This window comes from Mytilus trossulus, chromosome 7, assembly GCF_036588685.1.
Source record: "Mytilus trossulus isolate FHL-02 chromosome 7, PNRI_Mtr1.1.1.hap1, whole genome shotgun sequence".
In the NCBI taxonomy this organism is placed as follows: domain Eukaryota; kingdom Metazoa; phylum Mollusca; class Bivalvia; order Mytilida; family Mytilidae; genus Mytilus; species Mytilus trossulus.
The window spans coordinates 43067194-43310986 of NC_086379.1; the positions used below are offsets into that span (position 1 = coordinate 43067194).

Genomic DNA, 243793 nt, shown 5'->3' on the forward strand with positions numbered 1-243793 from the left:
CTAAAAAGTTCCTGCATGAAGCTAGCCTCATGATAATAAAGAAACAAGTCGGCAAGTAATGTAATAATAGCAGTAATGTGATTTAACTTTTCACCGACTTTAGAAAATAGACAAACATTGATATTTCATATTTTTTACCATAAATCAATGACATTGTCTGAAATATCTATATTTTTGTCTGTTTAATTCTTCATGGTTTGTCAGTGATGCCGATGGTATTTAATACTTAAGTTTCCGAAAAGTCACGTTTGATAGAGCGGATAAGATGTCATCGGGGAAAACAGATTTATGAATTGGTGTGCAAGTCGTCATAAGAATCGTGGAAATCATTTGAAAACAGCAAATGGAAAAACAAATCAGTTACAAATGTTAAAATAGTTTTAAAGAACATTTAATTAAACGACGAAATTGTCATTGGTATTGTTATTTTTTTTACGAATGAGTGTTAAATTTTTGGCTTTTGAAACTCTCGATGACAAATTGCCATCATCGATCTATTGTAAAAACTCATCAAAGATCCGATCGAATGATTTAGTAATCGAGACGCAAGTTCCGTCTCCATAAGACTCATTGTGTGCTCTTAATCAAAACAGCGAAAAGAAAGTAAAGAGTGTTGAAACTTTTCAACGGATATTATAAGGACATTTGTTAACCACTCTGACACAGTTGTTTTTACATTATTTATTTTGATGCAAGTATACTTGTGTATTTAATACTGCTTCGTGATATATCGTGTGTTCTAATGCAGTGAGCTTTAGATAGTGCATGTTTGTCGTAAAGTATCTTTCCTAACTGTCTTTAATGAAAAAACAAATTCTGAATTCAAATAATTCAAGAAAAAACAGTATGTTGATTTCTTTCACGCAGTGATTTTAGTATCATACATTCCGGGATTAAAATTTAATCGTTTGTACAAGTCTCATCAGTGAAACTTGATTCAAAATAAAATTTTAAAAAAAATAGTACGACACTTATATTAAGAGCATTGAGGACCAAATATTCCTAAAAGTTTCGCCAAATACAGCTACGGTCATCTATTCTTGAGGTAAAAAAGCTATAGTATTGTTTTTTTAAATCTAAGCCTGGAAATTGAAACCGCACTGTTGGGAAAGACATGAACAATAATTTTAAAAAGAGGAGTTAAATCTTAACCAGATGCTCTGCAGGGCGCAGCTTTATACGACCGCGGAGATTGAATCCTGAACAGTTGGGGCAAGTATGGACACTACATTCAAGCTGGATTGTGATTAAATAGTTGACACAGCATAGGTTTCTGACACAGAATGAATGTGGTCTAATGAACTTAAAAATTTTGAGCAATTCACTATGCATTTGAATATTAATCCTCTCAAAAAAATATTTGAAGAAATTTTCTATCTGTTTATTTATGAAATTTCAAATGAGAAAAATGTACCCCCCCTCAATTTCTTTTCACATCCACCTTTCCCTTTATTCCAAAACCGATCTCAATTCAAATTTCCAATTGAGTTTGCAACACTAATTACTCATTTAAATACATCATAAAATATTAAAAATGTAAGAAGTAAAAAAAGTGCTTGTTATCACTGAATGGTAAAGATTGTTTTAATTTATCAGTTGGCAGTAAAAGTGAATATACATTGTATATTGTATAAAACAATGATTTAAGTTGATTCAACTACTATTCTGGACAAAGAAAGATAACTTAAATTGATTTCTTGCTATTGCACAATATTGTGCAATTAGATATTTCTTGCTATTGCGCAATACTGTGCAATGGAAAATACTTGCTTTTGCACAATACTGTGCAATTAAAGATTTCTTGCTATTGCGCAATACTGTGCAATTGAAAATTTATTGCTATTGCACAATACTGTGCAATTGAAGATTTCTTGTTATTGCTGAGTACTGTGCAATTGAAAATTTCTTGCTATTGCACAATACTTAATAAAATAATTCTGGATCCTGATTTGGACCAACTTGAAAACTGGGCCCATAATCAAAAATCTAAGTGCATGTTTGGATTCCACATATGAAAGAACCCCAAGAATTCAATTTTTGTAAAATTAAACTAAGTTTAATTTTGGCCCCTTTGGACTTAAATGAAGACCAATTTGAAAACAGGACTAAAAATAAAGAATCTACATACACAGTTATATTTGGCATTTCAAAGAACCCTAAATTTTTGTTGAAATCAAACAAAGTTTAATTTTGGACCCCGATTTGGACCAACTTGAAAACTGGGCCAATAATAAAAAATCTAAGTACATTTTCAAATTCAACATATCAAAGAACCCCAAGGATTCAATTTTTGTCAAAATCAAACTAAGTTTAATTTTGGACCCTTTGGACCTTAATGTAGACCAATTTGAAAACGGGACCAAAAATTAAGAATCTACATAAACAGTTAGATTCGGCATATCGAAGAACCCAATTTTTCAATTTTTCGATGAAATCAAACACAGGTTTAATTTTGGACCCTTTGGGCCCCTTATTCCTAAATTGTTGGGACCAAAATTCTTAAAATAATTACAAACCTTCCTTTTATGGTCATAAACCTTATGTTTAAATTTCATTGATTTTTATTTACTTAAACTAAAGTTATTGTGCAAAAACCAAGCATAATGATTATTTGGGCCCTTTTTTTGGCTCCTTATTCCTAAACTGTTGGAACCAAAACTCCCAAAATCAATCCCAACCTTCCTTTTGCGGTCATAAACCTTGTGTCAAAATTTCATAGATTTCTATTCACTTAAACTAAAGTTATTGTGCGAAAACCAAAAAAATGCTTATTTGGGCCCTTTTTTGCCCTTAATTCCTAAAATGTTAGGATCAAAACTCCCAAAATCAATCCCAACCTTCCTTTAGTGGTCATAAACCTTGTGTTAAAAATTTCATAGATTTCTATTCACTTTTACTAAAGTTAGAGTGCAAAAACTAAAAGTATTCGGACGACGACGATAACGACGACGATGACGACGACGATGACGACGACGACGACGATGACGACGACGACGACGACGACGACGACGATGACGACGACGATGACGACGCAGACGACGACGCCAACGTAATAGCAATATACGACGAAAAAAATTTCAAATTTTGCGTTCGTATAAAAATACCAATGCGACATCTGTATTTGGATATAAATCTCATAAAAACACAATGAAACATCAATACAGTTTGAACGAATGTAAAAAAAACGATCCGGAGTGTAAATTGTTATTACTTTTCTGTCAATACATTTGATAGCTTGATATCGTGCACTTATTGTGCACTTTTTGTTCATTAATCGCATACTTTGATGCTTGTAGTAATGAATTCTAAATGACTGACTTACGGTTAGAACAATATAATGACGTCATAGATATACGTAAACTGCAAGTTGCATAACATGACATCGGAAGAGTGATCTTCTTTGCATTTCTATCTAGGAAATTGGAATTTTCATATTTTAGATTTTCAATTAAAGTGATCTTTAAATAGTGCATGCATGCTGTGACGTGTCTTCTTGTTTATAATAATAAGATATTTGTCATATTTGAAATCTTTACTGCAACAAAATGGACATTTCTCAATTTTATTATTTGTTCGACATAAATAGCTCAACTCCCGAAAATTCAAGAAACGCTCAAAACGGACCGTCGTAACGAACACCGCCGCCTGTGCAGAAATGATAACCAATCTAATCGGGGCAAGACAAAACTCAAAATATTCTTTAAATTGTTCTACAGTAATAGTAAATCAAAAAGAGCAGGAAAGCGAATGACTAATAGCACACAGGGCATACCAATTTTTTTTAACGAAAACATGGGAAAAGACTACAAAACGTAATGCAGATATCTTTATTTCAAATCATCATGTTATCGTCCTATAGAAAACGTTATCGATTATTTGTTTCAAAATATTCACTTTGATTTTTATACCTATTCAACAGTGTCCTGTTCTTATAGTACAAAAAATCTTTATTTCGACCATTAAAAGATAGCAGAATCAACACATACATTTGTATATGAGTTAATCAATTAGAATTAAGATTATTTATAAAGGATTGGGGTTTTTTTTGCATTTTAAAAGGAACGAAGTGTGCTTACAAATACCTATTTTTGTTAGGCCTTGTTTTTTACAGATTTAAATGATCTTGTTTCTCTTTACAAGCCAAAATATCAACACAAAATGGTAAGAATGACGCAAACACCATTTCAAAAGTAGTTTCTAGTTCTAACAAGAAATAGCTATCGTCCCTAAAACTGAAGACACAACTATCTGTAAGCACAATTTTGAGGGACAGGGAATCATTTCAATTCTATTCATCAAGTACTTTTCATGTACTAAATTAAGGACTAGTGTATTTCAATGGTTGGATAAAAAAACGTAGATAAAAAGTAATTACATTCCAATTTAGTTTTCTATCTATCTGTTTACTTACATTTGTAAAAGGATTTGTCAATCTTAGTGTCCAATGTTTCGTTGAAATCTCTCTAAAATACACATACAAATTGGAATCATATAAATTCCAAAATATAATTTAATCAGGAAATATTGGATTCTAATGTATCAGGATCTTTTCATACTGACTGGAATCTTTTATATAAAACGGAAAACAGTTTTTGCTTATATTTTTTGGATAATTTAGTTATCGCACATTGATTGATCCATTTTGATTTTTTTTTAATATCAAATAAACTCATCATAGATACCTGGACTGAAATTTGACGCGCATTTCGTCTACAAAAGATATATTGGTGTTAAAAAGCCAAATAAGTACGAAGTTAGAACTCACCTTAAAACACAAAGTCCTAATTCAGGTTCTGATCGGTTGTTCTTATTTACCCTTGTTTACCTTAAAAAATTATCATGATTTTGTTCCCCTAAGTATTGATTCCTGAAACTTTCGTAGTTATAAAAGGAATGTGTGAAAAGGTATATATTCAAAGAGACGAGTTAATAAATTCCAGTAAAATAAAGGGGAATAATCCAAACAAAAAGGTACATGTATATTCAATTTTACATATAAATCACATACAAGCTACTTACTATTCTATTTCGAATCGATGTCTGTTTTCAAAGTGGAAACCAATTAAACCTGTGAACTGATACTCTCTTCCAAATACATTTGTTTTAAAAATACAGTGATTTTTTAATCTTAATTTAAAACATCAATACGTTTGTGAATGTTTAAGAATAATAATAAGCAAGCGTAAGACACGCCATCGGTATGCTTAAAGTACAGGTTTTAAATTATCTTTTACAAAAATAATCAAATCAAATTTGTTAAACAATGAGTGGGAGTCGTCTATAAATTATTGAGTAGATTAATCCATCTAATATACTTTTCAACGGATAATATACGGACAATGTGACTTTAATATATAAGATGATCATAAGTATAGTATTTCATTTTCTCGAAATTTCTACGGTTTCGTAATGATAAGTATAAATAAATTATGAGTTAAATCAATTACGTCTGAAGACACACGTAGAAATAAAGCTATTTTAAGTGTTGGGTATATACATTGCAAAATATGACCATTTAACAAGGTGATAACTAACTTTATCACATATTTTGTACTGATATGTACGTTTTTGAATGGCCAATAATAGCCGGAAGTCAAGGTTGGTTATCAGCCCTCGGGGCCGATATCGATATCAGCCCTCGAAATCCATATCAAGCCCCCGAGTTTAACTTCCGGTAAACTGTCAATCAAAGACTGTTTGTAAAAAGTTGAACACAATGAACATGATGAAAAGAAATTTAGAAAGTTACGAATCTTCTGTAGAAGAAAAAAGTAGGAAAGTCGTTTAATATCTGCAATTCTTAGAATTAATATATTGATTGTTAATTATTTCTGAAACTTTTCACAAAACGTTGTTTACCTATTGTGATACGAAATTTTTTTTAACTCACAGTGATACATTTTTTATTTTACTTTCGTTAAATATCTTTTTGATTTTTGATGATAAATCAAACATAATTTGGTGTAAGCTATTTGTTTTCTCTTGCTTAAAAATATTTGATATAAGATTATTACATGTCATTTTTCATATGGTCCCTGGTATCATCCCACGACCCATATCAAGCCCTCGGGCTAAAGCCCTCTGGCTTGATATGGGAGTCTAGGGCTGATACCAGGGCCATATGAAAAATGCCATGTTATAATCTATAATTATGATATATATCGATGGTTAAAACATATAATTTTCGGTTGTGCAGTATCATATTTACGGCATGAGAATTTATGAGAGGTTCATACAAGATTTCGATCCGATAAAAGAGGGGCGTATAAAATGTTTCTAAATACTTAGATTTCTAAACAACGTCAATGAAATGAGTTTTTGACGACACAAACTACGTCTTATAGATGAACCACACGTTGATTAAATATAGTGTATAGTTCTGCATCTAATACGATACGATTAATACGAGTTTGGAAATGTCTAATTGCACGAGATTTGGTAGTAGAATCTGTTTATCTCATGAATTTTATACTTTATTTCTTTTTTTTCAAATGATCTTACAACAATATGCTTTCTTTTAATGTAACGTCTTTATGCAGGATTGCGTTTTTTTCGTGACCTCGCAATAAGAAATTTAGAGGGAAAAAAAGAAGTTAAAAACAAGTTTCTTAGAATTAGATTTTTTTAAATAGTTAGAGGATAAGGATAAATTCAATCCTGAATTATATATAATAAAATATGTTTGAATTTTATAAACCTTTGCACACTTTCAAAGGTAATACCTGCATCATATTAAATGATTAACATTACAACTAAAATAATTCTTACCTTAAAAGTCATTTATGTGAGAAACTGGTGGCATAATCTACCTGACTATTTTCTATCTCGTTGAGGTTTTTTCTCAAAGGGATAGAGAAAAATGTCCAGATTGATATAATTGCTACTTAAACAACAACGTAAAATAATTTAGATTTCGTAATGCTTTTGAAGATTATAAAAGGAAACATTTAAAATCAATATTACGAAAATATCATCACATATATAACAGATAATAGCAGGTCTACGTGGATATTCATATTTTAATAACTGCAGGAAATGTTATATTTGGAACTGATAATTAATACGGATTTTGTAGAAAGTACAAAGCAGATCTGTAATATGTACTTTTGGATCCTCAATGCTCTTCAACTTTGTACTTAATTGGCTTTATAAATATTTTGATATGAGCGTCACCGATGTCACTTATGTAGACGAATCGCGCGTGTCGCGCGTCTGGCGTACTAAATTATAATCTTGGTACCTTTGATAACTATTTAATAGGCACGCTTAAAAACCAGTGTTGTTATAAGATATATCCTTTAGAAATGTATTAAACCAAGAGTTTCAAATGGAGAAGTCAATTTTACGGACACCATCACGAGTTGGTTGACCCTCATGGATTAACCGTTTCACAGATAATATCGGATATGTTCCTTACGCCTTTACTACAATCCCCTTTCCTTTTTATGAATGTGACATACCGAATTAGACTATTTAACAGATTTTTTATAACATGAACAACACGAAGGATCCCACTTGTGGAGCAGGTTCTGTCTTCCCCTTTTGAGCACCTGAGATCACCCCAAGTTTTTGGTGGGGTTCGTGTTGCTTATTCTTTATTGTGTCAAGTGTACTATTGCTTAGATATAGGAAGATGTGGTGTGAGTGCCAAAGAGACAACTCTCCCCCTAAATAACAACTTAAAAAGTAAACCATTATAGGTTAAAGTACGGCCTTCAACATGGAGCCTTGGCTCACACCGAACAACAAGCTATAAAGGGCCCCAAAATTACTAGTGTAAAACCATTCAAACGGGAAAACCAACGGTCTAATTTATATAAACAAAACGAGAAACGAGAAACACGTATATCTATAATACTAAAATTACGAGGTCCAATTTGTCAGCCGTCTGACATCACGTAAAAACGAAGAATCAAAGAATTCAACTTTATACATAACTAATATAATACAAAGGTGTAGATTAAAATTTACACCACTCCTGGCCCTTTTGTTTTCCACGTAATTAATATTGCCAATAATTAGGAAGTTCCGGGTCGAGTCCGATACCGATACCAATAGTATATTCATCTGTTACCTATTACCTTATCTGTACGTTCCGCATTTGACAGGCGCACCACCAAACGGTGTTTTCAGGATATGCTATATACACGGGTCATAATCACAGGGTTGACACTACTAAACTGTCAAATTGTTACCTATTGTAGTATTTTAATCAGTAAGACTTTATAAGATAACAATACGAATACTAAAAATAAGGCGTATAGGTACAATTTTCAATTTTTTAGCGGGCATGACGTAAAACAGCGAATCAAACAATTCAACTTTATTTGTAACTAATAAAGGACAATGCTGTTGATTAAAATTATACTCCATCCCAGGACCTTCTGTTTTCCAAATAAATAATATTACCAATAATTGATAGTTCCAGTTAGACGGTTTCAAACAGAAAGATTTGAAAGCAGAGAAAACTGTGATAACTATCTTATAATCGGCATGACTTCATCAGATGACAATACTAATACAAAAATAAGTCTTGCGCATAGTTATATACTTTTATTCAGTCACGGACCCGCGATATCACGGGTGTGTTCTAGTATTACATAAACAAACGACAACTACTGTACATCGGATTCCTGACTTAGGACAGTTGCAAAAATTTGCAGCGGAATTAAACGTTTTAATGGATCCAAACCTTCTCCCTTTTTCTGAAACAATAGCATAACATCACAACATAGAAAAACACAAGATAAAATATTAATTGGCAGACTAAACTCAATCAAAAAACGTATGATTATACAATGAACGAATAAATTTTATCTGCGATATCTAAATACAAATGCACAGTTAATTAGATATTAGAGACAAACATTCATGACCAACAAGCTAACAAACAAATTCAAACAAAGCCATGGCAGGACATTACTGAGAAATATTTAACCAATCAATATTCACTTTAGAAAAAAAACGGTTTTAAAAAAATAATTATAATCTTGAAGTTTATACAAATGGAGTAAGAATAAGTGAAAAATTGAAGATATTACAAATGATCAAACCTGGTGTACAGACAAGATCCATATAAATAAAAAATAACAAAAAAGCATTATAAACAGTATCAACAGGTCGAATTAACAAGAAACTACGATTTGAGAGTACTCGCAGTTACTGACAGCTAGTTAAAAGCCAAAACCAATTAATAATAAAAAATCATGCATCAGAGACTAAAATCAACTAAAACACATCCCAGGGATTAAGTATTTTAACGTCATTAATAGTCAAAGAAGACATGACTTGTGCAAGGCCAAAAATAAATGTATCGACAGGTAGTAGGATAGTGAAGAGCGACTTCTATCGAAATAAAAATTGCTTGTCTGTTTGTCTTTATTATTTTTAGCCATGGCGTTGTCAGTTTATTTTTGATTTATGAGTTTGACTGTCCCTATGGTTATTTTCGCCCCTCTTTTATAACATTTTGTGGTGTTTTTAAGCTTTTGAGTTTGACAATTGATTGCTGACTTTACTGATTTTGTTAATTTTCTTTTTCGTTTGTATTTTTGAAAAATGAAATCAAGTCTACTTAGTCCGGCCGATCGGTGAAAAAATTGCTCAAATAATGAGGGAAACGCCAATTTTTGCATGAAGGTATATTTTTGTATACTGAGCAATATTAGCTATGGACCCACCCTCAAAATTCAATATGGCGGCTTATTTCAGGATGGCTGCCGTACTTTCTAAAATATTTTCCAGTATTGCACAAACCACAGTGGATTTGATGCTGGAAGCACAAAAATCAACAAATTTGAATGACCTGATGTACTTAACGAGAATTTGATTTGATTTATCTTTGAAATACAAAATGGCGGCTATTTTCAAAATGGCCGCCTTGAAACAGAAGCAAATATTCATTATAGAGAATTGAACTGAATACAAGCATTTAGTTGATGTATAGTGTCATTTAGTATCTGGCCCAATTCTGTCCTTTTTGATTTTGCTTTGCTTGTCATTTCATACACAAAGTAGTGGCTTTCATAACAAGTTGCAGTAGTAGCTGTCATTAAAAGCTGCACTATGTGTTGTCTTGGGTCACTCATTTAAGCTGTGATTTGGGATTTTTCTGCCTTAAGACATTATTCAGTGCCTATATTATTTCTTGGGTCGCAATATTTTGTAATTTGAGATATTAAACTGTGAATTGAAAATTATTTAAAGACATATCAGTGAAATGGCAGGAGTTGAGGACAACAAGGACACGAACATTGAAATGGCAGAAACTGAATCACTTGAGGATATGGAGAAACCCACAGCTTAAGACGCGTTAAAAGAAGACAGCCCAGAAATGACTATTAAACAATTGTACTGAGAATTTTTAGCAGATAGTAAATATAATGCTCAAAGAACAGCTGAGTTTACTGCAATATAAAACATGATTAAATATGTGTTGGTCTCATTACGTTTCAAGCTGAACAGAAAGAGGCAATGAATATTAATAACGAACACATGACAGTAATATAGCAGCAACTTTAGCAGTCCGAAGACAGGATATACCACAAGGCTAGTAATTATTACTTGGCGGAATTGATGGTCAGACCAATAAAATATTCAATGTTGTGGTGAAACGAATGGACAAGCTGACAACAACTGAGGAAGGAGACACGGTTTAATTAAAAGTGCATTTGAACAGCGGTGTACTTTCCAACAACTGAAATCTGTTGTGAATGAATTAGTGGACAATCGAAATAAAGAAGGTAAAATTCCTGCAATGGACGCATCGAAGCCAAAATTTGACCTTACCCAGTACAATGTTTAACAAGTCTACCAAAAGTACACAACAAAATCCATGCCTTGGGTCTTTCCTCTATTGTAGTTCGCATGAACCATCAACCGCGCAAGGTTGAAGGTGTCCTTGCCTTAAGTCAAAAGTCTTATGTCAGGGTCCTTGGTCCTGCATAAATCAGTTCAAATTATTCAACAACAATCTCCATTTAAGAACATACTATAAACCTCTAGGATACCAGAAACGGCTTATGTGTCTTCTTATAAAATTGAGAATGGAAATGGGGAATGCACACTTACCATCTACTATGAGTCAATAATATTTGGTTCAGAGCAGCAGACCGTTACTGAAAGAATTGGCTGTAAGTGGATTCTATCAGGTTTATATAATACTGAATGCAGTGATAACTTATGGTTTCATGCCCGTCGAGTCAATGGCAAATCCAAGATTTATCACATCCAATTATGACAACCTCGTCAGCTCCTGGAGCTCTAACAGGCCTCCCTAAACAGCAAGCTGACTCCACTGACCGATCTAGGAAAGGGCAGAGGAAACCAAAAGAGTGTGGCAACACCTCTTCTTTAGACTCCTCAATGGAAAGAGAATATACCCGATGGCAAGAAAATATTGGTGCAAGGGACCGGAGCCGAAGCCCACAGCTCCCAAAAATGCAAAAACTCAATTGAAGAGGATCCATGACTTGGGAGGCGTTCATTTACCAATTTGAACAAACTGCCGGTAGAGGACATTGGGAAAACAGAAAAAATATATATGTAGGGCGCAGATTGCAGGCCGATGTTGGGTTTCATTACACTTGCTTGCACAGATGCTGATTCCGAGGCCTTAAAAGAAGCATTCATTTGGAGCAGCGCTTCAGCAAGAAAGACGATCAAACCAGATTCGAACCGAAGCATTCCGTCGAGGATGTAGAGACAAAGATTCTTCAAGGCATGTAATAGAGAGGAACCAAGAGACATTCAACAAGGCGTTAAACAATTGAAAACTTCAATAGCAAACCATTCGGCGATATATGGATCAAAAGTGCCAATTATGACCATCGAGTGGTCTACTTTGCTGATGGCGCAGTATCACCGACCGATAAGGGAAATATTAGCGGCCCTTTGGATAATGTGGTGCATAACCTCACACAAATTGTCACAAAACTAGGTGATGTTATGCTTTCAACTAATCAGCATAACCGTGAATTGGCCGATCACTATAACCTCATTTCTTCTGATCAAATAATCATGGGAGATCACCAGTTCAATGGAATATCACCTGATCAATATACACGTGGAAGATCTCCTGAGTAATACAAACGCGGTAGATCGCCTGATAAAAATACACCCAAGCTTAATGCCTATTTTTCAGCAACACCCCCACTAAGCTAGAGATTATATAGTCCCTAAAGACAACGGTTATCATCTCCACGGTCAATTTCCAGAAATCCCGGTTATTTCAAACAACGGTCACCTTCACCAGGATAAGGATCAAATATAGTGCAACCCCAACAATGGAGTCTTTAAACAGCAAAGGTTCAGGCCAGAAGACCAACGCACGATTCCAAAGTCTATTGGCCATGAAACATAACCTCATCACAAAATCGAACAGATGCACACGGCCTCTTCCGATATTATCATCAGACAAAGCATTTGAAAGAGCTTTGTAGTACGAGGTACTATACATGACCAGAATGTGAGCATGATTGTGGACACTGCTGCAATGATAACATTAGTAAATGAGAAATTAAATTCGACAGAAAATGGAGATTTGAAGAACGTAACTTTACGTGGTTTGGGTTAACAGCTTGTTATTAGGAAGATTATAAAAAACGACTCTCGACATTAATAGAATCATACAATGGGATTATGCAAAGAGCAATTAAAAGACGATTTTATACTTAGGCTAGATATTTTGGACACACTGAGCGTAGTAATAAACCTAAGTACTCCCACAATTACCATCAACAATAAAATGTTAAATGTGGCATTTGCTAACAGTGGAAACGAGATTTCAACTCAGCATGTTTGCATAAAACGAACCATCACAGTTCCACCAAACTCAAAAATCACTGTTACCATTAAAACTAATAAAAGTGCTGACCATGAGTGCATTATAGGACCATGCTCGCTGAATAGTTGCGAATTGGTTGAGCACGTAGTTGGAAAAGGAAATAGTTGCCCCTCATCCATTTTAAATGATGGCAACAGTCTAATCCACCTGAAGAAAGATTCACCTATTCATTGCATAGAATAATTTGACGATGTAGTGAGTATGACAGATAAAAACGCAATAAGTGACGAAAGACATGGTGTAGATTATTGCGTTGCGTTGTGTATTTTATCGTAAGTTATCTAAGGCGTTAAAGATAGAACTACGTCTGCCATTATACGTTTCTATTCAATACAACATAAAGTATAACAATTACGCGACGTCACAAAGATAGCGGCCGTACCGCAAAAAGGTACGTTAATATTAGCGCAATTCTTAACACATGGCATTGAATAGACAAGAGACAAGGTGCCCTCGGCACTGCCTCAATGTTCAGATGAGTTACTTACTATTCCATCACATTTAATAGACCTATATTAACGTTCAATCGACTTGTTTCAACCTACTTCATTTCAACCATTAAAACTGAAAGCGTTTTAAAAACAATTACATTAACATGTAACATATTGATTAACATATTGAATTTTACAATTTGATTTTTTGTATATGCAGCCATATTTGCAAATGTATGTGTTATAGAAATTACCAAATAAGTTTTTTTTATATTTTTTAAATTAATTGATAACAAATTTAAGAACATGAAGTCTATTTCTAAAGATTCATTACTTTAATTTCCGTAATTATAAAGAATACCTTCAGGACAATCTTGATATTCATATCGTTTTTCCGCCATTTTGATAATGGCAGCCGTATTGGATTTTTTCAGAGTGGGTTCATAGCAAAATTCAAAGGGTATATAACCAAGAACTACTATGCAAAGTTTTCCTCATCAAGTGAGCAATTCTGTTCTTTATCTGCACCAATCGGCCGGACTTATTGTAACCCGATAAAATGTTGTTGATGTTGGGAATTTTTTTTTAAACTTTTATCATAATTTTAGAATTCTCTTATCAATCAATGTTTATAACAGTTATAACTAAAATCATAATGACAGATAAGAATTATTTTCTACCAAATGAACAGCTCCAGCCCTGATATGTTAAAACGAAAGGACCAAGTAATCAAAGTATCGATAAGTCGATGCAATGTAAGTGTATATGTTACAATGAATGTTTGTAATTCGGGATTGTGTATTATCCCTGAAATGTTCACGTATTATGTTTAATCACCTGTGTCTTAAATTGCTATTCATAATCACTATAATTCTCCGAAATTAAGCAAAATCAACAGACAAAATGCAGGAGTTGTACATAATAACTGGAATGAAGAACCCATGAATATTAGATAAATAATTCATACTAAAAAAAGTATTTAAAATATTTTGAAACATTAATACTAAAATGTTTAACACAATATAACATGTATAAATAAATATAAAAAAAAATATTTTGTGAAAACTATATTTGTACTTGTTTGGCTTTATAAATATTTTGATATGAGCGTCACTGATGAGTCTTATGTAAATGAAACGCGCGTCTGACGTGTTAAAATATTATCCTGGTACCTGGTGACATCTACGACTGCACATTTGCCTATCAACTATTTCCAAATGCTCGACTTTTCGGTTTTCAGTAACAATATCCTCTTTAGAAAGAAAGCGTGCCCTTTAAATATAGAATTTAATTTTACCACATTTTTTTAACTGGAAAATGATCATTAGAAACATCTGAAGGTGCCAAAATAGTGAATCAGTTACTTCAAATTGACTTTTTCTAAAGGGTCCAAGTTGTATGTTAAATATCGAATCCAGGCAATATCCAAGCTTTTTTTGTATCATTGACAGTTCATTAGTGAACCATAACCATTAAATTTTTGGATCATCCTTTCGTGGCAAATGTGTGGAATCGGTACCAAATATTACAGCTAATGTTTAACTCCTCCGAAATATGTCCACTTTGTCAAGCGTGAGTTCTGTCGAATTTTTTGTACGTTTAATCTCATTATTTTTCTTAGTTTGAGGAATACAGAAGACATTTGTTTAATCTGTTTTATTGCCAGTCGATTTACTTTAATTTTACACACGCATTTACATTCACAATATGAATCCCAAATTATGGCAATCTTACCTCTTATGTCTATTTGTTTTTGCTCATACATTCATCTGAATATAATGGAATTCTATGCGGCTGTCATACAAGTGAGAATTTTAGCTAACTATAAAAGTAGGTTTAATGAGGAAAATCCTACACCAAGTCAGGACTATCACAGGGTTTTTTTTCATTCGTTTGACGTGTTTGGGCTTTTGATTTTGCGATTTTATTGGCTTTTCATTTAAACTTTTCGTAGGATTGCGATATTTTTATTATTTTACTTTATTATTTGAATATTGGTTTGGGTAATCAATACTATTCAATACATACACGTGTTGTTTATGACTATAATACAAAAAAAAGTGACAGAATTTATTTATTTTACATACATCGATGCGTTTGACTTAATGTGGTTCAACACAGATAAATAGCATACCACAAGACAAATAGTCATTTGAAATTTGATAAAAGGACAAAGAGTGAAAACTACTTGCTCAAACATTGGGGTGAAAAATAGATGATTACATTGACTATATTTGATTGATCATTTCAAACAAATATTTTACATAATTGATTATCCATGAAATAATACATGTATAAGCTTAAGGAAATTAAAAAAATGAAATAAGTGTTTCAAGTATCATATATATAAAATAACCAGGGATTATAGTGGGTATGCAAAATCTGTAGAAAATCAAGAATTTTTCATTATCCTTGATTACAAAATTTCAATGTAATATATACATCCTACAGATTTAGATTTTAAATAATTCAATTGGTAGTGAGATATCACTTGCTGACTGTAACAAGAGTTATCGTTATTGTCATTTTTCAACATAGACGACACATGTTAATCATCTAAAAACAGAAGCTGGTACTCATGATTGATCCAACTATCACATGGTCAGTTGAAAAATGTTAATCTAGTACCCAAGTGACCCGATATGGTATAAAAAAATGTCGGTTATGTTTTTGATGTATTCGAGTTACGCTCTCAAAATTTTCTGATCGTTTATATGTTACATTAAATAGGTGAGATAAAGAATACACGTAATTACTAAACAATTCAGTAAATACCTGTAAATATATTAATCAATTTAAAAATAACATGTATTAAGTGATTGTTTCAGTCATTACAACTATTCACTGTTTTTTACAGCTATTTACTAACTTGATATTTTGTATTAAATTTTAAATAATTCAAGATACCAAATAAGAAAGTAACGAGGTAGGGATTATAGGTATCATTACTTACGGATTAGCAGTCTGAGCCAAAAACTAGTCCGGAAATTAAATATCATATCAAAACTTGTCTCTATATGAATATATAAAAGTTTGAAATTTTTAGTCCGAAACAATATTTACTTGCCTGGGGCATCGGACTAGTGGCTAACGATACACACTTGTTTAAGGAATCAAAGTTCCCTCAAAAGTCTGTATGTTTTTTAGTTGTAACATTTTAATGTTGTGTTTCCGTTGTGTCGTTTGTTTTCTCTTATTTATTAGTGTGAATTCATATTACTTAAAGACAGGACGTATCTATCCCAAATTCATGTATTTGGTTTTGATGTTATATTTGTTATTCTCATAGGATTTTGTCTAATGCTTAGTCCGTTTCTGTGTGTGTTACATTTTAATGTTGTGTCGTTGTTCTCCTCTTATATTTAATGAGTTTTCCTCAGTTTTAGTTTGTTAACCCGATTTTGTTTTTTGTCCATGGATTTATGAGTTTTGAACAACGGTATACTACTGTTGCTTTTATTTAATGGATAAAAACTAGAAAATGGTTGGGGGTTTATATTTCTAAACTCGCAAAAAATCGTTTGCAACATGAAAAATATGAGAAATACATTTTTTGAGTATTTTATTTATTATGTTGTTTTAATAGTTCACACATCATTGTCAACATTAAGAAATTCGATGAGACTGTCATCAAAGTGAAAGGGTGAGCGCTATAAAACCGGATTTAATTAAACATTTTCTACATTTGAAAATGCCTGTACCTAGTCAGGAATGTGACAGTTCTTGTCCATTCGTTTTTTATGTCTTTTGTTATTTGATTTTGCCATTTGATTATGAACTTTTCGATTAGATTTTCCTCCAAGTTCAGAATTTTTGTGATTTTACTTTTTTGTAAGAATTTTATACGCAACTTCGCCATTTCTTTTTTTTTTATTTACATTATGTCAAATTTGGTTATATGATCTTGATAATTCATTATAAAACTAGGATCTCCATTAGGCATATTTTGCATTCCAATGAGATCAATTTGACATATGAAATGATTAGATTCCTTTGACCAAATAGGTTTTATCTACGATTTCTTTTGTCAGACTTCTTCGATGAAGTTGACGATCTTCATAAATAAGAAAGTACAAATTGTTGGCGTAAAGAGTATTATTTTCCTAATTTTGTGTCTCTTTTTTATGACTTTCTCTAGACCCCCAAACTAACGATTGATATACCTGCAACAAAATTGTATTGTACAAGTCATACAGCAGTTATCCCATCTTTTGTGTAGCAAATATGAATATAGAATTAAAATACATGTATATGTTTTAGATGTTTACACTTAATTGCGGCGAAGCTTAGCGAAAGGTAGTGCGACGTAATCAGTCAAACAAACTTTATTAGATAACTCGTAAAAGAACGATCGTTTTCATTGGTCAATTCAAACCTTCAAAACTTCGACCTCACACCTGCGAACTAGAACACGCGTACTCTAAAGTAGAATGGACTGATCAGTATTTATAAAGACGGTCAATGCTGTTATAACCTGCCATCGTCGTAAGCATGTTCATGATTGTGCGCTTGGTTATCCCATAGCAATTCTTACTTTTATATATGTGCATGTAAATTCATTTTTTGTGTAATAGTAAAATTTTAAACTTTAAAATATGTACATTTTTTACGTCGAAATATTTAATTTTAACTGTCTCCTCTCAGTTGGTTCTGAATTAAACGATCTTCCATTCGGCTCCTACCATTTTATTTTGATGGGGGACTTGGATGAAACATTCTATATTTTTTAGTTGTAATCTCAGTCCAGTCTTTTTATTTTTCAGTCTGTTCGGTTCTGCCTTGTTTTCATAAGTGTGTCTTGATTTTTTTTTTACATAAATCATCATCCTGCCTTTTTTTTTTGCTAAGTTGCTCATCCTATCTTTTCTTATCTTTCGCAAGATTTGTGTATTTTACTAAAGATAGTGTGATTTTTTTCTTTCTAATTCAGTTAAATTGATTTTGAGAAGAAGAAAAAAAACCACGAAATTTTAAGTAAATTCAGAACATCTAACCAACCATGCTTTGTTTAGAGAGATGGCGAACAATTGCACAGTGGAAGAAAATGTACTTTATTAATTCCAGCGATATATTTCATGAATATTGAAAAACTAACGTAAATTATATATTGTAAATATTTAATAAATAGTTACATAGAAAACAATCAGTTTTTAAAAGGGTGTTTATTCATTACATCTTTTGATAAAAAGATGTGTTCATTGTGCAGGCATTCGGTCATCGTTAATTTCTAATTATTTCGTTTATCAGTTTATAACACATAGATATAGGAAGATGTGGTATGAGTGTCAATGAGACAACTCTCCATCTAAATTACAATTTATAAAAGTAAACCATTATAGGTCAATGTACGGGTTTCAACACGGGGCCTTGGCTCACACCGAAGAACAAGCTATAAAGGGCCCTAAAATTTCTAGTGTAAAACCATTCAAACGGGAAAAACTAACGGTCTAATGTATGATTTTGTATTTCATTTTGAATACGCATTTATACTACACGTCACTTTGGTGGATATTTCAACAATGTTATGCAAAACGGTATGAAATTAAAAGATAAGTTTTCATCCAATTAAATTCGAAAACAGTACATTTATATTGTTCCTTATAAACTACGATATTTCTAACCAGTATTAATTTATTGTTTTAGTTCCACACATACAAAAGAAAACATCTTCGCCGATGTAACATTTTAATCCTTTTTCCACCAACATGCCTTCACTGAATTCATTTTAATTTCGTGGTGACCTTGATCGTACGTTGCATACTATGTCTTCGTTCACGTGCACAAGTTATACGATTATTGTTGTTCAGTTTCTATATGTCGGTGACAATTTGCTCGTTTATAATACGTATTTTATGAATGACCAAACGCTCAAGCTACTGTGTAACGTTATGTACGTTCGTTTTGTGGCATGAAAACACCAGAAGATAAATGTGCAACCCATCATAAATTATTGCAAATATTGTAATGGATCAGTATTTTGAGATCCTGATCATAATTAACTACGATATTGAGAGAAATTAAAAGTGGTTAATCGTTCATCCGTATAACAGCGGCACATGTATTTTTTATTTTATCCTTATATTTTTCATAATGCGGTACAAGATGATGGTGTTACTGCAGTATAGTATATCGACACTATTTGAAATTAACATCACATCTATATAAATCTTTAGACTAACGATTTGTATACTAACAAATCCTGGTTTTTACGTTCGTATCAACATAGTACATGCCACTGTCAGTCACCTGTGTCAATTCACGTGCACACTACAACTGTTTTTTAATCTTTCGGCCAATGAAATGAGACGTTACAAGTTGTTTGTTTGTGATACGCCAGAATGTTATCAATGAACAATCAATAGCTAAACTTGACTGTATTTCAGTGTGGCCGAGAACACTTATCCGTACAATGCACCTGTTCTAGATTTGTAGACAAACAGAAACAGACGTATTTCATTTTTTCTAGGTAGGTTTGGTGCTTTTTGGTTGGATTTTTATCATGTGCTTACTGCTGTATTTATTTTCCATCACTAATCACAAATATTGATTCCGGGGATAGAGGTTTAATCGATGAGCTAGTTTACCCCCGCACATGATGCAGGTGCCTGTTCCAAATCCTTGGATGGGTCCAGGAAATGTATATGGTAGGAGCTTAGGTTTGGCAAATTAGTGGTCACATATATCCACTTAACTCTCTCCCCCCTTTTACTTATCCTTTTGAACATGACTGTTAAATAACGTGTATATGTTGAATTATAAAATGTCATGAAAACCATGGTTGATTACAGTGTTTAGTCTTTCTTTTGTCACATTTTTAATTGTACAATTTGAAAAACTCATCTGTAGATATACATTTTTTTCTTGTCGTGCATTTAAAAAACATGTCTAAGACAATTCAAAGGGGCTTTAGCTGTCAAATTAACGTACACCGATTTGACTCATTTTTTATTTATAATATACTCAAACTTATATCCAAATTACAAAGCGTCTAAAATAAATAATAAACATTGCATACACGCGATAATATGTATCAAAATTCATATACATTTTTGTCTTAACGTCATACAATTTATTATCAAGATGACCTCCAAAGACTGCGAAAGATCATATACTAGTACCTAGATATCAACAAACACATGAAACCTATGAATATAAACAGAAAGCACCCACTTGCTATATGATTGAGGTATGTTTTATTTCTAATTGTAGGCTATAAAATATTTTTATCTTCGTGTTTCCTGTACATGTATAAGAATTGTCTTTTTTGTATGTCAAACGAAGCAACAAAATGGTTTCCTTCTTTTGTTTTTACTTATAATGTTTACATTCTATTCTTTTTAATAGCTGAGTACATGCCTATCCCATCTCCAGCTAAACTGTTACATTGAATGTCACACGAATACGGATTCAATGAGGTGGAATTATTCAATGGGATAGAATTCTTCACTTGGCAGGGAATAACTCATCATCCATATTTCAAAGCTTTTTGTTTTTAATAACCAAATTGGCTGCATAAAGCGAATCAAAATTTCATTCAAAAAAATATCATATCTAATTTTTAGTATTGTATAGCTAATGCCCCTTTAAAAAAAAGGTATATTTTAGGATAATCCCTTTTTAATAATATTTACTGATCTTTTAATCAGTTTAACAATAATGTTTTAACAAACAGTAAATAGATGTAAATATTCATTTAAAAATTAGTAATTACAAGTTATTACTGTGCACTTTCAGAAATTACTTGTATTAACTAAGTACATCAGGAATTACGTCATTTCTAAGTTTGAGTAATTACATGTGATTTCTATGTTTGAGTAATAACATGTTATTTCTATGTTTTAGTAATAACATGTTATTTCTATGTTTTAGTAGGTACATGTAATTCCTAGTTGTACCTATTTACTTTGACATATATACCATATTTCCATAAAGCTCCAAATATTGAAAAAATACAACTTGATTTTTGCAAAAACATATTAGGTGTCAAACAATGTACAACAAATGTTATGGTTTATTTTGAATTGGGTAGATATCCTTTGATATATTTTAGAATGTTCAACATAGTGAAGTACTGGTTCAAATTATTATCCACAAGCAATTGTATTCTTAAAAACTGCTACAGGGAACAACTGTATAATTTCTGTAATATTAGAAGCAGTTGGATTTATCAACTACAACAATTATTATTTAACTTGGGTTTAAATGAGATCTGGTATAACCAAGACAATTTGATTATTGATACAAATTTATTATTATTTGTAAAAACAAGGATATATGATCAAGCAAAACAGACTTTGAATGATCAACTGAACGTTTCATCTAAGTGTTATTTATATAAATATATTGTCAATAATGTATGTTTACAGAATTATCTAACTAAACATATATGAATTTGAGAGTGTATTTAACTCGCCTTAGATTGTCATCTCATAATTTGTTTGTTGAAGTAGGCCGTTATCATGGAGTAAATAGGTTAGATAGAAAATGTACTCTTTGTAATTTGAATATCACTGAAGATGAATTCCATTTTGCTTTACAATGTGAAAGCTATAGAGACTTAAGGAGACAGTTTATTAAACCTTATTATTATAGACGTCCATCGTCGTTCAAATTAGTGCAACTTCTAAGCACTGAAAATGTAAAAGATTTGCGTAATTTGTGTAAATTCTTGTTTAATGCACATAATCAAAGGACCAAACTGTTATTGGTCAATACTTGATATTTATTTGCTTCTCTGATGTATTTTGTTATGTTGTGTTATAGAAATGTATTTGTATTTATTGCACTGATAAGCATAATGTGCTTAAAGTAATAAAGAATTGAATTGAATACCATATTAGGTCAACGACGACCAGTGTAAAACATAATAAACTGTTCCCACTTCCTATCATGATAATTTATAGTGTAAACTGCCAATTAAAAAACGCCATATACTTCATTATATGGTATGTTACTTCTTATTTACGATCGAATTTGTCATTGACCTTATTTTTTGTGTTGTACATTGATGATACTAGAAGAAAGAACAGGATACGTTCCTGATCTTCCGGTTCTACTATGTCATTAATTTTTAGTTTACGAATGTGTATAAAATATTCTACTGAAGAAAACAAAGATTACTAACGCGAAAGATAACGTTATTGTTGCTTAAAGTGGAATTATAAAAAAAAAAGAATTAGTCTTACCGTCTTTTAGAACTCAAAATAAGCAACCATTCCAAAGTCGAGTTCTTTCCTTTCTACATATCATTCCATAAAATCTAGCAACTACTGGGATTGATTTGAATGGTGTTGAAATTTGAATTTTTCATTTCTTCAAGTTGCATTGGTCAAGATAATGTTGTTGTAATGAGCCAGAGGCTTCTGACTGGGGACATCGAGAACACATGAGATATAAACCCTCACCTTATATTTCTAGCTAATAAAAATACACAGAGCAATAAGCATAGTAAACTCAGTTTGAAAGACGCCGATATCCGGAAAAGCCCCGAAGAAACTAAGCAAAGTGACAATGTTACATAAATTAAAAAATGACTACTAGCATTTACTGTCGTGCCAGCTCCATGCCTCAATTAAACTGATTGAAAGATTATGTCTTCATCATAAAAAAATCAAGCAATATACCTCCCGTTATGGGTTTAGTATCAAACTATCATAAAATATTTGAAAAGAACATAACCCGTATCATGGTAACAACTGGTTTTAGAATAAATGTGTTTTTTCCGATGCAAATAACCTATAGGTGAACCATTATCAAATCAAAATATGTCATCTTTAATGACTTGACCACATGTGTATCGTACATTTGTGCACGTGGGTACATGTTAATCTGATACTGTTCTTGTGACCTTGACTTAATGTTCAAGAGATTATCTTCTCAGTTTGAAAAAAAGACTTTTGGACCCATTATAGCTTACTGTTCGGTGTGAGCCAAAGCTCAGTGTTGAAGGCCCTACCTTGACCTATAATGGTTTACTTTTTTATATTGTGACTTGGATGGAGAGTTGTTTCTTTGGAACTCATACCACATCTACCTATATCTATATAGGCACAAGAAAATCTAAATGTCGAAGAAAAACTATAAAACTATTCCAAATAAATGAAAAACAGTTAGCAATACAATGAAAAGAAAAAAAGACTAATAAGGAATATTCTAAACATATGATTGTAAGACATTCATGTCCGTCTGCCTGAGATTATTGCTCTCACCTCGTTTATCATGATTAACAAGGATACTTGAGGTACATAGCCCTGGACATAGCCTTACTCATAAAATAAAACGTTGAGTTTATTTGAACAAAAGAATGATCAAAAGGCGTGCCTTCTAACGGGGTTCATGTGAACTTAATCTCATTTCCAAAGTTTTTTTAAATAGATTAATACGTGCATTCCGCAGATACAATAAGGTCATATGTAGTGTGTGTGTGTGTGTGTGTGTGTGTATAATTTATAGGTCTACATGTTCGTTTGGCATGGTTGACATGATTATGTGTGTATAATAATTTATTGGTCTACATGTTCGTTTGACATGGTTGATATAATTTTCCCTCATTTCATGGATCATTAGTACTGATAAGATTTTGTAATAGTACAAAATGATTGTAATGATTGTAAAATTATTTAACAAGTGTTTGTTTTATTATAATCTCTGATATAAAGATCATAAAATTTTAAGGCTGAAATTTATCATTTGCTGACAAAATCGATACGAAGACATGAAAAATTTAAAGGCTGAAATTCCATTCGCTGACAGAAAAAACGTGAAAAGAGATAAAACTGAATTTCATAAGATCTTGTAACGAGGCTTCTTTTATTCATTTTGAATATATGTATTTACAAAGGATTTGAATATTATAATTTACAATAAAATTGGTATTGAAATGGGGAATACGCCAAAGAGACAACAACCCGAACAAAGATAATATACTAGTCAACAAAAGAAACGATACACGACTGTTGAAATACAATTGATCAAAAGTATTAAATATAAAACAAAATGAGATACCCTTTTTTTTAAAGTTTTCATTTGCAATGTATGCACATGTGATAATGAAAATCAAAACTTGTCGGAAAGTATCTAAATTCCGTGTAAACGATCATAGGGTGCAAATTAGTTTTGCGGAAAGTTGAATAAAAAATCGACACATAATTTTCTAAGTACTAAATAAAATTTCGAATTTGTTAAAAAATATTCAATATGCTAATCAAGTTATGTTCATGTTGTAACTAATGGGTTGAAATATTGTTGTTTTCAAATTTTGGGGAAAAAAAGTGTTTTTTGAAATCTCAAAAAATGCAAAAAAAAATGTGTATATTCGTCTCAAATCAATGCTCCCTTTATAGCTTGTTGTTCGGTGTGAGCCAAGGCTCCGTGTTGAAGGCCGTACTTTAACCTATAATGGTTTACTTTTTAAATTGCTATTTGGATGGAGAGTTGTCTCATTGGCACTTACACCACATCTTCCTATATCTATTTAGATATGAAAACATCACACAGTAAATTTGGAATCGTCCGGAATAGTTTTAAGATTGTTACCGCTTTTTGAATTTCACTTTTCACATACTGTCTATGGTAAATCAGTTGATAATGTAACGATTTCTCGTGGTGCCGAACTTTCCTTAACAAATAAACAAAGAAACTATATGATTTTTTAAAACAAATTGATGGCAAACACTGTCTTTACTTTTAAATAAGAGGTTGGCATCATTAGTTGGAACTTCTGTTTTTAAAATTGTCGTTTTATGTAAATCGCGAAAAAACATCATGAAAGCCAAAAAAAAATAATTTTTAAACGGATTTATATTTCTATAATGATTAAGTTTTTTTACCTTCAATATTGGTCCAATGAATGGAAAACTTTATCTTTAATTTGAAAAAAAGTCTTGTATCGTTTCTTTTGTTGACTAGTATATGACAAACTCATTTATGTATTTGGTTTTGACGTTATATTTGTTATTCTTATCGAATTTTGTCTAATGCTTAGTCCGTTTCTGTGTGTGTTGCATTTATTTAATGCGTTTCCCTCAGTTTTGTTTTTTGTCCATAGATTTTTTTTAACAGCGGTATACTACTGTTGCATTTATTTATAGACTTACCGGTTTTGGTCACTATACAGTTTGGTTAGTTTCCATCACGACCATCTTTAATAAACAACCAATATTTACATAATGAAATGAAAGGATACAAATGCAGCCCCTTAGATAGCTCAAGTGGTATATTACCCACAAACCTGTTGGGTTCTACATCAAGTAAAATTGATTGGCTATGTTTCGTGCAGTTTGACAACAATAATTAAATTACAAAGAAACTGAACTCCGAGGAAAATTCAAAACGGATAGTCATTAATCAAGTGGGCAAATCAAAAGCTCCCACATTCAAAACGAACAAAGACAATTTTAAAAAAGTTGTAGTCAGTATTCCAAAGTATGTCAGTGAATTGGGCTCTCTGTCTTAGTGTGAAATAAAGATACATGGAGCTCGGTTCATTTTTATTCATTGAGATTGAAAGTCACAAATATGTACAGTAGATTTAACATTCTACAAAAAAAATAATGTTATACGGTAAATTAAGGCAAAATTAGAATACCACTGTTTAAAAGTCATCAATGGATTGAGAGAAAACAAAATCCAGGTAACAAACTAAAACCAAGAAAAAACACATCAACTATAAGAAGAAAACAACGAAACAACAGATACACTGAAGTGCAACAAAAAACAAACGACAATGCAACATACATAGAAACGACTATCAGATAACAACTGCCATTTGCCTGACTTTGAACAGAATATTTTAAGAAAAAATTGTTGGTTGACACTAGTTTTGTGGCTAGCAGAACCTCGCGGTTTTATTGCAACTTTAAATATATATGTAAAATATTCCAATTGACGCTTTATATTCCTATTTTTCTTAATGGTTATATTGAATAATATGACCGTCAGCAGTCTTTGGCGGTCAATTTGATGGTTAAATCGATGGCCTAAGTGCGCAAGAATTCGTTTTACATATGATTGAAATAGTTTATTTCAAACTTATTGTAATTTGGGTATACGTTTAAGTATGTAATAAATTATATATGAAAATTTGAGTCAAATCGGTAAACATGAATTTGACATCTTATGCCCGTATATTAGAAGAAAGATATAATTTTGTGATCAAAAGATAATGTTTATAACACTTCCTATCATATCAGGACATAGAACATATTTGAACAATCTCATAGATAATATCAGTATTAGTTTTATCGTATAGTTTGTTAGTCTATGGTGTCTTATTATAATTTTTAAATTGTTATTTGGATGGAGAGTTGTCTCATTGGCACTCACACCACATCTTCCTATATCTAACTTTATATTTTTCAGTAATGTTTATATATAAATTTGGTTTCACTAAAATTGCTACCCTTTTGGAAACGGAGGTTACACCAAAAACTTAACCCCCCCCCCCCCTTCTTGTTTCCATTCGTTTTCTACATATTTTGTACAATGAGTTTCCTGCAAACATATAAAATCAAAATTATTTTTCTGACATCATTGAAATAATGCATTTCGTTTTGTTTTATTTCCCATACCGTTTGTGTTTAATGAAACTAAACGAATAGACGTACTTTATGGGTAAAAATAAATATGTATATTATTGTCTTAAAAATTCTGAATATTTAGTTTGCTATACAGTTCAACAATTTCATTTATGTAATACAACATAATAAAAGTCCAACCTATATTCAATATATTTACAACCAATGAATTTGCATGTACATTTACAATGCATTTTTTTAGAGTTATCTCCCATATCATATATTTCATATATAATTATTATTTGCTTTCTTATTTAACCAACAAATACACATATTTGTATCACTAACATAATACAGTTCAATGATTTTTCGAAATATTTACAATAAATGCAAGATTTTGCACACACATTAATAGCATGGATTTTTTTTAAGTTTCCCATAATATGATAAAAAAAAAGATTTTAATATGTATATACATTTTTACACAAGATTCTTAATAAGCTCGTTTAAGAAATGTGCCGGAATAATCTATTTAGAAACAGTTTCTTTCAAAAAGAGTTTCGTCTTTTTGATTGCTGTTTCTCAGCTGATCCTGGCGTAAAAGCTGAACTTCGAGTTCTCTTTTTACCACTGTATGTTTCGTATTCGCCTAATCTGTCTATTCTCATAAAGTTCTTGACATGATAAACAAGTTGTTTTGCCCCTTCTGGGTTGACATGTACCCCGGATGGGTCATTTTTGTCAAACAATGTTTTAATGGGGTTGGCACCCATTCCTGGTCAACAAAATCCCAAAGATCAACGAAAGATAGTCTGTGATCTTTTGAACATACCTTTTCCATATACAAATTTCAAAAAATGAGATGTAAGATTACATTTTGTTAGAGTTTGACCATAGCCCTTTCTTGGCAGTATACCGAATATGCTTATATCCGCATTCGGAAACTCTGCTTTTACTTCATTTAAAGCATGTGTCGTGTTAACACAAATTATTTCTTTATCAGTATTGTTTTTTGTGACGTCATTTGTACCCAAATCAAGGATGACCTTCGACACATTATTTTAACAGCACTTTGTCCAGTGTGACTACACGTTTGTCAATGTCTTCTGCTGTACTACCAGAAACAAATGCATTAGGCATTCTGTTGTCAGATATCTTGAGACGGCAACAGGTTGATGCACCTAAAACTATTGTATTAGGGGGTAATGGCGAACAATTTTCTTCGTTTTCAGGAACAGATTCTATATTCAACAAAACATAAGCCGAGTGTTGAGTGGCATCGTTATCAACGGAGACATTCAATTCCTCGATCTTTCCGTAGTTTCTCGTCCCTCCCTAATTTCGTGAATATAGTCCCCGTATTTATTCTCTACAGTAATTATCTCATTTTGCTAGTCTTTTCTTACAGTTTTTCTATTTCGATTGCAGTTTCGTTTGATATGACCTTTTTGACCGCATTCAAAACATACATTATCTGTGTGCGGACAGTCTCGAATAATATGACCGTGGCTACTGCACCGCTGTCGTTGTTGTCTTTGTAGTTTCAATTCACAGCAGTATGAAGGGTGGTCCATTCGACTACAGTATCAACATTGGGTTCTATTGTTGTCAGTAAAAAGTCGAATTTCAAATCTTCCGATTTTTGTGATATTGGGGATGGTTGGATCGCAATTTATCAGCTGAATATACCGCGTACCGGTTTCAGTGTTAGTACCTCTTATAGTCCCCCTTTTAATTCAGTCTTGTCTCATAAATGTACAAATTGCAAGATCACCCCAACTCGACAGGTGCATCCTTAATCGTAACATGTGTCACCTCTTTTTCAACATCAACAAATTCGTAATGATAGTTTTTAAGTTCAATATTAGTTATTATATTCTGGATGCCTGATTATCAAAAGTTACAACACATTCTCTTTCAGTCAATTGTATAGCTTTAACCTTTTCTATGTTTATATATTTTTCCAGTTCGTTTAGAAAATCTGTATGTGTGATCTCCTTGATATATACTTTGAAATAAAGTGTACTGACTTGTATCATTGAATTTGTTGATTATTGTGGTGAAATGTGTCCAGTTCGCTCGCCATTTTGTAAACAAAACAAAATGTGTGCACATAGAAATCAGTTTTGACAGTTTGTTTACATCATTTTCACTTACTCTTGAACGGATAAGACCTCTTTAATTAATTCATGTTGTATATCCGTAATATATCCGACGAAAAGTACAACAAGCCATAGGTTTAAAGAGGTTTTTTTTCTTTTTTTTTACCAGAGCTTGGAAAAACACTACATGTCGCATCAAGGGCAGAAAACTCCTCCCTTTTCATTTATTTGTTTCTTTAGTTTTTTCTTCTTGTATATATCTTCTGAAAAGATGTCCAAAAAAAAGAAAACGATATATTTGTAAAAAAAATAAAAGCTTTAAAATTATTATCTAAATAAAAAAACAATAGAATCAATATTATTGAAATTTTCAACTCAGGTTACAAATTATATGACACATGAAAAGGACAAAGTTCTTTCCAAATGTACTTTAATCAGAATAAGTTTGAATATTTTGACATCTGATGACAATGATTTTTTTATTTATTATTATCAGATTATTACATGGCATTTCTCATATCTCATATATTTAACGCATCATGTAAATATAACGGAATTTGATGAGACTGTTATTAAAGTGAGAGGGTTAGCGCTATAGAACCAGGTTTAATCCACCATTTTCTACATTTGAAAATGCCTGTACCAAGTCAGGAATATGACAGTTCTTGTCCATTCGTTTTTGATGAGTTTTGTTATTTGATTTGGCCATGTGATAATGGACTTTCCGAATTGATTTTCCTCTTAGTTCAGTATTTTTGTGATTTTACTTTTTTCTTTTTATCATATGCTTCAATAACGGAGAGAGAAAAAAGTTTAATATATTGATCTTTTTTCGTGTTTCTCATGTAGAAGTTCAAAAAATGAAAAGTTTACGAAAGTCGGACGACAAATGTGGTACTTCCCATATGATTTTTTTCTAACGTATGCCTCAACAGAAGGGATAAAAACACCAGCATGGTATAGTCGATAAAAAAAATCAACAAAACATAACGAACATTGTTTGGGAAAATTTGTAAAGTAACTTTCTAATTATGCTGGAATTTTTTAAATGCTATTAATATTTGAACATATTTTTTTTTAATTATTTTAGATAATTTATCCTGTATCGCTATAATTTTATATTTGTACCCTTCTTTAATTGTGATGTTTTTCACTAAAAATGTGCCATTGATGTATTTTTCGGAATTTGTCGAGTACCGCCCAAATGCCATGTGGTAACGTTAAGGAAAGGCATGTGATAACAATTGCAGCATGTGATAACTTTTCTTATCAGCTCGCTAAACACCATTTCGGAAAAATATGGAATTCTCGTAAATTCATTGCTGTAATCATACTGTTAAATTATATGTTAATTGCTCTAAGTATATGATAAGTCTGAAGTAAAATATGTATCTGTGATAATACCGTATTGAAATTGACTATCTATCATATTCAAATCGTTTTACCTTAGAGAACAAACATAAAAGTTAGTGTTACCATACATCTGTATGTGACGAATTTGATTAAATTGATTTAATTGGAGCGTTAAATGTATAATTATACTTAAGTCTACATAGTATCATACATATGTATACTTTGTTCTACAAAAGATCATCAGATTAGTTATAATATATTTAATTCGACAGATGATAGAGGTTCGAAATTTAAAAGTCAGATTGTGTGCTTTGGTTTCATTTTATTTCTTGTATATACCTTTTGAAAAGATGTCAAAAAGAAATAGAAAGCTATATATTTGTAATAAATTCAAAGCTATAAAATAATAATCTAAATAAAATAAAACAACAGATTCATTATCATTGAAATATGTAACTCAGGTTATAAATTACAAAACACATCAAAAAGGACAAAGTTCTTTCCAAATGCACTTTGATCAGAATAATTCTAAAGAATTTGACATTTTGATGGCAATTAATATTTTATATATTCTGTTTAATGTAAAATATGTATCTATTATAATACTGTGACGACAAAGCCCAGGTCGAATCGTTTAAAGAATACAAAACACTAAACGAAATATGCCAACGAATAATCATGACACCATTTATTGAATTTATTGGGCAACTTCAATATCTTAATAACAGTTGTAAGAATACATAGAACGGTTAGCGGTTTGGCACGATTAGTGTCCATTAACTCAAAATCTGCTGTTTCTTGAAAATTGTTTTAGATTGTTTAACTTCGGTGTATATTCTTGTGATATAATCTGATGATAAAATTTGATATCTTTTTTTTCAGAAATAACATATAAGAAGAAGTAAAGCTGAACAATACCACACAACCTCACTTTTAAATTTCGAGCCTCTAGCATCTGTAGAATTAAATATAATTATAAATGATCATCTGTAGAACTAAGTGAAACTATGAGCGATAATCTGTTAAAATTAGATATAATTATAAATTTGACCATATTTGATCATATTGATGATATCAAAATTCCTTCACAAATAGATGTAAGGTAACACCATCTTTTAAGTTTGTACTCTAAGGTAAAACGATCTAAATATGATAGGTATGCCTTTTTCTAATTTTCAAAATTTATGGTCCGATTCTTTAATAAAATAACATACACTGGAAAATAAACAATTTAAGATAATTTTCAAGAAACAGCAGATTTTAAGTTAATGGGCAATAATCGTGGCCTACCTCTAACAGTTTATTTGTCTAATAATCACTGTCATTAAAAAATAAGAGTGCCCAATAATTTCAATAAATGATGTCATGATTATTAGCTGTCATATTTCGTTGAGTGTCTCGTGCTCTTTTCACTATTGGACCCGCGCTTATGCGTTCACCACGGTATTATAACAGATACATATTTTACCTCATACAGAATAAGTAAAACAAGCATTGTCATCAAAATGACATATTCTTTAACATAATTGTGATCAAAGTGCATTTGGAAAGAAATTTGTCCTTTTGATGTGTCATATAATTTATAACTGGAGTTTGTAATTTAAATAATAATCAATCGAAGGGGCTTTTTTATAAAGATGATAATTTCATAGCATTGAATTTATAACAAAAATATACCGTTTTCTTTTTCTTTTCGACAGCTTTTCAGATACATATAAGAAGAAGTAAAAACAAAATTTAAAAAAACACACAACCTGACATCTAAATATCGAACCTCTATCATCTGAAGAATTGAATATAAATTTAAATGATCTTCTATAGATTAAATATAATTATACATTTGACGCTCCGATCCTATTAATAATATCAAATTCCTTCAAATACAGATGTAAATCAACAGTATAGTTAATGTTTGTACTCTAAGGAAAAACGATCTAAATATGATAGGTATGCCTTTTTTTTAATTTTTATACCCCATTTATGTCCCATTTATGGGCATTATGTTTTCTGGTCTGTGAGTCCTTCTGTCCGTTCGTCCGTCGTACCGTCCGTTTCGTTCGTTCGTTTGTCCGTCCGTTCGTCCCACTTCAGGTTACAGTTTTTGGTCGAGGTAGTTTTTGATAAAGTTGAAGTCCAATCAATTTGAAACTTATTAAACATGTTCCCTATGATATGATCTTTCTAATTGTAATGCCAAATTAGAGATTTTATCCCATTTTCATGGTCCACTGAACATAGAAAATGATAGTGCAGATGGGGCATCCGTGTACTTGGGACACATTCTTGTTGAAAATCTATTGGCAGATTATATAATACAATAGCATATACCGAAGTGAGCAATTTAAAAATCATTTCCAAGTAAAATCAGGTTTAAGGTTAATCGTGTCCTACTTCTCGCGATCGCCGTTCATGATATTATTATAACAGTCATTAAGACGTAAAAGTTGCCCAATTAATTCAGTAAATGGTGTCATGATTATAAGATGGCATATTTCGTTTAGTGTCTCGTGTTCTTTTAACGATTCGATCCAGGGTTTGTCACCACGGTATTATAACAGATACTTACTACACATCATACAGAACATATCATTGTCATCAAAATGTCAAATTCTTTAAAACTATTCTGATCAAAGTACATTTGGAAAGAACTTTGTCCTTTTGATATGTCATGTAATTTATAACCTGAATTGGGATTTCAATGATATTGAATCTATTTTTATTTATTTTTTATTTAGAATATAATTTTATAGCTTTGAATTTATAACAAATATATCGTTTTCTTTTCTTTTTGAAATCTTTTCAGGAGATAATACAATTAAAAAAAAGAAACAAAAGCACAATCTGAATTTAAAACCTTTAACATCTGTAGAATTAAAAATCATTATAAATGATCTTCTGTTATATAAAGTAAAACCATGAGCGATAATCTGTAGAAATAAGTATAACTATACATTTGACGCTCCAATCATATGAATGATATCAAATTCCTTCACAAATATATGTAAGAAAACAATAAGTTATAATCCTGGTACTTTTGATAACTATTTCATGTTTGTAGTCTAAGGTAACACGATCTTATTACGATAGGCAAATAACATTGAATTATGTATTTTGCATGATGTAAGATATTGATCTGAAGACCTTTATGACAAAGCACAGGACAAATTGTTAAAAGAACACGAGGCGCTGAAATAAATACGCCAACCAATAATCAAATAAAAAAAAAGATGTAGTATGATTGCCATTATACACTCTTCACAAGTGACAAAATGACACTGAATTTAAAGCTACATAAAACCATACGGCTTTCAACAATGAGCATAGCCAATACCGCATCGTCAGCTATAAAAAGCCCCGACATTACAAATGTAAAACAACTTAAACGAGAAATCTAACGGCCAAATAATGAATAATAAAATTAACGACAAAATAGATATTCAACACTGCAAAAAACGACAACCACCTTGATTTTGAGACCGGAGCTCCTTGCAATGTTCGAGATATCATTCATCGATATTCAACACTGCAAAAAACGACAACCACTGAATTGCAGGTTTCTGACTTGGGACAGGAACATTCATACATAATGGGGCAGGGTTAAACATGTTAACGGGTTTTCAACCATTCCCTAACCTGGGACAGGGGTGTAACAGTAAGGTTTGTAGGAAAATATTTTAAACTTTTTTATTTTGGTGAATGTAACTTTATTATGGAATTTCCTGATTTTTAATCAAAGAAGTTTTTCCCCAACATAGGATAAGAAGTTGACAATTCAATGAACAAAATAGTTTTCAAGATTTGCAGAAGGCCGAGAAAATCGCCATACGCTTATGGTTACTATATGATACATAAACAAAAATACGTGCAATAAGATTACGAAACCATTTTTTACCTGCGCATTTCGACAATTAATGTATCGTCAGTGATTGTCGCGGTAAGAAACATTCATAAATCTAAATGTGCATTTTTATCAGTTTGTAACTTTGTATAACATAATCAAAACTCACCGAACAACGTCGCCTTAAAATGATTATCGTTTACAAAATTGCTATCATCCGGGTCCGTCTATATCTGCGTCCATTCGTTTTTCGTTTTGAAATATCAAAAACAAAAAACAAAAAACGAAAGTGTTTTCATTTTTCGTTTTTGATATCTTAAAAACCAAAATGAAAAACGAAAGTGTTTTCATTTTTTCGTTTTTGATTTCTTAAAAACCAAAACGAAAAACGAAAGTGTTTTCATTTTTCATTTTTGATTTCACAAAAACAAAAAACGAAAAACGAAAGTGTATTGAGGTGTTGGTTAGATAGAAAATCAAAGACAAAAAAAATAACACATGCGCTAGAATACAGCCTAGGTCGAGTCAAAGTGTCATGGTAGCCTTGGTTGTAGAGGTTGATTGGATCAATTCAAAGCCCAATCTCATATCCGTTCCGTACTTACTACGTATCACTACACTAAACAATCTCCGGCGCAGAGCTCATATCCGTTCCGTACTTACTACGTATCACTACACTAAACAATCTCCGGCGCAGAGCTCATATCCGTTCCGTACTTACTACGTATCACTACACTAAATATATTGTAGTGTACTGAGTATACGGAAAGGAAACGAGCGCTGTACGGAGATTGTTCAAAGCCATGTCGAAAGAATGGACAAATGATTTATGTTCATTCTCCTCTAAGCACACGTTATTTTAAAGTACGAAAGAAGTATTGTACGAAGAAAGTAAGCAAGTAAGTAACTTTATTAAAATAAAGTCCAGATATTGGACTATCATCAATTGAACATATACATACATGTATTTACACAATTGAACAAAATTATTATCAATATATTAAACAGAACAATTGACACTGATTCCACGGCTGATTATGTCCGGAGTCAGAATGTAATGTCAAAGACAAAGTACAATGACATTTCTTTTCTTTATTTTTATTCCTTAATTTTATAATCATAGATTATTGAAAACTATAAATTTCATACATTTAATTGTGAGAACAATAATACACTTATCATTTCAAAAACAACATGGATTTTAATATGAAAATTGCTGCGCTAAGCAAAGATTTCGAATCTCAGATAGGCAAACATTTCTCTTAATATTTTAATTTGAAAAAAAAATATCAAACAAGCTTTGGCGGTATGACGAATATCTGAATTACAAATATAAAACTTTAAATCAAAAAGCAAGGCTAGTTTTGTGCTATGAAGCAGATCACTAATCAAACGCAGCTAACATTCAACTTTCTAAATGTTCAATAAGAGAATATTCTTATTAACCATTGTAAATCTGTTTATGTTATTAAAGTCTCCTTGATTTTGTCCCAAAATACAACATTGCCTTGTTCGTCGTTAGGATATTCAATGTAAGATTGCTTCTGAACTAGTTCTAACATCACCAGAGGAAGTTCACTTGGACGAATCTGTTCAAGGAACACGAGAAATAGAATGTTTTGACCTCCTCTTGAGTAAATGCTCTCCATTCTAGCCATATTAAATTCAAACATACAATAATACGAATCCAGAAAGGATCGTGTTATTATGCAAACAGTTTTCTTACTTTCGTGTATTGCATTTGTAATATTTTGTGTAATGTCTTCTCCAGGAAGAAAATCTCGTTGATGAACACATAATTTAAGACTCTCCTTTTGTTCGAGATTTGGTATAACGTTTTTGAATAAGAAATCCTGTTCCTCGTCGGAATAAGAAATGAAGGCATCAAATGTATAGTGCCCATCGTCCAGAATCGGCCTATATCGCTTATATTTACTTCTGGTCATATGGTATACGTACCGCAGTCTCCATCGATATCGATATACCAATCCACCGACCAGAACAACGCAGGTCAACGCTATACTGGAAGTAATACATGCAATTAAAACTGTATATGAAGCACATTCCTTTTCAAGCTGCAAAACAATTGGTCTTAATGGAAATATTGTTATTACAGAATTATTTATCCAGTTACATCTGTATGTGTGAATGCCAAAAAAGATACGGTGCTGTTCATGCATCCACTGAATAAAAGGGAGCGTATCGCAACCACATTGTAAGTTATTTTTTGAAAGATCGATTTTGAGACTGGAGCTCCTTGCAATGTTCGAGATATCATTCATCGACTCTTCGGAGAACGCTTGTATTTTGTTGTGTGAAAGGTTTAACATTTCCAATGTCGGGAGTGTGGACATATCAAACGAGATGTCCGATAATATATTGTGACTAAGGATTATCGTTTTAAGCTTCGAATGATTATGAAATATTGAAAAACGTAAACTTTGAATTTGATTAAAAGATAAATCGACATATTCAAGCTGTTTGGCCGACTGTTTTGAATATATATTTGAAGCTAAAAATTTACCGAGACCATTATTTTGTAATTTCAGTTGCATTAAATTTGGCATTTCGAACTGAAATTTGTTCAAATCTCGAGTGTTGTTGGTAGAGGGTATCTCCCTATAACATGAACAAAACTGTTGCCTCCCATTTGTAGTTCTTTAATACCAGCATTTTTTAAACAATTAAAAAAATCATCCCATTCCAAACTAACTGCGTCTCTTAATGTATAAGTCATAACCAGTTTCTGAATCGGTGTAGATCGGAAATTTTCTACTATGTTAAATATATCATATCTATCGAAATTAATGTGTGAAATGTTAAGTACTTTTAACTGTTTTTGGTTCTCAAAACTGCCGTCATGTACCTCTGTTATGCTACACCTAGATATATCAATGAATTGCAAATATTTCATGTTCTCAAATGTGTATGAAGACAAATAAGTGAAATCACAGTAACCTGTTCTTAGTGATTTCAGATTAGTTAATTTTAAAAACCCATAATTTATATTTGTACAATCTGGTGATTCATCAATATCTAATTCAAGCTTTTCCAGTTTCTTAAGGTTTGTGATCACATTTTTACAAGCCAAAAATCCGTCCCTGTCGTTATATCTTGCAGTCAAATGCTTTAATGACTTCAAAGGTTCAAAGACTCCTGAAGGAAATGATTTCCATTTTAATGATAAATTGTTGTAATCTAGTTTCAGCTTCTGTAGATTTGAAAGTCCAGTAAATGACCCAAGTTCCAATCGCTTTAGTTTATTCCATGATAAATCCAAGTCTAGCAGGTGCTTAAGATTTTTAAAACTACCATTTGATAATAAAACTATCCGATTGTGCCTAAGGTTCAGGAAATTTATAGTGGATGGCAGGCTCGGTACTGATGTTAAATTAATATATGAACAATTAACGTATTGCAAATCTGCTTTGATATAATAAAGACATCGTTGATCAAAAATACAATGTGTTGATGTTGTTTTTTTAGAAAATAGAGTAGTTATAGATAGTAGTATGCAGAAAAATGCTATGTTTACCATTATTCATCGGGATAATTGTAACTCAACTAGAACAAAAAAAAGTGTTTAATTTTACAGAAATGTTGATCTTTCCAATGCCATACATCTTGACGCTAGAACCAAATTGTTCAAACTGCTCTGTAATAAAAATGGTCAGCCTCTCACTGCAACAATGTAGTTGTAAGTTGTAGTTGTGAGTTGTAGTATATCACAATGATAACAGGTCCCACTTACGTCATTTGCATTCAATGTATTAACCTGCATATAAAAAATACAATATTGGTTATATAATTGAAAATATGTGTATAAACGCCACGGTGACAAACATTATTATTCTTGCTGCCCTTCGGCATATCGAGACACATTATCGTGAAAATATAAGTTATCGTGGTTATGGTGTTCAAGTATCAAGGATTGTAGCGTGGTGAAGGACCTTATCGAAATGACATATGCAAAAGGCAGGTGGTTGTTCAATATTTCAAATGCATACAATATTTAAACAAAACAGATTGTTAATTTCATATATACTATGACTGGAATATTAAATTCGTTCTCTAAATTTATTTTTTTCTTAATCTCTCGAAAATTATTGTGCAGCTTCTTATTAGCAATGCTTGCAAAAAGCGAATTATTTATCTAAATTCGATATATCTGATGGTTCTTTCTTTACTGTAAACTCGTAATAGAAACCAGGCTTAGTATTTAGAACGCCAAACGGGCGTTTCGTCTACAAAAGAGTCATTTACCAGTGAAGCTTGTATCAAAAAAATTGTATTATAAAAGTACATGTTATCTTTAGAATACCCTTAAAACACCAAACTAAGTTAGCAAACTACGTCTGTAATTTGAACTAGACTACTAGTATATACTGGATGCTCTTCATTTTTTAATGTTCCGTTTCGGTAAGAAACAATATGGAATAATTAAAGTTATATGCAAAAGAAAAAAAACATATTCATATTTTCATAAATTCCCTGCAAGAAGAAACGACACTCTTCCAACAAACATTCTGCTAACAAAACAACCTGGGGGTATTCATGGTATTTGTACAAAGTTATCTACCATGAGATTTAATTATGCAAATGCAAGGCGAAGGATTTTGTATTTGGAACGCACGTTTCGTCTACAAAAGCCTCCACGGTCAATAGAATCAGTTAGAATGTCAATTGAAACACGACGCTGGAGAACAATCAAACCCGATTTTTTGTAAGAAAGTTCAGAGGTATGCCGCCATCTTGAATTGTACAATCACAGTAAATAATTGGTCTATTTTTTTGTCAAAATCTGCAAATTTGGCGACAGATTTGCATTTTATTGCTCGCACTATTTATTTATATAAAGTAAACTTAGTTAATCATTGCAATATCAAAATGTTTTAACACATACCAAATATTTCCGCTTTTAGAATTAATTTTTCCAGTAAGCCTTAGAGGGAGATAACTCTTTTCCTACAAAATTTATACTGGACATACAGGGATTTTTTTTGATTTTTTTACTGTAGAAAGAAAACAGTTCGGTGACACTTTTTTTTTTTTATTTTCTTAAAACATATTTTTAAACCTATCTTCTCAAATATTATTTCCAGATTCTGTCTCATAGATTTTTTTATGCTCAATAATGTGTTTTTATTAACAATCTAAGCAATCTTTTACCCTCCAGCTAGTCATATACGACGTGAAAACATGATTGAACGTTTTTCTTCGAAGGCATCTCAGATTCGATGATGTATGAAATCCTTACTCGTGTATACACATTTTTTAACTTTTACTTTATAACTTAAAAGAGGGACGAAAGATACCAGAGGGACAGTCAAACTCATAAATCGAAAATCAACTGACAACACCTGGCTAAAAATGAAAGAAGACAAACAGACATACAATAGAACAAATGACAAAACATAGAAAACTAAAGAATAAGCAACACGAACCCCACCAAAAACTAGGGGTAATCTCATGTGCTCCGGAAGGGTAAGCAGATCCTGCTCCACATGTGGCACCCGTCGTGTTGCTTATGTTATTACAAATCCGGTAAATAGTCAAATTCGGTAGGTCACAGTCATAAAAAGGAAGGGGATTGTAGTTATGAGGTAAGTAACATATCCGATATCATTTGTGAAACGGTTATTCTATAACTGTCAACCAACTCGTGATGGCGTCCGTAAAATTTACGAAGGGATGATTTCAACTTCACCATTTGGAACTATTGGTTTAATAGCTTCCTTGTGAGCAGCAACCCTCTATCAAGAAAATCATGATAGGAAATGCAAAGACGGAAATATCGTATCAATTGGGAGATATTTACCCCGTATGCAGGTGCTGCAGGACTGTTGCTACTTAGAAATGGAAAGTACAAAATTGGAAAGCTGAAATCGTCTCTTTTGTCGTAAAGTGTTTTCAATCGACCCTCATTATCAATTTCTAGATGTAAGTCAAGATATGAGAACTTTAAATGGCACTTACTACATTTTATTTTTGCCTGTTTTTCTCAAATGTAAAACTTGGTTAAACAATTGTACGTATCAAAGGACAACATATATATCATATATCACAGAAAAAAAAGCACATGAATTCATTGTTGTTGTGGTTGGGTTTTTTTTGTGGTTTTTTTTATCAATTGATTGTTCTATATAATTAATTAATATTGTATTTTGTTCATGTGAGATTATTCTAACTATAACAAGAATAAAAATAACTTACTAACAGGCTCTTGATGAGATCTAGAATGTATATAACTCTAATTATAAATGTTTGGCGAAACTTGCATTACTTCCTTTACCTTGTTTACAAAATAAAATGTATGTCTTAAAAAAAAAACGTAGGATTTTAAGTTTCCTTATTCAACAATACCTGTAGGAGAAGTGTTTTGTGTTTTTGTTTGCTTGCTTCTAAAGAAAAAAGTAAATAACTTAAAATGACAATAAACAAGGAAATATTTACTGACTGATTACTCTGAGTCTCATATGGTTTTTTTTTTCATAATAAGAAATCCTTAACTGTAATTGGTAACAATTACCTCCGAAAATGATTTTTTGCAAGTATTTCAGTGTTTATAAATCACAGTCACCGTGACCGGGCCGTTTGATTTTGACTTTTTGAATTTTTTTTTGTGTTTTTACGCCGCTTTTTAGCACCGCATATCCCCCCCCCCCCTTTTCCCGCGGGCCATTTGATTATTTATGTCGTGTAACATGTAAACATTATATTACAGTCGACGAATTTCTTTCTCAAAATCGTATGATATTGATTATCATATGTCTGTTTGATTTCATACTAAAGATTTAAATATGTTATTTACATTTTTATTGCTTGAGTTTACATCTTCAGTGCTTGACCTAAGATCTACAGCGCTGGACTTTATATCTTCTGTGCTTGACTGTTAAGATCTGCACAGCTTTAAGATTTTAATATGACCCCCTTCTGCACGCTTGTGAATTACGAAATTTTCAATTTGCAATATAAAAAAAACGGGCAAAAATAAATAGATAGGATGGGCCGTTTTGCACATATTTCAAAGGGAAAGTTCGTGCAAAAAAAGCGGCATTCTCATTTATTATGCAGAGGCGGATTTATGGGGGGGAGGGGCCCGTGCCCCCCTTATGAGAAAAAAATGGTTGATTATATAGGGAGTCACGGAAACGGGTCCCCACTTAGGCAGCTAGAGGGACCCCACTTATGAACATTTCTATATCCGCCACTGTTATGTCATTACATTTAACATAAAAAAGGGGGGTTGTGGCAAATAAAATAAAGATTTTTGTAGAAAACCCACAGACTTTAAAATAAGAGAGTGTTGTACGAAAATTTAAAACATAGATAGCTCACTTGTTTTTCTTTGACGTGCTAGCATTTATTGTTTACAAAAAGTTCTAAACAACGGCTTTATTTTTTTTTAAATATTCGTGCGCTAAGTCACTATTAGTCGAGCGAACCCGAGACGGTGTACTTGAATAATTTGTCCATATTTCTATTTGTAATATCTAAACTTATAAAAGTGGGACGAAAGACACCAAAGGGACAGTCAAACTCGTAAATCTAAAACAAACTGACAACGCCATGGCTAAAAATGAAAAAGACAAACAGAAAAACAATAGTACACATGACACAACATAGAAAACTAAAGAATAAACAATCGAACCCCACCAAAAACTAGGGGTGATCTCAGGTGCTCCGGAAGGGTAAGCAGATCCTGCTCCACATGCGGCACCCGTCGTGTTGCTTATGTGATTACAAATCCGGTAAATAGTCTAATTCGGTAGGTCAAATTCATGAAAGGGAAGGGGATTGTAGTTACGACGTAAGGAACATATCCGATATCATTTGTAGTGCAGTGCTAGCATTGATTCGGATTTTCTTAAGATAAGTTTATAAATTTAGTTAATTGGTTTAGTTCGAAAAACTGGCACAAATCATTGTCCTATTGTAGAATAACAGGCACTTGTCTCAGATTGAGAAAAAATCCTATATCCCTAGATCTACCTAGGTATAAATATAATAGGAAATTTTTCTGAAACAAGTGCCTGTGTGTAGGATGGTAGATTTATACCGATCGTATTTGTTAGGAATCTCAATATATCAAGTCGAACCTGAAATAGAAAGCCTACCATTGTCAAGTCAAATACAAGGGAGTATAAAATCAATCATTGTCAAAATATAAGTCTGAAAACTACAGTATTATTAAAGAGCTCTTAAGAGTTCATGTTCTTTGTTGTTATGTATATATATATGCAACCCGACATTGAATAAAAAATTACTTTACTTTACTGTTTAACGTTCAAATGTATTGTAAACGTATACAGAGTAACAAAAACATTTTATTACTGTTGGAAGTTACTTCCCCTTATCGACATCTTTTAACAATGGCGTCTGAAGAAAGTGAAATTTCAAAAACTGGTAAAATGATTTAAATCAGGTTCATCACTCGACCGCATGTCATGATAAATGATTTGAGATCATTGTTTTAATATTGCTATCTTTTTTCCAAAATTATTTTGCATAAAAATATTCATATAAATTAAAATTCGGCTATTTTTTTTATGTCTTGTCATTTCAGTTTTCCAGAATTTTTGCCGAAGTTTCACTTTTGGACTAAGGGTTGCTCACTTCAAACAAATAGTTACAAGCATTATATAATAATCATGTTGAAAATAGCAATTGCTCATATGGGGAAATGAAACAACAAATTCAATGTGATGAACAGAAAATTTTGTGTTGCTCTGTGAAAATTACATTTTAAATGAGCCACAGGGCGTATTAAAACCTGAACGCATTAGAAAGGGATATCCCACTTAAGTGTTGTCGGTAAAATAGGATACTAAATTTTACAAATCTTTATAAAATTAATATATATTGACGGTATATAAGTCAGATAATGCATATTTTAAGGTTTTTCTTGTCGTAGAACACACCTCAGGTTGTCAGGATTGTTCAAAGAAAGACCTCCCTCCGGTCGGTCTTTCATTTGATCAATCCTGACACCCCTCGGTGTGTTCTACGACAAGAAAAACCTTAAAATATGCATTATCTATAACTGATACAATATTCCCGTGCATGCATTTCCTATCATTATAGAGGGTTGCTGCTCACAAGGAAGCTATAAAACCAAGAGTTCCAAATGGTGAAGTTGAAATCATCCCTTCGTAAATTTTACGGACGCCATCACAAGTTGGTTAACCGTTACGGAAGAACCGTTTCACAAATGATATGGGATAAGTTCCTTACGTCGTACGTACGTAACTACAATCCCCTTCCCTTTCATGAATGTGACCTACCGAATTAGACTATTTACCGGATTTGTTATCACATTAGCAACCCGACGGGTGCCACATGTGGAGCAGGATCTGCTTACCCTTCCGGAGCACCTGAGATCACCCCCAGTTTTTGGTAGGGTTTGTGTTGCTAAATCTTTAGTTTTCTATGTTATGTCATGTGCACTATTGTTTGTCTGTTTGTCTTTTTCATTTTAAGCCATGGCGTTGTCAGTTTATTTTCGATTAATGAGTTTGACTGTCCCTCTGGTATCTTTCGTCCCTCTTTTAGATTACGTGACATATAGCTCCAATTGAGTGGATGTTTTTGTGATGATTTGATTTGAAACTAATTGTTTTGTTGGTCATTAATACATATGGCACTTGAATAAACATTATACTCGATCAAACAACAGCTACCATTTATAATTATTACGAAAACACATTAACAAAGAGTCTTGCCTTGATGCCCGTCTGAACATTGTTTGTCTTTCGATCAGTATTTTGCTTTTATTCATTGCAGATTGTTTTTTTAAATGAATTAAAGATTGAAATATAGACTATACATAAATAATACAAATGTAGTAGTAATCAGCAATTAGCAACAAGATTCGTATGGAATGTTGTAAATATTAAATTACTTACAGTTAGCCTCAATCCTGGTATCTATGGTGAGTTTATTTAGTCTCACCCGATTTTGATGTAAATCTCAATACATTAAATTTTCATTACTAACTTTGTTTTTTGGCTTATATGTTTTGTATAAGGCAAAAGTCCATGAGAAAATTTGTTTTATTTCCTGTTCTAGAATCAGGTACTTATGAAAAATATGTATTTATGAGGAAATACTATCTATATTTATTTCATATTGATCTAGTATAATTTATATAAAACAAAAGACTTTTTAGCAAATTTATAACGGGGAATAATAGATCAGTCATCAATACCAAACCATAGACATATCAAGGTTTTGGAGTTTTTACCAAATCGTTTCATAAAAAAAAATATGTTGGATAATATTGGTTATATTCAATTCGTTGTTAAGTATTGATGTACATTTCAAACAAAGCACAGTTGAATTCTAAAACTAAGGAAAAGTAGTAGATGTTTAGTACTATTCTCATCAGTAAATGAAAATTACTACAGTTACTCCACATTACAGAGAGCCTAAAAGCAAGGTATATCTTAGATAATGGGTTCTCTCAACTATGGTATGGTGTCAAAATTAATTATGAAACTGCTAGCATTATCTGCTGTACGTAAGTTTGCAGTAAAACGTTTTTGCCTCTTTTAATAAGAATTTTGTTTCAAGTAAATTGATAACTGACCTTAAGAAATAGAAATTTTAATAGAATTGATAACTGAAAGAAAATATTATATATACATGTGAAATTAGCCATAATACACTCACGTTATATGTTGTGAATGCTAAATTACTTACAATAACGTACCTCACATTTTGATCTTTTGAAAATCTTTTGAAAATGCCAGTAATCAACTTAAAATGGCTGTAATTGATCAACCCCTATTCCACAATAACGAACGACCTCTACCTGTATATTTAACCAACCTATAGGTTTTTGTAATTAGGGCTTTTCGTTAGGATTTAATTCGCACATAGTAAGCGAACGTGCAATGCCTGTGTACACATCAGGTATTTTGATCTTGTGAGTGTAATTTCTAGTGACAATAAAAGGGGAAATTGGGGCTTGGTAATATTTTGATTTACTAGTTTAACTCATGTTTGCAAAAGAATAAGCTATAGACTCTTATTTAAAAATGGGGATCCTTCAGTGAAAATGTGTCAGTTAACCATAATTCCGCAAAAACAGAGTAATATGGACATATGTATCTGCTTCATTGATGTTAAACTTGAAAATGGTCGAAAAAGGACAGGTTCCACATGGCTTATGTTAGATAACACCTGGAACATTTCTACTCAAAGCTAGATTTCCACAATGGTATTGGGTAGATATTGACATGTAGTTGTTGGTACTGTACGTCACTACATCTTAGAAAAATGTGCAATCATGCATGGTTATTACTAATCTTTCTGATGGGGTTCAAATGTTCACAATACTAGACCTGTAAAAATCCAACGATTCTCTGCACCATGCAAGGGTTCAGGAGGTGTGTTAATTGGGCAGCATGTAAATTGACACATGAATTCATTACATTCTCTAGAAAGCCCACTTTTGGGACTTACAAAAGTTATTTAAACCTGAGGGGGGGTTCACTTTAAAATGTAACTTCGTCTGTCAAGCAGCGCATCGTCTCGGTAAAATAACTTTTCTTTGGCACAAAAACGAATCTGGAAAAAATATAATACGGCGGTTTCCGCGCAACATAGAACTTACAAGATATTTGACCAGCACCACTTTAACAGCGAATTAATTTTTATTCCGTTATTCTATTCGGATTATTGAGACCAAAAAAATATTCTGTTCTCCATATCAGGTTAAGATAACAAAATAATTCAATGCAATGCTACTTTTCATTTTGATTTTGAATGATAAAAAAAAAACACAAGGAGGGGTTTGTTAGATAGAAAATCAAAGACTTATAGATTATCGTTGATTATCTCAACGAGATTGATTTTCTAGCTTGAGCTGGTACAGCGAAAGTGAGAAAAGCAATCGAGTTGAGATGACCAATGATAATCTGTTTATCGCTTTTTTACCTATGACGACGTTGTCAATTTCAATGTCAATTTCGTTAGCAACGCCACGTGGCTCCTTAGTTTCTAGCAATAATTTTTCCATATCAAGCGAGAAGTACGATATGAAAATTATCACAAAAAAAAGATCAAAGGAAAAATGCACAAAATAGCGATAAAAAAAAGAACACATATGCGCCTGAATACAGCCTTGGTCGAGTCGAATTGTCATGGTAGCCTTGTAGAGGTTGATTGGATTAATTCAAAGCCATGTCGAAAGACTGGACAAATGATTTATGTTCATTCTCCTCTAAGCACACGTTATTTTAAAGTACGAAAGAAGTATTGTACGAAGAAAGTAAGCAAGTAAGTAACTTTATTAAAATAAAGTCCAGATATTGGACTATCATCAAATGGACGTATACATACATGTGTTTAGACAATTGAACAATAAAATTGAGAATGGAAATGGGGAATGTGTCAAAGAGACAACAACCCGACCAAAATAAAAAAAAAAAAAAAAAAAACACAACAGCAGAAGGTCACCAACAGGTCTTCAATGTAGCGAGAAATTCCCGCACCCGGAGGCGTCCTTCAGCTGGCCCCTAAACAAATATATACTAGTTCAGTGATAATGAACGCCATACTAATTTCCAAATTGTACACAAGAAACTAAAATTTAAATAATACAAGACTAACAAAGGCCAGAGGCTCCTGACTTGGGACAGGCGCAAAAATGCGGCGGGGTTAAACATGTTTGTGAGATCTCAACCCTCCCCCTATACCTCTAACCAGTGTAGAAAAGTAAAAGCATAACAATACGCACATTAAAATTCAGTTCAAGAGAAGTCCGAGTCTGATGTCAGAAGATGTAACCAAAGAAAATACACAAAATGACAATAATACATAAATAACAACAGACTACTAGCAGTTAACTGACATGCCAGCTCCAGACTTCAATTAAACTGACTGAAAGATTATGATTTCATCATATGAACATCAGGCACAATCCTTCCCGTAAGGGGTTTAGTATCATACCATCATAACATATATGAGAAGAACATAACCCGTGTCATGCCAACAACTGTTTTTAGAATAAATGTGTTTAGTTCCGACGCAAAGACCTTATCAGTGACTCAATATTAACGCCAAAATATGCAATCTTTAATGACTTGACAACAGTATCGTAATTATATCCCTTCTTAATAAGTCTATTCAAAAAAACTATTATGAATATATGTAACAGAACAATTGACACTGATTCCACGGCTGATTATGTCCGGAGTCAGAATGTAATGTCAAAGTACAATGACATTTCTTTTCTTTATTTTTATTCCTTAATTTTATAATCATAGATTATTGAAAACTATAAATTTCATACATTTAATTGTGAGAACAATAATACACTTATCATTTCAAAAACAATATGGATTTTAATATGAAAATTGCTGCGCTAAGCAAGGATTTCGAATCTCAGATAGGCAAACATTTCTCTTAATATTTTAATTTTTAAAAAAATAAAAAATATCAAACAAGCTTTTTGGTATCACAAATATTTGAATTACAAATATAAAACTTTAAATCAAATAGCGAGGCTGGTTTTGTGCTATGAAGCGGACGACAAATCGAACGAAGCTAACATTCAACTTTTTAAATGTTCAATAGAAGAATATTCCTATTTATCATTTTAAACTGTTTATGTTATCAAAGTCTCCTTGATTTTGTCCCAAAATACAACATTGCCTTGTTCGTCGTTAGGATATTCAATGTAAGATTGCTTCTGAACTAGTTCTAACATCACCAGAGGAAGTTCACTTGGACGAATCTGTTCAAGGAACACGAGAAATAGGATGTTTTGACCTCCTCTTGAGTAAATGCTCTCCATTCTAGCCATATTAAATTCAAACATACAAAAATACGAATCAAGAAAAGATCGTGTTATTATGCAAACAGTTTTTCGACTTTCGTGTATTGCATTTGTAATATTTTGTGTAATGTTTTCTCCCGGAAGGAAATCTCTTTGATGAATGCATAATTTTAGATTCTCCTTTTGTTCCAGGTTTGGAATAATGTCTTTAAATAAGAAATCCTGTTCTTCGTCGGAATAAGAAATGAAAGCGCCAAATGTATAGTGATCATCGTCCAGAATCGGCCTGTATTGCTTATATTTACTTCTGGTCATATGGTATACGTACCGCAGTCTCCATCGATATCGATATACCAATCCACCGACCAGAACAACGCAGACCAAAGCTATACCAGAAGTAATACATGCAATTAAGACTGTATATGATGCACATTCTTTTTCAAGTTGCAAAACAATTGGTCTTAATGGAAATATTGTTATTACAGAATTATTTATCCAGTTACATCTGTATGTGTTAATACCAAAAAAGATACGGTGATATTCATGCATCCACTGAATAAAAGGGAGTGTATTGCAAAAACATTGTAAATTATTTTTTGAAAGATCGATTTTGAGACCGGATCTCCTTGCAATGTTCGAGATATCATTTAACGACTCTTCGGAGAACGCTTGTATGTTGTTGTGTGAGAGGTTTAACATTTCTAATGTCGGGAGTGTGGACATATCAAATGAGATGTCCGATAATATATTGTGACTAAGGATTATCGTTTTAAGCTTTGGATGCTTGTGAAATATTGAAAAATAAACTTGGTGTATTCCATTAAACGATAAATCTACATATTCAAGCCTTTTCGCTAATTGGTTTGAATATTTATTTGTAGCTAAAAATTTACCTAGACCATTATTTTGTAATTTCAGTTGAATTAAATTTGGCATTTCGAACTGAAATCTATTCAAATTGTTGTATGATAAATCTAAAATCTCGAGCGTTTGCGGTAATGAGTATTCCCCTATAACATTTACAAAACTGTTGAATCCCATTTGTAGTTCTATTATACCAGATTTGGTAAAATATTGAAAAAACTTCGGTGGCAAACTAACTGCCTCTCGCAATGTATGAGTCATAACCAATTTCTGAATCGGTGTAGATCGTTGGAAATTTTTTGCAATTGAAAATATTTCATTCTTAGTGAAATTAATGTGTGAAATATTTAGTACTTTTAACTGTTTCTGGCCTTGAAAACTGTCGTCTAGTACAACTGATATCGAGCACCTAGAAATATCAACGAATTGAAGACATTTCATGTTCTCAAATGTTATTGGACCGAAAAGAGTGAAATTACAATAGCCTGATACAAACGATTTAAGATTAGTTAATTTGGAAAATCCATAATCTATATCTGGGCAAGCTGGTGACTCATCAATATCTATTTCAATAATTTCTAATTGTGTAAGTTTTGTGACGACATTTTTGCAGGCCAAAAATCCGTCCCAGTCGTTATATTTAGCATTCAAATGCGTTAAGGATTTCAAAGGGGCAAAAATACCATGGGGAAATGATTTCCATTGAAGTGATAAGTTGTTGTGTTCTAATATCAATTTCTGTAGATTGATGAGTCCTGTAAATGATCCAAACTCCATTCGCTCCAGTTTATTCCACGATAAATCCAGCTCTAGCAGGTCATTAAGATTGTTAAAATTACTATTATATAATAGAATGATCCGGTTAGACTTGAGATTCAGGAAATTTATATTCGACGGCAGATTTGGGATTGTTTTTCTTTTGCTCATCTTTTATATCAAAACAGATACATCGTCTATCGAAATGACAACGCTGTGATGTATCATTTGCATATCCAGTATGTATCAGTAGACAGAAAAATATTAAGGATACCATGGTTCAAATAGTTGAATTATAATTCAATCCACACAATACAAAGAAGCGTATCAGTTTTTAGAATTGGCAAACTGACATTTAACAGAAATGTTCTGCATTATGTGTGATCAGCATCTGGCTGTATCCTTGTTAAAGTATATCACCAGGACACTGTCGGATGGCTTATGTTCAACTGTCAAAAAACTGTGTTGTACCTGTATAGATATATGTAAATGTATTGTTAATGTACGTGGTGAAGGTAATAACTTGCTACATAGGTCACTGGGAAGTCTGTTGTATTAAGACTGACACCTTTGATAATTATTTACACTACTGTGTGGATGCCACTTCTGTCGGACGTATCGTCCTCGATAGTATCATCAGCCCCGTAGTCAGCTCTTTGGTGTTGACATGAATAGCAATTGTATTGTCAAATTTATAAATTTCCTGATTACAATAGTATTATTTTTTTTTTTAAATAACTTTGGATTTTTATAATATTCAATGTATAGATTACCATAGCCGAATTTGGCACAACGTTTTGGAATTTTGGGTCCTCAATGCTCTTCAACTTTGTACTGGTTATCTTTATAATTATTTTGATCTGAACGTCACTGATGAGTCTTGTGTAGACGAAACGCGTGTCTGGTGTATTAAATTATTAGCCTGATACCTTTGATAACTTTTAAGTACAGACTTTTTGTTTTTTTTTCCTTTTCTTATTCATCGATCTATAATAACTATAGAGACGTTAACTTGGTCGAACATTATCAATCTAGTACGATTTGTCTTTATCAGCGATACTCGACATATCTATGGGAGTATATCTTCAAAAATGGAAATCACAATTACACACTTCATTTATTTTGAGGTGTAAATTCACATTGCGATAAGACGTGTCACGGTACTTGTCTATCCCAAATTCATGTATTAGGTTTTGATGTTATATTTTTTATTCTCGTGGGATTTTGTCTGATGCTCGGTCCGTTTCTGTGTGTGTTACATTTTAGTGTTATGTCGTTGTTCTCCTCTTATATTTAATGCGTTTCCCTTGGTTTTAGTTTGTATCCCCGATTTTGTTTTTTGTCCATGGATTTATGAGTTTTGAACAGCGGTATACTACTGTTGCTTTTATTCATGTTCTGTTATTCATTAGCTTATTGAAGTAGCTTAATCACTACATGTACTTGTGTGTGTGTATATGTCCAAAGTCAGGAGCCTCTGGTCTTTATATGTCTTATTTAATTTTAAATTCATTTATATGTGTTTGCGTTTAGTATGACGTCCATTTCGCTGAACTTGTACACATATTTATTTAGGGCCTAGCTGATGCCCGTCTCCGGGTGTGGGATTTTCTCGCTGTGTTAAAAACTCATCGGTGACCCTCTGCTGTTATCTGCTCTTTCGTCGGGTTGTCTCTTTGATATATTCCACATCTCCATTCTCAGTTTTATTAAGTACAGCTCTTTGTAAGAACCAGACAGGGTACCATATACATGCGATTTATGAGGGTTTTAGATTTTATCTATAAATGGCCTATAAGAAGCAGTAACTGAATACTGCTCCAAAAATAAATATGAGTGGGAAAATACGAGTGTTTGCCATGGTAACGGGCACTCTATTTTTTGGTTGTGAAGCATAGTAAAATCTTCCAAAAATCAGCTAAATCACTTCAATTCAAAGCCTGATTAAGAATAGAATCAATCATTTTTCATTAATTTTCCTATGTAACATTGATACAACTCGGTTTTAGCATCATTTTAGTTCAGATTGCATGTAAACCAAATTTGTAATTTTTTTGAAACATTTTGCCAAAAAATGCATATTTTTAACTTTTCTGAATTTGGGACCTTTGCGAAATTATCAAATTTTCTGTGGTATTTTTCAGAAAAGAGCAACTGTGTATAGCATAGTTAGCACTTTAGTTATGAAGTTTGGATACTACTTTACCAAATTAAATAGAAAAAAAATTGGGACTTTCTTTAGTTTAATCACCATAGCAACCAATTTTTTCCTTGGAAACGGAGTTATAATTTGCAGAATATTTAGAGCTTTAATGTACTGAATTGTTCCATAACTGATAATAAAAAAAGACTACATCTAAGCATAAGCTTACTTTAAATTACCATCGTTAATAGTTACGCGTCTGGCGTAAGAAATTATAATCCTGGTACTTTTGATAACTATTGACTTCAATAGTTACCAAGGAAATACATATTACCCATAGTAACATCTATTTTAAAATGTATCAATATAAATTTATGTAAAAAAATATATATATTATATATAGACGGTGTTTGTATTCAAATTGGAATTTGACTGCATGCTTTGCTTCACCCACAGTTTTGTCTGTATATAATATATTAAAATTGCTTAATTTCCTAAATTTATATTGCTATACTACTAAACAATGGTATATTGCTGGGTCTTCCGAGTGCTCTACGAAACCTCTTTCTAAATTATTAACATCTATTTCATCAGCAATATAAGACGGGCTTCAAAGTTATTGTGAAACTGCATATTCTAGAGGTGGCGTGAATCAGATGTGGATACTTAAAAAATCCAAAGATCTTTTAGAGTACATACAATCTAACTCTCTTTCATCTTGTAATAGTATTAACACATTTGACTTCTCTACTCGTTACACAAGTATTCCACATTCCAAACTAAAAGACAAATTGAAAGAGTTGGTGTTGCTTTGTTTCATAAAAAAGAATGACCAACGTAGATACAAGTATCTTGTCTTAGGGAGGGATAAATCCTACTTTGTAAAGGATCACTCTGATTCAAACAAAAATTATCTGAAACGGACATTATCAAGATGCTTGATTTCTTGATTGACAACATAATTGTTACATTCGGAGAACATGTTTTTCAACAGACTGTCGGCTTTCCAATGGGAACAAATTGTACCCCTCTTCTGGACGACTTGTTTTTTTTATGAGGTTGCCTTCATACAGGAACTTCTTAGGAAAAAAGATAAGAAGTAAGAAATATCCTTTAATGAAATTGAGAATGGAAATGGGGAATGTGTCAAAGAGACAACAGCCTAACCATAGACAAAAAATAGCAGAAGGTCACCAACAGGTCTTCAATGTAGCGAGAAATTCCCCAACCCGGAGGCGTCCTTCAGCTCGCCCCTAAACAAATATATACTAGTTCAGTGATAATGAACGCCATACTAAACTCCAAATTGTACACAAGAAACTTAAATCAAAATAATACAAGACTAACAAAGGCCAGAGGCTCCTGACTTGGGACAGGCGCAAAAATGCGTCGGGGTTAAACATTTTTAAGAGATTTCAACCCTCCCTCTATACATTTAGCCAATGTAGAAAAGTAAACGCATAACAATCCGCACATTAAATTTCAGTTCAAGAGAAGTCCGAGTCTGATTTTAGAAGATGTAACCAAAGAAAATAAACAAATGACAATAAAACATAAATAACAACAGACTACTAGCAGTTTTTAACTGACATGCCAGCTCCAGACTTCAATTAAACTGATTGAAAGATTATGATTTCATCATATGAATAGCAGGCACAATCCTTCCCGTTTGGGTTTTAGTAGCATACTATCATAACATATATATATATATATCCTTTAACTCTGCTTTCCGCTATACAGATGATGTTCTTTCAGTTAATAATTCAGAATTTGGTGACTATGTCTATCCTATCGAACTAGAGATAAAGGATACTACAGATACAGTTAAGTCGACCTCATATCTTAACTTACATCTAGAAATTGACAATGAGGCTCGGTTGAAAACAAAACTCGGTTGAAAACAAAACTTTACGACAAAAGAGATGATTTCAGCTTTCCAATTGTGAACTTTCCATTTCTAAAAAGCAATATTCCAGCAGCACCTGCATTCGGGGATAAATCTCCCAATTGATACAATATTCCCGTGCATGCATTTCCTATCATGATAGAGGGTTGCTGCTCACAAGGAAGCTATAAAACCAAGAGTTCCAAATGGTGAAGTTGAAATCATCCCTTCGTAAATTTTACGGACGCCATCACAAGTTGGTTAACCGTTATGGAAGAACCGTTTCACAAATGATATCGGATAAGTTCCTTACGTCGTAACTACAATCCCCTTCCCTTTCATGAATGTGACTCACCGAATTAGACTATTTACCGGATTTGTTATCACATTAGCAACCCGACGGGTGCCACATGTTGAGCAGGATCTGCTTACCCTTCCGGAGCACCTGAGATCACCCCCAGTTTTTGGTAGGGTTTGTGTTGCTAAATCTTTAGTTTTCTATGTTATGTCATGTGCACTATTGTTTGTCTGTTTGTCTTTTTCATTTTAAGCCATGGCGTTGTCAGTTTATTTTCGATTTATGAGTTTGACTGTCCCTCTGATATCTTTCGTCCCTCTTTTAGATTAAGTGACATATAGCTCCAATTGAGTGGATGTTTTTGTGATGATTTGATTTGAAACTAATTGGTTTTTTTTGGTCATTAATAAAATACATATGGCACTTAAATAAACATTATACTCGATCAAACAACAGTTACCATTTATAATTATTACGAAAACACATAAACAAAGAGTCTTGCCTTGATGCCCGTCTGAACATTGTTTGTCTTTCGATCAGTATTTTGCTTTTATTCATTGCAAATTATTTTTTTAAATGAATTAAAGATTGAAATATAGACTATACATAAATAATACAAATGTAGTAGTAATCAGCAATTAGCATCAAGATTCGTATGGAATGTTGTAAATATTAAATTACTTACAGTTAGCCTCAATCCTGGTATCTATGGTGAGTTTATTTAGTCTCACCCGATTTTGATGTAAATCTCAATACATTAAATTTTCATTACTAACTTTGTTTTTTGGCTTATAGGTTTTGTATAAGGCAAAAGTCCATGAGAAAATTTGTTTTATTTCCTGTTCTAGAATCAGGTACTTATGAAAAATGTGTATTTATGAGGAAATACTATCTATATTTATTTCATATTGATCTAGTATAAATTATATAAAACAAAAGACTTTTTAGCAAATTTATAACGGGGAATAATAGATCAGTCATCAAAACCAAACCATAGACATATCAAGTTTATGGAGTTTTTACCAAATCGTTTCATAAAAAAAAATATGTTGGATAATATTGGTTATATTCAATTCGTTGTTAAGTATTGATGTACATTTCAAACAAAGCACAGTTGAATTCTAAAACTAAGGAAAAGTAGTAGATGTTTAGTACTATTCTCATCAGTAAATGAAAATTACTACAGTTACTCCACATTACAGAGAGCCTAAAAGCAAGGTATATCTTAGATAATGGGTTCTCTCAACTATGGTATGGTGTCAAAATTAATTATGAAACTGCTAGCATTATCTGCTGTACGTAAGTTTGCAGTAAAACGTTTTTGCCTCTTTTAATAAGAATTTTGTTTCAAGTAAATTGGTAATTGACCTTAAGAAATAGAAATTTTAATCGAATTGATAACCGAAAGAAAATATTATATATACATGTGAAATTAGCCATAATACACTCACGTTATATGTTGTGAATGCTAAATTACTTACAATAACGTACCTCACATTTTGATCTTTTGAAAATGCCAGTAATCAACTTAAAATGGCTGTTATTGATCAACCCCTATTCCACAATAACGAACGACCTCTACCTGTATATTTAACCAACCTATAGTTTTTTGTAATTAGGGCTTTTCGTTAGGATTTAATTCGCACATAGTAAGCGAACGTGCAATGCCTGTGTACACATCAGGTATTTTGATCTTGTGAGTGTAATTTCTAGTGACAATAAAAGGGGAAATTGGGGCTTGGTAATATTTTGATTTACTAGTTTAACTAATGTTTGCAAAAGAATAAGCTATAGACTCTTATTTAAAAATGGGGATCCTTCAGTGAAAATGTGTCAGTTAACCATAATTCCGCAAAAACAGAGTAATATGGACATATGTATCTGCTTCATTGATGTTAAACTTGAAAATGGTCGAAAAAGGACAGGTTCCACATGGCTTATGTTAGATAACACCTGGAACATTTCTACTCAAAGCTAGATTTCCACAATGGTATTGGGCAGATATTGACATGGAGTTGTTGGTACTGTACGTCACTACATCTTAGAAAAATGTGCAATCATGCATGGTTAGTACTAATCTTTCTGATGGGGTTCAAATGTTCACAATACTAGACCTGTAAAAATCCAACGATTCTCTGCACCATGCAAGGGTTCAGGAGGTGTGTTAATTGGGCAGCATGTAAATTGACACATGAATTCATTACATTCTCTAGAAAGCCCACTTTTGGGACTTACAAAAGTTATTTAAATCGGGGAGGGGGGGTTCACTTTAAAATGTAACTTCGTCTGTCAAGCAGCGCATCGTCTCGGTAAAATAACTCTTCTTTGGCACAAAAACGAATCTGGAAAAAATATAATACGGCGGTTTCCGCGCAACATAGAACTTACAAGATATTTGACCAGCACCACTTTAACAGCGAATTAATTTTTATTCCGTTATTCTATTCGGATTATTGAGACCAAAAAAATATTCTGTTCTCCATATCAGGTTAAGATAACAAAATAATTCAATGCAATGCTACTTTTCATTTTGATTTTGAATGATAAAAAAAAAACACAAGGAGGGGTTTGTTAGATAGAAAATCAAAGACAAAAAAATAACACATATGCGCCTGAATACAGCCTTGGTCGAGTCGAATTTTCATGGTAGCCTTATAGAGGTTGATTGGATCAATTCAAAGCCATGTCGAAAGACTGGACAAACGATTTATGTTCATTCTCCTCTAAGCGCACGTCATTTAAAAGTAAGAAAGAAGTAGTGTACGAAGTAAGTAAGCAAGTAAGTAATTTTATTGAAATAAAGTCCAGATGTTGGACTATCATCAAATGAACATATACAAACATTTGTTTAGACAATTGAACAACACTATTATGAATATATGTAACAGAACAATTGACAATGATTCCACGGCTGATTAAGTCCGGTGCCAGAATGGAATGTCAAAGTACGATGACATTTCTTTTCTTTATTTGTATTCCTTAATTTTATAATCATAGATTATTGAAAAACTATAAATTTCATACATATTCACTTGTGAGATAGGCAAACATTTCTCTTAATATTTAAATTTTGAAAAAAAATAAAAAATATTAAACAAACTTTGTCGGTATCACAAATATTTGAATTACAAATATAAAACTTTAAATAAAAAAGCAAGGCTGGTTTCGTGCTTTGAAGCAGATCACTAATCAAACGCAGCTAACATTCAACTTTTTAAATGTTCAATAAGAGAATATTCCTATGTATAATCTAAATCTGTTTATGTTATTAAAGTCTCCTTGATTTTGTCCCAAAATACAACATTGCCTTGTTCGTCGTTAGGATATTCAATGTAAGATTGCTTCTGAACTAGTTCTAACATCACCAGAGGAAGCTCACTTGGACGAATCTGTTCAAGGAACACGAGAAATAGAATGTTTTGACCTCCTCTTGAGTAAATGCTTTCCATTCTAGCCATATTAAATTCAAACATGCAATAATACGAATCCAGAAAGGATCTTGTTATTATGCAAACAGTTTTCTTACTTTCGTGTATTGCATTTGTAATATTTTGTGTAATGTCTTCTCCCGGAAGGAAATCTCGTTGATGAACGCATATCTTAAGACTCTCCTTTTGTTCGAGATTTGGAATAACGTCTTTGAATAAGAAATCCTGTTCCTCGTCGGAATAAGAAATGAAAGCTTCAAATGTATAGTGACCATCGTCCAGAATCGGCCTATATCGCTTATATTTACTTCTGGTCATATGGTATACGTACCGCAGTCTCCAACGATATCGATATACCAATCCACCGACCAGAACAACGCAGGCCAACGCTATACCAGAAGTTATACATGCAATTAAAACTGTATATGATGCACATTCTTTTTCAAGCTGCAAAACAATTGGTCTTAATGGAAATATTGTTATTACAGAATTATTTATCCAATTACATCTGTATGTGTTAATGCCAAAAAAGATACGGTGATGTTCATGCATCCACTGAATAAAAGGGAGCGTATTGCAACCACATTGTAAGTTATTTTTTGAAAGATCTATTTTGAGACCGGAGCTCCTTGCAATGTTCGAGATATCATTCATCGACTCTTCGGAGAACGCTTGTATTTTGTTGTGTGAAAGGTTTAACATTTCCAATGTCGGGAGTGTGGACATATCAAACGAGATGTCCGATAATATATTGTGACTAAGGATTATCGTTTTAAGCTTCGAATGATTATGAAATATTGAAAAACTTAAACTTTGAATTTGATTAAACGATAAATCGACATATTCAAGCTGTTTGGCTGACTGTTTTGAATATCTATTTGAAGCTAAAAATTTACCGAGACCATTATTTTGTAATTTCAGTTGCATTAAATTTGGCATTTCGAACTGAAATTTGTTCAAATTGTTGTATGATAAGTCAAAAATCTCGAGTGTTGGTGGTAGAGGGTATTTCCCTAAAACATGAACAAAACTGTTGCCTCCCATTTGTAATTCTTTAATACCAGATTTTTTTAAACAATTAAAAAAATCATCCCATTCCAAACTAACTGCGTCTCTTAATGTATGAGTCATAACAAGTTTCTGAATCGGTGTAGATCGGAAATTTTCTACAATGTTAAATATATCATATATATCGAAATTAATTTGTGAAATGTTAAGTACTTTTAACTGTTTTTGGTTCTCAAAACTGCCGTCATGTACCTCTGATATGCTACACCTAGATATATCAATGAATTGCAAATATTTCATGTTCTCAAATGTGTATGAGGACAAAAAAGTCAAATCACAGTAACCTGTTCTTAATGATTTCAGATTAGTTAATTTTGAAAACCCATAATTTATATTTGTACAATCTGGTGATTCATCAATATCTAATTCAAGCATTTCCAGATGCTTAAGGTTTGTGATCACATTTTTACAAGCCAAAAATCCGTCCCTGTCGTTATATTTTGCATTCAAATGCTTCAATGACGTCAAGGGTGCAAAGACTCCTGAAGGAAATGATTTCCATTTTAATGATAAATTGTTGTGATCTAGTTTCAGCTTCTGTAGATTTGAAAGTCCAGTAAATGACCCAAGTTCCAATCGTTTTAGTTTATTCCATGATAAATCCAACTCTAGCAGGTGTTTAAGATTTTTAAAACTCCCATTTGATAATAAAACTATCCGATTGTGCCTAAGGTTCAGGAAATTCATAGTGGATGGCAGGCTCGGTACTGATGTTAAATCAATATATGAACAATTAACGTATTGCAAATCCGCTTTGATATAACAAAGACATCGTTGATCAAAAATACAGTGTGTTGATGTTGTATTTTTAGAAAATAGAGTAGTTATAGTTAGTAGTATGCAGAAAAATACTATGTTTACCATTATTCAACGGGGTAATTGTAACTCAACTAGAACCAAAAAAGTATTTAATTTTACATAAATATTGATATTTCCAATGTTTTATGCCACACAACTTGACGCTAGAACCAAATTGTTCAAAACTGCTCTGTAATAAAAATGGTCGGCCTCTAACTGCAACAATGTCAAGTTGTAGTTTCTCACAATGATAACAGGTCCCACTTACGTCATTTGCATTCAATGTATTAACCTGCATATAAAAAATACAATATTGGTTATATAATTGAAAATATGTGTATAAACGCCACGGTGACAAACATTATTATTCTTGCTGTCCTTCTTGCGGCATATCGAGACACATTATCGTGAAAATATAAGTTATCATGGTTATGGTGTTCAAGATTGTAGCGTGGTGAAGGGCCTTATCGAAATGACATATGCAAAAGGCAGGTGGTTGTTCAATATTTCAAATGCATACAATATTTAAATAAAACAGATTGTTAATTTCATACTATGACTGGAATATTAAATTCGTTCTCTTTTATTTATTTTTTTATTCTCTCGAAAATTATTGTGCAGCTACTTATAAGCAATGCTCGCCAAAAGCTAATTATTTATCTAAATTTGGTATCTCTGATAGTTCTGTATTTCTGTAAACTCGTAATAGAAACCAGGCTTAGTATTTAGAACGCCAGACGGGCGTTTCGTCTACAAAAGAGTCATTTGAATTTGATGAGACTGTTATTAAAGTGAGAGGGTTAGCGCTATAGAACCAGGTTTAATCCACCATTTTCTACATTTGAAAATGCCTGTACCAAGTCAGGAATATGACAGTTCTTGTCCATTCGTTTTTGATGCGTTTTGTTTTTGATTTTGCCATGTGATTATGGACTTTCCAAATTGGTTTTCCTCTGAGTTCAGTATTTTTGTGATTTTACTTTTTACCAGTGATGCTTGGATCAAAAAACGTGTAAAGGCAACATAAAGTACCTGTTATCTTACAGATACCCTTATAACACTAACTAAGTTAGCAAACTTAGTCTGTAATTTGAACTAGACTACTAGTATATACTGGATGTTCTTCATTTTTTAATGTTCCGTTTCGGTAAGAAACAATACGGAACAATTAAAGTTATATGCACAAGAAAAAAAATCATATTCATATTTTCATAAATTCCCTGCAAGGAGAAACGATACTCTTCCAACAAACATTCTGATTACAAAACAACCTGGAGGTATTCATGGTATTGGTATTTAAACGGAATTTCTAACAGATTGGACAAAGTTATCTACCATGTGATTTGATATATAAGAATATGCAAATGCAAGGCGAGGAATTTTCTATTTGGAACGCACGTTTCGTCTACAAAAGTCTCCACGATACAATAGAATCAGTTAGAGTGTCAATTGGAAAATGAAGCTGAAGAACATTCAAACCCGATTTTTTTTAATGTAGTATAGAGGTATGCCGCCATCTGGAATTGTACAATCACAGTAAATAATTGGTCCATTTTTTTGTCAAAAACTGCAAATTTGGAGACAGATTTGCATTTTATTGCTCACACTGACTATTTATTCATATAAAGTAAACTTAGTTATTCATTGCATTATCAAATTTTTTTAACACATACCAAATATTCCCGCTTTTAGAATTAGTTCTTCCAGTAAGCCATTTAAGGGAGATAACTCTTTTCGTACAAAATTTCATAATACTGGACATACAGGGAAATTTTTCATTTTTTACTTGTAGAGAGAAAACAGTTCGGTGACACTTTTTTTTATTTTTATTTTCTTAAAACATATTATTTAACCTATCTTCTCAAATGTTATTTCCAGATTCTGTCTCATAGATTTCTTTTATGCACAAAAATGGTCTTTTTATGAACAATCTAAGCAATCTTTCCCTCTCCAGCTAGTCATATACGACGTGAAAACATGATTGAACGTGTTTCTTCGAAGGCATCTCTAACACCTCAGATTCGATGATGTATGAAATCCTTACTCGTGTATACACAAGTTTTTTTTAACTTTTACTTTATAACTTAAAAGAGGGACGAAAGATACCAGAGGGACAGTCAAACTCATAAATAGAATATAGAATGCAAAGACGGAAATATCGTATCAATTGGGAGATATTTACCCCGTATGCAGGTGCTGCAGGACTGTTGCTACTTAGTCTACCTGTGTTTCATCCACACGATTCAACTTTCGGGACCACTTGTTTTCTTTAAGCAGTACGTTTTCTTTCACTCTACTCAAAATGTCCTTATTTTGTTTCAAGAAACTTAACTTTCTAGTTTTCATTTTCATCATTTCTTCGTTCGCAACGGATCCAAATGTATTCAGTATGTCTAATGAAATTTCATCATCTTCTTCTTGGATCTCATTCAAAGCTGGCTCTGGAAGAATTTCAAAGAAATGGAAAGTACACAATTGGAAAGATGAAATCGTCTATTTTGTCGTAAAGTGTTTTTAATCGACCCCCATTATCAATTTCTAGATGTAAGTCAAGATATGAGAACTTTAAATGGCACTTACTACATTTTTATTTTTGCTTGTTTTTCTCAAATGTAAAACTTGGTTAAACAATTGTACGTATCAAAGGACAACATATATATCATATATCACAGAAAAAATAGCACATGAATTCATTGTTGTTGTGGTTGGGTTTTTTTGTGGGTTTTTTTTTTTGATAGATTGTTCTATATAATGTATTAATACTGTATTTTGTTCATGTGAGATTATTCTAACTATAAGAATAAAAATAACTTACTAACAGGCTCTTGATGAGATCTAGAGTGTATATAACTCTAATTATAAATGTTTGGCGAAACTCACATTACTTCCTTTACCATGTTTACAAAATAAAATGTATGTCTTAAAAAAAAACGTCGGATTATAAGTTTCCTTATTCAACAATACCTGTAGGAGAAGTGTTTTGTGTTTTTGTTTGCTTGCTTCTAAAGAGAAAAAGTAAATAACTTAAAATGACAATAAACAAGGAAATATTTACTGACTGATTACTCTGAGTCTCATATGGGTTTTTTTTCATAATAAGAAATCCTTAACTGTAATTGGTAACAATTACCTCCGAAAATGATTTTTTGCAAGTATTTCAGTGTTTATAAATCACAGTCACCGTGACCGGGCCGTTTGATTTTGACTTTTTGAATTTTTTTGGTGTTTTAACGCCGCTTTTTAGCACCGCATATAGGCTATATCGTGGCGTTCAGTTTTTATTGGTGGAGGAAGCCGGAGTGCCAGTGGGAAACAACCGACCTTCGATAGTGCAAAGAACATAAGATAGGAGTCGATTGTACCCACACGAGCGGGGGTTCGAACTCACAATCTCAGTGTTGACTGGCTAGTTATTACAGTAGTAACTACTTAGACCACTCGGCCACCGAGCCCCCCCCCCCCCCCCTTTTCCTGCGGGCCGTTTGATTATTTATGTCGTGTAACATTTAAACATTATATTACAGTCGACGATTTTTTTTTCTCAAAATCGTATGATATTGATTATCATATGTCTGTTTGATTTCATACTAATGATTTAAATATGTTATTTACATTTTTATTGCTTGAGTTTACATCTTCAGTGCTTGACCTAAGATCTACAGCGCTGGACTTTATATCTTCTGTGCTTGACTTTTAAGATCTGCACAGCTTTAAGATTTTAATATGACCCCCTTCTGCACGCTTGTGAATTACGAAATTTTCAATTTGCAATAAAAAAAAAACCGGCAAAAATAAATAGATAGGATGGGCCGTTTTGCACATATTTCAAAGGGAAAGTTCGTGCAAAAAAAGCGGCATTATCATTAATTATGCAGAGGCGGATTTATGGGGGAGGGGCCCGGGCCCCCCTTTTGAGAAAAAAATGGTTGATTATATAGGGAGTCACGGAAACGGGTCCCCACTTAGGCAGCTAGAGGGACCCCACTTATGAACATTTCTATATCCGCCACTGTTATGTCATTACATTTAACATCAAAAAGGGGGGTTGTGGCAAATAAAATAAAGATTTTTGTAGAAAACCCACAGACTTTAAAATAAGAGAGTGTTGTACGAAAATTTAAAACATAAATAGCTCACTTGTTTTTCTTTGACGTGCTAGCATTTATTGTTTACAAAAAGTTCTAAACAACGGCTTTATTTTTTTTAAATATTCGTGCGCTGAGTCACTATTAGTCGAGCGAACCCGAGACGGTGTACTTGAATAATTTGTCCATATTTCTATTTGTAATATCTAAACTTATAAACTTGTGGTGCAGTGCTAGCATTGATTCGGATTTTCTTAAAATAAGTTTATAAATTTAGTTAATAGGGATCAGTTCGAAAAACTGGCACAAATCATTGTCCTATTGTAGAATAACAGGCACTTGTCTCAGATTGAGAGAAAAAATCCTATATCCCTAGATCTACCTAGGTATAAATATAATAGGAAATTTTTCTGAGACAAGTGCCTGTGTGTAGGATGGTAGATTTATACCGATCGTATTTGTTAGGAATCTCAATATATCAAGTTGAACCTGAAAAAGAAAGCCTACCATTGTCAAGTCAAATACAATTAAGGAAGTATAAAATCAATCATTGTCAAAATATAAGTCTGAAAACTACAGTATTATTAAAGAGCTCTTAAGAGTTCATGTTCTTTGTTGTTATGTATATATATATGCAACCCGACTTTAAATAAAAAAATACTTTACTTTAATGTTTAACGTTCAAATGTATTGTAAACGTATACAGAGTAACAAAAACATTTTATTTCTGTTGGAAGTTACTTCCCCTTATCGACATCTTTTAACAATGGCGTCTGAAGAAAGTGAAATTTCAAAAACTGGTAAAATGATTTAAATCAGGTTCATCACTCGACCGCATGTCATGATTAATGATTTGAGATCATTGTTTTAATATTGCTACCTTTTTTCCAAAATTATTTTGCATAAAAATATTCATATAAATTAAAATTCGGCTATTTTTTTTATGTCTTGTCATTTCAGTTTTCCCGAATTTTTGCCGAAGTTTCACTTTTGGACTAAGGGTTGCTCACTTCAAACAAATAGTTACAAGCATTATATAATAATCATGTTGAAAATAGCAATTGCTCATATGGGGAAATGAAACAACAAATTCAATGTGATGAACAGAAAATTATGTGTTGCTCTGTGAACTTGTATAACTTGTTCAATTAATGTTGATGTGACAATGGCTCCAAACCGTTGGTTCCATGTGGAGCTTTAGTAAAAAGGTTGCATACATCCAATATTATGAAAATGTACTGGATCAAAGACATTTTCATAATATTGGATGTATGCAACCTTTTTACTAAAGCTCCACATGGAACCAACGGTTTGGAGCCATTGTCACATCAACATTAATTGAACAAGTTATACAAGTTCTTCGATTCACTACAAAATTGCCGGATACCACGACTCGGCACGAGAAATACAAGAACAACGTAATATCCCCAAAACAAACTGATATATCCTTATATCAACTTTTTTTTATGGTGTTATACTGTGTTAAATAAGTGTAACAACATACAATTATAAAGTTAAAAGCGTACATTATTGATTAAAGTACACACAATCTTGGTCAATCTTCAGAAAATCCATTTGTATGTCTTGTATTGAAAACATATGGCAGATGTTACATTTAGTATACAAGACATGCAAATCGAAATCTTGAGGTGAAATTGCGCTTTTATTGAGTAAAAAACACGAATTATCTTTAATTAATATTGTTAAATGTAGCACAACACATAAAAAAATCTTGTTTATGAGATATATTACATGTAGTTTGATTTTAGGATACTATACAAAGGTTCTTGTATTTCTTGGGAAATCGGGGTACTGAAAATGACCAATTATATTAACAGATAACACTTAAATGCCACAAAATCACAAAATAAAATGTATCTGTAAATTGTCCCCATAGTGGCAGTACTAGTGCAGATATCATATTCTTGACAAACTGAGCTGGTACCTTAAGTTTCCTATGGAATTCAGTAGACAGAACTGAGTAGGGATATATAGGTGCTAAATTATGTTTGTTTATACATTGTAATACAGAATAAGCTCATGACATGATGCACAAATCTTGTCCAAAGTATTAAATCACTAAGACTGAAAACTGACTGCAGGATTTAGGCCGTACAAGTACCTGTTGTTAGTGTAGCCATAAGTTACTACAACAGGGGTCCAGTTTACCTTTTGACCTACAAGATATACTTCATTAAAACTATTGTCCTCATACAACAACCACTTTTCTTTAGTGATCATGTGATGTCCTACATTTCCCACTAGGACTTCAAAATTTTACTGGAACTTTGTGGAACAGGTGTTACAAATGAGGTCTCACTAATCATGCTTATTACAATGTACAAAATGTAGCAACTAGAAGTATATTTTAGTGAGAGAGAAAAAAGTAGCTTAAAAATCTATACATGTATCAATAAATTTTGAAACATACAATAAATTGTCCTTTTTAATATCAAAGAAACTAGAGAATTAACTTTGTATTTCCATTATCAAGGATATGTTTAAGATAATATATACCTTCAGAAAACCTGATGGGTCAAACTTCACCAACAGACCAGAAATTTGGTTAGTAAACAAATGTAATTGCACTTTCATGTGGGTACAGGAAATACACATATAATATACATGATGTACCAACGTACTTTTTAAAAACCTGAAAAAGGATCGATATTACTGGAAACTTTATTCTATATAGTTCACTACAGCTTTTACATGTATATATAATTGAAAAAAATAGTATGTTTGTCTCAAGCTGTTCTGGTCATGTTAATGATGTTAATCCAGCCACTATTAAACAAAAATCTTATTCCATACACAGTAAATGTTATTTTATATAGTGCAAGACATCGAAGTTGAAACTACAGATCTACAGAAAAAAGAATTAGAAAACAAAGAAAAATCAGAAGATACTGGAGGTACATCTAAAGATAACAATAACTGTTCTCAAAATACAGGTATGAATTGAGAATTGAGATTATTTATGATATCACATGAGTTCACATACATCTAAAGATGACAATAACTGTTCTCAAAATACAGGTATAAATTGAGAAATGAGATTAATTATAATATCACATAAATACACATACATCTAAAGATGACAATAACTGTTCTCGAAATACAGGTATGAATTGAAAAATGAGATTATTTATCATATCACATGAATACACATACATCTAAAGATGACAATAACTGTTCCAAAAATACAGGTATGAATTGAGAATTGAGATTAATTATTTTATCACATCAGTACACAATACTACACATACATCTAAAGATAACAATAACTGTTCCCAAAATACGGTTATGAATTGAGAAAGGAGATTTAATTAATAATCTCGCATGAATACACATGCATCTGAGGATAACAATAACTGTTCTCAAAATACAAGTATGAATTGAGAAATGAGATTAATTATCATATCACATAATTACACATACATGTACTTCTAAAGATAACAAGAACTGTTCTCAAAATACAGGTATGAATTGAGAAACGAGATTAATTACTAATCTTGCATGAATACACATACATCTGAAGGTAACAATAAATGTTCCCAAAATACAGATATGAATTGAGATTTGAGATTAATTATAACATATCACCTAAATACAAATACATCTGAAGATGACAATAAGTTTTCCCAAAATACAGGTATGAATTGAGAAATGAGATTAATTATAGAGTAACTCATCAAAGAATTTAAATAGAGAAAAAAATTCAACAAGTGACTTAAACAACAAAGTAATTCACACATAGCGCATGAGTTAGTTATCAGTGTTGTTCGGTCACGAGTTGAATATCAGCCTTCACTATTATCTTTTTTGAGTCCACAATATTTTAAAATTTTAGTTGGATTTTGTTGGCTTGTAGAGAAGAACTCTGAAAGCAATTTTACAAGCAAATGCCGTTTGACTTGTGGTTAATTATATATAAGTGTAAAGACTGGATAGATTTTGATATTTGAATTCTTTGATTAGTTATTCTTTTTATTACATTGGCAAATGACTTTTTTTATTATGGATAAAAGTAGAAAATTTCAGGAACTTAATCTTTTTCTATGCATTCACAATTTGTTTTGATCTGAAGTTATTGACATCTTGACCAGGCCTATTGTTGTATCACAAGTGAAATAATAATATTTATTTCACATGTGAAAATATTAGTTTTTGATTCACTGGGAAATTAATGAATTCATTTGCAACCAATGTAATAATTAAAAAGTTTGGCTGCATATCGTCTAAAAATCATGAGAGAAATAGATTCCACCACTAAGTCTTGGATAATATGATATGTATCCCTTCTCAACAGTTTAATTTTAAATATTGAACTGTCATAGTGGATAAGTTAACATATTGTATTACACTTAATACAGTGGTAGAATCGAATCCTGTCGAGGGAAGAACCAAAAATTTGCGAAAGCAAATTTACAGATCTAACATTGTTGGGTTGATGTTTAGACGAGTTGTTTATCAAATTTACAGATCTAACATTGTTGGGTTGATGTTTAGACGAGTTGTTTATCAAATTTACAGATCTAACATTGTTGGGTTGATGTTTAGACGAGTTGTTTATATATATATATATATACAACTCGTCTAAACATCAACCCAAACAATGTTAGATCTGTAAATTTGCTTTCTATATATATATATATATCAATTATATATTATGGGTGTTACCTATACTAAATAAAGAACATACATACATGTTCATATAATTTATAAGATAGAAACACAAAACACTAAACAGTGACACATCCCTCATTAGTAATGAATTAAATCTGAATTGATTGTTTTTGTTTTTGCAGATGTAACAACAAATGAATCTGACAGTTCTATCGACACAAGACAAAAAGTAGACTTTAAAGTGATATTTAACAAACAAAAATATGATGTAACATTTCCAATTGATGAAACTATTGCTAAATTAAAATCTCATATTGAAACACTAACAGGTGAGTTAGATAACATTTTCAAATCTGACAACAGGTAAAGGCTTAGTTGATTGTTAAACTCTTAACATGTAATGGTCAGGTGTGGATCTAACCAGTTCAAAAAAAGAGGTGGTTCACCCCCCCCTCCCCTAACCCCAATCCCCTGACACCATGAATCGTTCACACAATTAAATTGAAAAATTAAAAATTAAAAAAAATTGGTTTTAAACCCCTGACCACCAATTTCTTTTGCCAATGGTGGTAAACTGTAAAGCAGTATTGAGCTAAGTAATAATAAAGAGTATGCAAAAAGACATCTAATATTGCAAGCCATCCAATTGCAGTTTTACTTTTTATGTTGAATTAGTATCATTTTATATTTATGGTATAAGATTGACCAAAAATCTTGCTAGTAGTCCGATACATGTATTAAAATTCATGAAATTTGTTTTTATGCCCCATTTATGGCAATTATCACAATTTATGTTTTCTGGTCTGTGCGGACGTCTGTCCCGCTTCAGGTTACAGTTTTTGGTCAAGGTAGTTTTCGATGAAGTTGAAACTTAGTACACATGTTCCCTATGATATGATCTTTCTAATTTTAATGCCAAATTAGAGATTTTCCCCCATTTTCACAGTCCACTTAACATACATAATGATATTGCGGATGGGGCATCAGTGTACTAGGGACACAATCACATATTACAGTCAGTCTTCTTTTGTAAGAATAAAGCTGTATTGAAAAAGAAAATAATATGTAATGGTCTAAACCAAATTTCATGCAGAGTTTGCGAAAAATGTCAGTCCTCCGGATTTCACCACAAAATTTTTTCCTAGTACTGACACAATTTTAGTATTTTTCAATAGATTAATAGTTAAGGACCAGCAGATTTTCTTCAAGGACCACCAGGGGAAAAAAGATTTCGCAAACTCTGATTTCATGTAAACTGAAATAAATGTCAGATGATTAGAAATTTATGAATGTGTTTTCAAATTGAAGTTTCATTTATAAAACAAAATATTTATTTTCAGGTGTACCATCAGCAATGCAGAAAATTATGTTTAAAGGTAAAGTACTGCTTTCTTAACTTTTAAAATATGACTAACTTATTGCTTCAACAAAACAAATAAACAGTTTTGAACATCTGTTTCAGAATTTTTTAGATTAAACAAAATTAAAGATGAGTTTTATCTACTAAAACCACCAACCTTCAGAAAGAAAATTGATTTTGTGATTTATTTTGAAAAATCCTTTTTATTAAAATTTGAACACTTTATTAACTTACAAGTTCTGAGGATTCATTTTTTGAAGGGTATAAATTTTCATCAATGGATATTTGATTTTGTGGTTATTTTACCCTATAGAAAAGGTGTAACTTTTTTAACCTTTAAATTTATTATAATACTCTGAATTTCTGTATAAAAATTGTCCTGATGAAGCCTGCCTTGCAGGCGAAACATGTAGACCAAAGCAAATAAAATTGCAGACCATTTGAAGTGTTGTTGTCAATTCTGAGTATTATTTTAATGTTGCATTCATTTGCATAATTTGACAACCCTGCATACCAAGGTATCTACTTCAGGGTCTCTATCGAAATGATTCACACAGGCGTTGGTTCACATCATGGAGTTTAATTTAAATTTATTGTTCACCTGTACCAAGGAAATAGACTTATATATGTCAAATTTTCATATTTACTTTCAGGGTTAGCTAAAGACGAGTCAACATTAAATGATCTAAAAGTAACCAATGGGGCGAAAGTAATGGTAGTGGGATCAACGTTAAATGATGTATTATCAGTTAGTAAGCCGTCAGAAAAAGAAATAAAAGAAGCCGCAAAGTCAGAAACAAGTTCTAAAGAACCATTATCAAAGTTAAAAGTAAGACTGAACCATCAATTAAAAGAAATATATTATAAGCTTGATATTACGCACAATATAGAAAATGTGTGTAAATATTATTTAGTGAGAAAATATTTTGTTTGCTAATTGTAATATTGACAAGCCTCCACCAATGAAAACCGGCTTGCACATATGACCAATCGTGCTGATAGTGGTGTTTAACACCTATTATTTATCATAAAATTGAATGTAGCATGTTTTAAGGTTAAGACTTCTTCAAGCTATGTAAAAACAGATTGATTAACGCCAGCAGGCATTTTGACATCAACTTAGAAAAAATTGCTCTTAGCACAAAAGAAAATATGATCTTTGAGGGACTCAATGGTTAAAGAAATAAAGCAGACTTATTAGGTGAACAAATATACTGTTTACAAATATATAAAAGTCCCTGGGTTATATTTGATAGTAAAATATCTTTTTGCAGAGGCATGCTCTATTGGTTATGAAGGACTGACCAAACTTTTGCAATTCTCTGTCTTTGAATGAACTCCATGCATGATAATAGGAGAGGGAAAAGCATTTTATTCAGAAGCTGATATGCTCAATTTTGGTATACTTGACTTCAAGTTTTTTTATTTGCCAAAATGTACAGCTTGCAAAATTTGGGGCAATTGATTTTACAAAATATCAGAAAAGTAGAATGTGTCACTTTTCCACAATGTTATTACAAATAAACCAACATGGCAAAACTGCTCTCAACTGAGTAGCCAAACTCAAGAATTGTTAAGTTGTATAAATGGATTGAAAGACTATAAGCTTTGAAGGCAATGCATGACTACACGAAGACTTGCATCTATTAAAGTTAGGGGGAAAAGTATAAGAGTTGAAAAGGTATAGAAATATGACCTTGAAATATAGCATTTTTCTTAGCAATAGCAAGAACAAACACACTCAATATTGTCCACAACCTCTGAATCAATGTATATTCTAGGACTGACCTTTAATTTTTGTTTGCTATGGACCACAGTGTTCTACCCCAGATATTTCATATAACATCTTGGTATTAAAGGAGATTTGAAATGCACATTTACCATCATGTTTCCAAAAAAGTATAGCATCACATGATGATGGTCATCCATAACACAAAATATAAGAAAATCAAGTCAGATAGCATCATGTTAAGAAATATAGCACCACATTACCATGATGCTAAAAGGTCCAGGGGAAACACTGGACCATATTTTATTAGTAAAACAATATTCATTACAAGTGAATAATTTCAGGAACATAAGAAAGTATTAGACAAATATGGGAAGCCTGATGATGCATTGCCAGGAGTGAAAAATGTAAAAGAACCACTGCCACCAACCCCAGTAGCAGGAATGTGCAATAAATCTGGGGGAAAAGTTAGATTAACGTTTAAATTAGAATTAGACCAAGTATGGATAGGTACAAAAGGTAGGGATAGAAACACAAATAGACTTTTCTTTTGTTAGATAGATATAGGAAGATGTGGTATGAGTACCAATGAGACAACTATCCATCCAATCAAGTAACAATTTATAAAAGTAAACCATTATAGGTCAAGGTATGTCCTTCAACATGTAGCCTAACTAGCCTTGTCGCACACCGAAACAGCAAGCTATAAAGGGCCTCCAAAAATAGTGTAAAAACATTCAAACGGGAAAACCATCTAAAATTTAGAGTATACTAAAGATTCATTATTATTCTCTGACAACAGTTTTTTTGTGGATTTTGTGTGTGTAGGCAAACCACTATTTTCAATGTTCATTGTAGTTAACATTTTCTATAGAAATTTTGGCAGACTTTGGCAAGCCGCAAAATTATAACTTGTATATCCACCATCTTCGCTAGCCAAGGGTTACGATCCACTCCCGCTCTCTTCACCCTTGGCGGGTTGAGCCAACATTTGTGATAACAATGTTGTGCCATCTATCGGAAGATAAAAATCAAGCCAATTCCGAATACATTAGTCTTGACCAATGGTAGCACTTGAACTCTTCAATTTGGAGGTAAAAACATGGTAGCGTCTAGATTCTACACACTTGGTAAAGCCGAAATGAAAGCATAATTCAACATTCATGCATTTGTGCATGACACATACACAGGAACTTCTATTTGTTGATTAAAACATTCAAGTTTTCACTAAATATAGTCGTATGTTTAGGGATGTAAAAGCTTGTTGCACAAAAAACATGTGGCAATTGTTTACAAACACTTTCTACATTTACACGTGATCATGTTATAGGCCTATTTTGATTGGATGCAGCGAGTTTTGACTGCAACCAATTAAAATCCTTACCTTGTGTCTCCGAAATTTTATCTCAATCCGCCAAGGGTGAAGAGAGCAGGAGTGGATCATAACCCTTGGCTAGCAAAGAAGATATCCACAAAAAGACAATTCTTATTTTGGACAAGAAAGTCATGTTTTATAATTTTTAACCCAGTGAGGGATAGCCTTCTTTTTACTTAGGGATGTACAACAGTTGAGCTGATAGATTCGCAGTTGTGGACATCTTCAGCTGTTTCTTTGCTTTAAGCCATTCAATTGATATTTTTTTTTAATTCATAATCTTGCTGCTGGTCTCAATATGAAGGTCAAGTTCCATACTGATGATTTATGTTTGTCCTTCAGGTGTTGCACTTGATGCCTTTTGAGTGCACTTGAAAACTATTCAACATATACTTTTTGTCGAGCCTGCAACTTTTGTTGCAGAAAGCTCGACATAGGGATAGTGAACCGGCGGCGGCGGCGGTGTTAGCTCACTTCTTAAAAGGTTTATATTTTAGAAGGTGAAAGACCTGGATGCTTCATACTTTGTATATAGATGCCTCATGTTACGAAATTGTCCGTCAGTCACATGTCCAATGTCCTTGACCTCATTTTCATGGTTCAGTGACCACTTGAAAAAAAAGTTCAGAATTTTTGTAATTTTGAATTCTCTCTTATTATAAGTAATAGGATAACTATATTTGGTATGTGCGTACCTTGCAAGGTCCTCATGCCGGTCAGACAGTTTTCACTTGACCTCGACCTCATTTCATGGATCAGTGAACAAGGTTAAGTTTTGGTGGTCAAGTCCATATCTCAGATACTATAAGCGATAGGGCTAGGATATTTGGTGTATGGAAGGACTGTGAGGTGTACATGTCCAACTGGCAGGTGTCACCTGACCTTGACCTCATTTTCATGGTTGAGTGGTTATAGTTAAGTTTTTGTGTTTTGGTCTGTTTTTCTCATACTTTATGCAATAGGTCTACTATATTTGTTGTATGGAATGATTGTAAGGTGTACATGTCTAGCGGGTAGATTGACCTCATTTTCATGGTTCAGTGGTCAAAAGTTAATTTTAAGTTTTGGTCTTTTTATCTAATATTATATGCCAAAGGTCAACTACATTTTATGTACTGAAATATATTATGATCTTAATGTCAATCCCACAGGTTTTATTTGACCATGACCTCAATTTCACGGTTCATTGCACAGTGTTAAGTTTTGTGTTTTGGTCTAATTTTCTTAAACTTTAAGCAATAGGTCAACTATATTTGTTGTATGGAAGCATTGATAGCTGTACATGTCTGCCTGGCATGGTTCATCTGACCTTGACCTCATTTGCATGGTTCTTTGATCTTTGTTTAGCTATCTTGGTTAATGTTAAGTTTATGTGACAGTTGTAATAAAGCTTTATATTTAGGACTATCAACATAATATCAATGATTAGTAAAGAAGGCGAGACAATTCAGTGTGTGCACTCTTGTTTTAAACTGTTGTTACTAATGACAAAATAGAGGTTTGATATTGCTGAATTTTTATCTATTTTTTTGTCAGTTATCAACACTAAATATCAATTATTAAATTTTATGTGGTTTTTTTTTTAGAAAGAACAGAAAAACTTCCAATGAATTCCATAAAAGCTGTCCACAGTGAGGCCATTGTTGGTCATGAAGGATATCATATATTGGTAAGAGTAAGACTTATGTATTTAAGGGTTTTTTTTTTGTAAAAGATAATTAGAGTGACTGAAACAGTTTTAGCATAAAATAAAAAAATACTACTGTGACTTGAAAGAGAGGCAAAATATACTAAAGTGATATTAAAACTCAAAAGTGAAAAACTGTCAATGCCATGGCAAAAAAGAATGAAAAACCACAAAAAGACAAATAATAGTACACGAGACAAAACATATAAACTTTTAGACTGAGAAACACGAACCCAACTAAAAACTTAGGGTGATTTCAGGTGCTCTGTAAGAGTAAGCAGATCCTACTCCAATACACTCCACTAATTAAGTCTATAAATTTGGTAGGTCAAACTCTACGAAAGAGGACAGGATTGTAGTAACAACATTTCAATATCATTGAATCAATAATAAAAATCAATTACATATAATACAATTTGCTTGCTTGAAATTATGTATTTTTTTATATAGGGTATACAGTTGGGTCCGACAGAAGCCTCAAATTACTGGATTTACTGGGTACCTGCCCAGTATGTTGATGCTATAAAAGACACTATTCTCGGAAAATGGCAGTTATTCTGATGCAGGAATTGTGATAGGATTGGCATTACTTTCCATATACCATGGAGGGCAGTTAAACTGTTGTCCTGTGGTGTTCTCAGATTGTGATAAAAACAATGGCGTTCTTTGAATTTAATTCAAAATAAAACGTTTACCAAGCTATAGATATGCTTTTGATGTTATATCTGAAAAGGTTTCAGAAGTTATCTTGTCAATTTTGTGTCATCTGCAATAAATGTGAAAGATTTTATACATATCAATGCGATTCTGGTGTAGCAGAATAAAGTATTTACATTTTGCCTTAAAATACAGATACATGTACGAGGGCTGGACATTATTTTCTTGGTTCAATGACAGCATAAAAAATAAGTCTTTATGCCAAGGCTGCTGGGCAATTAGAGCATTGGGTTTTCATTTTTCTTTTTTTTCCCAAAATTTGTTCCGTTCTATAAATTTATTTTGACTCAACTTAATGCTATTAAAGTCATAAGAAACCTCAAATTAAAAAAAAAATATGCATATGTTTTTATAACTAAATGCAGGCCTGGGGTAATGGTAATTTGTAATTGTAATGCATTGTAATATTACTTTTTTTGGATGTAATGCAAAGTAATTTGTAATGCACATTTTCTGCATTACAATTACATGTAATGTAATGATTACTTTAGTTAAAAATTGATGTAATGCCTCCATTACAGTACATTACTTTTCATTACAAATTGGTAAAATATATAAAATTGATGAATATTGTATAATAAAAATAAAATATTAACAAAAACAAAAGAAAGTATGGAATAACATTTTTGTCACAGTTAATTACTGTATTAAATAAATTACATCAATCTTTAAAACACACATTAAGGTAAGAAATATAAAATGGTAAAAAATATCAAGTCTTTGATCTTGGTTTCTGATATTTGTTTAATATGATATGGGAATATTTTGGTGTTAGGTGGTCTTTGAAAAATCTTATAAAAAAAAATAATCAAACAAAACTATACAGATCAATGAAAAAAATATGAAGATGAAAATTTCATAATTCTATACACACCTTACATGTATTTCAATGAAATATTGAATATATCAAACAACATTTTTAAACCAAACTGTGGTTTGGGTCCTGTCTGTGTTGTTATTTCACCTAATTTATATCACAATGTTTTTATTGCAATCAAATCTTCTCAACATATGTTTGTCCTCACAGAACCCTTAGGCATTTCACAAGTTAATCCTTTAATGACACATTTATTATATCCCTTGAAATACTTAATGATGTCTTAATGATTAAGTGATCAATGTTAGAAACAAAATTATGATAATTTATTTATTTGTTACCACCACCTAAGAAACTTAAAAGTGACTTTGTCAGTTTCATGCCCCCTACTACTCAATCAAAGGGTATAGACACACTGTCAGGTAAGGTGCAGTACATGATGTTGACATCTACTTGTCTGAGCCATGTGAAGAAATTTCAATCAATGCACTGTAATAATGGAAGTCAAATTCAGTGTGCCTTTCTCCTTCAGTTAATACAGCTATGAAGTAATTAGCCATTTCCCACACATAAGCTCCTGTAGAAAGGCTTTTAAGTATTGCCGGAAAGGTGTACAGAACTGATTGCTGTTCTCTTAATGGCATCACATTTAAACCACTTATGATGATAAAGTGCAATGGACATATTCATAAACCAGTATTTGAAGTCTATGCCCCTAACACTGTATACATATGTACATATACCTCTGTTTTTGAAATGCTTTTTGTTTTTATATTGAAAAAGTAATGTGTAATTAAATGCATTACACAGGCAAAGTAATTGTAATGTAATGCATTACATGTGAGAAAAAATGTAATTGTAATTGTAATTGTAATGGAAGAATCACAAAGTAATTGTAATGTAATGCATTACATTGCAATGTAATGGCCCCAGGCCTGACTAAATGGATAGTTTTCATTATACAACTTATGTACATATACTTTTTTCTGATGAAAATTCTTTAATTTGTCCACATTTAGAAGAAGTTTACTTATTTTTAATTGCTCGCTTCCAGGAAGCAATTCGCCGACATATTTTCCGTATGCATAGTGACCCGAGCGTAACCCTCCTCGTAAAAATCCGGTGACCACAATACACATGGATCTGTTGAAATAAACAAATATCTAATTATACATGTAAAACACGTGCTCAATATCCATGCTTTTTGTGATTTGTTTACTATAAGGTGACAATCTGTAAAACTCGGCTTCAAAACACGGCATTTAATGAGCAGCCATATTTGTTAAATCATAACAAGAAGAGAGAAAAAAAATTTGTCCACATTTAGAAGAAGTTTACTTATTTTTAATTGCTCGCTTCCAGGAAGCAATTCGCCGACATATTTTCCGTATGCATAGTGACCCGAGCGTAACCCTCCTCGTAAAAATCCGGTGACCACAATACACATGGATCTGTTGAAATAAACAAATATCTAATTATACATGTAAAACACGTGCTCAATATCCATGCTTTTTGTGATTTGTTTACTATAAGGTGACAATCTGTAAAACTCGGCTTCAAAACACGGCATTTAATGAGCAGCCATATTTGTTAAATCATAACAAGAAGAGAGAAAAAAAATTGACAATTATATGATATATTTGCGAAAATAATGATAAAATGGTGCACAGAGGATTAAGTTTATGATGTATACATGCATTGGTTCAAGAATTGGACAAACATTATTTTTCACCACTCACTCGTTTCATATGACTTTAAGCTTATACACAAGGTTTTTTACCTCCAACAATAGATTAAGTTTGAATCATCCTTCTCAATAAACCCCATTATATTGAACAATGGGAGCACTCAAACCACAATACAGAAACAAATGTCAAAGAAAACAAAACGTCAATAGGTTTGAGTACTGTAAACCAACTTATTTTCGCAAATTTAAATCGTCGCGAATATGTATAACTTGGATCTTACCTTATCTAAACACCTCTAGTAAATAAGAATATCGCGTAATTAAATAGCTGCGAAGTTGACTAGATAGGGCTTATCGCGAAATAAAGTATCCGCGAAAATAAGTTGGTTTACAGTATATTGACTCTGGCATATAACAAGCTTGGGCATATGTGTCCCCATGTACACACTTTTCTCTAATTTACTTTGAAGTTGTCAAGCTTTGTGATTTTGACAAAAGAACAATAACCAGCTGATTCTTATAATGAGTCTTTTATTATAGTAATAGGTCTAAAGCAGTGTTAAGGAAGTTGGTATTTTCGACTTCTGTACATTCTTTATTGTATGATAGGTGTTAAACATTACTGGGTGTTTAATGCACCTCAATAATATTATATATTTGAAATCTGGCAAGAAAATCAGCAGCTCAACAAAGTCGGGCAAAAAGGCCAGTATAAAATTAAATTTTCAAAATTGAAAGATGCAGAAGTATTACAGTTTAGGCCAAGAGCTAGAGCTTGAGCTAGAAACATAATGTTTCAGGAAAGATATTACTGGTACTGTGAATTCAGAAATTATTGGTTGCATTTATTATTGCAATTTTTCAAGAAAAGACAAAAATGAATGTGTGATTATTGTGATTTTTGCTATTTTAAGAAAGAATGCGAGTTCTTATTATTGCACTTCAACCAGTTTCATTATAAGAATAAATAAAATCCTTGCAATAATTTATGAATTTACAGTAACAATATTAACCACCATAAAACCTGTACGTGAAAGGGTAAGCTGTTCCTAACTTTAGAACAGGGAAATTTGATTGAAATATTTTTTGAATAATTGAAAAAGAAAATACAAATGTAATGTCAGTCATGTAGTTGTGAGGGGGAAAAAAGAACTGAAGAAGGCGTGTGGCTGAAACGTCTCAAAAAAATGGTTTATTGATACAATTAAATGTTTTTCAAACAGGATGTTTTTAATCTTGTTGACTAAATATTTTCCAATAGCAAAGATATATAAAATGTTATCTATAAAGACAAATAATAGTTATAATTTAAGCTTACATCTATTCTGGTGTCTAGAATTTCCCATAAATAAAATGTCCTGGTATATATCTTCCACTACTAGGTAATAAAACCCTAGGTAGATAGTTAATAAAGGTACCAGGATTATAATTTAATATGGCAGACATGCATTTTGTCTACATAAGACTCATCAGTGAAGCTAATATTGAAAAAGTTATTAAGCTATTAACACAACTACAAAGTTGAAGAGTGTTTAGGACTCAAAATTATAAAAGTTGTACCAAATACGGCTATTAAAGGTAGACTATGCCTAGGATGAGAAAATCTTTAGTATTTCGAAAAAATCATACTTTTGGAAACAGGAAATTTATAAAATGACTACCAGACCTGCAAACTTTGGGGGATTTAACGCGCGACCAGATTTTTAAGGGTTTCAATTTTTAATAGCGACTTTTTTGTGTGCATTGTTTTTTACTCGTAAAATAGTCTTTATTTAAAATAGATTATTCTGTCTGACATATAAAAATGTTGTATACTACAATTACTCAAATTCATTGGTTTACTTGTTTGAATTGTTTTACACTTTGTCATGTCAGGGCCTATACTCGTTTGCTTTGTGAATTAAATTTGCTCATTGTTGAAAACCAAACAGCAAAGTATCATATTTTGTTGAGCCTGCAACATTTATGTTGCAAAAGAGAGACCTAGTTATTGTTGGTGTCTGTGGCATCAAAATTTAGGTTCAGTAATAGTTATCCCATGAGAACGCAGTGTGTCAGTGTAAGATCACCCAAATGGACGCAGAACAACCGAAGCATGCAAAACAAAGAAACTCAAGCTGGTGTGATCCAGCTCAGATCACCCCTGATAGAACAAAGGAGCTGGGATGCAAGTCTAGATCTGTGGTATAAGTTTTTTATAAAAAGCAATACCTTTGTCAAACTTTCATGGAATTTTAGGAAATTTAATTGACTATCATATTTTATACATGATCTTCTTAGCATTCCCCTACCGACATAGTCAAATGAACTTTTGGTTTGTACTGTGTCTGTCCCTCTACAATCCAGGCAGTACTCACAGAATGGTTGTTTTATTTTGAGGATTGAATGATATGTTGGATTTTTCTCCAGAACTGCACAGAACATCCTATGTATGTTGTTAACAACACCTTAAAATATGAATTTAAGCGGCTGTTGCAATAGGGATTTAGGCAAGTCACCCTGCATTTTGAACGAGTAATATATAGTTTAGTGGTCGTCAGAAATATTTCTCACTTTAATGGATACTGGTCTAATTGGTAGTCATATATCCCTCCATTTTACTTTACCTTTTATTGTTGTAATTTACTTTTTACTTTCCTGTATTTAGTACAAGATTGTATGTTACAAATAGTATTCTTTATGTGCCTGTCCAAAGCCATATTAGGTTTTTTTTCAGCATTAATCAGGCTTATTGATTTCTCACTTAAAATTTTAGCATTGGTTCTCATTATCATGCCAATGGCCTTTTATATCTGACAATACAGTGCATGCATTTTTCTGATTGCGGTATTGAAGGCTGTACTCTTGATATATAGTTGCTTACATCCACCTATGATAGTCTCTAATGGATACTTGTCTAATTGGCACTCATACAACCTCTACTTTTTTTTAGCTCACCTGGCCCAAAGTGCCAAGTGAGCTTTTCTCATCACTTGGCGTCCGGCGTCGTCCGGCGTCGTCCGTCGTCGTTAAGTTTTACAAAAATCTTCTCCTCTGAAACTACTGGGCCAAATCAAACCAAACTTGGCCACAATCATCATTGGGGTATCTAGTTTAAAAAATGTGTGGCGTGACCCGGTCAACCAACCAAGATGGCCGCCACGGCTAAAAATAGAACATAGGGGTAAAATGCAGTTTTTGGCTTATAACTCAAAAACCAAAGCATTTAGAGCAAATCTGACAGGGTAAAAATGTTTATCAGGTCAAGATCTATCTGCCCTGAAATTTTCAGATGAATAGGTCAATCGGTTGTTGGGTTGCTGCCCCTGAATTGGTAATTTTGAAGAAATTTTGCTGTTTTTGGTTATTATCTTGAATATTATTATAGTTAGAGATAAACTGTAAACAGCCATTATGTTCAGCAAAGTAAGATCTACCAATAAGTCAACATGACCAAAATGGTCAGTTGACCCGTTTAGGAGTTATTGCCCTTTATAGTCAATTTTTAACCATTTTTCGTTAATTAAAGTAATCTTTTACAAAAATCTTCTCCTCTGAAACTACTGGGCCAAATCAAACCAAACTTGGCCACAATCATCATTGGGGTATCTAGTTTAAAAAATGTGTGGCGTGACCCGGTCAACCAACCAAGATGGCCGCCACGGCTAAAAATAGAACATAGGGGTAAAATGCAGTTTTTGGCTTATAACTCAAAAACCAAAGCATTTAGAGCAAATCTGACATGGGGTAAAAATGTTTATCAGGTCAAGATCTATCTGCCCTGAAATTTTCAGATGAATAGGTCAATCGGTTGTTGGGTTGCTGCCCCTGAATTGGTAATTTTGAAGAAATTTTGCTGTTTTTGGTTATTATCTTGAATATTATTATAGTTAGAGATAAACTGTAAACAGCCATTATGTTCAGCAAAGTAAGATCTACCAATAAGTCAACATGACCAAAATGGTCAGTTGACCCGTTTAGGAGTTATTGCCCTTTATAGTCAATTTTTAACCATTTTTCGTTAATTAAAGTAATCTTTTACAAAAATCTTCTCCTCTGAAACTACTTGGCCAAATTAATCCAAACTTGGCCACAATCATCTTTGGGGTATCTAGTTTAAAAAATGTGTGGCGTGACCTGGTCAACCAACCAAGATGGCTGCCACGGCTAAAAATAGAACAAAGGGGTAAAATGCAGTTTTTGGCTTATAACTCAAAAACCAAAGCATTTTGAGGAAATCTGACGGATAAAAATGTTTATCAGGTCAAGATCTATGTGCCTTAAAATTTTCAGATGAATCGGTCAATCGGTTGTTGGGTTGCTGCCCCTGAATTGGTAATTTTGAGGAAATTTTGCTGTTTTTGGTTATTATCTTGAATATTATTATAGATAGAGATAAACTGTAAACAGCAATAATGTTCAGCAAAGTAAGATCTACAAATAAGTCAACATGACCAAAATGGTCAGTTGACCTGTTTAGGAGTTATTGCCCTTTATAGTCAATTTTTAACCATTTTTCGTAAATTAAAGTAATCTTTTACAAAAATCTTCTCCTCTGAAACTACTTGGCCAAATTAATCCAAACTTGGCCACAATCATCTTTTGGGTATCTAGTTTAAAAAATGTGTGGCGTGACCTGGTCAATCAACCAAGATGGCCGCCACCGCTAAAAATAGAACATAGGGGTGAAATGCAGTTTTTGGCTAATAACTCAAAAACCAAAGCATTTAGAGCAAATCTGACATGGGGTAAAAATGTTTATCAGGTCAAAATCTATCTGCCCTGAAATTTTCAGATGAATCAGTCAATCGGTTGTTGGGTTGCTGCCTCTGAATTGGTAATTTTGAAGAAATTTTGCTGTTTTTGGTTATTATCTTGAATATTATTATAGTTAGAGATAAACTGTAAACAGCAATAATGTTCAGCAAAGTAAGATCTACAAATAAGTCAACATGACCAAAATGGTCAGTTGACCCGTTTAGGAGTTATTGCCCTTTATAGTCAATTTTTAACCATTTTTCGTTAATTAAAGTAATCTTTTACAAAAATCTTCTCCTCTGAAACTACTGGGCCAAATCAAACCAAACTTGGCCACAATCATCATTGGGGTATCTAGTTTAAAAAATGTGTGGCGTGACCCGGTCAACCAACCAAGATGGCCGCCACGGCTAAAAATAGAACATAGGGGTAAAATGCAGTTTTTGGCTTATAACTCAAAAACCAAAGCATTTAGAGCAAATCTGACATGGGGTAAAAATGTGTATCAGGTCAAGATCTATCTGCCCCGAAATTTTCAGATGAATCGGTCAATCGGTTGTTGGGTTGCTGCCCCATAATTGGTAATTTTGAAGAAATTTTGCTGTTTTTGGTTATCTTGAATATTATTATAGTTAGAGATAAACTGTAAACAGCAATAATGTTCAGCAAAGTAAGATCTACAAATAAGTCAACATGACAAAAATGGTCAGTTGACCCGTTTAGGAGTTATTGCCCTTTATAGTCAATTTTTAACCATTTTTCGTTAATTAAAGTAATCTTTTACAAAAATCTTCTCCTCTGAAACTACTTGGCCAAATTAATCCAAACTTGGCCACAATCATCTTTGGGGTATCTAGTTTAAAAAATGTGTGGCGTGACCTGGTCAACCAACCAAGATGGCCGCCACGGCTAAAAATAGAACAAAGGGGTAAAATGCAGTTTTTGGCTTATAACTCAAAAACCAAAGCATTTTGAGGAAATCTGACATGGGATAAAAATGTTTATCAGGCCAAGAACTATCTGCCCTGAAATTTTCAGATGAATCGGTCAATCGGTTGTTGGGTTGCTGCCCCTGAATTGGTAATTTTGAGGAAATTTTGCTGTTTTTGGTTATTATCTTGAATATTATTATAGATAGAGATAAATTGTAAACAGCAATAATGTTCAGCAAAGTAAGATCTACAAATAAGTCAACATGACCAAAATGGTCAGTTGACCCCTTTAGGAGTTATTGCCCTTTATAGTCAATCTTTAACCATTTTTCATAAATCTAAGTAATCTTTTACAAAATCTCCACTGAAACTACTAGGCCACAATCATCTTTGGGGTATCTAGTTTGAAAAATGTGTCCGATGACCTGGCCATTCAACCAAGATGGCCGCCACGGCTAAAAATAGAACATAGGGGTAAAATGCAGTTTTTTGCTTATAACTATGAAACCAAAGCATCTAGAGCAAATCTGACAAGAAGTTAAATTGTTAATCAAGTCAATATCTATCTGCCCTGAATTTTTCAGATGAATTAGACAACTGGTTGTTGGGTTGCTGCCCTCCAATTGGTAATTTTTAAAGAAATTTTGCCGTTTTTGGTTATCTTGAATACTATTATAGATAGCGATTAACTGTAAACAGCAATAATGTTCAGCAAAGTAAGATCTACAAATAAGTCAACATGACCTAAATGGTCAATTGACCCCTTAAGGAGTTATTGCCCTTTAAAGTCAATTTTTAACAATTTTCATTAATTTGGTAAATTTATGTAAATTTTTACCAAATATAGTTCTCTGTTACTAATGGGCAAAGTTCATGATAGATATAATTGTAAGAAGCAAAATCGTTCAGTAAAGTAAGAACTTCAAACACATCACCATCACCAAAATACAATTTTGTCATGAATCCATTTGTGTCCTTTGTTTAATATGCACATAGACCAAGGTGAGCGACACAGGCTCTTTAGAGCCTCTAGTTAATTTTTATTTTAGTAATTTTCTTTTTACTTTTCTGTATTCAGTACATGATTTTACAGATGCAAGATCAAAGCACATTATAATACCCTGGTTTTGATAGAGGTTCATGTTGCTCCATTTTTTCTATGTAGTGTTTTGAGGATTTGTTTTGTTTTGGTTTTTTTGGGTTTTTTTGCCATGTGGCATTGTCTCTTTCTCTGCAATTTATGAGTATCCCTTTATATTATTCTCTTTCTTTTCATGATAATCCACTTGATTTTAAATTGGGTTGTCATGTATTTACCAATTGTAATAAAGACTCAACAAGCAAATTTAGTTTAGTTTTTATTTAACAAAATCAAAATAAAATTAACAAATAAGTAAAAAAAAATCAAAAATTACCTCGACAAAAATAATATCTCCATAAATCGTATGCTTTGTTATTGCATAAAAATTTACATGTAAACAGATTTGTAAATTAAGAAATGAGTAAACACTTTTTTTTTGTCATCTGTTCTAAATGCTCAAATAATTACCTCGTAAACAAACAACAAATATTACATGCAATACTTTCACAAATATAAATAGAAACAAAATAAATTAAGCATACATACAGTAACACAACAACTTTATGGTTCAAAATATTCTTTAGTATTGAAAACATTTGGGTGAACCTACTATAAAAGACAATTTCACACAATTAACTATGTCAAATCAAAGTAATGGATAATGTTTTGTAAGTGTTTTACTTATATTATCATCCATTTCAGTTCCAAAAAAAAATAATGCAAAATATCAACATGAATAAAAACAAATTGTTGGGCTTTCCAAATCAACGAGACAGTTCACTATCAGAATTTTTTTTACAAAACTAAATCTCAAAATTATTGTATACAACATATTCAAATATCTGTTACAATTTAGTAAAACAAAAACAATTCTATTTGATGCTCAATCATAACTTGAAAAAATAAAATGTATATGTAATATGTTACCCTTGTATTACTGTAAAATTCCATTTCTTCATAACTATACCTTAATTTAACAAAATATAAGTATAAACTGTATCCCTTCTCTCAAGAGGAGGAAACATAGATGTTTTCAAAAGTAAGGTTATTTTTAGCCTTATTGACATCCTTAATAAACAGGTATTATTTATTAATAATTTATAATTTTTATTTTATACTTATATTAAGCTGCTCATTTGCTCTCAATATCTTCACATTTTTTTCCTAACAAAATTACTTGAATTATAATTTGGATAATACATTTCAATGTTACGTAAATTATGCATCAATAATGAATAATGTAATACAAAATGCACCAATAATGATAAATAAAGATATAAATAATGCACTAATAATGAATAAATTAATAAAAATACAAAAACAAAAACAAAATACTGACATTTTTGGCAGAAATATATTGGTATGAAATTATTTCAGCACATTTAAAATTAGAGGATTTCAATATTTTTGGAAAAGGGGTTATCTGCAATTTCTTAAATAATTATTATAAATATGCATTATCTCTATAAATAATTTTCATTGCACTATCCATTGGAATACTTTTTAAAAATTCATAAAAAAAGGAAAAATCTTTAATTTTATTCTGCAACCATGCCATATGATATAAAGTCAAAATTCAGTTTTGATTATCAGGAAAATATTGCTTTCATTTCAAGACAAACACCATAGTTGTTACACGGCTCATTTGATGTGTAATGCTGTTATTTTGGAATTATCTCCCCTGACAAATGTCTCGTGATCTCCTGGAACTTTATGAATGGCTATTTTCTTCACGCATACCTGCAATAAATTAATGCTTATGTTAATGTACATACATTTTTATCTAATAACTGACTGTTTTGTGCTTAATTAAATATTTTAACTTGTGGTATTTTGTGTCAGACATTTTTATAAAACTTCATCTTGCCAACTTTAAGCACAGATTTAATATTTGTGGACACCTTCCACGATGACGCCAACGACAGAATGTAGAATCCCAATGTCTTGATTTTGCAACAAAAGTATCAGACAAGTCAAAAAGTAAAGATTTGATTAAAAGGTAGGGTTGAGGTTTTTTTTAAATTACCCAACCAATTCATGAAGTCATATTGTCCAATAGCCTCCCATTGATTGACTTGTAAGTCAATTGAAACTAAAGCTTTTAAAACATGTGTCTGTACTAAGATTTTTCAAAATAACAATGAATAAATTTTGATCAAGATACCCCATTGTCAATTTGTGTCTTCCCAATTTCTAGTAGATAATTTAACAGACTATGTACCTGCTGTACACCATAATCCTCAGTAGCAGAATCATCAGAGTTTGTTCCCGCTTTTAACAACTTCACTTCACACTTAATCATTCCATCAAGCCTATACATCTCTGATATGATCAACCTTTGCAAAAATCCCCTGGCAGCCATCTTTATATCATCTTGACTCTTAAATAATTTTGTTGCCATCAGTATTTCAGAAGTAAACTGCATTCTGTTGTCGGTGTCTGGCTGTGCTAGGAGTTTTTGGAAGACCTGAAAATTGAAGAAAAAAAAATTCTGATAAAAATGGTTAACTCAGTTCTATAAATATACCAATCTTTGTAAATTTATAAAATAAGCATTAAAAAAATATGAAAAGATAATATAAACAAGTGAAACTGCGAGCTACTGCTCACTGAAGATACCCCCGCCGCAAGTGGATTATATAAATAGTGTAAAAATATGCAAGTGTTCGGTAAACAGGAAGTTGTCGAGTGATGAATCTGAAAACGCATCACACAGTATAGCTGACTTATATAAATCCTGAAACCAAATTTCAGAAATCCTTGTATTGTAGTTTCTGAGAAAAATGTGACGAAAATTTTCAACTTGGCTATCATGTGTAAAATCATACAAGTGTTCGGTAAACAGGAAGTTGTCAAGTGATCAATCTGAAAACGCATCACACGGTATAGCTGACTTAGATAAACCCTGAAACCAAATTTCAGAAATCCTTGTATTGTAGTTTCTGAGAAAAATGCAACGAAAAATATTCATGGGACAGACGGACGGACTGACAGACAGAGGTAAAACAGTATACCCCCCCCTTTTTTAAAGCGGGGGTATAATAATTGACAGAAATTTACATTCTGTAAAATTTAAAAAAATAATAAAAAAAATAAAAATAAAAGGAGAGTTGATTGTGTGATAGAATTTTTTTTTTTCTCAATATCTCTATTACAGTCAAGCCTTAAGAGTGTTGATTTAAAAGAAAGGCTGTGTTTTTACTTCAATTAGCCAGTAACAAAATAACACAAAAATACCCTGAAAAAACAAGATGTCTACATATAATCCTAGCTAGAAAGGCAATCCATACATACAACAAGCTTTATTTACCTCAGCATTTTGTCCTGGTAAAAACATCTCTAAGAATGCCATCAAGGCTGCAGTTTCAGCTGCATTCTGGTTGTCAATAGTTTTGGCATTCCTGTGAGCACCAGTGTGTGTTGATACAAAAGTGTGTGACCCATCCAATAAATACAGGTGTGTTACTGTGTGTTCCGATTCCATTTGAAGAGTCATCTCCATGGCAACCATTGTACCAAAGGAATATCCACCAATGAAGTAAGGTCCTTTGGGTTGTACTGTTTTTAATTGCTAAAATTTAAAATATAATATTAATGATATTAACTTATGCAACATTTTTTAAATCACCAAACTAGTATGTTATAAAATAGGAAAATGTGTGTTAAGTACACTGACATCAAATTGTAAAATTTCTAAATATCCTCTTTGTGCACAAGTTTAGATTTCACACTCGTTAAGAATCTTTCAGAGAAATAACTTTAGAATCTAATAGGAGCAGCACTGATTTGAGGAGAGAAGTGTTCATTTTCTTGCAGCATTGCAATGTTTGCTTGTTACAATGTTGTTATTTTTTATTTCTTTACATATCATTCTGATATTCTTGGTACAAATCCAATGGGTTGTTTTAGGTTTTTTTGATGACTCGTAATTTCAACTCTTTACGTTTTGCTACTTGGGAGGTAAATAAACAACCATTCAACTATTGGTAAAACTGAAGGAAATTAAAAGATAAAACAAAATAAAAAGGAAAACATATTTTACCAATGATGCCTGAAGCGTACAAGAATTTACAAGTAGATTTCTTCTGTAATATTACCTGAATATAATAAGAAGCCATGGCAGACACAGATTCTACTGGCACATGTTTTGTACATTGCAGACCATAAACTGTACATGTCATACGACTAGCTACTTCCTGTAAACTGGTTATGTCCCCTGAAACATGAAATTAAAAAACTTAAAAAATTATGCAAATTATTACGACTTTCTGTGGGTTTTTTTTCTAAAATTAAGTATGTTTCCCTTTAATAGTCACTATATAATTTTTTTTTTCAAATTTGAGGTCTATTACTCTTACCTTTGAAAGCAGAAAAAGCTAAGTTTTTGACAGTTGAGAAAAAAATTTGATTTCATCCATTTACCAGTATATGAACAAATTTAATACTATGAAGTTTCTATGTATAATACCACTTGTCTTGATTCAATTCTGTCAAAATCTCAAAAACTACACTTTACACTGTTATTCTAGTTTGACATTTTAAAATTAGTTGCAATTGTATGACCGATAGTGGTACATTACAATATTTTCAAAAATTTTCTGTTTTAAATGTGAACTAGTAGCTTTTATAACCATACATCATCTTTACCTTCAATTGGATGAACCAAAAATATTGTTTTACTGCTGCCTTCCACTTTCTTCATGAGGACAAGACTTTCTGTTGGCACCAAGGAATCCATGTTAAATCTATGGATATAATTTCTCTGTGAATCAGGAGACTGCTCCTTGCCACTTTTATCAGAGGTACCACTAGGGGATGCCAGTTCCTTCAATTTGGATATGGTCAGTTGTCTTATTTCTCTCATAGACAAAGAAATATCAAAATCTCTTTCAAGGGTTTGTTTGACTTCTATTCCCATCAGTGAATCTAGTCCTAAATCACCAAGACTGGTATCTGCCTTTATTGAAGATGGATCTTTAACACCTAAAACAGTACATACAAATACATGATTTAAGTGATTCTATGCTATCTTATCGGGGCCTTTTATAGCTGACTATATGCAGTATGGGCTTTGCTCATTGTTGAAGGCCGTACGGTGACCTATAATTGTTAATGTTTGTGTCATTTTGGTCTTTTGTGGATAGTTATCTCATTGGCAATCATACCACATCTTCTTTTTTATATTAATCATGGATTTTTAGTATCTTTTATAATGGAACAGCTCCTGTTTTGTCAGTTCTACTTTGGTAATATGTATTTTGGTACTTATACTGTTGTATTGCTCTCGTTCACATTTTTGACTGTTTTCTTTTTTTATACTAAAAACTGAAATTCTTTATTTTGGGGTAAGCTTAATATAATTTTTGTTCACATATTTATTGTTTCCTTTGCAGTACTTGGTTTGGTTAACTGTACTGAAAAAATATATGAATGCATGAGTTTTTTGGTATATAACTAAAACAATCACCTAATATATGACACACAGCTTCTACAAGATTGCCTTGAGCATTACTTGATGACACATTCTTCAGTTGTTTCTCTGCTGGCACAAAACTAGACACAACAGGCTGTGACTGGTTTAAAAACTGGTCCAAGACGTTCAAACATGAGGTCATCCTCTGTGGTAAAGTACCACCAATTACTGTATCATTGGTTCCCATGGTTTCCAAAACTACACCCACATCTCCAATGGCACCCCACTGTATAGCTAAACCTAGAAAAAAATGAAATTTAGATAAATAAGACTTGTACAGTTAAAAAGACTTGAGACTGTGTTTTTCTTAAAAAAAAGTGTAGTTACACTACATTGTGCATACCTGCCAACTGTCACTATTTGTGGGGGATTTCCCCCATGGACGCTCCCGAATTGAAATTTTGAAAGAGAATTTTTGTCCACAATTTTAAACAAAACAATTTATTTTACAATGACAATAGGCTTATAAAAGTATGAAGACGCCAAAAAAAACATTAACATGTATTTGATGTTTTTTAGGACTATGACAGCCATCTTGCACGCAAAACCCCCATGGGCATTTTGAAAAGTTGGCAGGTATGCATTGTGTATACCCCTATAAAGGCTACATGAATGCTGCTACTGCAAAAAAACAGGACAAGGGTAGTAGATACACAACTAATCTATCTGTCAATGGAACAAAACAACCCTTCTAATACTCCTGAACACAGTTTACAACTATGGGTTCCCAATTTAATAGAGTGGAAAAAGCCCCTATTTGAAACCCTTCCCTGTAGAATATATAATGTAAAGCATCAAAAATTGTTTTATCGTTTGAAAAAAATTTAGTATTTAGTGCCACCAAACAAGGCAAGCCTGACTCATTGCCTTTACCCTACTCGCAAGTAAGATACCATACCTTGGCTTTAGGTCTAAATAACACACTATTTTACCTGGAAATCCATTTTCTTTTCTATCTTCACAAATTCTTTCCATAACAGAATTAGCATATCCATAATTTGATTGACCAGCATTGCCACGCCCACAGCTCACAGATGAGAAAACAACAAACCAATCCAAACTGTTGTTACAAAGTTGTCTAGTAGCTTTATCTAAATTGATTGTTCCAGAAACTTTTGGTTTGCAAACTGCATCGAAGTTATCTTTTGTCAAATTTTCTAAGAATCCATCTTGCAACACCTGCAAATTTTAACAATAAATATATACTATATAATTTTGTTTAAAAGTTAATTAACTCATGTACATGTATTCATAATACAATTCACTAAAATTATTTTTAAGGGAAAAGAAACAAACTATGTTATAAGCATATATATAACAAAATGTTTGTTTATGTTATTTCTATTACATTTGAAAAGAACAATAATTTTACTAGATATAGGAAGATGTGGTATGAGTGCCAATGAGACAACTCTCCATCCAAATACAATTTACAAAAGTAAACCATTATAGGTCACGTTATGGCCTTCAAAACGGAGCCTTAGCTCACATGGATCAGCAAGGTATACAGTTAAACAATTTTTTTTATAAAGGTAGTTAATCATCTTGGAGAACAATCATAGTTATTATTTCTGCGTCATTTGGTCTCTTGTTGAGAGTTTTTTTTTTATTTTATGTACTGTAAAGGAGTAAGTTCGGTAAGTGCTAAATTTGGCCCCAATTATAAAGTTCATGGTTTCAAAACAATAATTGTTTTAAGTTGCCTTAAAGACATGTGAGAAAATTAAACAGAGCTGTTTTTGTCAAAGTTTAATTCGAACACGTTGATTTTTACATCCCAAAAAGGTCAAGATAAGGGATTTTGGTGAAATTTGACAAAATCAGCTGGCTTTCAACCAAATAAAGGACCAGGAAACATAGAGCGCAGGCGTCGACAAGCTTAATATTCAAACAATACATTGTTGAATGTCTTCCCAAACGTTATTTTAAAAGATCGTTGTTGTCGACGTATGCGCTCTATGTTTCCTGTCAAATAATCTTTGGTAATTAACCCGTTTTCATTGATTTTTTCGTGAAAAATCAATATGAGTACAACTTGTGACGTCATAATGAAATGCAGAAAAGAAAAAATTTCAACAAAATTGCTTATATCCTATCTAGTCAATGTATAAGCTATAATTTGTCGTGATATTGGGTCAATAAATCCGAATTTGAAATTTACGCTAAAAAAGGGGGCCATTTTAGGACCTTATCGAACATACTCCTTTAGAAATTATTGCATGCATTTATTATTGCAGTTTTGTCATGTGAGACTAAAATGTGATTTTAATTTTTGCGATATTGAGAAAAATCCTGCTCAATTCATATATATTTATATTTTTTTTTCAAATTGCGAAAAGAGCTTTTTTATAACCCTGTCGCATTTTTCACAATAATAAAAATATCGCAATAATTTCTGATATAAATTTACAGTATAGTAAAAATAAGCTGTTAGTCTAAGTTATACTTACCATAGCTAAATGGAAGACTCCTCCCACAGGTCCTAATTTAGTTGATTCCTCAATAAGTTTAGTAGCAGCTAGTTTATCCACAATATCACGTGACGAGATCATAACATTGATCCCTTTACGTCTCCATTTTTCTAGTTTCCTAGCCTGGTACCCTGTCTTGACTCCAGATCTGGATGTGAGGACAAGATTCCTGGCTCCTCTATCGATCAGCCTTTGGCTCAATTCTAAACCAAATCCTCCAAGTCCTCCTGTTATAATGTATGATTTATTCTGGTCACAGTAACTCCTAGGTAGAGCAGGAATCACTGGAATGGTGGTATTTGTAGATTCATCTTGAACCTGTCAAAGATAAAGTATAATATCAAGCACAGGTCAATGTAAAGGGGAATAAAGAAATAGTTTCTGCTTCAGGTAGATAGTCCGTAAATTATTCTGGAGAAATATAAAAGAAAAAATAAGGACACAACTGTATAAAGTTTGAACCCATCTAATAACAATTTCATGGCAGAAATTGCAGCCCCAAGTCTGGATCAGCAATTTCAATATCACATCATATAAGCAAATGAAAGAAAGAAGCACAAAGCTTTTAAATTTACTGTTTCTTTCTTCTATGGGAATATAGGTGAACCATGTATTCAACCATGAACTCAACAACGCACAATGTAATTAATTTGTATTAAAAATACTGTTAAACCCATGAAATAATTATTCACAAATATACCATTTCCCCAAATCCTTAAAAATTGGTACCAATGAAAATAAATGAATCAAAAGTAACCTATATCTTTTTACCTTTATAAGAACTTTTCCTATATGTTTTCCTTGTGCCATGAATCTGAACGCTTCTTCCACTTGTGTGTTGCTGAACACTGTTGACTTGAGAGGTCTGACTGCTCCGGATTGTATCCCCTTGGTCAATAACTGAGATACTTCTAACCAGTCCTGGTTATCGTCTTCAAACAAAGCATCCAACAAGATACCATGGAAACTGATATTCTTCAGGAAAACAGCCATTCCTACAAAAAAATACAAAATTACATGATTTTTTGTCAGTTTGAAAATATTTGATAAGCAAACACATTTGCATTACGTAATAAAACAAATAAAAGTAGTGAAATATTCGAGATAATTTTTACAGTCATTTTCTCTATTTTTTGTTATAACACTCAATTGTTCTCTATTATCTAATTTTTGCCTATTTTTCTCTATACTCTATTCTGGACCATCCAGACCCTCATTTATGATGACTAAGTTTGATTATTTAAACTCATCTATGTATCAGTGTTTAAATAAAATCCCAGTCATCTCTAGAATTACAAAATACATACCCAAAGGAGTATTATTGGATAGATCAAATTTTCCAATTTCTAAGAATCTTCCATGCTGAGCTAGAATTCTTATGCTTGCCTGCAGCTTCTCTTCGGACAATGAATTAAGGATCACATCAACACCTACAAGCAGAAAAAAAAGAATATGCAGTAGTCATAGATTTCATTTTGTATTAACCTATTTCAGAATAAAACAAAATACCCTGCCAGTTATACTCACTAATAATATTCGTATGTGTATTCAGTAAACAGAAAGAGGATGGCCAATAGATATGAAAATGCATTCAATATACTGTACACATGGAAATGTTCTCTTGTAGGTTATTTTTTGCTTTTTTGCAAAGACTTGTACATCATGTACATGCAAGACTTTAACCCTTGCCAAAAACATAGACCTTAAAAATTGTGAAAATATAGTAGCCATTTTATATGAAAATTTATAACTATTCATCAAACAAGAGGTGGTTGATGAGAGATCGATGTGAAACCACATACTGAGGTATAGCATGGTCACATGAAGCTTTATATAAAATTCTCAAAATTGTATGCTATTGCTGTGAATAATTTCTGAAGCAATACAATACAATACTACAGCCTTTGAATAATAATAATGTTAATCAAATACAAATTCTTAATTTTACAGGGAATGTCACATCAATAGCTGAAAATAAATTGTGGGAAACCCAAAATATACATACCTTTTCCCTTTGTCACTTTCATTATATGTGAGGCGAAGTCAGTTGACCTTGAATTAGTGAAATGCTTATCAGAAAGCTGGGGAAATTGTTGTTGTAGATATGCCTTCTTTTCTGCTGATCCAACACTTGTAAATACTTCACAGCCATGGTGCAGGGCTATAGATATAGCAGCTTGTCCAACTCCTCCACTACCAGAGTGGATAAGAACTCGATTACCAGGTTTTATCCTGCCCCTTACAACCAAAGCATAGTATGCTGTTGTATAGACTACAGGTACTGTGGCTGCATCGTCTAAAGACCAGTTGTCAGGTACAGACCATAGAAACTTCTTACTGACATCTATTGTTGTGGCAAGCCCCTAAAATCAAATTTGAAAATTACATTTTTTGTATAAATAGATTTTTTAAGAAGTTTAATTTGCATTGATCAAATAGCTATTTTCTCAAACAGCAAGCTTTCATAAAAGCTGACTTGCATTTTCTTGAAATAAATATGTTGATTTTCCCCTTATTTTGAACACAAGAGATAATCTTGCTATGTACAATGTACTATAGTTGACAAATTATAATGATTTACAATCATTTACTGAACAGATGTTCCATTTTTAAGTTGCTCAGTAATAACATTTTTTTTATGTAGAAATCTATAAATTTAATGAAATTCATGTTTGAGTAAACCATGATGAATCTTACAAAACTTTTCTTCAACAACAAAGTTATTATCAAGTTTACACTAAACCATACGTTAAAAAAAATATTTGTTGATACTTTAAAATTCTATTAAAGCAAAATACCTACCTTTGCTGGAACAAGTCCCATAACTCTTTTCCCTGTTTCATCAACTCCTGATACCTCCATTCCCAGAATGCAATCTTGTGCTGCAAGGTCCCCTGGGATAGCATCAGCTGGAAGTCTGCCTGTTGCTAACATCACATCTCTGAAATTCAATGCTGCATAATGGACATGACAAAGATGCTTGGTGTCATCTCCTCTGTAGAACTTGAGTGGGGATTCAATCCAGGTTAGACTCGATAAATCTCCTTTTGTCTGTACATTGATGTATGCATGTTGACATGGCTTTTTATTGTGTAATATTTCTGAAAAATAAAAAAAGAATAAAGAATGGTTTGAAAATTTCACCAGACACTTTAAATGAACAGTTTAATAATACTAGACACAGAAAATTAATAGATGGAGCATCTCAACAGAGAAAAACTGTGAAGGATCTGAACATTTTTAAGACTTGACATATTATCCTATAATAATATTTAGGTCATCACTCTTCCTACCAAATTTTATCCAAAGAAAATTTAACCAGGTGCTCCGCAGGGCGCAGCTTAATGTGACCCCAGTGGTTGAACCCGGAACAGTTGGGGCAAATTTGGCCACAATATTCAAGCTTGATTCTGTCTGAATTTGGATTGTGATAAAATTTTTGACATAATATAGGTTTTTGTCACAAAATTAATGTGGTAAAAAATCTAACAAATCTATTGCACAATACTGTGCAATTGAAGATTTCTTCTTGAAACTTTTCAAAATTTTAAATTTGAAAAATTTTGAAAAACAGGAAGCCCTTCAAAATTGGTAAACAAAATATCCTCATTGCGGTATGATTTCAGAGCAATTGAAATACTTCTACACGAGTTATTATCCTGAAACAAGAAAAATGCTTGTTTTGGGCACCTTTTGGGCGCTTAATTCCTAATTGGTTTGGACCATCATCCCCCAAATCAATCCCAACTTTCCTTTCATGATATTGAACCTTCTGAAAAAAATTCATAGATTAAACAGATCTATTCACTTAAACAATTTATTATCCGGAAACCAATGTGTCTTCGGATGACAACGACGCAGACAACGACATCATACCATTATACGATCCCAAAAATTTTTTGGGGTCGTATAAAAACTTTTAATGTCCTTCTTTCTCTAAATAGTTAACTTATACAACACTTACCTTTCTTTATTGGGAGATGTCTGAAAGATCCCCATTCTCCATTTTTATGAACATTTACCATCAGGTCTTTTTGTTTAAGTTGTTTAAAATTTTCGTTTTCTACTGAAACATCCAGCATAGTCTTATCACAGTTGAAAATACACCTGAAATTAACATATACATGAAATTCATTGCAAGTTCATTTTTGAAACAGGTATTAGCTCTTCAAAACATAACACACATACTGACAGAAACGAATGCACAGTTGAAAATACACCTAAAATTAACATATACATGGAATTCATTGCAAATTGATAAGAAGTAAAGCTTGAAAAAAATTGCTTTAAAAAATAAAAGATAAATATTTCAGGTATTTATCAACTTTCTGGTTTTAGCTTTTAAAAAAAAGTTTGAATGCTAATGGCTGAACAAATAACATAAAATACTCAACAAGTTAAAATTATGAATGACCTAAGAAGATAAACTCATCATGGCTTTGATAAAAACAAGAAAGGTACTGTATAAAATTCATGTTTCTTTAATAACTCTGCTTCTTTGCAATATTTGTAAATACAAATAGTAAAATTTTAGTTACCTCAACTTTTCTCCACCAGGTTCCTGCTTCAGACAGTTAAACATTCCCATAATTCCATTCAAAGGTTCAGAGTTCACAAACATCCAAAGATTCTTGTCTTGTACATTCATCACTTCCTGTTTCATGGTATTAAACCAGGAGCCATTCAAATCATCAACAAGAACTTCTTTTACCACGTCTTTAATAGCATTTCTACTTGGACGGACCAAGAACAATGTGGACAAATGAGAAGAACGTTTGAAAATTATTTCGTATCCAGCTTCTTCAAATATCTTGCACCATTGCTGCTCAGAACAATAGCAGTAGCAGCTACGTTCATCATCAATTTGAAGTACATCTTGCCAAAGTTGGTCTACAGAAAACGCTATAGGAAAATTATTTGTTATTTCTTCTATCAGAATAAAGCCATTTCCTGTAATTGCAGACGACAGATTTGATAATGTTTTTGCAATATTGCTTTCTTTATGAAGAACATTCCTGGCAACTAAAATGTCAACTTTTTTCAAATCTGAAGGAGGATTTGATGTAATATCCCATTCGACAAAATCTAAATCATGCTCAGAATTCTCCATTTCATTGCCCTTTTTATCAGCTACAGAATAAGCGACATTTATCATTGGTTGAGAATTGACCAATGGGACGATGTTATCATACATTGATCTTCTGCTGGCACCAACTTCTAGAATATTGAATGAGTGAGACAGACTATTTTCAATGACAATGTCTAAACAAGGTTTGAGTATTTCCGGATGAGACATTAAGGAACTCATATCAACTTCTGAATCTAAATGTCCATTTTCGATTCCACTATCATCAAGTTCCTCAAAAATGCTTCTTAATTTCAAATATAAATCGCCATCTAATTGTTCAAATTCAGCAGCATTTTCAGACATGAAATTTCCATTCTCCAGTTGTTCCAAGAAGATTTTAACAGGGTCAACTTTTGAGTGGTTCAATTTATTGTTACACCTCATCATAAGCCTATTAACAGCATAAGCAGAACAGCTATTTATATATTTTTGGTGATCATTGTTTATAAGGTTATTGCACGTATAGGGCACAAAACAATATTCCTCCAGCACTGGTTCAGCTTGTTGATGCCGCCGTGGTGCCACTGTGGCATGGAGACCAAGAATTTCAACTCCACCAGAATTACAAGTGTTGAGATCTTTGTCAATTTTTACAAACGTCACTGAAAAATATTTAGTTTTTTTTCTTAAGCAATAATAACTTACATGGCACATCAAGATATTTATGAATACTTTAACTTACTTTTAAGAAATAAACAAAATTTTGGACAAACATTGACAAAAAGAGGAAAATAAAAGATATGCATAAGAGAAGTTATCTCAAGAATCACACAAAATCCTTATAAACATTTGACAAAAAACGAAAGCAAAGTTACTCATTTACTGCATTATTTCATTAGTTATCCAAGTTTTTAATTTAGTAAAAATACTATAAACAAAAAATATTCCGAACTTTAAAACAAAAGTACATACCACTGTGGCCATCATTTGTTTGATACACATGGTTCTCCTGGATGGTGGGATCCACAGACATGGCAGTAATCCTGGTGGGTAGCCTGAGACAACCATCAGACACGCCCAATATTGACATCTGTAGCATGGTATCTATGTACGACACCCAGTTACCATTCCATAACAATTCACCCGTGTCACCTATAATTAGTCATTTAAATAATTGTACATAGCTATAAAATACCTTAAATAGGCTTTTGACTCTTAATATTAAGCAATTATGAGGTCAGGATGGGGGTCCTTCATTTGTTTTGTTTTTAATATTAAGACCATTTTTCTCTATTCCTTACATTTCAACACCCATTATTCTCTATCCACTATATGTTAGGCTTTTTCGTTTATCTGTATTTTTTTATTTTTGGGCCCTTTATTCTGTTATTTGTTTTTATGAATTATTCTCAATTCTGTAAACCCCATCTAGAGCCTCAATAATACAAGATCATCCACTGTGGATTCATATATTTTCGTGGATTAAAGAAATATTGTATTTTCGTGAATATTTGATTCTGTGGTTTTGCATAAAAGCTTATAAAAAATTGTTATTTTATCTCTAATACCTTCAATATTTGTTCGTAGAATGCCTCTAAAGTCCGGTCCATAATCATATCCCCTGAGCCTCAACTCCTTATACACATCAGATGATGTCAGAGGTAATTCTTCCTCTTGGTTCCGGTCCACCGTCTCAACAGGGGCAGATAACACTGATATACTTCCACTACATACTAATGTATCACTCTCTGTGATTTCGAAAGATCCCGATGATTCCATTATATTCACTTTCAACTTTACTTTGCCTAGTAAAATAAGAACATTTATCAATTATTTATAAATTTCAACCATTTTTATCTTAGCATTTGGTAAATTCTATTTTAATTTCATCAAGAGCTCATTCATAAATCATCATGATTTTAAACAAGAAATTTGATGTCTTAATTGAATTTTGACAAATGAAAAACTTAAGATCATTGGAACCACATAAGAAAGAATAATAATGATCAACCAGTTATGGAAAATATGATTAAAGAAAAAATGTATAATGCACATTAGAAAAAACAGAATATGAGAGAGATGATCCCCAAAAAAATCCCCATATAATAACTTTTACATAAGCTCACCTTCAGATGGCAAAATAGTGGCTCTGTATATATTGACATTCTCAAACTTGACCGGCATTTCATCATACATGTAACCTTTCATCTTAGCAAGTGATCTCCAGGCTAATACTAAGTAACCAGTAGCAGGGAACAGAACACGCCCCTCAATGGTATGACCAATCAGATAATTGTCAGGAGAATTTGATGAAATGTCAATTTCATAGGTGGCACCACCATGTGATCCTGATGTCCCTGTTGGGAAATCTTCAGCTGCCGGTACATCCCACGATACTTCATGATCCCATCCTACCAAGGGAGAAATCATTGGGGTTCCTTTAGGTACTGGAAATTTAACTGGATTACAAAGCTTTAATGGGTCCATGTTCACTCCATTAAGGAAGCATCTGAAAAAGTAAAATTCAAAAATTAACAAGTGAGATTGTTTCATACAAATCCTGCTGGGAAGTTTAATATGTTTGTTTTCATATTGAAAACATTATTAATTGTGGATTATTTTTGTTCATCTTTTTATATTCTATTTGGATAAATTAATGTGTTTCAGTACCGCCAAGTTTACTTTCTGTACCAACTTATTAAATATCCAACAAATTTTATGGTTGATCATCATGACAGCAGCCTTAGAAGTCCACTTACTTGGTCTGAAAATATGACATCAGAACCAAGACCATTGAATGTGTCCCTTATATATTCCATTAAAATGCGCATATTGTTTTGTAAAATAACTGTTCTGTTTATTTTCTGTACATGTAGCATACTGAAGAGATTATCTCATGTACATGAATTTCATACCTGCCAAATGTCACTATTTGAGGGGGATTTCCCCTATGGAGGCTCCCAAATTGAAATTTTGAAAGAGCAATTTTATCCACAATTTTAAACAAAACAATTAATTTTTAACGACTTAAGGCTTATAAAAGTATGAAGAAGCCAAAAAACCAACATTAAAATGTATTTGAAGGACCCCTTGAAGTTTTTTTTTGGACTCTGACAGCCACCTTGCATGCAAAACCCCCATTTTGAAAAGTTGGCGGGTATGGAATTTCAAATTCAAAATTTCTGTTATCGAACTAAAAGTTTCAAAAATTAACATACTTTCCAAGACTCGTCAGGAAGAATTCTACATTATCCTGATGACCTCTTTTCATTAGTCCAACAAAAGTACACTTTGGTCCAAGAGATCTCTTCAAAATGGCCTGAAGTAAACAATGAGGTGCTATCTCTATGACAACAGCATTGTGAGGTACATGTTTCAGGGCCTCCTGGAACAGAACAGGGCTAACTAAGTTGTTGACATGATACTCAGCAGATGAATATTTGGCTAGGTCTGAGTGCCAGTTGGATTCTGGGATAGATGAACTTATCCACTTCTTGCTTCTTGGTTTAGGAACAATTATCTGAAAGATAAAATGGGTCATTTTTTAGATAAATAATGAAATTATCTGATAAAATGATCTCAAAATTGAATTGGACAAACCTTTATGCTAATAAGGCAATGAAACAAAATATTTTCAATAATTTCACATCTACTTCAAATTTTGCCTTAAAAAGTATTTCACTCCTTTTACAATGATTTACATGCTTATCATTTTTTTCAAGTCCCATAAATGCAATATTAAATTTTTACATCTTTTTATTCAATAGTATTTTTACTTAGAGAAAAACAATTTAAAACTCTCAAATAGCATCAGAAAGCATACTTGATATTACTGAAAACATCCATGATGCATCAGAATGTTGAGACATATTTGTATATTCATTTTGACCTTTCTGCCCTTACTTACATTTAATAAAGCAGATTTAAGTGTTGGTGCTGTTTGTGCCATGTAATAAGAATGGAAGGCTACACCAGAACTGTTGACTTCCTTGGCAAAGATTTGTCTCCCCTTAAGTTCTTTAACAAACTCTGATACTGCAGCTGCAGGTCCTGATACTGTAACTGTATCTTCTGAATTATGACAGGCAGGTACAACACCTGGTGGGCATTGTTGTCTGGCTTCTTCCCATGACAAACCTAAAAGAAAAAATATCTATAATATTATAACAATTAAAAATTAATAGATATGAAAAAAAAAATTTTTTTAAAGAAAATAAAATTACTACTGGCAATAATATTCAAATGGTGTTACAAAAAAAAAAGTACAGTGAAATTCTATAATCATAAAAAAAACCTGTTAAATTAATAATTTTTAGGTGCAAATTTTTTGGCATGTAGAAAGATAACATGAATATAAATTGTTGTGAATATGTCAAAATTGGTTCGTCTAATAAATTCCCCAACTAATTAGAAAATTGTGAAAATAAGGTTGCCACAAAAAAGGCTAGAAAGAACTTACAGAGAAAAGTCGTCCAGTTAATGGATTTTCTAAATGGTGTGAGTATAAGGGATGCATAAAAAATGTCTCTCTCTATTAGCAACAATAAAAGAAAAAAATATAGCATATATATTATAGAAATGTATAGTAAGTGAACTGTTTGATTTAATTTTTTTTAAATATGGTAATTATTTTAAGAAATATATTGATTTTGTTCTGACATTATCAACTATAAAAACTCTATTGAAACATACCAACAGCTGCCATGCCACCTGGTGGCAATTTTGCCTCTTTGATACATCTACCTCTCCAGTAAGCTGCAAGAACAGCCTCTTCTGATGTGAGAGAACCATCAGCATAGGCACATCCCAATTCTCCTACTGAGTGTCCAACTATACCATCTGGGTTGATACCCATGGCCAAAATAACATCAACCAATGCCACCTAAAATATGCAAATATTTTTAGAAAAACTGATGGTTAATATATCGACATCTGATGGAATATATTTTGTGTCAACTAAGGTCCAAAACAGGTTCTTTAAGACCAACCTGTTCTTTATTTTTCCATTTTCTTATTTGAATTTGAGAACAGTCAAAATAAAATTATGGAACCAATTATATAATATCAATTTTATTTTAGATGTCAGAATTAGATACAGGAACTGCATGTATCATAGCTTTCAACTGTTTCAACACATAACACAAGTTTCCCCCGTTTAATTCACGACTCCAAACAAACTACAACATGCATTCATATTTAGGCAAAGCAAATTATTTTTTGGAAAACTTAACTTAAGGTGGTTGGTACCCAACACCTTGACTAAAATTTATTTGGCTCATTTAATTTTCATAAAATTTTAACAAAATATTTACTTTGACCCTTTGACAAAAATATAAAAATTTCAAAAAATTTGAACCAACCAATTTATCAGAAAAATTTCACTGGTTAAATAGCAGTTTGGCAAACACTAATTTTGATCAATGCGATGCTTAATATTCCCTAAACAACACAAAATAATTAAAACGTTTAGTTGATTTTACAGAGTTATCTCCCTGTAGTGTTAGGTACCACCTTAATCTTGTATCAAAATACCTGTATTGCAGCAATCCCAACAAAAGAATTGATTGTATCATTAAAATCCTCCTCTGTCCCTTCCGTCAATAACTTGTAAAGTTCTACACCATATACTCTTAGCACTCCATCAGACTTCAATATAGACTTCTTAAATTTAGGAACCACCATCATCATTTTACCCATACCGCACCATTGAGTTCCCATGCCAGCAAAGACAAACCAAACTGGACGTTTCTCATCTTGTGGTACTGACTGTAAAAAAAAACCACAATGTAGCATTAAAATTTATCAATTTAACTTTATACAGCAACAAAAGATTTCATTGAATTTTTGCACAAAAAAAATTGTCAATACAATTATTTGATTGAACAAAAATAGAAGAATTATTTAAAACAATGTTTCACTTATACCATCTAATGTTCAAGTTTAAATAAGTGAACTGAAAATAAAGTCTAATTCCCTAATTCAACAGTTAATTAAGTAAACAGTAAAAAGCATTTCTACAAAATAATGAACATGATTACTATGTTATTTTTATATTGATGTGATCACAACTTCATGGAAAAAATAAACACTGATTAAACAGGATGGACAGACATACATACAGACTGAATGATGAGCGAATTCACAAGGCAGACAAATAAATGTACCATTTGTCTGAATTTAGCTTTATCAATTTAAGAATCATGACATTGAAGATCCTGGTTACTATGGTCCTACCTGAATTTCTTGAATTTTGTTTTCTGCATTAAGAACACTATAACCTCTGTACATATGATTGCAGTTCCTTGATCCATTCAGTAGAGAATGAAAATGAATGTCTTTGCTTTGCTCCTCGGCTGATGAGAGAAATTTCTCTAAACCCTGTTTTGTTCTTGAAGAATACAGAAAAAGTCTTTTAGATAGATCACAGGCATTAGTGTCTCTGTCAACATTTGGTTTTAATACTGCATGAACATTTGAACCTCCAAATCCAAAAGAATTTACGGCCACTAGACCACCATTTAGAGGTGTTCTTTCTGTTACAACTTCTAATCTGCCATCAGTTAGACCTGGGATGTCAGTGTTTGGTGATTTATAGTGTAGATTTGCTGGCATTTGTTTGTCCTCCATACCAATTATTAGTTTTGTTACTGCTGCCAAACCTATAATGCATTAATATCAATTAATAATTGAATTCTAAAATACAAGAACACATGTATTGTTTTTCTATAATTATTTTCTTTGAAAAATGAAACCATTTATTTCATCATAAGTGAGAAAATCAATTCTATAACAGTTGTATTTATACCCCCCTGAAAAAGCTACAATATGTAAACCTGAACGTGTGTTTTCTCCTCTCTTTTTCTCCAATGTTAAATTCAATTTGTACTTCTTAATTCTATGTGCTTGCTTTACTAATCTATATTTAAAAGTTTTATTGGAATTTATAGCAAGGAGTTCACATAGTCACTCTCTCTGGAACTAATATTACAGAGTTCTTAAAATCATTTTTCTCTGATGGTTCTTGCAGAAAATCTGTAGGCCTATATTATCATTTTTATTGCAAAGTACTAAAAGTGTTATCATTCTTTGTAAAATTTTGGTGGTCAAATTCCTAAGACCCCCTTTTAGAGAACTCTGGTATCAAAAAATAAATGTACACACCTGAAGCAGGCTCTGGATGGCCCATATTAGATTTGATAGAACCAATCAAAAGTGGTGTTGACCTGTCCTTACAAAACACATCACAGATAGCATTAAGCTCCTGTGGGTCACCAGCTTTAGTACCAGTTCCATGAGCCTCTACATACTCTACCAAGGCAGGATCAATACAGGCTTCACTGTAGACGTCATTTAATAACTGTTTCTGTACGTAACCAGAAGGAAAGGTGATTCCTGGAAATAAAATCATTAGTTTTTATACTGTAAATTCAGAAACTATTGCGAGGTTTTTACTATTGAGAAAAATGCAACAGATGTGTAAAGGCAATAATTTAATATTTTGAAATATTTCATATGAATTAAACAGGATTTTCTCAAAATCGAAAAAAGATAAAATCACTTTTCCGTCTAAAATGACAAAGTCTTAATAATAAATGCACTCAATAATTTTTGAATTTACAGTATTTATGCAAAGTCAAGAGTTTGTGTTTTTCTATTGTCAATGTGCTTTTTTCAGGAAAGTTTACATATTTAAACTCAGCCTATTGGTAATCAATAAAAAAAAAACTACTGTGGATTCATTTATATTTGTAGATACCAATTTTGTAGTTTCTGAATTAAATAACTAAATACTCTGTCTAAAAACATGAAATATAATAAGTAATAATTTGATAGATTACCTTGTTCTTTGCTGCCATCAGAGTTAGTCTTTGAATTAACAATAGTGGAATATATTCTCTTGGCAATATTTTGTTTCTGTAAATAAATAGCTACAACACCTTCACTTCTGCAATATCCATCTCCTACAAATAATAAAATAAATCCCGTTACTTTATTACAACATCACCAATTCATATAAATTTATCAAAACAAGCTATAAAACAATAGAAATGCTCTGCGAGATTCCTGTTTCTAAATTCCAATCATATACAATGTATTGCACATAAATATATATTGAAAGTCTATAAGAGATAAAGTTCAAAGGGAACTAATCGTGCAATACTAATTGATTGTCTCCCCTGCTATCATTTTACTCTCATGTTCCTGCACTGACTATCCATTGTTCTATAACCTTCATTTTAATATTTTATTGTCAGAAAAAAAAATTGTAATCAGTGTATGAAATTTAAATCACTCATGGGTCCATGATTGGTTGAATAAAGAATTTCTAATTTCTTTTTTTATCTATGTACCAAAAAACTAGGTCTTTGAACATTTTGGATCAAGAGATTCCATATCATCGAGCTCATGCTGAAATTGGGATACTCAAACATGACCTAAACCAACAAAAAAAAATGTTTTTACAATATTTATAAAACTGAAATCCTACCTGAAGCATCAAAAGATTTACAAGTTCCTTCTGGTGACAACATTCCAAGTTTCTGGAACTGTAGTGATGTAGTTGGTTTTAGACATAAATTACAACCACCCACAATGGCTGAATCACAGTGACCTTGTCTAATGCTGTGTAATGCTTGATCCATAGCTAATAAGCTAGAGGAACAGGCAGTGTCTATGGCAAAACTGGGACCTGAAATATTTAATGAAAACTAATTATATATATATGGCATTCTCCCCAATTGTAAAACAGACAGTCATTAGGATTCAATATATCTGCATTACTTCAAACCAAGAAGTATAACTTGTTCTTATAACAGCTTTTGATTAAAGATATGCAAATTTTTTTTTTTTTAAATCTCTATTTCAGTTAGAACTCTTAACTCAACTTACATTGTCATGTTGCATTTGTCCTGCATTAGGCACAATATATATAAATTAATTAAGTACATTTTGCACTATCAGGCTTTATGATTTTAAAGTTAAATGTAAATGTCGATTTAGAGTTTAGAGCATATGATTTCATAATAGCTGGTAAAGAAAATTTGAGCTTGCTGGTTTTTTTTTCTTTTGCTATCTTATCATAATTTAAGTGTCAAGTGCTTTTCTTGTACATGTGCTAATTTATATTATATGTTTTTTTTGCATCTTTTGTTTTCTTCATCAGAATGAATATCCTCACACATGTATATTCAACAAACCTTTGAAGTCAAAAAAGAAAGACAATCTGTTGGCAAACATTGATCTGGTACATCCTGTCATACTGTAACCAACGGTTTTCTCTGGGTCACATGACCAAGCATCATGCGCCTCTGAGGCGCTACAACCTATAAAAACACCTGTCTTAGATCCTCTTATGGTATCTGGGTTAACTCCTGGAATAGATAAAGAGATAAATTTCTTTAAAATGTCAAAAATATGCTCAATAAACAAATATCACTTCTATACAGATTTTGCACAGACTCAGAATTATAGATCTTTAATTAAGTGCATGTCAAACTTTTGGCATATTTTTTTTTATTTTACAAAAAATGAATGGGAATATTAAAAGGTCAAAACTTTTGTTTTGTTGCAATCAACTCTTACTTAAAATTATGAAACTAGTTTAAAATTCCACCAGGTCTGCTAGTAATTCAAGGGTGTGCAAAAGTCAAAGCTATATTAAAATCTAAATTAATCTTGTCCTAGAAAAGTAATTGGCAAACATCAATTAATTACCTGAATCTATTATGGATTCATATGTAACTTCAAGCAATAACCTCAGCTGGGGGTCCATACTGTTGGCCTGTTTTGGATGGACACCAAAGAATGCTGCATCAAATTTTGTAATATCTTTCAACTTTCCATTTCTTGGAGGTAAACCATACAATCCTTAAAGATAGTGAAAATATAAATGTTTACATTGTTTACATGCACCAGTATTTCTGTTCACACAGAGGTATGAGTATACAAGGATGAAAATAAAGGTACCGGTATGTAGGTACATTTGTGTGTATAGGTAGGTAACCAATTTAATCCATCACTATACTAAAATAGAATTCTATTTCTAGATGTATCATTTTGAAAACTCATCACACTATTCTCTTTCACTCTCTTTCTCTTTATATCTCTCTCTCTCCCCGGTGTTCAAACTGCTTTACTCTTAATCTTATATTTGTATTTAAAAAAAAAAAAAAAAAAAAAAAAATCTTCCTAATAGACAGTTGTATTGATTAGATAATATCTATAGATTTATATATTATATATTGCTATTATATTTGTGTATATTATGTTGTAAATTGGAAGTTATAAATAATAAAAATTAAAAAAAAAAAAATTTAAAAAAAATGTATTAAATCCATTACTGTAAAATGACTTATTTAGGCATTTGATATTTTATTTCAAGTGCTTATTTGACATTTTTTAACATCTTACCAAAAAGAATTTTACAATACCTAACATTGGGATTTCAAAAACAATACGAGTAGATCTGGAGTTCTTAGTATTTCTGCTCTAGTCATATTATATCATATATAGCTCATTCTATCTTCTAAATAAGAGAATGGTTTAAAATGTCCTTTAAAAAGAGTTGGTGGCATGTTATATAACTCATAAAATAAACATTTAAAGATTATAAAAATGGCTGTTATCTGCTCTTTGGAACGATTGTTGTCTCTTTGAGAATTCCTCATCTCCATTTTTAATTTAAAAAAGATATTGAGTCGACAGCTTTTTTGGGGGTATGTAGGGTTAGGGCAAAAAAATATTCTTATTTATAGCCACACCAAAGTTCATCTTGCTACAACATTGTCAACACAACTAGGTAACCTTTCAAATTGGCATCTCATTGAAAAACATTCCGAAGATTTAAAGTGACCTGATAACCTGAGGCAATTTTTAAATGTGACCTTCATGTGTAGCTTTTGGCCTAAGGGGTATCATCCATATAACTGTTTCATGTCTCATTACTTAGTGTTACCTATTTATTTATGATACTGTTCAGGTAAACCACATGAAATTCATTATCAGATGTTGAGAATGTTCCCTTATCTAAATAGAAATCCCAGGCCACAATTAAAAATATTTTGGTTTGCCGACCTTACCCAGAGGTATACTTTTTCACATCAGAACAAAAAAAAATCTTGAGTAACTGTAGATAGGTATTTTCAGGGTAGGTGGGGATAGGGCAAACACACACATAATTTCTTTGTATGGTCCTATTTTCATAATTTTGTGACTAAGTGTCTACTCATTGATATTTCATATATATTTGTACCTTCAGAAGGGCACATGTTCTAAATCAAATTGAACCAAAAATTAAAACTTTCACTTAATGGGTTTAAAATACCTTGTGGCCATCTCCTTTCATCATCGGTAACCATATCATCTTTGTTTATTAAATGTTGTCTGAATTCTTCAATGTTGTCAGATTCTGGAAGTCGACAAGAAATACCACTAATAACAACATCATCTGTTGTGGTTTCCTGGTGAGATATGTCTGGGATAAAGGTGGCAAAACTTGAATTTTCCTCCTCCCCAATATGAGGGGCATCATCTGGAACTCTGGCAGGCATTGCTTTTTAGCAGTTTCCTAATTAAAGCAGAAAGGAAATAATATCATTCAAGTACTTTTCAAAATAACTCCTCCACATATCATGCATCATTTTCTGTATCTTAAATATAATCATAGACTACCAAAGTCTGCAATTCTTAGGATTTTTTTTTAAAACTTATACTGATGAGGGGGAAAAGGACCTTTATTGGGACTCCGGGATCAGATTTTTTAAGCTTGGGATTTCAGAATTGTCCCTTTCATGATCCGGGAATTCTTTTTTTTTTTAAATTCCGGGACCTCAGGATTTCAGGTTTTTAAGCCTGGGATTTCAGGATCTGGTGTTTTTAAGTTCAGGATTTCGGGATCAGGACCCCTCCTACCCCCTCTCACTGATCGATATGTCAAAACATTTGCAGGCTCAGATCCAGAAATTGTGAAAATGGTAAATTCCAACCCTAGAACACAATGAAACTTTCACACAATTAAAAATTATAATACAATGAAGAAAAATAAATAAAATTTTAAAAATAGGGGTGGGGGGTGTTTTTACATCTCGTACACCCTCTTGATTTGTCAATAAAAGTATTTGCTGTTATTTTATTATAAATACTACAATCCTGAAGCTGTTTTATCATACATAAAAGTAGTCAATAGTTTATAAATAATAATAAATATTCTATAATTTACAAAAAATGTAACGAAGTTGTAGGCAATTACTCGTTTATATTTTCAATAACACTTTCATGCTGAGATTTTTATTTTTTTAAATGGGGATGCAGGATATTTGAGGAAAAAAGGGGGGGTAATCATATACAGATATATAAAGGGTAAAGAGAAGTGATGTTTTGGAAATAGACAAGTAGGAAGAGGAAAAAGTTTAACATGGGACATTTTAGACCGGTTAAGAAATGCATCCATAATTTATAATACACCCCCCCCTTTTTCTTTTGTAAAATTAAAAAAAATACAGCTTCTTTTACTTTTTATCAAATATACAGTAAATCACCATACTATCATACAGAATAAAACAATGTGTAGCTCCTTAATAAAGGAATTAGATGAACAGAATGAAAACTATCACATTCTTTGGAACATGAAAATATAATAAAATGTTTTCCTTGGCCTACTGAGTGTTATTTACATGTTTAATGTAACACGGAATAGACTGCGGATGACGCATCCCCTTATTTATGCAATATTCTAAAAAGTGTCAGTTCTTTTAATGAGGTATATTACAATTTTGTGTTACTTACCTCTCAGTTGCATGTAAAATAATGATTCAAAAATCTAATTATTACAAGTTTTATTGACAAACAAATTTTAAGAAGTCATCCGACGGTCATGGTAAACCCTCGACCAATCCACGTGTGCTTTGATAGCGCCATATGTTATCGTCCAATCAAATCACGTCTACCACAAACGCGCCACGACATAAACAAAGCATAAATTTACTGATTTTTAACAAACCGCATGGGATAGTCAGAGTTGAAATACTTCGATTATCAATTTAATTTAAAAGGACATTCAAGAAAGTAAACAAAATTCACGTGAATATCTAATACAAGTTAAACCATGCTTTTAACGTAAAATTACTTTCTAGACATTTTTTCGTACAATGATTATTAAAAATACAGCTGGCCGGCAAAATAGCCTTTTTTCAGTGCTGGCTTTATAAAAAAAATAGCCTACTCAGCAGTTACCGCTAGTGTCACTGTAAATCATATAGAGTTTTGCTATTTTGTCGGTATCAATTAATGTTTGACAATTTAATGATTACCAGTAGAAAACATGTAGAGTGGGTGCACATGCACATATATTCGCCGGGGACACATTTTCGCCGTTTTATGATTTTGAGGTGTAAAAACTTCAAAGGATGACTGAAATGGAAGAAATATGCCGGAATATAATGCTGAGTTTTATAACAAATGATTATTATTTTAAACTTAGACAAAATTCGGCACTTATCGCAAAGGACCGAAAAACGGACAACAATTTTCGGCCAATATCCTCAATGAAAAACAAGATTTCAAGAAGTATTTCTTAGTAATTCTTTGACTGATTGACATTAATTTCAGTTCTTAAAACCTTTGAAATGTCTGCTATTCATCTATAATTAGAAGTTGATTTGACAAATATTGTTTAAAGCCGAAGTTATTTGGTTTTAAATAGATGTGTAAAAACGGTGAATATGTATCCCCCTTTGACAAAATATAAAAAAAAATGAAATAGCCTTTAATCTAACTTTTCAGATGATTTCTTTTTTCTAGAAACATACACTTTAATTAACATGTTAATAAGAAAACAGCCAGTTCAGAAAATATGTTTTAAGCAAAGCATGCATATTTAAATTAAAACAAAATTTAAGTGTCCCATAAGTTTGTAAATTAAAAGTTATTTTACATATAAAAAAATACGCCTTTTACCTCCTAAATTTATGATTCATGTAAGCCGAAAGCATGCAGTTTTAAGTCAGTTGATGACACACACACCCTCCCCCTCCCCAACCCGTTGATTTTCTAGTTAGGAATTGGAACAAAAGTAGCGCCGATGATTAGTTTTAAAAGTAAATCAAACAACTTACAAATGCTTTAGATAAAATAGAATACTGTCTTGCTTTTGGTTCACTTTTTAGTCGGTCTTGCATTAATTAGAAAGATCCTGCCACTGTTGACATGTTTCGATCGCGTATATCTTACTGATTACTAGAATGAGAAATTTCGTTGAATGTAGTGGTGGATCCAGAGGAGTCCGGGAGTTGGACACCCCCCCCCCCCCCCCTTTTGTTTGGACGATCAATGCATTTGAATGGGGACATATATTTGGACCCCCCTTTTATCCTTGGTTAGGTATACCCTTCTTTTTAAAATGGCTGGATATGCCCCATGAATAATAGTTTCTTGACTAACCAGGATAAAGTGATCTTTGGGCAATGAAGACAGCAGTAGGCCTACTTTTTTGCCCCAAAAGACTAATTACAAATCGTTATAAAAGGTTTTGTTTGGTGCTATGATTATCATATTTTTTAGTACTGGAATCACGTTTTCACAGTAATTGTTACACATAGTTGTCCTTCAAAATAGTAGTAGTACTCCAAAACTTGTCCTATCTCTTCGCGAGTCGAACAAAATTGAAGCGTTTATTTGAGGTTTTTATTACATTTGTACAACGAAGTGTAGTCTTCCATTTTCGAACGTCATAAGTTGCAATATAACATTTATTTCGTTTAGTATAAAAAAAATATAAAGAGCAGCAAAATTGAAAAAAAATCGCTTATTTGCGGTAGCAGGTAAAATAGCACCTAAGAAGTTAAAAGCGGTAAAAAAAAACACGTCTGCCTTAAAAAAATATATGAGCTATGTAACGTGAAGTGATAGAAGGGGCTGTGTGCATGGTAGTGCGAGAACAGATAATAAAAATAGAAAAGAATTTGAGGATGTGATATGATTGCCAATGAGACAACTCTCCACAAGAGAATGACACAGAAATTAACAACTAAAGGTCGCCGTGGCGTACGACCTTGAACAATGAGCAAAGCCTATACCACATAGACAGCTATAAAAGGGTCCGAAATGACAAAATAAAACAATTCAAACGAGAAAACTAACGGTTAAAAGCCTTGTTTAAAATAGAAAGAAAATTGTTATTTTAACCAAAATGCATGCAGGTTATAAATGTGTCTAGCATACAGTGGCGTAGCACCTTTGTAGCGTTATAAGTATGTGCTTACAAATAATTTTCATAAAACTTGTTTTTCAATACAATTTTACTATAATCGTTCATCTTTCGGGGCTGCAGACCCCCACTTATTTTGCAGTGGTATAACTGACATGAAAAATATGGAACAATTCAATTGCCTGAGAAAACTAACGGCATAAATAATAGAGAAAAAAAAGTTGCGAAAAAGTATGACAAGCATTAACCATTGACCTTGGGACAGACACACTGTGGTGGTGTTAAACATGTTCGTGTGTGTTGGGGGGGGGGGGGGGGGGGGCAGTGTAACAGCAAAACATAAAAATTAGTTAATATGGTTTAACTCATCAGATCTTATAGTACTCCTAGTTAGTGACAGCTGCATGTTTCAAAGACACACAAACATATTCCAAAAGATGAAATGATGTAACATTTAAACTATGTCCCCAAAACTACACCGAGTTTTGTTACTAAAAAGTAAATAGACATAAACTATGACATCGATACTATGTTTAACTAGACAAGCAGACAGTGAAAAAATATTTCAGATATTTGGTTGTTTTCTATACCATAACACCGGCTATCGATATACAACAGTTATAATAGAATGCACATGTGCTCTCGATTGCTGATAAACCTTTGTTTGCAATATAAGATGATGTGGATAGGGTTTTAGAGAATAATAACTGGCAAAAAAAAGAAAGATTAATAGAGAAAAGCGGGATGCTTAAATTTAAAGAATAACTGTGAAAATTAAAGAATTGGAGGAGAATATATTGATTTCAAAAAAAGAAAAATGCACAGAATACAGTTTCTCGTTTTTGGTTTTACACTTGTAATTTTTGGGGCACTTTGTAGCTTGCTGTGCGGGTTGAACCAAGCCGGCTCCGTGTTGAAGACCGTACTTTGACCTGTAATGGTTTACTTTTCTAGTATAAATTGTGACTTGGAAGGAGAGTTGTCTCATTGGTATACTTGTTCCGGACCATATGAGTATTTGGACCATACGCGTATGGTCCGACCGTACGCGTAAGGTCTGACCATATGAGTATAATACTCGTTTGGTTATTAACGGGCCGGACCATATGAGTATTTAGACCATTTAGGTATTTTTTTTCAAATTACATTATAGACGTTTCAATAATACAAAAACTTTATCTAAAAAACAATGATGGTTACATGACAGTTTGTTAATTTTATAATTCAAAGATTACGTAAAATTTAAATATAGATGTCATAATTAGTTTTCATCGCTAGTTACATTATTGAATGTAGGCTTTGGTTGACATTTACTACCAAGTGGTATCATGTCGGTTGGTTTTTTTTTGCATTTGCGATTCTTGGTAGTGCACGATCCTTTTCAGTTACACCTTTTGTTTGCGAGTGAAAAGCTAGCCTTTTTACAGCTGCGTACAGTTATACCGAGGTCTTTGGCCATTCTGATCTTTACGGTGTTTTTAAGAAGCTCTTACTAGATCTCAAATCTCGCAAAAACACTACAATACACCATATTCACAAGACATTTAAAATAAACTATGTTACTTTCCAGTACCTTCTTGCTACAGTAACAGTAAGAAATTTTTGGAAATTTAATTATTTAAGTGGAAATATTGCTATTCACCCGTAATAACAAATCGGCAATGTTGGTATAAAATATGTTTTGTAAAGTTTTGACAAGTAAGTAAAATAAACTTTGTGAAACTTCTATTTTTTATTTACCATTTTTTTTTTTATCATAATATAATAATAAAATTACCTTTATGAGAGCGTCTTTTTAATTAAAGGTCATACCATATGAAGAGTTTAGAAGATTAGAAGTATTAAAAGTAAGCTGTAACAGAATGTTAATTACCCCGACCATACGCGTACGGTCGGACCATACGAGTATATACCCATATGGTCATGACCATACGCGTATGGTCCAAATATTCATATGGTCCGGAACATACTCATATCACATCTTCATATATATCTATCAAGTAACAATTGCAGAATAGTAATTATTTTAAAAGATAAAGAGCAAAAGAATATAGATCAATTCGTCAATTTTATTTTAGAAATGAAGGACACCATCCATACCATCATATGATATTCCCGCACCACTATGGTGGATTTTACAATCATGTATAGATCTGTATACATAACAGATTTTGATCAGTTTTAAGTGACCTAATGCACTGGCCGTACAGATAGACGGTATGAAATAAAGTTTAAATGTTGAATGTTTTGTTGATATAAGATTTTCTTTGGTATAGCAATCTTGTAATATAAATATGTATCCTTCAAAATTAAAAGTTCAGTTAGGTTTATCATTAAAGCCTTGTCCAAATTCAGGCCACTCTATTGATACTGTGAAATTGTTTTAAAAAGTGCATACGAACTGTATAGTAATCTCGAACTTTAAATAGAAATGATTTTATATTTTAGTTTAGTTTAAACATATTTATTTATAGTGGATTGGGAAACAAGTTTTGCTACTTATATTAATCCCTTTCCACTTTGCGGGTGCGAGTGCTGCCTTGTAGCGGCATTACTGAGCCTACTCTTTTTCGAAATCTACAAGGGTGTCTTTAACGTGCAAGAGATATGGCTGTCTCTTAATACGGGTCAGCCATTTATCGTCCCCTTCCGACGGACTATCATCGTTTCCTCAAGACCATACTCGCAAATGGTGTCAAGGGAGAATCGAAAATTGAGTTCCTGAAATTTTCATCTCGAACGGGAATCGAACCAGGAACCTTGGTGTTAGTAGTCCGATGCACTAACCACTACACCACGGCTGTTTTTTTATATTTTGAGTAACTTGTTAGAAATATGTGTATGTTGCATTATATACGGCTTATACGATACGGAAAAAAAAATATTATATAGCGGTTTACATATCTTAGTATATTTTTTTCTCTTTTACACAATTTGTTTTCTTTGAATTTTCATGTGCAAAATATTCCTTTTCATCCTGGTTAACTTTGTGCCAGGACATAAAGTCATTCAATTCACATTTGAATCCCCGAAATTCAATGTTTCGCCCCTTACTAGACTTACTACTATCATTAAACCGCTTTGTGTAACTCTCTCTCTTTCCCTCTCTTGTTCACGCCAAACATGTAATATTACGGAAATTACCATCACCCATATGATCCCCCTTTTCCCCCCTGAACAATTCAAAATCATAAAGTCTACACTACAAGTTTTACTATACCAAGGTCAAGTACGTTTACAAACATGTACCAATAGAAAAATAAATAACTTTTTTTTTTCTAAATATAGTATAGTGCACTTTAAGTTCAAGTTAAAATCTTAGGCAAACACAAGGTTAAATAACATGATGCATGCATACTGCAAGTGGATATTTGTTGTTAATCATTCACTGTAACTTGATTTTGATGTTAAATTTGTGTTTCTGGTTTAACTTTACATTTCTCCATTTTAATATATGTACTGAATTTCTCTTGTAACACTATATGTGTCTGAAAGTTCACAATCAAGAATTTGAACTTGAACTTGTAGTTGTACATCCACCACGAAGTATTGCTTACTATGATGGTCCAATATACCGAGTCAGTATTTTGAAGATATAAATTAACGTTGGCATCAAGATTTGCATGTTTACTATAGCAATGTGCATTATAAGGGTCTTGAAAGGGTTAACTGAATAGAGAGCAAAGGGCCAAAGGTGCTGAATCGGGGACAAAAAAAAGATGGTCAAAAACAAAGAATAAAGAAAATAATGGGTGTTAGGAGTGTTAAGAAAGGAAAATAATTGGTGTCTTCAGTGTTAAGACAAGAGCATATCGGCGAAATAGATGAACAATTGAGAAAAACAGAATACAATTTAAAAGAGAAAAAAAGAAACGTATATACGAGCTTCTTGTATATGTTAAGGTTATTATTGGTCCACAGGATACATGTATCTTTTCAAAGGTCCCTTTTGCTATACCTTGTATCTTGTATATAACTCAAAGGATACATGTATCTTTTCAAAGGTCCCTTTTGCTATACCTTGTATCTTGTATATAACTCAAAACTTCTGGTCAGTCTGTCCAATGTTATTAAATGTCCAGAGGATACAAGACCTAGCTTACGTCTTAGGTTCCGTGTTTCGGACAAGGTTATTGTTGGTCAAAGGTCACTTCTGTAATTGTTTTATTCACCGTGCGATAAATGTTCCAAATATAGAAATAAGAAGATGAGGCATGGTTGCCAATGAGACAACTCTCCATGCACAAGAGACCAAACGACGTAGAAATTAACAACTTTAGGTCATCGTACGGCATTCAATAATGAGCAAAGTTTAAATATTACGAATGTTAAAACAATTGTAACAGCATATGTATACATAATCATAAGAAAATTTGGTATGATTGCCAATGAGACAACTCTCCACCAGAGACCAAATGACACAGACGTTTACGACTATAATTCACCTTACAGCCTTCAATAATAAGCGAAACCCATACCGCACAGTTAGCTATAAAAGGCCCCCGAATTACAAATGTAAAGAGCTTTAGAAAAAAAAACTATAAAATCAGTTGAAAAGGACATCAGTAAATGAATTTAACCACTTTATTTACGTTTAGATCTGTGGTTGTTGCTGGTCCGTGTCTGTCATATTTGTTTTTCGTAAACTGATTTGTTATGTACTCTAGGCGATAATTAAGTTATTTTAAATTGTTTCATATTGTTCTCATGTCAGAAGCAAATATGAAGAAAAAACGAAAAATCGTTTGTTAAAGTGCAAAAACTTCAATAAATAGTCGCCTTCCGATTTTTGTCATGTTGTCTTATTTGTAAATCATGGCTTGTGGAACTAATTTTACCATTTAATGTACCTACCTATCTGTAAGAGTTTTCGAGATAATAGGCAACAATGCAAAAATGTTGGAAAAACCTTTATTTATGGGTCGAACAACTTCACTATAAGTTGTTGATGAAGATCTCAATCATGTTGACTTATTTGTAGAATTGTCTTGCTCTTCGTTTTTCAGATCTAATGTTTTTGTCTATCTGTTACGGTTTTCGAGATAAAAGACCCCAAAAAAAAGGATAGGTCCGTTGGATAAGAGCCGAATGAGTTCTGAAAGTTTTGAATGATGTCAGTGGACATTATGTAAATCTCAACATTCCCAACAAATTTGCTCCTGTCAAAAACTTGTTTGAAATGTAAAACTAAGAATGTTATGAATTTTAAAGTCAGAACAGCACAATATCAAAATATTATATATATATATCAATGTGAAAATACAACCCAAAAAGTCACTGTATGGCCTTTAACAATGAGCAAAGCCCATACCGCATATATAGTCAGCTATAAAAGGCCCCGATAAGACAATGTAAAACAATTCATACGAGAAAACTAACGGCCTTATTTATGTAAAAAAAAAATGAACGAAAAACAAATATGTAACACATAAACAAACGACAACCACTGAATTTACAAGCTCCTGACTTGGGACAGGCACATACATAAATATTGTGGCGGGGTTAAACATGTTAGCGGGATCCCAACCCTTTCTCTAACATGGGACAGTGGTATAACAGTACAACATAATAACGAACTATAAAAATCAGTTGTAAAAGGCTTAACTCATCAGATGGACAAAAATACAAGTGGACGTGGCCGGGTTCATTTTTTTACATAAATAAGGCCGTTAGTTTTCTCGCTTGAATTGTTTTACATTGTCTTATCGGGGCCTTTTATAGCTGACAATATGCGGTATGGGCGTTGCTCATCTAAGTTGTTGAAGGTCGTACGGTGACCTATAATTGTTAATGTTTGTGTCATTTTGGTATTTTGTGGATAGTTGTCTCATTGGCAATCATACCACATTTTCTTTTTTATACTTATACATCCCGACACACAAAAAACCACAATGAACAGATCTGAGAGTACTCGCAGTTATCTGACAGCTAGTTCAAAGCCACTAACAACTAATAAATAAATCATGTATCTAAGACTAAACTATCAATCCGTACACATCCAACATCCAATGGATTTAGTGTAAAAACGTAATAAACAGCCAGAGAAAAACATGACTTTGTGTAATGCCAAGTTACAGGTATCGACAGATTGTTGATCCATGAATATGTATATGAATATATCATACTAGTAATATTTAGTTAGCTCTGAATTTGCTGATAACAAAATCAATATTTATACCAATAAAAACAATATTCAATTTTCTTATTACAGTGTTGAATAGGTAACCTTTTAGAATAATATATCATAAAAGGAGCGACAAGTTTACATGGATAATTTCTAAGGCTCACTGAGAAGTAAATTTATGAGATTTTAAAATATATTTATGAGTATGATATATAGTACTTATTATAGGACTGTTTTTTGTTGGTTTTTTGTTGTTGTTTTGTATGTCTTCGCACTTCTTTCAATGCTTGTCAGTCTGTCCGACTCTGTTACTTTTGATATCCGGCAATACAGACGGGATCAACAGATTTCTGACAGTAAATTCTTTTTTAATTTATTGAGACAATATACCTTATAAAGATGCTTTACCTAACAGAAATAATTAAATCATAAATTTAAATCGATATATTTCTAAAATTCATACTTTCCCCCCAGAAATAAGGGTACAATACCGGGATTAGAACGACTTCTTTTAAACAATTTTCAATAGGTGGCGCTCTATCCGCCTACGTGTTGACGCCATGAATGTTTAGTTGTTGAAATATAATTTGCTTAGACGTTTATTGTAGACACAAAATAAATAGACAGTACAATGTCTGCCCAAGAACAAATGAGGGCGATGTTGGATGAGCTGATGGGCACAGCAAGAGATGGTATGTTGAAGACTCTAAGGACAAAATCATGCATGAAAACCAGGAAGCAAACAGGATTTGAAAAGCCTTCCGTCCCAAACTTGAAACCATAAATATTTGTTTTTATAAATGTTTATATCATGGTTTATGGAATAAAAATGTCAAATTTTCGAATAGTTAATCTCCTTCAATTTGTTGCTCCGTTTTCGTTTATGAACTTGTGTTTGCAAAAATCTTGTTTTGGCGTCCTTGACCTCTTTAATAAGGGGAGGTAAATTATAAATCGAGTGAAAATTACATGTTTGAGAAATTTGTGTCGCGTTTATATTTTTTGAAATTATGAGAAACTAAATTTCAACTAGTATTTGAAATAAAGAAATTTAATTTATGCTTATAATTAAAATTTGGCTGATGAATCAAATATGACATTGAGTCGTTCTATCTATGTACCTCTCACTTTATATATGTACAGTTGTATAAATATCTATGAGTGGTTTGGTATATGTTTTTTTTTCAAATGCTTTAGTTGTCTGCTTTACAGTAACATTTGTTTTCAGGATTTTTTTAATGTGTAACTGTTTTATACATATTTTTTATTACTTTAAAGCACGTTTAAATATGTATTTATCATATACATAAAATATATTTTTCAATTGTATGATAAGTTAAAGTAATTAAGAGATTTTCAGACTGGAATTTATCTTGTAGTTTGAGATTTATAATCAGTCATAATTAATAAAAATAAGCAATTATTGCTTTTGTTTTACATGTACATGTTTAAAGAAAATATATTTTGTTTCAAATATTTGCATGTATTTCAAATATTAAAATGGTATGAATTTAATATTTTATGCAAACAGTTACACATTGAAATACAATAAATTCATGGGTTTTAATAATTTGCATCCCTATTTTTCAAGGGACCCCTTTCATATGGTCAGGTGTATTGCAGTCAAATTTGCCAAGGGTTTTAAGGTGATGAAGTCCAAGCCGTGAGTTGAAATTAAATAGCTTTCATTGCAGAGTACTATTTCTATTGTAACTTTGTCTATTTCATGTATTAATGAATTTTCATTCTCATAAATAGCATAAATCAAGTCAATTTATCAAAAGGTCAAATATGTTAGCAGGTAATGTTAGAAAGGTAAATTAATTAACAGGTAATTTTAGGGTAAATTTATAACAGGTAACTTTATAACGTTTAATATGTAAACTTTAACTTTCATTAAGCCAATAATGTATACTGAAATGTATTTGATAATTTCTACACTTAATTAATGAGCATGTTGGCAGCTTTGAGGAATCTTTACTGTTGCAGGTGAGAGGAAAAGGTGTAAAACTATGAAAAAAGCATGCCACTGACAGATGATAAAAGGATCGCAGTGTGTATAATATGTAAAGTACAAACAATCTAATGTTGAAAATACTGTCAAAAGATTTGGTTTTATGTTAATGTTCAAGATTATGACCAGAAGTTATGATAAAACATGCTTTTGGAACATTAAAAATGATAATAGGACAGAGTAAAACCCTTTGTTTCAAAAACTTTATTTTTGAAAAATTTCTGTGTTCATAAATTTGTCAAATGGAATAATTTGAAAGAATATAAAAAAAATTAACTCAGAGGATTACTCAGGAACAGAAGGACAGACTAAACCCTGTTACTTTGAAAATTTAATTACTTTTATGAAATGTATAGTTTCTTATTCTGATGTGGTATTGTAAAAAACACATGAATCCTTTGTACAACATTTTGTACAAATTATGAATAAGTTTTAATAATCAAGAACAAGGATATTGGATGTCACCAGTAAAACTGTAAGTACTTGTATGGTTTCTCAAATGTTTTTAATAAAATAAATATGAATATTTTTAATTTATTGCAAGAGCAGATATGTTGTGTGTATTTTTAAAAGCCAAATCTTTTGACAGAAATATAGATAAAAGTACATGTTGCAAGCTATGATATTCTAAATTGTTTTCTATATTGAAGTACATGTACTGAAAACTTTGGTAACAAAAAAAATCATTAGAATTAATAGTTTGCAACTTGTAATGCTTAATTATTATAGTAATGTATAACAGTTGGCATAATGATATATTTTTTACACAAGAAAGTAGTATTTTTGATTCTGAAATGTAAAAAAAAATGTACACTCGATATACATATCATGTGGCACCTCTTTTCTGAAAACCAGTCACTTTGGAAAAAAAAATCATTCTTTTACAAATAAAAACATTACATGTGTATTGTTTTACCGAAAATACAGAAGATTTCATTCAGTCATTATGCTAACTGTTAAACTGAGTATGAAATGGGCAAAATATCAGGGTGTAAAAGATTTTAATTTTCTAAGTTTCTAACATATTTGTCGAATAATATAATTTCTAGGAGATAGATCCAGATACAAAGTGAAGTTTGACGATCCTCGGGTATGTAAGAGTTTCCTGCTAAGCTGCTGTCCACACGATATTCTTTCTAGCACGGTAAGTGATTGTATATAATGGAAAAAACATGACATGGAAATTGGTACGTACATCCCAAATAAAATTTGATAGGCTTTCAGTAGTTAACACATTTTTTTTATTTGAAAATACATGTTAACAATGGCTTTTTTTTTCAATTGGTATGACAATTTTATCTTCCCTATTTAAAGACTTTTAAGAGCAAGTAAATGTATGGTTAATTGGTAAATACTGATTTGAATAATTACAAAGTGAGGTGCAAATTTTTAGTAAGAAGATATCAGAGGAACCAAAGTACATGAAGACATCTTTGAGATGATATTTATATATTGTATAGTACAACACATACGTTTTTGTAAAAGAACACAGTATATTATTATAAAGATGAAATACATACAGACATATGCTTAAATCAAGACAAACTCATTGTGATATTCTAAGTTTCAAAACAGTAAGGCTAAGCAAAATATCTCTACACAATATAGCTGATAAAAGTTGTTATTAATCACAAGACTATTTGTCATGTTTCTGATAAGAGAAGACATCTTTAGAACAGACATTTGTAATAAGTTTATTGCAAATCAGCATATAATATAATGCTATAGCATCAACAACATATATATTATAGTAAGCGACATAATATAAATGAAAACAGAAAGCAAAATAATAACACAAAAAAAACAAAAAACAAAAAAACAAAAAAAAATAAACAGATAGTACCATATATAATCTACTTACTTGGGTATAAAGGAATTAGTTTAAATTTAACTTTGAATTTTGAAGGTTTAAAAACCAAATGAAATTACTTCAAATTAAATTCAGTTGATGTCCTTGCAAATTAGTAATAAAAATACTCTATTACAACACTTCATCACAATACATCTTTCATACATGTAAATCATGGAAGGAAAATTATGTAAAATGTTAAAAATTAAAATGATTTTTGATTTTTGAATTATTGTTGTTCTGTTTACAGAGAATGGACTTGGGTGAATGTCCAAAGATCCACGACTTAGCACTTAGGGCTGATTATGATCAAGCCTCAAGAGGAAAAGATTATTATTATGATATTGATGTAAGTATGATAACACGAAGAGACACACATTTCTCAAATAAGAAGATAGAGGTTAAAGATCACTATAGGGCTTTCAACAGAAGGCATAAACCATACTCTATAGTACTGTAAATTCGGAAATTATTGTGTGCATTTATTATTGCGATTTGTCATTTTAGACTTAAATGCGATTTTAATTTTTACGATTTTGAGAAAAATCCTGTTTAATTCATATAAAACATTTCAAAATGCGAGTTTAAATTATTGCGTTTACAACGCTGTCGCATTATTTGCAATAATAAAAACCTCGCAATAATTTCTGAATTTACAGTAATCTATTAAAGGCCTGGAAATGACAAATGTAAAACCATTCAAACAAGAAAAATAAGTCTTTGAAAGTGGAAGTTAAAATGGATTACGAAAGATAGCAGACAAAATTCATGCCATACATTGTACTCATAATATATCTATAACAAAAGGTATTGGGTCAACATCCTTGGGAATTCAACCAAAAGACAAATATAAGTCATCATACTGTCAACAAAAAACAAATTTTATTGGTGAATTCTGATTTCCATTTTATAATATACTTAACAGACTGTTTATCGTTCTCTAAATTCACTTTGTTACAGAATTTTGAAAGTGGTGGTCCAAAGGTTTTGTCCATCAAAATTATATAAAGAACCAACCCACTTGAGGTATTTCACAAAAGAAATGATAGTGAGGACCAGTAAATTTTCTTAAAGGTCAAGGACAACCATGGGGAACAGATTTTTAGAACTGTTATTATTTTAAAACTAGAAGACATAATTATATTACTTTCAACTACTTTGTTTTTTGACTTTTTACAGGCTATGGAACATCTCCAGAGTTTCATTGCAGATTGTGACAGAAAAACAGAATTAGCCAAGAGAAGATTGAAAGAAACGCAGGAAGAACTCAGTGAAGAAGCTAATACAAAGGTATAATTGCAAGCTATGCAGTATGGGTTCTTTTTGATTGTCGAAGGCCATACAATCATACAGTGGCCAAAAGTTGTTATATTCTGTGTCATTTTGGTCTCTTGTGGAGAGTTTTCTCATTGGCAATCATATAAGAAGTCTGGAAATATATATATTCTCCAGGTGTGGACTGCTATTATTAACATATTTATCTTGAGAATCTAAATAAGTTAAATTAATAAACTTAAGGTAAGAACATAAGTCTAGACCTTCAAATTTTATGGAGAAAAAAAAACAGATTTTGTTGTCACAATATTCAAGATAGACCTGTAAATCAATAAGTTGAGAACTTGATTTATTAATTAGTTATTTTGGCTTTGAACTAGCATTCAGGAACTGTGAGTACTCTTATATTGGTGCTTTGTTTCTGTTGATTTTATGTTAGATGTTTTTGTGCCTTGTTCCTATATTTTGAGTTTAGCTAATTGCTACTGATTTTTAGTTTGTTATGTACTGTTACACCACTGTCCCAGGTGAATTTCGGGTTGAGTCCTCACAAACGTGTTTAACCCCTCCCCATTCTTTTTGTATCTGTCCCAAGTCAGGAGCCTGTAGTTCGGTGGTTGTTGTTGGTTCATGTCTGCAATGATTGTCCTTCAAAAATTGCTATGTAAACTATATATCTTTATTAACAGAGTTCCCAAAATATTTTTTTCCCTTGTGGTCCTCACTATTAACTCTATTGAAAAATACTAAAATTGTGTCAGTTCTATGCAAAGTTATGGTGATAAAATCCTGAGGACCACCACTTCGCGAACTCTGTATTACTAAAGTCTATATAAACTATAGGTACACATTTGATTACATCAACATCAATAATATTATACAATACATATATAAACACAAACTATGTGACAGAATAGTAGAAGGATTTGCAGTTATACAAAAACAGCTCTTTTACATCGTTTGTACTCCTTTACAGCTCTTTTACATCGTTTGTACTCATTAGTTTAATAACTAGCATAGTATTTGTCTTCAGTGAGTTTGCCAAAGAAAGAGTAAGTTAGCTACATTCAATTTTTAAGCATAAAATCAAAAATATATAAGTTTTATTTTTAGTTCGCAAATTTTTAATACTGTAAATTCAGAAATTATTTTGAAAAATGTGAATGCGATAATTAAAACTCATTTTGATTTTTTTTATATGAATCAAACATGATATTTTTCTATATTTTGCAAAAAATTAAAATCGCATGTTAGTCTAAAATGACAAAATGGCAATAAAAAATGCACACACAAATTTCTGAATTTACAGTACATATGAAATGATGGAGTTAGTAAAATTCTACCAACAAATATATGAGGTTATATTAGAGCACTGTTCCAATTTAATTAGATGTTAAACTATAATTTCAGGCTGAAATTATCCACCAGCTAGGAGAATCGATGGGAACCTTACTGGCCAAGGCAGAAGGATTAGGACAGGATGGTGAAGTAGAAGAATCCATGAATTATATGGACCAAGTGGAAGATTTAAAAAGAAAGAAAGCTCTTGCAGAGGTTAATTGAAAAAAATAAATTAAGAATGTTTGGTGACATAGAAATTTTTAAAAGATGAAATTTCTGTTTCATATTATTTAGGGTTAAGTGTCTGTTGAATGTTAGTTATTGATCAGAGTGAAATTGAAAAGAGTTAATACTTACTGTTTGGATTGATATATCATAAAAATGGGCAGCAATTATAATTACTATGTTTAAGAAGTAGAATATGTGTGTTTGATTAAAAAGCTTACAATTTCATGTATAATATTAAGGTTTTATAAAAAAATATCCATGATTGATTGTTTGTTGCTTTACGCCGCATTAGCACAAAAAGGCTATATCGTGGCGAGAGCTAATTCGAATATCCATGAAGAATTTGGTGAAATAAGTACAGTAAAATATTTGGAAAATTTTCAAGAAGAAACCTTCAATTGCACAGTATTGAATAATAGATTTTTAAGATCTTTAGATACTTATTTTGTGTCAGAAACCTATATTAATTATATCAAAATTTTTGTTACAAACAAAATTCAGACAGTATCAACTCTTGAAAATTCTGTCCAAAGTTGCCCCAACTGACCTGGACTCAACCTCTGTGGTTGTAGCACTTATTCCTTTATATTTAAAACAGTTTATTATTTAGCTTCTTTCTTTTTTTAGACTGAATTTAGAAATTCTATGCCTGCTTCGAGTTACCAACAACAGAAATTACGGGTCTGTGAAGTATGCTCAGCTTACCTTGGTATCCATGACAACGACAGACGTTTAGCTGATCATTTTGGGGGGAAACTACATTTAGGGTTCATAACCATTAGAGATAAATTAGAGGATTTAAAGGTAAATAAACAGCATTGTTTTATTCAATAATTAACTAATTACACTTTTGGTATTTAGCTGTATTATGTCTCCGAATGACCTTATATCATCTCTGAATAATCTTCTGACGTCAAACAACAATCACTTTTTAGTTGTGACGTTAAATGTTATGAATGATGATGTCAAAGTTTACAGGAACCTGTGTGATTTTCTGTAATGGCGGACAAATTTGCATACAAATGTAAATGTGTCTATTCAGGAAAAAAACAAATTCATAAATATTAGTTAATTTTTACTAGAAAAATGAAGTGCTTAACAACTAACTTCAAACAAATATATTCAGCTCCTTGAAAAGTGATTTAACACTTTTTTGTCATGTTTTTTCTTCGCAATTAACAATCAGTACTTTTTGCTACTAGTTTAAGAATTTCGAATAGGTATGCTGTGTTTTGTAACACATTTTCAGAAGTCGATTTCACAAAAAAAAATTTCGACTAAGATTAATCCTAAGTATACTGATTTGTTCATGACTTAAGACCAATCTTAGTCGTAGTTTGTTGGTGAAGACCCTAGATCTTTAGAAATGTCCTGTTTTTTTCACATTGATGCACACAAATACAAATTTGTGTAATTAATTATTTGGAGAGGGTAAATGCTGATCTAAATTTGAAAATATTAGCTGTGGAATCAATGGGGATCAATTTTGTGATTTGTTCTCAACATGAATAAAATTTGCCAAAAGTAAGCAACCAAAATAAATTGAAAATGGAAATGAGGAATGTGTCAAAAAGACAACAACCTGACCATAGAACAGACAACAGCAGAAGGTCACCAATAGGTCTTCCATGCACCGAGAAAATCCCACACCTGGAGGCATCCTTCAGCTGGCCCCTGAACATATATATATATACTAGTTCAGTGATAATGGACATCATACTAAACTCCAAATTATACTCAAGAAACTAAAATTAAAAATCATACAAGACTAAGGCCGTGTTCACATTGACCTAAATTCGGTGTTGTGTTAGTGTAACTCACACGTAAACTAAACACAATTGCGTTCCCATTGATAAAACTCAATGTTTACATGTAGTTTAAATCATGTTTTACCTACACACAGTCGATAGTCAATGTAGGCCTTGTGTAGGTTAAGTGTACACAAAACTAGGCATTTAGGACATTAGTTTTATCATATATATATATTGAAGAAGGAAACTATTTTTGAGTAAAATTTATATTTTTGATAATTATTAGTTGTCTAAATTTTACAGATTTTTTTTTGTTAAAAAAATTTAACGTATTTTATTTACCCCTAATCAAGACTCAAAGCAGCATCATTGCCGAACCCATAAGGCAGCAAACAATTGATTTTCGGGGGGGGGGGGGGGGGGTGCTATCACAGTTGAGTATAAAACATAAATGCAAGGGGTTGGGGGTGGTGAGCTATGGATTTTGTTTTGGAAAAATGTTTCCAGTTTTTGGCCCTGAAAAAAATTTTGTTTGTTTCACCCTCAGCTGCCACTATATATAATGCTAAAATTGATTTCGACTTGTCACCAAAATTTGTCCTGAAAAAAATCAATAGCTCACGCTCCCCTCCCCCTCAACCAAAAAAATGAAGTAAATAGTTGCTGCCTAATTCATTTGAAAAGGTCTTCCCGAATCACCTTGACGTACACAGAAATATTCGCCACTGGTCTTTACTAAAAAAACGATTCACGCATAAATGCATGACTAAAAAAAGTTTGAGGTAAATGATATGTTTGTCTAGTATCTCATATCCGTTTAATAACACGTAAAAAAAATTTCAAAAAACGTTACCCTATTCCTTTACTAAATACTCCTTGGCGAAGAAATACCATTTGAAACGAACAGAAAAGATAAAAATGTAGTGAACCCTAATATCTCAATCATTTTTTTTCGGCTGTAAGCACGCTGTTGCAGCTAACGTTTTCTAATGCGTTATCGAGACATCTCTAGTATATTCAAACTACTGCAAATTATAAAAATGGCTTTCATAAAGTAGCAACCACTTAACTTAAAAAAAGGGGGAGGGTTATTTTTTTATCTGAGTCAGATTTTTTGCGCGTACGTTTTTATTCCTTTTTTTTCGATGCTGGTGATCAAATACTTTTTTTCAATATTTAACATTATTATGTATGGGTAAACTCTTGATTCAGAATATTTTTTTTTATCATCTGTATGACCATTTTTTATTTTATCAAATAGGGGATCGAAATATTTCCATTCCCATCCCCCACCCCCTTTTGAAGTCAAATGGTTGTTCCCTTACCGCTAATTAAAATTTTCCAAATTCCAAATTCAGTTCTACGTAATGAACATTTAAATGACATATAGTTTACAAGTGGGAACAAATCTTATGTACAGGTAGCTAAACAAGGTGTATAGATGTGAACAAATGTAATGTGAAACCAGTGTACACTACACTAAACTAATTGTAAACATGTTTACTCTACACGGCGTTTGGTGTGAACACGGCCTAACAAAGGCCAGAGGCTCCTGAGTTGGGACAGGTGCAAAATTGCAGCGGGGTTAAACATGTTTATGAGATCTCAAACCTCCAACTATACCTCTAGCCAAGTAGAAAAGTTAACACAACAATACGCACAGTAAAATTCAGTTCAAGAACCATAATCAGTCAATCACTCACTTCTATTGTTAGTTTTGATCTGAGTGCTTTGGGTGTTTACTGATGCCATTAAAAATTGATGTTGACACTTATTATTATACCCCCGCTTTAAAAGAGGGGGGGTATACTGTTTTACCTCTTGTCTGTCAGTCCATCCCATGAAACTTTCGTCACATTTTTCTCAGGAACTACACATCCACCCTTTCTGTAATTTGGTATCAACATTTATATATGTCAGCCATACCGTGTGATGCGTTTACAGATTCATCACTTGACAACTTCCTGTTTACCGAACACTTGTATGATTTTACACATGATAGCCAAGTTGAAAATTTTCGTCACATTTTTCTCAGGAACTACAATACAAGGATTTCTGAAATTTGGTTTCAGGATTTATATAAGTCAGCTATACTGTGTGATGCGTTTTCAGATTCATCACTCGACAACTTCCTGTTTACCGAACACTTGTATGATTTTACACATGATAGCCAAGTTGAAAATTTTTGTCACATTTTTCTCAGGAACTACAATACAAGGATTTCTGAAATTTGGTTTCAGGATTTATATAAGTCAGCTATACCGTATGATGTGTTTTCAGATTCATCACTCGACAACTTCCTGTTTTCTGAACACTTGCATATTTTTACACCATTAATATTATCCACTTGCGACGGGGGTATCATCAGTGAGCAGTAGCTCGCAGTTTCACTTATTTTATCATCTTTCACTCAAAATCTGAAAAAGTCAGGTTTATGAGAGAGAAGAAATTGACTACAAAAAAAATATTCTCTTAGGAAGATATAGAAAATCTTTTTTAATGCATTTCATTTTCACAAAGATAAGATTTTAATTTTTATTTATAATCACAGAAAAGTGTGGCAGACAGAAGAGCACAGAGAGAAAAAGAAAGAGAAGAACAGAAATTAAAACGTGAAGAGAGAGAAAAAGAGGAAGATGAAAAACGAGAAAAAAATCCAAGTCGGAGTAGAAGTCGTTCTCGTGGTGACAGTCGAGACAGACGCAGGAGATCAAGAAGTAGAGATAGAAGGTAAACATTATTGTAGTTCATGCTTATTGCTCTTTAAGTATGTCTAAGGAAAGGTTTTCTAAAAAAATTAAGTGCTCAATATCAGTTATAATGAAAAATTTATTAAAACATGTACTGTAGATTCATTATTATTTGTTGGATACCATTTTCCGTAGATTTCGTGGGTACAGGTGAACCATGTATTCAAACGTAAATCGAATTAAAAAATTTCTATAGGATTTGAAGACAGAAATCGGCAAAACCACAAAAATGCAAGTTTTCTTCAATCAACAAATTGATACCCACGAAAAATAAAAGAATCCATAGTATATATAAATTTTTATAACATTTAGGATTTTAAATTTCAAAATAACTTTTTTAACACTTAATAAGATTCGAAATTATCCAGAGTGAGCTGTGTGTAAAAAGATTTATGCAGGAAGTTTTGGTTTGGTATTTATTTTGTATACAGGAGTTTTACATAGGTAATGATTGTTTTGGGGTGAGTTATTTGACATAATGATATGTAGGTAGACTAATTCGAAGTTTTCAAAAAATACAATTTGCATGTGTCTATAGTATACATGTACAAGTAACAAGTAAGGGATATCAGATAATTAAAACACAGAAAAATCAAACTGAAACTAACATGTAAATTGGACTTCTGCCTTTCAAAAAGAAATATTTAATTTTGATCTATTAATTAACTTGACAAATTTTCTATTTATAAAATATATTTTAGATTTATATCTTGAAAATTTGTTATAGGTCCAGATCACGGTCAAGAAAGAAGAAGACAAGACATTCATCCAGATCTAGGTCAAGGGAAAGACGCAGGAAGAAGCATAGGTAGGTCTTCAAGATTGATTTGAGCTTTACAGCTAATTTCCTAATGCATGTAAAGCAAGACTTTGGTTAGCTTGCTTGCTTTGTTTATATATTGTACTATTGTAACTGGGATAACGTCCAATCAAATTTAAACATAATATATACAGGTTAAAATATGCCTTTAAACATGATATATATTGTTTGAAGATGTCAATGTTAATTGCATAGCTAGAATTGACATTTATACAAACGGAGCAAGCAAGCCTTCCAAAGTTTTACTCTACAAGCATTAGGAAATTAACTAATTAAGATATTTTTGTTCAAAACTAAAATTATTTGTAAGGTGTATAAGCATAGAATTAAAGTTTTATTGATGAATCAATCAAGTTCAGGCGAACAGAAAAAAAAAATTACACATAACAAATTATCCATGCCCCATAATTGAGTCATAAGAGTTACATGAATATTCATTGTTTTGATTGACATTTACATATTGTTACATATTGTTTTCCTTAATAAATAGTTTTCAAAATGTCATTATGGAAAAATCAAAGCATCTATGAAAATAAAATGAAATATAATGATTTTATGATAGAAAATAGTATTTACATTTGAACAGTGCCTTTTTGCCTATTTGCCTAAAAATTGCAGATAACAACTTTCAAATATAGAAACACATGGAGAAAATAGCTGCAAATACATTTCCAATAAATCAAAATTTTCAATCCAATTTAGTTTTTGTGCGACAATTTTAAAGTGTTTTTTTTGTGATAATCTGATGATCATGTTATGGTTGACTTTTTTTTATTGTAAGGAATAGATTCAGGGAACAAATGTTAAATATGTATTGTGTTTTTCCTTCTACAGGCGTTCCAGGTCAAGATCTCGTAGATCAAGAAGTCGATCCAGAAGTAGATCTAGAAGGTCACGGTCAAGATCTCACAAACGCAAAAGATCTAAGAGAACAAGAAGTAGATCAGGGTCTAGAAGTCAAAATGTTAAAGAGGAAGTTAGGAATGGTTCACACTCTCCAGTACCGCCAGCAGCAGCAGCGCCACCCCCGCAGCCTGTTGAAGGGTAGGTGTAGAAATAAAAAAGACATTGACTAGATTCATAGTTATACTGTGATTGAATTATTTTCAATAAGTTTTTTACTGTCAACTAATGGTTTTTGCAAATATGAAGGTTTCACAGTATAAAACTTTACTTGGAAGTTATGGTAGAATATGGTTCAACTAAAGTGCAGTATCTAAGCAAGAAAAGCAAACAAAATAGCATGTTAAACTACTGTGGATTCATTAATTTTCATAGTGGAATAGCAATGATTGTAGATATTTGTAAACTAAAATTTTAAAGTATATATACATTTTCTATAGGTATGTCAACAAAATTTTGCAAAACCATGATATCAAATTTCCACAAAATTTATGTTTCTTCTAGCCAGGAAAATTAGTATCTACAATGATTTATGAAGTTTCAGAAGGTCTTTTCTAAATTCATCCCAATTTAAGTTCAGAAAAGTGACAAACAAGCATTTGAGTTGTAATAATTGGCAATTAAATTAATAAAAAGACATGCTGAAAATGATCATTAACTTAAATTTGAAATAGCTGAGTATAATGCTGAAAATGATCATAAACTTAAATTTGAAATAGCTGAGTATTTGTAAGAGAGGCTATTGGGAACATATATGAGATGGCAACCCATTTCCAAAAGACAACTTAATTTAATATGAATTTATCAATGATTGACAACAAATGTCTTACAAGCTTTGAACAACCTTGATTCCAGAATTGTTTTGAATTATCTCATCAGAAAGATGTATGAATGAGATCAATGCCAAATTCCTAAATACACAAATAAAAAATACAAAACGAAAAAAACCCTACAAGAAAGTATTTTTATACTAAAAATTCAGTATTATTTGGGCTAAAACTATAGAAGATAAAAATTACAAACCAGAAAAATGATTAGTAATACAAGATGTACACAAAAATATACCTAAGTCATGAATTCTTTACTAGTCTACAATGTTGTCCATTGGTTAATATGTACATAGGCTTGTTCTCAAGTTTTAACATTGTGTACATATGAATATAAACCTTTCAGGAGATGAGTTTAGCTATAGTACTCGGAACAGTTATTTTAATCTTTTCTTTTCATCTATTTCAGAGTGGAAGAAAAGCCAAGTGGTGAATAGAAACATTAGACACTTCATTGACATTTTTAAACCTGATCATGTGCTATGTTGACATCATGTGATTGTTGACATTATCATGTGCTATATTGACATTATCATGTGATTGTTGATTTGGAAAAAAACTCATATCATTCTTAACTCTTGTTTTAATGTATCTTTAATACCATTGGAGATAATTTAATGAATTTGTCCTTAGTTTGTAATGGTGTTGACCTTGAGTTGCATATTTTGAGTGAGAAAATATGATAAATCTAACACTGATGAATCACAAATACTGTAAAAGTGCAGCAACTAACTGCATTTAGAAACTTTATATAGATGTTACAAAGGTATAAAAACATGTGTTACTAAATGCTATGTCAAATGTATATCAGATCATTCAAAAAATTTTGTTAACATTGTTATATAAACAGGACAGGTGTTACTGCAAGCTGTCAGAGTTACTCTGATTTGTCAGTATTTGACACAAACTTGGTATGGTCAAACGGTATGAAAAAAAATACCATAAATTTGGTATGGTCAAAGGATATGCTAAATACAAAATTGAAATAGATCTTTAATCTTTTATGAATACTTGTAAAAGGACTTTTGAGAGTGATTCTGACAGGTCTGTTGATTGGCTATTACAGAAATGATTTTTTATTTGTTAATCAATGATTATGCTCATCTCATGTTATTGTAACATTTTTCTATATGAATCACATCTGCAGTTAAAATGAATTCCATTTTATTTAATGGCTTGACATGTGAATAATTTGCATTAAAGATTTACCCTTAAAAATGGTCACTTCACTTGAAAAACTTAAAAGAGAAATCTGTTTCAGTTATATTTTCATGTCCATATTTGATTATAGAAATTTATTTTATATTTGTATGTAGTAATTGATGTGTTTTTTATGGTGATTAATAATGTACTTTCAAGAACTTGAATCCCTGAATACACATTTTGAAGTTTTTATTTACTGAAGTGATTGTTGTTCAAATGATCTGAATGTTACTGCATACTTTTAACTTGCAAGATTTGGTATACATGATATGAATAAACCATTTTAAATTGTCTACTTATTTGATATATCCCATATTACAAGTTCCAATTTCACTGCACCATATAGATATAAGAAGATGTGGTATGAGTGTCAATGAGACAACTCTCCATCCAAGTCACAATTTGTAAAAGAAAAAACATTATAGATCAAAGTATGGTCTTCAACACAGAGCCTTAGATCACACTGAACAGCAAGTTATAAAGAGCTATATTATCGAGCCTGCAACTTATGTTGCAGAAAGCTCGACATAGGGATAGTGTTCCAGCGGCGGCGTTAGCTAACATATTTTAGAAGGTGGAAGACCTGAATGCTTCATACTTTGTATATAGATGCCTCATGTTACCAAGTTTCCGTCCTTCACATGTCCAATGTCATTGAACTAATTTTCATGCTTCAGTGACTACTTGAAAAAAAAAAGATTTTTTGTACAAATTCTCTCTTAAAAGTAATAGGATAACAATATTTGGTATGTGCATACCTTGCAAGGTCCTCATACCAGTCAGACAGTTTTCACTTGACCTCAACCTCATTTCATGGATCAGTGAACAAGGTTAAGTTTTGGTGATCAAGTCCATATCTCAGATACTTTAAGCATTAGGTCTGCTATATTTGGTGTATGGAATGATTGTAAGGTGTACATGTCTAGCTGGAATGTGTCACCTGACCTTGACCTCATTTTCATGGTTCAGTGGTCAAAGTTAAGTTTTTGAGGTTTTGTCTTATACTATATATGGAAATGTTTTATGATCTATATGTCAGTCGCTAAGATTGAATTTGAGATTCACCTTATTTTCATGGTTATTTTACTCAGTGTAAATATTTTGATGGTAATTTTAAGGAAATTTTGCGGTTTTTATACGACCGCAAAAATTGAATTTTTTTTTGTCGTATATTGATGGCGTCGTCGTCGTCCGAATACTTTTAGTTTTCGCACTCTTACTTTAGTATAAGTGAATAGAAATCTATGAAATTTTAACACAAGGTTTATGACCACAAAAGGAAGGTTAGGATTGATTTTGGGAGTTTTTATCCTAACATTTTGGGGTTCTTTGATATGCTGAATCCAAACATGTACTTAGATTTTTGATTATGGGCCCAGTTTTCAAGATGGTCCAAATCAGGATCCAAAATTATTATATTAAGTATTGTGCAAATTGCAATAGCAAGAAATTTCAATTGGAGTTATCTTTCTTTGTCCAGAATAGTAGTTGAATCAACTTAAATCATTATTTTATACAATATACAATGTATATTCACTTTTACTACCAAATGATAAATTAAAACAAGCTTTACCATTCAGTGATAACAAGCACTTTTTTTACATTTTATGGTGACTTGAAAAACACCGGTACCACTCAGATTACAATTCTACCTTGACAGGTAAGTTTGTATCTAGCCTATAAAATACTTATTTAGCCTTGATAATTGAAAGGTCAGTTTATCCCATTCATACAAAAGAAGTTGGTAAAATTGGCTTCATGCCATTTACCTTGTCCAAAATTAAGGTCACTTTATTGTTATTGTGATATTGTAAGTACAAAAGAACCCTAAATTCTGACCAATGCTTAAACTTTGTGCATCTTGATTCAATTGTTTAAAATATGTTAATGTTGAATTTTAGGGGTTACTTTCGGCCTTTTTTTACATGTTAGTTTTCTTTTCAGATATAAAAAAAACTATCGGCTTGACTTTATAGAAATAGACTATGCTTGCAGGTTCTCTTGTTTTTTGTTTACACCAAATTCTAATGGATTATTAAATTTAGTTGCAAAATATTTTAAACGAGAGCTGATTTTTTTTTTTATCTTTTAATGTGAATTGAAGGTTAAATAATTATAATGTGAATTAGAATGAAGAAAACATCTTGGTCCCAAAAAAAATCATCAATCAGGATATAAAATTCCAAATATTAATTTATTATACTGAAATAAGTTCATATAGAATAAACTTTCTAAGATTTTATTGATTCCTTTTAAATTGAAATCTCAAGCCACTGTTTTGCATGTTTAGGTCATGTCCCAACAAAAAATCAATAAATATGACAGTACAATGTACTATAAGCACAAACACATAAGGTCACTGTGAAAAAAACATCTAGGGCAGGAGCAAACTGTCAGTTATACCAAACCAGTTTGACTAGATCTCTAGTTTAAAACCAGTTTGACTAGATGTCTAGATTATTCTTTGAATAACAATGGTGTGGCCTATATTTTGACAATGTAAATAACATGAGGACCTGGATGGGTTTTTTAATATCTGTATTCTTTAAAGTTTTAGGGCATTTTCTTTTAATAGCCTTGAAATAACTCATTCTGTAAAATTCTCATGAAAATGATTTTCCAATTTAGTCTTTCTGTTACAAGATTATTTATCAATTATGTACATTGATCATGATTATATTATCAGTATTGCATTACAGTTACCTAAGTAACCCTTTATTTTGCACAGTTATTCTTTATACTTTTGCAATGCAGTAAATTATTCTCTATTCTTTATTTTGATGTTCATTTTCTCTATTCTCTATTATTTTTTGTTGCTATTACATGTATTCTCTATTCTGTAAACCCCATTCTGACCCTCATAGGTAAACTTCTTTTGTATGGATGGGATAAACTGGCTTATTCTCATTTCGCCTTAGCTGTCAAAATTTACATATAAAATTAATCCCAGTTTGCCTTAGTACAAATTTTCAGGTAAAAAAGAATTAACTCGGGCGAAATGGGAGCTTCTGTAAACATTGTAATTAAGTTATGTTTTGTTTGTATTGCAATTAGTTGATTTTTGTTATTTTGATGTCAAATATTACCATGAAATACTATTTAAAAGAAGATATATTTTTTTTGTTTATTGTTTACTATTTTGTGTCCCACTTTTTAAAAATGTGTTATTTTTAGTTCTTCTTTTTCTGAAATTGTATTTTTTTTTACTCATGTATAATATTTTTAAACAAAGTCTTAGTAGAGATGACAAATTGGATAAGGATATTTCATATTTTAATGAAAAAATAAAGACAAATATCAAACTATCATAACAAATATTTTATTTCAATCAGCACTGAATTCAAAGCACAATGTTATTACAATAGCATAAGAAATAGCACTAATACATAAAACATGAGTATTTCCATAAAGTTCATATTGTGAAATACAAGACACTAATTTACACATTTGAATGTTCAAAGTTCATCTAATTTCCAAGTTTGAGGATGAATGATGCTGCATCACCATACTGAATATAGTCTTTCGTACCATTGTGAGTGCTGCTGCACGACGGACGAGTTTGTTGACATCTGGGAATCTTTATACTGAGTTTGAAGCCCATATTCCTCTGTCTTTTTCCATATTGCCTTTGCGTAGTGGAACAAACAACCTTTGAGTTCTGCGTTTGGAAAGACATGAGATACTGCATTTCTTGATGCACATTCAAATTCAGTAATTATGTAGACAAAGCTAACTAATGACCTGATCATTGGTAAATTAATATTTGGACCAAGCTTTAAGAAGTCAAAGAGTACCATGCATTATCTTTATTATATATAATTAAAACAATTTTAAAAACAATATTTATTATTTTATTTATTTTATTTAAAATTTCTGTAATATATTTAAATAAGACAGTGGGAAATTCATACAATTGATACTGAATAATGTTTAATTATAGATTTTTTCTTCTAAAATCACAATTTTTTAAATCATAAAGTGTCTTTTTATAAATAAATGTTAAAATAATAATCCAAGAGACACAAATCCCTAATTACTTAATGTTTATATTGTTATAATTACATTAGATGTAAGTTTCATTATAATGCGTTATTCTGATTGATTAACATGTTATTCCGTAAACAATTGCATCAGACAATAACATTTATCATGCATGATGACACGAGGTCCCACAAAAAAGTGCACAGGTGAATTAAATAAAACTGGATAAAAATCGTGTTTTCATGATTTTAGCTAAAAAAAATGTAATTATAAGTATTGAATACTTCTTTTTGAAACTTTATAGGGTTGTAAAAGCGTTGACCGTGCGTACATTTTTCGAATGAAGCGCTTCCGCGCTTCATACAAAATGTACTTCGGTCAACGCTTTTACCACCCAATAAATTTACAAAAAGAAGCATTCAATTCTTAAATAAAAACACAGAGCTTTAATTTGTTAATTTAATTTTTTCATCTAAATTCACATTTCGCCTTAGTACAATTCCCATCTCGCCTTAGTATTTTTTTTACCTTTTTTACCTGGAATTCACAACTAAGGCGAAATGGGAACACACCGATAAACTGACCTTTCAATTCTCAAGGCTAAATAAGTATTTTATAGGCTAGATACAAACTTACCTGTCAAGGTAGAATTGTAATCTGAGTGGTACTGGTGTTTTTCAAGTCACCATAATCACTGGGGTAAAGCTGATGACCGTAACTGCATTCACGGTCATCCCAAGATGTCGGATGAAAAAATAGGTCAGTTTTTTTATTGTCTGTTAAGGTGTTTCTACATCATTTTCTTTACAAAGCATACTTTGATACGATGTAAATTTATAAAAGATTCACACGGAAGTCACAAATCTCTACCGAGGAACGTGTATAAAACGGGGATTTGGATTTGAAAAATTCGCTAGGATGACCGTAAATCGTAATCGAGATGACCGTAACAGGATTAGCGATTCATAACAAGGCTGACCGTAATTGGTTAAAAGATGACCGTAAATCATTTGTTGAGAATGACCGTCAATTCTAAGAAATATTCATATTCATAACTGTTTGTCGAGTTTGACTCAATAGGGGTTCGTTTAGCGGTTATAAATATGTTTAATTTATCAATTTCTTTTCAACTATTTGCCGTATTTAGAGTTTATGACAATGCTAGTAAATTGCATATTTCTCGTAAATAATTAGATATTTAAAGAATGACTGTAATATTTTTTTCTGTCTATGAAGAAATAACATAAAAATTTTTTTTTTATTGATAACAACGTTAGAATTGGAATACAAATCAAATGTTTTATTTTTCCAATCAGGGTCCCAAAGCGGGCATTTATACAATTACCAATAATGAAAGTATATGCAACAAACATTGAAAATTATATAACGTGACAGATATTATAATAGACAAATGACAATAAATTTGTTCATCTGTATAGGAGACACCAATTCAAGGGACGGTGCTGTAGGATATACTGTTGATTGCGATAGGCAATAACAGCAATCCTCCTCGTGTCAGAAGCAGGTGAACACAAATAAATAGAGAAACTGAATCCTGTCACTTAAAAACAATTTTTTTAAATAACAACAATAACTAATTTTGCGAAACATGGAATATAAATCTGCTATATTTGCAGAGTTTAACCAAGAATATACACAACTCTTTTCATACAGTTGAGTTCTCACAAGACAGCAGCCGTAGCCATTTCTCTTGGGAATTTAAGTTAATGAAATTGGAACATGATTCAGATGTGATATAAATAGTTTCTGTCTTCGTTATATTTTGTGCAATAAAAGAGAAAATGAATTTCATTTTCTATATTACCAGAATTACATTGCTGACATACGGTCTAAGGTTTGGAGGAGTACCCTGGTATCATTCTATTTTAATCTGCAAATGGTGAGATGACACCCTCAATTTTGTTAATGATCTCCTACGCTAAAATTTTGTTAAGATATTTATATAGATACGTTTCGAAACCATAATTATCCTTAACTGTCACATAAGTGCGGAGCTCTCCTTCTGATTTCTTGATCAGTTGATCCTTCCAAAATTTGTATGCACATCTCTTTCAATATTTTCCTAATGGTATTATTTGAAATATTTTCCCCATCATTTAGATTTGCAAAACCAGGAAGAGTTTTTTTAAATGTGTTGGAGAAATCTATACCATGACGATTTATACTGAGAATACTAGAGATTTGAATGCTGGTATGCATCTTGTAATAAAGGAAATTATTCTAATTTTTTAGTCTAAGCCAATAATTCAAAACAGACCTCACTAATTAAAAGTACAGTGGAAACCGACCAAGTTAAAATAAGGCTGCACAATTTGTGTTTTTATTCTTGCCGACCAGAATGAATTTACAAAATTTACTGTGTAGCTTTTCACAAGTTAAATTTGAATACATTTTATCCATGCAAATAAGTTGGTTTCCATATCTAAATTTTGCTATCAAGGGATTGAATGAGCTCCAAATTTCACTTCCATATAGAGGAATAAGCTTAATAGCATGCTCAAAAACATGCATACAGTACTAGTTTTTAAGGATTTAGAGATAGTATGCCTATTAATATTTACATGGTCTAGAGATTTTTCCAAATAGTTGGAAGGTCATTGATGAAAATCTTAAACAGGTTAGGACTTATGGTATCTCCTTGTATATAGCTCCAAACTGTGTAGGCAAGAATATAATTAATACAAATTGACAGCGATGCGACGAAAAGTTGAAGAAAAAAAACCATTGATTAAGCATAAGATTATCCAACGGAATCAGATTAAAATCTTGACATCTGCCTTGAAATATACAAACAGTCCATTGACAACACCGGATCCGATGGAACTGCAAAATTTATTCGGCATTCATTTGGGTTGACTGAGATTAAACCTTCCGTAACAAATGAAAAGCAATATGTTCAGTATATATTCCATTAGATAAGGATTTCAATACGGAAATGAAGTCTTCGTATCGCCCTATCTCTTTTAGTTTTGCTTCAATATTTGGCAATAGTTCAAAAATATAAAAAAAGATGTGGTAAAATTGCTAATTAGACAACTCTCCAAAAGACAATTCTCCACTTGAGACCAAAATGACACAAAAATCAACAACTATAGGTCACCGGACGGTCTTCATCAATGAGCAAAGTACATACCGCATAGTCAGTATAAAAGGCCTCTAAAACAATGTAAAAGAAATTCAAACTTGCTTTAAAACTTTAAACACTTCTTAGTTATATTAATTTTAATATCTGTATACTTTTTGGTGATGATTCAAAATTTGATTTTTGAGTTATTGAGTATTTTGTAAAAAAGAAGGAGTTTTTTTTTACATGTCGCGCCATATCTCAAAATCGATTTATGATTATTGCTACAAACTTTACACATGTCATTGTTATATTAATCTTAAGATCTGTATACTTTTTGATGATGATTCAAAATTTCATTTTTGAGTGATTGAGTATTTTGTAAAAAAGGGGGAGGGTTTTTTTTCCTTGTTGTTCCGTTTCTCTATAACAATTTATGATTATTGCTTAAAACTTTATACACTTCTTTGTTATATTGATCTTAAGATCTGTAGACTTTTTGGTGATGATTCAAAATTTTATTTTTGAGTTATTGAGTATTTTGTTAAACAGGGGAGGTTTTTTTACATGTCGCGCCGTATCTCAAAAATAATTTATGATTATTGCTTAAAACTTTACACACGTCTTTGTTATATTAATCTAAAGATCTGTATACTTTTTTGGTTTTGATTCAAAATTTTATTTTAGTGATATTTAGTTTTTTGTAAAAAAAAAAACAGGGTGGGGGTTTTCCCGCCGTGTCTCAAAAACTATATATGGTTATTGCTTAAAACTTTCTCAGAAACTATTTATGATTATTGCATATAACTTCCACATAACACGTCGTGCGTATCATGCGCTAATGGCGCAGCTGTTTATTTACAGGTGCCCTCCAATAATATATATATTTTTTTATATATGCAACACTATCGTGCAAAGCAGGTGCAACATATATACACCTGTTTCCTTGGGTTATAAGTTACAGGCAGGTTAAAATGTTTACATAGAAAGCACATTGTTCACAAGATAGCTCATGTTCAAAGCTAGCAAGATTCCTCTTTCATTCGGATACGATTTAATACAGTTGGTGAACTATGTATTTGAAGCAAGTCTTATTTTCTTCTACCTATAGGATAATGCAGTCTTATAAATACGTTTTATACCAACACAATTAATTATTTGATACAAAAAAGGTAATACAGATACGGATATCTGTTAGAATCGATGGTCTTCCTTTACAAATCACGGTCATCTTTTTACCAATCACGGTCATCCTTGTTTTATGTTACGGTCATCTTGAAAATATTTTACTTACGATTTACGGTCATCTTAGCGATTTTTTCAAATCCAATTTCCTGTTTCATACACATTTCTCGGTAGTAATATGTGATTTCCGTGTGATTCTTTTATACATTTACATCGTATCAATGTATGCTTTGTAAAGAAAATGTTTTAGAAACACTTAGACAGACAATGCAAATACTGACCTAATTTTTCATCCGACATCTTGGGATGACCGTGAATGCAGTTACGGTCATCAGCTTTACCCTAGTGATAATACTATTTTATGACGTATTTAAATGAGTGATTGTTGTTACAAACTCCATTAGAAATTTGAATTGAGATCGGTTTTGGAATAAAGGAAAGGGGGATGTAAAAAAAATTGGTGGGGGGGGGGGGGGGAGGAGGGTTCAATTTTTCTCATTTGAAATTTCATAAATAAAAAGAAAATTTCTTCAAACATTTTTTTGAGAGGATTAATATTCAACAGCATAGTGAATTGCTCAAAGGCAAAACAAAATTTTTAAGTTCATTAGACCACATTCATTCTGTGTCAGAAACCTATGCTGTGTCAACTATTTAATCACAATCCAAATTTAGAGCTGAATCCAGCTTGAATGTTGTGTCCATACTTGCCCCAACTGTTCAGGGTTCAACCTCTGCACTCGTATAAAGCTGCGCCCTGCGGAGCATCTGGTTGGTTATTATCTTGAATATTATTAATAAACTGTAAACAGTATAGATAAACTGTAAACAGCAATAATGTACAGCAAAGTAAGACCTCAAAATAAGTAAACATGATCAAAATGGTCAATTGACCCCCTAAGGAGATATTTCCCTTTAAAATCAATTTTTAACCATTTTCATAAAATTTGTAAATTTTTACTAACTTTTCCCACTTACACTAACTACTGGGCCAAGATTATTATCGATAGAGATAATTGTAAGCAGCAAGAATGTTCAGTAAAGTGAGATCTACAAACACATCACCATCACCAAAACCCATTTTCGTCATGAATCCATCTGTGTCCTTTGTTCAATATTCACATAGACCAAGGTGAGCAATACAGGCTCTTTAGAGCCTCTAGTTTTGGTTGAGTGGTCAATTTTAAGTTTTATAGGTTTATGTTAAATTTATTTTCAAATTGTAATAAAGCTTTATATTTAGGACTATCAACATAATATCAATGATTAGTAAAGAAGGCAAAACATTTCAGCTTGTGCACTCTTGTACGTCTTTTCAATGATGCCCCTGGTCCAAATATTTGAAATTTAATCAAACTTACAACTATGACTTTGAAGTTTCATTTTCTTTGTTTTGATATCCAATTTTGATGTTTTGCAGTGGGTCTATACAGCGTACTCTTAACAGACAACACCACCACCCACAAACAGCCATTAGACACTTTAAAGGCAAACGATAAGAGTATTCCCTTCATATAATCAAGAAAACGTAGATTAAAATTTTTTCCTGGTACATGTTAAAGACAAATTGGAATTGGATAACCTACTGGCCAATTGTTCACTGGCTACAACCCAACATTCCCAAGCTGCAGATCCAATATTAAATCATTCCCATCAATAGGATCCAAGAAAACTGATGGAAGGTTTCCTCATACAATAGACCAACAGAAAGTTTGTACGAAGTAGAAAATTACTAATGACAGAAAAACAAACATGTTTCAATAAAAGGGAGAAGGTTTGGTACCATTAAAACGTTTAATCCCACTCCAAGTGTTTGCACCTGCCATGTTGGTGTGAGCCAAGGCTCCGTGTTGAAGGCCGTACATTGAGTCGACCTATAATGGTTTACTTTTTGTCGAGCCTTTAGTCGAAAAAGCGAGACTAAGCGATCCTACATTCCGTCGTCGTCGGCGTCGTCAACAAATATTCACTCTGTGGTTAAAGTTTTTGAAATTTTAATAACTTTTTAAACTATACTGGATTTCTACCAAACTTTGACAGAAGCTGGTTTATGATCATAAGATAGTATCCAGAAGAAAATCTTGTAAAAATAAAATTCCATTTTTCTGTATTTTACTTATAAATGGACTTAGTTTTTCTGCGGGGAAACATAACATTCACTCTATGGTTAGGCAGCAACCATTTGATTTTCTGGGGGGGGGGGGGGGGGCTATGTTTTTTTTTTGGAAAAAAAAGTTTGTTTCCAGTTTTTGGAGAAAAAAATAATTTGTTTTTGATTCTGAGAAAAAAAAATCGTTTGTTTCACCCTCAGCTGCCACTATATGTAATGCTAAAATTGAAAGAAAAAAATTGTTTTCAACTTGTCGCGAAAAAAATAGATCGTTTTTCGCCGCAGCGAGAAAAAAAACCCATAGCCCCCCCAGAAAATCAAATGGTTGCTGCCTTAAAGTTTTTAGAATTTTAGTAACTTTCTCAAACTATCCTGGGTTTGTACCAAACTTGGACAGAAGCTTGTTTATGATCATAAGATAGTATCCAGAAGTAAATTTTGTAAAAAAAATGGATGTATTTTACTTTCAAATGGACTTAGTTTTTCTGCAGGGAAACATTACATTCACTCTGTGGTTTAAGTTTTTAAAATTTTAATAACTTTCTTAAACTATCCTGGGTTTGTCCCAAACTTGGACAGAAGCTTATTTATGATCATAAGATAGTATCCAGAAGTAAATTTGGTAAAAAAATAAATCCATTTTTTCTGTATTTTACTTTTAAATGGACTTAGATTTTCTTCCAGTTAACATTACATACAGTCTGCAGTTAAAGTTTTCAAAACATTTATTAGATTCTTTAACTATCCTAGATTTTTACCAAACTTGGACAGAAGCTTCTTACAATCATAAGATAATATCAAGAGAAATATTTTTATTGATTTTTTTCCTCATTTTGGTTGAGCCTGCGATTTACAGCAAAAGTAGGCGAGACACTGGGTTCCGCGGAACCCTTACAAATTTTATAAATTGTGACTTGGATGGAGAGTTGTCTCATTGGCAGTCATACCACGTTTTCTTATATCAATGGCAAACAGCACTGACAACCTCCAGATGGCCTACTCTTGATTCAAGAAGGGCAACATTTGTACGGAATATGGAATGGTAAAACACACGAACAACCTGTAAACAAAGGTTCTAAATTGATTTATAAATCAAATCAGTACTTTTAAAATACAAACCGAAACTCAAATAGAAATAAATTACTGATCAAAAAGAACTCTTGATTTATTGGAAGGTAAAATGTTAACTAATAGACAATCCATGTTATAACTCTTTTAAGTTATCACGAGTATCTATCAGTACACCTGCAATGGATGTAGTGTAAAAACTTGGTAAGCAGTTTGATTTACCTAGATAAAATAATTACTATATGAATAATAAGATGTGGTTGGAAGCCAATTGGACTCTCCACCAGAAACCAAATGACATAGAAGTAAACAGCTATAGGTTAGTGTACCGCTTTCAACAAAAAGCAAATTCCATACAACATACGAGCCTATAAAAAGGTCCCAAATACCCAATGTAAAACTATTCAAATGAGGAAACTATTACAACCTGATTTATTTACAAAATGATAAACTATAATCTATCATTTTATGGTATTTTATTCAGTCATGGTTTGTTGGAAAACTTTATATTGCATGATTAGGTCAATACATAAAATAGTATAAGTAATATAGTGGTACTACATTGATAAAAATAGAGAATTCTGAATATTTGACAAAGAGTAGCATACATCCTTAAAACTAGCAAGTCCAACTTTCTGTCATAAAAATTACACTGAAATTTTATAGGAACCTACTGTGCTCCTTTTTTCCATCGCCATATTCCTTGGCTCATAAAATCAATACTTCAATGTTCACCCAGTTATAACATTTTCCTGCATCTGGGAAAACCTCCATAGTGTCTATGTGAATGCTCATTTTCCAAATGCTGCTCCTCCACACCAATCTGGGATCCCACTTTTTAGCTCACCTGCATAGTCCAAAAGGGTCAAGTGAGCTTTTCTCATCACTTAGCGTTTGTCGTCGTCCGTTTTAATACTCTTACAAAGATCTTCTATGAAACTACCGGACCAAATTACACCAAACTTGGTCTAAATCATCATTAGGGTATCTACTTTAAAAATTGAATGCGATGACCCTGCCAAGCATCCAAGATAACCGCCATGGCTAAAAATATAACATAGGGATAAATGTAGTTTTTGTCTTATAGCTCTGAAACATAGGCATTAATGCAAATCTGAAACATGTTAAATGTTCATCAGGGCAAGATCTATCTGCCCTGACAACTGCCACTATTTGTGTGGGATTTGCCCCATGGAGGCTCCCAAATGGAAATTTTGAATAAGCAATTTTGTCCACAATTTCAAACAAAACAACTAATTTTACAATGGCTATAGCTAGTCTTGTAAAAGTATGAAGAAGCCAAAACACAACTTTAAAAGACATTTCAAGGACCTTATGAACGTTTTGTAGGACTACAAGAGCCATCTTGCAAGTAAAACTCCCATGGGAATTTTGAAAAGTCGGCAGGTATGCCCGTTTTTGGGTTGCTGCATCTGAATTGGTAATTTTAAGGAAATTTTGCAGTTTTTTGTTATTATATTCATATTATTATAGATAAAGATAAACAGTAAACAGCAAAATTGTTCAGCAAAGTAAACTCTACGAAAAAATGTGTATGACCAAAATTATCATTTAACCCAATAAGGAGTTATTGCCCTAGCTGATAAGGTAATTTTTTCATAATTTTCGTATATTTTTGTAATCTTTTACAAAAATCTTCTCCCCTTCAACAACTGAGCAAAATTAAACCATACTTGGCCTAAATCGCCTTGAGGTATCTTGTTTATTCAATTTATCCGAGGACCCCGCCTAATATCCAAGATGGCTGCCGTGACTAAAAATAGAACATGGGGTAAAATGTAGTTTTTGGCTTATATCTTTGAAAATAAATCAATTAGAGTACATCTGACATGGTGTAATGATCATCAGGTCAAGATCTATCTAACTTGAATTTTTTAGACGCAACAGACAACCCTTTGTTGGGTTGCTGCATCTGAATTGATAATTTTAATTTTGCAGTTCTTGGTTCCGTTATCTTGAATACTATAAAAGATATGGATAAACTGTTAACAGCAAAATTATTCAGCAAAGTAATGTCTACAAATCAGTTAGCATGACCATAATTGGCAATTGACCCCTTCTTCTTCTTCTAATTCTTCCCGGTTGTGAGTCGAACTCTATAATAGTGTAATTGACTCGGGCGCATCTCAAACAGACAGGAGGCCACTCCTCTCTGGCCAAAAGTAAAAGTCCAGGAAAATCTGGATGGTATTTACAATAAAATATGCTTAATTCATCTATATACACTGGTTCTCCTGCTGTCTATTTGAGGTGTGGTTGGGTCCAGGGGATGGTGTTCACTCTGGCCCTGAAGTCCTCTAGTGATCCGGACTCCACTACTGATTCTGGGAGTTTGTTCCACTCTCTTGTTGTTCTCGGGAAGAATGAGTGATAGAAGACGCCTCTCTTCACTCTTGTCTGTCTAAATTTGTGGTTGCCCCTGGTTCTACTGTCACCTGATGCATAGTACTTGGCTGGATCAATGGCAATCATCTGGTGTTGAGTCTTGTAACACAGCACAAGACTCTGTTTCCATCGTCTGTGCTGCAGATTCTCATTCAAGTTGGTCCAGAAGCTTTGTGACACATCCTGGAGAGTTGTCCTGGTAGCAACTGGGACAATACCCCTAATGCGCCTTGAAATGAGGAACACAAAAGTCACGTGTAAACAAAAAATCTCTGTGTAGTGATATTTGACACATTTCTATGATAAACAAATAACTGAGCTGAACCATTAGTGTTAATTTAGAAAATAAGGGAACACAGAATAAATGTGTAAAAACCATGGAGCTATGAAATGTGTTCAAAGTATTAAAATTTCAAAGAACTTATTGTGTTAAAATTGGGATTTTTTACCATGAGGAGCGACATCGCAAAAGGATACTCGGGGTTTGCTAAATTACGGAAAAATGAATCACACTTCGTACCCCGAAAATTTAACCACATATGAAAAAATGTCTCAGCTTCGAAACAAGCCATCATACATATACAAGTTTACGATATGGGCTGAGCAACAGAAGAAAACGTTACCATTACGGCCTATGGAATAACAATTGCGCATATTGCCCCAACTGTAGACAAAGCTAGCTGCTCGTCGCTGTACCTGCTCTATGTCACGTATGATGGTAATTTGGTGGGGATCCCATACCGGGGAAGCATATTCCAGGGTTGGGCTGACTAACGTGCAGTATGCTGTAGCTTTTGTTGCTGGAGTACACCTACCCAGATTCCTCCGTAAGAATCCTAGTGTCTTGGAGGCTTTCCCTATGGTCTTATTGATGTGATTTGACCAGGTGAGATCTTTGCTGATGGTGAGCCCAAGGTATTTCCCACTGTCTATTATTTCTAATCTGTGTCCATGGAGTGAGTAGGATGTCAGATGTTGTTGACGTCGTCCAGAGACACAGATGACTGTGCATTTTTCTGGGTGGAAGCACATTTGCCACTGTTTTTCCCATTCTTCCAGCGAGGAAAGATCTTTCTGCAGCAAGTCTGCATCTTCTGGTTTCCTGATGCGCCGGTAGAGTAGGCAGTCATCGGCAAACAGTCTAGCGCTTGATGTTGTAGCTTCTGGGAGGTCATTGATGTATGCCAAAAAGAGTAATGGACCCATCACAGTGCCCTGTGGAACTCCAGATACCACATCGAGTGGGTCCGACTTGTGATTTTCAAGGATCACAGACTAGGTTCTGTTGGACAGGAACTGTCCTATCCATTCAAGTTGGACACCTCTTACTCCGTAGTAGTCCATTTTGTGTAGCAGTCTGTAATGTGGTACCTTATCAAAGGCCTTGGCGAAGTCTAACAGGATGATCGCCATCCTCCATGTTCTTGGCTATTTCATGTATGGATATGAGGAGCTGGGATTCGCATGAGCGTTTGGTTCTGAACCCATGTTGTTCGTCACACAATATGGAGTTTCTGTCAAAGTGGTCCATGATAGTACTGTGGACTATGTGCTCTAGTAGCTTACACGTGATTGATGTGAGGGATACTGGGCGGTAGTTTGCTGCTGTGTGTTTATCGCCTTTCTTAAAGACTGGAACAATGTTGGCTGTCCTCCAATCTTCTGGTACTGACCCCTGATCCATTGACAGTTGGTACAGTCTAGTCAGGTAAGGTGACAGGTGTTCGGCAGTGTTCTTTAGCATGAAAGCTGGTATATCATCTGGCCCAGTTGCCTTAAAAGGTCTTATTCCTCTAAGGAGTTTAGTGACTCCATTCTGGCTTATTTTTAATGGTCTCATGGTTGGGTATGGGCTTGGACCTTTATCTGGCATGTTGTTAAGGTCTTCCTGTGTGTAAACTGAGTGGAATTGGTTGTTCAAGATTGCAGCTTTTGTTGGTGTGTCACTGTGGAGGTATCCATCTTTATTTTTCAGAGTTGTTATGCCTGAAGATTCCTGTTTCCTACTTTTTATGTACGACCAAAATCTTTTGGGGTTCTTGTATAAGTCTTCACTAACAATGTCTTGCATAAATTTGGTGTGTGCTCGTCTAGATTCACGTTGAAGTTCGGCTTTGATGTTTTTATAACGTTTCCAGTCCTTTGGTGAGTCGGTGAGTTTTGCTTTGGAGTAAGCTCTTTGTTTCTGTCTGCTCATTCGTCTTAGGTGGGTGTTCATCCAAGGGTGGCTCTGTCTAGCCAGTGATCTTTTGGTTGGTACAAATTTTTCCATGGATTCTTTTATGATCTGTTTGATTGATGTCCACATGGTGTCAATATCTTCAAACTCGGTCTTGCTGAAAAGATCATAAGACTGTCAAGATGTTTCCCTATGCTTTCTAAGTCTGCTTTCTTCCAAAGGTTTATTTTACGCTTTGTTGGTTTTGGTTTGTTGATATTTGCTGTTATGTCCACTAACACTATGTCGTGGTCGCTATTTCCTATAGGTGGCAGTGTTTTACATCTATCTATGTTTCCTGGGTGGCTTGTAAACATAGGTCTAGTATGTTGTTTCCTCTTGTGGTGTTGTTATTTATTTGCTGGATTGACAATTCAGCTGACATCTGTAAGAATGCTCTGTTGATTGTTTGTGGCAGTTGGTTACCCTTTATTTCATTTTCTCCTTCAGGAGTTATTGTCCTTTAAAGTCAGCTTTTACATTTTTTTTCGTAAATTTTTGTTATCCTTTACAAAAATCTTCTCCTCTGAAACTACTGGGCCAAATAATTATAGATGGAAATAAATGTAAACAGCAAGAATGTTAGTAAAGTAAGATCTGCAAATAAGTAAGCATGATCAAAATTGTCAATTGACCCCATAAAAACACAAAAGAAAGAGAATTTTGTCATGAATTCTATTTTTGACTTTGATAATGTAGAGTGTCCTTTGTTTAATATGTAATGCAGCAAGACCAAGCCGAGCGACACAGGCTCTTGAGAGCCTCTAGTATTATCCCCCATATACTACATCCCCACTTTGTTACCCTCCCTTCCCCGCTGCATGTATTCCACATCCAATATGTTTTTAATCCTCATGTTCTACGTCCCATAAACGTGTCATCCTAAACTGTCGAAACAAAGCAATGTATCATCACAAATAATTTTACGACCCACTTAGGGCCACTATGCTTTTTGGTCCAATCAACTTGAAACTTAGAACACTGTGACATGTGCCCTATGATATGATCATTCTAATGATAATGCCAAATTAGAGTATTGACTCCAATTAAGTTCCACTGAACATGAAAAATGATAGTGCGAGTGAGGCATCTGTGTAGCCTATGGACCTACATGTATTCTTGTTTTAGAATATCTTGGACTATTATCATATACTAGTATAATAGTCACAGAGAATATTTTTAAAGGTTTTATTAACCACAGTCATTTCAACAAATTGATAATCTATCGCTGTGGTAAATACCAACCTTCGCTATTTTTGCGGCAACTGCACACTTTCCAAATTTATAATCCATTTCCACACAAGACAATTATATAAAATTTACAATTTGTAAAGTTCTATGTAAATGATCGTAAATCATCTTGTTGTCCGACTATCGACGAGTGACTATGATGGGAAAGACACCACCAAACAGTCGGACAGCAGTTCTTTTATCCTGACATCACAAATGTAAATCGTAAATGAGGTAAACAAATTGGTTGACAGTCACACGGGATGGCGTAAAGGCTACAAGAAATCGAGTGATGTGAGGATACATTAATAAGGTGTTGAAATTAGTCTCATTAACGCCGAGCATTAACACAGTGTAGATACTATTCTATCCGCTATCCGGAAGTCGCGATTTTCGAAGCGAGAACTTTCTGGATCACATTTTAAATTTGTTGGATATACTTTATTTAACGGTAGGATGTTCATCTGTACATTGCTTAATGATTATTCAGATGATATCAATATTCACATATGGTTTTTAATTAAATTTAGCACATTCATTATTCGTATCTTTGCCTTAATCAAGAGATTTTCAAGTGCATCACTAAGGAAAATCAGTCGGTGAACGTAAAAACAATCTTTTTGCACCCTCACTGTACAAATTAACGTAAAAGCCAGACTTAATTAACTGAATAAAGTATATTTTAAGTGGTGGTAAAAGTTTCATCCAGTTCTTTGAAGCCAGAAATAAGAAAATTACACTTGTTTGAATTTCTCACTGTACGTTCAGTCTCGCTTGTATATTTTGAAACTGTATGATCACTGTAAATAACTTTGAAATCACCACTAGAATACAGTGAAATAAAGACTGATTCAGTCTTTATTTCACTGTATTCTAGTGGTGATTTCAAAGTTATTTATGACACATTAGATGTCATTTTTCTAAATAACACAAATATATTTTAATAAATTCACATCCTGAAAACATATCAAACATGTTTTAGCTTGATAGGGTGTACTCGACTTACTACATTATTAAAGTATACGGATGTTTGAATGTTGCTGAAATAAGAGGAATGTTGGTTTGTTTATGTAAGTTTCAGAAATGTCCTCCGTTATACCAGAGACATATAATACATTATAATGTATTATATGTCTCTGGTTATACTTAAAATTGTACAAACACACAGATTTAATTGTTATATAAAAATGCATGTATTTATAAACATTCGAGGCCGTACTGTAGCCTATAATTCATCGCAGTTTCTTCACTTTGTTTTGGATGTAGATCTGTCTCTTTCACATTCAATTATACACCACTTTGTAAAGCGGTGGTTTATAGTGATAATGAAGTCCGTATTTCCGTTCGTCCGTTGGACCGGTACAACATGTTTCGCCGGTTTTGTAAGCGCATCTCCTCATAAACCATTTAATATACATTGGGGTTTCCAGACATTTTTAAATGGAGAGGGGGTCTAATCCAGGAGAAAAGAGGATTCCAAATATATATTCCCATACAAATTTATTGAAAGTTAAAAAAGAGTTTCAAACCGCCGGATCCCAATTTTCTTGAATCCGTCACTGGTATAACTATTAATTATTTTTTCTCGGATTCCGTATCATAAATAATAATATAAAAAAGAAGATGCGGTATGATTGCCAATGAGACAACCGTCCACAAGAGACCAAAATGACACAGACATTAATAAATATAGGTCACCGTACGGCCTTAAACAATGAGCAAAACCTATTCCACAAAGTCAGCTATAAAAGGCCCCGACATGACAATGTAAAACAATTCAAATAAGAAAATTAACGGCCTTGTTTATATAAAAAAGGAATGTATTTCGAATTTTATTAAAAAAAAAATTATGGGGTGTCTTTATATAAAATACGGACTTGAACATTGCATTATATATACCCGTCAGGTATTTCCAACCGTGACCTCCAAAACCAATTGTTAAACTTTTCTAGAATTGCTCCATTTTTAATCAATTTTGAATGTATTATGGACTTTCTATTTCGAATTTTAGGTAAACATATTTTTAATGTTTCTATATCTAGAATACGGACTTTGTCATAACCTTATATTGGGCGTACCTATTTTATATCCACAACTTCCTTCAGACACTTGTCATAACTTGACGATTTTTTTTCAGATTCCTTATCATTTAACTTCATTCTCTGTTCAATTTATGTTTGGAATCCACTGTTACAAACCCTCATTCAAACCAATAGAAACTTCTAGCTATAATTTCGGATATTGCAAGTCACAGACTTTTCAAGCCAGTTCTCATTGGAAAAGATGAAAAAGAGAAAAGATCTTTTCTAAATCTTTCCTTTGCCAACAAAGGTCTCGATGGCGTCAACCTTGGCAATATCCTTCATCATAAATTAGTTCAATCGAAAATACCTCCTTATTTTAAAGACCAGTCTGTACCAATAATTTCTTATACCTATACCAAACCTATTGCAACTAAAATTTTCAATTACAAACGCGTTTTGCAGGATCTCGATATTGACGACTTCAAGTCTAAACCTCCCGATTGCACTTGTGCTAGTTCCCAATTCACATATAATCCTGCTGGCCACGTTATTACCGGTGACCTTAACATTGTTCATAACACTTCTCTACGAAACGTGTTATCAAAAGGTCCGAAATATCGTGAGCCTAAATCCATCAATTGGAAATACAACTTTGAAATTTTGATGGATTCAGTCGAGGATTATATATAGTTATCAAAAGTACCAGGATTATAATTTCATACGCCAGACGCGCGTTTCGTCTACATAAGACTCATCAGTGACGCTCAGATCAAAATAGTTCAAAAAGCCAAATAATTACAAAGTTGAAGAGCATTGAGGACCCAAAATTCCAAAACGTTGTGCCAAATACGGCTAAGGTAATCTACTCCTGGGGTAAGAAAATCCTTAGTTTTTCGAAAAAATCAAAGTTTTGTAAACAGAAAATTTATAAAAATGACCATATAATTGATATTCATGTCAACACCGAAGCGCTGACTACTGGGCTGGTGACACCCTCGGGGACGAAACGTCCACCAGCAGTGGCATCGACCCAGTGGTGTAAATAGTTATCAAAAGTACCAGGATTATAATTTCATACGCCAGACGCGCGTTTCGTCTACATAAGACTCATAAGTGACGCTCAGATCAAAATAGTTCAAAAAGCCAAATAATTACAAAGTTGAAGAGCATTGAGGACCCAAAATTCCAAAACGTTGTGCCAAATACGGCTAAGGTAATCTACTCCTGGGGTAAGAAAATCCTTAGTTTTTCGAAAAAATCAAAGTTTTGTAAACAGAAAATTTATAAAAATGACCATATAATTGATATTCATGTTAACACCGAAGTGCTGACTACTGGGCTGGTGATACCCTCGGGGACGAAACGTCCACCAGCAGTGGCATCAACCCAGTGGTGTAAATAGTTATCAAAAGTACCAGGATTATAATTTCATACGCCAGACGCGCGTTTCGTCTACATAAGACTCATCAGTGACGCTCAGATCAAAATAGTTCAAAAAGCCATTTAATTACAAAGTTGAAGAGCATTGAGGACCCAAAATTCCAAAACGTTGTGCTAAATACGGCTAAGGTAATCTACTCCTGGGGTAAGAAAATCCTTAGTTTTTCGAAAAAATCAAAGTTTTGTAAACAGAAAATTTATAAAAATGACCATATAATTGATATTCATGTCAACACCGAAGTGCTGACTACTGGGCTGGTGATACCCTCGGGGACGAAACGTCCACCAGCAGTGGCATCGACCCAGTGGTGTAAATAGTTATCAAAAGTACCAGGATTATAATTTCATACGCCAGACGCGCGTTTCGTCTACATAAGACTCATCAGTGACGCTCAGATCAAAATAGTTCAAAAAGCCAAATAATTACAAAGTTGAAGAGCATTGAGGACCCAAAATTCCAAAACGTTGTGCCAAATACGGCTAAGGTAATCTACTCCTGGGGTAAGAAAATCCTTAGTTTTTCGAAAAAATCAAAGTTTTGTAAACAGAAAATTTATAAAAATGACCATATAATTGATATTCATGTCAACACCGAAGTGCTGACTACTGGGCTGGTGATACCCTCGGGGACGAAACGTCCACCAGCAGTGGCATCGACCCAGTGGTGTAAATAGTTATCAAAAGTACCAGGATTATAATTTCATACGCCAGACGCGCGTTTCGTCTACATAAGACTCATCAGTGACGCTCAGATCAAAATAGTTCAAAAAGCCAAATAATTACAAAGTTGAAGAGCATTGAGGACCCAAAATTCCAAAACGTTGTGCCAAATACGGCTAAGGTAATCTACTCCTGGGGTTAGAAAATCCTTAGTTTTTCGAAAAAATCAAAGTTTTGTAAACAGAAAATTTATAAAAATGACCATATAATTGATATTCATGTCAACACGGAAGTGCTGACTCCTGGGCTTGTGATACCCTCGGGGACGAAACGTCCACCAGCAGTGGCATCGACCCAGTGGTGTAAATAGTTATTAAAAGTACCAGGATTATAACTTCATACGCCAGACGCGCGTTTCGTCTACATAAGACTCATCAGTGACGCTCAGATCAAAACAGTTCAAAAAGCCAAATAATTACAAAGTTGAAGAGCATTGAGGACCCAAAATTCCAAAACGTTGTGCCAAATACGGCTAAGGTAATCTACTCCTGGGGTAAGAAAATCCTTAGTTTTTCGAAAAAATCAAAGTTTTGTAAACAGAAAATTTATAAAAATGACCATATAATTGATATTCATGTCAACACCGAAGTGCTGACTACTGGGCTGGTGATACCCTCGGGGACGAAACGTCCACCAGCAGTGGCATCGACCCAGTGGTGTAAATAGTTATCAAAAGTACCAGGATTATAATTTCATACGCCAGACGCGCGTTTCGTCTACATAAGACTCATCAGTGACGCTCAGATCAAAACAGTTCAAAAAGCCAAATAATTACAAAGTTGAAGAGCATTGAGGACCCAAAATTCCAAAACGTTGTGCCAAATACGGCTAAGGTAATCTACTCCTGGGGTAAGAAAATCCTTAGTTTTTCGAAAAAATCAAAGTTTTGTAAACAGAAAATTTATAAAAATGACCATATAATTGATATTCATGTCAACACCGAAGTGCTGACTACTGGGCTGGTGATACCCTCGGGGACGAAACGTCCACCAGCAGTGGCATCGACCCAGTGGTGTAAATAGTTATCAAAAGTACCAGGATTGTAATTTCATACGCCAGACGCGCGTTTCGTCTACATAAGACTCATCAGTGACGCTCAGATCAAAATAGTTCAAAAAGCCAAATAATTACAAAGTTGAAGAGCATTGAGGACCCAAAATTCCAAAACGTTGTGCCAAATACGGCTAAGGTAATCTACTCCTGGGGTAAGAAAATCCTTAGTTTTTCGAAAAAATCAAAGTTTTGTAAACAGAAAATTTATAAAAATGACCATATAATTGATATTCATGTCAACACCGAAGTGCTGACTGCCAGGCAATGGGCTAAGCGCGAGAAGGAAGACGTAGACACTCTATCCGAATGGATAAAGGCAGTGATGTCCTTAATACAAATCAGAATTAAAAAAACTGAATGGGTCCATCAATGCCCATGCTACGTCAATCTTTAAAGACCCTAATGTTGCTAAACACCTATCCGACCTCCATGATGAATATGTTGTTGTCCCCGCAGACAAAGCCCCAAATAACATCGTTTTTGTCTGTAAAAGTCATTACATTAATTGCTTGATAAACGAATTAGGTATAGACAATTCACTTGGAAACTCAACATATACCCTCACGACACTTGCCAAAGAGGAAATCCTGGATAATCATAGGTCTGTTCTTTGTTCCTTTGGTATTTCAACCAAAGATGAAGAACTGGATCTTCCATCACTGTATTGGATACCTAAACTACATAAGTGTCCTTACAAACAGCGGTATATTGCTGGGTCTTCCAAGTGCTCCACAAAGCTCTTTCTAAATTATTAACATCCATTTTATCAGCAATCAAAGACGGGCTTCAAAGTTATTGTGAAACTGCCTATTCTAGAGGTGGCGTGAATCAGATGTGGATACTTAAAAATTCCAAAGATCTTTTAGAGTACATACAATCTAACATTCTTTCATCTTGTAACAGTATTAAAACATTTGACTTCTCTACTCTTTACACAAGTATTCCACATTCCAAACTTAAAGACAAATTAAAAGAGTTGGTATTACTTTGCTTCATAAAAAAGAATGTCCAACGTAGATACAAGTATCTTGTCTTAGGGAGGGATAAATCCTACTTTGTAAAGAATCACTCTGATTCAAACAAAAAATTCTCTGAAACCGATATTATCAAGATGCTTGATTTCTTGATTGACAACATATTTGTTACGTTCGGAGGACGTGTTTTTCAACAGACTGTCGAAATTTGGTGACTATGTGGAACGCATCTATCCAATTGAATTGGAGATAAAGGATACTACAGATACAGTTAAGTCAGCTTCATATCTTGACTTACATCTAGAAATTGACAATGAGGGTCGGTTGAAGACAAAACTTTACGACAAAGGAGATGATTTCAGCTTTCCAATTGTGAACTTTGCATTTCTAAGTAGCAACATTCCAGCAGCACCTGCATACGGGGTATATATCTCTCAATTGATACGATATTCCCGTGCTTGCATTTCCTATCATGATTTTCTTGATAGAGGGTTACTGCTCACAAGGGAGCTATTAAATCAAGAGTTCCAAATGGTGAAGTTGAAATCATCCCTACGTAAATTTTACGGACGCCATCACGAGTTGGTTGACCGTTATGGAATAACCATTTCACAAATGATATCGGATATGTTCCTTACGTCGTAACTACAATCCCCTTCCCTTTCATGAATTTGACCTACCGATTTAGACTATTTATCGGATTTGTAATCCCATAAGCAACACGACGGGTGCCGCATGTGGAGCAGGATCTGCTTACCCTTCCGAAGCACCTGAGATCACCCCTAGTTTTTGGTGGGGTTCGTGTTGTTCTATGTTGTGTCATGTGTACTATTGTTTTTCTGTTCGTCTTTTTCATTTTTAGCCATGGCGTTGTCAGTTTGTTTTAGATGTATGAGTTTGACTGTCCCTTTGGTATCTTTCGTCCCTCTTTTAATTCAATTGTGCACCTCTTATTTTGATTTTTCGAAAATTCATCAGTTTTCTATTTGCATGATAAGGACTTTTCCACTACGTACCTTATTGGGTGGTACCCGTTTACTATACGCAACTTTCAAAAACTTACCATATATTAATAAAACTATGGACTTTAGAAGTGGCGGGGTATAATTTCGTTAATTCTTTCCTCAATACCTAAAGTTTTTATACAAAGCTTTCTCTATCTATTTTTGTTATTTTCAAAGAGACAAGCTTGATGTATGTTATCACTAATTGGTCAACGGCTGACGGTGTAAATAGTCTTTAAAAATACAAATGTAATTATTATTATAGTTAAGGGGGCTCGCGGGTCTAAATCAAAAATTTTATTTAATATAGGATTTCTCTATATTTTTCTATAAATTAACTTTATCTTATACCTAGTAGAAAAATGAAATAAAAAAATGGGGTCACCGTTCATTTACGCTCACAATCTGCCTTTAAAAGAAGCATACATTTTTGTTAATGTACTTTTTTTCTGTTGAACTAATAGGAGAAATATTGGTAATATCGAAATAAAAAAAGAACTTAATGACAGAAATTGCTTAAATTTTACAATTATTTAGTTATTGTACAGCTTATTCGAAAACAACAATAAAAAATATAGGTCACCGATGAGTTAAAAAAGATATTTTATTTTTAATGCCGAAAAATGGCATTTTTGCACCACAGGGAGATAATTTGGAGCTTTTTTTAATTATCTAAATTTTAAAAGTCACCTGGGGCCAACATGTATCGATTTTTTTGGAGTAATTCTTTTACCATAAGATAAAGTATCAACTAATAAGGGTAATTAATAAAATTTGTAAAGAAAAATAAAGTTAACGTTTAATTTTTTTCTGAAAATCTTATACCTGCGAGCCTCCTTAAACAGATAACTGCAACGACACACTAATACAAAGTCCACAAGCGAATCATGTATTGCTTTTTAGGCATTTGCAGATGCGGATTAAAGGGGGGGCCCACCTTTTTGAGAAAAAAATTAGTTGCTTATATAGGGAATCTCTGAAGCGTGACTAGAGCGGGCCCCCACTTATACAAATTTCTAGATCCGCCACTGATTTGATTTTAAATAAGACTGACGGAACAAAAATGTAATTATTTTGCCGTCTGCAAAAATCATCAGAAATATATTTGTATTGTCTGATGAAAGAAATTACATGTTATAGTTCCATGGACACTATCATAATATCAGAGACATTTAATACATTTGTATTATATGTCTCTGATAATATCAAATAGACACGTGATCACACGTATATACCTTCAAATTGCCGTTGTTTTATCCTTCAAAATCACGACTGGTCATACAGACAAAAAAATCTGAAATCGCTTCTAGAATACAGTCAGTTTAAGACTGATCGTACAGTAATTTATTTTGGGATCCTCAAGTTAATCATATTTTTTTATTTGAAATACGAACATTCTACTTAAATACGGTAAGAATATTGAAACAGTATATATCTACACTGTGATTAACGTGCTGTCATTATTCCTTTTGTGTTTAATGTATTGTGAGTACGGGGTTCAAGCATTTTTTGATTTGTTATGGTTAATGAGAAATCCCTTCTACTTCGAAGGGAAGAATTCGAAATAATACTCTCGGTTTTTGTGAGAGTTCGTATTGCTGATAAATTATTGTTTAATTGACAGACTAGCTCTTAATTTAGAATGCAAAGAAGTAAGTGTCTAAGCATACAAACCACTTCAAACATTATACTTTAAAAAGTGTATTTTCTATTAAAAACATCAAAATAAAGTCAGACTATTAATGTTTATACGATTTTATCTTTATCTTTAGATATAATTATCGATCTTAAAAATGAGGAACAGATTAGCAAGTCTTACAAGGGGAGTTAATTTCCTATTTTTATCTGCAATTTATAGGTCATTATCACAGCATATTTCAGTAAAAGTCATCCGTGTACACACATGGAACTGACAAGTGTGAATTTGTGATAGTTTCAAGTAAGAGTGAATCAAAAAAACGAACTTTTCCAAGAAAAGTAGAATACAATGGTCATTAAAAGAGAAATTGACAGACTAATTTCGTAGTTATGTTACTCGGAAATTTGTTGTCTTCCGTTGTAGGTTTGACTAATAGAGTGTCCACGTACCGATAACTCTTCCGAGAAAAGTCAACCCTGCGGAGGTCATGGCATCTAAGGTTGCCACTCAAACAATAAGCCAGGGCCTGAAGAGAGCCAAGCCAATATTATCGGTTGACAAAGCAGACGCAAAACGCCGTGTACTAAATCTCTACAAACAATGGTACAGGCAAATCCCGTATTCAGGTACGCTTTGGTAAATGAAATTTAGACTTGAACTGCTATAAGTTACTATTGAAATAGGATAGTTCTAGTAGATATCTTCACATAATTTCTATTATATAGTTATATATATATACACCATCTTCTTGCCTTATATGTCATGTACTGTATTACAATGCTAGATTAGAACTGACGAGGAAAGTAACACCAGGCCACAGGCAGCTTTATTTTGAAGCGGTATCGGGGTCGTTCAGCTAGGCAATATTCCCCGATCGGGAGACAGTGTCCATATCTGGAGACAATCTCCCGATCTGGAGACAAATTGATACAAAACACACCAAAGATCATGAATATAGTCAGATGTATCTCGATTTGGAGACAATGTTAACATGGTCATGATGGTTAATGTCCAAATCAGGATAACAACCTTTAAATTTGAATACTACATGTAGTTATACTAGTTATACACTGTACATTTAAAAGTTTTCTGGCTACTTCGTACATGCAGATAATGAGATATGGTATTTTGAAAAAGACATATATATTAGATACGTTTCCTCTAAAATGACAGTATGAAACCAACCTTTATTGTTGGGAGAAAAACAATTTTCTGTAGTTATAATCACAATTATATGATTAATTATACAATTTGTCATTTCAACCTCAGGGGGGGTGGGGACACTTCAGTACTTAATTTATATTGGGGTACATACCCGTAGCCAGGGGGTTCGGACGGACCCCTCCTTGAAAACAAATAAGCACTGTTAAAGTGAATGTTCTGTTTGAATTTGGACTGTTAAAGTCGAGTTTGTGAGTCCAACAAACCCCCTTTGGAAATTCCTGGCTACGGGCCTGGGGTATTGCTAGCATTCTGGTACCCCACCCTTATCATAAATGTATAATATAGATCTAAAGATGTATACCTTTTCATATATTGAGTTGGTAAAATTGTAACCTTTAACCGTATTTGGTTGAGGTTCATGGGGTGTGTTGGAAAAGTGGAATATTTAAAGATAAAATTTTATTTCATATATACATGTACATCATGTACATGTAATTGGAACTTTAGACCTTATCATTTATTTGAGTAATTTCTGATAGTTTTCCAGTCCTATTCCCATATTTTCAAGTTGAAAAAAAAACATTCCAGTGGCAAGTCCTATCAACTATGTCGTTCGCCCTGATTAAATGTTGGCCCTAGGGTCATTCGCACTGAGTTTGTTCGCCCTGATAGTCAGTTCGCCCTGGGTTAATTTTTTCTCAAATAAAATAGTCAGCTTGGATGGGTAAAATTCAGTTTGAAACTATGTACGTAAGCAATTCTCATTTTTTTGGTCATTTCCCGTGTCCAGCAAGACCTCATTTCCCGTTTTCACAACACAAATATTTGACTTTCACGTGTCACGCTTACAAAAAATCAGCAATCTTGCATCACGCTTAGACCCCAATGAGACCCACTATACTTAAAAATAAAACAGGGCGAACCGACTCGGGGCAAACAGGTATTGGGGCGAACCAGAATCAGGGCGGACGGACCCCGATTCTTTTGAAGCCAAGGTGGTCGAGTGGTCTAGCGCACTGAATATAGTGCAGGCAATTTGGTGACACGATATCTCAAAAACATGAGTTTGAATCCCAGCGAGTGAAGAACAAAAATATGCGAAATCGCCTGCACTGTAGCCGTCCCACTAGACCATACAACCACCTGGGCTTCATAAAAATGAAGCTTTCGGTGGCCAGGTGTTACCTTTCCACGTCAGTTTTAATCTAGCATTGTACATCAGTACATGATATATAAGGCATGAAGATGTTATTCTTACCGATCAGCTAAATTATCTATAGTAAACTTTACTGCCAACTTTTGAAAATGCCCATGGGGGTTTTAGCGCGCGACAACAATTTCAAAGTTTAAAATTCTTTGCGACAACTATTTTGCGCATGCTGTTTTGTAGTCTAGAAAAAGTGTTAGATTTGCATGACTTGTAAGATGAGCTTACATCCCTTTTTTTAAGTTTATTTGCATGATTCTAGTTATTATATCAGCAGAAAATATGAACATTTAGCTGTAACACCAGGAATTATTTTCATGTGTAAGGATACTAAATAGTTGTTGACTTTTCCAATTTAAAATAATACACAAAGAAGGACCTTTATCCGTTTGGGAACAACACATAGGGGTCCCCCCTCAATGTTAGGACATTAAAAACCACTTTCTAAGTACAAATGAGCACACATTCATATTATTTGAAGTAACTTTTCCCAAAGAACTATTCATCTAATGATCTATCTGGTATTATATGGTCAACACATGTCCAAGAATTTTGATATTTTCTTGGCCTTATATCTTTTTTATTATTCAAAATAATAGGAATCTTCATTTAGAAAAGCTGTTCCAAATATAATGTCAGAATTTCCCATTTTAAAGTTAGTAAATCTACATTTTTCTATTTTATTTTTTACATGAGTGACCCCTTGACTAAGATTAGTCCCTCATTTAAGGGATTCCTCATGTTGATGTGTGGGGGGGGGGGGGGGGGTCCATGTGAAAAATAATGAATACTACATTATACTTTAAATGATTGAATACATAAATAAAATTATGTTACAGCAGGTGTACATGTAATTATTTGTAAGCAATTTTTTTTTTCATTGGATAAAAATACATGTTCATTAACAATCTGTGCCAAACTGTTTTATGGTTTGTCTGACCGAAAAAGAAATTTGACATTTTCTACCATCATGACCATTTGATCAACTAAAAAATCTGAAAATTTCTGTCTGACAAAATGATTTTTTGTCTGACATTTTGTCGGTCAGACAGTGTTTGGGATACACTGCTTTTTACTTTTAACCAGATCATATGTTAGCCAGTTTTTTTCCGACCAATGACCCTGAAAAAGGCCTCTTTATGAAGTCGAAGGGTTAAATACTCCTATTATCAAAACTGTAAAGCATTACATAATGTACATTGACTGACATAAAAATGATGAGGTTATTTAATGTTATTCATCTTTGCTAGCCAAGTGATACAATCCACTCCCCCATCTTATACAATTGGGTTTATTTATGAAATTATTTGTTTTTCATTTCAGTGCAAGAATATGATCTACTGCTTACAGAAAAAGACTGCAGGGATAAACTCAAAGAGGAGTTCTTGAAAAATAAGAATGTCACTGATATACGAGCAATTGACTTATTAGTTATTAAGGTAAGGCATAGGAACATTCAGAGCTAAAAAGTACACTTGTTTGCTCGTAATGTGTTCAAAGAATTCATCAAATGGGCAGGAATTTGTCTTTAGATCTCCTTATCAATATCATGACCAACAAAGGTTTTATTTAGTTTGCTTGCCTAGTTTATTAGAAACTGCTAAATCTTTAGATTAAAATTTATACACACATTTCATCATTCATCCAATTAAATATAAAATTTTATATTAACAGACTGAATTTCATACAATTTTCTTTATTCATGTTTTTTTTACAAATTGTGACTTGGATGGAGAGTTGTCTCATTGACACTCATACCACATCTTCTTATATCTAATGAAGTTTAAATGTTATTTTTGAGCAAATGATCCAAAATTTGTTGAACAACAAATAGATCTTACAAAAAATGATTGTGTTTAAAATTTTAAAAAAATGATGTTTTTTAAAATAGCGCTATTGATAGAACTAGTTATTTGGTAAAGATATAACCAAACAAACCTAATAAAATAGTTAAGCCAAATAAAAGTATTTAAAAAAAAGGATCAAGAAAAATTATAAGATTCCAGAAGCCAAAAAAAATTACAAAGGAAGTGTAGGTAAATTAGGGTCATGTAGCTTATTTTCTTGCCACAATCCAAATAAGCAAATTCATTACAGATTCCTTTGTAAAAGTTACATTCTGAGTTATCTCCTCTTCCATGTCAATGTTGTAAAATTTAATCAAACAAAAGATATTCCCTATAAATTGTAAAAATCAGTCTTAAAAATAGATAAAACACTACATTTTCTTCATTTGGATGAGAAGTCTCACAAATGATTTACAATCTTTGCTCAAATTTGCACATTTCATTACAGAACTAGACAGTTTTTATATTGCTACTTTACAATCCAAGATGGTGGAATATTTTAATATGCATTGTATTATTTTTTAGGGTCAAATGGAATTGAGAGAGATCAGTAACATATGGAAACAAAGAAATCATGTGATGATGTACTTTAAAGACACATGGAACGCTAAACCTAGTGACTTTTTGTCCAAGTTTTATGAGGGACATCAGTGATGAGATTTCTTGTAGGATTTATGAATATACATATTATTATTTTATGAATATAGTTAAGAAAAATACAGATGTTTGTTGCTTACTTTGACTTGTTTCTGTTTTTAACTTACTTGGCCAAAGGTTGTTATTGATTGCTCCAGTTAAAACAACTTAAAAATTCAGGATAATAACTTATAATATATTGATTGGTAGTTTTGAAATGTGTGTGGATTGTGAGAAGGTTTAGCAATTTTAGACAGTAAATAAAGCTTTTAAGGTGATATCAAAAACCTAAACTAAAATTAGTTTGGTTAATTTAATTTTATCGAAAAAATATAAACAAAATTGAAACTTGAACTTCATACTTAATCAAGAATTTCATTTGATAAAAAGCAATTTGCCAAACCCTTATTTTGATCATCAAGAAGCTTAATATTTCCTGTACAATAGAATGTGATTAAAATGTTCATCTGATTTTTACTGAGTTATATCCCTGTAGTGTTACAGTTAAAGTTTTGTTACATAATTCACATCGTCTAATGTCTGTGTAGTTCATTGTAAAAATATTCTAATACTTTATGGTTTCAATTTAGCTTAAGTTATAGCTTTGTGCTTCAAGAAATCATAGGGCAATGTGTAAATATTTTGTGGCTATAATTTATAAAGTTGTAAAAAAAAAAATTTGTTTGGGGCTTCGAGTAGTTTGCAACTTACTTGAACATTTTTGATAGGTTCATTGTAACTTCCTTTACAAAGTAATAGACTATCTTCAAAATGCTACCCTTAAGTTGTTGGAAAAGTATAATCATTATCTTGATTCTTTTCTTACTACCGATTGTGTTTTGCATGCAACAAATGCAGCCACTTGGATAGTGTGAACAATTGCAAAGACCTTATAAATATAATGTTCCATCACCAAAAGGGGTATGACCACTTCCCCTCTTTTTTCATCAGTTAGACAGGGTCTATTTGGATAAATAGCTAAAATGGAAGAGTTAAAATAATATACCTGAGATTATCCATCAAATTACAAATTCCTGTACCATGTCAGAAATATGGCAGTTGTTATCAAATAGTTTGTTTCACTGTTTGGTGGCATTTGGTTTTCTTGCTCCACAGTATTCCTGTTGTTCCTTTGCTTTCCTCCTATAATTGATGTGTTTGCTGGGTTTTGGTTTGTAACCCAGATTTGTTTTCTGTCAATCAATTTATGAGTTTTGAACACAGGTATACTACTGTTGCCTTTTAAAATATTAAATGTGAAAAAGGGTGCACATTTCTGTTTAAGATGATTTTTTATTGCAAATTTTACATGTTTAATCAATTTGTAAAGCTATGGCTCAAACCCTTTAAGAAATTTAAGTGGGAAACAAGGGTTTACTGTTAAACGGACAATAACTTTTACATACAATGTTGTGTATGAATTACCTCCCTAACACTGCTTATAAATTATGTTTAAAGAAATAATGTATTATCTTGTATTAGCTGTCAATTTATTTTTAGAAGTTATTATTTTAAAAATGCTGATTAAGGTATATTAATTTTAGCCATGACTGTATGTCATTTCCTATTTTAAGACTTTTATGATGTATCAAAATGGGTAATTATGGTTGAAAGCTTCATTAGAATTTTAAATGAGATTACATACCTTGAGGGAAAGATTTTTATTTTTTAAAAGGGGGTTGGGTTGAAAAAAAAATTGGGGGAAGGTAAACAAGTAATTGTTGAAAGGGGGGGTGTAATTTGCAACAGCAAAGTGTATTGCACAATTAGGCCTTTAGTTTTTCTCGTTTAAATTGTTTTACATTTTCATTTCTGGGCCTTGTATAGCTGACCCTGCAGTATGGGCTTTGCTCATTGTTGAAAGACTTTCGGTGACCTATGGTTGTTTTAAAATTTCTGTGTCATTTTGGTCCTTTGTGGAGAGTTGTTACATTGGCAATCATACCACATTTTTTTTTTATATTGAAAACGACATGGATAAAAAATAAAAAGACAAACAGACAAATAATTGTACACCAAGACAAAACATAGAAAACAACTAAAGACTTAGCAAACCAACACGAACGTTACCCTACCAAAACTGGGGATATACTCAGGTGCTCAGGAAGGGTACCGGTAAGCAGATCCTGCTCCACATGTGGCACCCATCGTGTTGCTCATGTTATTACAAACCTGGTAAATAGTCTTAATTCGTTTGGTCATATAAATATGTCTTAAAAACAACCATTCTTATAAATTAAACAAAGGGAGAAATTGGTACTACATTTGTTATTGCCTGTAACGAAAATGGCATAATGCAAGACATAACCCTTTTCTGTATATTTAAAAAAGAGGGAAAAAAAGATACCAAAGGGACAGTCAAACTCGTAAATCTAAAACAAGCTGACAATGTCATGACTAAAAATGAAAAAAGACAAACAGACAATTAATAGTACACATGACACAACATAGAAAACCAATGAATAAACAACACGAACCCCACCAAAAACTAGGGGTGATCTCAGGTGCTCCGGAATGGTAAGCAGATCCTGCTCCACATGTTGCACCTGTCGTGTTGCTTAGGTAGCACTCCACAGTTAGGTGTGTAGTTTCGCATTTTGGCCCCTGTGGTTTTTTAAAATATGAGAGCAAGTGTGAAATAAAATTAATTTTTGGATAGCTGAGCACTAAAATAGCCTTCTTATTGGGTTTATATGAACATCAAGATTATGTTATGCATGTAATATAGGCTGTTTTCTGTATGACAGTCCGTATTTGCATGCCCATACCATACATTGGTCCGGGAATTATTGTAATTTTTTTTTCCAACTTTTTGTCGCACAAACTTTGTGATTAGATTTTACGAAAAAATGAGGCGAAAGACACCCATTTTTTATTTGATCATAAGGAAGATCAATGCAAACAGTTTCTAAAAAGGTATCACTCAAAGGCATTGAAATTCTAGTTTGATCCAAATTTTGGGGGGATATGTGACATGTTTACCCCCCTTTTTACAATATCTTATTGTAAATAAATGCAGAATGTTGCCATGGATACACATAAAAGGAACTAATTTTCACCCTTTTAACTTTGAAAAATCAAATCTATGGAAGATACTGATTACATACATATGCACATGTACAACACAAACAGTAAGGTTAATGTATTAGAAATCCAGAAATAGGAGATGATAAAACATTTTGTGGCTCATTTTTAATTTTTTTTTCTAATTGTGGAGCGCTACCTTATGTGATATCAAATCCGGTAAATAGTCTTATTCAGTAGGTCACATTCATGAAAGGGAAGGGGATTGTAGTTACGACGTAAGGAACATCTCTGATATCATTTGTGAAATGGTTATTCCATAACGGTCAACAAGCTCGTGATGGCGTCCGTAAAATTTACGAAGGGATGATTCAGCATTTGAAACTATTGGTTTAATAGCTTCCTTGTGAGCAGCAACCCTCTATCAAGAAAATCATGATAGGAAATGCAAGCACGGGAATATTGTATCAATTGGGGATATATACCCCGTATGCAGGTGCTGCTGAAATGTTGCTACTTAGAAATGGAAAGTTCACAATTGGAAAGCTGAAATCATCTCTTTTGTCGTAAAGTTTTTTCAACCGACCCTCATTGTCAATTTTTAGATTGAAGATTTGAAGCCGACTTAACTTTATCTGTAATATCCTTTATCTCTAGTTCAATGGGATAGATGCGTTCCACATAGTCACAAAAATTAGAATTATTTAGTGAAAGAACATCATCTATATAGCGGAAAGTAAAGGATATTACTAACTTCTTATCTTTCTTCCTAAGAAGTTCCTGCATGAAGTCAGCCTCATAATAATAAAGAAATACGTCGGCAAGTAGAGGGTCACAGTTTGTTCCCATTGGAATGCCGACAGTCTGTTGAAAAACACGTCCTCCGAACGTAACAAATATGTTGTCAATAAAAAAATCAAGCATCTTGATAATGTCAGTTTCAGCGAATTTTTTGTTTGAATCAGAGTGATCCTTTACAAAGTAGGATTTATTCCTTCCTAAGACAAGATATTTGTATCTACGTTGGTCATTCTTTTTAATGAAGCAAAGCAATACCAACTAATTGAATTTGTCTTTTAGTTTAGAATGTGGAATACTTGTGTAAAGAGTAGTAAAGTCAAATGTTTTAATACTGTTACAAGATAAAAGAGAGACGGTATCTTGAATGCAGATGCCTTGTGTCACAACGTTAGTTTATCATTGTCTGTTGTGCTTGAACTCATTTTCCTGGTCCAGGGACTACTTGCAAAAAGTGATAGTATAGCTATGTTTGGCATATGGATTCTTGCGAAGTCTACCTTACTGTCCGACAGTTCACCTGACCTCAACCTCATTTCATGGATCACTGATCACTAGGGTTAAGTTTGTATTTCAGATACTATAAGCAGTATGTCAAAATATCTGGTGTGTGGAACGAGCGTTCAACTGTCGGGTTTAACTGATCATGACCTCATTTTCGTGGTTTATTGGTCAATTATTAAGCTTTCATGGTAATGTGTGTTTCTTCTGAGACTACTATAACACCTGTGTTATAGTAGTCTCAGGTTTCTTATATACTGGATATGGATTGATTTGTAAGGTGAACCTGTCTGTCTGGTAAGAATTATCTGAAATAGACCTCATTTACATGGATCATTGATAATGTAAAAAGGTATATCAACAAACAGGTCTGACATGTCTAAAAATAGAAGTTGGGGTAAAATCTATCAGTAAAATAGAAAAGTTACTGCAAAACGCGATAACAGTGATCAGCAGAACAACATTTCAAAATTTAATGTAATACAATGAAACAAGATTTTTCTTCTTCTTCAAGATATAAGACAATGCGTTTTACCCTTATATGAAATTTTCTTTTTTTAACCTTGGTGGCAATGTTTGCTAACTGTTGTCATGTTTGCTTTAAACAGTTTTTACTAATTCATGTATAGTTTTTGGGATAAGAAACAGAAACAAAAAAAACAACCCAAACATTGTCATTTAAGGACAACTTAATTATTTGGTGAAAAAATGTGCTGGTCCGGATGATTATTTATTGTAGATTATCATGTTTGATTAATTTGTATTTCCATGGAGTTCGCCGGGTATTTTTGTTATTTTTCTTTTTATACTAGTACACTTAAAAAAAGCAAGGGTTTCGCGGATTCCAGTGTCTCGTCTACTTTTGATACTAAAAATAATAGTCGCAGGCTCAACAAAAGTAGGGAGAAAATACTTTTTTCTTCTTCTCTGAAGTACGTTCATTATTCATTTTTATTATTCAAATTTAGCTTATTAAATAATAGTCATATTAGAGGGAAACGCAGGACCTAAATGTCGAGATACGTGTGAACATTAAGAAATAGCATATTTTAAATAATGGAATGGACTGTTGCGACCTGTCAGCCCCTATTTACAGAAAAAATTCTACAACATTTGAAAGCATACAGATAGAGAATAAGATGGCACAAGGATCATTCACCCTAAGTTTGCTTGAAATTGATTTTACAGTTTCAGAGGAAAAAGTCTTTGAAAAGTTATATGACAGACACAATTACTTCAAAATTAATATGCAAATCTATAACTCCCTTAGGTTTCCGTGATACTAGGCAAAAACACTAAAGTTGGTCAAAAATCGCCATACAAGGTCAATATTATAAACTACTTTCCGAGTCCTCCAGTATATATCTATTGCTAATAATTTTAGCCTTTAACATTTTCTATCTATATAAATGTTAAAATCATAGATACCAGTCTTACAATATTTGGATCGTAGATGTGCGTTTCGTCTTTTAGGTAATTGGTAAACACACACGAAAAAATCAAAAAGATCATCATTTCAAGGCAATAACTCCTTCAGGTGTAATCCGATAATTCCGGTGTAAATAACTAAATAGATTATGACATTCTGAGCAAGTTTGTACCTTCAAATGTTCTTATGTATTATGATTGTCAAGACAGTGTTGGCCCTTAAACAATTGATTAACGATGAAGTCAATATTATGAAGGAACCAAGGTTTTCATCTACAACATGCGAAGTTTATCTTAGGTGGGGTTTTTGGTACTTTTTTGTTCACATAACTCTTCCGGTGTTTAAGTTCTTACCAGATAAACTGGACTCTCAAATATTCGGCTTTGGTTGTTCCCGATGAAGTTCTGCTTCAAATCCGTTGTTTATTCTTTTTAGAAATCAAGAAATTAGTATTTAACAAAACCATGGGTTTTGTTTATAAGTGAAATCGAATCAAAATTACATCGATCTTTGTCAATCAGAACCAGCCAAGGCTACGAGGTTCCAAGTATGAAAACAAATCAGCTGTTGATTCATTAATATTCGTTGGATACCAATTTTCGTGGGTACAGAGGAAACATGAATTTAAATATCCAACGAATTGCCAATTTTCTAAAGGATTATATTTAGAATTTGCCAAAACTGCGAAAATAACTATCCACGAATATGCAAGTTTTCCTCAAACTTTAAAAAGTGGTACCCACGACTATAAATGAATCCACATCTATTTACAGGATGATTATCAGAAACTTAAGTGATCAATTCAGCACTGCCTGAATATGACTGTAATGCAAAGTGTGAACTTGCATTGCTATACGACGGGTGTTTTGTACATCCAACATTCATCTATTTTTTTATGTTTCGGTAAGGGTTTTTGTTAAATAATCTATAATGTCCTATCGCTTGTAGTCCACAAATTGCATGCTAGTTACATAAACGCGTCACTTATTTGTGATATCCTGTGGTGGTGTATGTCGTTGATGGAATAAATTCGTTGTTGTTTTGCGGTTTGCATGTTGTGTCGAGTATAATATTATTTGTATGTGCGTTTTCCTCTGAAGAATGTTCATGTGTGTGTTTGTGCTGTTTCTGTTTCGTAGTGTTGTCATTTAGCGAAATTTTAAATCAGTGTCATTAAGCGGTAGGTTAGGTTATCCATTTAACCAGGTTAAAAAAAAAGTAAAATCACAAAAATACTGAACTCAGAGGAAAATCCAATTGGAAAGTCCATAATCACATGGCAAAATCAAATGACAAAACACATCAAAAACGAATGGACAAGAACTGTCACTATTATTGCTTAAAATGTCCTGTACCAAGTCTGACTGAGGCAGTTGTTTTTGAATATTTTTTTACTATATGAAAATGAAGATGTGATATGATTGCTAATGAGACAACATTCGACAAGAGACCAAATGACATAGAAATTAAAAAATGATTGCCTTCGACAATGAGCAAAGCCGACACCGCATATTCAGCTGTAAAAGACCTCGAAATTACAAATGTAAAACATTTCAAACGAAAATACTAGCCTAGCCTAGTTTATGTACAAAATGTCAACGAAATCAAATATTTACCAACAAACGACAACCAATGAATTACAGGCTCCTGAATCGGAATAGGCACATGCATACAAAATTTGGCGGAGTTAACATGTAAGCGGGATCCCAACCCTCCCCTTACTTGGGAAATGCAGTGGTGTAACAGTACAACATAAAAACGAAATGTAGGTTTGCGTTTGTTTTTGTTGCACTTCATTGATCCTGTTGTTCCTTTGGTTTCCTTTTATAATTGATGTGTTTCCCTTGGTTTTAGTTTGTATCTCCGATTTATTTCTCTATATCGATAATTATATATATATATATATATATATATAAACGAGTCTAAATTGAAAACTACGTTCAAACCTATGACTGCGTTGGATAAAAACCGCAATTTTTATACGTGTGCATGTCAAACAAATTTCGTTGTAGAAGGGTCTAAAAACAGCACAAACAACATTTTCCAAATATATATATATATATATATATATATTACTTTTTAATAAAGATATACCACTGTTACCTTTCTTTATCTATATTATTACATGTACCAATACACGAAATGACACATTTGGTTAAATGGTGATTATTTTCGAATATTAAATATTTGGATATTTAATGAACTGGCAGATAACAAAGGATGGCAGACAATGAAGAGGGCCGAGTAATGTCTTCTACTTTGTTCTTTTTTGGCTTTATAAATATTTTGATTTGAGCGTCACTGATGAGTCTATGTAGGCGAAACGCGCGTCTGGCGTACTAAATCATAATCCTGGTAACTTTGATAACTATTTACCTTTAATGACAAGTATATGTGTCCATTGAGCATCATGGTAAGACTTATTTGTTTTAAAAATCACACCAATAAGGTATAAGATGATGAGAAAATATAACCAAGAACCAAACAATAGGCGATTATAGTGGAGTAGGATCTGCTTTCCCTTCGTGTGTTTATTTTAAGTTCTTTCTTTTTTTTTATAGTGTTCGTATATGCCAATCTTAATTAATCTTGTATTATAGTTATTGTAGACTTATTTTTCTTTTTCTCGTTTGAAGGCACCGTATTGACATCTCATTCTTAAAACTTTGCAGTTTAAACTTTATACAAATATATATCATGTAATGTTTACACCCAATTATTCTTTTTGTTGTATTTGGGACAGGTGCTCATTCTTATACTAACATATTTAAGATGTAAAGTTATTATGTCTTGATTATACCATATAAGTTTTTTCTTCTTCAACGAAATGTTTCTAAAACAATCAGAGCCGAGGGTACATTTTTATGATGATCTATATGGTAAACATATCATGATTCATCATATAAATGATAGTATTTCACATATTGTTGTAGACTTTGATGTTTTTGAATGTTAATTTCAAACAGTAAATTGCTTTGAATCAAATTCTTATAAAAAAACATTTTACCTGCTTAATATTTTATCTACATATTAAATGAATGACCAAATTCCATTTGTATATTATTTTATTTATTTACACCACCATCCAACAATTCATACATAAACACATATTTATAACATATTTATTCACATAACAACAAAGTCAAATACTATCTCTGAGCTTTTATCAAGGGAATCAAACTACTTTCAAATGAACTGAAATGTTTCCAACTCACAAAATTTCCACTTCATATATTTTGGCATTACCACTATTGTCTACGGATGTACATCCTACGTAAATATGGTCAGATCCAGCAGTACAAAAAGTATAAGGATTAAATATTCCAACCTTATTTGTGTCGAACCATGTAATTAAATTTCCAAAACTGTTTAGAAAAAATAAAATATCAGTACTTAAACTTGACACAATAATTATGTCAGATTGTGTAGTGAAAACACGAATTGGTTTAAAAAGTTTTTTTCTGTGGTAATTACTCCCGAATAACCAAGAAAGGTATTTAGAACGTCACTATTCTCATTTAGTATTACCACCCGACCTACATCATCTTCAGATTAGGTGTCCACTACAAAGATGTTACCGTTATTGTTCTTGTTAAAGTACTCACATTTGTAAATATAGGCTTGCCTTGTCTGTCATATTCATGAGTAGTTTCATGTTTTCCACTTCTATCCAGTACAATCACAACTTGCCTTCCCACAGCTGGATAGCAGGGTTTGCCACTATACGCACCGACAGTGACTTTTCCGACTGAGTTGACATGAACAGCTGATAGAACTTAACCCGTTACCTTATATCTAGAATTTGTCATTTAACCTGTTTTACCACAAATTAGCTTCAGTGTAGGTCCAGTAACCAAAAGGAGATTATTAGAAGGTGTACACGCAATATCTAAGATTTCAATTTCTTTTTGATAAATTATCTCAATATCTTTCCTCTTTCTTCAAGTTTAATTTTCTGTAGTACATCCGTGCCATTAATCCACAATTTTTTTTAGAACAGACTGCCATTAAAACACAGATATTTCGGTGTCAAATTGTTTGATAATTTTGATTTCGCCCCTTATAGGAACATTTTCTAATGACCCTATGTTAGATGAAGTAATTTGTCCAGGAAGAAATGTTGGAATAGAATCAAACTTCGCGCAAGATGGCACGACTGTTTCCCTCATAGATTGAACCAGCCCTAACCCATCCACAAATACTCTTTCAGTATTGTAAGATTGAATGATTTCATCAACAACCGAGTTTTGGGATTCTTGACTTAAAATGAGCATAGATACTTCATTTTCTTCTTTGTTTTTATTGATTTATGAAGAGCATCCCATCTTTCGATTATTTCAGATTTCAATTTAACTGTGTGCTTTTCATGTTTATTTTTTATTAGAAAATACTGAGTTTTGAATTTCTTCATTGTATTTTCCAATTTGGAATGTTCACTTCTATCAATATCCTCCACCTCTGTTTATCTTTCTTCAGATTGTCTATATTATTTCTTATATTCTTTTGACCTTTCTTCAATTTATCTATCCAAATTTCAAATCCTTCTCTGATGGCCACCAAAACCATGGCCATTATGGGTTTCAGAGATGCAAGAAGGACATACAAAACAGTCACACGATTTACAAAACATAAAGCAAATTTGTTTGAAATGATGATGACAACTTATATGGGAAAAGTCTATTTCTTTTGCATGAAGCCCAACCTCCTGAATAGAAACAACTTTGTGATCGTGGCAAATTTGAATTTCACATTAATTTTCTCTTTTCATTTGTCACATATGAGCATGTCACAGTTTAAGAACTTCCAATTGATCGTAGTGTTCCCCTCACAAAGACCACAAGAAACTGGAACTTGTTCCCCCCCACAAGCCAATTGGATTAATTAAACTTCAAACATGTGTGCCTAATTTTACTTCCTTATTTTGTAAAATCTAGACATGTGCAGTTAACCATGATACTATTGTATTTCAAGAGTTATCATTGACTTATTCTAAACAACACAAATTCAATGTTTTACACATTGTATGAACATGAATTTAATACACTGATTGTAAGTTTGTAAATTGATTTTAAGTAATTAGACAGCACCACAAAAACCATACTGTATTCAACAATTTCATTATTATTTTGTCAAGCATTTCAACCCATTTGATTCCAAACCATTTGTTGAGATCAATCGTACTTACAGGCAGTTAAACAGAGAATTTATAAATGGTATGCTCTACTTCAACATCTTCACAAATTGTGGCTACATATACATTAACCATTTGTTTGGAAATCCAGTCATTTTTCTATAATACAGATTTTTTTTACAGTTAAACATTACATCGAAGAAAAAAAAAACCTCACCAAAGTTGTCAGGCTTATAATTTTGTATGCCATATACTAGTTTTGTCTGCAAAATACTTCAATTACGCTCAAATGGAAAAAAGGTTAAAATGCAAAAGGAGTGGCAGGCCAAATCATAGATCTACACCCATGTTGATTATGCATAATATATAGGATATACTGTGGGAATATAATATTGCCAATGTTCTGTAAATATGCAAGAAAATATTTTTGTAAATCCAGATTTTTTTAAATTCTTTTCCATAACAAAAGTGCAAGACTAACATTCTTGTTGATATATCTAATAGTTACATCTGTCTTACAATACCAACCGGTATATATGCTAACATTTAAAACCACTTTCAAAATGCAGAAATAATTTAGTAATATCTTTTAGTTTAAATGCCTAGCACAATTAATTATTGATACATCGTTAAAGTTGGGTAACAAGATGCATCTTTACAGCCGGTAATCTGAGCATTGATATTTGTAATGGAATGACGTATACAGTTTGCAGCAACAATTCATCTATATAACGCCATGATTTATTACTCCAACTCATCAACGAGACACCAACCCCAAAACACTTTAAAATCAAAGACATCTGAAGGACACATTGTCAACAATGGTAGTTGTCTTTACAATATATCAAGCTAAGTGTGCTGCACTAATTCAAGCTACTTCATACATGTACATGAACACTTTTTGTATTTAGAAATATTTTTCAACATTATTACAGTAAAAGAAAAAAAGCTGACAATGCAATGGCTAAAAATGAAAAAGACATACAGATGTATGATAGTACACAAGACACAATATAGAAAACTAAAAACTAAGCAACACGAACCCCACCAAAAACTGGGGGTGATCTCAGGCTCTCCAGAAGGGTAAGCAGATCCTGCCCCACATGTGGCACCCATCGTTTTGCTTATATTATTACACGTCCGGTAAATAGTCTTATTCGGTAGGTCACATTCGTGAAAAAGAAAGAGTTAAACAAGATTATTGAGTCATTTAGTAAAAGACAACTGAACTTAAGTATTGGATTACATCAAAGTGTCATCTTATTCTTTTAAACTGCAGTTTGGATTAGCAATTATTGCTTCATAGACAGTCAAGTGGTATCATGATCGTTTCCAGTGCTCTAGGTTGTGGTTTAAAGTGTTGGAATAATTATTTCCTGTGCCTGTACCAAGTCAGGAATATGACAGTTGTAATACATTCGTATAATGAGCTTGAGTGTTTCATTTTGCCATTTAATTAGGAACAATTCCATTTTGAAATTAACTCGGAGTTCAGTATTTTTTGTGATTTTATTTTTCATGTATCAAGTAGATTCCATATTTTCTTTTTAACAACCAATGTCCTAATTTAAATCATACTTTTTTCTCCTTTTTTTGTACTTGACACAGGTAGCTTTTCTTATATTTATATATTTAAAAGTAAAAGGCATTTTTCTGGATTTTTTTTTCATTTTTTTTTGTTCTCTTATTGTTGTTTGTTTGAAAAACATAAGCAAATTGAATTCAATCAAATCAGACGTATCTCCGTATGAAAAACTAGTATTCAGATCTTTATTGTAAATATTACATTCTTCGGGTTTCTTTTAATATACATTTAAAATAGTACTGATCCTATCTATAAAGATAAGGAGACATTGTATGATTGGCAATGAGATAACTTTCCACAAGAGACCATATGATACAGAAATTAACAACTAAATGAAACAATGAACCAAAATCGTATGGCATAATCAACTACAAAAGAGAGGCAAAACTCATAAGACCGAAATACAAACAATGGTACATAAAACGCAATATAAATATAAGACTGGGGTGATCTCATTTGCTTCGGAAGGGAAAGCAGATCCTGCACCACATGTGGCACCGATGGAACAAAGGGTTGGTTTCAACCTCGCCACTTAGAACTCTTAGTTTAATAGCTTTCTTGTGAGTAGTAACCCTCAGCCAAGGAAATCATGGGAAGAAATACAAGCCTTGGAATATTGTATCTGTTGGGAGATATATAGCCCGTATGCAGGCCCTGTTGGAATGTTGCTTCATAGAAAAGGAAAGTTTACAATTAGGAGGCTGAACTCATCTTTTATTAAGTGAGAGAACATCATCTTTATGGTGGAAAGTAAAGTTAAAACTTACTGTAAACTTTTCTTCTTTTTCCTCAGAAGTTCTTGGTCAGCTGCATTAGTCAGCCTCATGAGAATAGAATAATAGATCGGCAAGAAGAAGAACACATTTGGTTCTTATGATACTGCCGATTATAGAAAATATATTGTCAATTAAAAAACTTTAAACTGTCATTTTCAGAAATTATTTTATTGGAATCACTGTGATTTTTTACAAAGCAGAATTTATTTCTTTGTAAGACACGATACTTCTACATCAGCCATTTTGTTTTCTCGTGTAAATGCCCTTTTTTAATACTATTGCAAGATAAAAGAGTCATTCAAACGAGAAAACTAAAGTTCTAATTCATGAACAAAATAATGAACAAAAAATAAATTTATAACACAGGAACAGGTGTTCAACTTGTTTGGAGGTGCAAATTATTCCCCACCCTGTGACAGTGACAGTACACCATAGAAAGAACTCACTATAAATTAATATAAATATATATACATCTAACGAAAAAAAACAGAGTGGACGTTGCAGAACACTTAGCATACACACAAACAAAAACAAAAATTATACTAAGTATAGACCTGAGAGTACTTACAGTTACTGACAGCAACTTCAAAGCCGATAACAACTAATAAAAAAATCATATCTGTCTAGAACGGATATAATATTATTTTTTGATGGTTAAAGTTTTATCTTTATGACCTCTATAATATGAACTCTTAAGGTCAGTTCTATTAAGTTTATTTGCCTTTATCATATATTTAGTACAAAATACAGCTATTTTGTATATCTAATAAAAGTTCGTTTTTCCAGTCTGTATCACCTACCCTGTATCGCTTACCCCGTATCGCATAGCTAAACCTGTATCGCATACCCCGTATCGCATGGTAAAACCCGTATCGCATACTTTTTTTTTTTTTTTTTTTTTTTTTACAGTCAGTTTTTGGTTTTTTTTTGCTTAAGAAATTTTTTTCTCGTTTGGTATGTAACGTCACGAACGTCAAGTTTTCATATTGTATGTGACGTCACGAACATCAAGTTTTTACAACACATTTTTTGGCACAATAAATGCAACTATAAAAAATACAAAACACTCAAATAAATACAATAATAAACAAAATATTTTTAAAACAACAGATTGTAAGGTAACCAGGTGCTTTGTATAAATAATTGAACAGTTATTTTAAGTCTTTGAAACAAGACAAAAGCAGAACTGAAGGTAACCCAGTGCTATAGATCAGAAAACAGTTCATATAATATAATACTCTTCTGTTGAAATATATGATAAAGCGTATAATACATGGCAAAATCCGTATCACATGCCGTATCACCCTCGACCAATATCATCCCTCGGGCCTAAAGGCCCTTGGGCTGATATTGATGTCTCCGGATGATACGACATATGATACGGATTTTGCCATGTATTATTCTCTATTTAAAATTAACACCAGATCTCCAAAATTTTCCTACAGTAAGCAATATCTTAAATATGTCTATTTTCAAAACAATTACCACTAAGTCCAACACTAAACAAATATCAATAGAATCTTACTTCTCTCACATGTACTGAAATATTTATAATTCACAAAATATCCACTTCATATATTTTTGCATTATCACTACTGTCTTCATTTGTAAAACACCCAATATACATATGTTCAGATGTCATACAAAAAGAGATAGGATTATCTATTCCAATCTTATTTGTGTCGTACAATGACAATACATTTCCAGAGTTGTTGAGAAAAAGTAAAAAGCCATTGTCTAAGTTTGATACAATAATATTGTCAGATTGGGTAGTGATTACACACATAGGTTTGAAAGAGCTTGGATCTGAGTCTGATTCAGTGTCTGGGTCTGTGTCTGATTCTGAGTCTGATCTCTCTGAGTCAAATTTTGATTCTGAGTCACTCATTTCATTTGACAAACCACTGAAGGTATTTAGAACATCACCATCTTCACTCAGTATTACCAGTCTACCCACCCAATCATTAGATATTGTGTCCACTACACAGATATTACTATTGTTTGTTCTTGTTATGCCAGTAATTAGCGTGAATAGAGGCTTGCCTTGTCTGTCATATTCATAAGTAGTTTCAAATTTCCCACTTCTATCCATTACTATCACAACCCGTCTTCCCTCAGTTGGAAAGCTCATTTCCCCATTATAAGCACCAAACGTGACTTTTCCATCTGGATTTACATGAATAGCAGATAGCTCTAAATCCTCTATTTCATACACAGAATCAGTCATTTCTCCTGTTTGATTATTGATCAGTTGTACTACAGATGATTCTTTTGCAATCAAAAGGAGATCTTTAGACTGTGTCAATGCCATACCATATATTTCAATGTCTTTTTGGTCAGTTATCTTTAAACTCGTGCCCTCTATTTTAGCTTTCTGTAGTTTGTTCCGGCCAGATATCCACAACACATTATCAGAACATGCTGTCATTAAAGAAACGCAAGACATTTCAGTCTGAAATTGTTTGATACTTTTGAGATCATCTTTGGCAGAAACATTCTCCAATGTTCCTATGTTAGTAGCAGATATTTGTCCTGATAAAAATTTTGGAATTGAATCGAACATCGTGCAAGGTGATATGACTGCTTCCTCCATCAGATTAACCGACTCCAAACCGTCCACAAAGACTCTTTCAGCATTCTCAGATTGGATGATTTCCTCGACTTCAGAATGTTTGGATTTCATGCTTTTTATCAGTAGTGTCACTTCACTTTCTTCTTTTTTGATCGATTGATGAAGATCCCTCCATCCTTTCATTGTTTCAGATTTTAATTTATCTATATGTTTATCAACTTCTTTCTTTAATTCAGTTCTCTGCAATTCCATGTTTTTCGTGGTATTTTTAAATGTAAGCTGTTCAGCCTGATCAATGTACTTCAATTTTGCTTTTCTTTTCTTCAATTCCTCTATTTACGTACTAATTTTCTTTTGTTTAGTCTTAAATTTATCAATATTGGTATCATATTCCTCTCCAATGGGTACCAAACCATGACCGTTATGGGTCTTATAAATGCATAGCGGACATACTAAACAATCACAGGTTTTACAAAACATCACACATGATTGCGTTGAATGATTTCTGCAACTCAAATTAGAAAAATCCATTTCTTCATAATGGAACCTCAATTCCTGAATTGAAATGACTTTATGATCCTTGGAAAATTTCACATGAATTTTCTCTTTACACGTTTCACACATGAGCATGTCACAGTCAATGCATTTCCATTCTATTTTGGCTTCCTCCTCACATAGACTACAAGAAATTGGAACCTGTTCCCCTCCATAGGCCATACTGTAGTCATTCAACAAATGTCTGCCGGATTTCACTTCCTTATAATATAAAATCTAGAATGACGCAGTTTAAATATACATTTCAATAGGTATTCATAATATAAATGACTTATTGAAAATTTAAGTTCTTTAAACTTTTTCAATTTCTTACAAATTTATAGATCATAGATGAAATACATTCATTGTATATACATGTAGATCAATTCAAAGCATATTACATTGCATATTAACTCGTACTTAAATGATATCTATAATTTTGCATTTAACCGTAATGATTATAATGCCAAACGCAATCATAACATATTTGATACATCTATGAATGTGCAATTAAATGAATCCTCAATTCGAAGAAGATTTTAAATAAACAATTATGCAATATAAAAATATTTCTTCCAAGATTTGTTTTCAATCATACCAATTTAAGTTAACCAAATTCTATTAAGTTGTTATTACTCCAACAAATTAATGATATAACAACCCAAAAACACTAAATACAAGTAAATAGAAAAAACATATATACAATTAGTCAAGCTCTCAGGGTTTATTTGTTTATAAATTCACTTGTTGGGTTCAACTTTGTTTACATACAGGTATTGATCTCTTATAAATAGCGGATTTCAAGTTTGATGTGCTGTACTTCAGGGTCAGTGGTTATAAGAATCGGGCAATATAGAAAAATGTAACAATGATAATTGAGGCTACGGTTACATTGCAATATTTTTACATTAATGTACTTAAGGTATGCTATATTAATTAAACTTAAATAAATCTTCCATACTTGTGTTGCTTTTTTTTTTTACCAATCTGTAATCTGTAATATCTGAACAATCAAGGATTTGTATAGTAAGAATCCAATTAGAATGAAATTACTATCACGAAATATCTGGACTCGGAAATGAAAGCGGTTATTCAACCACCATCAACATGTCAGCAATGTTAAAATCAATTGCCTTCACAATTGACTAGTATTTAGCTGGATGTGGAAATTGGAGGTGAACATAAAATCAGTAATGGACATATTTGAAATCATATTACAACCTCACATGTGAAAGTATTAACATCTATTTATATACAAATCCTTGATTGCAAGAGTAAAAAAAATAGACCATTTGAAGGATGACAGACATTGAAAGTATCTATAACTGCAAAAAAGGGTAGTACAGAATGAAATTTAGAGAATGAAATACTGGCGTGCACACTGCTGCATCACTCGTTTGTGATGACTGCTTGATTTCACCAAGATTCGTTGTACTAAGACATGCTCCCAAAAACAACATGTTGGATTTGAAGAAACTGTAATATTGCAAATATATTTGTTTTTTTAATTGTATGCAATTTTGTAAAATTAAAATAAAGTTTTCAAGTTTTATTTTACTAGCCCCAGCGTACATTGACGTGAATTGATGTAACCATAACGCAATTTAACCGTAGTCTCAATAATTATTGTTACATTCGTAATTAATCGGTTCATTACCCAACCTTTTATTCTGGCAATTAGTCTGCAACTGAATGTAACAATAATAATTTTATTATTGTTACATTTCCATATAACCGTAGACTGTGCCAAATTTGTTTTCTCTCGATCGGTTTATGTCGTTTCAACACCATTTTACTACTGTTGCCTTTCTTTTTTCAAAACATGAGAGAAAGAAAAACCCGCTAACCAAACCATCCTGTTGAAGTTATCGTCGTCCTGAGTCAGAAATGATAGTTCTTTATTTTTTTTGGTATCTGATTATTCGAGAAATCTAGATAATTTTTGCTAGCATTATTGCAAATATTGGAGTTAGTTCCACTTAGTTGGCAATTTCTAGAGAATTTCAACCAAATCATAGTTTGTTCTATCAAAGATTTGTATAGTAAGACTTACTATACAAATCCTTGGTTATATCAAAGCATGCAGAATAGGAAAAGAAAATGACTGTTATATCCGTGCAACATTTAACATTCTTATCTTAGATTAAAGTAAACTTGAGTGGATTTTTGTTTGTTATGTTTTCTCCATTGTCTGATTCTTAGGGCAGATTGACAATTAAACATATTGACCAATTGGTGCTCATATACATGGATACCTTTTGCACTGGTATTAAAGAGATAATAGTAACTGCAATTACGATTATCCCAATATGGCGTCGGTAGATATAGGTAAAATCTTTACACTCATTTTTCTTAAATGTAGCATGCTTTTGTCAATAGTTACTCAGCTGAAAGGTGTATCTATACCATTACATCATATTTGAATCGTAAAGGTGCACTGGATTTGTCTAAGCGCTTTGAAAATTGCCGTCGAAAAATTCGGGATGATAATCGTAACTCGGAAAAAAAGATAATCGTAATTATGGTATTTAAAAATGAAAAGATAATCGTAACTGGAAAGTGTTTTATTGATATTGACACTAAAAACATATATCTGATAGCATATAATGAAGTTATGTCGATGAATTATTTACGAAACGTTCCAACATCTTATGACATTTCTTTTTATGCATATATTATTAACAGTTCTTAGGAAAACAGCTACATGTACATATGTGTATTAATTTATGTTTTTTGATTGAGTTAAGTCTGCCAATTGATATTTTAACGTGTGTTTTTCTATGTTGTGATGTTATGACATTGTTTTTTACACTAGTAATTTTGGGGCCCTTTATAGCTTGTTGTTAGGTGTGAGCCAAGGCTCCGTGTTGAAGGCCGTACATTGACCTATAATGGTTTACCTTTTTATAAATTGTTATTTGGATGGAGAGTTGCATGTCTCATTGGCACTCACACCACATCTTCCTATATCTACATACTAGTATATCATAAAATTTAGTTTTTTAATAAATAATGCCGTTAGTTTTCTCGTCTTAAGTGTTTTACATTGTCATTTCGAAGCCTTTTATAGCTGTCTATGCGGTATGGGCTTTGCTCATTGTTGAAGGCCGTACGGTGACCTATTTTTGTTAATTCCTGAGTCATGTTGGTCTCTTGTGGAAAGTTGTCTCCTGTAATGTTGGTGTTAGGCAAGGGGAAAATTTATCTCCTATACTTTTTTCTTTATATGTAAATGATCTAGAAGATTTTCTAATAGAAAAGAACATAGATGGTTTGAAATCTCTATCAGATGAATTAGAAACTGAACTAGATTGTTATCTTAAACTTTTTATTATATTATATGCAGACGATACAGTCTTGTTATCAGAGTCTCAGGTTGACTTACAAAAGCAACTGGATACTTTATCTGAATACTGTAAATTGTGGAAACTGAAAGTGAATGTACAAAAAAGTAAAATTGTAATTTTTTCTAAAGGTAGACTACCTAATAATATTAAGTTTAATTATGAAGATATTGTACTAGAAATTGTTAATGAGTTTACTTATCTAGGTGTCTTATTCAGTAGAACAGGAAGTTTTTTAAAGGCTAAAAAAGCACAAGCAAATAAAGCAATGTGTGCTATGTACGACGTTATCAAAAAAGGCAGATGGCACAATCTTTCTATTGAATGTCAAATTGAATTATTTGATAAGATTGTTAAACCTATTTTAATTTATGGGAGTGAAGTCTGGGGTTTTGGTAATAATTCGGTTATAGAAAGGGTTCATATGAAATTCTGCAAACTTTTGCTTAAGGTTAAAAATGCTACACCTAATTTCATGATATACGGAGAATTGGGCAGATATCCTTTGGAGATTGATATAAAACTCCGTATAATTAACTACTGGACTAAATTGTTGTCTGGAAAACAAGAAAAACCTCCTGCAATACTATACAAGTACTCATTGTATAAATATGAAAATGATATTACTTGGTTGAAACATGTTAAATCCATTCTTGATGAATCTGGTTTATCATTTGTGTGGGATACCCAATATTTTGTAAACGATACATGGCTATATACTATTTTAAAACAAAATCTTGTTGATCAATTTAAACAGAAATGGCACACTAACGTGCAAGAATCGCCAAAAGCTATAAACTACCGTATGTATAAAGAAAACTGTGAATTTGAATATTATTTTAAACATTTAGATGATAGAAATATTATTACATTATGTAGATTGAGAACAGGAAGTCATAGATTTCCTATTGAGACTGGTAGATGGCAAAACGTTGCAAGAGAAAATAGAAAATGCTTACTTTGTAATTCTGGTGACATCGGAGATGAATTTCATTATATTTTTATGTGTTCTGTATTCAATGATGATCGTAAACAGTTTTTGAGAAAAAAATATAGAAATCAACCAAATGCATTGAAATTTAATGAACTGATGAATAGTACAAATCTTTCTGATCTTAATAACTTGTGCAAATATATAAGACTTGTTAATATTCATTTAGGCTCTCCTGGGTAATTCATGTACTTGATATCATTTAGTTTAATATGTATATCGTAATATATGATATGTACCTCCTCTTGCTTTCGTATAATTTTTGTATGTCTGTACATATACACTATGTAATTATTGTGTGTATCTCTATACCATTGTAATTTGGTTTGTTGAGAAATAAAGATATATATACGTTGTTAATCATACCATATTTTTTGGCATTTTAGCTACTTCATGACTGTCACTGAAATTTCGATGTCTCAGAATATAACTATAAACAACACAAATTTAATTTTGAATTATAACAATATGACATCCTTTAAACATTTAATGCTATATAAGAATAGAGAAAGGTTGGGATTTTTTTGTGTATTATGAAATTAAGTAACGTGGAGTTCTTTGACAAACATGGATTTGTGTTCTCTTATAGTTTGGCCAAAAGCCCGAAAATGAAGAAATGAAGTTGATGTGGCTTTAAATTGTCTTACAAGAAATACTTATTCAAAGAATGACTGCAAAGTGGAAAATAAAATAACGCATATTCCGCAATATTAGAAACAAACTAATTCAAAAATTCATAAATACTCGGTATATGAAAAGTATGATGCATACATATGCATGGAAGATATTGTAGAGACAAATATTGAAGGTACTAAACAAGGAACATTTTTGTATTTGCATACTTGCCATATAATAAGTTATTTTCTATTAAATGAAAACAAAAATTAGCCTAACCTAATTGTCATACATTTTTCTGAAGCTAATCCATCCCCCCTCCCCCTAAAAAAAACCAAACAAAAACGGACTTAAACGCGCACACAACACTGAAACTTTGAAAAAAATCAAAATATCTACTTACCACAATAGCTGACTCGACAGCTGCTTCATTTTCCGTATCTTTAACAGGTACATGTATATATCAAAAGGTTCACCAGCTAATAGAAATTTATTATAGGATATGATCGCTGTATAACATCTCTTATATTGTGTGATACCTCGAAAGCTTTTGATAGGGTATGGCATAGTGGCCTCTTAATAAAACTAAAAGCGTATGGTATTGATGGAAAATCTGTATAAATGGTTTGAAAGTTATATTTCAAAAAGAAAACAAAGCGTTTTTGTTTCAAATGCCTATTCGCCTTTTGATAATACTAATGCATGAGTTCCGCAAGGCTCTGTATTAGGTCCCCTACTTTTTCTTATTTATGTAAATGACATAGCTGATAATTTGACAAGTCTAACTCGATTGTTTGCTGATGATACATCTCTTTTTTATTCCAGCAATAACCCTTACACTATAGAGGATGTCTTAAACAGCGATTTAGAACAAATTTCAGTATGGTCTAAAGATTGGCTTATTAACTTTAACCCTAATAAGACAAAGGCTATGATATTCTCCTGCCATACTTCCCCAGATGATATTGAAATAGAATTTCAAAACCAATTAGTAGAATTTGTCTCCTGTCATAAACACTTAGGGATTACTTTTGATTCCAATGGTAAATTCCATACACATATAGAAAATATTTTAAAGTGTGCAAGCACGAGATTAAATGTTCTTAAAAAATTGAAATATGTATTGAATAGAAATTATCTTGCTCGTATATATCTAACGTTTGTAAGACCCGTTATGGAATATGCATGTGAGTTATGGGATGGTTGTACTCAACAAGAAGCCGACAATTTAGAACATGTTCAGTTAGAAGCAGGAAGGTTAGTAACTGGGTTGCCCGTGTTTGCTAGTCGGGAAGCTATATATTTTGAAACTGGCTGGCAATTGCTTGTGGACAGAAGAAAATCCAGAAAGCTCAATATGTTCTATTCTTTACATAATGGGACTGCCCCTGATTATCTCTGTGATGTAATGCCCCCGCTTGTTGGTCAAGTATCTAACTATGATTTGCGAAACAGTAATAATTATGTAGTACCCGGTTATAGACTAGACATAACTAGAAAATCCTTTTCCCCATCCACTACTATTGAATGGAATAGCCTTCCCCCCGACATACTTACGTCCAAAACATAAATATTTTTAAACGAAAGATGAAGTCCAAATTGATACAGCCACCTTCCTATTTTAGTTGTGGGGATAGAAAACTTAATATTATTCATACACGTTTGAGAAATATGTGCAGTTCTTTAAATTCAGATTTACATCGTGTTAATATGAAACCCAGTCCCGCATGCAGCTGTGGCCACCCTGTTGAGGATAGTATACACTATTTTTTAGAGTGCGCTCTTCACAACGAAGCCAGAGAAATACTGTTTTCAAAATTAGAAAGTTATGCTATATCCATTGAGCTTCTATTATCTGGTGACGGTGACCTTTCTTTTCAGCAAAACAAAGACATTTTTGAGTCTGTACAATCTTATATCAGAATAACACAAAGATTTAAAACAATCAATTAACATTCTAAATTTCTACTTTACAACCTTTCACTTCAGTCTAGTTGTTTCATTATTATTCCTTATTATATTGGTTTTTTTTTCTTTTTTCTTTTTATTTCTAATTTTTGTTTGAAGTATGTATTACATGCATTACTACTATGTTGTGGTTTTTTTTGCCATTATCTAATGTACTTTGTGTTTATATTTATATTGGGAGAGGACGTCTCTAATGATGTTATAACTTGTGTCCAATCCCTTTTGCTAATTTTGCAAATAAAATATGTTTAAATTAAAAGGTTATTCATATTGTTGTCAGTTATAAATATATATACAAGTTGAAATGATAGGATTTTTTTTTACTGGGAACTCACTTTTGTCCCATGACTGTATATATAAATATATAGGTAAATTTGTCCTAGATATTAACCTGCAAGTTTCTTCATTTATTTTTATATGCGTTTATGTCATCGTTAAACTTGACATTTGCATTTTTAACACACAAAATACCATTGAAATGCTGAAAGACATATTTATTATGTTTCAGTTACTATTATCCGATAAAGAAAATTACGATTATCAAAGAAGAAAAATACCATAGAGTAACGATTATCATACCGAATTTTTCAACGGCAATTTTCAAATCGCTCAGACGATTCCAGTGCACCGTTACGATTCAAATATGATGTAATGGTATAGATAAACCTTGCAGCTGAGTAACTATTGACAAAAGCATGCTACATTTAAGAAAAATGAGTGTAAAGATTTTACCTATATCTACCGTCGCCATATTGGGATAATCGTAATTGCAGTTACTATTATCTCTTTAATACCAGTGTTTTGGTAATGGCAAAGGCTAAGATAACCTGCAAAAATTACAATAAGAAATTAATTGCACAAATGTATTCCGGACAGGGATCCCATTTTAATGTAGGTAACAATAATATTTGTTTAATGACATGCTCATTTAACGTAGTTAAACATAGAGTTGTGGGTAGTTCAACTCGAAATATTGGTAAACAGTCATTTTGATTATGGTGTGAACTTTTCAAAATATATACAATACAATACAATACAATACAAATATGTTTATTATAGTGACATTGTGTATAACAAATTATCTTCAATATTGAAATATTTCAATTAAATTACACCCGGCCCAATGGACCTATAAGTCACTTCAAATAGATACTATATTATTAATTCAGATTGTCATCAGAAATTTTATATACATGCTAATTATTTAAATATAAGTGTTGTCTGCGTTTTGTAAATGATTGTTCTAAGTATCGAGCTGCTTTTTGAGGATATTCTGACAATAATAAATTTAACTTATCACTGTTATTCAAATTTGATACGGTTTCACCAAGTCCAGAGAATAATTGATTACGTAGTCCAATGTAAAATTGGCATTCAATCAGAAAGTGTAGTTCATTTTCAATATGTCCGGAGTCGCACATTCTACATATCCGTTGGTATTCTGGCTCACCAACAAAACGTCCTGTTTCTAATCTTAGCGGAAGAATGCCACATCTAAACTGGGCCAGTACCGATCTTTCTCTGCGTTTTAAATTTTGTTTAACATATGTTTCTGTTGAATATGTCGATTTAAAGTTCTATATGTACGAAGTTTCGGAAAGTTAGATAAGTTTGTATGCCATTTTGTTGCACATATATCCATAAATTTGTTTCTGACGCTATTTACATCACATTTTAGCATTTGTTGAAAGTTATCATCCATACTAACTAAAGACATAATTGTTCTTACACTTGATGACCAATTGTTCGTAGATAATTCGTAGTCCCATAGGAACACCCTTTTACAACGTCTACTATTGTCCATATCCATCAATCGGTTCCAATATCTAACCATTCGGTCCATATTACACCAGCGACGTTCTTTTGAAGGTAACCATCCAAAATCTCCGTTGATAGCCAGCTTTGGGGCAAACTTATGAACTCCCAAAAAGTATCTTATGGCCTTGTTTTGAATAGTGTCGATACAATTTAAGTCTTTAAAACCCCACACTGAAGAACAGTAGTCGAGTATAGGTACAATACAAGAGACATACAGTTTTTCATAAGTCTTTATACCAAATTCTTTTAAACTGTGTATCTTCGATATAATAGCTCCGAGTGCTCTTCCACCAGCTGCAGAAAGATTTTCAGCATTCGATGTATAATCTTTTTTCTCGTTAAGAATAACTCCAAGGTATTTATATTTGTCTATAATTTGCAAGATGTTCCCTCCGATTCTAAACTGAAATTCGCTCCGTTTTTTGCGAGATGCTCTGAAGTGTACAACTTTTGACTTGTCTGTATTAATTAAGACTCTCCATTTTTTACACCAATCATGTAATTTATCTAGCATCTTTTGCATATCACATTCATTCTCGGCCATCAAAACAATATCGTCCGAATATAAAGGTAAAGACAGTTTCGATTCTCCAATTTTAATACCAAGTCCAAGTTGGTTGATTTCATCTACAAGATCATCACTAAAAACAGAATATAATGTCGGAGATAAATTATCACCTTGTTATCACCTATACAACATATAGTTGTCATATGAGTTAGCATGGTGTCCTATTGGTACTCATTCTCGTAAAATAATGCATTGTGATGAAAATCTTATAGCAAAATGTTTTATTTTCAAAACTGATCAGCAACAATTATACATGGATGCAAATTTTATTAATTTTTCTATTGATTAAACGAAAATTGTAACTGTTAAATCTTGTAACCTGGGAAAAAGTGTAACAAAAACACAAAATTTCAAGGCAAATTTAAACCGGAGAAGTCAATAAAAACAACATAATCACACTCTGTCAATCAAGGCAGCTATTGAAATACAACTTCTATATTCCTGACTTTATATATGCTCTTTCCAAGGAAATAGAGGGTTAAGCTTGTTTTATAGCTAGCTAAACCACTCACTTGAATGACAACAGTTGTTTACAACTTCGTTTTATTGACAATATTTGGTGAGCAACCCAAACAGACATACTGGCAATAGGTTAATGTGTCAATAATTGGATAGAGCAGCCAAAACGGTGTAACATACAACACAACTGACTCATTTTAACCGTTTTTCTACTATTCATGATCAACCACCAACCTTTACAAACACATTGATGAGAGTATTCTTTTGTGCTGTAGAAATTTCCCAGTGTTGTCTGTCAAAGTTATCATAATTTATGGAGTGTTTATTCTCATGAAGACTGAATACTAAAGGTTTTATTTCTCTTGAAATGTATCATATATTTATCAAAATTGTTATGTATTCCATTAAAGGAAGCTGGCTTGTCATGTTTTTTTTAAATTTTTTATCAGATTTTTCTAAATCCTATTGTTTTATCCATTTGAATGCCTTGAAAAAATTGCCCGGTGACCCCTATGTTTCTTTTTGTAAATTGTGTACATGTATAATAATAAGCCATCTGTAAGTCTTATAGAATTTTAATTATTTCTTAACAGTTTTTGAGAACTTCAACTTGTCACTGATAAAGCTGTGACCCCTATGTTTCTTTTTGTAAATTGTGTACATGTATAATAATAAGCCATCTGTAAGTCTTATAGAATTTTAATTATTTCTTAACAGTTTTTGAGAACTTCAACTTGTCACTGATAAAGCTATGAAAAGTCAACAGAAAATATTTTCCAGTCAAAATTCCAATGGCTTACATTGTATATCTCTAAAACAATAGATATAGGAAGATGTGGTGTGAGTGCCAATGAGACAACTCTCCATCCAAATAACAATTTAAAAATTAAACCATTATAGGTTAAAGTACGGCCTTCAACACGGAGCCTTGGCTCACACCGAACAACAAGCTATAAAGGGCCCCAAAATTCCTAGTGTAAAACCATTCAAACGGGAAAACCAACGGTCTAATCTATATAAACAAAACGAGAAACGAGAAACACGTATATATTACATAAACAAACGACAACTACTGTACATCAGATTCCTGACTTAGGACAGGTGCAAACATTTGCAGCGGGATTAAACGTTTTAATGGGCCCAAACCTTCTCCCTTTTTCTGAAACAATAGCATAACATCACAACATATAAAAACATACGATAAAATATCAATTAGCAGACTTAACTCAATCAAAAAACGTATGATTACACAAAGAAGCATGGTGACCTATATATATTTTTTTGGCTCAGTTTCCTATATTATTAATTAATCCCCTATGAATATAAACAAGTGTTTTGAAAGGTTAATCATTTTAAAACTGAGAAGCAAACTCCCTTAAATTATTTGCCATATAAATGCTCATCTATTTTAACATTTTATTGATATGCTCTGTGTCTCTCTGTTTATATATTCCTTTACAATTGAAATTTACAGTGCGTCTTTTGATCTTGCAATGTTACACTGCTGTCTTTTGATTTTATAAAGTTACAGTGATGCTTGGTGCCTGATAAAACTTTTAAATCTGCTGCATTTTTATGTACCTGTCTGAATTCATGAGCCTGTTGTCGTTTGTTGGTGTGGTTTTAAACATTTCTCAATTTTTATATAGATTGAACCGTTGTTGTTCCTGTTTGTATTATTTTACATTAGTCTTTTTTGGGTCCTTTATAGCTTGCTACTGGGTGCAAGTCAACACTCCATTTCTCATTGGCACCCATACCACATTTTTTAATTTATATTCACCTTATATAAAATCAAGTCCAAAGATGTAAACAATTAAAGGTTAGGTACTAAATGGCCTTTAACAATGATCAAAACCCATATTGTATGGTAAGCTATAAAAGGCTCCAGGATGACCTGAAACCATTCTAAAGAGAAAGCAAGCAGAAAGATTATTGGCATGTTTCAAGTAAAATATAACCACGCAGGGACAAGGACTTCTCCAAAGCATTTGCATTAATTTTGACCATTGAAGAACAAATTTAAAGATCTGAATACATCATGATATTATAATAAGACAAAAACTTCAGAAAATGTTTTAATTTGTTTGTAAATAGACATACCAAATAAAATATTACTTGGTAAAACTTTCTGAAATCACATTTACTCTCTATAATAATATCTATTACATATATATGTGTATAAAAAGTATAATGTTTTTATACTACAACATGAATTTCCATGTTATAAAAATATCTCAAATCCACTAACATACAACACAAACATACCATAACAATGACAGGATATCTAGCACAAGATAAAGAGGATTTAAAAAAAAAACTATCCCCCTCCCCCTTTATTAAGTTATAAAATTTTGCTGTGAGAATAAAACTTTCTAAAATTAAAATGTACTAAAATTAAAATGTACTAAAGGCAAAAGTTTAAAGATTGAGTTACCTAAAACAAAGCAAAAAACTTTTTAAAAATTCAATTTACCACCATAAATCTATTGTTTTTATATATATATTTTGTTTGACATGCACACGTATAAAAATTGCGGTTTTTATCCAACGCAGTCATAAGGTTGAACGTAGTTTTCAATTCAGACTCGTTTATATATATATATATAACGAGCACAAATGTGATGACAAAGATTTCAAAATATTAAAAAAAACCAGATATACATAAAACTATCATTTCTGAAAAGGCCATCATGGGCAACCAGAAAACTGGGTAGTATCATAAGAAAAGTACAACACATGTACAATATATATGATATGTAATTATGACTGAAAACTTTTGATCTCAAATTCTAGGTTTCTGTTCACATTGACGTTAACCATTGTTAATATACATGATATATAGGTTGTTAATAACCTCCCCATTTTTTTTATATACCTTGTTTTAAACTTTTATTTTTAGTAGAAAACATCGAAAAGAGTTACAAGTTTATGCTACCGATTTGGATTATCTTTCCTTTGACCAATATATCATGATGTTTTATTACCTTTAAAATAAATTATTACTTACTTGATCATTTTTGAATGTATTATTTGACATAATAAAATTTACTTTTTTGCTTTTAAACATGTAATAATATTAAACTTTGTTGCAGTGTTATAAAATGCTTAAAACCAGCATTCATTTTTTGTAACAATATCTGTACATGTATTCCATTAAAGGTTTACACTAAAAAGCTTTTAGAAAAATTTAAAAATTACATACACATTCAGATATGTTTTTTAATTACATACAATCTTAAACAGGTTTTACAGATGTATTATGTTAAATCCTCTATTTGCCACTCAAGTTTGAGTTTGCAAAAATGTGTTCTATTGAAGTGAATATTCATACTTTTAACTACCGGTACAAAGGAAATTTGACATATTAATTTAATATCATAGGAGTAAACACAAAGGAGTAGGTCCGGTAAGACCCCTTTTTGGCCCCAAAATATAGCAGTTTTACAAAACTGTTAAGCAGTAAACTTTTAGTTATTTCTTGGACAGTAGAATGCTTCTGCTACATAAATATGGGCTGTTTTTGACAATACAGTTAACATATATCGTGTACTAGCAACATTAAGTCATGCTAAATCACTGAAATCTTCAAAATTCTAGCATTTTAGTTAAATTTTGACGGTTTTCGTGTAAAACAAAAGTGGCCGCATTCGTGTTCATCCTTATTATTAAAATGTAAGTTGTATTTTATGATAATACATAACATATATAAAGTTTGAGGATGAACATGGATGCGGCCACTTTCATTTTTGACAAAAACCATCTGAAAAGTGACATTTTTCGGCATATTTTGTAGATTTTTCATATTTGAGCTTGAATCGGATAGTTTTTAATGGCAAAATCAGTTAAAATCTTGAACGTAAAGTAATGGAATCAAATAAAATAGACACTTAAGTGTTTAAAAAGTGGTCTGAATCTTTCTTCAAATGAACCTGAAATTTGAGGCCAAAATCGGTCCTTACCGGACCTTCTCCTTTTGCACTGATTAAAAATGGGGCGTTGAAATATCTATAAGCTCAGAATTAGAAAAAAATCATGTAACTAAGCTACCCCAAATGAACTAGAACAATCTATATGGAATTTCAGATTTTCTTATTTAAGATTCCATGCTCATTAATTCTATACAAATACTGCAAATAAGAATAAAAATAACCCGAATTGAGAGAGGAAATTGCATTGTTTCTAGAAGCATTAACTGACTAGACATTCGTTTGCATTATAACCTTCTTTAGAATTTATTTTTAGATGAAACAAGAGTTCTTTTCGCAAGTTTTTTTTGAAGAGGAACAAATATACATTAACATACAAAGTGCACTATTATATTTTGAGAATGAACTATAATGTCTTAATTTCCACTTTTTTTTTTATCCATTTAGACACTTTTATTCTTATAAATCTGAACTTAAACGTTTAGCTTTTATTATATTGTCAACAATATACTCAGGAATTTATGACAAATATTAAATATAAAAAAAAACTCATATCCAATCCCAAATTTAGCACTTTCATAACCCATAAACTGTAGATATAAATTTTACTTAATAATGGTCTCTCATACTTTTTATGTGTAATATTATTCTGTTTAGTATTTCTCCAAAAATATACATACAAATTAATACATAAATAATTTCCATGATTTTAATCAGCACTATATTTTCAAATAAAAATATTTCTTCAATATAATATTCCAAGAATTAAAAAAAAAAAATCATAATTTATATATAATACAAAATATATTTAGAAGAAAGAATTAAAACATATGATAGACAACAACATCTTAACTAACAACAAACAATCTAGAATAAAATCATTTTTAAATATCTGTTCCACTAACTACCCACATGTACTGTGAATTCCTCATTATTCATGGGATACCAATTTTCATGCATTTTGTGGATATAGGAAACCACAAATTAAATCTTCAATAAAGCATACACATTTTCTATTGGCTTATATGCAAAATTTGGCCAAAAGTAGAATTCAAATATTCATTCATAATTTAAAATATCATTAATCCACGAAAAATTGATATCCTCAAAAAAAGAATCTACAGTATATCATTGTACATGTTCAATTCCTTATCAAAAAATGTGAATACTGTTATTTGATGATGATTTTTGTGTGGATTTGTTAAGAGGACTGTAGTTTTTAAAATATTGCATGGATTTAATATTGTGGGTGTTGTTCAATGAATAAAAATGTGAAATTATTTATTGAAATTTCGTGAAAAGCTGCATTTTTTTATATTTCTGAGTAACTTAATCAAGTTGTCAGTAATTTAAATTTCTAAAAGTAGCTCTGTAAAGGGAGATAATTTTGTCACATTATCCAGAAGATTTGACAATGTTACCATAGGTCAGTGTAACAGTATAAAAAATGATTTTATGTCTACAAAAATACTTAATGCACTCATAAATAATTTATAATTTACAATAGAATTTATGTACAGCAAATTTCATTTACAAATTTGATTCTTTTTACAATTAATAAGAATTAAAGCACAAAATCACAGATTATCAGCATTAATAGAAAGAGAAGAAAAAAATATAATCAAATTACATGAGAATCCCTGAGCTAAATGCTACATAATAAAAATGGTTAAAAATATGTGAATATAAAATTGAAAAGTTTGTAAATTTACTGAAATAAAATTCTTTTAAAATGAATGATGAATTTTTAAAACCAACCACATGAGGTTAATCTTCAAGGTGTACTAATTGCTATTTTATGAATTTAAAAAAAGGAAATATCATCCAGGTTAAAAAAATGTATGAAATTGATAAAATTCAAAATACCATGACAAATTAAAAAAATATTGGTATAACTATGAGACAATATGACTGAATGTGTTTCAATTATAAAAATGATAAAATATTTAAAAAAAAAATCAACTTAAAAGGGATAGACCTAAAACAAATATCATGCAATGTTTGTTCAATCTAATAATTTTCTGTTTAATTAAAAAATCAATCCTTGTAGCACATTTCATTTTAAACATCAATTTTCCTTAACAATTCTGTTTCTTAAACAAAGTATATAAAAATAACAAAAACTATAACAAAACAAAAAAGCCCTATAATCTAACAAAAGATAACTATGAAAAAATCCCAATAAGATTTATATTTACTAAATAAATCAACTTAACTTAGTGAATAAACATACCATTTCCTATAAAATTACAAGATTACAATTTTGATACAAAACCTTTCTACTAAGGCCATCTTATGTTTAAATAACCATGAATGGCCACAGCTTCCTTTCATGATGTGGTATCTTATTTCATATCAAACTTTTTCTTTAAATATGAAAAAAAGTATGTTTGAAAATAATCAGGAATATACCAAAATTAAAACTAAATATTGTAAATCCTCTCTTCCCCCCATTCTTTCTTGAAGACAAAGGTCCTTGTTAATAAATTATCAATAATATTATATAGTGAATGCAAGCAATTATACATCAGCTGCGATTGTCATTTATACAACAAAAAATTATGGATGAAAATAGCCCTGAATCTTTAATAGAATGAGATCATATTTTATATCCAACGTTGATACGGACCAGTAACCATTGGTTGAGGTTTTACCCAATGAGTAACCACAGATTCAGTCGTCATGGTTTCTGATCTAGCTGTTGTTGTGTCCCACATATACTTGTATTGAGCTGCACTTGTTTTCATAATATCAAACTTCTCCTCCTCCTCCTCATCCTTTTTAGATTTTTTCTTCTTTCCCGGACCTTTCATAACCTTTTCTAGTACAGAGTCTGGTATTTTTTCACCGGTTCCATTCATTAAATCTTGAAGTCTTTTTTGTCTCACTCTTTCACATTTTTTTTGATACATGAACATACCGTGATGTTTATAGTTCATATTTTTATGCTGGTAAAAAACCAAGCTGATTCTAGTTGGAGATTGACGATTCGGTTGTTTAAGTCCTGTAGTTGCATGCAGTTCATGTTTAGCAACCTCAAAGAGAACAGAACCATGACCTAATGCTATTGCGACGCCCCCAACATTTTGATCCCTAAATGCATTTTCATTATATTCAATTTCACATTTTAAAATATTTTGGTCTATATCAGCATCAACATTTGCAGAATTCGTCTGCATTGGATTAAATGGATTCTGGACAGATTCTGATATGCAATTTTTCGTGTAGTCGTTCTGACCTGTTCTTTGGCCATTTTGAACATTTTTATTCAATGATGAATCTCCAAGATGAAATGGTTGAGTATTCTGAGGTAGATCTTGTGATGAAAAATCGTTACTAAATTCGTTTGTTCTCATACTAACAGCCTCGGATAAAAGATGAAGAGGTGACTCAAAGACTGCATTTTGTTTCAACTCGTAATTTCTACTACTAGTACTTGAGTCAGAATTTTGGAATGAATTGTCTTTCCCAGAGTAAGGATTGATAAATGGCTGTTGTTTATTTGAAAGATCTACAGGCAGAGTACTATGCTGCCCATCAACATCTGAGGTATTTTGTTCACTAGCACCGTTTTTAAATCCTGATGCATTTTGAATTTCATTCACAATACCAGTAAAATTGGTACACATTTTCTCAGTATCTCCATTTGCAATTTGACCTGATATTCCATGAGCATTTATTTGATTTTTAACACTTTGTTCATCCTGATATTTTTTATTTTCAAATGAATTGCATTGTGGGAGTTGAAATTGATGAGATGGATTATGAAAAGTGTCGTCTGCTGCCTTTTCTGGAGATTTTGAAATGGAAGATGTCTGAATATTTGTTATATCATGATGGTTTTCCTGATTGTGTGAATTCAAATATGGTGATTGAATCTGAGGAGATATTCCATTCATATCTAAAGATGGGTTTTCCTGATTATGTGAATTCAAATATGATGATTGAATCTGAGGAGAAATTCCGTTCATGTTTAAAGATGGCTGCCTATTTTCAGAAGTTTGATTTAAATCTTTAGATTTTTTGATAAGGCTCTGCGCCTTCATGTTCATGGAAGCCATAAAATCAGCAGGTGGAAAGGATCCATATGAATAAAAATAATTCCAAAATGAATCGTAGATATCAGCAAACCCTGGTTGTGAAGCATTGTTCATTAATTCCTCATAACTGGTTTTTGAGCTTAAGCTTTTGCTAGTTTTTTTGGTCTTTGGTGGTGTGGTCTTTTGTGGGGTAATCTTTTGTGGTGTAGTCTTTTGCGGTGTTCCTGAATTTGACCCATGTTTTTCACCATTATAATACAAATCTGATGAGATATTTGAATCCTGAGTAGATTCTACCACTTTTCTTTTTGGTGTGGCAGGGGAAAAATTGTTCTTATTTACACTGCCCTTTTTACGGCCGGGACTGCCTTTCTTTCCTTCTTTTTTCTTCTTCCGTGAAGGTGTTAGTGGAGTGTTTCTTATCCTAGCCTCCATTTGATAATAATTTAGAATTTCTAGAGCACCGGTTTTGACTTTTTCATACTGTGCATCAGCACTTCCATGTTCGTCAGACATATCCATAACATATAATGGTAAAACATGGAGTTGTTCATCCTCTGCTTTTTCAAGTCCTCTATGTTTTGTTAAAGTCACTACCTGTAAATAAATATAAATCTTATGGCATTAAAGTGTAAATTAAAGGTAATTAAAATCTATTTTGTTTTTGTTTATACAATAGTGGTGGTTCAGGTGTATTTTTACACTCCATGATTTAATTTTTTTTATTCTATGTGTTTTTTTTCTCACTTGCCATCAAATGAATTAATACAAAAAAAGAATATTGATGACTAAACACACCATATATGGAAGCAAAATTGGAAAAAAAAACGACGGACCCCAAGTGATGTCAAAAGAGAAATAACTGTATTGATAAAAATCTGTGTTTACTAAAGAAATCGCAATGGAAAAAAACCTGGTCAAGAGTAGTGGAAATAATTTTTTTGACAGAAGAGAAGTCATCCCTGTTGTAACCAGGTGAGCTTTAAATTTCAACCCTGTTGTAACCAGGTGAGCTTAAAATTTCATTCCTGTAGTTACCAGGTGAGCTTTAAATTTCATCCCTGTTGTAACCAGGTGATCTTTAAATTTCATCCCTGCTGTAACCAGTAGCCCTTTTCACAAAAAATCTTAAGTGTAAAATTAATCTTAAGATAAAAATATTTAGTTGAACAGTTAAGGAATATTTTAGACTTAAGATAAATTTTACTCTTAAGATTTTTTGTGAAAAGGGCTACAGGGGAGTTAAAATTTCATTCCTGTAGTAACCAGGTGATCACACAACTTACCACTGTGCTGCCATTGTTCATGTTATGAAGATCCTTATGAGCATGTGCACAGAAATCAATACAGGATGTGACACCAGAAAATGGCCTTCCTTCCTGGAACCCAAGTCTACAGTCCATTGCTTTGTCTTCAAATGCAACCTACAAAATGAACAGGTGAAATTATTTTATGATTAGATATGATCAAATATCAATTAATTTCAAAGTTTTATTTAAAGTCGGTATTCAATAAACTACATAAACACAAGCTATAGTGAGATTTTCCAATCAAATTAGAAATTGAAAGATTGCCTTGTCTAGGTCTACAAAGTCTATTTTAAAACATCTCCAATACCCAGCTTATTTTCACCAAATCATGCTAGTTTGGTAGAACAGAAACAGCCAATACAAAGAAGGCCAAATTTTTTTAAAATTTCATTGGACAATCATGCTGATCCAGTAAGCTAGCTTACACTGGAATATGACAGTTGATATCCATTCGTTTTCCTTTCCATTCTGAATTTTACTTGGAGTTCAATATTTTTGTGATTTTACTTTTTTTTTTATATCATTTCAATTATCACATGTCATTATAAAGGGGTTGAGACGAGTGAATCAACAACTTCTAACAGAATATGTAGGTAGAGTAACCAAGATGGATACTGAAGTATGCTGCAGTTATCTTAAAACCGTTAAAATGTTTCACCGCTTATGCGGTAACCTGGAAATTGTTGTCTTTGTATAGTTTATGTCATCATAAGTTAATGTTAACGTTTAAGGAAAAAGTTATAGAAACAATCATTGTATTACTTCTTCAGCTTATAAGTACATTGTTTCTTGATAAAAAAAAAAAAAAAACAGAAATATTTCAGTGTACATGGCTACTCTTACAGAAACATTTCTAATATTGTTATGATATGTAGTTGAATTGTATTTGTATAGGACCATTATTCAAAAAGGTCAAACCATTTTAACTGGAATTACATATTTGAAGGTCTTCTTTAATGTCTATCTATAACATACAATGTACTATTGTTTGTCTATTTGTCTTTTTAGTTTTTGGCCGTGGCCTTGTCAGTTTGTTTTAGATTTATGAGCTTGACTGTCCCTTTGGTATCTTTCGTCCCTCTTCTGTAATTCATATTGTTTTTAGATTTTCAGCTGTGTTTATATTAACTTTTACTCAACTTGATAGGACCTTCTTGAAGTTTCAAAATGCCATACATGGCAAAAATTCTACATTGGAAACTTAAGATATATTCAATACAATACACATAGGGTTTTACCTGATTTTGATAAGCATCTGGAGCTATTTGTTTATACAGGGGAGCTACATCAGTGGCAAGTTTTTGGAGACTAGACTCCAATTCTTCTTCCTAAAATGTGAAAGAAACTGTAAGATGTAACATTTATGAATATAAAGCTACTTAGAAAATAATCGAAATCCAAACTTTTAAGTCAGGAGCCTTTTGTTCAGTGGTTGTCTTTTTTTGGTAAGGTTCAAAGGTGTTTATCTTTTCTTATTTTTCATATCAATTAGACTGTTGGTTTTCCTGTTTGAATTAATTAAAACTAGTCCTTTGTAGGCCCTTTAGAGCTTGATGTTTGGTGTGAGCCAAGGCGTCATGTTGACAGCCATATTTTAACCCATAATTGTTTACTTTTTATACATTGTGAATTTGATGGAGGTTTGTCTCATTGGCACTCAGACCACATCTTATCTATTTTGAGGGCATTTACATAGTTTTCCTTAAGGAAATATATTAAACTATATGATGCCCACACACAAGCAACAAAAATACAAAATGGCAAAGAATGACAGAAGGACTGAAAGGGGTAAAGTAGGACAATCAAGGGTAAAACTTAATGTTGCCATCATCTAATTATAAGGTGAGGGTATTAAAAATTACAGAAGAGTATATCTCTTCTACAGGTGTATAAAATCTCACCTTAGTAACCTCTTTTAACTTGAACTTTCGTGCAGTTTGACTTCTAGCAAATTTACAACCATTGAAGTACATACTCCATGAACATCCAAATGAAAACGAGGCTCCTCTCTTTCCTAAATTGATTCCCTGACATGCACAAGTTTTCCTGTGAATAAATTATTTATAAATGAGACAATATTGACATAATCTTGTTTAAAGATGTTAAAGAAAATGAATCAACTTTTATTGAGATTTTCTGTTTTGTAATTTCTGTATAGAATTACTGCACCTTACATTTATTTCAGTTTTCAAGTCATGAAATACCTTTTCACCAAATCTTATTACATTATTCTGACTCCTAGTGGACAAAAGAATTGTTGCTAATTAGTAAGAAAGCAGAAATTATCAAATTTTATTTTTCTGAAACAGTTATATCACCTATCAAGAATCTTTTTGTTTTAGCCAGTGATAAATAGATACCAACTTGCCAAGTGTTAATATTATTCAGAGAGATAATTGAGGATTTGTTTATTTTTTACTCTTTCGAGTCAAAAGCTCATGACAAAATCCACCAACGTTTACTGTCATCACAATTCTAACCTTTCATTTGTTCCACATCTTCTTTCAGTTTCAAATCCATGTGCAGCAAGTGTATTTCTGAGATAATCGTACATATCAGCCGCTGTGTTGTTTTCTATCCCCTCCCACGCCACTAACACAACTATAATCCATGCGGTATCACAGAAGTGGCCTGGTCTCTGTTTTATAACACACAGATATTTCTCATCCTCGTTTGATCTTCTGATTATCTGTAAAAAAAAAGATTCAACATTGTTTGAAGTTAGGATATGAATAGGGTTTTTTTTTCATGAGAATCTCAATTTTCCCTAGAAAAAAACATATGTTTAAAATTTTTGTTAAATACAAAATTATGTATTGGGATACAATTATTACATGTGCAAATGATTGGGGGTGGGGGTGGGGGATGTTCAAACCAATCGTCTTTTTTGACGATCAATGCATTTGAATGGGAGCATATAGTTGGAACCCCCCTTTATTCTGGGTTGGGAACCCCCCCTTTGTAAAATGGCTGGATCTGCCACTGCATGTGTCTACTTATAACAGAAATGATTTTTTTTCAATGAATTATATTTGCAAAATATTTGTAGTTGGTTTTGCAAATTTTTTAACTTGAAATTCAATTAATTTTTTGGTAGTAGTTACTGAAACCCCATTTATCTATCTTATATTTTGTTCATTGTTAATTTTTTGCAATAAACCTTATAAATTTTTAGCAATCTGTGTCGGTTGACATGAGAATCTCTGCCAGTTGAACTATTGATGTCATACAACAATTCCTTTTCCATTGTGATGTCAGATATTTTCTATCATGTTTTTAAAAAGTTTACAGAAACCTTTGTGATATCAAGTAATAGTGGACAAATAGCGATAAATTTTATCATAAATGGTCAAAATTTCTAATGGCTTCTTACAATTTTTCAATAATAGAAGATCAAAGTTCATAATACTGTAAATTCTGAAATATTGCCATGTTTTTGTTAATGTGAAAAAATGCTACAGTTTAGGTTCCTGATATTAAAAATTTGAATTTTTATGTCAATAATGATTTTCCTTCATAAAATTTCTGAACGCTAATCTGATTTTTTTTTTATGTCAGAGGTCAACACTTTGCAATAATAAATGAACATATTAATTGCTGAATTTACAGTAAATAAAATATTTTTCTGATGTAACCATTTAAACACATAATTCAGCATGCATTTATAATGTTCCACAAGTAATAATTCATGTTATTACAATGTCTGAAACAAAAATAAAACAAACTAATAAAGTTATAAAAATACAGTAAACCAACTAATTTTAGCAAGCTTTTTATTTTCAAGACTTAGGTGAAAAGAAAATAATGCAAATGTAAATCGTCGCAATTATGTAAAACTTTTTTTCCATCTTAAACTACATCAGGTTATTTTGGGGTAAATTTGGTGAAATTAAATAGACATGAAATGGGCTAGAAAGAAATTATCCAGAAATAACGAAATAAAGTATCCACCAAAAATGAGTTGGTTTAGAGCATCTCATACCAGTAGCCAGGGGGGAGGGGTTTGGACAAACCCCCCTTGAAAACAAATAAGCACTGTTAAAGTCAATGTTCTGTTCGAATTGTGACTGTTAAAGTTGAGTTTGAGAGTCCAACTAACCCCCCTTAGAAATTCCTGGCTACCGGACTGCATCTTATGACTGATACTAACCCATTTAGCAATAGGACATCCTTGTGAACTCTTCCCTTCTTTACCAGTATATCGTATCTTTTCAATCCGGATAGCTTTACCCGTCATTCCAGTCCTGGAAGAAAAATAGTTTTCAATTAAATATATTTAAAGAAATTTAAAGTTTATCATATAAATCCAATACTCATATTCAAATATTTGTTTAATGCTAGTCACAGTTGGCATAACATTTTTCATTTTAATTTTCCAAATATTTTTAGCAATGATAATGTACAAAATAATGATAATGTACTAAAAAATTCAGATTGATGTCGGATCTGAATATGTTTGTGGATATCTTATCAAAATCTGTAATTCTTTTTCATATTTATGAGAATAAATCATATAGAGCAGGTAATGTTGCTTTGTCTTTAGTTTTCTATGTTGTGTCTTGTGTACTATTGTTTGTCTGTTTGTCTTTTTCATTTCTAACCAATGCATTGTCAGTTATTTTCGATCTATGCGTTTGAAAGTCCGTCTGATATCTTTCACCCCTCTTTTATGCTCATTGAAATTTGTATCAATCAGCAAGAAATCTGGAATTGGCCTCTTTCTGTCACATTTTTTCTTTTCTTTAGCAAAATTACAAGTCTTTTGTTCACAGTTTTAAAAAAATGCATAATTAAAAACAATGAAAAATTATGTTTAAATTGACATTAAAAGATTATGTTTGTATTACAGTGCAATTTTAATTTAAAAATAATTTTGTCTATTTTGAGTGAGTGTAAGTATGTAAATTAGCAATCTTAACCCTTCAGTGACAATTCATAATCTTAAGAATGTTTTAATTTCAAACATGTGCATGACCTGCGGGTACTCAGAATTTTAATGGAAAATATATTATGTCATAAAACGTTAATAAAAACATCCCCCAAATACAACTTCACCCTAACTGCACCAAGTGAACAATAGCAGCAGACAAAACAAGACATTTCAAGGTCGTTTTTTAAAGTACAAAGACATTAAAACTTTTAAAGGTCAAGGCAAACCGTCACTTCTGGTTATGTAAAAATGACAAGTGACACATTTTATAAATGCTGAGTAACTAACATCACAGGCCGTCATTATTTTGGAAAGTAATTGTACGTTTATGTTACACACGATTAATAGTAGTGATTACTGGAGGAAAAAAATCGAAAAATTAGAAAAAAAATAAATCATTACTTCTGAATTCTTACAAAATTTTACATAGAAAAAAAAATATGTTTAAATTTTTTGTCGAATACAAAATTATGTATTGGGATACAATTATTACATGTGCATATGATTGAACCTTATAACATACTAAACATGTTAATTTATCTTTTTATACCCTTCCATTATTCTCATACTTTGAAGTATTACATTCTTCTGCATTATTAGGCAGGCAGTTCAAGCTAACGAACACTTGTTTTCAGAATATTTGGGAGACTACATATTAAAAGCTAATATACACTTGTTTACAGTATATTCAGAAGACAAGATGGACTGCATCAATTCTGAAAAATAAATTCACTTTTACCAGGAAGGAATTCATAAAGATTGTTCTGTTTATTGATGGTTTTTTTTAAGTTCTTGACATTACTTACTAAATTTTAAATTGTAATTGATAACCAACCTTTTTTCCAGCAGTTCTCTAATGGCTTGTACACTTCTTGCAGCCCCTAGATGTGTATAGTAAGGCCCCTCTGCTTCTTCTGTTGGGGTATCTAACAATGAAACAATCCATTTTGTTATTTCTATGGATTCTTTAAATTTCTGTTTTATATAAAATACTGTAAATTCAGAAAGTATAACATGCATTTATATTTGCGATATTGAGAAAAATCCTTTTTTATTCATATAACAAATTTCAAAATGTGAGTTTTAATTGTTGCGATTTTAACCCTGTTGCATTTTACATAGAAATAAAAACATCGCAATAATTTCTGAATTTACAGTATATCATGCATGTACAACAATACATGAATATTTTCAATATTTTTCATAAGGAAAAGTTTTGGACTGTTGAAGGTGCTCAAACCAAAAATGTTCTTAAGTAAAGAACCTAAGTGAGCACGCTCGCATACCCCACATCCCCACATTGTCATTGGAGAAATTAAATAAGTTTAAGAAAAAAAAATTAATAATAATTTCCTGTCAATATGCACCTCTTCATAGTTTTCCTTACTATCTACAAAATTTCATGAAAATTCTGTTGTGTGGTTTCAGAGGAGTTGAGATAACAAACTGTTGCAGAATTACATTAAAGCAAAAATAAATCAATGGGGCAAAACTCCTAGAAAATAAAATGAATCATAATTTCCTGTTGATACGCACATCTTACATAGTATGTCCTAAAAATCTTCAAAATTTCATGAAATTCTGTTGTGTGGTTTTAGAGGAGTTGAGATGACAAACTGTTGAAGAAGTACATCAAAGCAAATATTTTCAAAGGGGCATAACTCCTAGAAATAAACAGCTGCGCCATGAGCGCATGATACGCCCGACGTCTTGTGTGGAAGTTTTATGCAATAATCATAAATAGTTTCTGAGAAAGTTTTAAGCAATAACCATATATTGTTTTTGAGATACGGCGGGACATGTGAAACCCCCAACCCTGTTTATTTTTTACAAAAAAACTAAATATCACTAAAATAAAATTTTGAATCAAAACCAAAAAGTATACAGATCTTTAGATTAATATAACAAAGAAGTGTGTAAAGTTTTAAGCAATAATCATAAATTATTTTTGAGATACGGAGCGACATGTAAAATAAACCTCCCCTGTTTAACAAAATACTCAATAACTCCAAAATAAAGTTTTAAATCATCACTAAAAAGAATACAGATCTTTAGATTAATATAACAAAGAAGTGTGTAAAGTTATAAGCAATAATCATAAATTGTTTTTGAGATACGGCACAACATGTACAAAAAACCTCCCCCTTTTTTACAAAATACACAATAACTCAAAAATGAAATTTTGAATCATCACCAAAAAGTATACAGATCTTTAGATTAATATAACAAAGACATGTGTAAAGTTTTAAGCAATAATCAGAAATCGTTTTTGAGATATGGTGCGACATGTAAAAAACCCCTCCCCCTTTTTTACAAAATACTCAATAACTCAAAAATAAAATTTTGAATCATCACCAAAAAGTATACAGATATTAAGATTAATATAACTAAGAAGTGTTTAAAGTTTTAAGCCATAATCAAGAATCGTTTTTGAGATACGGTGCGACATGTGAAAAAAACACCCCCCTGTTTTAGTTACAAAGTGCTGTTACTCAAAAAGTTTTAATCTTATTTTCACCAAAAAATATACAGATCATTTGACCATCATAAGAAACAACTATGTTAAGTTTCATGAAATTTGGATAAGTCATTCTCAAGTTACGGTGCGACATGTTTACGCCGGACAGACGGACAGACGGACCATAATACGTCCCGTCAAAATTTTGACGGGCGTATAAAAACTCGAGGCTCTAAAGAGCCTGTGTCGCTCACCTTGGTCTATGTGAATATTAAACAAAGGACTTTGATGGATTCATGACAAAATTGTGTTTTGGTGATGGTGATGTGTTTGTACATCTTACTTTACTGAACATTCTTGCTGCTTACAATTATCTTTATCTATAATGAACTTGGCCCAGTAGTTTCAGAGGAGAAGATTTTTGTCAAAGGTTACTAGGATTTACGAAAAATGGTTAAAAATTGACTATAAAGGGCAATAACTCCTAAATTTATTGCTTTTTACAGTTTATCTCTATCTATAATAATATTCAAGAACAAAAAAACAGCAAATTTCTTTAAAATTACCAATTCAGGGGCAGCAACCCAACAACAGGTTGTGCGATTCATTTGAAAATGTCAGGGCAGATAGATCTTGACCTGATAATCAATTTAACTTCATGTCAGATTTGCTCTAAATGCTTTGGTTTTTGAGTTATAAGCCAAAAACTGCATTTTACCCGTATGTTCTATTTTTAGCTGTGGCGGCCATCTTGGTTGGTTGACAGGGTTACGCCACACATTTTTTAAACAAGTTACCCCAATGATGATTGTGGCCAAGTTTGGTTTAATTTGGCCCAGTAGTTTCAGAGTAGATTTTTGTAAAAGATTACTAAGATTTACGAAAAATGGTTAAAAATTGACTATAAAGGGCAATAACTCCTAAAGGGGTCAACTGACCATTTCGGTCATGTTGACTTATTTGTAGATCTTACTTTGCTGAACATTATTGCTGTTTACAGTTTATCTCTATCTATAATAATATTCAAGATAATAACCAAAAACAGCAAAATTTCCTTAAAATTACCAATTCAGGGGCAGCAACCCAACAGCAGGTTGTCTGATTCATCTGCAAATTTCTGGGCAGATAGATCTTGACCTGATAAGCAATTTTATCCCTAGTCAGATTTGCTCTAAATGCTTTGGTTTTTGAGTTATAAGCCAAAAACTGTGTTTTACCCCTCTGTTCTATTTTTAGCCATGGCGGCCATCTTGGTTGGATGGCCGGGTCACTGGACACACTATTTAAACTAGATACCCCAATGATGATTGTGGCCAAGTTTGATTTTATTTGGCCTAGTAGTTTCAGAGGAGAAGATTTTTGTAAAAGTTAACGACGCTGGGCCCTTTGGGCCAGGTGAGCTTAAAACTAATTGTAATTTCCTGTCGATATGCACATCTACATATTATGTCCTTATTATCTAAAAAAAGGTTTCGTGTAATTCTGTTGTATGGTTTTAGAGTTGTAATGACAAGAAACAGAACTGACAGACGGAAGGGTCAAAAACATTATACCCTATGCGAAGTTGCATGGGGTATAAAAAATGTTTTCAGATAGGTAGGTAAATTAAGAGAAGGAAGGCAGCTCAGGCAAGAAACAAAACTTTATATTTTTGGCCTAATCATTGAAAAAAATATTTTGAAAAATTTATCTACCAATCCAAGAAATTTTCAAAAGGGGAATGACACAAATCTATTGACAAATATATGGTCAAAGGTGCTTTAACAGTCATCATTAATAAGATTTAAAAATTCATATATGTTTACAATATTAAGTATTTAAACATAAACCTTTAAATCCTGGTTTATAAAACACCCTTAAAGGTAGATTAACAGATAACTTACATTCTGTTTTATTCATAACTATTTTTACATATTTATTTATATAAAAGAGCTGAGTTAACTAAATCGCTAAGAGTACACTTAAACTTTTTTGTTTACCTCTTGTTTCAAATAATGTGATTACGAGATGGTGCGTCTTTATTATGTGGTGCGTCTTTATTATGCACCAACATGTAATCTATTTGACCTTTTACAATGTCGTTAAGAAGGTACAATTCATTTAACGGCTAGTCAATTTGTCAGGTGAACTTTTTGCCTACTGGCTATAACAGTTTTTGTACAAAATTGTCAAATTAGTTTTTAAATAATGTAAAAAGACAATTTCTGACCTTCTGAAGTACAAATGTACATGCATGCCTTATTTTTAGAAGCTCAATGGATCACTGTAATGTTTAACAACAAATTAGATGAACAAAAAATAATATAGGAAGTTGTATCTGCTTTGTCATGATTGTAACAGTTATTACAGTGTTTTTTTCTTTTCTTTTTTAAATCTTGACTACAGTACTTTCCGTAATAAATTTTGATTTCATCATTTTTAGACTTTTCGTATAATAAATGGCTTTTTTTTCTTAGTCCTTAGGACAGCTCTGCCAAATAATATCATAGGTTTGTGTGTTTGTGTGTGTGTGTGTGAATCTTCCTTTATATATTGATTTAATCCACAATTATATATCCCCTTTTTTTTGGAATTTGTGCACTCAAGTCTTCAGTTTTTAATGTAGTGTGTTATTGACTGTTTTTTTTTTTTTTTTTGTCATGATTTTGTCAGTCTCTTTTCAACCTCAAAAGTTTTTTTCCTTTTATAATCTTTCTGTTGTTTTCTTTTTATTTAAGATACATGTAATAATGAAAACATAGTCTGTTTTAAGTACAGATCAATTGTGTGAGAAATTAAAAATCATTCTAAGTAAAAAACAAAGTGCACCTTGGATCAGTATTTTATAATTAAAAATATGTAAAGGAGGCTCACAGAAGCATCTGTCTTGCCTTCATTGGCAACAATATAATTTTGTTTATATATGTATAGTGTGGATGCATTTTTTTCTTGACCTATCAAGTTTCAGGAATTTCATGGATATAGGTCATGTAGGAAAACCGTGAATTTAAATTTTCTATCAGCTTGTATGCAGACTTAAGCAAAACCAAGAAATCAAATATCTGCAAAAATCATTTTTTTCTCATTCCATGAAAATTGGTATTGTTTATTGCACCAGTATCTCAGATCCCTAACTAAATCACCTAGTCCCAAGTTCCAAACCACTTATTAGAAATTAAGGAAATTAGTCTCAAACTTTTAAGTTCCAACCCCTTTTAAGGAAATTAGTCCAAACCCCTTTTTTAGAAAATTAGTCCCAACCACTTTTAAGAAAATTGGTAAAATATTTTTTTTAGAAACTTACATCCAGGACCTCTACATCCACATTGAGGCATTTCAATCTTTGTGTTGTTTTGTAGACGTGTTGTTATGTCATCATCATCTTCCTCATCAGCAGCCCCAGTGATCTTTGTTTTTATCTTCTGAACTTGATCAGCTACCCAGGCCAACTGGTCCAAACCTGATTCTGGAATACTTTCACCTGGTTTTATATCAAGTAAATGATCACCTTCACCTCCAACAGATTTTGGAATTGAATTTTTAAACAGATTTTCTTTTTCATCATCTGAATTTTCAAAATCTAATAATAAAGATAAATCTTCCAATTTTTCATCCATTTCATCATTCTCAAAACTCCTATCTGGAAAGGAACTCGACAGATTCTTTTCCAGTCTAGAAATAGCACTAACTGAGCTTTTTGCACTATCGGGCACTTTGAAAATTTCATCCGTTGTTTTTTCAGAGACTTTTAAATTAGAATCACTGTTAATAACTGGTGTAATTGGATAATCCAAATAATTAGCACTTGTATTGGTTGATGAAAATGAATATACACTAGAAGTAGATACCACGGAGCTTTTATGATTGATCCCCAAATTTGAATTAGTAGAATAAGGAAGAAAGTTTCCCATTGTTAAATTATTCATAAAATTATTACTAACATTATTTTTTCCTTCAATTGAAACTGGCATGTTTTCAAGTCCATTGCTCTTATTTTCTGGACTAATTTTGTCTGGAATTATTCGGAAATCTTTCACCACAGAACTAGAATTTCCTGACAATGCATTATTACTATCTGACTTGCATGTCACTTGTGTTGTAAAATTTGTTTCTTTTTCTTTATTTTGAAAATTTGGAAAACTTGAACTTTTGAACAAAGAACTAAATGTTGGAAGTACTGCTGAACTTTGAGACGTGGGTTGAAAAGTATAAATACTGGGAATTGTATTCTTATCAATATTTGCACTGGAAGAAATCGTGTAAGTATTGGGAATAGCATTCTTTTCAATATTTGCACTAGATGAAATCGCGTCAGTTTTCATGTCTGAATAATCATCATCAAATTCATACAAGCTACTGGCATTTTTAGATCCACTGTCAGAATATTTGTCGGACATTGAATTATCTGTAACTTTACTGACCACAGGAGCTTTTGCACTTAAATCCAAAGAAATATGTTTATTATCACTTATCAATTCTGGTAAATCACTTACAGAATTTCTTTTGGATTTTTCTTCACAAAGCGGAGAATAACGCTGTCCAAGTTTCTCACAATTATTGCAACAAGGATTTTCAGCAAAATTGATATTATCATTATCGACAGTAGAATTAGAGTTATCTTTTCCTGAATTAGAGTTATCATTTCCTGGATTTAATAACTGTTCATGAGCATTTAAAAAATCTGCATCCATTGAGACATCTGTAGTTGATGGATCAATTCCTGACTTTTTACCTTGCTTCATTTCTTTTGCCGCAGAATTTAAAATTTCTTGAACACGGCTTTGAATATTGTTAAGTGCCATAGAGTTAGCTTGCAATGATTTTTTAATATCCATTGATAAAATCTTGCTCTTACTCTTAGTTTGTCCATCACAAACATTTTTATCCATATTTATAATTTGCTCTTCTTTTTTACTCAATTTTTCACCAGATTTTTTGGTTCTCTTCACTTTCTTGCTATTCACATCTTTTGATGAGGATTTTCTTTTTAATTTTTGACCAGGTTGTCCCCCTATTGCATTCTCTGTGTACATTTTTTGGTGAGCCATCAAAGCCTTCATCATGTGCGGATCACTATAGTAATTTGGAAGTAAGGGATTCGGCAAGTAAGGATAATGGCCATTTGGCATTTCTCCCTGTTTTTGAGGAGTTCTATTTTCCTGAGAGGGTGATTTTAATTCTGATTGTAAATTCAGTTTTTGTTTTTTCTTTACTTCCTTGTTTGGAAATGGCGGGGAATCCATGAGAAAGAGAGATTGTGGGTTTGTTGATAGTTTATCACTGTTGTGAAAAGTTTCATGGGTAGTCGTATTTATTTCTAAATGTGTTTGATAATTCACGTTAGAAGATACGTCTTCATTACCATTTAGCTTGACACCTCCAAAATTACCTGTTCTTTTTACATGTGATGGATGATATTGATCGGTGTTGTAATCCATTTGATAATAAACAGAAGGCTTTTGTTTATGTTTACTAAAATCCACTGGAGACTGATTTAGGTTTGACTGACTAAAATCCAGTGGAAGTTGCTGCCCATTACTAATGTTTTGATTAGGTGATAACAAGGGTTCCTGATATTTTTGTTGTTGCCCTTTGTGTAGGTCTTGATAAGGAGATAACATGGGTTCCTGGTGTCTTTGTTGCTGCCTTTTACTGAAATCTTGATCAGGTGATAGCAAGGGTTCCTGATATCTTTGTTGTTGCCCTTTTTGGAAGTCTTGATAAGGAGATAATATGGGTTCCTGATATTTTTGTTGTTGCCCTTTGTGTAAGTCTTGATGAGGAGGTTCCTGGTGTCTTTGTTGCTGCCCTTTACTGAAATCTTGATTAGGTGATAACATGGGTTCCTGATGTCTTTGTTGCTGCCCTTTACCAGGGTCTTGATTAGGAGGTAACATGGGTTCCTGTTTTTTAATGCGCTGCCCATTACCAAAGTCTTGATAAGGAGATAACATAGGTTCCTGTTTTTTAAGTTGCTGCCCATTACGGAAGTTTTGATTTGGTGATAAAATGTGTTCCTGTTTTTTAAGTTGCTGCCCTTTAACAGAGTCTTGATTGGGAGATAGCATGGGTTCCCATTTTCTTTGTTGCTGCCCTTTCCCAGAGTCTTGATTAGGAGAAAACATGAGTTCCTGGTTTCTATGCAAAGGATGATTATAGTGATTTTGAGCAGTGTTAATGTTATTTATAGATGGTTTCCAATGGACAGTGGTTTCATGATGAGGCTGTTGCATCTCATATTTTGGAAGCTGATTTTGTGAATTTTCTACTGTATCTTGTGAATTGTTCAGACTTTGTTGGGTGTTTTTGGCTGAATTTTGGCTTGATGAATGTTGGGGCGATTTTAACGAATCTTTCGCGGGAGTATTCTTAACTTGTTTTTTGTTACTTTCTTTACCAGTATCTGGGTGGTCATACAAACCATACCCTGAATACGGAAGATATGGATTCTGGAATAAAGCACTATTGCCGCCATAACCTCCAATTTTCTGGTAAGCATTGACTGATTTGTGCATTAATTCTAACTGTTGCTGCCATAATGTATTGATGTGAGATTCAGATCCAGCTGCCGATAATCCATTAGGCATAACGGGCAAACCAACTGATGGTAATCCATTTGGCATCACAGGCAACCCAACTGAGGCTAGTCCATTAGACATCATAGGTAAACCAGCATAGGCTAGACCATTAGACATGGCAGGTAAACCAGCATAGGATAGTCCATTAGACATCATAGGTAATCCAGCAGAGGATAGTCCATTTGACATTGCAGGTAATGTCCTGTGTTTACTCTGTAAAGAAAAAAGAAATACAAGTTCAATTTTTCTTTCTTATTTAAAAATATAAATAATTCAAAATGTTTTTTTCTTTCTTGAAGTTCACTAGTGATTTACACTTTATATTGGCAAAGGAAGCCAGAGTGTCCAGATGGAACTAATACCTTCAGCGGGAAAAATGTTGACTAAACAGTAGTCAATTGAGATTGAAATGTGCAGGGTTCTAAATGACAACCACCTCAGTGTTGATAGGTTGGAAATACAGTAGGTTAACTACTTAAACCACTCAACCTACCAGGCCTCAATATATTAACTACTTAGACTTCTAGTATTCAGCTGACCCCAGGCATCCTTGTGTATGTTAGGACAACAATATATTAACAGTACATGCATTACTGTTTGAAAAGTAAAAGATCAATTACATTGGGTTATTGTATGAACATTGATGAATATTGTCCCTAGTAGTTTTCTTATATAATCTTCTGAGTGCAATATTTATTTAACAAGGGATAATATCTACCAATAGTCAAGCAATAACTCTTGTATAGCCTAATTAAAAGATCAAAAACATGCTTTTGTCGCTAATGTTTTCAGTGTGCAATCGCAATGTGATATATTATTGCAAGCAAATCTGTTGTTAGGGTCTGAATGAAATATGTTGTTGCTATACAATAAATGCATTAATAAGCATTATTGCAAGATAAAACCATATTTTTTTTAAATTGATAACTTGCTACTTGAAACAGTTTATCATGTCATCCCATATAAATCAACTACTTAACAATTTGAAATGGGACTGTCATTTAAAATTACTGAAAAATACACAAGATAACATTTTCGTAAATCAATATTGACCCAGAAGTTGTAAAATATCAAGAAGCTTAAATGACAAATTACAATTAGATCATATCAGCAATCAGACATAATTCCTTCGAACCCCTACACCCTCCCTAAAGGTTAAACGGAAGTCAAAATCATTACTGATACACTCCACAAACCTATTCATGTATTACAGATTTAGATAATGATAGAAAAACCCACAAGAAGAGATAAATAGATCTATTGATACATAGTAAATCCTTTTACCTTCGACTATTGTATACCTTATTGATTGAAATCTGACAATAATGTGATATGAAGATGAGAACTAAGTTCTATGGTATGAAAATAGGCCAAAAAATACCATTAGTTTCAAGAATTGACCCAGATTTGTCTGAAAATTAGAACACATACCAGGATTTTTTTCTTGGGTAATATTTTTTTCAATAATATAGACTGATTAAGATAAAGTACATTCAGAGTAAAACTGTGCTCTAGCTTCTGCTTAACAATGCAATATTCAGTTTGAATATTAAGATTGACTTGGTACATGTATTCCTAAATTTTAGAAAAAAAACATTAAAAAAAGTTTATCATTTTCTTTAATTAGGTTGCAATACCAGACTGTACACATGTTCCTGATTTTTCTTAAAGAATTTTATTCATTTTAGAAAACAAACTGGAGCCCTGCATATGCCAATGAATACAACGATTGGAAATCACCGTCCTATTTTTAGTAACTAGTAGAAAATCGACTACTTAAAAGGTTTCAGTACTGTACAATTTCCGTTACTTCTTTTTGGGTTGTATTTCAAGACCGCACTTTTGCTCTTAATATTTTTCAGAATTTGATTAATTTCAGAAATAAACCAAGGACCCATACCAATGAATATATCGATTCCAAATTTCTGTTCTATTTTTAGTAACTGTTAGACAACTCTTACTGTTTAAATATATATAGCGTATTTAGCGTTCTGTAACTTTTTTAATGATGCACAAGTGAATGATAATGTTTGTATTGTCATATTTTTTAGACACATTCAGTAAATTTCTACAGTATTGAAGGTTTACCAACACCAACCAAATGTATTAATGGACCTGATAATATAATAGCAGATGGGCAATAGATAGCACAATAGAACATAATTACACCGTAATATTAGTTTGTTTTTTTGTCTAACGTTTCTAATAATTAACATGATTTTTTTTTATATGCACGGGAACAAATACTGACATTTTTTGCTTTCGACAAAGGAAGGGGAATTTCCTTTATCCTTCCTTAAATCTTTTGATTTTTTCTTTTAAGTATCAGGAAACAAATCACTTTATAATAAAAACATTTGTGATAAAGATTTACATATCAATATGTATATGATCAAGAAGTCAGATAATCATCTTCCTTTCCATTAATATACATTAAAAAAAATACGACATCCATAACAAATAAATACATAAATGTGTCAAAAGATTAGATTCAAACAATATTTTCTGATACACAATACATGTTTTATCATGCCCACTTAAAAGTACATATCTTTTAAAAACATTTAATCTATACACCGGAAAACATTTCCTTTTTGAGTCATTCTTATACAATTTTAATACAATCAGATGAATTATGAGGATTGATACAAAAAGCTGTGAACATAATGCATAAATTTTATACTTTTAATTCTAATTCAGACATTTGATAAATTATGCAGATTTGGTAACAATAAAAATACAGCCTTTAAATTTCCTAATGCAAAATAGCTGCCCATTTTTCAATAATTCAGTTTTTAACCCACCTGAAATTACGATTGATGTAAATTTAAACATGAAGATTACACTGCTACCTTGTCCCAACAATATTTTTCAATATTTTCATATTTTCCTGTTCAATGTGACATATTTATCCATTTATAAAAATAAAATCAATACACAAACATCAGGACATCTTAAACACATAATTACAAATGCCCAGGCTGTTTAGAAACCCACCATAACTTATTGACGAATTCCAGAACTACTCATGTGTAACTAAGCATTATCCAACACTAAATATAAAATCCAAAAATAAGGTCATTATTGGAAATATAAGAATCAATAGTCTTTTCTGTTGTTCAATGTAGTACAGCCTGGTTCATTTTTACCTGACCACAAATAAACTAAACTACTAGAGCAGAAAAAAAGCTTATTTTATAATACAGTTATCTAATATCGTGTTATGCATCACCGATTTACTAAGTATCTTTTTCATTCAGTATATATAGTTTAAATCTTTTTATATAAATGCCATTTATATGTATTTAAAGTTGTAACAGAAGTTCTCTAGCCTTTTAAATTTCTTGTGAATTAAATAATAAATTCTACAAAGTTTGTTCGGTCTAGTATTGGTAAAAGTAACAAAGCAGTCAGGAAATCCAAGCAATCTAAACAGACAAAGCAGTGAAGAAATTCAAACATATATTAGATAAATAAGGAGATGTGTTACGATTGCCAATGAGACAACTATCCACCAAAGTTCATGACAACGACATAAAGGAAACCACATGGTCTTCAACAATGAGAAAGACCCATACTAGTGTAGTTGGCTATCAAAGGCCCTGACAAGAAAAATATGAACAATTTCATTTGAGAAAACTTACAAAACAGTTGATGAGAAACAAATAAAAAGTAAAAACACAAAAACACTGAACTCCGAGGAAAATTCAAAAAGGAAAGCCCAAAATCAAAAGTCCAAACATATCAAACGAATGGATAACAACTGTAATATTTCTGACTTGGTACAGACATTTTCTAATGTAGAAAATGGTGGATTGAACCTGGTTTTATAGCTAGCTAAACTTCTCACTTGTATGACACTTCATGTAAGGTATACACGAACCAACAACAACCACTGAACTACAGGTTCCTGGCTTGGGAAAGACCAATGGGTTAAACATCTTTGTGACTGCTCAACCCTATTGTCTATAATTCAGATAATTTATATAAAAGACAGAAAAGTCGAAAAAATGGACTGATTGAATGCCAATAAACAGAACAGGTTAATATTACAAAAAAGAAAACACCTAGAAATGACAGAGTCAAGTGGAATGATATAATATTCAGAAGGAAGAAAAAGCTGCTAAAAATTCATTGCCAAGGTCACAGAAGCACAACTCTGTTAATCAATTATAAGTTACACTATTTACAAGGGTCCTTAACAACAATTTGACTTCACATTATAATTAAAGAAATTCCTTGCATATTTCTCACCCAATCCTATTTATAGATTCCTTCAAAATGCTTGGCAAATTGTGACAAATAGCTAATTACTTCAGTTCCAATTTGAAACTTAAGGATGTACTTGGGTGAGGTTTTGGATTTTGTGACAAATGTTCGGACTCCTCAGTGTTTTTCCATACAATACAATGTAAAATATTTTGCCCCATAACACCCATTCATTTTTTTATACAAGACTTAATAGCTCATGAAAGGTCATTTACCAAAATTTTAGAAGATTCTTGATTTTCTTTCTTTTGTTTTGAGACCCAAATAATACCAATGCAAATATAAGATAAAAGTCTGAGTCAGCCTTTTCCCGCCATATTTTAAATCTCAAATATCTCGAAAAGGAGGTCCATGACCTATCTATATTTTTAGCTTATTTTAATCTTTATAGTATTAATTTAAAAAAAAATAATTTATTAATTTTCACCTAACCTCACCTAAGTACATCCTTAAGTCAATAAATAGGTATTAAAATATTATTTGAATACAATTCAGGCAACATATTAAATATGAACTGTTATTGTCGGAGGAAAGTACTTTTATTTTAGGTAGATAGACATAATGCTGAAACTACATTGTGGTAGCCAAAGAAATATCTATTCTCACTTCATATCCCTTCTGAGAAAAAGTTCAATACTCAGACGGATTGACCAATTTAAACTACGATTGACCAATTTAAACTACGATTGACCAATTTAAACTACCGTAGGTCTAGGCTATCAGTTTAAATATCTACTTTATCATTATCAATAGGCTATCAGTTTAAATATCTACTTTATCATTATCATAGGCTGCCAATGTCAAGTTGACAAATATAAGGATAACTGTTTTCTCAATTAAAACTAATACTTATGAAAAATGAAAAACTTCTAAATATTTTCAGCACATTCCAAATATTACACAGCACTTTGACAAGGAGCCATGCAGTTATGTTCAAAAAGTCACAGAGTAAAAAGTTATGGAAAAACAATTATATGCAGACAGATATATTTGATTATACAATGTAAATAGGTCAATACGTAAACAGGTGATAAAACACATAGCTAAAAGAAGTGGAGCAGACATTTACATTTCACACTTGACCTCTAAGTTGGGTACCTTGTTATAAAAGCTGTATCAATTTACCAAAAATAGACCCAGTCATAACAATCCCCAATTGCAGACACCCAAATAAAATACTTGAAAAAATTAAATATGCAGGTTCTTTTTCATCTATATGTAAATTGGTATGTTCGTATAAAGGAATGAAGGAAGCTGTCCTCCTCTTTATATTGTTCTCTATTACATAATCCTCCGAGTAATGTGTCTGTCTCGATAGATGCACTTCGGCAACATGATATTTTTTTAAATTAAAAAGTGACGATTTTTCTCATAGGTGTCAATCTAAGAGAGCGGTTTAACCTTGGAAAGCTATAAGATTTTTTTTATATAACCTTAGGAAATACAAGCTAAAGAAAACATATATTCACATATATAAAAGCTGAATATGTTATGTTTTCAGATAAAACTATAAATATATATCTGCATTTAAAAAAACTTTTTCATCTTAATTAAAGAGCTATAAACAAGCATGACAATACAACAGTGTTTAAACATAAAGACCAGGAAGAGTTTTTTTTTATGTCTAGGTCACATTATCAAATTCATCCAACATTAGTCTTTATATCTATTCAACACTAAAAGAACAGATAGTTAACAGGAACAAGATATAATAGAACAGATAGTTGGCGGGAACAACACTACAAAATCAGATAGTTCTCAGAAATAACACTACAATAACAGATTGTTAGCAGGAACAACACTTTAATAACAACACTATAGAAACAATAGGGAACAGCTAGTTTTCAGGGCCACTGGCTAACAGATAGTTATTTGGAACACTACTTAAACAAAAGATTTTAGTTCTAGTTTTGATATGATGAAGTGGTATGATTTCCAATGAGACGTGTCTCCATAAGAGATAAATTTTTAATGACAAAAAAGTTTACAACTAAAAGGTCACTGTAAGGCAATGTTGGCCTTCAACAATGAATAAAACCAGCACCGCATAGTCCGCTATAAAAGTTCCTGAAGTATAGTCTCATTAATGAATAAACTTTGGTTTGGATTTCCAACAAAAATACTTGTGATGTACTTGTGTCAATCCATTGATTGGTTGTTTGTTTCAATAACTGGACATATTTATCTTCAAATCAAACCTAAACACAAAATTGCATTATCAGTGACAAAAATAATATTTCTTGTAAAAGCCTTCCCAATATAGACACCAGACAAAAAGTGTTCAAAGAAGGGACAACCAGTGCAAGTTCAAGGTCAAATCATTATAAGGTCAAGGTTAAAACAGTATCAATGTCAAGTTGTAATCATAATCTATGAACAATATTGAAAATTTAGAATATACTGTGATTTCATGGTGTACCAAAATATAGTCCTGGATTTCATAGATAATGATGAACCATGAATTGAAATAAAGCGAAGCAACAAATTATTTCTTAAAGGCTTGAGTGCAGAATACACCGCTGAATCCTCCAAGTACAATGCATCACTTAAATATATTTTTCCTTGATCCAGAAAAAAATGGTACCATGTGACAAAAATAAATTAATCTACATAATAAATGAGTTTCTTCCTATGAATCTATTTATATTATATTATCCATAAGATATGCAAATGCCAGGTAATTACTATTACAATTTTATAATCATAAGCGGTAATCAATCATAAAACCTTTCACAGTCCATTTAAAATGAAAAGGAGGGGATATTAATATTCATAATATGAAAAGAATCCATTAGCAATTACAAATGTGTCTTAGATCAATGAAACCTGTTAATGTCATTTTTTACAAATAAATCTATACATCTGCAAGTTGCCATAGCAACTAACAAGTTCATACTAGGAAGTTCTGGTTATTGATTGTAAGAAACTAATGATTATTTCGTGTGTGTTTGTAATATTAGAATTCAATTTAATATTCTAGCTGAAAGCAAACACATGCTTCTTTTTCAATATTTAATTCTGTTTTATGACCTTTTAACAGACAAATGTTTTATTTTCTGCCATATTTTTATTGTTAACTTAATATTTATATATATATATATATTTTTATTTGAAATCATAAAATTAGCACTCTAATCCATTAGATTATCAAAATACAATTTCATAAAAATGTCCCTGAAACTGTAGAATGCAAATAGGCTTTATCAGCATATAAACCGCATTTTGCTATTTATAGATTTAATCAATTTGGAAATTCCCTAAACCTCTTGATACTTGTTTATACACGTGACACCCACCAACAAATAGAATGGTCACGTGACAAACACATACGTTTCAAGTAAACCAATAAAATAACGATCAGTGTGGAAGAAATTGCAGCTAGCGCAAACTTATAACCAATAAATAACATTTATTTGAATAAATATTTTATCCGTCTTTTGTTTTTTCATTGTATTTTGTAACAATTTAAGCGTCGTTATGAGGTGATAGTTTTGTCAGATAACTAAATTTTTACTGACGACTTTAAAAATCAAGTATTCATATTCAATCAATCAAAAACCACCTCGACCGTTAGCTACGGACAAATTTATTTTTACCAGTTTTAATGTTACTCAAAAGTTTCCTGAAGTGGATACCTTAAAATGTAAGGTTGTCGATTAATGTAAACTATTGCAATAATACCTATATATATGACAGCAACATTCCTTATTAAACTTGTATCACATGTACATGTTACTTCGAATTCTGCCAAACAGGCTTCATCAGAACCATAAAAATAGTTAAGTTCTGTATAAAGCGAATTTAATGAAAGTATCAAATATACAGATTTCTAAACAAGAAAAAGGAGAAACATAGCAAGCAATACAGCAACCCAGCAACATTTGGTCCCCATACATTACAGAATTTTCTTTTGATATATAGTAATATAACAAGATTTTAATTTAATCAAATTATTTTTTGAGGTTTCATTTAAGTTTGAGACTAAGTTATGTTCTGTACTAGTTGTTTATTCTTTAGGATTTTACATTTTTTTTAAAATAACATCTTTAAGATTAAACCCTCAAGAATATAACTGCTTGTATAGTTTGCAACATATATCCTGCTTAAGTAATTGATAAAAACATCCCAAATATAAACGTGTCATTTTTAAATATCAATAATTTTCTAGGTCACCTATATCATAGAAGTCAACAGCTATGATTATTTAATCCTAAGTGGATAACCCTCAACCATAATGATACCCATCTATAAGTAACGTGATATGTGTATATGGCTGGTACACCATGAAAAAACATAAACATACATGCAATAAATTTAACGTCCTTATAAAAATAACTTTTTAAAGAAACTCAATATAAAAAAAAGATGTGGTATGATTGCCAATGAGACAACTATCCACAAAAGACCAAAATGACACAGACATTAACAACTATAGGTCACCGTACTGCCTTCAACAATGAGCAAAGCCATGGTTGTTTGTTTTATATTTTTGGTGTAGAACACCACTTTAAGCTAATTTGGTTAAATCATAATTTGGCACAAAACCTGACAATCAGATCTGGCCACGACCAGGGTTCAAATTCACAGCCTGAGACTCCACAGGCCAGAGATCACTGCAGAAAAATACTTAAACCATTAGCCATCAAGGCCCTAAACTACTGTAAACCAACTTATTTTCACGTTTTATCTGTTCAAGTCCACTTTGCTGCTATTTAATTTTGTAAATTTCTTGTTAACTTGATGTAGTTTAATAAGGAAAGATACCAGTCTAAAATATTTGTGAGTATTTATAATCGCGTTATATCTATAAACGCGAAAATCATGAAAAGAAATTAATTGCTTGTGAAAATAAGTTGGATTACAGTATGTGTTGATAAATGTCACCAAGACCAACAGTACACACAACTCTCTATTTGGTAAATGATTTGGTGTGAGTTCACACCATGTTTTTTTTATACCAATAAGGAGATGGCCAATGACACAACTATCCAATAAGATTCACATGATGTCAGTATTTTTTTTATTATTTCAGTTTATTCCTAAATGTTTATGTACAGCAAAAGATCAGTCACATGTTTATTTTCAAATGATGTACTTATAGATTATCGTTGGTAATCTCAACGAGATTGATTTTCTTGCTTGAGCTGGTACAGCGAAAGTGAGAAAAGCAACCAAGTTGAGATGACCAATGATAATCTGTTTATCACTATTTTACCTATGACGACGTTGTCAATTTCATGTCAATTTCGTTAGCAATGCCCATGGTCTCCTTAGTTTCTAGTGATAATTTATCCATCTCAAGCGAGAAGCATAATATGAAAATTATCACAAAAAAAGATCAAGAGAAAAATGCAAAAAAATAGCAATAAATGTAACTATCAACTATAAGGTTTTTTAATTTTTAAAAGTACGGTATATATGCTCTCATTTCTGTTATGCAGAAAACAAATTAATTGAGCGAGTGTCAATTGCCCATAGGACATGATGATACCCCTGTTTGTGTATAATGATATAAAGGGACATAACTAGAGAACTGTTAAATTGATGCTAACCAAATTCGATCTTGATCTTGGTTTTATAGTAATAAGCATAAGGTATCAATTTCATAACATTTGATTGAGGCAAACTAAATTTAAAGAAGAGAAACAATACAGAAGAACCGACAGACATACAAGGGTTTCCCTCAATGTCTTTGGCAGCAGTGTCATAGACATATCAATAATCAAAATTAAATGTACGCCCAAACTTTTAAAATTTCACGCTGAAATTTGAATTTTTTACTGATGTTTTTTAATTTAGGATCCTATTTAATTAAGTTTTCCAATTTTCAGTAAGTTAAACTTTAAACGTTTAGCAAGAAAGCTAATAATAGATTTAAAATCAGTCAGGAAATTCCCTTCTAGTAATTGTTTACTCACGTGACATTTATTTACATAAATACAGAGTTCGATTTGATCATGTGATCACCGTACAATATGAATGGAATGGTTTTGGTTTATTGGCAAGAAATTCAATTTCATTTTACAGTTTTCGACAATCAACATTTAATATGACGTAATTATTCCTGCGTATAAAAGTAAGTTGATGACGTAATGTATAAAGTAAGTTGTCTTCCTAAGTAACTAAGTAATAAACGCATTTCAAAAAATATATTCTGATTTTACGTAGCCTTTAAGAATTGTTGGTCGTTGTACAGTAGATATGTGAATTGTACATTATCAGTTTCTTTAAAACAATAATATGTCAGTAAATTTTCAAATGTTTTTCTTTTAATACACAGTTACAATGTACAACTTTCATTTTCGATAACAAAAGATTTTATGACATGTTTTGTGGAAAATGTGACATTATTTTCTAAATTTTCTTGTTTATTATACATGCAGTTTGGTCAGTTTGCATATGGCCCTACAAAAACAACAGTTTTAGTATTGCATTGAGGATTTGAAAAGAATTTTGAATTCAAAAATTCAATAGGGCTATTAGAATACATTTAATCTTCAAAATCTATCCTGAATTACTGTATTAATATTGAGGAATAGTGTCACAGCAGTAAATTATATTGCAAGTTAATTGTAAGTTGTGCAATAACTCTTTTATATGTACATGTACGTACCCTGAGTAGAACCAACTATTTCCCGAACATTAACAATCCTTGGTCCAATTCGTGCAACTTGCATACCAGCAGTAAGTATGCAATATCCATTTCCTTCTTCTTGTTTATATCTCGTCTGTATGAATGTAAATATCCTATTTTGGCCCGGTTTACTTTTCAGGGGGTTCAAATGGCCGAATAACACCTGTTTTAGTGCATACCAAACGTATTTCAAGAATCTGAATCGCTTTTCTGGATTTATCTGTATGGCATGCTCACAGCAGAATATTTAAATGCCACACATGTATTGGAACCATATGATAGATAAGGGTAAAAAAAAATTGAATAAAAAAAAAAAATTGGAAGAAAAAATTTGATTAACTATTGAAAATAAAGTTTACTGCAATAAACTGACCTTTTTTCATGTTGATAAAAATGATTTTCGGAAAATTATTGGATCTTCAGAAAATTCTATAATCAAAGATTACATTACTATAACAAATGCTATACATTACCACATTCAACATTTTGCGTGCAATCAATGCAAGCTGTCTTTTTATTTCCAAATAAAATAAAATATTATTGTTTCAAGAATCCCTCTAAACAACGTCTTATATACAGTTGTAGTAAGATATTTCATTCATAAAAATGTTAATGAATCAGAGAGAACCTTAAAAGCATCTTTAAAACAAATGAGCCGTCAAGACAACACATTATTAACAATAAAGTTGGTCTATTTATAGATACAAAATGTCATCTTTTTCTTTAGATATATATATCACAACATCAAAAATACATTTAATGTTATACATGTAGCTTACAATTTTAGAACTATTTTTATCTCTTTCGTAAATTATTATGGTAGAAAAATTGTTGTCTCCGACCGATATTAAGCCTTAAATTTTCGTTTTTATAAAGCCTTACTTTTTTAAATCATTGTATTCATTTATCATTCAATAAAATTTCTTGGTTGATTGTAATGAACTTACTTAAATGAAGAAATGCATACCAAATCAATACGGTCAAATAATGTAAACAAAAACATTGAAATTCCAATTCCAATGACCTAACTGATACATGTACGTTTAACCCTGTTCTTTACATTTAGAATTGGAATGAAAGGCCACTACGTATACTACTCACAAATTTTCGCAATTTAAAAAATGGTTGTCTCCAGCATATATTAGGCCTAACTTTTCCATTCAAAAAGTATTGTATACATTTTTATTCAATAAGAATTTCTCAAGCAATCATTATGAACTTACTTAGCAGAGAAATGCTCATCAATTCAATATGGTCATATAACGTAAACAAAAACATTGAAACTACCATTCCATTGACCTTACTGATACGCTCAACCCTGTCCTAAATATTTAGAATTGGAATGAAAGGCCAATACTATGTATATAGGTATATCTTCGCTATACATCAAACAATACTTTTCAAAAGAGCTTTTTAGTACGTAATCATGAATAGTCTTAAGTTTGTGATATTCTATATTTACAAATATGAAATCAGTCTGATAACCAGCTATGTATATGATACATGTAATAATAATACTGGAATTATATCATTAAATAACAATCAAAAAATTGTTTAATCTTTATTGTAAAATATTGCAAATCAATGTATATTCTCAACACCTTTCATTTACAAAATGTCATCTTTTTCTTTAGATATATATTTCAAAATTAAAAATTTAATGCAATATTAAATATTGCTTACTAGTACTATTTTTATCTCTTCCATAAATTTTTATTTTATAAAAAATGGTTGTCTTTGAAATATATTAAGCCTTCCTTTTCACATTGATAAATTTAATATACATTCTTATTCGATAAGAAATATCTTCGTCAATAACAAGGTATAAAGAAACTACTTAGTGAATAATTACATATAGAAAGATGTTTTAAAAATACATATTATATCAAATCAATATCGTCAAATAATGTAAACAAAAACATTGAAATTACAATTCTATTGGCCTTACTGATATATGTTTAACGCTGTCCTATATTTAGAATTAAAATGAAAGGCCAATTTTATGTATATGTGTATCTTCGCTATCAAACAATAAGTTTTTAAATAACTTTATCAGCGCTTTATCATGAATAATTATATTTTTTTTGTTTTTTGTTATTCATATAAAATCATTCTGATTAATGAATTAAGTAGCATATATATAAAAAATAATAACGGAATTAAACAATCGCAAAAAAATTCTTATCGTTGTCGTAAAATACTACAAATCAATGTAAACTCACGACATTTTACACGTTTACATTTTTTAAAGTAATAAAAGCGTTAAAAAACAAAAATAAAATCTATCTAATAATAATTTGCTACATATTCATCGGTTTTTAGACACCTCTGACACCTGACGTCGCTATATATAGATTGGGAAAGCACATCACAACACAGTACCGTAAATCTTCTATAAGATTGATAATTGTGGTGGAGTGTTTACACAGGTATTAATTATCTTATAATCACCTTCTGTCACAGTGCAGATCAGGTCAAACGCAGCATTAAGTTCATAGCACTCCTTCTTTTATGATTTTTTAAATGATTTGATTTATGTATTTAACCTGAAGAAAATATTTACAGTTCAAAACACCAATCTTGAATTCGTTATGTATTAATCATTGGATGTTACAATTGACAAGCTCACCAAAGAAACCGTCCTAAAGGACCATACTTACATTTTAAGTGTACAAATTCCTGTCTTTGACCAAAGTGTTTGGAGTACCATTTAGATTACATAAATATTTTTAAAAAGTGAAGTATAATTGGAAATACGTAAATATATTGCTTTCATTTAAATTTTATTCAATTTATAGTACACGAAATGTATATGTACTTCAAAGTGTCTCCATGGGTACAGAGTCATGATCATGTATATATATTTGAACCCCAGAATAGGTTAAAATGAGAGCATTCTTTTCAAGATAGAAGGTTAGACCGTTAGAGAGTTCATGTTACATGCATGTAATAAAGCTGGTTCTTTTTTATATATATACATAAGATTCCAAATCATTATTGAATGAAAATCATTCATTTTATTTAATTATTTTACTTATATATATATATATATTATAAAACTTCATTTGATGGAACTTTTCAAAAGTAAAATTGAGTTAAAATCTCAATGCAAAATTTATTTTTGCACAAGATTGTGTTTTCCCTGACTGTGAATGACATATTTAACCTAAATCCATTGGATGTGTAATGATTGATATTTAAGTTTTAAATACACTGCACCAAGTCATTTCAGGTAAATACACTATGCATTGGTGAATTTGGTGTTGAATGATCCTATTGAATACTGGTGACTTTAGTGATCTTTAGTGATTCACTCTGAAATATCTTTCTGTACATTTATATTCAATACATACATTTGAATTTTGATTTTTGTTTTTGTTTTAATGCCACTTTTTGTTTAACCACCACTTTTGGGCTATATTGTGGTAGCAAGTTTTTATAATTGGAGGAAGTCAGAGTGCCCGGAGAAACCAACCAACCATTGGTTGACAATACTAGTCAATTAAGATTGGAGTCAAGCAAACCCACACAAACAGGGTTCAAACTCACAAGCTGAGTGCTGACCGGCTAACTAGTGATTACAGTAGTAACTACTTAAACCACTCTGCCACTGTGGCCCCAACTACATCATACATGTTATATGACAGTCTTCATATTTGGTTTGGTAAAACCAGGCGTAATCATATCAGTGCAATCACAGTTTTTCTTTTACAATTGTCAGCAATAGCCTAAAGTGTTAAATTTGGACAACTCAGCATCAGCAAACAATCATGTCAAATTTTCATTCATAAATTTCAAAAGGATTCCTTGCAAGATATAAATGATTCACTTTCCTCTCTATTTCATTTTCCCCCTTTAATTGCAGAACTTATTTCCATAGCTTCCTATATTACAAGAATTGTGTATCTTTTGGGTCATTATTTTTCACTTGAATATCTTTTATTATTTTCCAACTTTTAGGTAAAATATATATATACGGGACTGGTTATCTTTTCAGCAGAGATCAAAATCATAGATGTTGTATATTTATATACACATAAATAAACTTTGAATGAAAGATTGAGAAATATAGAACATTTAAAACGGCTCCACAAACAATTGTCATAAAAAGGTTATAAATAGTAAAAACTTTAATATTGAAAGAGGAATAAACAAAATTCTGTCCTCTGATTGCATTAGCTGAAGCACGCCTCCCGATGCAGGATTTTTTCGCTGCATTGAAGACCAATTGGTGGCTTTTTTGCTGTTTTCTGCTCTTTGGTCAGGTTGTTGTCTCTTTGACACATTTCCCCATTTCCATTTTCAATTTTATTATAAGAATTGCAGCTTTACCAAGATAGGAACCACCTGATTGAAAATCGTAGAAACCTAATAGTAGAATTACCTTTTCCTTAGTCAAATTGCTGGTACTTCCACTGACGCCTTTTGAGAGATCTAATCCACTATCCATTTCCTTAAAGTCCCCTTTCACAAGCCATGGATCTGATAATGAGCGATTTAATGGAGTCAAATGAAGAGAGTCATTGCTACCGAATTCTTTACTACGGCTTCTGAATTCGGCCAATTGACGCAGTTTTGATTTGACAGCGTCTGATTTCTGTGATAATGGGAGATTTGATGAATTGGTTTGTTCGGACTGACTTTCTTTCCCTGACCATTCTGGTCCAAAATTGAAACTATTCATTACTCATGGCCTTCTGACACTAAAAATAAAAAGAAGCAATTAAAATCATCAAAAGTCATTTAAACATTATGTGAAAATCTTCACTAAATGTAAACACCACAGAGGGTTTCATTTGAAACTAAACACCACAGAGGGTTTCATTTGAAACTAAATGTAAACACCACAGAGGGTTTCATTTGAAACTAACTGTCAAATAAATATATTAGACATAGTAATTATGATTTTCATTACCAAATACATGTACTAGTATTGAAACAAGATTACTGTGGATTCATTTATTTTCATGGGCATTTTTTTGGATATTTGACTTTTTTTTGGATTTGCCGATTTCTGTGTTCAAAGCCTATAGAAAATTTGTAATTTGTTGAACATTTGAATTTGAAACCGAAATTTATCTGAACACAAGAAAGCCATGAAAATTGGTATCCAACCAATAATAAGGAACCCACAGTACTAAATATCTTTATAAATCTATATAAAATATAAGAGGGTTAGTAGGATGTTGGATAAAACAACAGACCATGGAATTCCCATCACTAAACTCCTCCCATCTTCTGAAAAATAGACATTTAACTCCATCATTAAAAGGAGCATCTTAATTAAAATCTACTCTAAATAATAACAGTTATGAACTTTGACAACTGCATTTTTAATCAAATGCAGCGGGGGATCCAGGGGGAGGGTTCCAAGGGTTGGAACCCCTTTTGGACAATCAATGTATTTGAATGGGGACATATAGTTGGAACCCCCCCCTTTTTGTCCTGGGTTGGGAACACGCCCTTTTTTAAACGGCTGGATCCACCCCTGAAATGTATACTATATTAAGTGGTTGCATATTCACAAAGCCTCAATTTCATTCACAGTTTCTCTAAAAAAAAAAAAGTAAAAACACTGCAAAGGACCTATTTGTGCACAACGGAGCACAAAGGAGCACTTAGGACCCCAAAGAAGTTTGTTAAGCACACACAGGACCTAAAATTCCCTTTAAAGCATATAAATATTATTATTTATGAAGAAAAATGTAAAAAAAATCAAATAATTTCAATAAAAATTGCGATTTTTATAATGTACGATTTGGTGTTATCACCGTTATTGGTTCAGAACAAACTTTATATCCGGGCTATGTTTATGTATGTGAATTTTTAAATAGTTTTAATATATTGGAAATGAAAGAAACAGTCAATTTCTATTCTCAATATTTTTGTTGTTGTAATGTTTTTTTAAGATAAGAGACTTTACCAAAACTACAAAAATCATGTAAGGATACTGATGTTTTGCTGGTTATTTTTGTCTCATACATGTTTGTCATCAGCTTGTTTCCTAATGTATGGATATATGTACATATATTACCATGACGAAATCGTTTCTAAAGGCACAAAGGGAACAGTATGGCAATAATTCCAAAAGTAGGAAGTTAGTTTGAATATATAGTATTTCATAAATTTCAATAGACACTTCTTTTTAATCAAACTTAATTCTGCACAAATACAAAGTATGTACCAAAATTTTCTTACATTGCGATTCTTGAATGATTTCACGAAAACTTTTCTAAGACACTAAGGGAACAGTTTAGGATTTAAGGTAGGAAATTGGTTTGAATTTTTCAATCCGTTTTTCAGAAAATTTATTCTACACAAAACAAAGTATGCACCGAAATTTTTTAACTGCTGAATTATATATATAGATAATTTATATAAAATAAGAAAAAGTTTTCAATTTCTATAGCAATGCTGATGAGAATAAAATAAATAATGAGAAATAAAATGCTCTGATAGCAAAATTTTTTTTAACAAACTTGAAAGAAAATATACCTGATAGATAGATTTGAACGTAGCTGTATTAAGATTAAAGAATGTAGAATTCATATATATATCGCTTTGAATGTTTCAATGAAGATCTCTCTGATTTTTTGTTCTTTTATAAAATTTTGAGTAAATGGTTTATATTTCTCCGGTTTTTTTAAACTTCAATAGACGATGTCTTTGATTGCCAAAATCTATATTTAGAAAACTTTCAAATTATTGTGCATATGTCTGAAGCAATTTTTTTGTTTGTTTTTAATATATTAATTAAAAACATATTGTCTTTTATATAACTAACTGTAAAGAATTTATAACGGTTTGTTCATCCCAAATGCAATCAAGTCCTCATTAAACATTACTTATTAATTGTCTAGTTGAAATCTTGATAAACATTGTTTGCTTTATTTTTTTCATTTTAATGTCCAGTCTGTATTTATATTTTAGTGTTTTCTCAATATTTTTAAATACATGAACACATGATGAATGTATAACTTAGTAAAAATTAAAACTTATAAAAAAGGGCCGTAATCTTAGGCATATCAGTACCGATTACAGACACGGTTTCGTAAATCTTCAACTTTAATACAAATTTTACTCAAATATATTATAAAAATCAACATTTTTTGTCGTCAGAAATCCCTTTTAAACCATTTTATAAACCATTTCAGGTCCTTTGTGCTCCTAACAAACCTCTTTGGGGTCCTTAGTGCTCCTTTGTGCTTTTAGAGACTGCTTAAAAACATTATATATTCAGGCCTATATATTTTTTCACAAACCCTTACCTACTATACCCTCCCCCTTTTTTTTACTAAAACAAATAAATAACACAAAAATTGTGTCCTATCCCAAAGCTATGGAAACCCTTTTAGTGTATACTGCTACTGTATTGATTGTTTTCTTTTATATATCTGTGTAATTGAAACAGTGTGTATAATCAGAGAATACACAGATCAAGGTAGTGTTCTTGTTTTTAATGATATTTACGGTATTCGATTTACTATGAAAGTAATCCATTGTGAATAATGTGTAAATCTATTTTTAGTAGTGGTGGTCTTGCAAATTTCACGCCTATTGAAAACTCGTTTTATTTATTGTGGTTTATAGGTCACCTGTGCGACACTAATTAACGATGATTAGTCCGCAACGTGGGGTCATAAACGATAGTGTGTGATAACAAGATCAAAGGATTTCCCCGAGACAAGGCTGAATCACCATATTGCGGACGTAAATATCAGCAAAACCAGGACTATTTAGTCTGGAAATCAACATTTTAAGAATATATGATGTATCTTGAAAAGTATGCATTATGTCTAATTGGGGTAAATTCTCACCTTTTCTGCAAATCAATCCCCAAACATCGTTCTTTCGTCAGATGCGAACTCTCACCCAACAATATGCAAATTACACAGACAGTCACGTGATTATCAATCCATTTCGCACTTGACTGACTGGTAAACGTGATCAAGCACATACATTTCATTTTATGGATATAAATAGCAATGTATGTACATTTTTTTAATTTTCTATTAATAATAAAATAGACAAATATATGGCCTCCTTATTTGCAACTCACTTGAGAAGAAAGGATGTTCAAGAAGCCACCTCAGTAAGGGAGAGATTCAGAAGAGGGCATATGAAATGAGAAAAAAAGGGGGAGGGGCTTTACTAATCTGTTAGTAAACTACATTAGTGTGAGAAAGTATTAAAATAAGTGAACTCACAAAATAAGGGGGGAAATAAATTATAAAGATTTTTTTAAATCACTTTAAAGTAAACACAAAAAGGGGGGCTTAAAAACGGTGGGCATATCCCAAGCTGTCCTTTGCCACATGATCATGTGGCTGTTTCATATAAGATTCAATTTTATAGTTTTGAACATAGATATAAATAAGTTGGCTGATTTGCCGGAGGCTGAGAAACTATTTCAATATGTATCAAAATTCAGTTACAGTAGCGCAGACCGTACATCGTCGGTCAGTGCGCTAAAACTGTTCGTGCATGGATGAAACATAAGGCTGAGCTCTCGTATTTTACAGCTATAATCCAAAGATCAATTTCAAGCGAAATAGGGAACATTCGATCCGACGTCACCCCTTAGTCCACAGGGGCGGATTAAGGCGGGGGCGTCACGGGCCGGCGTGCGCCCCCCCCTAAAATTTGCAAAGCATGGGTTGTCTTCAACTTGTTTCAGTATCAGAAGAGACCATTACTTCTTAACATTCAAAGTATAATAAACAGTCAGTTTAAGTAACCAGGGACTTTCTATACTAAGTAACTTAGAAAAAGAATCAACATGTTTACTATAATCAACTATAAATATTGCATACTTCAAAGGAAGGTGTCTGAAAAATTAAAAAAAATGTTTTTAGCAGTAAAAGTACAAAAAAATGTTATATTGTATTTGCCGTTTTTATAATCAATTTCTTTGATAATCGAAGTGCCGAATTATGTATACCGTATTACATGCATGGCCGGGATCACCACAAAATAAAAATAACTTCGTAAATGCATCTCATTCTGATTTTAGTGGTTTGTGGCGAACACAGTATATATGTCTGGCACAACCTCCGAAAATCCAAAAAGTAAAAACAGATATTATGAAAGGACAATTGAAAATCACGGCGAAAGTAGAAATTTTCGTTTGCAAAATCTAAAAGTATCTAGTGCTGATGTGATCTGTCTTGTCTCACTTTGCTTTCGTAGATAGTATCATACACCCGTCTAACTGCCAACTCTTTACATTTCCATCGTCCTAACCAAGTTTGTCGGGGATGGTGTTATGGAGTGATAAAGTAATTCTTAAGTAACCGATTTCATTTCACATACTTAAAACCATGTTGAATGGCTTTAAAACACATTGACGATCTGTAAACAAGGGCTTCTTATTTTTGTGATGTTTCTGTTTTTTCTGTTTAACACAACTACCAGCACCAATGTCTTTTAAGGATTATTTGACTGAGATATTTATTACTGATAGATAGATTATTTTAGAAGTGCTGGTGTCTTGATTGTAGATTGGTTTGCATAGGAACACAGAATCAAAATAAAATGTTCGCATGATCTTCAGCTTCTGTTTTGGGCTGCAGCTTTATAACTGTAGCTTTATAAACTCGATTATAGATATGCAATATGAATCTCAGACTCTTACATGTAGTGCGTAAGTTATTGGTGTTTCGCGGAAAAGAAATATATTTTGTTTTACATCTGTCTGTCCATGATCTTTCAGTCAGGCACTAGTGATTGCAGATTGTTGTCAGGTTGGATTTAGGCGGTTTCTGCTTGAAACTTTAATTTCTTGCTGACTGTACCTCACAATAGTTCGAAATACCTACAATGCACCCCTTTAGAAGAATATTTCAAAAAAAATAACCTCAAAAATTTTTCGCCTCTCTCCGCTCGGCAAATGTAAAAATTGCGCCCCACCCTAATTTGAAATCCTGGATCCGCCCCTGATCCATGTTATTAAATGAGAGTGTTAACAGGTGCCCGCTTTTGGTAATTACGTCATGGTGTTACTAAAATCCGATTCACGGTCTGTTGCACAAGATTTGGAATATGGAATCACATTTAGATTTTCTTTTAAATACAATCAGACTTATTTCACGGTGGGTATGGTTGTCCTGCGAGAGAACGTACTGTGCTGGTGATTCGGTCCTGACGGGTGCTGGTGATCAATGAAAAAATGTAAACAAAGACGAAAATGATGATTTTTGACGTTTTCACTCATAAAAAATGGAAGAAAACGGTTGAGATTTTTCAATTTTGTTTCTTATGGGTTCATATGTAAACCATTAAAAAGCTGACCCTCTAAACTGTTTCAGTAAGCGTTACACAAAAATGCTCATTTTCAGAAAATCTAGAACTGAAAAAATAAAACAAAAATGCTCATAGAGCCCGCTTTCTATACAGCAATCCACACGACAAAACTATTTTGTGAAAAAAACATTGCAATTAATTAAAATTTAGCATTTTCTCAATTTATTCATGTCCTGATACTGTGCTGGTGGGTCCTGTCATTGTGCTGGTGGGTCCTGATACGGTGCTGGTGATTTTGGATAAGAAGTTGGTCATATTTGAAACAAATGTTACAAAATCAATAAAATTGGGCAGATAATTGTTGTCAATAGGATCTATGACTCCTATTTTAGCTCTTGTGCATCCATTTTGGCTGTTTAATATGTGTTTTCAAATGATAATAACTTGTATTACATAATTACATAAAAGGGCAACATCTTTCGTCCAATATCAGATAACAATATATAGTATCTAAAATAAAAATAGTTTTATTAAGATATTAAATGCCCCTTACATTGAGGCTTCAACAATGGTCAAAGCCCATGCCGCATAGACTTGTTTGCTAGCGCTCCGCATTCCCCTCCCCACTTCCACCAAACCAACCCTTCTCATTTCCTCCTTCATTGTTACAGTGGTGTACCAACACAACAAAATAATAACACAAAGACACACATTATTGAACAACGAATGCTCGCAAGTACTGAATATGCTGAGAGCTAGTTCAACGTCGCATTTTCAACTAATAGATAAACCATGTTCTCATATACAAAAATCCAAATCGTGTCGATTAAAAAAGTCTCAAAACTTAAGTTCACATTTTAATGTTTGATGAAGCAGAACTTTAAAAGTGTGCAGTGAATCTTGTGCTCACAACAGTTATTGTCATAATTATGTTTGCATAAGACTTATAAAGGAATAAAGAAGGTACCAAGAAATATTTTACACTTCAATTTACAGCACATTTCAGTCAGTATGTAGCTAATGAAATATCTTTGGTTAGCTTGCTTGTTAGCTGAACTGTAAGTGATTGTTAGGTAAGGTAAACTTCCCTCCTTTAATAGTAGACTAGCCCAACAGATAAAAAATCTATCTCTCTGTAGGAATAAGCTACTATTAAAGTAGGGAAGTTTACCTTACCTAACAATGACTTCACGGTTCAGCTAACAAGCAAGCTAACCAAAGATATTACCATTAGGTACATACTGACTGAAATGTGCTGTAATAATCATGAATGGAAGGAAATGATACGGAAGATTACATAGGACAAAAAGAAATTGATAGTATTTTTTGGCAAAAGACTTAAACGCTTCTTTGCATTATATAGAACAGCTGTTCTATAAAAGCATGCAAAAAAAACTTTGGTTGACTTGCTTGCTATGTTTGCTTGGATGTTTTCAAACAATAGGGAGACGGAGTTTCAATATATACTGGGATTAATTTGATTTGACAAATAAAAACTGACAGGAATTGAAGTTAATGTTTGTTGTCCAAACACATTCTAGTATATACATGTAGTAAACAGACTACTTAACTGTCGTTTACTAACATCCAAACAATCATAGCAAGCAATTTGATCAATGGTTTGCTTTGCATATATTTATAGAAGAGCTGTAAATTCTTGTTGTCGTAAATGGTTAAATCCTCAACAAAATCTCAATAACTTTGTTTAAACGAATAAAGGTTTCAAATCAAATGTTCGTGGACTGTTTAGCTTCCACCCTAACGAGGCATGTTGGTTGTTCGAATGCTGTTTCAACTGACACACGGAAACTGTCACATTTTCATCTTCTTTACTGAAATATTTTACCCAGCCCATACTTGACAGGATTGTTATCCTAGTAACAGGTATAACCAATGAATTGAACACGTCAAGTTAAAAATTCCACAATACTATATTATTCATTTTATGTGTCTATTTGTTCGAAAAAAGTCGAATAGTAGAGAGTTTTTCTAATGTCATGATTATCAGTCGCTTTCTAGATCTATGCTAAGCATTTATTTCAGATGACATGGACTCCTCACACTGGTGATCATGCTGCGTTTCATAACTTTATCCGTATACATATATCAAAAGATAAAAACAAAAAGCTGCAACTGGTATTTTTGTATTTAAAATGATTCGTTGTAACGAGAATTTTTGTGGTGAACGGAAACTGTGAAGGTCAAAATCTTAAATTGCTTATAAATGTTGCTGGACCCAGTTTCGTTATCTGATCTGAATTTTCTGAAATGTGCAAGGTAGATGGACATTGGCCTTTTGATTTTTTTACTCAGTAAGTTTTGCCCTAATTGCTTGAACTTTTGCAATATTAACGCCGATTTCAATGAGTGTGTAGACAAAGGGAATATCTTTGGTTATCTTGCTTGCTGAACAGAAAAGTCATTGTTATGTTATGTAAACTTCCCTACTTTAAGAGTAGACTAGTCCGACAAATGACACATCTTTCTGTCTGCAGGACAAGGCTACTTCGAAAGGAGGGTAATATACCTTACCTTACAATGAATTTACGGTTTAGCTAACAAGAAAGCTAACCAAAGATGTTACCTTTGCCTACATACTCAATGGAATCGGCTGCAACTAAAAACTCGAATACACTTTAACAGACAGTGGTCATGTTTGTTGACGAATATTGTTTTTCCTAGATTCACTCTTGAAAAATTATTTGGTAACATTTGGTCAAGTAATTTCCGAAAAGATCTTTTTGTAATTGTGGACGCCAGGACAATATATGAACCTCACACGACCCCTCGACACAGGTGAGCTTATATATGATCTTATAGCGATTCGGGTTGATAACCAGTTGAAATAAAGCCAGTTTTTGTGTGTGTGTAGATTTGTATTGTTTTAAAATGTTATGACCTTTTAAAGTTAAATGTAGGTGTTTAATCTAAGAATTTCTTTTTTAAACTAATATTCTTGTTTTATACTAAATTGGTAGTATGAAGCTACGAGATATTTTAACTTTTGAAATTGAAGGCACAATTAATAAAGCAAACGGTAGTTTCAAATACTTTTAAATATATTTTTAACGATAATGTACCCTTGTGTTGATCCCATGCTAAACATAACAAAAATCTCTGTTCAAAGGTCTGTGAATTTTCTACAAAAAAAGTGATTTTATTTTCACCAAATTCTCTTTTTCTTCTAAATACAATAATGAACTATAAATAATAATGCTTTGCAATAAGTTTCCCCTTGATATATGTAAAAAATTATATCTCTAATATTCATTGTCTGTGCTGTTTTGATACTATTGCAGTTTGCACATTTCGTAATTGACAGGCCACAGAAGGGGTCATAAACCATACACGAAAAGATAAAATATTGATCTAAGTACTTAATTTGCATCTCTGAACCCCCTACCCGGCTTGTTTTTTTAGGAGGGTGTCTAAAAATTGTCAATTACAGACAGCCGAGTACACATTTTACTTTCAAGGCGTGATTACGTTGATTGTTAAAGTCCTGAAAACGGATAGATGGGAACGAAGATGTTTGATATATCTGATTTTAGATTCAGTTTTTTAAAATATAAATTAAGGCTACATTTTCATATAATAATACTAAGAATTCACAATATCATAAAATGCAGAAAAAATGGATAAATTGAAATATCTTAGTAAGGAGTCATTACTACAGAGATGGTGTGTTTGACACACAAAACGTAAAAGTTTAGTGATATAACCAATATTATAATAAAAGTGTATTTTAGTTGGGTAATTTTTCCATTTACTTAATATTTTCAATTAGAATTAAGGCACATTTGATTTTTATTCATTAAAATATTTAAATATAGAAAAGTAGGACACAGTGTTCACTTTCTCGGTTTAGCTAACAAGAAAGCTAACCAAAGATGTTACCTTTGCCTACATACTCAATGGAATCGGCTGCAACTAAAAACTCGAATACACTTTAACAGACAGTGGTCATGTTTGTTGACGAATATTGTTTTTCCTAGATACAGCAAGTGATTCTTAATAGCTATAAGATACATTTTACTTTTAAAATACAACTTTTAAATCTTTACGGAAACTATTCCAACCTTAAAATTTTCACTGTAACCTCGCTCTAACTTATCCCCTCCCCCCCCCCCCCCCCCAAAAAAAAAAGAAAACCAAACAAACAAACAAACAAATCCGCAATACTATTGTCAATCTTATAGTCAGCACTCAATTGTTCAAAAACAAATGTGTTTTAAGCTGCCAAAGACATTTTTATTTTATGGGTTATTATTATTGTTGAAGGTCGTACGATGACGTATGGTTGTTAACACATACTTCCTTTGGTTTCTTATGAAAATTTGTCCATTGACAACAAACATACCGCATCATATACTTTATAAAAGTATTGTATAAATTACAACGTATTTTCATGATCTTGCAAAATGATCGTAATCCCGAAAAACGTTAACATATTTTCTTATCTTAAAAGGGGACAAGAAGGGTTCCATTAACAGGCCAATAACAGGGGCGGATCCAGGATTTCCAATTTTTGAAGTTATTTTTAGGTAAAATTATTGAAATATTCTTCCAAAGGGTGAAATGTAGATATCTCGAACTATTGTGTGGTAAAATGATCGAAGAATTAAAGTTTCAAGTTGAAACCGCCTTAATCCACACCCGACAACAATCTACAGTTAGACGGGCGGACAGACGAACGCAAAGTGAGACGAGACAGATCACAATTGCTCACCTGACATCTGTATTTTGCAGACGAAAATTTCTACTTTAACCAGCAATTTTTAATTGTCCTTTCATAATATCTGTGTTTTTACTTTTTTAATTTTTGGAGGTTGTCCCAGACTTTACTGTGTTCGTAACAAAATAACTAAAATCAGAATGAGACGCAGTTATCTTTATTTTTCCAAGCATGTAATTCGGTACAGAATTCGGCTAAATATTTAGGTTTGCAAGTGAGAAACAAATATAGACACAGAGATACAAATTAATAAACTAACCTTTCGATTGAAACAGTATTTCTATCTTCCATAACGGATATTATAAAGAATCTCACCTGCCGATAGTTTCTTGACCGTGTCATGATGACATTGTGAAAGTGAGTATAAGGGATGTTTTGGAACTTCAATTATCAAAGAAATTCATTATAAAAACCGGAAATACAATGTAACATTAGTTTTTACTTTAACTGCTAAAAAAAACCCTATTATCATGATTTGTCATCAAACGCAGCTCCGCATTTGACACTTTCCTTTGAAATAATTTATAGAACTTTAATAAAGCGTAGGTCAGTTGATTAGTAATCACGTTGATTCTGTTAAACTAACTGTTTTATATACTTTGAATGATAAAAAAGATGTAATGGTCTCTTCTGATACTTAAATATGTTGGAGTAAACCCATGCTTTGCAAATTTTAGGGGGGGGGGGGGCGCACGCCCGCCACGCCCCCGCCTAAATCCGCCCCTGAATAAATAAGATTACAGTTAATTTAAAAAAAAATTAGTGGTATTTTTTCTCTCATAATAACAGTAAACAGATTCACAACAATGTCAATTTCAAGAAAGTAGACAACAGTTAATTAGTCAATAACAGTACAGCATCAATGATATAAAATATATGACACTTTTAATTAAAATATAAAGGCACAGAACCAGGACATAGGAGCACAGAACCAGGACCGTTTTTCTTATCACCAGCACAGCGACAGGACAATTCTGTTTAACGAACTTGCACGACTTTTTCAATATAATATTGTTGTAATATTCTTTGCATGGTACTTATGACGCCTCAGAGAAAAATTAAGCAACAAAACAGTCGTTTTATTGCCGTTCTGATACAATGTAAACAAACCCACCAGCACAGAATCAGGACCCACCAGCACCCGTCAGGACCGAATCACCAGCACAGTACGTTCTCTCGCAGGACAACCATACCCACCGTGTATTTATCGAAGAAGCTGTCTGCATGAAGAATTAATTTTGATAATTTTTACAAAAAAGGATCATAAAAAAGAATAAAATTGAAGTATCAAGTGGACAATCAACAAACCAAAAGGGAAACGGAAAAATAACTGGCAGAAAAGCGATGTTTTAGTTTTCTTTCCGTGTTCCAAAATTTGTTAAAAGCTTATGAAAATGTTACAATCATTTCCAACAGCTATATATTTTGCGCTCAATGACAGTTCGATTTTACGGAAATTTGTTAAAATTGATTAAAATGTTTTAAATGTATTACACAGATTCTTTAATATAAAAATGCTATTTCACTAAGGGTCAACATCAAAAGATCAATGTAAGATAAAAAAAAAAAAAAAACTTAATTCAAATAGTTTGGGGGTGAGAGGGTTGAACTGCTGCAAGATTCGGTTATCCGACATATATCCATATGGGCAGAGACATATAATACAATTGTATTATATGTCTCTGATATGGGTCAATCAATTTTTCCCAAATTAAGTTAAGAGGGGGGTAGGGGGGGTCAGTGAAAAAACTATGTAAATAAAGTTTTTTATCCTTCATTGAACTTTTGATGTCGCCCCTAACACCTTTGTGTTTTGACCCAGCGAGCAAAGCAAAAACAGAAAAAGTTGGGTGCTGGTTTTAACTTTACCTCCGTTCGAACTGAGACTACTATATATAACACATACATAGTGTTATAGTAGTCTCGGGTTTGAAATAACGAATTTACATGCAGAAATCATGACACCACATTTACGATTGAAATAACGAATCAAGTTACAGAAATCGTGATACCAAATTTACGATTTGTAAGAACATGGTGACAACACGGCCACCGAAGCAAATTGAATCAATTATGCAAACCATATGCTACCGCACTATACCCTAGCTTGATATCAAATAATAAGTCTAAATCATTTAAAAGTTTGTTTTGGTGACTCCTTTAGTAATTGTGAATCTGCCCTTGTACAGATGAAGAATGAAAACAAATGGAGACACGTCTCGCCAAATATATTTGTCATATTGCTCATATAGTACTTGCATGAGAAACAGACCAACCCTCTAAAACTGAACATTGTCCACTGGACCCTGACAATGCGATCAAGCTAGGTCATAAGAACCCTGCCAGACAGACAGGTACATCTAAAAATCAAGCCATAAAACAACCGTAATTGACCTATTGCTTTATATCTGATCAACTGACAAAACCTACGAACTTGATTAATCATCCATGTTTTACGCACTGACATATAAAGCTTTATACAAATAGTTAACGCCGTCGCCACAGGATTGTAATCCCTATATGTCTCGCAAGCTAGACAAAAGGTCATTGATTTTTTTTAAAATTTTCAATCAAGTGTTTTTTTTATTTATTTCTTTTTCATAATTTCATTGTAAATTTGATATGTACTTGAGCTCAGTTTACAAACTTCGATATATCGTGTAAGTGTCTAATATATTCCTTGCTCGGTTATTTCAGAATCACACGTCATGACTACTTTATTCAGGGCTGTCACTGGATTTCGATGCTTTAGGGTGGTCAACCTTCCGAAAAAATAATTGCGTTTTTTTTTTTCATAATGAATAGTGGATAGTTTTTTTACTATTGACTTAGATTAAAGAAATCTTAAATGGAGTACAATGTAAAAAAAAACACCACAGGATGCTCGAGATAGAGTAATATTGATTACCCTCAATCATCAAATGCTCAATGAATATTCACACGTAATGCACATTATACCAATTTACAATGTAGACTCAAATTGATCATGTGGCAGGATTTACTAATTTGGTGTGTTTGTTGCGGTTGATGATCGAGAAGTCGCCTCGAAAAGACCTTAAAAATGCGTTTTTATAATACTTTTAGATATTTGGATGCATTCTGTTGAACTTACTTTCAATAAAGCTAATACTAACAATGACTAAAAATTGTGTCCGGTGACCTGGCCAACCAACCAGGATGGCCGTCATGGCTAAAATAGAGCATAGGGGTAAAATGCAGTTTTTGGCTTAAAACTCAAAAACCAAAGCATTTAAATCAAATCTGACGCAGTTAAATTGTTTACCAGGTCAATATCTATCTGCCCTGAAATTTTCAGATGGATCGGACAACCCGTAGTTAGGTTAGTCAATTTTTAACCATTTTTAGTAAATCTTAGTTATCTTTTACAAAAATCTTATCCTCTGAAACTACTGGGCCAAATTAAACCAAACTTAGCCACAATCATCTTTGGGATATCTAGTTAAAAAAATGTGTTCAATGACCCGGCCAACCAACCAAGATGGCCACCATGGCTAAAAATAGAACATCGGGGTAAAATGCAGTATTTGGCTTATAACTCAAAAACCAAAGCATTTAGAGGGTAAAATTGATAACCAGGTCAAGATCTATCTGCTCGAAAATTTTCAGATGAATTGGACAACTGGTTAAATTGGTAAATTTAAGGAAATTTTGCCGTTTTTTGTTATAATCTTGAATATTATTATAGAAAGAGATAAACTGTAAACAGCAATAATTTACAACAAAGTAAGACCTAAAAATAAATCAACATGACAAAAATGGTCAATTGACTCCCTGAGGAGTTATTGACCTTTATAGTAAATTTTTAACAATTTTCATAAAATTTGTTAATTTTTAACAACATTTTACACTGAAACTACTTGGCCAATCATTAAAGATAGAGATAATTGTTAGCAGCAAGAATGTTCAGTAAAGTAAGATCTACAAACAAGTCACCATCACCAAAACACAATTTTGTCATGATTCCATCTGTGTCATTTGTTGAGTATTAACATACCCCAAGGTGAGCAACACAGGCTCTTTAGAGCCTCTAGTATATGGTTCTAAAGATATAGTAATGAAATGACCAAAAACAGTTTTACAAAGAACCCTTATTTCCTAATGCTTTTAATGTAAAACTTTGGTTGGCTTGCTTGCTCTCTTTGTATGAATGTTTACTCAAGCTTTCTTAGAAAGATTGATATCTTTTAACAATGTATATTGGGATAGTTTAACCTGTATATATTATAATTTAAATTGTTTGGACCTTATCCAAATTACATTTGTACAATACATACAAACAAAACAAGCAAGCTAACCAAAGTCTTGCTCTACATGAATTAGGAAA

General features: G+C 32.1%; 10 protein-coding genes across 13 annotated transcripts; 4 read left to right on the plus strand and 6 right to left on the minus strand.

The window, feature by feature from the left end:
• Positions 1-47694: 47694 nt before the first annotated feature.
• LOC134726418 (osteomodulin-like) lies at positions 47695-49656 on the minus strand. Its single transcript, XM_063590821.1, has 3 exons — positions 49084-49656; positions 48518-48648; positions 47695-47884 (listed from the first exon to the last, which is right to left on the minus strand). Exons 1-3 carry the CDS (start codon positions 49654-49656, stop codon positions 47695-47697), a joined length of 894 nt encoding a protein of 297 aa, XP_063446891.1.
• A 7384-nt stretch (positions 49657-57040) lies between these two features.
• Positions 57041-58994, minus strand: LOC134726419 (toll-like receptor 13). Its single transcript, XM_063590822.1, has one exon. It carries the CDS (start codon positions 58992-58994, stop codon positions 57072-57074), a length of 1923 nt encoding a protein of 640 aa, XP_063446892.1. The 3' UTR covers positions 57041-57071.
• Positions 58995-63905: 4911 nt separating this feature from the next.
• LOC134725111 (ubiquitin domain-containing protein UBFD1-like) lies at positions 63906-74674 on the plus strand. Of its 3 annotated transcripts, none has more exons than XM_063588658.1 (8): positions 63906-63990; positions 66028-66144; positions 68002-68148; positions 69160-69195; positions 69833-70008; positions 71253-71427; positions 73870-73952; positions 74421-74674. In XM_063588658.1, exons 1-8 carry the CDS (start codon positions 63957-63959, stop codon positions 74529-74531), a joined length of 879 nt encoding a protein of 292 aa, XP_063444728.1. In that variant the 5' UTR covers positions 63906-63956; the 3' UTR covers positions 74532-74674. The 3 variants fall into 3 exon arrangements, with proteins under 3 accessions (XP_063444728.1, XP_063444729.1, XP_063444730.1); XM_063588659.1 differs by having other exon boundaries at positions 66028-66105; XM_063588660.1 differs by lacking the exon at positions 66028-66144 and having other exon boundaries at positions 63933-63990.
• Positions 74675-85560: 10886 nt separating this feature from the next.
• Positions 85561-109849, minus strand: LOC134725112 (fatty acid synthase-like). The gene is made up of 29 exons (XM_063588661.1): positions 109737-109849; positions 108277-108519; positions 106668-106820; positions 106151-106324; positions 105442-105642; positions 104792-104914; positions 104115-104345; positions 103188-103612; positions 102486-102719; positions 101646-101835; positions 100861-101090; positions 100172-100473; positions 99080-99462; positions 98522-98758; positions 97926-98105; positions 96424-97615; positions 95850-95992; positions 94688-94986; positions 93891-94248; positions 93193-93315; positions 92657-92880; positions 91865-92203; positions 90347-90593; positions 89409-89654; positions 88589-88924; positions 88039-88157; positions 87252-87512; positions 86163-86408; positions 85561-85681 (listed from the first exon to the last, which is right to left on the minus strand). Exons 2-29 carry the CDS (start codon positions 108500-108502, stop codon positions 85583-85585), a joined length of 7521 nt encoding a protein of 2506 aa, XP_063444731.1. The 5' UTR covers positions 108503-108519; positions 109737-109849; the 3' UTR covers positions 85561-85582.
• Positions 109850-118804: 8955 nt separating this feature from the next.
• Positions 118805-133531, plus strand: LOC134725113 (putative RNA-binding protein Luc7-like 1). 2 transcript variants are annotated; one of them, XM_063588663.1, is made up of 11 exons: positions 118828-118971; positions 119871-119942; positions 121343-121437; positions 122393-122491; positions 123322-123432; positions 124828-124971; positions 125614-125790; positions 129289-129467; positions 130215-130295; positions 131142-131351; positions 132447-133531. In XM_063588663.1, the coding sequence occupies exons 4-11, from the start codon at positions 122396-122398 to the stop codon at positions 132472-132474; spliced, it is 1026 nt and encodes a 341-aa protein (XP_063444733.1). In that variant the 5' UTR covers positions 118828-118971; positions 119871-119942; positions 121343-121437; positions 122393-122395; the 3' UTR covers positions 132475-133531. The 2 variants fall into 2 exon arrangements, with proteins under 2 accessions (XP_063444732.1, XP_063444733.1); XM_063588662.1 differs by lacking the exon at positions 119871-119942 and having other exon boundaries at positions 118805-118971.
• A 26276-nt stretch (positions 133532-159807) lies between these two features.
• LOC134727052 (NADH dehydrogenase [ubiquinone] 1 alpha subcomplex subunit 6-like) lies at positions 159808-164316 on the plus strand. Its single transcript, XM_063591438.1, has 3 exons — positions 159808-160003; positions 163072-163187; positions 164121-164316. Exons 1-3 carry the CDS (start codon positions 159865-159867, stop codon positions 164247-164249), a joined length of 384 nt encoding a protein of 127 aa, XP_063447508.1. The 5' UTR covers positions 159808-159864; the 3' UTR covers positions 164250-164316.
• A 14714-nt stretch (positions 164317-179030) lies between these two features.
• Positions 179031-180299, minus strand: LOC134726420 (uncharacterized). The gene has a single exon (XM_063590823.1). It carries the CDS (start codon positions 180297-180299, stop codon positions 179031-179033), a length of 1269 nt encoding a protein of 422 aa, XP_063446893.1.
• A 6406-nt stretch (positions 180300-186705) lies between these two features.
• Positions 186706-187101, plus strand: LOC134726421 (uncharacterized). The gene has a single exon (XM_063590824.1). The coding sequence runs from the start codon at positions 186706-186708 to the stop codon at positions 187099-187101; it is 396 nt and encodes a 131-aa protein (XP_063446894.1).
• A 1177-nt stretch (positions 187102-188278) lies between these two features.
• On the minus strand, positions 188279-193362 carry LOC134726422 (uncharacterized). The gene is made up of 3 exons (XM_063590825.1): positions 193355-193362; positions 189166-189958; positions 188279-188326 (listed from the first exon to the last, which is right to left on the minus strand). Exons 1-3 carry the CDS (start codon positions 193360-193362, stop codon positions 188279-188281), a joined length of 849 nt encoding a protein of 282 aa, XP_063446895.1.
• Positions 193363-194324: 962 nt separating this feature from the next.
• On the minus strand, positions 194325-232384 carry LOC134725114 (uncharacterized). Its single transcript, XM_063588664.1, has 10 exons — positions 232289-232384; positions 228856-229174; positions 210295-213781; positions 205389-205479; positions 203774-203867; positions 202104-202312; positions 201525-201669; positions 200862-200951; positions 199600-199737; positions 194325-198910 (listed from the first exon to the last, which is right to left on the minus strand). Exons 2-10 carry the CDS (start codon positions 229153-229155, stop codon positions 196880-196882), a joined length of 6585 nt encoding a protein of 2194 aa, XP_063444734.1. The 5' UTR covers positions 229156-229174; positions 232289-232384; the 3' UTR covers positions 194325-196879.
• Between the last annotated feature and the right edge of the window lie 11409 nt (positions 232385-243793).

Bases quoted from the DNA above. Each gene is read 5' to 3' on its own strand.
- LOC134726418 (XM_063590821.1), bottom strand. From the start codon at position 49,656: ATGAGCAAAAGAAAAACAATCCCAAATCTGCCGTCGAATATAAATTTC. The intron at 48,649-49,083 runs GTACTAAATATT...ATATTTCACAAG, and splicing joins AAGGCCAGAAACAGTTAAAA to CATCCAAAGCTTAAAACGAT. The intron at 47,885-48,517 runs GTTAAATGATAT...TAATATGGCTAG, and splicing joins CAAGCGTTCTCCGAAGAGTC to AATGGAGAGCATTTACTCAA.
- LOC134726419 (XM_063590822.1), bottom strand. From the start codon at position 58,994: ATGAATTTCCTGAACCTTAGGCACAATCGGATAGTTTTATTATCAAAT.
- LOC134725111 (XM_063588658.1), top strand. From the start codon at position 63,957: ATGGCGTCTGAAGAAAGTGAAATTTCAAAAACTG. The intron at 70,009-71,252 runs GTAAGACTGAAC...GAATAATTTCAG, and splicing joins AACCATTATCAAAGTTAAAA to GAACATAAGAAAGTATTAGA. The intron at 71,428-73,869 runs GTAGGGATAGAA...TTTTTTTTTTAG, and splicing joins AGTATGGATAGGTACAAAAG to AAAGAACAGAAAAACTTCCA.
- LOC134725112 (XM_063588661.1), bottom strand. From the start codon at position 108,502: ATGCCTGCCAGAGTTCCAGATGATGCCCCTCATATTGGGGAGGAGGAA. The intron at 104,915-105,441 runs GTAGGATTTCAG...TATTATTTGTAG, and splicing joins TAAATCTTTTGATGCTTCAG to GAGATGGATATTGCAGAAGT. The intron at 85,682-86,162 runs GTACATAGTCTG...AATTTATTGCAG, and splicing joins AGGATTATGGTGTACAGCAG to GTATGCGTGAAGAAAATAGC.
- LOC134725113 (XM_063588662.1), top strand. From the start codon at position 118,911: ATGTCTGCCCAAGAACAAATGAGGGCGATGTTGGATGAGCTGATGGGC. The intron at 123,433-124,827 runs GTATAATTGCAA...CTATAATTTCAG, and splicing joins GTGAAGAAGCTAATACAAAG to GCTGAAATTATCCACCAGCT. The intron at 124,972-125,613 runs GTTAATTGAAAA...TTCTTTTTTTAG, and splicing joins GAAAGAAAGCTCTTGCAGAG to ACTGAATTTAGAAATTCTAT.
- LOC134727052 (XM_063591438.1), top strand. From the start codon at position 159,865: ATGGCATCTAAGGTTGCCACTCAAACAATAAGCCAGGGCCTGAAGAGA. The intron at 160,004-163,071 runs GTACGCTTTGGT...TTTTCATTTCAG, and splicing joins CAGGCAAATCCCGTATTCAG to TGCAAGAATATGATCTACTG. The intron at 163,188-164,120 runs GTAAGGCATAGG...ATTATTTTTTAG, and splicing joins TTGACTTATTAGTTATTAAG to GGTCAAATGGAATTGAGAGA.
- LOC134726420 (XM_063590823.1), bottom strand. From the start codon at position 180,299: ATGGAATTGCAGAGAACTGAATTAAAGAAAGAAGTTGATAAACATATA.
- LOC134726421 (XM_063590824.1), top strand. From the start codon at position 186,706: ATGGAATATGCATGTGAGTTATGGGATGGTTGTACTCAACAAGAAGCC.
- LOC134726422 (XM_063590825.1), bottom strand. The intron at 188,327-189,165 runs GTAAATAGCGTC...TAATTTTTGCAG, and splicing joins AACAAATGCTAAAATGTGAT to GTTATCTTAGCCTTTGCCAT.
- LOC134725114 (XM_063588664.1), bottom strand. From the start codon at position 229,155: ATGAATAGTTTCAATTTTGGACCAGAATGGTCAGGGAAAGAAAGTCAG. The intron at 213,782-228,855 runs GTAATTCTACTA...TTTTCTTTACAG, and splicing joins GCAATTTGACTAAGGAAAAG to AGTAAACACAGGACATTACC. The intron at 198,911-199,599 runs GTAAGTTGTGTG...ATTTATTTACAG, and splicing joins TGAACAATGGCAGCACAGTG to GTAGTGACTTTAACAAAACA.